Genomic DNA, 288,358 nt, shown 5'->3' on the forward strand with positions numbered 1-288,358 from the left:
TTTTCTCACTGTTTTTGTTTACTATCCCCTCCTCTCCAGAAAAAGGAGGCACCTTCCTTAATTTATTGCACTGCTTTAGAATCAGAGGTTCTGTCACCAAATTAGCTATCAGGAGCAATATAGCTCTCTTTTTTGTGGTTTCAAGACAACGTGTCACCAGCAAGTCCCAATGTCTCACCAGAGGGCTCTATAATGTTCTCTAGTTTGTCATTATTTGCTATACCTGTTACTTAGGCTGGAATTACCCCTTCCACCCTTGAGAAGATTATTACATCCTCTGCCGCAGCTACTTTACATACGCTAGTGACAGTTACAGTACATATTTTATCCCCCATATTAAGATTAACTCCATACCTCATCAGAAAATGAGTCCTAAACAATGACCCTTGATCAGACTCTCATGCCACAATAAAATCCCATAACAATTTAAGTTGTCAATGTCTGCAGTGGCTTGCCAATCACCCATTTCATTCATTTTTTGGTCATTTGCTCACCCCACAGTAGGGAGTTAATTTATGTGGTCTTTCCCTGGAAACTTCTTTCTGTACCCTTTCAGATAGCACAACACTTGTACTCCAGAATCAATTAGGGCAGAGGTGACCAACCTGTGGCTTCGGAGCCACATGCAGCTCTTCAGAAGTTAATACGTGACTCCTTGTACAGGCGCAGACTCCAGGGCTGGAGCTACAGGTGCCAACTTTCCAATGTGCTGGGGGATGCTCACTGCTCAACACCAGGCTGTGCCACAGGGCCTGCCCCCCTGCACTCTTTCCCGCCCCCTCCTCTGAGCCTATCATGCCCTTGCTCCTCCCCCTCCCCCCCCAAGCCTCCTGCACGCCATGAAACAGCTGATCAGGAGGTGCAGGGTGGGAGGGGGAGGCGCTGATTGGCAGGGCTGCTGGTGGGTGGGAGACCCTGGGAGCGTGGGTGGGGGAGCTGATGGGGGGGCTGCTGACCTATTACTGTGGCTCTTTGGCAACGTACATTGGTAAATTCTGGCTCCTTCTCAGGCTCAGGTTGTCCACACCTGAATTAGGCTATTACATGAGACTCTCTCAACCTTCCCAGGCAGATAGACACTACTCCCTCCAATGTCAGGCAGATACTGTGTTGGTCTAGAATTTGGTGGCAGACAGCTTTTGTCACTGTTCGCTGCACCAATCTGTCCAACATCAGCTTTAATCAGTAGACAATCCCATTTAAAGTCCAGACTTTCCACATTTCCAGCAGGTCTGATCATCCATGGCTTTTAGTAATTCACTCCTGTGCCCCATCATGCCCTGGTGAAAGCATTGCCTTGTTCCTCTTGACTGAAAATCTGTATGTCCCCATCTCAGTATCTTTTGTTGCTGTGATGTTACCTGCTGCCTTTCCATCTGAAACTCTCTGACTTTCCTTGTCATTATTTCATGTAAAATTGTTGATTTTTTTCAAAACATTTTATTTTTAATTAATTTTGGGACACCAATTTTAACTGAAATAGTTACTAAGCATGTTGTCAGAACCATTATCAAAATGGCTATCAATATTTTTTGTTTATTGAAAACACATGTTTTGGAAAATGAAAATTTGGTACCTTATTTCTATGATTTTCAATAAAATTTTTGATAAAAAACCTTTAAAAATAATGAAATGAGTCAGTGCTGAATCCTGAGAAACAAACAATTTTGAAATTCTGAAATGTTTCATTATTATTATTTAATTTTGAGTTACTAGAATATATAGGAATATAAAAAGGTTATGCAAACGTTCTCCATACGACAATCTATTGTTCTTTCAATCCCTTAATGCAAGATGATTAATATGCTTCTAAATACTGAATTATACAGCTAGCAATTCAATATACAATACATAACTGTTTGCTGTATCATCATGGATAGGAGCTGCAGCATTTTATAGCACAGCATACATGTCAGTCAAATGAGAGGCATTTTTCAGATGTGATAATTTATCGAAGACTGAGCTACAACAATGCTTATTTGTGGAATGATAGCCCAGGTGTAACAAGTTGCACTTTGCTGAAATACTGTCTCACATTTTGTATAAGCAATTTCCATTCCATTTTGCTCAGACATGGCAGTGTAAAGCAATTAAAAGTAAATTGTATTCATTGTGCTTATGCACAGGTATGACATTTAAAAAGTTAAGGCCAAATTAATTGTTAGATACATAGTTTTGAACTTAAATGCATGCGTAGTAGTAGCATTTTTATTTTATAACATTTCAGAGTGCTAGTCAGACGAGAGTGAGAACTGTAATCATACACAAAATATGAACAACATTAGAACAAGACTGTCTGTCACACACATAAAATATTATATTGACGAGTCATTATAATCCATTCATTAGTTTATGGACCCAACATCCTCCAGGGGGTGTCAGAAATCCACATGTTTCTGAGTGCTATATTTTGTATTTGGAATTCAAATTTAGCTGACAGATGTGTAAAATCCCATATAATGTACAGTGAGAAAATTCTCAAGTGACTAAACTGTGGTGGATGCTGAAGAATGCAAGCTATTCTAGCTTAGGCTGACATTAATTTATGTTCATAATTTTCTCCCTATATCCATTTTTTCTTTATGGTACAATAGCACAGTGTTGTTTTCTGCTGATTCCACATACTTTGTGCAAACCATATCCCTTTTTGGGACTCTTCTAATACACAAAAAGTCATGTAGATCTGCAAAGCCGTATTTTTTAAAAGACCTAGTGGATCCTTTATTAGGTATGGTGGCTGATACTGGTATCTGAGAAGCATAAATAAAATACATTTCAAAGATCTCCAGTGCAGAGCTGATAGCATTAAATATGGCCTTATATTTATCATGACTTGTGACCTGTTTTTAATTAGTTCATTCTACTCATGGCTGGATCATAGCAACAATGAAGAGTGTCACAATTTGTACAAGCTGCCTACACTAAGACCAGAAGCAATACTGAGTGACCAAACAAGGACTTCAGCTAGATCAGGGGTCTCAAACATGCGGCCTGCGGGGCTCTTGCGTGTGTCCCGCCAAGCTCCCCGCACCTCCTGCCCCTCTGCCTACCCGCGGGATTGCCCCCTGTGGCGTTGTGAGCCCTGTGCCGCTGTCTGAAGCAGCTGGCAGCACGCCCCTTCGGGCCAGGGGCAGGGAAGGGGAAGGAGACAGAGGGCTCCTGCATTGCCTCCTTCCAGGCACCTCCCCCGGCAGCTCCCATTGGCCAGGAAAAGGGAACCGCGGCCAACGGGAGCTTCGTGGGAGGTACCTAGAGGAGCAGCAACAGCAGCGCATGCACATATCCCTGAGCCCCTCCCCCTCCCCCAGGGGCTGCAGGGACACGGTTCCAGCTGCTTCCTGGAATGAAGCAGCACGGGGCCGGGGGCCAGGGCAGGCAGGCAGGGAGCCTGCCCTGGCCCCCGTGCATGCTGCTGCCACCATGGAGCCGCTCTAGGTAAGTGTTGCCAGGCTGGAGCCTGCACCCTGCACCCCAACTCAGCTCCCTATCCTGAGCCTCCGCTGCACCCTGCACCCTTTCTGCACCCCCTGGGGGCAACGTTGGGGTGGTGACTTTGGGGAAGGGGTTGGATTGGGGCAGGGAAGAGGTGGGGCAGAGGCGGGGCCTAATGGAAGGGGTAGAGTGGGGGTGGGGCCAGAGGCAGCAAGGGGGGGTGTCAGAGATGCGGCCCTCAGTTCAATGCACTAGTCCTCATGTGGCCTACGTGGTCATTTGAGTTTGAGACCCCTGAGCTAGATGCAATAATTAAATCCAGTTAGCCACAGTCCCCTTTACTTGGTGTTAACTTGTGTCTCTAACTCAAAAGAGTTCCAATCTATAAAGACCATGACCAAGTATGTGTTGCTCTTCCAGATTATGCCAGATGCCAAGTCAGCCATAAAACAGAAAAGGAGATACACGGGAATTAATGACTGACAGTATCTCTTTACTTTTGGTAGCAATATCACCCAGGAATAGGGCCAAATATTTCTTCTTCAGTGATGAATGCCAGCCAAGAATCTTGCTAACATTTATATTTGATCTCCCTCTTGCATTACAGCCATGCGAAAACAGCATAACAAACCACCTCTGGCACTGTATCATCATGCTAAGTGGGACTAACAGTATTCCTTGGATGCCACATTATTAGTATTCTATCCCTATTTCTTTTCACCTAACTTCTATCCTTTTTAATCCTTCTCCCAACTTTTGCTACTTTTCTTAAGAGGGAAAGGCCAATAAACAATGTGGCTGCTGTTTTCTTTTATTTCAACAGTATGTTTATTGTGACTGATTTAGTTGTCATTTTACAGGTTTAATTGCTATCAACAAGGTGAAAACACATCTGGTAACCATTCAGGTTTGATCTTATTTATTAATTAAAGAGATTTTAAGTACCAAAGCTTGACTGGTATTTATTTAGACAGGTAGTCAGTTAGACAGCACATAACAGAAAGGGTTATATGTTACCATAGTTTGTGTGAACTGACCTTTGCAGCTGATAGCAGTTGACAGATAGTGCTGCTTGGTTCATAGGTCAACAGATTACACTGAAGTGTTTAATAAATTATACATTTTTTGCTACCTTATTAATTCCTGGCTACGCTGTAATGCCCTGATACTTATACCATTATTGCAGACAGTTTAGAGACTAAGGCTGCCAAGAAATTTCTTTTGGCACCTGTGTTTTGAGAAAGAGTGATTATTGAGCCAAGATTCTTTATATTGTTGGATAGAAATTACACCTTAACCAAAAAGATGCAATTCATAGGTTCCTGCAAATCATCTTTTCCCCCTTTTTTCCCCCTGCGGCTATCCCAAGACAATAAAGCGGAAATAGCATTGTAATAGGAACCTTCCACTCTTCCAATAAAATTTGATGTAATAGACAATGCACTAAAATCTCTTTTAATGAAAGAACACTAGAGGGCACTCTTTACCTGTACAGTAGTTGAGTTTCCAGTCATTGCTTGGTGACTCATCTGCATATGAAGGTACAAACATGCTGAGGGTCAAGGGGGTGGAAATGCAGACATTTAAATCTTCACTACTGTGTGTAATTCACAATATCCTAAACATCCACTTGATTTATTTAGAAGTTTGTTGCTGCATAGCTGAATATTTTCTTGAGGATAAAATGACTTGATCACAGATTGTTCCTTGCTTTTCTAAAGATTTCATTTAAACAAAGAAATGCAGGCCTGTGGCCACATCATTTTTGTTAAGAATAGACACGCCTTTGTAAATGACCTTGTTTTAGCATAATTTCCATTTACATTGCTCAGATTTTTTTAAAATTAAAATTGAATTTCTTTCAGTGGGGACCAAAATTTTATCAATATGACTATTGAAATGCATTGCTTACAAAAAAAGGCAAGCTCCCTACAAAATGTACTTTCGTAGGGGGTTTCCCTCTCTCCGATGACCTGGAAAAATAATTGTTCAAGGAAAAGGATAAAAGTTGGATCCTGCTCTAGCCCCCACTCCTCCAAATTTTATAGCTTAATGGAGAACAAACCTATCTGCTCTATTGCATCAAAAGAAACCCAGGCCCTGACACATCCCTCACAGCATCAGCACATAAAACCTTTAGCTCTGGTACTTGGATCCTACTGGATCAACCAATTTTTGATACCTGCCCCCAACAGAGAATAAGCCACTCTCATTGCACCACTAAAATTCAGAGCTTGATGCATCCCAGCACGGCAGCGCTGAAAAACCCCAGATCCGGCACCTGTATCCTGGCTAATTTTTGGCCCAATTCCCGAAATTGTATCGCATCACATCACAGGAGTATTGCAGAGATACTTGGACCTAGGATCTGGAGCCTGCGTCAGGCTAATGTTTGGCTCCCGAGTACACCAATTACACTGGTTAAATAGGGAAGAAGTTTATCTTCTCCTTCTACCAACAAATAAAATCTGAATGTCCGTGCTTCCTAGGATGGGCTTTAGCTTATATAGGCAACTATACCCTCCCTCCCCCCCAAAAAAAGTGTCACAATTTTTCACACTTGCTGTCTGGTTACCCTAGTGCAGGGGTCGGCAACCTTTCAGAAGTGGTGTGCCGAGTCTCCATTTATTCACTCTGATTTAAGGTTTTGCATGCCAGTAATACTTTTTAACATTTAGAAGGTTTCTTTCTATAAGTCTATAATATATAACTAAACTATTGTTGTATGTAAAGTAAATAAGGTTTTTAAAATGCTTAAGAAGCTTCATTTAAAATTAAATTAAAATGCAGAGCCCCCCTGGAGCGGTGGCCAGGAGCTGGGCAGTGTGAGTGCCACTGAAAATGCCATAGGTTGCCTACCCTTGCCCTAGTGCATCTGCTGCAGTTGTACTGCAAGCACCCAAGTCTAAATATGTTCCTTGCTTCACTAGTGGGCTAAATCTGCAGGGTGGAGGGCAAATACTGGTTGCATCTGCCAGGTCGAGACCCAGGGTTTGAAACACTGTCACATCAGGATGTGTTAGGCTGAGGGCTCTGGAAGGAGTGACCTGCGAGCAGGGAACACATGCAAGAGGGTGACAGAGCATATGCGATTAGCAGCTTTCTCTTTGGGGGGGATGGGTGGGTGTGGGGAGCTTGACAGAACGCCTGCTGCAAAGTTTGCACTAATGGAAACACTGGGAAGCCTGTCTGCTGCCAAAGGAGATGAACGAGTTAATGCAAATCTGCGCACCGCATTCCCAGACGCGCTTTACCTAATCCCCTTCTCATTTATTATTATAGCAACCTAACGCTCCTCCCTGCAAACCCAATCAACCGCCCCCTCCCCCTTGTTGCTGTGCTGCCGGCCGGCCGCTTGCAGAGGGAGGACCCCCGCCTCCAGCCGCGGCGGTGTGATTGGCACCCAAAGGGGGGCTAGCGGCCAGGCTCTGGAAGCTGAGCTCTCCATCTAGGGAGGGGAGGCGGGGACTCTTCTCGCCGAGGCTCAATTGCAGGGCGAGAGGGCGGGGGCTGTCGGTGACAGGCCAATTGGAGACCGCGGAGGGGGGAGTCGGGGCTGGAAGCAAAGAGTGAAGAGCTCAATGAGTAGGGAGCAAACTTTGTGGCTCTGGGCTGCGCGCTGCGTGGGCGCGGGGCAGGCAGCCGCTCTCGCCGTGCCAGCGGGGAGCTGTCCCCCAGCCGCTCCGGGGGCCAGCCCCGCGCCGAGGATTACAAGTGAGCCGGAGCCTGGTGGGACAGGGGCAAAGCTGGAGAGGGGCGCGCGGACAGCGTTGCTCTTGCTGTGAGACTGTAGGCGCCCCCCCCGTCCCCGACACACAGCCCCCCGCCCCTGGCATGGTGAGGGGAGCGGGGCTTCTGCGGCTGCCGGCTGCCCAGCCCGGAGCGGCGCGGCGGAGGCGGGCTGCAGCGCCCGGGATGTACAACTGAGCCGAGCCCCGGCCGAGCTGACCATGCTGAGAGGCGCCGCTCGCTGCCCGCGCCCCCTGACAGCCCCGGAGCAGCCGCGGCGGCGGCAGGAGGAGCAGCAGCGGCAGAGCCGAGCCGCTGAATGAGCGTGGCCGGGGTGCCACGGGGCAACTCGCTCGCCGGGGCTCTTCCCAGCGGCGGCGGGCGGCGAGGAGCCCGGCTCCGCTCTGCGGCGTGACTTGCAGGGAAGTTGCCTCGGGCTGGACACCGTTACTCCGTCCCGCGAGGAGAGGAGCTGCGTCCTGCACAGCCGGACCCCGGCCAACTCACCGCAGACCCCTCCCTCTGCAGCCGCGGGGAGCAGCGGCTGCTCAACACCCCTCCGCCACCCCTTGCCCTGGGCGAGCCGTGCGCGGGAGGGGAGGAGATGCGGGCAGCGCTGTGGATATGCTGACACCCCCCTCTCCCCCACCTGGATGCCTTTGCTGATGGGGATTTGTTTGCCTTCTTGAGACTCGCCGCGCCTTGGCTTGCCGGACTTGCATTGATTGTGGGCTTGGTTTTTTGGGGGTGGCTGGGTTTCCACACCCCACGCCTGAGCACCATGGGCCTCCTGTCAGCAGGCAGCTCCTCTCTGTCTTGGCTACCCCCCTTTGCTTTGCTTCTGCTGCTGCCTCACCATGTCTCCGCTGAGCCCCGACAGGTCTTCCAGGTGCTGGAGGAGCAGCCACCGGGCACCTGGGTGGGCACCATCGTCACCCGTCCGGGCTTCACCTACCGCTTAAGTGAGCACCATGCCCTTTTCTCCATCAATGCCACCTCGGGGGCGCTGCACACCCGTGCCACCATCGACCGAGAGAGTCTGGCCAGTGACGTGATGGACCTGGTGGTGCTCTCCAGCCAGCCCACCTATCCTAGTGAGGTGCGTGTCCTGGTGCTAGACCTGAATGACAATGCGCCTGTCTTCCCAGACCCCTCCATTGTGGTGACTTTCAAGGAGGACACAGGCAGCGGCCGCCAGCTTATTCTGGACACAGCCACTGATGCTGACAGTGGCACCAATGGTGTGGACCACAGCTCCTACCGCATTGTGGCTGGCAATGAGGAAGGGCGCTTCCAGCTCAACATCACCCTCAATCCCAGTGGGGAAGGTGCCTTCCTGCACCTGGTATCTCGGGGTGGATTAGACCGAGAGGCCACCCCTACCTACCAGCTGCTGGTGCAAGTGGAGGACAAGGGAGAGCCACGGCGGCATGGATATCTGCAGGTTAATGTCACTGTGCAGGACATCAACGACAACCCACCCATCTTCAGCCAAGTTCTCTACCAGGCCCGGGTGCCTGAGGATGCGCCAATTGGGGCCAGTGTCCTTCAGGTGGCAGCAGCTGATGCTGATGAAGGTACCAATGCTGACATCCACTACCGTTTGGAGGGGACAGAGGGTGGTGGTGGGGAGGGGGCTGGAGGAATCCCATTTGAGGTGGATCCGGAGAGTGGGGTGATCCGTATCCGTGAGCCTCTGGACTATGAGACAAGGCGGCAATACTCGCTGACAGTGCAGGCCACAGATCGGGGGGTGCCGGCGCTGAGTGGCCGAGCTGAGGCACTGATCCAACTCCTTGATGTGAATGACAATGAGCCACGGGTGAAATTCCGCTACTTCCCAGCCACCTCCCGTTTTGCATCAGTGGATGAGAATGCGGCACCTGGCACAGTGGTGGCACTGTTAACTGTGAGCGATGCTGACTCGCCTGCTGCCAACGGAAACATCTCAGTGTCAATCCTTGGAGGAAATGAGCAGCGTCATTTTGAGGTGCAGAGCAGTAAGGTGCCAAATCTCAGTCTCATCAAGGTAGCGGCGGCACTGGACCGGGAACGCATTCCTACGTACAACCTCACTGTGGCTGTGGCTGACAACTATGGGGCCCCCCCGCCACCAGCTGGCTCCCCCACTTCCTCTGTACCTCCAGAAGGGGCAATTGCTGCCCCAGTGAGCCGCTCTTCAGTGGCCAGCCTGGTGATTTTTGTGAATGACATCAATGACCACCCGCCTGTCTTTGGACAGTCTGTGTATCAGGTCAATATCAGTGAGGAGGTACCACCGGGCAGCTATGTGAGGGGTCTGAGTGCCACCGATCGTGACTCCGGTCTCAATGCCAACCTCAAATACAGCATTGTCTCTGGCAATGAGCTGGGCTGGTTCTGCATCAGTGAGCATAGCGGCCTGGTCACCACCACTGGCATTGCTGGCTCCGGAGCCAGTGTTCCAGGTATCGGCATGGCGTCCTCTAGTGGGCTGGATCGAGAGACAGCCTTACAGGTGGTGCTGAACATCAGTGCCCGTGACCAAGGGGTGCAGCCCAAGTTTTCCTATGCCCAGCTGGTGGTGGCCATCCTGGACGTCAATGACCAGAGACCTCTCTTCAGTCAGCCGGATGGCTACCAGGTGTCCCTGGCTGAGAATTCCCCTTCAGGAACTGAGTTGCTGGTCTTGAGTGCCACCGATGGGGATTTGGGGGACAATGGGACAGTACGCTTCTCCCTGCAGGAGGCTGAGCCATCAGTGACAGCAGTTGGCCCTTTGGTGGCCCCTCGCCGGGTCTTCCGCTTGGATCCTGTGTCAGGCAAGCTCAGTACCATCTCGCAGTTGGATAGGGAAGAACAGGACCATTACTCCCTGCAGGTCCTGGCCACTGATCTGGGCTCTCCTCCTCTCTCCTCGGTAACCCGGGTCAATGTGAGCCTGCTGGATGTGAATGATAACAGCCCTGTGTTTTACCCGGTCCAGTATTTTGCACACATCCAGGAGAATGAGCCTGCAGGCACCTATGTTACTACCATTTCCGCCAGTGACCCAGACCTGGGGCCCAATGGGACAATCAAATACAGTATCTCAGCTGGAGATAACTCCAGGTTTCAGATCCATGGCCAGACAGGGGTCATCACCACAAAAATAGCCCTGGATAGGGAGGAAAAGACTGCCTACCAGCTGCAAATAGTGGCCACTGATGGTGGCAACCTCCAGTCCCAAAACCAGGCCATAGTTACTATCACTGTTTTGGACACCCAGGACAACCCCCCAGTTTTCAACCAAGGTGTATACAGCTTTGTTGTCTTTGAAAACGTTGCCTTGGGCTATCATGTTGGCACCGTTTTTGCTTCTACAATGGACCTCAACACGAACATTACTTACCTTATTACAACAGGTGACCAAAGGGGCATGTTTGCCATCAACAAAGTGACAGGCCAGATCACCACAGCCAGTATCATTGACCGGGAAGAGCAAGCATTTTACCAGCTAAAAGTGGTGGCTAGTGGTGGGGCAATAACTGGAGATACCATGGTCAATATAACTGTGAAAGATTTAAATGACAATTCCCCTCATTTTCTTCATGCAGTGGAAAGTGTTAATGTGGTTGAGAACTGGAAAGCTGGGCACACCATATTCCAAGCCAAAGCTGTTGACCCTGATGAAGATGTCAATGGCATGGTCATTTACAGCCTTAAGCAGAATCCTAAGGGCCTGTTTACTATCAATGAACAAAATGGTGCCATAAGTTTAATAGGGACACTTGACATAAATGCTGGATCTTACCAGGTGGAAATTTTGGCCTCAGATATGGGAGTTCCACAGCGTTCTTCTAGTTTCATTCTAACTGTATCCGTCCATGATGTAAATGATAACCCACCAATATTTGATCAACTTTCCTATGAAGTCACTATTTCAGAGTCCGAGCCTGTGAATTCCAGATTCTTTAAAGTGCAAGCTTCTGACAAAGATTCAGGAGCAAACGGAGAAATAGCTTATAGTATAATTGAAGGAAATTCCGGGGATGCCTTTGGCATATTCCCAGATGGCCAGCTGTATATAAAGAGTGAATTGGACCGTGAACTTCAAGAAAGATATATTCTCCTGGTTGTTGCTTCTGATAGAGCAGTGGAACCACTTAGTGCTACTGTGAATGTTACAATAATTTTAGAGGATGTAAATGATAATAGACCATTGTTTAACAGTACCAATTATGTATTTTATTTTGAAGAGGAACAGAATGGTGGATCATCTGTAGGTAAAATAAGTGCTGTAGATAAAGACTTTGGACAAAATGGTGAAGTCAGGTATTCATTTGAAAATATGCAGCCAGATTTTGAATTGAACACAATAACTGGGGAAATAACAAGCACTCATCAGTTTGACAGGGAAACTCTTATGAGGCAAAGGGGAGCAGCAGTATTTAGTCTTACAGTAATAGCAACAGATCAAGGGTTGCCAAAACCTTTAAAGGATCAGGCAACTGTGCAGATTTACATGAAGGATATCAATGATAATGCACCCAAATTTTTAAAAGATCTCTATCAAGCTACAATATCAGAATTAGCAGCAAACCTAACACAGGTTTTAAGAGTTTCTGCCTCAGATGTTGATGAAGGTAGTAATGGATTGATTCACTATTCTGTAATTAAAGGAAATGAAGAAAACCAGTTTACAATTGACAGTGGCACTGGTCAAGTAACATTAATAGGTAAACTGGACCATGAAGCTACTGCATCTTACTCACTTGTTATCCAAGCAGTAGATTCTGGGACAGTTTCCCTAAGCTCAACTTGTACATTAAGCATTGAGGTACTGGATGAAAATGACAACAGTCCTTCCTTCCCTAAATCTACTTTGCTTGTAGATGTCTTAGAAAATATGAGACTAGGTGAGCTTGTATCTTCTGTCACTGCCACTGATTCTGATTCAGGTGACAATGCTGACCTTCATTACAGTATTACAGGGACAAATAATCATGGAACCTTTAGCATCAGTCCCAACACTGGCAGTATTTTTCTTGCAAAAAAATTGGACTTTGAAACACAATCTTTGTATAAACTAAACATAACAGCAAAAGACCAAGGAAGGCCACCTCGGTCATCTACAATGTCAGTGGTAATACATGTTAGGGATTTTAATGACAACCCTCCTAATTTTCCTCCTGGGGATGTTTTTAAATCTATTGTTGAGAACATTCCTGTTGGTAGTTCTGTGATTTCTGTGACTGCTCATGATCCGGATGCAGATATTAATGGGCAGCTAACATATGCAATCATTCAACAGATGCCAAGAGGCAACCATTTTAGTATAGATGAAGTCAGAGGGACAATATTTACTAATGCTGAAATAGATCGTGAATTTGCTAATCTCTTTGAATTAACAGTGAAAGCCACTGATCAAGCTGTCCCTGTAGAATCCAGACGATTTGCATTGAAGAATGTAACCATTTTAGTAACAGATCAAAATGATAATGTTCCTACATTTATATCACAAAACGCTCTTGCTGCAGACCCATCGGTTGTGATTGGTTCAGTCCTAACTACAATTGTTGCTGCTGATCCTGATGAAGGAGCAAATGGGGAAGTTGAGTATGAAATAGTCAATGGGGACACTGAAACCTTTATTGTGGATCGTTACAGTGGAGATCTAAGAGTGGCGGCAGCTTTGGTGCCTTCTCAGCTCATATACAACCTCATAGTTTCAGCCACAGATCATGGCCCTGAAAGGAGGAAATCAACCACTGAAATGACTGTCATTCTGCAAGGGCTTGATGGACCAGTGTTTACTCAGCCAAAATATATAACTATTTTAAAAGAAGGAGAGCCAATTGGGACTAATGTAATATCCATAGAAGCAGCTAGTCCAAGGGGTTCTGAAGCCCTGGTGGAGTATTACATAGTTTCAGTGCGTTGTGAAGACAAAAGTTTTGGACGTCTCTTTACCATTGGGCGCCATACTGGTGTAATCCAGACTGCTGCCATTTTGGACAGGGAGCAAGGAGTACGTTTGTACCTGGTGGACGTTTATGCCATTGAAAAATCAGCTGTTTTGCCTCGAACACAGCGAGCAGAGGTAAAATATTTTATTCAATGAATATTTGCACTTTTTATATTCTAAATAAATTGCTTTTTGTTGTATCAGCTGACCATTTTGATTTTACAGATGTTGGTGATCAAAGTAAGTGAAAACTCCAATATCATTCTTGACATCTGTTGGTTCATTAGAGAAACATAAGCTTTAAACCTGCAACAAACTACTTTCTGTGAAGCTGAGGATGTCCATGCATAGAACAGTATTATTAATATTTCTTCAGTGTCAGTATTTTTTTCCCCTGGTATTTTTGATAGTTATGGGTACAGTGCTGCTGTTCTGCTTTCTTAGCCAAGGGTACTGGCCAAATAACTTTTGGATGCTAAATATCTCAGTCTTAAGCAAAAGGCTTTTCTGGGTCTTTTATACATTGTCATTCTAGCCATAATCCGCCATCCCCCTTCCCCCCCCTTTTTTTTTTGGTAAGCCTTTCCACTTTTGGCTGAGTTGCTTTCTCTAGAAGCATCACATCAATATTGGTCTGAGAATTGGACAGTAGGTGATTGCTGTCTGAATAGCTCAGACATAGTCCTGGACTGGACTGGACAAAATTGATCCACACTGCTTCATGCCCAGTTCATTCCCTTAATGGATCTCCTACCATTATATCTCAAAGTTACTGCTGTTCCTCTGGTGCTGACTGTAGTAAAAATTGTGAAAAAAATCTTGCTGATACCCTCAGGTTGCTATGAAGTATGAAAATATAACATTTTATCAGAATGCCACTTTAAATGATTCACTGGAGAGTGTTAAAAAGTTCTCTCCATGATTAGCTTGAATATTAAAGCCTGGGGAAATAGGCCCTAGGAAATTACTTATGAAGCAAGAATATTTTAATTGCCATTTTCCTAAGGGCTGTATTTGACTGTAGACTCTGTCACACAGCTGGAAGCATATACTGTGATATTGTCTTTTAGATAGAAGCTTAAATGTGGGGCTTGCTTTTATTTTTACTTATGCCATAGGCCTTCTTCCTTCCCCCCCCCCCTCCGCGCGCTATAAGTCATTTAATTTTCATTCATTGGAAGTTTGGAACCAGCACTGTTTTGTAGGTCGACCAGCAGGTGATGCCGGAAGTGCACAGTGGTTCAACCATTTCCCCATAGCTAAGCACATTACCTCAGTGTTCAGCCTTTCACATCCAGGAGTTGTCCCAATCCACTCTCCCCTATAGAAGTACATTTTACTGTTTCTAAATCACCAAGAATGTTATGCTTTTTTCAAGAGCTATGCTGACTGTAGTATCTGGTATTGTGTTATTTGACACATGCAGTTTTTTGTTTCACTTATTGCTTTTTGTTTTACTTTGATGTTTGATATGATACTTCAAAGAGTGCAGGATTAGGCTCCTATATAGGTAATTGTTTATTTTGGGCCAGAAATTAAGAGTTTTAAAGTCAAAAGAAATTTGTCAATATGTATAAGGCATCTTATTTTGTTGTTTGCATACACTGTACAATGTTTTATAATATGTTAGGAAGAGCAATAATGAATTTGAGCACTATAGCTATTTTAGAAATGGAGGATATTGATTTTAATCAGTGGTTCTCAAACTTTTGTGCTGGCAACCCCTTTCACATAACAAGCCTCTGAGTACGGCCCCCATTATACATTAAAAACACTTTTTTATATATATATTTAACACCATTATAAATGCTGGATGCAAAGCGGGGTTTGGGGTGGAGGCTGACAGCTTGCAACCTCTCCATGTAATAACCTTGTGACGCCTTGAGGGGTCCTGACCCCCAGTTTGAGAACCCGGATTTAAATTATGTATATTACTGATATTACAAGATTCCTATTATTGTTCTTTGCAGACTATGCAAGTAAATTATGAACGTTAATATAAAGAAGGCAAAAAAAGCACAAGAGGAATAAGTATGTGTGTAAAATTTTCCATGGTGGTTTGTTGTATTTAAGGGTTAACAGTTTTCCTCAGTGGGGAATTTGGGCCCACTCCTGCAAACACTTATTTCAAATAAAACTTTTTCAATCTTGAGACTACTTGCATAAGCAGGGAATGCTCGGGTGAGTAAGGGCTTGCAGAACCCTGTGGTTGCAATAGGTTCACACTTTGTAAAAATGCTTAATAAGAGCATATGGTGAGCATGAAGAAAGCAAGCATTGAAATCTTAAACCAACTTTAAATTGTTGAACACAAGCCACTCCTAAAATGAAAAGCAAATGTGTTTCTGTGCAAGAATATTGAAAGCAGTGGTTGGGAGCTAGGATTTCATATTATTATTGGTTGCATCTTTATAACTTCTAAAATGCTTTCTCCCCCCAAAACAAACATAATTAGTTCACTGTGCTTCCTTAGAAATACATTATAAATTATCATCAGTTATCAACTTCAAAAAAAATCTTAATCAGTTGCAGTCTCTGTCCTTACCCTGGTTATGATATTTACCGATTTATCTTTCATTGGAAAGACTTTGCTTACTCCATGTTTGAACAAGAACCACTGAAATTGACATTTTAAGGGCAAGCCTGTTGTCAGAGGGTGCTGAATAAGCACAATGCAATCAATGTCTTTATTCTTTGACTGATATTTTGCTTTGCTAAAGCAGTGGTTTGAACGACTGACTCCTAAGTTTACAGATTTAAATTTCAGAATTTGCTGGCCACTCATCCTTTTTTAAGAAAATGCCATTGCACAACTACAAATAGATGCTACCAGTAATCTGTAAAATTCCAGCCTGAAAAGTGCTAATTTTAATATATGCCTTCTTGCATCAAGTCCACAGGTTATAACCTTTAACTTTTTGTTTTGAATTCTAATTTTTTAATTTGGTGATTTTAATAGTAATTTTACCAAAACGTATAATAGGGAATAGGAATGCAAAATCATAGAAATGTAGGTCTGGAAGGGACCTTGAAAGGTCATCAGGTTCAGTCTCCTGCACTTAGACAGGACCAAATAAACCTAGACTGTCCATGTCAGGTGTTTGTTCAACCTGTTCTTAAAAACTTCCAGTGATGGGGATTCCACAGCCTCCCTTGGAAGCTACCCTTATAGTTAGAAATCTTTTCCTAATATGTAACCTAAATCTTCCTTGTTGCAGATTAAGCCCATTACTTCCTGGCCTGTCTTCAGTGACATGGTAGACAAGGGTTCCCTGTCCTCTTCATAATAGCCCTTAACATATTGGATGACCATTATCAGATGTCTCAGTCTTTTCTCAAGATTAAACATGTCCAGTTTTTTACCTTTGTGCATAGGTCAGACTTTCTAAACCTTTAATCATTTTTGTTGCTCTTCTCTGGACTTCCTTCAATTTGTCCACATTTTCCAGAAGTGTGGCACCCCGAATGGACACAGTACTCTAGCTGAGCCCTCTCCAGTGCTGAGCAGAGTGGGACAATTACCTCCTGTGTCTTGCATACAACACCCCTGTTAATCCAGCCCAGAATATTAGCCTTTTTTGAAACTGTATCACATAGGTGAATCCTATTCAGTTTGTGATCCACTATAATGCCTAGATCTTTTTCAGAAATACTTACCACCTAGACAGTTATTCCCCACCTAGACAATTGTGCATTTGATTTTTTCCTTCCTAAATGAAGTACTTTGCACTTATCTTTATTGAATTATATTGTGTACATGTACATACAACCCTGCCACATGCAATATTGTGATATTTAAACATTCTTATTTGTAATGTTTTCACCTACCTCATTTTATTAGTATATGTTTGGTTAAATGAGGATTTAAAGGTCCTCTTTGGTAGATATTGCAGTAGATACAATTTTACATTTTCTTAGTGTTCAACCAGACATCTATAAAGTTATTACTATAATTAGAGGCTAGTAGGTCAAGTACTCTGTTTTCTAAAGCTATGTTTAGTGTGGCAGAGCTCTGACCTTGCTCCTGTGGGTCCTGCACTTCTAGGCGGTTTATGCTAGCCTCAGTGGCTCACTGTGACCCTCCACGTAACCCTTCTCTTTCTAGGGCCAGGGTTACAGTCCACTGAGCCCTTTTCATCATAGGCCTGCAAGGAGGTTGGTGAGAGAACTCCCAGTTTCTGTTCAGCCTCCTGTCCTGACAGGAACCTGACTTCCCCTTCCAGGAGATGTTCCTGTAGTGGTGGGTTGGGGGGAACTCGGGCCCGCCCTCTACTCCGGGGTTCCAGCCCAGGGACCCTAATGGTAGCAGTTGTTGGCAGCCAACCTTTCACTGCCAGAGTTGCTACATTTCCCTGGGCCACTTCCCCACAGCTCTCCTGCTTCTCCCTTCTTCACCCTTAACTTAGGGCTCCTTTAACAATGTTTTAGGGTGTCTTCAGTAACCAGCCCTTCAGCCACACTTCCACTCCCTGACTCCCCTGCCTGACAGGAGTGAGCCCTTTTTATAGTATCAGCAGGGCCTTAATTAGAGTCAGGTGGTCACATTAACTGAATGGCCTCACCTGACTGTTTACAGGTTAATTAGAGTCAGATGTTCTCATTAGCCTGGAGCAGCCCCTCTCTGGTCAGTCAGGGAACAGAAAACTGTTAATCCAGTGGCCAGTATATCTGCCTTCTGCTATTCTGCTGTACCCAACTGGCCTGGGTCTATCACATTAGTTAATGAGAGAGCAATATTATTTTGCATTTTTTTCTAAGCTCTGTTACAAGGGATATGCAGATCTTACTTCTGAACTGGTTAAGAAAAAGATGTTAGTACTAGTAGAATAAATAGACCAGAAGAATGTCTACTTGGTTCTTCTGTACAGCCTGGCATGCTTACAGCAGCACTGTGGCCAAACATCATCTTAAATGCTGTGTAGCACATAAGTGATTGAGAGAGCACTCAGTGTTACATTTGTTAGCTCAGAATGGTGAAGAGGACAGTAATAGAACATGAGAAATAAGAATGGGTTATTTAATGCTTTTCCAACTGAGGCTTGAAGAGTCATGGAGGTATGTGATAGATGGCTAGTATGGTGTCAGGGGATATTTTTAGGCTTGGAAATGTTTACCAGACATTTTCTAGCAAGTTGCCTATATAAAAGAATAGCATGTGTGAGTGAGAGATGGGGAGAGAGAGAGCGAGAAAGAGAGACCAGTGAAGTCCAGGGGCAGTTCCTCCATCAGAAACCTAACCTGTGCACCTCCATCTGTTGGGAAGTGGCATGATGCTTGAATTTGTACCAGGATTCTGTCCCTGGACTCTACTTATGCCTTTTGTATATGTCTGATAAATTTGAATTACCAGCATTGGATTGGGAGAGTCAGAGGGAAAATCATTTTCCATCCTTCACATCCATCCCCATAGGAATTTTCATACTGGATTAGACCTTTGGTCCATGAACTACATATCTGCCAGTGGTGCATACCAGATATTTCCAAGGAGTGTATCAAACTGGCGTAGTTTACAATGATGTAATAACATGTTTATGCAGAGTTTCTTCTAAACGTCAGTCAGTTTATGTCTTGAAGAAATGGGATTTATATTGCATATACACATTAAGTAATGCTAATCCAAAATAATTAGTCAAGCCCCAAAATCATGAGATTAGTTTAAAAATCATGCAATTTAAAAAAATAATATATGTGGCGATCCTTTTAGTTGTTGTCTGGTTTTTGAGCCGTTAGGGTTCTCATTGTCTTTCTTTTCTGCCCTACTATGATGATTAGAAACGTACTGTTTTTTAAAAACGAAACATGAGATTTTCATGTATCCACAGAACTTTGTGAACTGAGGCTTTATGGGAGGCACTAATTATTGCGAGGTTTGTGATCAAATACCGAGAGTTAGCAATACTAAATGTTTAACTCAGCTGGTGTAATTTTGGATATTCTTATTATCCAGTTGAATGTCTGATCCTTTAAAAAATCCTGCTAAACTCTTTGACAAAATAATACCCAGTGTCAATGAGTTCCACAGACTACTTATAAGTTGTTTAAAAAATACCTCTTTCCTTTTATCAGTTACAAATTTGTTCTCTTATAATTTATTTAGGTCCCACTATTCTTGTGTTATGAGAAAGCATAAAACAAGCCCCTTAATTTGTTTTTTTTTCTATACCATTTGTTATTTTGTATACATCTCTCATGTTCCTCTTAAGATTACATTTTGCAGAAATTGATTTTTTAGCTCATTCCCTCCCAGTTCCCTTTATACATTTCTTATTAATCTCTGTCAACAGATGTTTGAACTTTTTAACCCGATGACTATATTTTTAATAAGTATAATATGCATAATTAATACTTTGAAATGGCTCCAAAACACACTAGATTTAGCATTTAAAAAAAACAAAAACTCCTCCTCTTCCCATTCCGTAAGTGGGTTACAAATGTATATTGTGTTGTAACTGGTGTAGTATTATGCCTGGGACCACTGGTCACCCTCAGTCTTTGGGTATCCAGGAAACAGTTAATACAAAGATAAGAGCAAAACCCAGCTGAATATTTTTACCTTGGTAATAAACAAAGAAGGTTGCAGGTTCCTTTTAAAGCAGGGGTGGGCAACCTGTGGCTCCAGAGCTGCATGTGGCTCTTCATAGTTGATATGCGGCTCCTTGCATAGGCACTGACTCTGGGGCTGGAGCTAAAGATGCTAACTTTCCAATGTGCTGGGAAGTGCTCAACCCCCTGCTCTGCCCCAGGCCCTGTCCCCACTCCACCCCTTCCCCTGAGCCTGCCATGCCCTCGCTCTTCCCCCCTCCTCACCAGAGCCTCCTGCACACCGCATAACAGCTGATCGTGGCGGGCGGGAGGCATGGGGAGGGAGCGGGAGGCACTGCTTGGTGGGGCTGCCGGTGGGCAGAAGGTGCTGCAGGTTGGAGTGGGGGGAGCTGATGGGGAGGGCTGCTCGCATATTAGTGTGGGTCTTTAGCAATGGTACATTGGTACATTCTGACTCCCTCTCAGGCTCAGGTTGGCCGACCCGCCAGAGCCAGGCAGGATCTCTGGTTTGGAAATTTAACCCTTAAATGCATAACTTCCTGGGAAGTGGGTTCCTTAGTCCACTTCTGGTGGCTTGACCCTCTGTCTGAACCACCAGTTGAATTGGGTGATTTCTCTTCTGGAGGGGATCTGGGCTGAGGAATGTCATGGCTTAGAGAGTGCCCTCTTGTTGCCCTGAAAATGTAGGTTGGTGGGTACTGAATTAGGAGGTGGTAAATGGAATCCTATTTCTGTTAATTAAAATAAATAATAAGAATCTCTAAAATTGTTCCAGGGAAAAAAGTGTGTTTCAGTATTTTTTAAATTGTGAGGTTTTAGCATTGGTTTAGGTGAAGAGGAAAACATCGAGAGAAAGTTGTAATAATAATTAGTGTATATAGTGCTTTTTTCATCAGTAGATCTGAAGGTACATTTACAAACGAGATCTGTATCACTTTCCTGATTTCATAGATTGGGAAACTGAGGGACAGAGACATGAAGGGAATTGCCCAAGGTTAGCCATCAGGCTAGTGTCAGAGCTGATAATAGTAAAAGGTCTCCTGAATCTTGGTCCAGTGCTCAACCCACTAGGTAACACTGTCTCCCCTAAATCCTGCTTCAGAGATTTCTTTGTTCCTGCCATATTCAAAGAAAAATCCACTTACAAGAAGAAAACACTTTGTACAGCCCCAGTCAAAGTTTAGAGGACACAGTGGTGTTGAAATAGATCTGGAGAAGAGTGAAAAATCTGGACACTATAAACTGGAACCGGCTCCTACTGAAGACAATAACAAAACTCCCCTTGACTTCAGTGGGAGCTGGCTAAAACCATAACTACATAACCTAACTATTATAATGTGTACAGTGATTTGAATATGTAAAGTACCATGTAAGTGCTAACTATTATTATAAACGTCATACTCTAACTTCAGACCGAATTCCTGACTTCAGTGCTGTTGCCTAGGTTGTTAAACATTTAATATCCTCTTGCGTGAGAAATGGGAAGTTGTGGGTTGGTATGGTAATGTATTTAAGAAGCTACTTTTGCAACAAAGTGTTTAATATGCAGCACTGGAGAGTTTTACATTAAGGTAAGTTAGAGAATCTAAAACAGGGATATTTTAGATGAATATTATGTGGCATAAATCATATTTGTTTTTGTAAGAACAATGGAGTATTCTTTGTATTCATACTATTTATAGATTTTTATTCTTTAGTGATCCATAGCATACTAATTGTAGCCTGACAAAGGAAATCACTTATGACATACTGAGTAAACAGAGTAAATGTGACCCCTTGTCAAGGTTCTAAAGCCAAAGCCAAACTGCCTTTGGTTTTGGTATTCTGGATTCTAATGGGATAGTTGATTGTTTCATATATTACTGTAGTTTGCACTGATCTGGAAATTAAATTACCGGTAAGTACTTTTCTTGATGTAAAGTAGGAGATGAACATGCCTTAAACTATGTCACAAATTATTCCAAATCAATTTGTGTCCAGTTATAAATTCAGAAATATTCTTTTTAACTCCTGTGTCTTTTTTATTTAAATCCTTTTCATAGTAAAATTTGACATCTTTCTGTTATTTGTGCTGTGTAATGTATGCTGTGCAACTTCTCACAATGTTATAGTTATGTGGCGTTATTATTAGCTTAAAAATCCTAGGTTAAAATGCATTATCTTGGGAATGTAAAATATATTCTCTCATTTCTTCATAGTGATAATGTTGCATTATGAATTTAGGAATAATGTCACATAACTATATGACCATCATTTTAATTGGCCTAATCCTGCCAGATTCAGTGTGTCTCATACAAAGTTCTGAAAAACTCTCAAATCCCATTGACTTCAATAGTCCCTACCTTTGCCATGTAAAATGTTACACCTAACCTATTGCAATGTGGGTTTCTTTAAAAAAGGTTCTTGGGATGTTAGAGTCAGCATTTTGTGAAATAGTCAGTGGTTATCCATTGATTACAGATACAGTACTTACCAATTTTTATATGTGTCTTTAGCCCCTTAAAACATTCTCTATTGTCATTGGTCATTTCCTGTGCATTTGTTGGACTACACCCTAATGGGAGAGGACTCCTTTGTCTATACCCTTTTGATTGAGAATCCAGAGGGCAGTAGAATCCAGAAAGTCTCACTATTGTTTCTAAGAGGTTGAAGGTTGTCATGCCTCCCTGGGACAGTTTGCATTAAATTTTAAACAGTTTAAGTGCCAGTCTACACAGTTTTTGCACTGATATAAGTAAATCTGTAGGAAAAAAACATAACATTTTAGTTAAATCAGTGCAACCCCCTACTGTGGACATAGTTACGCTGATATAGCTTGTTTCAAATGTGTCTTGACTAGAGGGTTGCATTGCTTGTAACTAAAGTGGTTTTTCCAATTTAATTATATCAATGCAAAAACTGTCTGAAGACAAGCCCTAAGCCTCGGGTATGGAAATTAAATGTATAAAGAATGGAGAGAAAATAAAAGGAAAACAAAACTAATATATTTAGTCTTATAGTTGGCAAACATGATGCCAGATTGCTGTGGTACATCTTATGATTGATTTCAGTAAAATTACAGCCTTACTTTTGCCAAGAATAAAACTAGATCTGTGAGAGGCAGTGTTTGTTTATTTTAGTCTGATTTTTCTCAGAATTCATAATAAATATTGCCTTAATTAGACCATTTGAGTCTGAGACTGTCACCTATGTATTGTTTTTTATAGTGATCAATTTTTGTTTATTTCCCGCTGTAGCAAATACCAAAAGGACAAATAGTAACAATTGAAAAAACTAAAAACCATAGTTATGCTCTAAAAATACATACATTAACAACAGTAATGCAAAAGAATTCCAAAGGAGGTTTTTAAGGAAGCACTAATTTCTGTACTGCCAACTATGCAAAAAGAAAAAAAAAAAGAGCCTTAGTGCTTAATATCTATGTAAAAATTGTGCAGACTACATGCACGTGAATGCAGTTTTGGTCAGTTAAATCTCAGTTCATGGATTTGATATGGCAACCATGAATTATCATGCAAATATTTTATATATGGGTTGCAATATGTTTAACACAGCAATCTAGACATTATCCAGATATGTAGACATAAAGGCATTCTGATGACATCTGGTAAAAGCATTCAGCAAAATCAAAAGTTTCAGCGTTTAGGAAGTAGTCCTGAAGGCTCTTCTCCGTGCCCCCCCCCATGGTGCCAAGGGGCAGGGGGCAGAAGCTTGGTCCTGCCGGTTCCCCTGCCTCTTCCCGTAGTGTGCTCTCTGTCCCTGCCGGCCGATCAGCTGATGGCCCTTGTGAGGGAGTGGGTAGAGAAGGAGCAGAGTCAGCGTGCTTGCTGCTCCCACCGGAGGCAGAGAACACGCGGGTGGCAGGGCCTTGGGGAAGGGGCTGGTGGAATAGGGGCATATCCCCTCCAGCCCCCTGCTCTGACCCCCCACACACACCCCAGCCATCTGCCCTGAGCCCCGCAGCCCCGCACCCCCCCACGCCTGAGCCCTGTGCCCCGCACACCCCCCAGACCTCTGTCCTGAGCCCTGTACCCCCCTCATACACACCCAGCCCTCTGCTTGACTCCTTCACACACACCCCCATGACCCGAGCCCTGACTCTGGCACCCCCACACATCCCCAGCCCTGCCACCCCCTGCCTGACACCTGCACCCCCCGCACATGCTCCCAGCCTTCTGCCCTGACTCTTGCACCCCCCACATCCTGACTCTTGCACCCCACACATCGCCCCTAAGCCTCTGCCAGCCAGTTGCTGGGGATGGATGACCTGATAATTTCCCTGCTCTGTTCATTCCCTTTGAAGCACCTGGCATTGGCCACTGTCGGAAGACATGATTCTGGGCTAGACAGGCATACTGCGTCAGACCAGTGGTCCATTCTTATGTTCTTACATTAAGGGCCATTGCATTTAATGTTTCTTGTGAAGTGAATTTTTAATTAGGACAGTTTTTCTGTTGTATTCCAATAGTAATTTGTGTTTTAAAAGCAGCTTTGGTATTTGATAACTTATGGCGACAGAAAATACTGAATTCATATCACAAGGCAGAGAGAGAGAGAGAGAGAGAGAACTTAGACTGTAGAGCTAACTTGTGGTTTTGCCACTAGCCCTGCATACGGGGCAGTGTGCAGTAATGCTGCCTCAGGAGCAGACTGTGATTTGGGAACAGCAAAAGAAAGCAATATGGATTAGGCTTTTAAATGTCAACTTCTTTGAAGCTATTCTTCATAAATTAATGGGATTTTCTTGGAATATTTTAGGAAAGATTAATACAGATGCCTTTACATCTATACATCTGTATAGTGTCTACCTAAAATACCTGATATTTTCCATGGGTTTTCGTTACCAAATTATATTTTATGTACCCTGGTGGGTTTTTCCCCCTCTCTCAATTTCTGACAGCATGACGTTTTGCTGGATTGAAAAGATTTGTAGTATAGAAACACAAGGAAACATTTGCCATTTGAAGTATGTATGCAAGCAGAAGGCTAATGCTATGGTTTATTACTCTTTTATTGTTTAAATATCTGTATTTTTATTTGTGAATAGGAATTTACTGATTTTTGAGGCTGACTCTTCTCATCTTGGTGAAGTCAGTGGGAGTTGTGTCACTGACTTCACTGGGAGAAGTACTGGAGCTTTTGGAGTTCAATACACAAATTAAAGACAACATGGATTTTTCACCCTATAAGGTAGCGTCAAAGAGCTTTAAATTACACAAGGATTAATTTATAACTGTGTTGACCTGTAAAAGAATTTATTACACTGGTTTGCACATCAGCCTTCTTTTTTTCTATCTAGTAGCTGAGGTGCACGGAGTGGCTTTTAACGCTCAAGAAGAAGAAACAAGGCTTGAGTATTATATGCAGATACTTAGATTTTCAGTAAAGGCTTGAATACTAACTGCTTTGTATGCATTAACCTGAAAATCCCATTTTTATCATCTTTTTATTTCCTTACATAATGTTACCAAATGGTTGTAATTATTCAAAAAAGTTAAATGATCCTGTTGAGATTATAGTTAATTAAACATAGGCAGTGATGTCTTATTTTTTTTAAAATCCAGCCACTGACAGATTTAGAACACTGCTTGACCCTTGTACTGATGGAGAAAGGAGGAAGTGGGAGTGAACATTTTCTTTGCTGGGCAAGATCATATTGGGTAGGATAAAACTACACATTCCTGCCAAAGTGCTTGGATCAAACTAAAGGAACACAGATGGCTGTAACTGATAAAGGTGTTTGTTATTGCTTTTCTGCTCAGCACTGTGTGTGAGAGGGACACAGAGTGTGTGTGTGTCTGTGTGTGTTTAGCTGAGGTATTTTTATTTAATAGGAGAATAGACATTGTGTGCATCCAGTTATCTTGTATGCCTGTGGTCAATAGAAGGGTACTAATGGCCAAGCTCTAAGGGCCAAACCCTAAGCTGTTGAGCAAAGCCCACTTATTACATCTATGCTACATAAGAAAAATATTGCATCCTCACCACCAGCTGATTGTGCTGCGTGCACAATCACTTCATAGCTGCTAATATAAATACTAGGTGAAGCAATGCAAGTGGTCTGCTCCACCCTCCCATATCAGGTTTTGTCTCAGATGGTCTGTGAAATGTACGTGTTTTGAATCACAAATCTTTTCTCCATGTAAGGTGTGGTGATCTTTGGATCTTTTCTATGGTGCCTGGGTCGGGCTGTGTGTTAGAATCCCCTGTACTATGATGGTTTGGGGTGTTAGTGGAAGGGAGAAGAGCCCAATATTGTGCCCTTATTACATTGGTTGAATGAGTGGAAATTCTTTACACAGATGTAAAGAAAAGAGTGGAGAATGTATGATTTAGTTCTTCACTTTACATTGGAAAGTTGTCATTTTTAATGACAAGTATAAAATTAAACAATCCATTGGAATACTATATATATATTTATATATAGTATTCCAATGGATTGTATGTGTGTGTGTGTGTGTGTGTGTGTATGTATATGTATATGTATATGTATATATATATATATATATATATATATATATATATATATATACAGAATAAGTCCATGGTAATAGACATGGAATATATATCTGGTATAACTATAAATCGCCAAAATTATTATTTTTTCAACCTATAGTGAAATATACTGGTGTAAATCTTTACGGATAAAAAATATTTCTCTGGCTCAACAGAGATATTATGTATTATATTCTGTTGTCAGAATGCAGCAAGAAAAGTAACTTTTCCAGAATTTACTTTTTGAAAAAGTTTAATGACTATTATACTTCAGCAATAAATCCAGAAAAACTAATGTTCTGTCTTACAATGCAGCCAAAAGAGGCTGGTCCTGCTGAGAGTCAGTTATGGTCCCAGGTGGGCTATCCAGAATTACACGTGTTTTTCCCAGGGGGAGTTATTACCATCATAAATCAATTTTAAAAGTATGTGTTGTAGAGAAAGTGCTCATAATAACTTTCTCTTCTCTCTTTTGATTCTTCACAATTATTTAACGTGAAATTACCATCAGGGTTTAATCAACTCATAGTTCTTCACTTTCTGGGTTGTCACAGAGAGAATTTTGCACCATCTAGTAGTAGTTCACAAGTTGACCGCTTATGAAAGATTGAAATGATCCTCTGAATATAATGTGAAAACAAAGGATTTTGAATTGCATTTTTGGCTAAGCCAAGTTGTTAAAACTGAATTATAGAAATAAAAATAGGGGTTTTCTTTTTCTTCCTCTTATCGCCATACTGTAGGTATACCTGCAATGCCACTGTCATTTTAAACCTTTATTTATTATTATTATTATTTATTATTGCAGAGGTAGTTGCTGAAATGAGATAAGCTGTGTTCAAATATACAGGAAGTCATGGGCTCCAAACTTGCAATGTGATCCGAATGGGTGGACAGTTGTGATTATGCACAGCCCCTTTGACTCACAGGGGTAAGGGTCTGCTCACCTGGATCCACTTTCAGGGTTGGGGCCTTTGTCTCTATCCGGAAGACCTTACAGTCAATAGACCTGCAAACATATGTGTACATGAATAATTTTACATACATGCCATAGTGTTTGCAGGCTTGGATCCAAAGTGTTTGAGAGGGTGTTAAGAACGCATTTTGTGAGTTCCGTTTATTTTAATGGATATTTTAATAATAATAATAATTTTAATATATGAATGCTATCTTCAAACTGCCCTTCTGTGTAGCCATTTAGTTTATTTTCTACTTTCTTTTAACTCTTGTCTTTTTTCTATTTTTCTATTATTATTTAAAACCTTGGTTATTTTTTATGTAACCTGTTTTCAATTTAAAAACAATAATCAATCTCTGTAAAATCATTACACATCCACCTCTTGATTTACACTGCTATATATTTTAAATGATTATTCGTTTGCTAAGATTAAAATACTAAACTTCCTTCTTGTGTCAAAGTGACGTTTTGCTCCTGTCCAGTCCACGAAACGTCCATTCAGAGAGAACACCCCAAGACTCCCTTAAGTGTGCAGTCCTCCAAGGTTTTGAGTTCTCTGGCTTTGATCTGGAGTAGCTTATATTTAACTGCAGCGAAGAGTCCTGTGGCACCTTATAGACTAACAGACGTTTTGGAGCATGAGCTTTCGTGGGTGAATACCCACTTCGTCGGATGCATATTTAACTGTGTAGGGTTGAGCCTTGAGAAGTCTCTATAAGACTCCCTTCCAGTAGCCATTTGATTTCATCTACAAATGAGCAGGGCACTCTTGATATCACAGGGTGTGGCTCCCAGGTAGGTCAGTTAAGGTGTTGCGCTACAGTCAGTCCCTGGCCCACCTAATCCCTATGGGAGATGGTGGGGCTTCTTCCCACATAGCTGCCCTTGGTGGGGAGTCGCAACACTGAGGTCTAGGTCTAGGCTATGGAGTGACAAGACCCATCATGGCACCACTGCTGCTGTTGATGTGCTGACAGCTGTGTCTGAGCCTTTGGCCTCTTGAGAGAGGTCTTCCCCATCCCATAAGAAGTTATGGGCTACTACCTGCTACAGTTGTCCTCAAAATGGTGTTGTCTACTCAGGCATAAACCAGGGTAACAGGAGTGGTCAGGCGATGGGCATGACATAGGTTAGTAATGAATTATGGGAACCTAATGTAAAAAAAAAAAGATGATATATCGCTGTACCACTAGCATCCTCTGTACTCCACCTACTCTTTCAGAAAAAGACTCAGTGGTGAAATTCACACCCGTGCAGAGGACCCCCCTGAGGATTGAAGTACTGCTTAAGACCCACTCAGACCTTTAACACGACACTGAAATGGTACAAGGGATAAGTAGGGCCTTGTGGAGGCCTCCTTGAAACATGCATGGGAAGTCAAGAAACTCAGGCTCTGTTGGACCAAGGGGGAAAGAGAGTTCAAAAGTGGAGGGACTTCCACTGAGAAGATATTGCCCAATTCTCTTTACATCTAAATTTAGAGACTGTTAATTTCCGTATCCCAGTTGATCTCATCTGTCTACAAAAAGCACGAAGAGCCAGTTGGCACATTTTATTCCACTCCCTGCACTGACCTCATAGAAAATATTCAGGAAAATACAGCCAGAGACTGTGTTAACTTTCTTACAGAGCCTCCTCCACATTGAAGAGCCTCCCTTAAAGGAAAATAACTGGGGCAGTCATCAGCTGAGTCCATCAACAATCTTTTGGAGCTGCACTGTCAGGGAGTGAGGCAAAGCTGCAGGGAGCCAAGATCCAGTGCAGAGACATAGGGCCCCCATGCAGATATAGTCCTGGATTTTGTGTGGCTGTTTTGAAAACCCCACAGATCTTGGGGGATTCATGAGTTTTGGGTGCTGAGCCACCCAAAGTAGCAATTTGGAGGAAATCCTGCTAGGAGAGCTTGAGGAAATCCCCCTCCTCTCTATTTCCTTCATATGGGTTTGCCTGTCAGATGATACAGTCAGGCCTTGGGTTTTTGATCTTTACACAGTTTGTACTTGAGCTGTTAGGTGCTCTCCCTTTCCTGTTCTTATGGCCCTGCACAAGGTTTATTTCAGCTCTAGGTTGCTATTACCATCTTGTTCCTTTTGTGGGCAGTGTGGTTGTGCTGAGATTAAAGGAAAAGAAGAATAAGTCCAAGATTGGTATTGTGGAGCATAGTGGGCAAAAGTGAAAGCTTTTCCCCTACAATGCTCAGATTTATTATTATTTATGTGTTTACTTTATGCAGCAAATAAAAATGTGAACTTGTTGGCCTGCTGAGGAGCCAGTATCCATGCCTGGCTCAGCTTGTTAAGCCCAGAAGGCTACAGAAACATTGGAGAACAGGGACAAAAGGAAGCTTCTAAAGAAGGGAAGGGCGTGTTATATTCATTCTTTATCTGGACACGTTCCAGGTCTTTTTAGCATTAAGTAATTATTTAAAAATACAACCATACATCACTATCTGAAAATGATACGTATGACCGCTAAAATATTTGCAGAAATAAATAATTACGAACAGGCTATATTTGTTGTTCCATAAAATGAATGAGCAACAATATCCATCAACCCAGACTTGGGAAAGAATGACTGGAAATTCTGTCTTTCGTTCTCCATTTATAAAAGCAAAAATCTTTGAACAGACAGCTTCATTAAAACACATTAAGAAAGATTCCTGTTTTATAAATGCTGGCAGTAATGTTTTCCCACTGATCACAGCTGAAAAGCCACAGGATACTCTTGCTAATGAACATGAGAGAGAAACAGCCCTTTAGACTTCATGCTAGGGCAAAGAGATTTTATGTTGGTCTTTTCTGTTTCCTATCATCAACTAAGTTGAGCTATTGCAGAAGTTTTCTTTATCAAGTAGAAATTAAGGCATCTGAAAAATAGTTGTAAAGCCTTACTAATGGAAGCCTGTCAAAATGGATACCTGAAATTTTACTGATAAGAGCATCTTTCTAGTTTAGTATCTTTTGGACACTCTCTTTTAAAACACACTACACCTATTATGAAATATATGCATATATTTTAAAGATAGCCCTAGTTATGTACGAATTGAAATATTTGGTCTTTTAGTGCTGAAGAATGAGTCACAAAGGAGGGAGAACAAACCCTACTGTAAGAACTGGTAACATCATTTGATAATGGTTTGTTCAGTACCTTGAGATGGTCCATATGAAAACACTCTATTGTATATAAATGTAACATTATAATTATTTGTCAGGGCTACTACAGAAATAGGAAAATAAAGTAGAGCTGTGTTCCCTCAGACAAAAAGTCAATACAGAGGACATATTTTTATGGAAAGAAATGGTATTATTAAGGCCTTGATCCTGCAAAGTTTTATGCACTAGTAACTTTACACATAGGAGTAGTCCTGTTGAGTTCAGTACGTGTAAAGTTGCTTGGGTGGTTTTGTCTTTGCAGGATTGGGCCCTAAATTTGTAAAAGGAATTATTACAAACAATTGACTTGGTTCTCCTTTCACTCGTGCCAGTTTTTCTGCAGTGTAATTGTACCGACTTTGCTGTAGTTACTCTTGATTTACACTGTAGTAAGGCCTAATGTAGCTAAAATATAAAGGCTTTGGATTTAATTAAATTAAAAGATATATGATTAGACTGAAAGTGACACAGGGTAAATATTAAACATCCTTTTAACAAAATCACTCCTTTCCCCAGGGGATCAAAAACTCTAGGTGTTCTGTGGCCTACAATGAGACACTTTACACGGATGGAATTCAGTACTGAAGAGTATAAGACAATAGTGTTAACCTCGTACTTGTATGAAAATGACTAGCGATATATTAAATTCAAGTACTATTGGGACTAGTACAGCTTAATGCGAACATTTCTGTAGAAACCGTGGTCACAAAATCAATTAAACTCTAAAAAATATGTTAGGAGACATATGTGGTGTTCATTGTACACATAATTTGAAAATAGATGTGAATCCTTGTGTATTACTAACATTCAGCACTTCTAAAAGACAAAAATGAGCTAGTTTTTTTTTATCTGATGTAAGTCAACAGTTTTGGTACAAAAGTGTTTTCCTAAACTGGTACAAAGACAGAAAGACTATCTTAACTAGTTAAGTAGGTGTGTGTTAGCAGGCCAGCACTAACAATGTATTATCAGATGTGGATGTCACATCCATTCCAGTTGTCAGTTGTGCTTGTGGGAGGAGTAGAGGAAGAGAGAGGAGTAAAGAAATGCAGAGAGACAAGATTTACTGAGATGTCTTGTTACTCTATTGATTATTTTTGTTTTATAAACCTTTTTATTAGCTATTTTAATTTCAGGAATAGTTTATTTAAAACAATTATTTTTGGGAAAAACATAAACAGTGAGTACTTTTTTTAATATAGAAAATCTAACCAATGAACTACTTTTTTAAAAAGACTTAAAGGCCAAATTCTGCTCCCGTTACTCCGATGAGTAATCTCATTGAGACCAGTGTGATTACTCATCTGAGTAAAGTAAACAGGCTTTCATGTGATTCTGTGTAGATTATTTGTAGGCCATATCTCATACTTTCGAGAAGAAAATGTTTCTTTGAGATAAGAAAGTGCTGTTTGCCAAAAATAGAAATTTCTTGATTAAAACCATTCCCATTAGATACTGAGTCTGCAGTTTTCTGTACTGATTAAGTTGAATGTAACTGTTCTTCACTTTTTACTGCCCACATTCTCTCTCTTTTCCATAGTGACCAATATTCCTCTCCTTTCAGGAGATAATTTGCTGATAACTCTGCAAATTCAGACTTAGCTACATATTTTGCCTTCCTGGGCAGGAGAGTAGCATATTAACAATTATCCCTTTTAGTATTTGCACGGCATAGGAACCATAGTAGCATAATATATGAATTTCCCTATTCTCCAGCTATTCAGATCCCACTAGATGTAGTTTTTTTACTCCAGTTGGTACAGAGTTAAGGTGATGCTGAGCATTTTGAAAATCACACCTTAGATATTTCAGTTGTTAACAGTAAAAAATTCTTTAATTTCTTTTTTAGTTGGTTTGGTATCCATATTCAATATTTATATTCAAATCATTGAATGCATGAAATAGGCTGCATAATAAATTCTTTGGTGTTTAGAACTTTTTAACAGAATTTACAAGACAATGTTCTCTTTAAAAGAAGTTCTGATTATTAATAACTTCTTTATTACCTAAGAGCGTATTATTAGTTCAGTTGCTTTCCATGAATTGAAAGATTTGACAGTATTTCAGGACCCCTAAAAATATTTTAACATAATTGTAATAAGTACCTAGACATCTATGTGTCTTTTCATAATGCTATAAGTCTCTCATTTGGAATAAAGGATTCTGAATTAAAAAGAAAACACTGTATTCTATTCCCTTTGTGACTCCCAAAGACATTGATTAGTTGAGACAGTCAACATGGCTTTCTTTTTACAAGAAAAAGGTAAATGATTAACTAAGTTCTTTTTTCTGTCTCTCCCACTGAGCATATAAAATACCTATAAAAGAATGTAGAAATGAGACATTTGGTGGAGTTGTTGTGCACAGTGGAAACATAGCTGAATATCTCATAATTTACTATATATATAACTGAAATAATTAATTTCCATGTCATAGGTGTTAGGATCTGAATATAGTAATGTATTCTCCTAGTCATTTGGTTAAATGGAGAGAAAAAAGCTGCCGCTCTCCCTGGGTGTGCAACTAAAGTAAAACTTATATACAACAATTTACAAACAGTTGCTATTACATTTGTGGCTAGCATTAGAACTGAAGATCAGCATTCCAGTAAAGTATTATCAGTTCTGTGCAAAAATGCTTTTTCATTGGCTTGACATTTCTAAATAACTAGTGGAAATTAACGAGGCTGAAGGCATACACAAAATGAACATGGAAATAATGTTCATTCCGGTTAGTCTTTGGATATAGGAAATTTATACTACAAATGCAGGAATCCTAAGTCAACCTACCAAATGCAATAACAAATGACTTGCAGGTTTAAAGTGTAAATATGAATTGTTGTTGAGTGCGAGGTCTTATTTTTACAAGATAGAACATATCATTCAGTCTCTGAAAGTGCTGAATAAAAATAAAAAAACGCAAAATAACAATTCGTTTATCTGTGTCAATACTCGATTCAAAATGGATTGTAATTAAAAATGTTAAAACTAGAATAATCTACAGGAAGTTTTCAATCTTCTGTTTCAAGACTTATTCTTAAAGACTTTTCTAATTTGTCAAAACATTACTTATTATTTATTTATCATTGTAATTTGAGAAGTACATCTTTTGCCTGAAGGGATCGTTGGAGAGGAGCTGAGTTTCTGTTGTGGACTAAGGAATTATTTGAATTTGTACAGAGCAAATCTTCCCCCAACCTCCAAAGTCTGTAGAAGTGCCAAGAAGTAACATAACCAATGGAGGTCTGCTGTATGTATGTGTGCAGTTTAGGAGACATGTCTAGGTAATGCAGTCTCATTGCGAGGGTTGCGAGGAGTGGGAATTGAGGTTGAGCCACAGAAAGAGCTGGCAGATCTTTTACTATCCGGATCTATCAACTACACCTTCAGTGGAGTAATGGTGCAGAAACGAGTGTAGCTTTAGGGTTATAGTAATACACGGAAGGTCTCTGCAGCTTTCTACAGCTTGCAGGGCAGGAGTGGGCAAACTACAGCCCGGGGGCAGCATCCAGCCCTTCAGATGTTTTAATCCGGTCCTTGAACTCCTGCTGGGAAGCAGGGTTGGGGGTGGGGGGTTCGCATGGCTCTAGGAAGCACCGGCATGTCCCTCCTACGGCTCCTATGCGTAGGGAAGCCAGGGGGCTCCTCACACTGCCACCAGCAAACGGAGCCAATGGGAGCTGCAGGGGCAGCGCCTGCGGACGGGGCAGCGTGTAAAGCCACCTGGCCGCACCTCTGTGTAGGAGCCAGAGTGGGGACATGCTGCTTCTTCCAGCAGCTGCTTGAGGTAAGCGCTGCCTGGAGCCTGCACCTCTGACCCCTCCTGTGCCCCAACCCCTTTCCCCAGCCCTGATCTCCCTCCCGGCCTCCGAACCCCTTGGTCCCACCCTCCTGCACCCCAGAGTCCTCACCTCCAGCTGAAGCCCTCACCCCCCCACCCACACCGCAACCCCCTACCCCAGCCTGGAGCCCCCTCCCATACCCTGAACTCCTCATTTCTGGCCCCACCCCAGAGCCCGCATGCCCAGCTGGAGCCCTCCCCCCTTCCCCACCCAACCCCCAATTTTGGGAGCATTCATGGCCCACCATACAATTTCCATACCCCGATGTGGCCCTTGGGCTAAAAACTTTGCCCACCCCTGTTGTAGGGATAGATTCACCCTTTTTTCAGCTCCCGCCATCCCACACCCTAGCTATTTAGGCTGTTTACTGGGGGACAATTTGCCTTTGTACAAATAACCGATGGCACTTAGACCTCTTTGTAAGTTTCAATAAATTTTCCCAGCAATGTGTAAGATTACACTGGGATACACATCTCGATGATCAATCACAGTCTTTACAACTGGATATTTGTGAAGCACTCAGGCAATCCTGAATGTCTGTTTACATCTGTTGGTGTGAAAATTGCAGTATGGAGATTTGGTTTTAATTTATAAGGACCCAAATGCTGAAGTGTGGTTAAATACTCTGAGAAGTTACTCTGTAAAAATTGCATGTTAATGGTCTGTCAGTGGCTTCTAGATCAAATATGCTCAGCTTAAGAGCCCTTTAAAAATGTTTTTTTCCCCCTAACTAATTACACAGAAGGAACAACAGTGTGTTTTCTAACACTGATTGAAAGGAAAATTCAAAACATTGAGGCTTCACTAGGACGCCCACTTTTCTCGAATTTTTTAGTCAACTAAGGGCTCCATTTATTTACACCAGTTAGCAACCGGTCCACAACTTGACTCTAACTTTAATTTGGAATTTGGTCTGACTCTAATTGGTGGAGTAGAATTAAAATTGGTTCTAGGTGGATAGCCTTCGAACTAGCTAGCTTGGCATTTCTAACTCTGGACAGCCAGCCAGACTTTGATTCCAGCCTCTCACCAGCATTTGGACAGCAGTGAAGCTTTTGGAAGCTGACCAGCCTTGATTCCACACCCAGCCCTGGGAAATGACATTTTCATTTTTTGGTCTGGGCCTGCACTGAATTCAGCAGAGCCTGACTGCTCGCAGCTGTAAGCTCAGCAGAGGAGTAGGGAGTTCATCAGAGGAGGGAGAGACTGCATCTGATGACTGACTGGGAACAGGGGGATCTGATGTCTGTGGAGCGTCTGTGGAGTCTGGGCTGCGGGGGAGCGTGGAGAGGGAGGAAGAAGAAGAGAGACAGGGAAACAACAAAAGAGGGAGAGCAGACAGAAGGAGACCAAGGAAGCAGCGGCGCAGGGAAACAGCGAAATCACAAAGCAGCCAAAATCAACGGAAAAAAAGCTCCCACAAGCGAACCACAGACTGCCCCTACACGATGACGTGGCGCCCGGACGATGGGGGCGCGCGGGTGACAGGACGGGCGATGTTCACGGGCGGGTGGCGCGGACGGGGGAGGCGGCAGGGAGGATAACAGGGGAGGAGAGGACAGGGGAGATGACAGAGAGGATCTCGACCACGCTCCACCCATCCCTCCCCTCCCAATCCCCCAGACCCTTCCCAGACCCCAAATCACTCCTAAACATTAAGGAGTGAACTTAAAGTAAACTTTACATGTATAAGTATATGAAAAAAAGAACAGGAATCTATGATAAGGAGATAAGGTTAATATGGGAGGAGATCAGAAATCCTCTCTCCAGAGGAGATATCTGAAAAGGAAGGTCTCTCCTGGCTGTTTTCTGGGAGAGCTGCCTTATTGGAAGGAGGGGGTAGGCGTCCAGAGCGCTTTCAGGTTTCTCGTGGTAGCAGGGAGCACTGAGCCAGGCTGCAGCGCGCTACCGTCACGGGCTGCCCTGGCCGGCACTCAGCGTCCGGCATCATCTCCCTCAGGTCCTCTCACCCTTCAGTCACCTCCCTCATTCTCCTCAGTCTCCCTCCTTAGGGTAATCTAATTATCTAGACTCCTGCATAAAAACTCAAAACACCACGACAAAAAAACAGACACACATCCAATAATACAGAGGACGCACGTAGGCAGCGCATAGCATGGAGGAAAATAAGAATAATGGGGAAATGGAGCGAAGGAGCCAGGGAGGGGGGTGGTGAGGACGGAGGTATCAACAATTGCTGCATGCGAAAATGTCAAATTCTTGTCGGTTCTCCAAAATGCTTCAAGGGCGCACAAGTTCGGGCCCAGTACCAATCAAACACACCACCACCCCACCACCAGAAGTGAAAAACCCACATCTTTGTCCACACCATGTCACCCTACTGAGTTGGTGCTGAATGCAGCTTGCAGGCATACAACGCAGCCGCTCCTTGCTCCCAGCACTCAACGATGGTGATGGTTCCGCACTCAACAAAATTGATGGCATCATCTATGGAATGCTGATGGTATGCATGCTCAGCACTGGCCTCTGCAGCACATGGGCTTAGTATGGCTAAGGGTCTAGTGCAAGGGTGCCTGATGTAAGATCAATTGGTGTATGCTATGGCTTGCTTGGGTCCTCATGGTACATGGCTGGGCTCTGCCCATCAGCCCCACTGCCTTAACCTAAAAATTCAGAATTCCACCCTTCATTAACCCCTGGATGATCTCCTGCTCCTGGTCTCCACCCTGGGCTCCTGCCTCTCCATCACACTCCTCAAGCCCCTGCCTTCACAATCATGTTATCATTTCCAGTCTCTGTGTCTTTACTTCTTCATATGTTGCATTTCATCACAGAAGTGGGGGTGGGGAACACACCAGGGGAGGATGAATGGGAGGTGTTGTGAACATACAGCAAAGTGTGAATAGCATGCAGCTCCCCTGTGAATACAGCTGTCACTCTATGCAGCTGTGACAGGTAGCAGCAGTGCAAGTGGTTCTCTGGATACTCTGGTTCTGTGACTCATTTAGATACTAATCTAAGGTCTGACCTCTCTGGTTTTAGATTTTGAGAGATCAGTTTTGGACCTTTTTTGGATACAAAAGAGAGTTTTTGCTGCAGCCATTTTTGCTTTTTACTTTTGGGCACTTTGCACATGCCACAGGCATCTGGCAAAGGACAGGTAACCATAGGCAGGTTATATGCATGGTTTACCAAATTATGGTATGGTCTGATGGTACACATGGCTGCTAACCATCTCTGCTGTCATGCTCTTGCTGCTGTGTGCTGCTGCTGTGCGCTGTGTAGCCGCCTCTCAGCTACTCATCTAGTACCACATACAACAACATATACACAAGCAAAACAGTGTCCATGGTTATGGCGTATGCCAGGGATGATTGCCAAACCGGAATGAAAAAATTGCTGAAATGATTGTCTTGAAGGAATGACTGGGAGGGAGGAGGAATGACCTTATTGCTTTCCAGAAAAATCCATGCCAGACCAGCAGGCTCCCCACACTCAAACTCCCAGTCACTGTCACAGAGCACAGAATGAGCCAGAATTCAGTAAATTGTCTGCCATCCTTTCATTCCCTCATTCTCATTCCCCCACTCCATCCCACACCTCCCACCAGGCCCTGGGCCCCATCCACAAAAGCAAAGGAAAGGACAAAAGAAAAAGCGAAAGAAAAGAAAAGATTAGGGAGAAGATGGGGCCAGAGGGACCAGCAGGGGCCAGTGGAGGGGGCTGCCCAGGAGAGCCAGAGGGGAGCAGAGAGCGTGAGGAGAGGGAGGGAGAGGGAGAGTGAAAGCAGGCAGACTGCGCTGAGGGGAGCAGGCGACAGTGGGGGACGGAGCAGACACGGCGAGGCTGCTTGGAGGAGCCAGCAGGCAGGGGGCACGCAGAGCGCCAGCACACTCTGCCTGCCACTCCTGCACCCCAGCCACCCACACCCCCTCCCCCAAGGGCAGGAGGAGGGCGGCCGGGATACTGAATACTGTCACTGCACCACAGCACAGTCTACCCAAACCAAAAACCAAAGCCCTCCACCCTACAGCCTCAGTCCACCTCACACAAGTCCCCATCCCCTCCCCCCCCAGTCACTGTGTGTGTGTACAATTAATAAAATGCTTTGTTAATTACTGTTTCCGTTTGTTTGTTTGTTAAAGTTTCTGTTAGTTTGGGGGGGGGGGGGGGGGGTGTGGGGGAAGGGAACTAGGTTTCAGGGACACAGGGAGGGGGGATCACGCAGCAGGCACAGCACACAGTCACACACACACACAGCGTCAGGCACAGGTTTTGGGATTTTGGTTGTGGTTTTGGTTTGAGGGGTGGGGTGGGGGGGGAGATGACTGGCGGGTGTGGGGGTTACAGACAGACTTTTGTGTCCGGACGCTGCTGACAGCTGAGTCTGAGAGCTCTCCAATCTGTATCCGTCCACCTCCACCTGATCGCCACATCACAGAATTCACAGCCATGCACAAAGAATGGCAAAAGAGGATGGCAGGCTCCGGAGACAGCAGCTCCAGGCCAGGAGCGAGAGCAGTCCTGTTTAGAGCTGGAGCTACATTTTTACATCACCTCACCTACCCACCTTCACACCCCAGCCCACCCACAGCTCAACCACCAGTTTCAAGTCATGAATAAAAAAACCTTTAATAAATAAACATAAATAAGTTTTTTATTTTTTGTGTATTTATTGGGAAGCGGTGGTGAAAGTGGGGGGGTATGTAGACGAAGAGGAGAAGTAAGTGAGAGTCAACAGTAACTGGGGCAGGTTCAGCTTCAGCTGAAAAAAAAGAAGTCAAACAGTCTGCTGTCTCGCAGGCTGCGCTTGCTCGCTCTGTCGCTGTTTCGTTCCTTGTGTATGTGTTGTATATGCGCATGCCATGGGCTTCATGAGCAAGTGCAGGAGTCCCGAGGATAGGCATAGGATGATGCACATCCACAACCACAACAGTTAAAAATTTTTCTGGAAGAAACTAAAACTACCTTCCTGCACAGCAGCTGACAACAGCACAGCATCATGAACCACACCCATCATGAACTGCCCCCCCGGCCACCTTGATTTCCCCCGTCCCCCCCCCCCCCCCCCATTGCCAGTGCTTGCAATTTCTCAGCAGACTTCTGTGGAAGAGGTGGACGGTGAAGTGAGTGAGGAGGAGAGGCGGGCGATAGCGATCGTGAGCGGCTCCATGCTTGCAGTGCTGTTGTGGTGCTGTGGCTGACCAGAAAGAAAAAAAACAGAGAACAGATTGCGCGCGCGCAGGGGAGGAGGAGGGAGGAGGGGAGGATTTTGACGGACGGGCACTTACCCAAAACCCCAAAAACACACATCTCCCCCAGCAGGCATTGGCATTGGGGCATTGCAGCAGCCAATGGGGGGGGCGGGGGGGTGGAACTGTGGGATAGCAGTGCACTGCTCAAAGCTTCCAAAGTCGACGCTGGCCGTGTGGACTGGAATTCAATCAGAATTAGTGTTTTTAGTGGATACACACAAATTTTCTCATTCATCGTAATCCACAAAAATGAACTAAGTTGATTCGAAATAGTCTTGTAGTGTAGACAAGGCCTGAGAGTTGCAGCACCAAAACCAACTGGAATCATATGGTGCCTTTAAGGCACAGCCTTGCATTGGAGTACTGTAGGGGCTCACTGTGCCCAGGGGAACTCCAGGAGGTACTGGCACAATGGCTCACAAGGGAGAAGGAATGGTTGCTGTTGGAGTGTGGCTATTAAAGTTCAGCTATTTCTAATGTTGCTTATCTGCTCCGCCCTGTTCCTGGCCTGCTCCCACTGAGGAAGAGTGATGAGGCTAGGGATCTGACCATTCCCTGTCTCTGCATATCCCCTTTGGAGACGCTGGTCCTTACAATGGTGCTAATCTTGCTCTGCCATTGTGCTCCCTGAATTCAGTGTGACTGCCATTGTGCCTGGCCTCCATATGGGAGTTTAAGGGATGGGGGAAGCTCTTAGTGGACTTGTTCAGGGGCTTGTTACAATCTTGCCACTGTTTTTGTTTTAATTATAGTTAATTTCTTAAGGGTCTGATTTACAGAAATGTAGATGCACTAACACACATGACCTAACCTCCTTATGTACCCCACCAGGCCCCTGTTGTACTGTGGGGAAGGCAAAAAAGCCCACTTTGCCTCAGCCAAGACAAGGAAAATTCAGCCCCAGAAGAATAAATGGTGACTAGCACAAGGCCCACAGCAGATCGTAACAGCTTGGTCCTACTCTGATCGCATCGATGGGAGAATAGGTGTTGCTACCCAGTGATTGCTGAGAGAGGCCTTCTCTGCAATGGTATATATACTCTTCTCTTCCCCTGAGCACCTGGAGGGGCAGTGTGCCTTCCCACTTCAGCCACTTCCAGTTCATTGTGTCCCTCTCCCCATAATCCGTAGGCAGAGAGGTCTCTTAAAGCAGTGGTCCTCAAACTTGGGCCGCCACTTGTTCAGGGAAAGCCCCTGGTGGGCCAGGCCGGTTTATTTACCTGCTGTGTCCGCAGGTGCGGCCGATCGCGGCTCCCACTGGTTGCGGTTCACCGCTCCAGGCCAATGGGGGCCGTGGGAAGAGGTGCGGGACGCGGGATGTGCTGGCTGCCCTTCCTGCAGCCTCTGTTGGGTGACCATGGCCAGTGGAAACCGCGATCGGCTGAACCTGTGGACACTGCAGGTAAACAAACCAGCCCGGCCCGCCAGGGGCTTTCCCTGAACAAGTGGCGGCCCAAGTTTGAGTACCACAGTCTAAAAGGACCCCTTTTTCTTTCTGCTGGCTTGACAAAGACCCACTGCATTCAGGTGTGGTTACCACATTTCACGTGAGCCCCCTGGATAAATATTACAGCTAAGTCTCTTCCTATGTGTGAAAACTGCTGTAAGAAGAATTTACAATGTCACATCCTTTCGCTGATATCCATCTTGTTCCGTGATGTTTGTGTTACAGGCTGATAGGTTTTTGTCTGGCTCCACTGGATTTTTAAAAGGCCTCCAACACAGCAGCATGATGACTAGGTTATCTCTTTTAGATTATTTAATTTTCTGTGAGGGGCAATAAATTCTGATCTATAGTGTAAATCCCCTCCCTCGCAATGGCAATTTTATTCTCTGGAAGTGAAGTCATTACTATGTTTTTTAAGTTATTAGTAGGTTTTTATTAAAGGTAACATTTTCAAAAGTGGCCAAGTCCCCTCCCCCCCCCCCAAAAAAAAAGACTACTTAGGCACTTAAGGCCAGACTTTTAAAGGTATTTAGGTGGCTGTCTCCCATGGACACTTCAGTGTTTATTGAAAATCAAGGTGACTTAAGTGCCTATCACTTTTGAAAATAGGATTTAACTCCGAAACCATTTTGGTACTTTTGAAAATATTACCCTCAGTGTCCTTTGATTTTAAATAAGAGTGGAAGGTGCAGACTACCATGCAGGATTGGGTCCTTACTATGTTTTTGTTGTTGTTGCAGAAAGGTGGGATGCCCCTTTGACATGCCATACTGACTTTGTTCTGAAAATGATTGCTGAGCCATCAGAGATTTGTCTAGTTTAGAAGGTTGCGTGTATTTTTTGTAAGATTTTGCCCTTCTGGCTGAAGTTAGGTTTTCATCTGTTTTTACTCACATTTTTCAAATAATCCCTGTCCTGTTCTTATCTTATCTTTTCAAAAATAGAGCCTTGTGGTAGTGAGAGGGTCAGTGTTTTCTTTTTCTAGTATTAATTTTACTTTAGCAAATAAATATTCTTAATAGATTCTTGGGGAAAAAAAGAAACAGGAAACAGTTAACTTTGTTTGTTGTGGATTGTATTTCTATTGTAATGAACCTGAAAATGCTATCTAAGGCTGTCTTTGACTATGCTTTGCCATAGTTCTGCCAAAATATAACAATGTTATCTAAGGAATTCTTTAACAGTAGAACTAGTCCTTATTTTAAATGCAGACTAGCATTAAGGACTGCCTTAGCAAGCTGTTGAGTGTCTCCTGTGATATGTTGACACCCTATGCTTCCATTGGTTTCAATGGCCATTAAGGGTGTTTGGCACCTTGCAGAAGGCACTCAGCAATTTAGAAGATCATCCCCCTGGCAGCGGGAAGCGTACAGGGTGTGTGCCCCTCCTGCAGAGTTCACAGCCTTCACTCTGTGAGCTCCAGTCACTGTAACTCACAGAGCGCAGGAGTGATGGACATGGATAGACCAGGGAAGGGTCAGGAGCTACTATGTGAATCTTCCCCAGAAGTGGGAGCATGTTAAAGTCATACAGGCCATTGAGTTGAAGTCTCATGGAATGGCTGTGGAACCATTTTTTCGTGCATCCTATTGTGGAGTCCTCCCCCTCTTGCTCCAGTACTTTTGCTTGGCCCAGCAGCTTCTCATATTGAATGCTAGGTAGAGTATTTGCCCCTAGTGAACTAATTCTAAGATAGTTCTTGGTGTGATAACTCAGAATGAACCAAAAAAAATATTAAGACAACAGACCACAATTTCTGAAAAATATTAATTATTATTATTTTATTTTAAATTATATTCTGGTTTTATCACCAAAACTGTAGGCTATTTTGCATTTATACTCTTTTTCTAAATTTAATTGTGGTATTTCCGAGTATGTAATAGTTTGCATTTATTGTTCATTGAGCACTTTTTTTGCTGTTTTACTGCAGAGAGGAATGTTTGATTTATTCCTGCAATTAATTTCTATCCCTTTTAGTGCTATCTCATCAAGACTTTTTAAAAAAGAAATCTTAACAATAATAGTAGTATTGAATCTCCTTTATCTTCATTTTGTTCCAGCTCAGTTGTGAATATTCCAAATTCTCCATGGTAATAGAGAAGTAATTCAGAAGGAAATATCTTGCCAGATCTTTGCATTTTCATTACAATTATTGCCAAGTAGAAGGAGTACTTTATCAGACATAAAGCTTTGTAGTACTAGAACATAAGATGTTTAAAGCTGATGCAAATTAGTGTTTTCTTTTCATTGTGAGTTTACTGCTGAAGTGGTACAATCTTTTAAGAACCAAAGATCTTTTCTAAGAAAGATTTCACTGGCATCTCTTTGTTGAAACCATAGAGACACTTTTGGTAAGCAAGTAGTGTGATGCATCCCTGGGGTTTCTTACAGGCAGAACAGAGAGATCTCCTTTACTCTGCCTATTTTGTTACTTGTGGATTATGTGCATTAGCGGTTATCCCATTATATGGTACATTTATAACTGTTCTGTTCAGGTTTTGAAGTAACCAGGTTGGACCTGCCTGTAGCCCTGCTAACAGAAAAAAAACAGACAAAAATAAAATGAGTGTATTTGGCTACTTTGAAGACAAGTAATTAACCAAAGATTTCTATTTAAATTGATTCAGACCTTTTTTTACTTGTTTGGGTTGCTGCTCCTGGTCATAGTGTTTTTTTTTTCTTCTCATTTTGCACCTTACATCTAAACCGTAAATAAATGGGGGACTCAAAAATGATTTTTGTAGAAGGTTATGCCTGATTTTATTGCAGTTGAAATAACTGTTTTCCAGAAAGCTGTATGTCATTATGAGAATGAGGGCTGTAAAAGTCAATTATGCTCAGAGTTCACAGGAGACCCCCGTTCAGTGCTGCAGTCTCATGTGACTAACACATTTCTTAAAATGTACCCAAATGAACAAGCGACATTCTTAGTGGATCAAATGTCTATCGCTTTTAGAAATCCACCCATGTGTTTATCAGTGATTGTACAACTGTTAAGGGAGAAGACTCAAGGGGTCAAGTTGAAATAACCAGTACAGTTAAGTACCCGTCTTAGAATAATGTTGTATTTTGTACTTTATATTCATTCTATTATCTGATATGAATTCATAACTGAGGACACATAGACTGCAGTTAAATTTAGCAGAGTCCTAGTATGAAAAGGCTTAGGCTTAGAAATGTTTCACTTAGACAATTTACAAGAAGGCTGCCCACATTCTTCTGCAGACTTTTAGTCTTTGAGAGGCCTCTTTTATCCATATATTTTTAGATCAAATCAGCTTTTGTTGAATAACTCATAAATGATATTGGTGAATGCAAAACTCTGCTATAGTCGAAAGTAATCAGCTAAAATGTTAAGGTTCTTCAATGAGTATTTAATTAAACTTCATGAAAAATAATGTAATAAAAATATCATTAATCATTGTTATTTAAAAACTAGTTAATTATTAAAATGCTATAATGATAATGATCTGTAAAGCAAACATACTGTGTTTTTACAATAACTGATTTTTAATTACCATAGTAAAATGATATCATGTATATATGTCATACGTTATACCATTTTATGAGCAATTAGCATATGAATGATATTGGACCATATCCTAGTCTTGAACCAGTCAAAGCCATTGGGACTCTGCAGAAGCATGGGGTGGGGGGAAGGGAGTCTAGCTATGTGGGTCTCTCTGCAGGATCTGGGCCTCTGTCAGAACATAAGTTAAATTATTCAAAAACAGTGCACTTAGGCTTATCTTTGGTAAAATTTGGCAGTCTGTGCATAAATGAAATTGACTCAAGTTTTGTAAGAGAAGTACAGCTAGTGCATGCGTTAAGGTATGTATATTCTGATGGGGAGGAAAAAGGGTGAACTATTTGTATGCTGCTATAAATTCTGCCGGGATCAGAACATAGGACTCATGTAGTAATAAATGTTGGTCTGTGCGTGAAAGAAAATTCTGAAAAAGCATAAGAATAAAGAAAAAACAACAACAATTTGCTCTCTTCTCTGGGCTTCATTCATTTTTTAAGGGGCAAAGGCTTTATCAAATAGGTGAATTTTCACCTTTCAGTCCAAATACAGTCAACTAGAGAGAACCTTCGCTGGCATGCATAAATTATTGCTACCTGGAATGAATTAGGGAGATAATAGAGCATTGGTAAAAAATTACCATAAAAGCAGATTTGAAGGCAATTTTATTATGCCACTGTTATTGGAAGTTCATCTGTGTAATTCAGACTGCTGTTTTCACTGGGTTATATGTGTGTTCCTTTCAACATATGTGACAAACAAAATCCACTTACAAACTGAATGTACTTTACCACTGGTAATATGTGGTAGGAAGATTTCCAGGACATGTTACTGCAAACCATATGTCTTTCACACCACTATCCCAATAGCCTTTTGTCATTGCCCAAAACTAACACTGACATTGGTGAAAGCAGAAAAATGTCCTTAAAAGAGAAACTTTTGGTTAAAGCACATGACTAGGATACAGGAGATTTGAGTTCTCTTCCAAACTCCATATGTCACACTGGGCAGGCCATTTAATCTTCCGTGTCACCATCTTTACATACTTAATTTGGAGACAAACATATTTTCCTGCTTCACAGGGGTATGATGAAGCTAAATTAATTAATGTCTGTAAGGACTTTGATAGATTTGGATGGGCGGAACAATAGAAGTGTGTAGGTTTTTTCTTTCTTTGGGCATCATGCTGCAGTTACGTGTTGAAATATTCTGTAGCACATAAACTATGCCAGGACTTGAAAAATTTGCTACTATCCAGAGGACTAAACCAACCAGTGTTAGCCAGCATCTGGTATTAAAGACAGGCTGCACTACCTTTGAGGACAAAGGCCAAAAGAGTTGGTGAGAAGCCAAGCTCTGTTTGGAAGGGGGCTTATTAGTGTCCTGCCATTGTGGTGACCTTAGACCCTACTCAACGGCTCTTTCTTTGGTATCAGCCTCTTGGTAATGGGTGACTGATTAATTTAAAGCGCCTTCACTCCTTTTGGTTTATGGAATGGAGAAAGAGCTTTTTCTGTCTCAACTTGAAGCCTTCTAACTGTTGGGGAGAGAGAGAATTTCACTGCTTTTCAGGGGAAAAGCACAGTGAAACTGACCAGAACATTGTTGGTTTCAACTGCTGCTGCTTGGTAAAGTTAAGGAGCACTGGCCATATTGTTGACTGAATGAAGATTCAAGAAGACAGCAGTGCAATGTTTCCTAGTTGATATCATGCTATTTTGGAAAAACAACCAATAGAAAATTATTTTTTACATAAATGAATGATAAAATTCTGCCAAAAGTGATGCACTAGAGCTCTTTACTCACTAGGAAAATATTCCTAGACTGCACTGACAAATGAAAGCGTGGATTTTTCAGACATGATGCATGTTTTTGTTATTTATTTGTATTGTGGTAGGGCCTAGAGGCCAGGGCTCCATTTGTACATATAACAAAGAGATGGTCCTTGCCCCCAAAAGCTTACAATCTAAGTTTAAGCTGGTAGAAAACAGATGGATATGGCGGACATACAAGGTGAAGATAAAGTAACAATGAGATGATTATGATAACATGGTAAGCATCAGTTCCAGCACACCAGCTACGTAAGCAGTATCAGATTTTTTTTGTAGGCATCTTGATATAGGTGGGTTTTAAGGAAAAAATTAAAGGAGGATAATGTAGTGGCTCTACAGATTTTTACTGGTTACTCCTCCGATGCATAAGGGATGGTGAGGGTGAAAGCATGATGGTGTTTGTCAGAAAATTTCACAAATAGGAAATCAAGAAGGGCATTGTTGGCTGAGGAGAGGCTGGAATTTGCAACTCAGTAATGTATAAGAAGTTGGATGGGGATAGGACATGAAAAGCCTTAGGGCTTGTACACCCTGACATTTACATTGCTCAGAGCTGCAAATAAGTTACTCCCAGAGTGACGTAAGTTACACTGACCTAGCGCCGGTGTGGACAGTGCTATGTCGGTGGAAGAGCTTCTCCCACCAACATAGCTAACTTTTCTCACGGAGGTAGTTTTATTATGCTGGCGGAAGAGCTCTCTCCTGTTGGCATAGAGTGTCTTCACCAGCACTTCTAGTGTACACTAGCTCTTAGAATGAGAAGAAGTAGCTTGTGCCTGATGTTGTGAAAAAGAGGGAGCTAGTGGAGGGATGCAAAGAGGGAGGTGATGTGGTGAAGTGATAAGCCAGGAAGATGACTTCTGCAGAAGAGTGTAGAATGGATTTAAAGGTGTAAGCAGGGGTGAAAGTAACTTAAAGGACTTACCAGTACGGGGCCGCAACCGGAAGGGGCATGGCCTCAACTGGAAGAGATGGGACTTTAGAGCTCTGGGCCTTTTAAATCTCGATTTAAAGTGCCCAGGGCTCTGGCTGCGGTAGTGGCAGTTGGGAGCCCCAGACTCTTTAAAACACTGCCAGAACTACCTGCTGCGGAGGTGGCTGGGAACCCTGGGTCTCGGCGGCCATTTAAAGGGCCCAGGGCTCCAGCCGCCACTACCCTGGGCCCTTTAAATGGCCGCCCGAGCCCCGCTGCCACAGCTCTGGGGTAGCAGTGGCGGCTGAGGGCTCGGGCGGTGATTTAAAGGGCCCGGGGCTCTGCTTTAAATCCTTTAAATCTCCGCTGGCTCTGGCAGCGAGGCTTGGGCAGTGATTTAAAGGGCCTGGGGCAGTAGCGGTGGCTGGAGCCCCAAGCCCCTTAAATCGCCGCCCGAGCCCTGCTGCCTGAGACCTGGGGTAGTGGCGGCAGGGCTCCTGCGGTGATTTAAAGGGTCGGGGGCTCCCAGCCACCACTATCACCACTGGCCTGTCGCCCGCTGGGCCCTGGGGGCAGTGCGGTGGCTGGGGTCTCTGGTGGTGATTTAAAGGGCCCGGGGATCCTGGCCTGTGCTACTGCAGTGGCGCCCCAGACCCTTTAAATCACTGATGGAGCCCTGGGGGCTGCCGCTGCTACCCCTTGGGCTCGGAGCTCTGGCGGAGATTTAAAGGGCCAGTGGCTGTAGTGGCAGCTGGGAGCCACGAGCCCTTTAAATTGCTGACTGAGCCCCACTGCTGGAGCCCTGCGGTAGCGGCGGTGGGGCTCTGGAGGTGATTTAATGGGCCAGGGGCTTCCAGCCGCTGCTACCGCAGTGGAGCCGCAGGGCCTTTCAATCACCGACGGAGCCCCGGGGCTCGCGGCCGCCTCCGCTACCTGGGGACTCCAGCAGCGGGGCTCTGGTGGCAATTTAAAGACCCTGGGGCTCCAGTCGCTGCCAGGAGCCGCAGGCCCTTTAAATTGCCGCCTGGGGAAGCCAGTCCGGTAGGGCGTACCGGCTCTTGCCAGTACTGCGTACCGGACTGTATCGGCTTACTTTCGTCAAGACCAGAGAGTAGGAGGTAGTAACAGTTGAGATGTGAGATGCTCAGTGATTGGATAAGAGTTTCAGCTGTGCAGATGGAGGGGAAAGGCCAGATTTTGGAGATGTTGAACTGGAAGAATAATCAAGGTTTAGACACAACCTGGATGTGTGGCTCTAGAGAGAGGGCTCAGTCAAAATGATTATGGGCCTGAGTAACAGGGAGGAATGTGTTGTCTCTGGTGAATAATGGACACATACAGTGAAATATGATTTAAACATCAGCTGATTAATGGTAGAAGATTTAATATGTATATAATTAACGTTCACTGATCACCACCCATATACACGTGCACCCTGAATTACTTGTGAGGATTAGTAGCAGGATTTTCAATTAATATAGATATTTCTCCTCCTTCCATTTTCATGATTTAGTATGGAATTCAGGAGTTAAAGTACAGTAACTGCGTGAAACAAATGTAAATTAAATGTATGGTTGAGATACTTAATTTAAATAGTTTAACAGTAATTGTGAACATGTTTTACACATTATAAATCATCACAAACAAAAAGGGATGGTTGCTTGTCCTTGTTACTTTGAAGTTTTAAAAAGGGTTTTCCTCTTCTGTGAGCCACATCTTATTGTATTCAGAGTCATAGTTCAGTAGGGTGCTTGTGATCTGCATGGGATTAATCTTTCTTAGGGAGCAATGAAAGTTTTCTTATTTTACTCGCTGTCGACAAGGCTTTTTTAAAGTAATGCTCTTAGGAGGTCATTAGACATTTGAGGGTTATTCACTTTGTTAGCCCAAACACTAAAACCTTGTGTCTTTGGGTTCTGATTAGTGACACTTTAATAAAGTCATTTGAAGTTCAGTGGACTGAATTTTCCACCTTTTCTAATGTTTCTATGGTCACAGGGAAGCGACCTGTATTCAAGCCTGTATACAATCTTTTAAATGCAAATCTTTCAAAAGGAACTGTGTAATTTTGTGTATCGGACTTCTTCATTGGCTTCAAAAAGTGGCTTTCAAAAAAAAAAAAAAGAAAAAAACTACAGCAGTGTTTTTATTCCTTTTCCTTTCTGTTCCCCCCTCCTTTTCTTTTTCTTTTTGTTTTTTTTCTGGATGTGACAACAGTTGACTAAGCTGTAGTCTTTTCGAATAACAAAAGATTGAGAAAATCTTTAAACTTTTTATTGCAGCACTTTTTTTGGATGGGCCAGTGCAGACAAAGACCTTTTCCACTTGATTAGATAATAAGGCTAACATAGACTTTGAGTGAAAAATACCTTAACATTCCCTGATTTTTCTTTTTTTAAGGAGAAAAGGAAAACTATGCCTAATCGGCTAAATTAAATCATTCATGGTGAACTCACTTTGGAGGAATTAATGCATTTTGTATTGGCTAACGACTTGAGTGAACATTTACAACATGTGAGAACAGAGGGGAAGAAAAATTATGACTGTCTTTTGGTTCACAAGGAACAGGGGAGGCAGGTCATTGACTTGATTTTCATGGGAAGACTGACTCTAGGCTGCTCGCATATTCAGAGGCTGAACAACCTGGTATTGACAGCTGCAGTTTGGGGAGGGGAGCATGCAAGAGCATTGTGCCATGGTTTGTTGAGGAAAAACAAGGGAAGATTTAAAACAAAGCTGTGAAAGGGAACAGTAGTTCTAGTGTCTTGGAGCTGAGTGGCTGTTTCTTGTAAGTGGCTGATAAAAGTGTTACTCTTTCTCTGAATCCGTCATGCTAGGACTGTGACAGGAGAAATATTTGTTATAATTAAAAGGACTGCCTTTAAGTGAGAAACAGTTTGCACTTAATTAAACTGAAGAAAAAGTACAAAAACCTCTCACTGGATGCTATAAAAATGCAAAGTAAGATGTGCTCTCTGTCCTTTTGTCTTCTGCACTGGTGAAGTAGGTACATACAGAACAAACTTGGAAATCCAGATGTGATTTCCCAAAAACAAGCTGTGGTACATAACAGAAAATGGTCACTAACAATTTTTTTATTATTTACTTTTTACATATCATGTCTTCTACCTTGTCCACATACTTTATGATTAGAAAAAAGAAACCATAGTAATTGAGGAAACACACATACGCACATGCAAATACTCAGTCTCAGCCTCACACAACTCTACTTGAATTGTCTCTTTCACACACACACTCTCCTGGACAGACATTGACACATACCCACAGTCTCTCTCTCTCACACACACATACACACACACACACTTATTTTTCACACCTTTTCTCATACAGAGCCAACCACACCACTCTTATCATTCATTCATTATGCAACCCCACCATCTGAGCCACATGCATCCCAGACCACCCGATTCTTCCCCCACCCACTCAGGCATGACTAACTCTCCACATTGTCACAATTTCGTTCACTCACCCTCAGAGACCCCAACTCATCAATTCTCTCCCCTCACCAAACTCTCTTTCTCTCCTCCCTCCCTCCCCACTTAATCTGCTATATTCTCGCTTCATCAAGTCTCAGCACCTCTCTCCTCACCAGGCTTTCTCCTAACTTCTTGTGGCTTTCTCAAGCTTCTTTCCCACTCATGTCTCAGTTCTTACCTTGAAGGCATTAGCAACACATTCACATCTCCTCAGTGCTATTACACTTCAGAAAACCGTGTTCCCAGACTCTGGGGAGGGCCATGGATCTTTTATCACACGGTAGAGAGAAATAAGGAAACACGTATTTTCAGTTCTGCTCATTGGCCTGGAGAGGGAGCCACTGGAGCAGCGTGGAAAAAAGAGGCTGAGCCAACCATGGAATAAGGTTGTAGAGTGGAAGAACAGGGAGTGCTCTGTACCTGGCTTTAGTTTGCAGGTGTGTGGAGGGACCAGGCCTGGCCCAGGGAAGAAGGACCCTCGAAGAGCCAATGACCTTCATTGCCTCTTCCAATAGGATTAGCGTAGGGGGAAACTGAAGAGTGAGGAACCCTAGGGATTCAGCATCAGTCACTGCAGCTGTCCCTTGACTAGCTTAGTACAGCGGCAGAGTGAGCAGAGCTCCTTCAATAGATCCAGTAGTGTAACATCAGATGTTCTCATATAGCCCAGTAGTAGCATCAGTTTACAATCATTAAGTTATATGACAGCGTTATAGATGTGTTTGGTCCCAGGATATTAGAGCAACCAGGCGGGAGAGGTAATACCATGTACTGGATCAACTTCTGTTGGTGAGAGAGAAGCTTTTGAGCTACAGGGAGCTCATTGTGTAAGCTTGAAAGCTTGCCTCTCTCACCAATAGAAGTTGGTCCAGTACAAGATATTACCTTTCCCACCTTGTCTCATGAATGATTACATTAAAATTTTAAGGCTTTCTTTGCAACAGAAATGGCTAGAAATATGTGGTTTTTCAATTTATTTATTTATGTTAATGAAAGCTTAGGTTCTGTAGAAATTGATGTTATTGGTTATATTCTCCTGGGAAAGTTTCCTGGTTAAAGTGTCCGGGGACAGTGAGATTGTATAAGGCCGACTTAAATCCTGTTTTACTTAGTTTGTTATCAGTGTAGAATTTAGACTATGTATTTTTCAACTTAAGGCCAAAATTTGACCTAGAATAGTTGGTCCAGCTTATTTCTATCAAACCTTCCATTGATACATTCTGTACAAGAATGGGATCACTTGGAAGCATAGATCCTAACTGTTTCACCTTTTCTGTGAAACTCAACTATTCCCAACATTTTGTAATGATTTCTATTGCAATTTACTCTTGGATTTTTCTGATCAGTACTAAATCATCTGTACATATGGCATGTACGGAGTGTGTGCGTATTTTAGTATCCCACATTAAATCCCCTTTACATCCTGAAGGTCCCATAATTGTTGAACCAAAGGTTCCAGTGCTAGAGTGAAGAGTAATGTAGTTGCAGGTACCTTGGCTTGTAGGTTAATTGAGACTAACATTTCTCAGGTGGGGTGTCACTTGTGTATACTGCACTGACACAACTGCAGAGAGTTGCTTTGTCTCCCTTATGCCGTCTAGTACTATTTTCTGTATATAACCTTGGAGGCAAGCACTCTGGGTTCGCCAGGTACTAGGTTCTAGCCGTCAGGGGTTCCCCATAAATGCTGACACCTATTATGCAACTGATCTCTTTACTAGGGCTGGCAAAAGTAAAAGTGTGGCACCCTAGGAACAATTAAAGATCTGTAAGAAAAAGTCAACCCAGTAGTTCCTAATCTAGCCTCTCGGGTCAGTTCTGTACAGGGCTATAAAGGTAAGTGTCTTGTTGCAACCCTTCTGCATTCTCCTGCTGTCTGGAGGCCACTCCTCTGTATACTCTTGATGCAAACTGATGGCCCCTTACCAGCACCAAGGTGTGTCTCTGCCTGACTCCCAGGCTGCTTGCTGTCCAGGTTTCCCTTCACAGCCTTCTGCCAGGCGACTGCTTCACACCTACTGCTCCTGCTCTCAGCCTCTGGCTATCTCCTGATTCAGGTCCTCTCTGACCTCAGATTATTACTTCCTTTTACCATATTCTGGGAATTATGGAGCTACCTGCTGGCTGGATTTTCTCCCTCAAGCTGAGTCGAGGATGATGGAGGGAAAGTATCCAGTGGTGAGACAAGTTTTTCACAATACTGCCATCGCAGTGTGGTTGATTATATAACTAATAAAAAAGGGCACTATTTCTTAAGTCTTAATAATATTACACAAAAATATCTATTTGATCTGTCTTTTGTCATACATTTTCTTTGTGTCTATTATAGTGATTACCACAGGTTGTCACTGTTTTCACTTGTTGTAACACATTCAGTATTTCATCACAGGGTACTCGAGTAGTCAAAACTTCACAAACCCTGTTTGATCTGTGTGTAATAGCTGATCCAGTTTGCTGTGCACCCAGGTGGCCAATGTTTTGACTAGCAGACCTACAGCCAAAGATTATAAGCAGCATAGATCTGAAGCTCCTGCGTTCCCCTGCATCTTTACTGGATTTGAAATAGTATTATGAAAGCATTATTTGCTATTCCAGGTAGTGTCCCCACTTCATACAAATGACTCAGGGTATATTATAAAATAGCACGAACAGTTTGCTGAATTTGTCATAAAATGTGTAGTTACATGTCCATTATTTCCTAGGGATTTCCCTTTTCTGGTAGTCTTGGGGTTTTCCTTAAATTCCCTTTTACTTGGCACCTTTAAAGCTTTTTTCTTTATCTTCCACACTAATTCAGTCAATTTGTTCCTTCCTATAAGATCCTTTAATCCCACCTTATTTTTACCCATTGTGATATATAAAAAACTTTTTTGAAAATATTTGACTTTTTAAAAATTTATTTTGTCTGGACTACTGATTAAAATATCTCCCTTTCACCCAATACCTATTACTGTTTTATTCCTCTTTGTTTTTTTTCATCAGCCATTTGCCAGCCTTTACAATAACACTTTTTAGTGAACCAATATATTTTTAAACTTTCTCTGAAACTCCTCTGCTAGTTTATAATTTATATAACTCAGGTTAGCTGAGTACATGCTCAACTTCCTAAAGCATTTTGAACAATTCTTCTGTAAACTCTGTTTGTCTTCGAACTGTTTTGTACTGTTTTATGGAAGGACTGTCCAATTTAGGAGTTAGACGCTGGCTAAAAGCAAAACAAAAATAAGACTGGGGTTAGGAAAGAACAGAGATAGCTATTGCAAGTAGGTGAGTTTTTAATTTAATGGCTTTTATTTGAATCTCTGCTTCGCTCAAACGTCAGAAATCAAATGCGAACAAGCAACGCAGTAGATAATTTGAGATGTGTGTGGGAAGTTGTCCACCTGATAATGAGGAATACCACTTCCTCCAAAACTAAGGAAGCTGAAAAAAACAGTTTTTAAAAAGCCCTTATTCAGCTCCTGGCTTCCCAGGAAGCAGGTAGGGATTATAAATTATTGCTCCTGTCTGTTTTGAGAAAGATTATATGGGAATGTATTTATTTAAGATTTGTTTACCTTTAAAACAAAACAAAAAAGCCCATGTAGTGAATTGTTTTGCATAAATACATCACATAATTTGTGTACAAAATATTCTACTTAAAATACATTAGGAAGGTAAAGAATTGAACCCAGAAATAAACACGGTTTCCTGTAGTCTTGCTGATAGCTTAAAGAAACAAATTATATTTTACATGTACGCAAAGGAGGAATTTCTAGGCCCAACACACAATTTAGCAGTGCACTTCAAGTGCTCAGGCACCAGAGGGAAAGGAATCCCCTCCATCGTCATGCTGTGAAGTGACAACCTTGTAGTATGATGATTGGAAGTGGAGAAGAAGCATCAGGTTTTAGGAGGGATGTACTTTGGGGAGGCACTAACGGCTCAAGAATGCAAGCTGAGACCAACCTGGTACACAGACATACTGCATGTGATGGTGGTCTCAGGATGCTAATAGAGATCTTTTCTCTACTACTCTGCTTGCCTGCTGCACTTTGTATTGCTAATGAACAAGTGGAGCTGAGCCATAGTATTACAGCTTGTCTGCTCTTTGGATGTTACTGCAGCAGTCCCATTGCCCCTTGGGCCATTACCCTACATGCAAGGATAATGGCCAGTGAATGTGCATAGTCACAAATCCCCTGGCCCAGCATACTCTTCTTACCTGGCACATCCATAAGCTCCCTTTCACACTGGGTGCAGGGAATCCTGGAGAGCACAGCTCTGTCGTATAGAGAGCATGCAAAATGAAGCTTGCAAGCTACAAAGCACAGTTGTCCTTAGGATTTATGGGGCCTATGCAGTATTATTAAACTGGTGCCCTTAGTGGAAAGAGACGTGTGCATGACCAGTGGACTGCAGGACACCAAAATGGGAGTGCCTCACGATTCCCTTATGCAGATTAGGCAAGAAAGGAAAGAGCTACCCCTTTGATTTGCATTGGTGGGAATCAACCCTCAGAAAGGAATTACAGGATACATTTTTCCAATGCAGAACTCCCTCTGGTTCTCTGGGAAGTTCCTGATCCCTCCCCTTAGTCACCAAAATTTTTAATTTGTTCTATAGTGTTAATAATCTCTGTAGCTAATACAGAACAATTTTGAGGTGTATATATCACTGTATAGTGCCCGGAGAGATCAGCCAATGTCTTTATCTCAGATCTCAAATGGCGTAATCAATTTGTCATTATGAAGCACTTCAAAATGGAATTGGTTTGATCTGTAATCTTGTCACTCAGCCCAGGAGATTATCTATCCTTAATTGACTTGTAGGGCAGTAACCTTCACAACCTGATAGATAAATGCCATCTGCAGTACTTATTCTTTTCCCATGTCTACAGCACACAACTCTTCCCTTCATTCTAGCATCCAGGCCTTTAGAGCAGTGGTTTTCAAACTGCAGGTCGCAACTCCGTACTGGGTCGCGGAATGTAAGGCACTGGGTTGCGGCGGCTCTGGTCAGTACTGCCGACCAGGCATTAAAAGTCCCATCGGTGGTGCTGCCCGGCTAAGGCAGGCTAGTCCCTACCTGTTCTGATACCGCGCTGCACCCTGGAACTGGCCAGCAGCAGGTCTGGCTCCTAGGCAGGGGGCATGGGGCTCCGCACGGTCCCCCCTCCCTGAGCACCGGCTCCGCACTCTCATTGCCTGGGAGCCAGCCAATAGGAACTGGGGGTGGGCAGTGCCTGCGGGTGAGAGATGCGAGGAGCTGCTTGTGCACCTCTGCCTAGGAGCTGGACCTGCTGCTGGCCGCTTCTGGGATGCAGTGCAGTCCATGTTGCCAGGGCAGACAGGAAGCCTGCCTTAGCACCCCTGCTGCACCACTGCCTGGGAGCCACCTGAGGTAAGCCTGTGCCCCAACCCTGTGTCCCAATCCCCTACCCCAGCTCTGAGCCCCTCCCAACCAAAAAAGTTGTCTCTTTCACCAACCAAACCTAGTCCAATCAAAGATATTCCCACCCCTACCTTGTCTCTATCAATATCCTACTAACACAGCTACAACAACACTGCAGTCTGCATTGGTTGTTGACAATTGCCTAAAGAATTTTCATTTTGATTCCAAAGATTACATGATTGACAATATAAACAGTTTATAGCTGTTTGGTGATATCACAGGCTACTTTATGGCCTTCCTGTTTCGTGGTATTTGACAATGTAGAGTCTAATCCTTATGTATTTTTTAGTATGATGAATCAAACATTAGTACAGGGTAAAAAGTCACTCCTAGACATTTGTCCTGATTAATTTGTCAGGTATTGAAATAAAATACCAGACACTTGACATGTCAGAGGCTGATACGAAAGATGGGGTTAGAAGACACCAATAATGCCAGTCTGCTGTCCCTGTACCTTGCTTGAAGGAAGCCCTCCTGCTCCCACTGTAAAGAAGGGGCTTATTTTCTCTCTGCTGTCACAGCTCAGATTATCCTGACTATCAGGATGTTGGGGAGGCAGAGGGCTCTACTTCTCTATCCCAATCCAACCTCGTAACTGCTGAGAGGATACAGTCTCCACTGTTTTATTACATCATCTATTGTATTAGTTTTCATCCTTGAATAGAGCCAATGCCTGTTTCTGTTGCTCATAGCTTTCCTAAAGGTCTGCCAAGTGAAATTGACATTGTTTGTCAGTTTCTTTACTGCTTCTGGATTGCAGAAATTTAATTTTCTTTTCTTTTCACTGAAATCTTAAATTCTGCAGTAACTGACAAGTTAGATCTCCCTCCCCTAGCACAAATGCACACTTGCCAGAGAAAACTTCCTTCTTGCCACTTGTTGGTGAACTTTACAGGAACCTACAGAGAAATGTGTTGGGGTTTTTTGTATGACCATAGGGTGAGATCCTGGCTCCATTGTTGTTAATGGCAAAACTCCCATTGATGTCAGCGAGGCAAGGATTTCACTCATACCCTTTATGAGCTGTCTCTGATTCTCTAAGTAGTTAATCAACTATAGACTGTTTACATTACCAATAAAATAAAATCACAGCTTTTATGCTTGAAGATAAATATAGCCATTTTAGATTTTAGTAGAGCAGTTTTTAGCTGAGTTGGGTAGATTTTTTTATAAAAGCATGTAACCCATCAAAAGGTTTAGCAGACAATCTGAATGATTGCTTAATTCCACCAGTCTTACAATAATTTTAAAATGGAAAATCAGCCAGCAGTTTAGTGATATCATTCAGAAATGTCTTGATAACATTCTTTCAAAATAAACAAAGAATTTGTTCACTAATTGATATACATCATCTCTGCATCCTGGCCCGTGTTGTCTTATACTTTCATATACATTGTTTTGTTGAGAGGGAAAAAAAAACAAAAAACCATTGTGATAAGCAGTTTCTTTTAAAATAATCTAGTGCCAATTTAGTTTGGGCAAATAAAGCCTTGAAGTGCGGCCAGCCTAAAAATGCTAACTCTCATTTTGTATTTTGTTGATTGGATTAAGTTGTTAGTGAATACAAAACCCTATGTATCATACAGGCTCTCTGTAGTCTTAGTACTGAAATGGTTTAATTATTTGGAGTGACATGAATATGTTTTGCTTTCATCAACATTAAGCTAAACAGAAACCTCTGAGGTATTTGCAATTCAAAAGGTCTGATTCTAATCTAATTTACACCAGTGTAACTCTGCTAGATTCTGTTGAGTGACTCCAATGTAATTGAGAATTGAACAGGTTCCTGTACTCCTAAAGACTAACATTTCATTGTAAGATTAAATATCTTCCTGTCTAGCTTTGCAGTTCACAATATGTGAGTGCATGTATGCCTGCATGTGTGGATGGAGACTTCAAAAAAAGCTAACAGACTCAGAATGCTTCACTTTACTCTTTATGGTTAAAGGTTTTATATCCAGGTCTGTTTCTTTTCTTTTGACAGTAATGGTTCAGGATAAGATCATTAAAAACTCCCTGTAATCCAAAATAAAGTCAGAACAGGGTAGGGTAAAGAATGATAGTGCAGAACTAGGGTTGCCAATTTTGATTAGACATATTCTTGGAGGTTTCATCACATGACATAATCCCAAATGAAAGATTAATTTTTAATTCCTGGAGAGTCCAAGGCAATCCTGGAGGGTTGGCAACCCTATTTGGCATATGTAAGAACATCCTTATTCAGTAAAATTCTACTGATCTCTGACTGCTTTTAGCAAACAACAGGACATATAAAAGTTATACTTATGTTAAGACTATGAGAGAAATAGAAAACAGGTTACAGTAGAACTACAAAGAATTAATGATAGAAAAGGAACTGAAGCCCACAGAGGCAGAGCAGTAAAATGAGACAGGTGTTAGTTAAAAATTAAGTTGTTTTATCTAAATAGTCATATTCTAAAACTTTTGGTGTTAGTACAAAGTTCATCTGATGGTATCCAGTCCACAAAGAGGAGGATTTAAAACAATTTTGTTATGTCTGTCACATATGAAACAGAGACCTCAGTTGTGTGGTAATATCTGCTTTTTATTTTTAAATTAACACGTGTGTTTCCAGTTTAGGAAATAATAGGAATGATCAAGGCTCATCTCTTGTGTAATTTTCTCCTTGTTCCCTAGCTACTCCACCCATATTGCCTTGTTAACATCCTTTAGAATTTCCAGCTCTTTGTGCTCATACCTTCCTCAGTGCTCTCCCTCCCTTCCCTTACATGACAAATGACCACTTTCTTTCTCTTTTCAATCAAACCCACTTTAAAACTCATATTGTCCGTGAAGTTTATCAGTGTTAATCCATTACAAAAGAAGAGTGAGGAAAAAGTGGGGGGGGGGAATTATATTTGCACCCCTTAGTATTTAGAATGGTGGTCTGATACATTTAAGTGTCGGATGTGCTTTGTCTTGGCGCTTTATAATTTATAATCTAGATCAGACATGTCTTCCTTTATGTTCTATACAGCACCAAGCAGACTGATGGTGAATAATACTAACAGCGACTTGGTTAACATTTATTTGTTACATGCTATAGAGAAAATTGGGATACTTTAAGGTGTATGATGGCAGGTTTGTTGGTTGGTTGGTTGTTTTTTTTGTAAATGTAAGCATATGAAAATTGCACCTAAGATTTTTTTTTTTAAATGGATGCCTAAAGGTAGGCCCTTAAGACCATGGTTAGCCATTTACATAAGTAGTCCTATTTTCAAAAGTGCTGGGCTAGGAGTCCTCATTGTGTCTGGTGAGCCTAATTTTAGGTATCCATTTCTGAAAATCCTTGCCTGCTTGTTTATGTTACAACTGTTGGAAGCCTGTAGTAGCAAAGGACAAGGTACTATAAAGCCGGTGATTTGCTGCATGCTATTGTGAAGATCTATACACATTTTAGCCTGTGATGTTTCATCAGAGATTGATCAAACGTCACTTTGTATACATTTTGCTACTTGGAACAAACTTTATGGAGCATTATAGAGCATCTTCATTTGAGGCAAGCATACTTTTAAATGGCAAGATTTAACACAGATATAGTGTTTAAAACAAGCTTAAAATCCACTTCTTAATGGTTGTGTCATTTGTATGGGGATATAGTTCATTTATACTGGAAATTTACTAATAGAACAGCAAAATACAGGGAACTGATTTGCTAAGAAAATCGATGGACTAGTGATATAGGCAGAATCTCTTTTCTTTGCTGAGAAAGGGAGCATACCATTTTTCTTAGATGAATTGCATTAAGATGTTTATACATATTCAATTTCTTTAAGGTAATAAAATAACTTAGTGATTGCAGCTATACAGTAATGATTCTGGTGAGAAGGTTTCAAGGCTGTTGTTTATTTAGGGTTTTTTGTTTGTTTGTTTGTTTTAATTTGGGCTTAATTACTTAATTACTGACACTGACCTTAGGACTCATGAGGGGAAGCACTGTACTCTGGCTGAAATAACACCCACTGTTCACAATATTTCACCTGAACATCTCTCACCATGGTGCAGAGTGTAGTAAATGAAGAAAAATGGCAATGGGAAGGGAAGAGAGCTGAGCCAAGGTGGCATTGTAACCATTCTTAGGACAACTGCATGATTGCGGTTCTATGTATTTAAAGGAAGGAGTAAAGAGCATGTCATGCAGATGGGAGCAGAGCTGGAGCTCTCTGCAGAATTGTCCCTGAAAATCCTATAGAAATGCCAGCAGGAGTTAATGCTGTTCATATCAACATTAATTCTTGCTACAAATCTTTGGGATGTTTTATCTGTATTCACTGTTTTATTGTTCATTGACAGGCATCTGATAGAGAGTGGTACTGCATGGAACTATAAAGGTTTTTGTTATTGTTGTTGCCAGCCTGAGATATCACATGCTGGCTTTGCAGAACCCTTCTGATGCTTCTCCACCATTCAGTATCAAAATTAACAAGCAACACTGTCATGTTTGGAGCATATTGTGTTATGGTGTTCATCCATAAGGAATGGTTTTAAGCTTATCAGGGAAAATATGCACTCTTTGAAATGAACAAGAGGAAGTTATGAGCTACTGAGATTTTCCTCATATAGAGACTTTATTATTTTATATAAAACACTGTAAGAAGCTACAATCCACAGGTATGCCTCAAATCATACAGTAGTTCCAGAGTTAAGTACATTTTAAAGAGGATTACAACGTGATATGACAAATGAGTGGTGTGTACTCTTTAACGCTGTTGGTCTATGTTTTTACTTTAGAAATGACAGCATACAATAGCTTTTCTTCAGAATTAAAGTGACTTCTGGAGTTTGCCTTCCCAACATCTTGATACTTACAATTCCAGCTAAGGTAAACCTGTCTAAGACTGGCATGTACATGCAGATAGCAGTTGGGAAGCTTTTTTAAAAAAGCACCCTGTATCACAGCTGCATCCTGTGATTGACATAGTAATATCCTGAGAATAGTTGTCCTGCTGTTTTGATCATGTTTTGTTTTCTGTGAGCTATGTATCACAAGTATTCTCCTCAATGGGCTCAGCAGACCTGAAGTGTGGAATTGATAAAAGCTGCCTTGTCAATGAGGCTCTCTCTGAATTATTTCAAAGGCTAAGATAGCAGCTGTGGTGGGTGTTCCCACAAGCAGTCATGGTGGTCTCATTTCAGGGCAACCTGATAATTTTTTTTTTTTTTTTTTAGTGAAGTGGAGCATGTCGTTATTTAGTTCAATCTCCATCTATTTATCCAGTAATGACTGGAAATATGAATTGCTTTGTATTTTAATGGCTCCACATTGTTTGGGGAACAAAAGACAAACCCTTTTAAGATTTGAGCATCATGTTTAGAAACATTATGGCTGGAGAAAATGGAATATTTAAATAAATGATCTAATTCAGGTTAATTACTTATTAATAGTAATAACAGCTTCCCCTCACTCCCTATGTTGCTGCCTTCGGAGACTGAGCACGGTTACCTATCCTGCACATACACTAAAGCAAGGACTGTATAGATCTAGCTGCATGAGACACCTCAAGGAAGAGGGGAAGAGGGACAGTAACGGCATCATCTCCCCCTCATGCCATCCATCAGAACCGGCCAGTCAGAAAGGGGTGCATCCTTTTGAAAAGACCATTGAGGAGGTATTGGATCTTGCAGTACTTGAGGGTGGGATTTTCAAAAGCACTCAACATCTGCTCCCACTGAAATCAATGGAGGCCAATGCTCATTACTTCTGAAAGTCCTGTTCAGTGCCTCCTGAAGCTCCTTCTGGGTAGAGCAGCTCCTCGCCATGCCCAATGTGAGGTGCTGCCCTGAAAGGCACAAGCCAACTTAAGGTGTATAGCAAATTGACTGTACACAATGTTTATGTAATTCAAACCTCAATTATTACTACTAATAGATGACTCCGTAACATGTTTACCTGAGGTACACCATGGTCAACACGATTTTTTTTCCTCCCAAGAAGTGAGGCCATAATTAAACCTTTCTCATGGAGTTTTTGGTTAATGACATCATAACACTTTCATAGTTACCACTAGTGATGTCATATACTTGCAACTTTAGGTGATGAATAATTAGCAGGAGTAGGTAGCTGTTAAGAAAGATCCTGGGTTTGTAAAGATATCCCTACTAATAAATCATAGAAAGATAAATACAAAATAAAGCTGGTCATGAATCAGCAGTGTGCCCTTGTTGCCAAGAAGGCCAACAGCATATTGAGCTGTATTAGTAGGAGCATTGCCAGCAGATCGAGGGAAGTGATTATTCCCCTCTATTTGGCACTGGTGAGGCCACACTTGGAGTATTGCGTCCAGTTTGGCCCCCCCACTACAGAAGGGATGTGGACAAATTGGAGAGAGTCCAGTGGAGGGCAACGAAAATGATCGGGACTGGAGCACATGACTTACGAGGAGAGGCTGAGGGAACTGGGGTTATTTAGTCAGCAGAAGAGAGGAGTGAGGAGGGGCTATGATAGCAGCCTTCAACTACCGGAAGGGGGGGTTCCAAAGAGGATTGAGCTCGGCTGTGTTTAGTAGTGGCAGACGACAGAACAAGGAGCAATGGTCTCAAGTTGCAGTGAGGGGGTCTAGGTTGGATATTAGGAAACACTATTTTGCTAGGAGGGTGGTGAAGCACTGGAATGGGTTACCTAGGGAGGTGGTGGAATCTCTATCCTTAGAGGTTTTTAAGGCCCAGCTTGACAAAGCCCTGCCTGGGATGATTTAGTTGGGAATTGGTCCTGCTTTGAGCAGTGGATTGGACTAGGTGACCTCCTGAGGTCTCTTTCAACCGTAATATTCTATGATTCTCTGGGGGAAAAAAAGTAGAATGAGTAGTCCCCAAATAAAGCATGAACCCCAATCTTGGGACCATCCTGTTAGTCCCCATGCTCCCAGCCAAGGAGTTGTCACTAGGCAGAGATACCTGGCAAGACCCCACCATTGAGCAAGATACGGAGACACATGCTTTGCTGAAACATTTTTCACATAACTCTGCAAGTCAATATTCCCGGGCTGCATTGGCAGGCCAATATCAGGATATTTAACTCTATATTAATAATATTATTTTTTGTTTGGTTTGTATGTTTTGAAGCTGGTTGTGAGATAGATTCTTTTGGTGAATAAACTACTGTTCATATGGGGAGCAAAAGCTAGCTTACCGAACAATTGTTCATCCTTTATTTCACAGGCCAAAAGTACCAGCATGATGATTGACCAAATATGGATATCCTGGTTGTATATAGTCATTCATAAATTTATACTAACAATCACCATTGGATTAAAAAAATCCCTTTTACAGATTGTTTTGACAAAAGATATGCTTGCAACACCAACTACCACTGCAACATCTTGATAGCTTTAATTGTTCTTTCCCTAGGTCACATGAAATTTTAAAGTGTTTCGCCCTCTAATTTATTGCTGACGTGATGACACTCACAAATTCACTGACAAGCTGCAAATGATCTATGAAGCAAACTCTAGGAGTAAATTTAGAACCTAACCCATGGGAAAAATAATTTAAAGTCAGGAATTAAATAATAAGAAAACAAAAGGGCAGGACAGAGATGGAGAGAGAAACTGGTAAAACACACATTAACATTGAGATGTACCAACCAGACTTACTCTATATGATATCCTAGGGGTTTCACACAAAGGTCTGTAGGATGTTATTTTATAACTCCTTCTCACAGGTTTTACTGCTCTGACTAATGAGAAGCTAAATATTTTTCTTCAGCTTTGCAGGTAGGGTTGAAAGTATGATAAAGTATAAATGGTTGAATACTAAGGGCTTGTATCCTGTGGATATGTTTGCATCTTAGTTTTAGAAAGGCATAGTCCTTTCTCCTGGGAGGGGTTGTCATTTACTGCTGAGTCTCTTGTCAGATTGGTGTGAGTAGTCTTGGAGAGCCGTTAGACATTATTGAATTGTATATGTTAATAAAGTGACAGAAGTAGGGAACCTCCTTCCCTGTAGTAATTAAAGAAAAGCTAGCTCCTTCACATATCTATAAAATTATTTCCTTTCATCCACTGATATTAGTTTCTTTTGAAGTCATTTAATCTTTGCTTTATAAAAAATTGGAGGAAAGTTATTTTAAGCAGATCATCGGCAAAAGGATATCTTGTGATTGAACATTCACAAAAAAAGATGTGATTGCAGGAGTTAACCCATTTCATGCTGGCATGTGGTGCTTACTGAGGGCTGCACCTATTTAATATACAACTATGTTCTAATTGAATATCATGAGGAACAGTGCACATATAGAAACATCATGGTTACTGCTTTACTGGAAATACATAGAGAGTCCTTCCTCACAGAAAAATTGAAACAGTTAAAGGTTTGTCGGTGTTGCTGTTTTTTTAAAATAATATTTGGATTATAAATATCATAACAAGTAGAAATAACGTTTAGAGTAATTCTGAGGAAAAATTAGACATAACAAATGTATTTCTAATGGTCTGCTAGGCCCCAACTCATCAAAGCAATTAAGCACACACTAACTTTAAGCACACACTTCAATCCATCTCTGTTCAGCAAAGTATTTAAGCAGGTGCTTAACTTTAAGCATGCACTTAAGTCCCATTGAAGTAATTCTCTGAGTTCGCCAAGTTCACTATGTTTTTACGTATGTAAATTAAAAAAAAGACTATTTTTTATTAATGCTATTTTAGTTAAAAAATGAAAAATCACAATGCAGCAGCTTCACTGCATTGATACTGGTTGCCAGAAAATACAGAGAACTCCTAGCCATAAAGCTCATAGCTATCAGCAAGACAATTGAAGAAAACAAATTTGTATTGCCAAATTAAGATATATATATTTGGAATGAAAAGTCAGTGCCCTATAATCATTACTCTTTGTCTGTCTCTGCATTATCTCAGAGACAATAAATTATTATCCTTTTTATAGTTGGCTGTGACGTGTCAGTGCTATCTCTTCTAGATTTCAGAGTTACAGGTCACATTTTTGTGTGTAGTTGCAAATCAGTTTCAAGTTTCATTCCATATTTATTTTTTCTTTTGATCGGTACATGTTTTTGGCATTTTCACTCTCCTCCATGGTTTTTTTTTTAATTTATTTTTTTCCATAGGGGCCCATAGTTTGGCAAGAACAGAATTGTATCATCTCAGGACTTCAAGACAAGGAATATTTGGCAAGGTTTTTCATGAAGTGTCTCGAGAATTTGCCAGTTTTTTGCTGGATATGAGGACACCAATTTAGGATGCTGAGACAGGGTTAGTAATTGCAAAACAATCCTCACTTTGTAACAAGAATTAATTTAATTAATATAATTTATTTTCTAATTACACTTGAATTCTGAAGCACAAATTCTGAAAAAACTGTATTCGGCTGCCATACTTTAATGCATGACATATTTTTGTAGTTTGATTGGCTGCTGGATAATCCACATTTTTGTCTCTTTTCCAATAATAATAAAAGGAGGTAACAGCCAACCTAAGGAGACCACCCAAACAAATGATCAAAAATATGCTAATACAATATCCATGCTTACATTCCTTCACAAACTCTACTGGTCATTATAATTATAATATCCTGCTCTCTGGTCTCATATCAAGTGCCTTATGCAGAAATACTTACTCAGAGACCCTCTCTTGGGAATAAGGTTGCCCATTGATTTAATTCCTGAATTAGGTCCTCAGCATTGGACTTGAAGACTCACAGTAGTACAGTGTGAGTTCATTCTCGTAGAGAGGACTGTACTTTTGCAGTTCTTAGATATTTTATTTAGCAAGTATCCTTTGGAACTGTATGGACGTTGGCCAACTGTCATTCTCAGCTAAGCAATTCTAGTCTCAGTCTCAGCTGCCTTGTTGAGGAGTGTCCATACCTGAAAGCATTTGATGGAATCCCACAATAAATCCCACAACTTGTAGGAGTGTAGTTGCACCATGTTCCTGAAAATTTATTACTATTATTTATTATTAATTTAATAATTGTGTAATAATGTCAGCAATGTGCATTGAAATGAAACATGAGAAGGAACTAGAAGAAGGGTGATACCACCTCTGGGTTAGATTCAGGCAGCAAAGCCACAGCCCCAAAGTTGAAGGAGTGCTGAGACTACTCTGCTGGAATTTCCAGATGCTCTAAAGCCTCATATTCAATACTCTGAGTACTTTCAGTTCCTAATTTCAGCTTAGTGGAAATGGCAAGTGCTCAGCACTTCTGAAAATCAGGCCCTTTGTGCCTTAGATAGGTCCAGTGCATCCAGGAGCACAGAGGAAGCCTGTGCCTTAGTAGCTCTACTACAGACTTTGAAAGGTGCAGCTTGTACTTCCCATGTGGTGGCCTAAATCTACTGGTCATTTCAGAGGGTGGTGGAGGCATGGGTCTGCCCTCACTTCTTCCTGTACCTTCTGTGGAATCTAGCAATGAATATTATTGTGACTGGCTGCTGTGAAGGGGCACAGAGGGTCAGGCATGACTTCTTATAACCTCTTCTTTGACTATTTGTACTGGGCTAGTCACAGTGTCTCTCTAGATGCATAGTTTGTGGGGATTATTATTAAAATTACTTTACTGTGATGGCTTACACTACATTTCACAGATAAGAGCACATTGTCATTTGGCTCTCTACCATGCTGAGTGTTTAAATCCAAAAACTAAATCCAAAAACCTCAAGTCATTACAGAAAGTCATTTTTTAGAAGTAATAACTTTTTTCAAAAGGAAAACAAACATTACCCTCCAACCCGATCCCCCCCAGAATAGCTGTGTACTTGAAATCTTGTCAGGGCTTCTTTATTGAGTGAAAGAGGGTGCTTCCGTCTATTTCAGTTATTTATAAGCTGCCTGTCACTGTGGCATCTAAGCACTGTGTTTTATCATGGCAGAGATTTTACCAAATGCTATAACACCTCTAGAGATTATAGGGCAGTTCATTCTCTCCTCACTCAGTCTTTGGCCTCTCTGCTGACATAGCCAGGATGGGTGACAAATCTAATTGTTTATGTGATGTGGACCACCGGTCCCCTGCTGTCAACGTGCACTGGCCTTCTGTGACTAGTGACCATGGCTGGATCTGAAACGGTGACCTAAAGGTGAAAGTCTCTGTTGCATTCCTATTCCCAGTCTTCTGAATTGTCCTGTTCTCCAACAAAGGTGGTGTTTGGGTTAAAAACTGAGACCACATGACATTTAACAATACCTGAAAAATGATATCAGTACTAACAGGATTGAAGGGAAAAATCTGTTCTGATTTAAGAGCTAGTCCTACATTTCCAGTACATCCAAATCTCTAACAAAAGCTTAGGCACAGCGAAGGCTGTAAATATGACCGCATTCTTAACAGTTCAGTCACATTTACTAAAGGTCCCCAGGCTGATAAACTTACTCCTTTTGAATAGTACCTTACGATGTGAGTAGCCCATTTATTTAAAGGCTCAGTATGAAGAAAGCTAAAAGAATCTGGCCCTAAATGATGCACATTCAAATAACATCATCACATTGGAACTGAGGCCTGGTGTACACTACGCATTTAAACCGAATTTAGCAGTGTTATACCGATTTAACCCTGCACCCGTCCACACAATGGGGCCCTTTATATTGATATAAAGGGCTTTTTAAACCGGTTTCTGTACTCCTCCCCGACGAGAGGAGTAGCGCTTAAATCGGTATTGCCATGTCGGATTAGGGTTAGTGTGGCCGCAAATCGACGCTATTGGCCTCCGGGAGCTATCCCACAGTGCACCATTGTGACCGCTCTGGAAAGCCATCTGAACTCGGATGCACTGGCCAGGTAGACAGGAAAAGCCCCGCGAACTTTTGAATTTCATTTCCTGTTTGCCCAGCGTGGAGCTCTGATCAGCACGGGTGGCGATGCAGTCCCAAATCCAAAAAGAGCTCCAGCATGGACCGTATGGGAGATACTGGATCTGATCGCTGTATGGGGAGACAAATCTGTTGTATCAGAGCTCTGTTACAGAAGACGAAATGACAAAGCATTTGAAAAAATCTCCAGGCTATGATAGACAGAGGCCACAGCAAGGACTCAGCTGTGCTGTGTGGAAGCGTAACGGAAAGCCAAAGAATCAAATGGACGCTCATGCAGGGAGGGAGGGGGGATTGAGGACTCCAGCTATCCCACAGTCCCTGCAGTCTCCGAAAAGCATTTGCATTCTTGGCTGGGCTCCAAGTGCCTGAAGGGTCAATAACATTTTCCCAGGTGTTTCAGGGTGTATGTCGTCAATTTACACCCTTCCCCTCCCACTGAAAGAAAAGGGGAAAAAAATCATTTCTCGCCTATTTTTAATGTCACCCTATGTCTACTGCATGCTGCTGGTAGACGGGATGCTGGAGCTCTAAACAGCAGCATCCTCTCCTCTCCCCTCCCCGGTGGCAGACAGTACAGTGCAGAAGGACTGGTATCCGTCCTCATCATCAGCCCATGAGTGCTCCTGGCTGGCCTCGGTGAGGTTGGCCGAGGGCACCTGGGTAAAAATAGGAATGACTCCAGGTCATTCCCAGCAGATGGTACAGAATGGCTGGTAACCATCCTCATCATAGCAACTGGGGTCTGAGCTCTATCAGCCCCCACCCCCGTCATGTCTAAAGAAAAGATTCTGTACTGCCTGGACTATCATAGCAGCAGAAGGCTGGTCTCCTCTCCCCTCCTACCCTTTAATGTCCTGCCTGGACTATCATAGCAGCTGGAGGCTTCCTTCCCCTCATTTTATCTCACTAAAAAGTCTGTGTTTCTTATTCCTGCATTCTTTATTACTTCATCACAGAAATGGGGGGACACTGCCACGGTAGCCCAGGAGGGTTGGGGGAGGAGGGAAGCAACGGGTGGGATTGTTGCAGGGGCACCCCCTAGAATGGCATGCAGCTCATCATTCCTGCGGGATCTCTGGGGCTCTGACACAGAGTGGCTGTGCTCTCTGGTTATCTAGTACACTTTCCCCATATTCTAGGCTGGACTGACTCTATTTTTAGAGAAAACATAGGAAGGGAATGACCCAGGGAGTCATTCCCATTTTTGCCTATGTGCCCCCGGCCGACCTCAGCGAGGCCAGCCAGGAGCACCCATGATAGCAGCAGACGGTACAGAACGACTGATAACCGTCATCTCATCGCCAATTTACAATGGCAGATGGTGCAATATGACTGGTAACCGTCTCTGCTATCTTGCAAAGGCAAATGAATGCTGCTGTGTAGCAGTGCAGTACCGCATCTGTCAGCAGCATCCAGTACACATATGGTGACAGTGACAAAAGGCAAAACGGGCTCCATGATTGCCATGCTATGGCGTCTGCCAGGGCAATCCAGGGGAAAAGGGCGAAATGATTGTCTGCCATTGCTTTCCTGGAGGAAGGATTGAGTGACGACATTTACCCAGAATCACCCGCGACACTGTTTTTGCATTGGGATCTCAACCCAGAATTCCAATGGGCAGGGGAGACTGCGGGAACTATGGGATAGCTACGGGATAGCTACCCACAGTGCAACGCTCCGGAAATCGACACTAGCCTCGGTACATGGACGCACACCACCGAATTAATGTGCTTAGTGTGGCCACGTGCACTCGACTTTATACAATCTGTTTTACAAAACTGGTTTATGTAAAATCGGAATAATCCCATAGTGTAGACATACCCTGATTGTGAATAATTTACTGACGGTGAGTAATTACTTACACAACTACTCAATGAACCAATGGATCAACTCATAAGTAAGAGCTTATCAGGGTAAGCAAGGGCTTCCCAATTTGGCAAATCATATGTGAGTTTAAAGAGGCATGTAATTAAAGAAGCATGTAAAAATTAAATCTATTTGCCCATTTATTTTTACTCAAATTTAATTTCAAGGTCCTTATTATTAAAAATAGAAGTGCCCTTTGCACTTTTATTTACTGTTGTATTGTAGAATGTTTTTTGGGGGGAAGTGATTACTAATATCTGTTAAATGTTTACTTGTTATGACATAAACATGTGAAGTAGTGAACATTTAGATTTCTCAAACTGTTTCATTAAGATTGCAGTTTTGCTGATTCTGCTATTGTAGTGCAAGCCAGAGTGACAAAGCTACAAAGCAAGAGATAGGAAAAAGCAGATGGAAGTTAAAATATCAGGAAATGTCTCAAAGAAATTCCTTTGGGCTAGGCTGAAAAATCATGTAGGGTGTCGGACATCCTTGTTTTTAACACATTTTGTTTTTTTGTTTTGATTCCCCATCTTTGTGGCTCACCCTTTAATATGGGTAGCCAGTAAAAACAATGGGCCAGATTATTGTCCCCCTGCCGTGGAAAATCTATGGTAGAGAAGCTAGGAGGAGGAGAACTCCATAAGGTTTCTCTCATGGAGGTTCCAGTAGATGGTTCCATTGCAGTGAAGGGGGAGTGGGATCAGGTCTCAGAATCCACAAAGCTCAGGGATCTGCCAGCAGGCAGGGTCATCTGTATAGAGACCTTGTGCCTTTGTTACCTCCCAGCTTCTGTTGGTCTCCCCAACCTCTCCTTCACAATTGTTTCTGTCTCTGGAAACAACTCCATAAAGGAGTTTTCCACACTGGGGAGGGACTTTACAGGAAAGGTCCTATGGCTGTATTACCTTTAGAATAGATTACCTGCTGGTTTCTGTCAAATGGCCCGCCTCCAATCTTTCCCCTCATTCCTTAGTCTGCTCCATTACTTTAATCCTTGACCCAGCAGAGAGCTCTGTGTAGGGTCTAAGGACAAGGAGAACAGGTCTGGGAAGAGAGCACTCCTGTCCCCTTCTGGCGCAGTGTTGTTATATTTATACCAACAATTTAAGAAGTGTCAAAGCTAAGAAAATACCCTAGTCACACGAGACTGTGTTTTCTAGCCATTATTGAAACTGTGTGTGAAGTAATCAGAGACAGAACACTGATAACCTGCAGTTTATTTGATTGCCTCTATTCTGCATGGATTTAGAGGGGAGCTTGTACTGCTCCCTGTTAAAAGGTGGGTACAGTACATTAGCTGGGTTTCCCTGGAGGACCTTAAGCATGATGCCTGCCTATAGCCTTAATACCTTCTGCAGCTCCCTTTGGGCTGTGTGTGCTACACCACCCCCGAAGTAGTTCAGAGCTTATTTGGGCTTTACAGTATATTAAATACGGTGTAACACATGCAGTTTCAAAACAAATTGTTTTGTTCCTACGTGACACTGACTAGAATTACTTGATCTTGAATTTTGGCAGGCTGGTATTTTGGTAAATTATTCATGAAAACTGTTCACTAGGTTTCACTGGAGTGCTAATAATGACTTGGCATATCTCTGACCTTATCTCCTTAAGACTGTGAACTAATCGCTCCATCTTTCCTCCCTTACCCCTCTCCCCGTTCTCTGGCACATTTTCATTTTGCTGTTATGATGAAGTCTTTAACCTTTGCAAAAACATGAGCAGTAGTGACCATCTAGATTTCTCAAACTGTTTCATTCAGGTTGCAGTCTTGCTGATTCTGCTATTGTAGTGCAATATTTTTTTGAACTGGAAGAAGTTGAACTGAACAGAGCAGGGAAATGGACAGCAGTTTCATCTGTAATGTATAGAGATCAGTTATAACCAAATTCCCAGTTTCAAATACTCGCATACTTGGGGGAAATTTGAATTTAGATCCAGGTTTGAACATGACAGCTTAGGTCCTCAAGGCTGATCATGGTTCATCAATATGATCATGAGATAGGTAAATCTGCTACTTTAAAATTACGAGGGCCGTCAGTTAATCACAGTTAACACATGAGGTTAACTCAAAACAAATTAACGTGTAATTCTGGAGATGGGACTTGGCAGTGGCTGGGCTAGGAGGGAGACACATCTGGCCTTAGGAGTAGGCAAGGGGGCCGGGCCACCGCTCAGGGCACCATGCTCAGGAAGGTGCTACTGCATGTCTCCGGGGCAGGGGTGCCCGGCCTCACTGCTGTTCCCGCCTCCCCCTTCACCCGCCCCATGGAGCCGCCCCTGGCGAAAGTGCTTCAGACTGGGAGCCTGCTTCCTGTCTGCTGTGCAGAGCAGGGAGGTCTGGGGGGAGCTGGGCTGGGCTGATGTTGGCATGTCCACCTCCCGTGTACCCAGTCACTGATGAGTTGGGGTCGGGGGACAGGGGGAACTGCTGGCTCAGGAGTGAGTGCTGCTGACAGCAGCTGCTGCTGGCTGAAAATGTGTTCAGACTCCTGAGTGCTCTGCTCTCCTCCCGCCCCCCAACACACACACACTCTCTCACACCAAACCAAAGTATGAAATAATGCCCTGGTGTGCCAGGAGTGGCCAGAGGGCTGTGGGATGGCCATGGGCTCTGGCAAGATGCTGCCCCCATGAGACAGCATGGAGCCCGCCTTGAGCCTGAGGCAGAGGGCCAGGCACCTCTAGTCACAACAGCAGCACAGAAGTAAGTAAGTAAATCCAAAAATATTTAAATAAGTTATCGTTTAACATTGTGATTAAAACTGTGATTAATCGTGACTATTTTTTTAATCTCGTAATTAATCGTCATTAGAGTCCTAGGCTTTCAGGTCAGAAGGGACCATTATGATCGTCTAGTCTGACCCCCTGCACAACGCAGGCCACAGAGTCTCACCCACCCACTCCTGCTATGCCTGAGCTATTGAAGTCCTCAAATCATGGTTTAAAGACATTTTTTAAAAAATCTTTTGATAGCCCTATTTATTACCCAATGAAAAAAATATGTAGAAACCGGGTCTCCAGAATGGGTACTTTTCTCTAGCAAAGATGCCACTATTACTGTTTTTTTATCAGGAAAATCTAGAGATCTAATGAAAATAATGACTGCCAGTACTATCAAATCATTTGGTTGTAGTGCCCAATACTATATTGTTTGCACACTCAAACCTCCCACTAGCTTTAATGACAGTTTCACATGTGGAAACAGTACAAGAACAGACACACAGTTAGCTGCACTTTGACTACCTGTGTTGACTGACTTTGCCCTTAATCTTAAACAGCTGACTCTAGTAATTGAAGAATAAAAAATTCAAGAGGCACTTGTAACATTCTTGTTTAATTTAAGCTATTTAATGATAAGCAGTAAAACTCACATGCTTAAGTTCCAATTGTAAATTATATAAATTAATTTGAAATTAAATGCTGTAATTGTCATGATATTCTTTGAGGGACTGATCCAAAGTCCAGTGAAGTCCAGTGGAAGTTTTCTCATTGACATCAATGAGCTTTGATAAGGTCCTGGCTTCTGAGGTCAGCAGTAGTTGCTTACTAGTTAACTTTCAAACCAAGTTATAAGTGAACTCAGAATAAAACAAATGAACCAGAATTAAATATTTCTCACTTGATAGCATGACAATAAAAATTATGTCTATAATTATTTCAATCAAGATCTATCAAAATATTTATTTATTGGTGGAAAATGTGTGCATCTTTACTCTTTTATGTTTGATGCATTTGTTCTCAGATGATCATAAAAGGACAATATGCCAAAAAGCTAAATACTTGTCACTGTGCCATATTAAAGGCTAACGTTTTCCAGAATACTTGCAACATGTATAATGCCCACATCTTGGATACAGAACACTGGAAATGTTCAAACACTGACCTTGTGGTGCTTTGATGAGAAAAAAAAAATCTTTTTGAATTACAGGGATTGGTTTGGTTTTTTTTTTAATCCAAGTGTTCTTTGTTAACCACTAAATTATAGATTATTGTGGCATGAAATAAAAGTTCACTTACACTGCACATTTTTGTTCTGAAATTGGCAAAAGAAGGAAATGCTGATATGGGTGTATACATCAGAGGAAGACTTATCAAAGAAACATGCATTCACACACCCACTTTTTCAAAAGTTATGGTCACTGAATGATAGGCTTCCTTCCCTTCTTTGAATGTCAAGAGAGTCTAAAGAATGTATTTCTATATATACACAAGTCTGTATTAAAAATAAAAAAAACAGCAGTAGGTCACAGCAGGATCATAGAGGCCTGGCTGCAGTGGGAGATGAGAAAACCTCAGACCCAGTCTGACCTTGCCCCTTCATCCTTTCCCTTCAGTAGAGTTTATTTTTGCTATTTAGGGGGTGGGGAGGAAGACATAAAATATTTATATATTTCATATGCACATTTTATTGTCTGTAATTATGTAGCTGTTTCTTGCTGCTTTATTTAATGTGTATTGATTGCACTTTAACACCCTTCAGAGTTGACAAGTTTAAATATTGCAACTATTAGCGTCCATCAACTTTATGATTTTCTATTGCTTCTCTATCAAGTAAGATTTTACGTTAGCAAAAGGAATATATTTATGTTTATACAAGTATGACAGGCTGAGATTGGTGTCTCAATACATAAGTGCTGGAGTTAAAAAGCAGACACACCACCCACTGCAGTGTATGCTGAACAGCATATATTTCTTAACAGATTCATGTTTTTTCTTCAGCAGCTCATCACTGTCTTGTGTTAGTGTCTGGCCTTGTGTTTCAGAGCCAGGAAGGAAAAGGCATCTATGCTGGTTAACTTTATTTTAAGCCTTTTTTATACTTGTACGGTAGTTCTGAAATATTTCATATTTGAATGGGTTATTACATATTTAAATAATTAAAATATTGCTATTTATTATTATTATGGCAGCATGCAGAGGCCACAATCAGGATCAGGTGCATATTTAATGTAGTAGGTGCTCTACAAATCCATAACTACAAAACATAAAATTCCTGCCTGGGAGATCTGATGATCCAAAAGGAATGATAAAAAGAGGAGAAACTGGGAACAAGATAAAAGCAAACTGACATCACTGCACATTAAGCCCCTTTAAGGGCCAGAGAGCCAAGGTTTGACTTTTGACTTCAGTGGCAGACCAGGTCAGGGTGGGAATGCTGACCCATCTCCCCACATCCTCATATATCCAGAAGAGAGGAGGGCTATATAGGTACATGCCGGTGCAGTAAATACCCTCTTTTACCTGAACCACGTGGAGCAGCACCCATCTTCCCACCCATGGAAGAGGTGAAATACCAGGTTTTAGCAGGATGCACTGTGGTGTGACGGGGCAAGGCCAGATGGCTATAGTAAAGTAATGGGAGACAGATATATTAGCCACAGGCTAAACAAATCCCTGTTACTGGGATAAGCAAATGGCAGCTGCTCCAGGTTAATTAAGGCACCTGGGGCCAATTAAGATCTTTCCAGAAGGCAGGGAGGACAGCTAGGTTGATTGGGACACCTGAAGCGAATCAGGAGCTGGCTGAAACCAGCTAAACGCCTCCCCGTTAGTCAGGTGGGCATGTGTGTCAGGAGCTGTAGGCGGAAGTTGCGCTGTTGGAAAGACTGAGCAATACAAACCATATCAGGCACAAGGAAGGAGGCCCTGACGTAAGGATGAAGTAGATCATGAAGAAGCGAGGGCTGCTGTGGGGAAGTGGCCCAGGGAATTGTATGCATCCTGTTTCTAAAACATTAGCTACCATAGCTGATACTATTAGGGTCCCTGGCTTAGAGCCCGGAGTAGAGGGTTGGCTCCCCCCCTTTGGCCCCCCGATTAATCACTGAGACTGGGAGACGACAGAGACTGTGCAAGGGGGAGTAGCTTCTCCTCACCTCCCTCATTGGCTTATGATGAAAATGGCTCAGAAGGCTGTGACCCCTGCCTCTAGAGAGAGAAGGGCTACGTGGAGGGTCACAGTGAGCCTCTGAGTCTACCGAAAACTGCCAGGAAACACGGGATCCATGGAGACAAGGACAGAGATTTGTCACAGTGGATATTGTGCTAGTTGCTAGGGTGGCCAATTTTGGTTGGATGTATTCCTGGAGGTTTCATCACATGACATAGTCTTTAATTAAAGATTAATCATTAATTCCTGGAGACTCCAGGACAATCCTGGAGGGTTGGCAACCTACTAGCCCCTCCTTTCTCAGCGGGCCAGGAACAAATTTTTTCCTCACTGCCAGATTGGCTAAGGCAAAGGTTTTTTTTTTTTCCACCTTCCCCACGGTTGGTTTGGGTAGGCTTAGTTGAATGAACATGAAATGGGAATTAGGCAATTATGTCACAATTCATTATGTAAATGTGGGGTGCATGTCCAGTGCAGGTACTATGTACGGAAGGGATACAGTGATCAGATAAAATGCATTGGTAAAGGGTTTAAAGGAGGTATTCTTTAAAGGAGAGAAAATGAGTTTGGGGGCAGGGTTTGGGGCTCCTATGACTGATTTGTCAGGGAGCCAAAGAGTCAACCCCTACTCCTGTATAGCCCACCTGTAACTCCAGCAGGTTGGCTGGGGACCAGGATGGGTAAAGGGGAGGACTGACAGAAGGCCCACCCATATATTTGAAATGATTACGAAATTAGCTGCACTGTACACTTGATCTCAGATATTTAAGAATAAATTTGTGGCCAAATTAAACCATATTTAGGGCTTGTCTTCATTACTGGGGATCAACGCTGCTGTAATCGATGCAGCAGGTGTTGATTTAGTGGGTCTAGTGAAGGCCTGCTAAATCGACAGCAGAGCACTCTCCGGTTGATGCCAATACTCCAGCTCCCCGAAAAGAGGAGGTAAGTTGGCAGAAGAGCATCTCCTATCAATGCAGCGCAGTGAAAACACTGCAGTAAGTCAACCAAAGCTATGTCGACTCCAGCGATGTTATGGCTGGAGTAGCGTAACTTAAGTTGACTTACTCCCGTAGTGTAGACAAGGCTTTTGTGTCGCCTTTCCTTCTTCCGGCATAGCTGGATAATGGTCAAAATAATGATAGTAACATGGAATGCTCTTTCTATGGTGTTGGATTTTTGTCCAGAGACAACCTGCCGACATAGGTTTAGAAGAGGGGAACAATCAAAATAGCTACAGCTATATCCTATACATTTGTGGTATATAGACATATTTAATAAATAAAATATGTGGTTTTGTTATTATAATAATAAAGAGGTCTTGAAAAATTTCCTAACACCTAGTTGCCAGAGGATTGAGCCGATTAGCCCATGTGGATAATATTTGTCACCACTCCCAAAGGTTGCATCCCCAAACCATGCATATTTAAATTAATTCCATCCTCCACAAATAAATTAGCTATATCTCCTGTTAACATGGTGGATTGTTCATCCCTTGAAGATTTTAGATTAAGCTTGAATGTACCAGCGAAAGAATGTTTGGAGTGTCAGAAAGTTGTAATGCAAGGTTTCCACAATGAGTTTCCATGTCCTCCTTCTCACTTGTTGAAAATTGTTCTTCCTCTGGGGATGCCTACGTGAAATTCCCAGCCAGCAATCTAAAGCTACAGGGCATCTAGTCAAATGAGATGCATTAAGAATAGAGAAAAATAAGACTGAAACACAAAGAAATAGAATGAAAACGTAGCTAGCTATACTTGCTGCAAAAGCTCAGCAAGAGAGGTCCCCTTCACATAGTCGAAAATAGGTGATATCTACATTTTTTAGAGAACATACCCTCTCTTGGCAGGCAGTATGTCAGCAATGAACATTCTGATTTCAAATGTTTTTGTCATTGCTGCCCTTTCATTTTTCGTTCCGGGGATCCTTCATTTCTATCTTTCAGATTACTTTGGTCTATTCTCCACAGACATCATCCACAAAGCTAATTGTTGTAGCTTCCATGGAGAATATGGGGTGTGTCTTAAGAAATTACCATTAGTCATATCCTGAATCCCATCAGTTTACCTTCATTGGTTTTGGGGGGAAAAGTTTTAGTTTGTTTTTTTCTGAGCCATTTTATCCTTTGGAAGTTATATACACACAGTAGCTTTCTCTCAGTCTGCCTTTTCATCTAATTTCAAATAACCATCTACCATTCCCACAGCCATCTGCTCTTTGTTTTGGCCTAGCAAACTCAGTTTCTCACGTTATTTGTCCTGGCTACTAGTGTTTATCTGAGTCTAACTTGCTAGCTGCTTTGAATCTCAATTTAAATGGTCAGAGCTCAAATGTTGTAATCCGCTCTTAATATTACACTATACTTTTCTACTGTGTATCAAATATGAAATATTTACAGATCACACTGTGGAAGGGTAAATAAAGAAACACTTTGGTAGAGTAGATTCATAATCAAAGTAAACACAATATATTTGCACTAGTGATCTTCCTTACAGGAGTTATTTCACTCAAACCATTTTGGTAAGGCCAAATTCTATAATGATTTACACCTTTTCCATTCACCCAAATTTGTCTCAATCAATTTCTACAGTAAAGAGACAGATTTTTTTATAATTATATGCACAGAATTTATTAGAACAATTATGGAGATTTTGTGTGTGACAATGTCAGTTATGCTCTTTGAGTTATAAAAATCTAGCCCTTAAATGTTTTCTTAATTACCTGTTTCTCTCAGAGTATAGAAGCTACTCAAACAAACCAAAGAGATTGACTGGCAAACTTCACGTCTAGATCCATTTTGTTCAAATGAGATCTGTGTATGCATTTCACCTGTTCCTACAGGCAAGCCAGTAAGAGAAGGTAACCTATCAACAGCTGTCCTACGTCTGGGGTTAAAATGATTTAAATAGAAACTGTGAGCTTCTCAAAGTCTTTGGTTAATTGCTCAAGGGGAAGCCATGTATTTTTTAAGCTATGTAAATAAACAAAAAGGAAGGCGTAAAATTCTACAATCACAAATTGGTAGTTAATGAGTAAAATATTTTCCCAAGCTAACCAAAGCTGTTATGTGTTTTATCACTAGACCATTGACTTAATGTATTTTTTTAAACACCTCCCCAATTAGTGAGACAACGGGTAGGTATACCATAATATAGCTATAGCTATCTACAGATAGGTTGTGTGTGTGTGTGTGTGAGAGAGAGAGAGAGAGCGCTATATAATTATCATTTTTGTTTCCTTTTTAGTATTTCTCCTGGTTAAAATTAGTCTCTAGCTTTACAGTAAACAAAGTGTTTGTCATGATTTAATAGTCTTCTGAGTATATAGGAAAAGTGATTTATTATTTTTGTGATAGTCTTGCTTTGGGAATTTGAAAGACTATGAATCGTTAATTAGCATCACTTCTTGCTTCTTACCATTGTTTGTTTAACCTGTGGAAGGCTAAGCTTGACCATAAACCATCAAACTAACATTTTAATGGTGTCTTTTGTAATTCTATAGAATGAGATATCTTTCTGGAGAAAACAGATTTTTTTTTTCAGGGTTTGTCACCAGTATTAGTTTGATAGATTTATTTTATTGTTCCCATCAGTTCAGATACTGAACCACAGCATCCAACCCCAAAACTGGGTTATGTCCAGGGGATCTCGTATGGTTTGGATGAAAAGAACTCCTTCCCATAGGAGCCAAAGAGTGAAAACAGGGCTGCTTCATGATTGCTACTGTAGCTGCAGCAGGACCTCTGAATAGTATGCTCCCCCTCCATGAGGGAGAATGGTCAGGGGTGAAAGTAAAATACAGCTCTTACCGGTACGGGTCCTGCTCTGCTGCCCCCCGCCCCAGGGGCGGGGCCTCAGATGGAAGAGGCAGGGCCAGGGTGGAAGTAAGTTACATTTCTTACCCGTACAGTCCAAACACAAGCAACCCACCTCTCCTACATTGTTCATGGATCCCTCCCATTGCATGACTTAGATATAGAAAATAAAGCTACTATTATGACTACCAGTACTGTCTGTAATAAAACTTTACTATTGGAATAAGCCTGAAAAACTGAAATCTCACTGTCACATTTTTCTTCTTGTCCTCTCTCCTCCTCCTCCAGCCAGGCTGCCCGATGCGGCTAGGCTCCCCATTCCCCCAACCCTCCCACTCAGCAGGGGCTGCAGGGGCTCCCCTCTAGCTTGTAGCAGCAAGCAGGGGGACTGGCTGAGGGAGAAGCCTCCCCAGGTAGCCTGCCGTCTGCATAGGAACAGTTTAAACTTAGCTGTTCACTCCCTGGTCTGAACTGCAGGATTCGGGGCTATTTCTGGCATCCTTGTTAATTTCACTCATGGTTGTTGGGGGTGTATATGTGTGATCAAAGCCGGGGCAGTTCTTTTCTGCCCCCTGGATGAGGCAATCTTCAATAATATAATACACAAAAAATACAATCAAAATCAGGAACCATTTCCAAGTTCAACATTTGGAAATGGTTCCTGATTTTGATTGTATTTTTGTGTATTATATTATTGAAGATCGCCTCATCCAGGGGGCAGAAAAGAACTGCCCCGGCTTTGGTCACCCTCCCAACAATCGTGAGTGAAATTAACAAGGATGCCAGAAATAGCCCCAAATCCCGGGGTTCAGACTGCTGGGGTGAACAGCTAAATTTAAACTATTCCTATGCAGACAGCAGGCTACCTGGGGAGGCTTCTCCCTCAGCCAGTCCCTCTGCTACAAGCTAGAGGGGAGCCCCTGCAGCCCCTGCTGAGTGGGAGGGTCGGGGGAACAAGGAGCCTAGCTGTGTCGGGCAGCCTGACTGGAGGAGGAGAGGGAGAGAAACAACAAACAAATGTGACAATGAGTTTTCCCTTCCCAAGCTTTTATTAGCTTTGAGTTTGAACGTTTTGTTATGCAGCCAAAAGAGGTGAAAGTAAGCCAGTACTGAATGCTTCACTTATTTGCCGGTACATTACTGCACCTTTTTTCTCTGGTACTCCGTACCGGGCTGTACTGGCTTACTTTCACCTCTGAGAATGGTCCATGGATCTTTGATTCTTGCAGAATCATTGGCCACCCCTTCTAGATTCTTCTGTGCTGCTGGGACCCTCTCTAGGACCCTCTGTATTGCACCTTGCAGGAGATGCAGACACCTTAGGGGACTCTGCAGATCCTGACCCTCCACTACTCTTATTTGCATAATGGAACGAAGCCTTTACTTCTGGATCAGTGCACAATCATGGTGGAACAAGCAGGATCTGATGTAATACAGCTATTGTTTCCAAGGTATTGCATTTTCTTAAATGGTTTAGACCAGTTTTCAGCCTGTGGTCCCCTGGCTCTTGGGGATCTGCAGATTATGTCTAAGATTTCCAAAGGGGTCCGTACCTCCATTCAACATTTTTAGGAGTCTGCAAAGGAAAAAAGGTCAAAACCCCACTGATTTAGACCCCAGCTTTGATCTATTGTAAAATGTTACTATTAAATAGAAACGTTTAAGTTGTAAATATCTATTTTGTTTTTAAAATCTAACATTTAATTGTCAAGAAATTGTCAATAAAACAAACAACAAAATATCTTTGAAGTAAAAGTAATTATATTAATACAAGCCCCTACTCTATTTTGCTGTACTGCTGCAGAGGCAGCAGAGGGAGCAAAAGTTAACACAAACTCCTTTACCAGGAGCTGTGCAGACATCAATGATGGCATTCTCTAGGATGTTTATTAAAAAACAAAAGAAAAACAAAAACAAAAGTAAATCACCCACTAACTTAGTAAAATCAGGACCTGTTTTCCATAAGAAAGGGAATGTATATATTTTTCTATATTAAATATGAGCCTAATTATAACAAGATAAAAAGTGAAAACACATGCTATCACTGATACTGGGCCAAATGTTATTCTCAATTGCACCCATGAAATCCCACTTAAATTGTGACAATAGTGTTTTATACAGCAATGAAATTGAGAAAATAATTATTTTGGAGAGCTACATGGTAACCCTGCATAATAATATGCTCTTCATACTGTGACTCTTTAATAAGCTCTCTCTTAATCTGTGGCAAAAGTTTATTTGCTTCATATCTGTTTCAATGTAAACTAGTCTAATAGAGCAAATTAACAAAAGTAGGTACTGGAAGGGAAAGTGACAGTGGGAAAGTATATTTGGGGGTCACATCCTGGCTCACTGAAGTCAGTGGGGGTTTTGCCTTTGATTTCAACAGGTACAGGATTACACCTGTGAGACTACAGAGCTTTTAAATCCTTTAGCCTATTCTCCTGCTGACTAAAAAGTTGGAACTAGCTCTTTTCTCTGTCTGTATACCCAATCCTCTTTGTGCGTGTGCGAGAGTGAGATTGCACGTGGAATGGCAGTTAGAAATACTGTGAATAATGACAATGAAACAATTGTGATTCTGGTTATTTGTTGATTATGCCCCACACCTGCTGTTTTGTCAGCTTCTCTTTCATTTGATCAGAAGTTCTTTGGACAGGGCCAGCTTTATGGCTTTTTGTCCCTGAAGCAAAAACCCAAATAAGGTCAGAGAGGAGTTTTTCTGCAGGGGGTTTCATAAATAAAATGGAAGCTTTAATATTTTGCTTCAGAGAGGAGATGCCAATAGCAAGTCTTTGCTGAATTATTAAGCAGAACTAAAGGTTATTGAAACATGCACAGATATAGAGCTAGCGGCCCAGATCTCTGTCTCTGTGTGTTTAAAAGCATAGGCAGTGCCACTGGCCAATAACCATTTCAGGGAATAAAGTGAGTAGATAGACTTTTTTGTATGAAACAATAAACCTCTAGCATACTTGCAAAGAAGTGCCCTTTCCCCTTGCTGCCCCATATAGCTGCCTACTTGAAATGCTCCTAAGGCCAACTCTTGAGTACAATACAGATATGTATGAGCTGCTAAGAAATGAGACGTTGTATGAGCAGGTCAAGTAATGAATTCATTGTTTCCCCATATCTCTTCTTAAAATTCTGTCATGTTTTGCTGAAAGCCAAAGTGTAAAAGTTTAGGCACCAGATTTGGGCTTCCATATGAACAAGATAGCCAAGATGCACAGGAATTTCATCTTTGCCCAAAGTCTTAAAATTGCAAAATACTTTTACTTTGCCTTTCTAGAAAAGCATTGAGAAATTATTATTATTTTTGTGTGTGTGACTGTTATCAAATCTGGGTTTTTGTCTTGAATGATTGTTTCTTAGGGCTTGTCTACACTACCACACAGGGTTGATCTAAGATACGCAACTTCAGCTACGTGAAACAACTTTTTTTTTTAAAAAGGGCACTCTGGAACCTTTATTTCTACATCACATTATATTGTTATACAGCTATAACAGTAGCTTGATGTAATGGATAGTATACAACGAGGCATTTGGTCAAAGTATCAAATTGACTATTAGAATATGTGATTAGCTGGTGATTTGTCTAGATAATGAGCTTTATCAAACTAATGAATTTGTGTTTTGTGCTACCCTTTTATTTAATTTAATACTCTCCCTTTTGCTTTGCCATGCATGAAGAAGCAGACAAGTGCTAATTGTACCATAGAGTTCCAGAAAGGGCATTCAGAGTGGCCTGGTGGCTAAGTGGGATATTTTCCCTGAGTTCTGTGTCGATGAAATCTGTATCCATTACTCCAACTCATGTTATTGACAGTTGCACTTTTCCCATAGAACACAACTACCATGAAAGATCATGACTGTGTGGAGAGAGGCAGTCCCTACTATAGTTTATTGAGCAATTTGAAGATTAAGACTAATATCTTGAAATCAAATTTTCAGTTGAGGAGCCTCTGTGATAATGTGTGAGCTAATCAGTGTTGCTTAGCAGGTGAGCAACTGCATGATGTTCTAGAGGGCTTTTTAAATGTCACTAACACTCCGCATTTGTTACAATGGATGGATAAAACCATTTTTAACTTGTTGGTATCAAAGTGTCCAGTATTGCCAGGAATATATAGTGTCCAGGAGAAACCCAAGGCAGCATCCCACTGTGACAATGAGGAAATAGATGCTTCCATCTTGGGTTGTGAAATGGTGTAGAATAATACTTCAAAATCAGGGCTTTGGAGCTGTGCTCCAGCTCCGCTCCAGCTCCAGGCAAAAACCTGCAGCTCCACTGCTCTGGAGCTGATCCGTGCTCCAGCTCCGGGCTCCGCTCCAAAGCCCTGTTCAAAATGTTTCCTTCTTACCCCAGTATCACTTCTCTCCTGTCACGGTTAGATTCTGCCATCTTTCTGTGACAAATCCGGTGTCTTTATTAAGATCATGATTTTTAGTGTATGGCAAAGTGATGAATTTAAACTCCTAGGCTTGTCTTTTGAAAGTGTTGTGTAGATTTTCTTTGTTAGGTCACATATAGAGTGGATATATGGCTTATTACAACATTCTGTAACCAGTAACCCCCTTTTTTGTCCTATGACTAGTGGGATGTTAATGGGCTACTTCATCTTGAATTGTCCCTTAGAATTTGTGCTAAGTACTTATGCTAAACTATCTGTTTAATCTTGTATTTAGCTGTGACACTGTCAATACCTTTCCCAGACCTGAAGAAGAGCTCTGTGTAGATCAAACACTTGCCTCTCTTCCCATCAGAAGTTGGTCAAATCAAATATATTGCCTTACTAGCCTTGTCTATCTCTGTATTGTTGGCATTTATGGTAATCTTTTATGACCTTTCCTAGTGGTTTAACATTAATGTTGAATACTTATCTGGGGGTTTCTATGTAAATGAATTCTGCTAGTTGACTGTTAACTCCCGCCTTGTGGCTTCTCAACCCCTTTTTGGGGACATAGAGTGCACCCACAATGAGAAACCTGTGTTGGTATGGCTCCTAAATCAACCTGGCGGGGCAGGTGCTCCATGTAGATGTGCAAACATGTAGGGGGTTGGGACTAGAGATACTCACCAATCCTATATGTCAGCACAATTGAAAGACCTCACACCCTGAGTCTTCCAAGACATCCTAATGATAGGAGATATATGCAGTCTGTGCCATCAGTACTTTCTCCATGCCCTGAGTCACTACATTCATGTGATGACCTCTTCTGTGGAAGAAGAGGATGTGGCCCCAAGAAATCTTCCTACATTCATAACATTTCCAGCATTTAAATAAGATGTCAATGTTGTCTATCTTGTCTCATTTGTGGTTAGTTTCTACTGTTTGCGAAATTCCAGGTAAAAAGCAAAGTAGATAGATATTAAAGAGAAATAAACAATACAGTTTCCCGCCTGATAGGTCTGTTTCCCAATCTCCCTAGGTCTGGCCAGTTCCCTCTTTCCTGTTTCAGTGTTTATTAGAGTTTCTGAATTGGCTATTGAATATTTGCCACTTCTTGTTCTTTTGAGAGCTGGACAGACAAACACAGAAATGCCATAAAGTAGAGAGTAGAACCTTACTTCTCTATAAAACAACAACAAAAACAAACAAACAAAACCCACCATAAGTTTAAAGGGAAAACTATAACTATATGAAATGATCGGTTTGCATATTTTTGCAACGCAAAAAACAAGGGAAAGAAAGATGTGGGCTGGGAATGGGATTCAAGCCAATCAGCTTGGTTAGTAGAGCATCTGGAGAGTAGCCAAGAAATCCCTCCCCCTCCCCGCCCCTTCCAGGTTACATCTTCAATATTTTTCCTCAAAGAAAAACTTACAGCTTAGTGGTATGAAATCAGGTAACCTCCCACCTCATAGCTATTACTGCTTTTGACTATTACTAAAGAGACAGAATAAGAGATTTTAAAGATTGTACGACAAATTCTCCAGTTATATCTGTGTACCCAGTGACTAAAATGGACTTGCACTGATATAACTGAACAGAGTTCAGCTTTATCTTTATACTGTTGCTAGAGATTTACCTGTGAAAATCCGAGAGAGGGGAAAGTTACACAAGTATCAAAGCTGTAGGCCAAGCTTTTTAAAAAAAACAAAAACGTAATTCAAGCCACAGAAAAGTAACAATATATTGAGAAAGGGATAAATATATTTTCTGGTTAAGAATTAATTGAACACAAGAAATTTAGGAACAGATTTTTTGGGGGGAGGGGGAGAGAGATAATCTGTTCAACTTCCCCATTATGCCAATTTACAGATAATTATTATTCACAATCTGCTTATTCAAGAAAGTTAAAAAAAGAAGTCTATGATTTTTTTGGGGGTGGAGAAGGTAGAGGAGGAAAACAGAATTTCAGTAAGGGTCTCTTCCCTTCCTGCCAGCCTGATTGGACCAAAAAAAATAATCCTCTCCCCCTCCCCCAACATTTTGTCTTCCCTAGACAGACATCTGCCTGAGGTGTTCTGATAAAATTTGGTGGAATTTTGGTACATTGTGGAAACAGTGCTTTACATTTTTCCTCTTAGAGATCCAAGAGCCAAAAATAACAGTATAGTGAGCATTCAGATGTATAAATCTCATCCACTGGTGCCTTGTTGATGTGCATCCTTTATTCACTTCCATGGGTATATTTCATTCTGGTAGAAGGGAAAAGTAAAATATTATGGTCGGCCACCACATTTATCTCTGAATATTTTTCTCTCATAATTTTTGTTACTAAATAAAACAGTTTCACACCAAAAAATTAAAGTGATAATTCAAGATTCTTAAATTATGGTATGTATGGAAGATCCCCCCACCCCTTTTAACAGTATAGTGCTTGTTTGAAAACTGTTCACAGATCATGTATACATCACTTTGCCTTTCTCAAGGCATGTTTTCAGAGTAAAAGACACACCAAGGGTCACTAAAATATTAATGTAACACAGCAGTATCCCTAGGGGAGAAAGGTGTATCGTTTGAAGAGGTCAAAGTTAAGATAAATAAATAAATAATGGCAGCTCCTGAATGTATATTAAGTGAAGGTTTAAATAGCCACTAGTGCAATCCTCATCAAGAGATAATTAAGCTTTATATAAAGTCTGTGAAGTCTGAGGGTGGGAGTATCACACACATTTTCATTTTGTAGTAGGATTAATAATGTTACATATTGGTGCTTTAGATGGTAACATTACAAAATATAAAGCAGTCATGCCTGAAGTTAATATTTGATTGTGAAGGATACAGCTTCAGAATAAAATGTAAGAGTATCCCAAATACTCTACAAAGTAACAAATCCTTTTTTACTGTTTTTTCAGAAATCATGGACATTCAGGCTATAATGTGCAAATACATATATAAAGGATCTCAAAACTCTTCTTTCTGAATTCTTGTATTTTTTTCCAAATATGCTGAGCTAGAATTGTAAAATTGAAGCATTTAATGTTTCATTTTCAAAACATTTTTGTGTTTATAGATGCAGTTTTTTAGATTATTAGTAAAAGAACCAATTCTATTCTGTTTACTTGTAATATTCAGTAATTTAAAATATTTATTTGTATGCTTATGTTTAAAAGTAATAATAATAAATATGCATTACATCTATTTTTCTAATATGTTTATTCTGGATATAAATGATAATTAAATTATTGATCAGGAAGTTTAGAATTTTAATCTCCTTTCCAGGTGTTTATGTAAAAGTAGATGAATACTAAATGCTATTCTCTAAACCTTATAGCTGATAATCTGTCTAGCAGAGAGAGAGAGAGAGAGAGAGCGAGAGAGAGTGCTCACATATAAAAATGATGAGAGGAACAGGGATGAGGGACAGACTTGCAGAAATGGGAGACATTTGTTACTTAGGGGTCCTATAAAAATACTTCCTCTTGTAGACACAGCTGCCTTACAAAATGTTACTTTAAAGTATATTGTAGACATCACATAAATATCCCTAATTCACAGCTAAGATACGGTGCAATATGGGCCTCCTATTTATACATGTGTGCGCCCATTGTTTGTAAAAGATGACAGGAAGAGAAAGAGAATTCAGTGGCAGGATAATTTTTGAGGCTGTAATAAAGCAGTCTCAAAATTAGATATTATAGATATAATTTCCTTTGTGGGGGGGGAATGAAAATATATTTCTAACACCTTTTTCCTCCTACCCAGTTACAGCCCTGTAAAAAGTCTATTTTAAACATTCTGCTAGTTGTTTATGGAGTGGAGAACAGCAGTGTCCCTACATTTTAATTATTCAGGTTACAGACTTACTATAGTTGAGCCTTTAATTGGTCATGTGTAGATGGCAGCATTTACCTACTGTACTTTCTCATTAAATGGCTTCAGGTGAGTAGGAATGATAGTTTACAGTATAGAGATAAAATCATATTCCACATCTAATACGGGTAAACACTTACTTGGGCCAAACCCTGCTCAAGTCAGAGGGGCTACTCATGTGAGTAGGGTGAGCAAGATTAGGGCCTTAGGAAGTAAAGTTCATTACCGTTACACATTAAGGCCTCTTTACATTGCCAATAATTAGGCCCTCTATGTGCGGGATTTTTTTCCTACTGTGAATAATCTTCAAATGTTAAACCACCTTTGGGTGTTTCAGTTGTTCAGGCTGAAAAAGGGCAGTGCTGAGTGTTCCTGTCTCCTGATTAGAAGCTTTGCATGAGAACCTACCTTTTAACCATCGCACCCTTTGTTCAAATCTTTCACTGTGGTGATTGACGCTCCCCAGAGACAGGATTACAGTGGCTTTGTATTCCAAGCACTATTGCAGATTTTTATAGAAAACTACAACTCACTTATGTTGGGACTCACCTAACTATTCTCTTATTGTTGAGTTTTGTTGTTTTAACTAAATTATTTCCCCAGAGCCTTTATAAATTTAAATTGAATACTATAAATTTGAAGTACAGTAATTCCAAGAATTCTTAGAGGCATTGGTTTTCAATAAATGAAATCACTTAACATTTTGGAAGTTTTAAATGCTGACAGATTGGGGAGGGTATGGGGGAGAGGGGGAACCATGCAATCATGATCTAACTGAGGTATTTATTAGCTGGCTTTTGGACAAATAGAGATGAATTCTTTGGAGAAATAAACAGTGTGACACAAATTAAACGAATAGCTGCAAAACTGCATATAATACCAAAGAATGTAACCCTTTTTCATTTTTTCAACAAACTTATTTGTAAAGAAAAAAGTCAAATTGGTATGCCCAAAATTTAGCCCACTTTTTTCTTTATAACTCTGCAGTGTATATATAACTAGGTTGACATTTTAAAAAAAGTGTTTTAGCCTTACAGTTCAGAACTCACAAACAACAAAACCAGTGTGTATACACATGGAAGTGAAAAACTGAAACAGATTGACAGTGCCTCAGAAAACATGGTAGGGCCGGGTGACTCCACGTTACCCCCTGCATTAGGATGTAGATTAAAGGCCCAGTTGAGCTCAGCATTTAATACATATAGCAAAATGTTTGTGTGTGTGTGGGGGGGGGGGGTGTTGCCTGAAATCACCATTTAAGATTTTCCATAAAGATCTTTTAATAATCTGACAGTCTTCTTTTATAATTCTGTTTGTTTAAAAAAATCTGCACACCTCTTTGTTGAGCTTGGCTATTTCAGCAAAAGAAAATACATACAGTCTCTGTCCTGAAGAGTTTACAGTATGAACAAGGCACACACAGCCAGAAAGAATCTTCTGGGGAGAACAATGGAGGAAATGACTAAGATTTTTTTTTAAATTATTTGTAAAATTATTGTTGACTCATATTTCCAGTTATTATATTAAATCTAAAATGAAAACAAAAACAATACCTGGAAACCCCACAAATAAAATAATAGTGTAAAGAATTTAGTACTATAAGATTCTGTAAGAATCCATGGCTTAGCAAGTTCTGTTGCCATAAAGATTGGCTGTGAAGAATAACAAAGTAATAAAAGCCAAATACTTCTGTTTGTAATTGTGGTGGTGATGTGCTCAGCAGCAGTAAGAACAAATCAAATGCAGATGTTTTTTGCATGAAGACCTGGCGTTTATTAGTGATATGATGCTCAAGGTGATGTTGACAATGAAATTGCGATAAATAAATGTCACAAACTGTAACATTCCCCAGGGTTCAGTCTGGACTGTTGAAAGAGCTGTGTCCCCTCAATTCTGAAACTGGGGTGCCTTTTAGATTGCTTTACTGTGACAGCAGCCATTCCTGGCCTGTTCACACACAGCCTCTAGCATGCAAAATCATTCCCAGTTGAATGATATGTTCTAGCCAGCCACCCCTGAATTACATAACAAAATGACATCAGCAAATTCCCAGTCCCAGACTTGTTGCCAGAAATGTGCATCTTGTACTGCCCATCTTGTTTTTCTGTGCAGTACAAGCTTATAGAAAATTCATCATTTCATCAATAGATATTCACAAACCCTGTTATCTCAAATGGAGGTTCCAGACACTTCAATCCAAACCCACACTGCTTTAGATAAACCAATACAACATATTTATTAACTACAGAAAGAAATATGTTACGTGATTACAAGAAATGAAGCATAAAAGTCAGAATTGGTTACAAAGAACTAGAAGGTAAAACACAAACGAATACCTAATTTAACAAGCTAAATGAATTAAAAGCAGAGGTTTTTCCTCACTGCATGCTTTTACCGACTGAACTCCTTCAGTCAGGACCAGTTCACTGACACTTTCTTTGTCTTTCAAATGTTGTTTACGCCATTTGAGAAATGAGATGAGAAAAGAGAGGTGATTTGTGTCCTCTTTTCTTCCTTCTTTTCTTTGAGAATCATCTCCAGCTGGGGTTCAGGCAAGGGCAAGTCTGTCTTCCAAGATGTAGATTTCTCGCTCAGATCTTTCTTCTTGCCAAAGAATAGCTGCTCAACCTGGTAATAGTCCATTTGGTTATGTTGACACCTAGCTGAGGTGCTGGCTAACCTTTTGTCTCTGAGGAACTGGTTTGGGCTGCTTTTCTAAACTTGGGGCATGTCTCAGTAATGTCATACAGTAAAATCTTGTAACTTTACATGCAATGTTGCTACACACATTTTACCAGGATAATAATGTTCAGTAGATTATAGTTTTAAAATGATGCATCACAAGGCATACTTCATACAAAATTTATCATAATCTTGTAAAAGTGGTGGACATAACAGTACAGTCTGTCACACAAACTATTGAAAAGGAATGCAGATGAGTATACCTAGCATCTTCAGAAAAGTGTCATAAAGCAGAAAAGTTTATAATGGCCTGAGGTCTGATTCAACTGCTGTTAAGCTCCAGACTCAGACAGTGTTCTTACTCAACTCTCCACTGCTGGTAAATTCTCAATGGAACTATTTCCCCAAGTCTCCAAGGGTTCTTGTTTAAAAATCTCACCCATGTGTCAGATGGCTTGAAACTGGGTGTGGATAGCTAGGATTTTACTTTTTCCAGGGGTAATAAATGAAGACATGATAGAGAGGCAGGTGCAGGACATGTTACATAGCTAAGCTCTCTAACACTTTAGATGCATATGTTAGAGGGTCACTTGTCAAATTAGGAAGTTATAATGCATTGACCACAAGCACCCTGGTGCTGTTGCATCAGAATATTGTCAGTTGCATTGTTTCTGCTGGTTCGGGAAGGATATGGAAAAATACAGAGGAAAATAAAAACTATAGAAAGACTATAGGTAGATAATAAGACATATTAACAGAGCTTGGAGGAACTGAATTTTTATGGTCTAGAGCAGTGGTTTTCAACCTGTGGTCCACAGACCCATGAGGTTCTGCAGACTATGTCTAAGATTTCCAAAGGGGTCTGCACCTCCATTTGAATTTTGTAGGGGTCTGCAAATGAAAAAAAGGTTGAAAACCACCGATCTAGAAGACAGAAAACTCCTAAAGCACCTTCATTGTCAACAGCAGCTCAGACGAGAGAATTCAAATGATACATTAGCAGAATGGATGATTCAGGTGATGTTTTCTTGTTCTTCTCTAATGACACAATAGAACCCTCAATAGATTCTCTATTAGAGAAGAATAGTACAACTGAGTGGAGGCTCTGTCAAAGAAAGAAGTATTAATATTTCATAGCAAGCCAAATGTAAAGAATATCATACAACCATAATATGGTTATGATAGCTCAACACAGTTAGTAATTACGCAACTTCATTTTGAAAAAGTTGGAAGTGATGGAACAGCTCTAATCGAGTTTGGCAATGAATGCATTAAATTAACAAATGTAACTAGTAGTCACAAGGGTATATATTTCTGCTGCAAAGTCTTCACAGGATAAAGACATAAAATATGCAAATTGTACAGCTGAAAAAACATTAATACAATGTCAGTCATCCTATGTGCAGGGTATAACCAAAAGTGTTTTCAGGATATTTAAACTCATTTACTAGCTCTGAAATAATCTTGACAAGTGGGGACACAGAAGAGGAACTGCTATGCTTGCATAGATGATTTCTATTTAATTGCAAGGGCTTCTTGGTTATATGGACAAGATAAACCTGTGCATTCAGCTAGCAACACTTTTAATCACACATTTTTTTCCAGAAAACAAATGTTCAGGGTCTGTAAAGCATACTGATTATATTCTACCCTCTGTTTGAAAATGATCTTATTAAGGGCCTTCATATATAACTGACCGTGGGGAATTTTGTAGGATTCAGCCGTGAAGGATGTCACATTTCAAAACTCCCACTGAAGACTGCAATTACTCATCACTCATTGACAGCTTTATAGATGTCGCTGGAGGACAGCTACAAACACATAATCAATGTCCCTTTAATCACCAAAAACAACAACACATTGGCAATTGGAATAAAAGCTGCTGAAAGGTTCAGCATGTCTAGAATATTTAGCTGACCCTTATTGAACACCAGCAGATCATTCATGATTTAAACAATTGTAATCTCAACAATCCAGATTAGAACCTAGACAGGATGTCAGTACTATTCAAGTGCACTTGGAATTAAAGACTTCTCAAACCCCTTCCCTGAAAGTGAGCACTTTTCAGACTAGAGGGGGTTTGTCAAGCATCATGAAATTGTGGATGGTGCAAAGGAATATTTAAGGAATATTGGTGTCCTTTGTTTGCTAAGTGAGATATTAATAAGGCCTGTCATTGATGTAATTACAGCTATCCCTATTGCCTGAAGCAGCAAATACAAACTACGGAGCAAGTTCACAAGTGCTGTGTCTCAAGAAACCCAGGAAACCATAGATATCCTTGTCAAAAATCAAACTGAATGCAGGCAATGGGTGCTGGTCCACTGGCACCCCAAAGTCTAGCGAGATTAGCCATTTTACCCACAAAAACAATACAAAAAAACCCTCATGTCAGAAATCATTTGAAAGAATTGAAAATAACTACATATTGCATTAAAGTGTTCAGCTGGGTGTTTCCCTGTAGTGTGTATGGCTGTGAAAAAGTAAGCTTTCTTACCTTCAGACATAGCTCTTAGTTGCTTTTTTGTTTGTTTATTTCTTGTGGATGGAGGAGCCATTGACAGGATAGTTTCTAAGAGAGGCAGAGTTCAAGTTGAAGGCAGGGCAGTATAATGAAAAGGCCAACACACCAAGTGATAGGAACATTTCCCCCTGCCCAGATTCTTGGGGTCTGCAGCACTTGAAAGGTTTTTTTTGCTTCGCCACAGCCCTGCCAAGTAACTTGCCCTTGAGGAAGGTTCTGTGAGGTTCTCCTCACATTCCTAAATTCTCTGCCCTGCTCTTGTGGCAAGACAGTCTGTCCGTAGGTGGAGCTGCAGTTTGGTGCAGATGGTGTTGGATGACACTTGAGGTCCTTTTTGAAGGCTTCTTCACCTCTTGCCTTCCCTTATTACCAATAATACACTGTACAGAAATGGTCTAAAACACTTCAATTATACTATTGCACTATTATAAGTTGTTTGACCATGAGAACAGCCATACTGGGTCAGACCAAAAGGTCCATCTAGCCCAGTATCCTGTCTTCCAACAGTGGCCAATGCCAAGTGCCCCAGAGGGAATGAACAGAACAGATAATCATCAAGTGATCCATCCCGTCACCCATTCCCAGCTTCTGTTTGGAACCACTAGTCTAGAATTGAAGTGTGTGGGGTTTTTTGTTTGTTTGTTTGTTTTTTGGTCAGTGAAAATTCTAGCTGTGATTGTTTTTTAGCAGATTTCTTACATTGTCTTATTATGACTTTCTTTGGGTTTTCCTGTCTCTGTGCTTCCTAGATCCATATTTAACTGTCTTTGGCACAATCCTCATCCTCCTGACCAGAAAAATACATTTTCTTCAGCCATGTCAAGAATCTTTCTGGACCTCGTTGCTAATCCCCCAAACCTCTTTTATAAAAAGCTAGACTTTTTTCTAAATCTGCCAGCCCTTTTGCTTCAAATCTAAGATATTATTTTTAAGCACAGATATTCTGAAATGGTTTTCTACTAAAACATATTAAAGTTATTTTACTTAATTATTCATGATTTAAGCCCCAGCACTCACTAGTGTATATTTATTTTGTAATTGTCTGCTGGGACTTTTCTTTTGCTAACAAATGCCTGAAAATAGGTCCCAGCTGTTACCCACCTGTGTATGGATGGAGATATAACTTTCAGTAGGCTTAGTTAACTACAGCCCAATCAGGTATTCACATATATTAGGCAAATAGCATGTTTAACACATTTTTCATATATCCTTGCAGATGGGCTGTGAGATGGGCAAACTTGCAGGACTTTTGCATCATTATCTCTCAGTTAACTTTGAAAACATTATCTCTGTAACCATAAGGGATAAAAACACTTATTGTTTTTTAAAATAATAAATGATTTGGGAACAGAATTCTGTAGCAAAGGAGGAATAATAGAGCTGCAGAAATCCAGGACCCTGGTCATATTTTGTAATTGGTAAAACAAATTTTCATTTTTTTACTGTGCTTTTCAAGTGTTTTTTACTGCTGCTCAGTGGGGATTTCAGTGGACACTGTACTTAGAACTTCTAATTCTAAAGCAGAGACTTTCTTTGCCACTTGAGTCTAAAGGACTGTATCTCTTAATAAGATGCAGTAGCAAACAACAATCCTCTTGGGATCAGCCAAAGAGGGGGATACACAAAATACTCCTACAATTTGTTACACAAAACTTTAAATTATTATGGTGCTTAAGTAAAATAAAATAAGATTTTATGCGTACCAGAAAAAAATATAACAGTTAAAATTGTCACCATTTACTGTAGTTGTTATATATTACAGAAGCAAGATTGTATCATAGCCATTGTGTAGACTTACACAATTCAGAAAGTCATATAATAAAAGTAAAAAATCTTTCATGATGGCACTTTGTCACGGGACTGTTGTTTTCTATACTGTACCCAATGACTAAGTTACTGGCCAGATTCTCTGTTGGCATAACTATATTGAAATAAATGGATTGACTTAGACCAGCAGAAAATTTGGTCCAGTGTAATTAACATTTCAATACCAGGAAATAAACTTAAGTTAGGGGGAGGGAAATGATAATCCAAAAGGTGGTTTTGTTTCCTGGTGTAACTCTATTACTTGTTGTGGAAGTTATTATGACTTGTTATCCATAGTGCAACTTCATTTATAATTTACAGCATGTGGAAATGTACCAAAAGAGTAAAGGATGTATCCTTTCACTATACATCAAATAGCCAATTTGCTAACTTATTATGAATAATAACACTGTGCTAGAGTACAGCATAGAATTGTAGCACATAGTGCCTAATTCTCTGGTAACATAAACTCTCTACAGTTCCAGTGAAATAAGTGAAGTTGGATATTATATAAAATAGCACCAAATGTGACCTGTGTTCTATAGTCATTTTATTCTTCTGGCAATGCATTAGCAATGTCGTGGCAGTATATTTTCCTTCATTAAAGAAGTGTAAGTAATGGCAATCATGGTTTGAAGAAGAGTTCCCAAATATATCAACTTTGAAGTTATTGAAACCACAATATACCGTTAAGGTAAGCATAGGAACTAAGATTAGAAATGTTTTTGACTAAACTACTGAAATACATTGGGCAAATACTGTTTCAAAGCAGTAATATTTTCTCAGTACTTCCCAGTGTAATGCAATTATATGGAACTCACTGTTAAGGAATTCAGAGGAGAACAGAAGGTTCCCTGCTAAGAATGCACAACTTGGAGGGTGTGTGCCCAAGAGTGCCTTTGGGGATTGGATTGGCTGTGGAGGATTCCATTAGATTTGAGCTGCAGGAACAAACTAGAGAAGGTCAAGCCAGTTTAACCACAGTGGATAATATGCTGCATATGTTTTTCAGTTTTCAAAAAGTTTTTTTTGCCTTAGTTCTCGTACTATGTATTTTGCCAGGAATTTCTAAAAGTGCAGAAGAGAATCTGTCCAATGTTGAGGGAAGAAGGATTCTTTCATGCAATGCAGTAGATTAGATTGTGGTTTTGATTGTGGATAACTGAGAGCGAAGATGCTATTCTTTTATTTGCATGTACATTTCTGTCATTTATTAACCACCTGCCAAATGTTGTGCAAAGCAAGAAATGAGGATGAGCTGATGCAGGTGCTTCATGTAACTATCTTCAGGGGTTACCTTTTTATTCATGCGTTCCTCCCCCTCCTTATCACTGAAATTGATCATGGTATTTTTGTGATAAATTAATCTTCACTAACCCTGAAAGTTCAGTCTTTCCCAAAACTTGTTTGAGGTACTGAAGTGGCATCAGAGTAAATCTCCCAACTAGAATCTCGATGTGAATTTTTATTAACCACCCTTTCATTGAGAATAAAAGCAATGAAGAAAAGATTATTAGACATAACTTGGGTTGTTATTAACATAAGGCTCAGTTGTGGCTTTGCCACCACCTTGTGTTATGAGACATCAGATTGTTGTGCTGCCACAGGAGCCACTGGGGATTGGAATTGTATTGTGATTGGGTTTGTTTGTTTGTTTCCTCATGCTCCACAATGGACATATTCTGCATCAGTCCTGTACCTGGCATAATGTATGTCTCCTGGCTTGCTGGCCTGGCATATTGGGCATGGGCATAGCCAAGGTTCCTCTGCTCATCTTCATACATAGGAGGGGAAGTAATGGCTCTGTGGAGGTTGCTATCTCCACTGCGCTACTACCTGTGACATGAACAGCCAACCCATGAAAATAAGGGGGAGACTTATGCTTACTTAGTCCCTTGTGCAGACAGGCAGGCCAGGATTTGACCCATAATGTCTGCTCCTTCTGTTGCCCAGAGCAGTTAATTAACAACATTATTTCAAAGCTGTTCTGACATCATTCAGTAATTACAGTACACAAAGAAAGATCTTGTTGATGCTATCTAGTGCTATTCAAGTTAAAATTTAAATTATTGTTAAACAAAATTAGCAAGATGAATATCAGCTTTATTTACAAAATAAGGGGAAATGTTTGCCAAAGGTCAATTGACAAAACTGATATAGGAAAAACTGTTTTTAACCTTGTAATAGGTTACAATTAAGCATATAAACATAGTTTAGAGTTGTATGTTCAACTGTATGTTCAGAAAATATGTATGCTACCTCCTCCCACTCCTCTCCTCTTTATAATAATGTTAAAAAAAGTTGTGTGAAACAAAATGAAAAAAAACTTTGATAATTCTAAAGTAGCTGCTTGAATTCCTTTCTCACCTGCACATCTTAAAATGTGGCTGTACTTTATTTGTGTTCAATTCCCAAGTTCTGTGGAACCTGCAAGTCTACCATACTTTTAAAATGGTAGCACAGTGTTTGTTTGCAATGAATTTTAACAAAATGCTAATGGACTATACTAATTACAAGAGCCATAAAAAAGCAGAGAAGAAATATTTTTTTGTTTAAATGAAATAGTGGGTGGAAGTTAATTGAAAATGAAATTCCATACAAAGCCCTGATCTAGCTATAATATTAAATGATCACCTAAATCTATTTCAGATCAAGAAGCAAATCCCACAGAGAACTTAGTGGGTTTTTTGTTGTTGTGTTGTTTCTTTAAAAGGGGTGCAACAAAGACTCTTCACCCGATTCTTCACTTTGCTTCATGGATTAAACATTTCTTTGAAGCTGTGGATGTCAGTGGTGTAGAATTATAAGTGAAATAACAAATGGAATGGTTTTTCTTCCACACTGAAGCCTTGACCCCTCAAATTAGAACATAAAGAATGCCAAGGCAATTTGGATTAGTGGGGATCTGAGCCTTAAAGTTCTACATAGGTGGCGGAATAATCAAAGGATTTCTACATTGTTTTATTTTGCTAACTGGCAATTTAGGTTTTTCTTTTTTTTTAAAGGTTCTTGATTTTAAAGATTCCTTAATTTGTACTGAGCAACTGAAGCATTGCCAGTCTTTGTCTTTGCCAGTTAAAGACATGTTCAGTCAATACACAGGAGTTGTAGGAAGCTGATTATATTTAATTATGCTGTTACACTCACGTATATGTGCAGATTAGAATATGGTAGCCATTTAACAGAATTATCATAATACTTTCTGAATACTCTTCATATGGAAATCACCAGTGACATATACTGTTCAAAAGAAAATGGAGTTCCTCCAATTCTATTTAAAAATAAATCAATCAATCCCAGCACCATCATACAAAATACTGTGACTTAAATAATACACAAATAATACCCCTTCATGTAAACTGTGTGCCCCGCCTGCTCTGTTTATTTCAGTTTATATGCAGAAGTAAAAAAGTGCACCTATTCATTGAACCTACTAAAAAAATAGATCATTATGGTTTCTTATGGCCTTAAAATGCATGAGTGTATAACATTATAAAACCAGAAATATTTGACACCAAAAGAACACAAAAGTACACTCTCCATCTATGATCAGCTCCATCAAACCTCGCCTCTTGTGGCAGTCTGCACAAACAGATGCACCTTGCAATATGTCCTGGATGTTGCAAAAGGCTTTGTTAGAATTTAACACTTCAGTAAAGATAATTCATTGTGTTCTAATTGTATTGTTTACAGGGCAGAGCTGAGCTAGTGAGCATAAGAGGGGTAAATCCAATTTGGGTATATATCAGGAGATTAATGACAGAGGTTGGTTGTTGTAATGTAATATCTTTAATGTTGGACTTTTTGGGTGGTGAGAGAGAAAAGAATGCCCAGTATGTGGCAGCACAAAAGAGGATTAGGAAATATGAAGCTGGGGTGTGAAGGAGATCCTGCATATTAACAAGTGTGTCTGCTTCTGGGAGGTAAGCTTCTTTTTAGCATATATCCTTATTTAAGATGGGCATTATTCAATCCCCAGAGATAGTTAATCCCCTCCTGCAAAATAAATAAAAGAGAGGCTTCTCTTGCCCTTGTATTTCCTCTTTTTTATTTTGTAGACAGATTCTCAGTATTTTTTTCTCTTTTTTTTTAAATAAAAAAGTAAATTTAGAGTTTATTAAGACCGTTTAGATTTACTTTCCATTTGGACATTATTATGACTTGATCAAATTAAGATAACTCACTATTATCCCATCTTTATATTGCTCACTTGTCCCATCTTTGTATTGCTGTTTGGAAAGAGAAATGTATCCACATTCTGCCCCCCTTTCTCAGATAAATCTCCCCTTGACTTCAACAAGAGGAGCAATACCTGAGAAGCTACTATAGGATTTGGCTCTCTGTTTCTATTTCAATCTAAAAATAAATAAATAAATAAAAATCCACCAAAGTGGGAAAATTGGTTTCTATATTCCTGCTTACAAAATATCGCTTGAAATACAAGGACACTAATGTTCACAGCCTTGAGCCCCCAAGATATTAACATGTTGTATCATTCCTTGTTTGACTGATTCTAGTTCCAGTTGAAGTGACTCCAAAGTACATTGATCTTTGTTGAAATTATTAGTGGCAACAATGCATTCACTGACTTTATAGTTGGAATGTTTGCACTCAACACCTTTCTTGTCACTTGTCAATGTCACTGCTGAATCACAAAAGACATCACTTTACTTTGCTCAGCCTAGAATTTAAACAGATGTTTACAAATATGACAGTGATGTGGATTTTTTTTCTGGTTCTGAAATGTATTGCGGACAATGCATAAAAGTCAGTGAGGAAGCAGGATAAAACAGGACTGCAGTCAACTGATTGCTTTTGACAAGAGTGCTGTGAAAGATGTCTACGCCTGCATAACAATGAGTTTCTTTATTTAAAAGGGAAGCTCAGTTTCACTATTTAGGCAATTATCTCAAGGTGCTCATAGAAGAATCTGTAGTAAATCAAGGGAGCGGGAATTGAATGTGGTGTGCATCATGACAAACAGAATGCTGAAGAAATTAATTGTTAAAAGGACCAGCTGTCTCCTTGCTCATCCTCTAAAAGAAACCACCTGTCACACTCTTCATGTTGACTATTCTTCCCCTTCAGTTAGAAGACAAAAATCAATCATTTGAATTCAGCAGACTCGATCAACTCACACGAAGCACAATAAAAAATGGCATACACTAACTAGGGGCATATGTAGTTTAAAAAAAAATCACTTGCATGTTCAAAGTAGAATGATCTGCAGGAGGGATACCCAATTGCTTTAGCAATGTCCATTCAGCTGAGTCCTTTGGGAATATATCAGAGGGAGGGACAGGAATTATTTAAGCTTAGTACCAATGTGGACACAAGAACAAATGGATATAAACTGGACACTAGGAAGTTTAGACTTGAAATTAGATGAAGGTTTCTAACCATTACAGGAGTGAAGTTCTGGAACAGCCTTCCAAGGGGAGTAGTGGGGGCAAAAGACATATCTGGCTTCAAGACTAAGCTTGATACGTTTATGGAGGGGATGCTATGATGGGATAGCCTAATTTTGGCAATTGATCTTTGATTATCAGCAGGTAAGTATGCCCAGTGGTACATGATGGGATGTTAGATGGGGTAGGATCTGAGTTACTACAGGAATTCTTTCCTGGGTGTTGGCTGGTGAGTCTTGCCCACATGCGCAGGGTTTAACTGATCGCCATATTTGGGATCGGGAAGTAATTTTCCTCCAGGGCAGATTGGCAGAGGCCCTGGAGGTTTTTTGCCTTCCTCTGCAGCATGGGGCACGGGTCACTTGCTGGAGGATTCTCTGCAGCTTGAGGTCTTCAAACCACAATTTGAGGACTTCAGTAACTCAGACATAGGTTAGGGGCTTGTTAAAGGAATGGGTGGGTGAGATTCTGTGGCCTGCATTGTACAGGAGGTCAGACTAGATGATCATAATGGTCCCTTCTGACTTTAAAGTCTATGAGTCTATAAGTTAACAAGAGGGTTTTTAAAAAAAATGTGGGGGGGGGAACTGAGTTTTACAGGAAGTAAACGTACATGAATTAGGAGCATTTTTAAAAGTTAGCAGGTTCTCTGCCTATTTTTCACATTTCTGTTAGGCTTTGCTCCGTGGCCTCTTTGATTTGAAATGGGGTCAGTGCCTGAGCAGTGAAGAGCAAACTACTAGGATTTGTGTTTGTGTGAGTATCCTGATATTTGGAAGTTTTCTAACTTTTCTGTACCATTTGCCTTTCTCTGAGCCCTAAAAGTAAAGTTACTCAAGTGCTTAAATGTTTGCAGATTAAGCCCCCGATTTTGCTCTTTCATAGCTTTTCTGTGAATATTTCTGCAGAAGGTTATTGATGAGATTAGAATTTTACTATGGCCTAAGGAATGCAAGTTAACAAAGATCATTAAAATTGTTGTAGATTCCATTGTTTAATAAAGTGCTCTCTCTTGCATTAAAAAATCACAGACTATAAAACATATAAATACCACAACCAGAGTAAAGGGATAGATTTTCTATTGCATTTATTAATGTGAGGCAGACTATGTAGGTTCTGGCAGTCTAGACAGGAGAACTGTAATGTTTCTTCTTGCCTTCCTCATTAATTTTGATAGATTTGAGGGGTTTGCATTTATGCACTAACAGGTTTCCATTAGCCCCTTTTGTTCAACCTTTCCTACACTGCACTCTCATTATTACACATGCAGCAGAAATTAACATGTTAGCAGCAATTTATACAAAATGTGGAAAGAACATCATTGACTTCACTGGAGTTACTCAAGATTTACACTGATGTAAATGAGAGCAGAAAGTGACTCAGAATATTAATTATTATTGTCTACATATTTGTCTTTAATTTCTTTTTAGATTAAAGGAGTAATGTACATTACCATAGTCACAACATATGACTTAATCTCCTGAACTGCAAAGGGCTAAAATACAGGGGCATTTCACCCTTAGTCTCATGCCAGAGAAAACTACGGTGACCTAATTGTTTGAGAACATACATGAGCTGTTGCAACTGATGAGTTAGGAAAGATGGTTTGTGCTGTGAAGTGTGATTCCTATATTAGAAATCTGTTTGAAAAACACATAGGTAATAGTCAGTAGTAAGTTTTCAATTAGAACATACCAACAAAGTAGGATTCAGATTTTTAGAAGGGTCCTTTTTTGGTGTCTTCAAAGGAGATAATGTATACAAAGTAATAAATGGAGTATCTTTATTCCATCATCCCTTGGTTTCATTAGACAGCTGAAACAAACTGTGTCCCTATGCCCAACAATACATCGCCTGGCCTTTTAAAATCATTTCTGAATATAGTATGTTAAGTTTGAAGACAGATCAATGCACCATGAAGTGATTTAAATTTTTTTAAAATAATATTTAATTAAAGATTATCTCACAATTGAACTAAACTGTCCAGGATTAGCCAGCACTTTCAGAAACAACAGCTCCAGTTTGTCATTTAGCAATAGCTGCTGCTGCTGCAGAATATCTGTTTTCAAAAAGGAAGAGGTAAAAATGGAGACTTTTAAAAATATATTTCAACAAGGGAGGAGAACGTCCTGGAACTAAGAGGCCTCCCCAAAAGGAAGTGGGAGTTATGTAATTGTGAGGTATGATAATTTATAAAAGTATTTCATACTAAGTGCAATTAAGCTTTCTAATTTTAAAGCATCACCTTCAACACACACACAAACTTACAATTGAAATATTTGCTTATGCTGAAGTAAACAATTTCTTGGATATTCTCAATTTCTGCATCATTAAGCATTAGCTTAATGGGCTTCTAGTCAATTTCATGGTTGAGACCATCACAGGCCTAACGGCTATAGGGGTAGGTAAGTACAGAGTACCTGTGATAAATGTATCACATGCATACCAATTTCAAAAGGCTTCCTGTATCTGCCCATTCCTGCACAAACCATTTTTTCCTGTATGCTACTTATACAAAACATAGTAAAATAGCACTTCTTGATACTATTATGGAAAGGCAGAAACCTCTCAGTTTTAAAAGTTTCACATTTCTGTCATAAAGAGAAGTGTTGCTATCCATCAGAAATCTTCAGGAAAAGTTCTTTAGACTACAAGTTGGCTTGCAACTGGTCAGGTGGGGATGATTGTTACATTTAACTTGGTTAAGACAATATGGATATATGAAAGTTAACTGTCACTATTTATCCCCCTTGGCAAATTCTTAATGTTTGTCAGTCTCCATAATGGTGATCACAAACTAGAAACTTTACACTCTTTTTGTTCATTAGATTTTAGCAAACACACATACCTTTCAGCATTTTTAGGAGAGAGGTCACAACATTTTGAAAGTTGTTCATGTCTGAAATAGAAACATCAGTGTGCTCTTTCATCATCTTCCAAACATCTTAGGTCCTCCATAAATTCTGCCATAAAAGCAATATTTGTAGAAGATTGGTTGGGACATTATAAGTTGGTATTTGTGTTTAGAGCTGTGCCAGAGCTTGCAAGGCAGATTTTAAAAACCAAACAGCTAACTTTTTATTGTAAAGCTGATTTTTTTTTTAAATCAGCCATCCTGGTAACTTTGCAAAAGCTCAAACTATCCATCTGCAATTTCTCATGAGACCTCTGCCAGGTGAGACTCAAACCAGAGGTAAATTGGACATGTTAGAGCCTCAGCTGGTGTAAATCAGAATAGCTCTATTAACTGTAGTTGAGCGGTGCTATTTACACCAGCGGAGGACTGGCCTGATGTTTTTCATGTTTACATAAAAATAATCTCACAGTCTAATGTACATTTACTCAGTCTGCCCAAGAAAAATGAGGCTTTTATTTCACTATCTCAATTTGGAAATACAGTAGAATCCACATCTATTACTTAACAAACAGATTATCTTTATAAAAACCCGAGTTTACTGCTCTGTAATCTCTGCCGATAATGAAATCCTTTTATTCAAACATTTTAGAGAGTGTGTCTCTTAAGACATAAATATGTGATGACTTTTTGAATAAATTTTAAAAAAATGGATTTTTTCTGTGAAGAAAACTAATCAGAAGTGGTCCATTTAACCCATATAATTTCATATATTGTTGCCTGTCATTCAGGAGTAACCTTTTAACTTGAGCTCCTGGTCTTTCAAGGGTCTTAATGTTACTGATATCTCCATAAATCATGACTTTTGGTTTTAGACCTCAATCAAGTATCTGGGAAGTGGGGAAAAGCAGCAGGTGCTCCCCTTTCTCTTCATTCTTTGAGGAGCTTAATAACTTCATTCAAACTTTCCAACCTTTGACTCCACTGGCTCTGCTAACTAGGCTTGGAACGTAGACCATACTGTGAAGTTATGCAGAGTTGGTGTTAAGATCACATGTGGTGCTAATGTTACAAAGAAATTTTTTTGGGTGGAAAAAAACCATATAATTAATGAACAACTTCTTTGTTCCGTAAGAATGGTGTGCATATTTCTAGCAACATATAAGTGGAAGCAGTGCTAATTATGTTTAATGATGGCAATAAAATAGAAAGCTTCAGACCTATAATAACCGGAGGTGTAAGTTTAAACTAGTGTCTGCCTTTCAACCAGGCTGTATCATGTATTTGTCTACATGGTAGATCACATTTATCAAGACAGAAAATTAAATAAACTACTAGAGTAACTGAGTCAAATTCTGAGATCCTAAATCAGTTTTTACTAGGGGAAACTCCAAATGGTCTTATGGGCATAAAAGAACTGAATTTACAATGAATAAGCATCTTAAGATTTACCCTTTTGTGTGTTACTAGAATATATGAAATATATCTTTACTTAAATAGTAGGTAACAAAATAAGAAGTGTAATACTATAAAATAATTGTGTAAATACAAAAGTCATTTAGTCTCACAAAATTCTGCTTTTTCTGGGCAAATTCTGATTTTAAGGCATGAGTAGTATATTACTAGTTTTTTTTCATAGCAGTCATGGCAATAGAGGTTGAATAGAATATGTTCCTATGCTCATAAGTTTTCATGACAGTTCTGCAAGGCTGGAGTTATTGTATGATTTATTTAATCTTTCTGTTGATTACAGACTGTTTTTAAGCAGATTTAGTGTCACTGAATAAATGAGACCGTGCTTTATTTTACCTTCTCTTGAACTGTTGATCTTTATCTTGTTTTTTATTTTAGGGCTAAAACTTGTACAACTTACACAAATAATTCCATCAGTCGTATGATTGTAAAGCATTGTGAAAATGTATGCTGCTGTATAATATTGAATAGCTGAAACAATAGGCCAAGTTCATACCTGGTGCAATTACCACCACTGAAGTAAATGGAGTTATACCTGAATAGGCAGATTTAGATTAAATAGGCAAAGTTCTGTTGTGGTTTCTCTATTTGAATACTCTGTAGGAAGTGATTTCATCTGATTCTCAAAACCATATCACCAAACAGTGTCACAACTGAGTCCCAGTTCCACAAATGGATTTAGGTACCTAAAACCCACTTTAGATGCAACTGAGATACTCAGCTCCCCCTACTAAGCTCTCACCTAACCTGGAGGTGCCTACATTTTCACCACTTAAGTCTCCTACATGTCTAAGTTTCTGCTACTGGGCATGCATACTTTTGTCTCAGCTGGGGTATCTGGGCACCAGGTGAAAGTAAGGGTTGCACATCATTGGGGATTTTTAAGAGCATGTTGGACAAACACCTGTCAGGGATGGTCTAGATAATACTTAGTCCTGCCTTGAGTGCAGGGGACTGGACTAGATGATCTCTTGAGGTCCCTTCCACTTCTATGAGTCTATCCTATCTCGCCTGTGGGTCCAATCTGGTAGGTGTTTTTTTATTTGTTTGTTTTTTAAATAGATTCATATAGCCTAAGGCCATAAGAAACTACTGTGATTATCTAGTCTGACTTTCTCTGTATAGCACAAGGCATAGAACTTCCTCAAAATAATTCCTGGGGTGTATTTTTTAGGAAAAAAAAATCCGATCTTGATTTATTCAATGATGGAGAATCCACCACAATCCTTGATAAATTGTTCCAATGGCTAATTACCCTCACTGTTAAAAATGTACACCATATTTCCAGCCTGAACTTGTCTAGCTTCAACATCCAGCCATTGGCTCATGATATATGTTTTTAATATGTTATTAATGTTTGAAATGTTCATTGAGAATTTTTGATGGAAGGCATTATATAAATGCAAAAATTCTGAGATGACTCAACTTCTGATGCATACTATTAGCATACATAGTTATTATTCAAACAATATTTTTATGTTTACATAAGTGTTTTGTGTATTTCCATATATGTCTGACTCTATCTCTTCAATCACAGAACATTTTAAAACAAAGTATTCCCCATGTCCACGTCCGATCAAGTTAAAAAAAGACAGCAGTTTAAAATATACTAACATATTATGTCTCAGAGATGCAAGCGGCCTATGGTCAAATGTTCTGTATAAAGCTGTGTGTCAACTTCCTTGCCAGCATTAACATTAACTAGTATAGGGTTTTTAAAAAATCCTCAGAATTCATTTGTCACAGTAGTTCTACAGTTACAGTTCTTTTCTTTCAAATGTTGACACTAACTTGAAATTTGCTACTGCTGGTTCATGACTGCTGCAAAAGGCAATAGTGGCTATTATGTTTCACAGTTGAGATGACATTTTTACATAGGAAATTTCTACTTTATGTTGAGAAAGGTATGGATTGCAGCCTACCCTTTAACCTTGTCCACATACTACATAATATAGTACCGTGTATCAGTTTACTGTAAAAAACTCAGTTTTGTTGTAAAAGTAATTTCAGTTCTTTATATTTTATATAAATATGGCATAGTGAACTATCATCTCATTAGTTCTGTATGATATTGTTCAGTGAATACTAGCTAATACACCCAACATTAGGAATTTGTTGGTTCAGTTAAAAATAACCAAGATTGACACTTGTTATTTTACCTATGAAATCATTTGGGAATAATAATACTTGACTCTCTGAGGACTTGTAATCTACCACAACATGAAAACAATCATGTTAAGAACATGACCTTCAGTATCACTCATGTAGAATGAAAAAGCAAATCAAAGGATAATTTTGAAGAAGTTGATTGTATTTTCATGTATTCCATGTTGTAAACATGGAAAATTATATTTTTTCTTTTAGCCTGATTGTTCCTTGTGAAATTTAAATTTAATGTAATATTTTTCAGACTTGTTTTGCCATCACATTTGAATATTCATTATGATTTTCAGGAGTGTAGGGGAATCACAGTCCCATTGATTTGTGGACTCTTCGCATCACTAAAAATCTTCCCATAAGTTTTTATAAATCTGAATGTTATGGTAATGGCCATGTCAGTCAAGCTGTTGGACTTTGTTGAGCTACGTGAGCTCTTCAAAGTCTTCAACCATTATTCAAAGGCTTTAAAGGAGTAAAAGCTTGAAAGTATTGCACTCCTTCAGTTGGATTGCTCTATTTCTGTGAGGTAATACAGGGAGAATAAAACAGATGGAGGTAGCCTGAAGATACGGGATTAGAAAGAAAAGGAAAGGAAAGGTAAGGAGACTGCTTCTCTCACTTTAAATATTTTTGGAAGGACAAAATGGTTCCTTTTTTAGGTACTGTTATTAAAACTCAACTGTTTAGATTTCCCAAACATACAGTCATTCATAGCTAAGGTTTCTCATGGTCTACAATGCCCTTGAGGTGTGTGTGGAAAGCCCTGGGGGTGGGGGTGGACATGGGGAAGGCCAAGAGCTAGGAGTTGATTACAGGGGCCTTATGTACATGAGCTCTACTTATCCAGATGTCTTTTCAATTCACTGTGATCATGGAGGTGTTATTCCTCTTCTGGGGGAGTAGCAGGGCCTCCGTAACCTTTATTTTGGCTGCCTGGATCTTAGGTGGAGCCATCATCTTCTGCCTCTGTGGCTTAAGGTACTATGGATCTAACACTGAGACCTGTATGTGGTGCCCCAGTTTTCATAGTCATGTTTCTGTTTCAGAAGAGCCAAACAGAACACTTGTTTACTTATTCATAGAGATGTTGTTTCAGTGGTAACGTAAATGCTGAAATAACTGTTAAAAAAAGAAAAAAAAACCTCCTTGCCATTATGCACAATACAGTAAGGTCTGGCTGCCAGGTGTTGGATAAATTCAATGTCTGTATGTTGTCAGTATTTCTTGATCTTGCTTGGAAAACAAAGTGTTGGCAGCATAGTTTATAGTAATTCTATATGTGAGGGAACTTAAAAAATACATATTCTCTTTAGTGCCATTTTTAATACTTCTTTGAAAGTAAGGAAGGTATTGAAAGATTTCAAAAGCAACTCAGGATCTGATGCTGAGCTACTTCACAACAGTGCAATTTACGGTTACAAAATATAGTAATCAGAGTTTCCACTAAGACTATCAGGGTGAGGATAGCTGTAGCTTCTCTTCCTTAAAAGAAGGTTACAAAAATTAATGAAGGGCCCCCAATTCTGCAGATATTCTTGAATGTAGTCCTATTTATCCTACGAGTGAAAGCCACGCAGAAATTTCTTGACTCTAAAAAGAAAATGGTCCGGCTGAAACATTTTCTAAATTAGAATTTAGAAAGTAACAATTTTTCAGTAAATAAAAATGTAAGGCACCATACTTCATTCTTTGTTTCATTAGTATATTCAGGTTCTTATGGTGCTCCTTTCAGCATCCATGCACAGCATCTGGCGTGTGGGTATGCTCCTTCCTATGGCAAGTTTGACTGTCCCCTGACACAGTGCTGGCCCCTCAGAAGATGGCAGAGTTGGAGAAGTGAAGCAGAAGTAGGTGGGCTTGTGACTGGGGAGTCTGATGATTTGTCTGTATTCTCATATTGTCCGCAGTAAAACTGCTGGGGAAAACTGTCTGTGGCTGCATCAATTCCCACTGAACTGTGGAACTGCCCTTTGTAATCTACACTGGACAGCGCCACTCTGGAGCGCCACTGCAAGTGTACTAGAAGAGTGTCAAGTGCAGAGGCACAGACAGCTCCTCCACACAATTGACCCTGGCTTCTCCTAGATGCAGGGTTCTGTGGGCAGAACATCTTCTCATTCTGCAGAGGATGGGAGCATATCCCACCTCCATTCCCCAGCAGAAAATTTCCTAGCAGATTCTGGGTTCCTCTCTCCTATCTAGGGATGTACAAGGTTCACAGGTTAACCGGTAAGCATTAGTCTTACCGGTTAACCCGCCTTAACTGTTAAACTCGGGCTGGCAGGCTGGCCGGCCCCAGCCGCCCCACTGGCTGGAGCGGGCTTAGCTGTACCACCCAGCCGGAGGGGCCCGAGCCGTGCCAGCGGATTGGCCCCAGCCCCACCAGTGCCGGCCCCAGCTGGAGGGGCCCCAGCCATGCCAGTGGATCAGGTCCAGCTATGCTGGCCGGTGGGATCGGCCCCAACTGCTTAATCAGTTAACCATTTAAACAATATCTTTTAAATCGTTTAAACGGTTAACTTTTTAAACAGTATTTACATCCCTACGCCTATCCAGATTACATCTGCTTACTGCTGACTGAGGGATCCCTTAAGGAGCTGGTTTTTATTCATAACAGTTTCTCTTGTATACTTTCAGAGGAGCAAATGAGAAGCTTAGATGTTTTTGCAATATAAAGTCAAGTCCTTGGTCAATGTGGAGTGCAGGATTTTTTTTTTCTTTCATCACTTGATCTTTTCCTTTCTTCTGCTTATTCTCTCCTGCCAGTTTCTTTCTCCATGTGACCCCCTTTATCTTATCTGTTCACGTCTATTGTATTGGGCTCTGGCTCTTCCTCTCCTCCCCACTTACTAAATTATACTCCGATCTCAGTTGCACCTGTGTAAATCCAGAGCAACTCCACTGACTATAATCTGCCCCATAGCTCGTTATTTTTAATTTCCTCCCTGCCATAAGAAGGTATTTTTTAAATCACCATGGCAATAATTTTGCTGCGACCCTCTGTGTGACTCCTACTAGATTCACCCTATTGTTTGTGCAGTCTTTACTTCACTACTGGAGTGAACTTGTCCTACTGCCCAGTGGTAATGTATGATCTAATTAGTGTGAAATCACACTTGTGAATTTAATTGGTTGATTTATTTAATTTACAAGTGTGACATTTCCATTCTTAAATTGCAAGGGGTTTTTCTGTGTGGATTTTTGTCTTTGGTGTGGACTGCAATGTGCTTACCTTCAGAATCCATATATTATTAAATGGCAATACACCTCATTTAATTAAATGCAAAGTTATAAACTAGATGGTTCCCAAATGCATAAAGTCCCAGTGTTTTACCCTCAAAACAAGAAAGTGTTTGCCAGGTATTTGTATCAGGACCCTTTTTTTGACGAGAAGTAATGCAAGCTACAGGAGAATTCATATGTGTTCATAAAGAAATCACCACATTTATCTAGGGAATGAGCTGTGTCTTACAAGATCAAATTAGTGTGATGCTTTCAAAGTTTCACAGTGGAGGTGAGACTGCCATTGGCTAAAAGCCAGATTTTATGGGTGTGCAATGGAAAGCAAAGTGCACAGAGGGGGTCTCTCCCAAAGAGCCAAGCAGAATTACAGCATATGTGCTCAGTGGAATGCAGGGACTGTTTTCTCCCTCCCTTTCTGGGGGCACAAAAGTGTACCAAAGAGGCATGGAAGAAGTTGGATCATACATCTGTTCTCCTGTACAACCTGCTAGTTTGACATCTAGTAAACCAGTCCCTGTGCATACCCAGTAGCTCAAAAGGCAGTCACTGAATTGGAATACCCCTTAGTGCTCCCTGTGGGCAGTGCAGGTCCTGGTTACCCTTACCCAAGGCCACGACACAAGCTGTCCCTAAATGATTGACAGAAGCACTTTCTGACCCATAACCTGCACTACAGACAACACTAATGCATCATGTCAGCAGAAGTTCTTATTCATGTGCAGAAAAATAAGTCACAATTCATTCCAAGCTTTCTCTTTACTTTGGAGGGCAAACAAGCTTTGCCAAGCCAATACCTAGCACTGCTTACTCTCCCCTCCACACTGGTTTAGTTGTGCTGGCTGACATGCTGCGGAGTGGGAAAGAACAAAGGCTCTGTCCAGTCCCTACTCCTTTATGCCAACTCCTCCCCACCTGTGCAGAAGAGGCATAGCTTCTCCATAGTAGTTGTTCTGTCCTGCACACAGAATGGGATTGAAGTGCCTTAAACTCCCTTCATTCCCTACATGTGCACATAAATGGGTCCCAACAGAGTCTTTAGTAATTTGTTTAACACTTAGCATATATTTTTGCAAGTTCTGGGGGTCCAAATTGAGGTTGGATGGATGGTGGAGGTCATGTGGAGTGAGTGACTGATAAAGGTTATAAAACTGGGATCTGGCTTCATCCTTTTACTGATCATTTCTAGACTTCTCAACTTTTGTTTTAAGATGAAGAACTTGTTTAAAGCAAGAGTAAATATTTTGAGGTGCTAGCTGGACTCTGGTGAAACACACTTTCAACCTTAACTATTTGGGGGGGAAAGGGTTTTTTTTTCTTTAAGAATATAAACTAAACTGCATATTTTTTTCCTTTAACAATACTGATGAAATATTCTGCATTTCATTATGTTTCTGATGGAGAAGAAAATAAACCCATTTGTGACATTTAGTTAACTTTTTTATTCCTTGTACTATTCATTTTACTTGGATCTTTATCTTTCATTTGCTGGTAAATGGGATTATTTCTGTTCCCCATGTATATACCATTGTGCTTGTTTTGGTGTGTCTTGAAGTCCATGTGCCATAGTTTTCTTAAATTTCTCCATTTGTCTTTTACATTCTTTAACTCAGTCTTTAATTCCTCAGTTATATCTGAGACTGCACCTTCCTAAAAAGAGCAGTAAATTATGTAGCACTTAAATCCATACTCAAAGAGTATGGATTTCAGGAAAAGCTGGAAGGCAGCACAATTTTTTTTTTAACTCTCAAAAATACTTACTCAGTTGTTTGAAAAGTTAGAACGGAATAAGCTCACAAAGCCCAACTCTTTATTATGTCGCCACACACTCAGGGAGCTTTCAAAAGCATTTCAGTGTCAAGAATGGAGCTAACCTCATCTTGTCCTCACTACTGGCTGTTCTTGCAAGGCTTGGCTGGTTTCCAGCTTTGCCTGTTGTTCATACATATTTCTTTGCTGGTAAGGAACACACTCAAGTCCCAGGAACACATGCTGCTGAATGCTAGGAGACATTTTGTGGTTTAAGATTAATAGAAGTAATCGCCTTTGTTTGAAAAATAAAGTCAGCCATGACTGCATACATGTAACATGCATGAGTAATAGATAATTTGTAGTTGAAACAGCCTTAATTGTTGGCTTTTACTTGCCCTTTCCAAAATGAAGCTGAAATGGGGCTTAGATATGTTTGACACCTCTCCCCCTCCCCCACATGCCTCAGGGTGCTTAATACAACATCACAATAAATCTTTGCATGAACTGAATTGACAGAGTATCTAAACACATAAATGAGTTCATTTAAATCAGGGAAGCAAGCTTGGCCAGCACAGAGTGTATTGTTGTTTGGAATTTCAGACAGGAGGTATACACTGGAACTGAACAGTTTGGATGAATCCCTGAATCTAATGTTCATTTCATTATCCAATGTTATCAGAAGACATTTTTGTCTGCTTCTAAGAATATTTATGGTTTGCATTCTAGGATTAAGTGGTACAAATAATGGCATCTAAAGTTAATGTCTGTATATAGTGTGATGTTTATTCATCTGTTTCCAGGGATTAAATTGATCAGTCACATATTCACTGACTAATATCTTGGCTTCAAAATGTCGTTGATTTCAATAAATGCTTAGTCCAAGAACTGATGGATTCCTAACAATGTGAGCAGATAAATCATATTGCAAGTTTTTACTAAAAATAATACTTGCAAACCTCTCATCAGAACATTTATTTTTTCATACACTGGTATCATCTGGACAATCTCTTCACTTTGCAAAAAGTTTGGTGTGTCCACAGTAGGTAACACATTTCCAGACAACGCCTTATTGTCTGCATAAGCAAGCGTATGCTGGATTCAAAGACCTTGCATACCTACTTGGGATAGAGATTAAATTACTAACCTTTTTGGCATTTTAATGTAAAATGTTCTTTATTATGGCCTTCTCATAGCTGAAGTATGAGTCACTTACAAACCATAATAGATTTTGGCTATGCTACATGATGAAGTGTTCTGGATGCAGTGAAACATTTAATCCAGACTCCAGGCAGAGTAATTCCCAGTGGCTACCTAAAAAGAAAAGAAAAGAAACAAATTATGGCACCCTCTCTTCACAGTATTAAGATTATTATTGGTTAGAAACAGAGATTATTTAAAAGTACAAGAAAAAAATGACTGCTTTTCTTTTTAACTATTGAATGGCAATGAAGGTGATTTTAATTATAATTTTTATGACTTCTTGTGACCAGTCAGTTAAACCTATGGGTTTGGAAAGCAGTGTGATCTGCGGTTGTTTTTTAGAAAATATTGTTTCTTCCTACAAATGATGCAACTGTAGAATGTCAAATTGCCTTACTAAAATGGTATTTTACTGTATAAAAGTGTAAAGAAAAAAACAATTTTGTGATGTTAAGGGAAAAACCCATCCAAATTTGGGCCCAAGGATAGAATCTACTACACAAGATGTTATTTTTTTTAAACTTCTGAATCACATGAAGTGTGATATTGTGCCAGTTATTTCCTGGGGGAGATGCACTCTGTTGAGAGAACATTGAATCATATAATTTCTAAAGCTTTAAGGACTGAGGATCAAAGGCAGTATGTGCCCTCTCAATAGGAGGAAAAACATATCATAAACTGGACACTTATCCAGCCACTTATCTTTCGTTTTGTGATTATTTGCAACAGTAAGTGAGCTATAACTGCTAACATCCTGCAAGACCAGAACACACTCACAGAGGATAAAAGGTACCTGGCAAATTAGGAGCCTAAGTTCCATTGACTTTCAGTGAGATTTAGGCACTTAGGGCTGGATCTACAAGTGAATTGTCTAACCGTGGGGCTATGGAATATTCTGATGGGGATCATCCTCAAGTTGTTTGACTCTAATTAAATAATTACATGATTAAATATTATTTGGGCCAGAAAAGAGTTAGAATTATTATATTATAGGCCAGTAATTAGGGCACTCAACTGAAAAGTGGCTGCCCTATGTTCCCTTGAACATGGATCAGCCACTTTTCAGTTGAGTGCCCTAACTACTGGCCTATAGTATAGTTTCTTCCACAGCATAACATCAACCAGTGTATTAACCTTTCACCACTGCTTACAAGTGGGATTCTTTTATGTCTAAAAAAGGCTGCTGGCCCATAGCAGAATAATCTGATGTGATTCTTAATGCTCTGCCTTGGACTTTGTGTTGTATAGAAAAGTGAATATTCAGATGTGTTAATCAACTCATATCTGTCTTTATTAGAATATAAATGGTTACCTGGTTCCCAGGCATATTATGATAAGCAGGTGGACTTCCTACTCTGTTCTAAAGATTGTAAACATACATGCCCTGCAGGTCAAGTTTACCACCTTCCCAGGCCCTGGCATCATTGAGAATTAAAATAATAAACATAAGGCTATATGTTTTCTCTCCAGGTAATAATTGGAGATGTACCAATCGCCTAGAACTGGAAGGGACCTTGAAAGGTCATTGAGTCCAGCCCCCTGCCTTCACTAGCAGGACCAATTTTTGCCCCAGATCCCTAAGTGGCCTCCTCAAGGATTGAACTCACAATCCTGGGTTTATCAGGCCAATGCTCAAACCACTGAGCTATCCCTCCTCCAAACTTGGCTGTTCCTAGGATTTTCCATACTGGTCCTCTGATGCAGACCCTAGTTCCCTCTGCATCTGAGAAATGCTCTAACCCCCCCTTAATACCTGGGTGGAGCTATCAAGATGCACCTGCTACTTCTCTCTAGCATCTCGATGCTATGTCAATGTCATATTTGTGACATCACAGTTTAGTGGAAATACATAAGCTCTGATTCTGCAGATACTTAGCGTGTGCGTAACTTCACTCATGTGAGTAGTCCCTCAGATTACTTGTGAATAAAGCTACACACATGCATAAGTATTTGCAGTATTGGGCAGCCATAGTTTGTTGCAAGTACAAAAATGCCAAAGAGATAGAGATAGGAAGGAAATAAATATCCTTGGCCAAATTCTGCTCTCAGTCAGATCAGTGTAATGGAACAAAGTTTAGCCTTCTGTTTTGTGATTTAGCATTTCTATGGAGATTTGAAGACTGGAAATATCCTTAGTTCTTGTCATACTGAAAACTTTTCAGATTATGGGCCAGAACTGTCTCCTATATAGAAAGGAGAAAAGGCTTGAGTTTTCTGTCATACATTATAAAACTCTAGGCATAAACAAGAGCCCTCTGCTAACAATTACAGCAGTGTGTGATATACTATCTTTAGATTCGATGGTATCTCATGAGACTTCCAGAGAATATGACTTCAGCAAATGGAAAAAAGAAAGCATGACGCAACAATATATAAATGAAAAGAAAAGAAAATCAGTTGCCTTTCCACAAATTAGCTTTCCACTTTGTTTGATCAATAATAAAAGTAGAAATGTTAAACACATAACAAGACATTTGGGGGTTCCTTTCTTCTTAGACCATATTCTCTCCAAAGGATTCTGATCAAGAACACAAATGGACATGGTGATTGGTAGGAACGGTTATTGCATATTTTTTCTGCCGCCAAGCATACTATAGTTGCTGCCACATGAGCTAGCTCAGCATTTTTGTGGCATTTTTGTTTCCTAGTTTTCATTGGACAATTGGAAAGTTTGGTGGGAAAAAATGTATTTTTTCTCACTTTGTACCTTTTAAATCTCCTCTCTCACCTCTAAATAAAATTTACTAAATAATGGGCCTATGGAGACTTAAACACACTGGACCATATTCCATCCAAATCCAGTCTATGTAAGGGTAGAATCTGGCACATTTCCTCCAAATGCAATTGGATGAAAACATCTCTGCTTTACTTTACATACCTTTGTAGCTCATAAACCCCGTAGGTTAGGTCACTAAAATAATTTTATTCCAGAACTGAAATGACTCATTTTATGTCAAGTATGGAATTTGTCTAGCTCATTCAGCAGTAATTGTCTAGGGTTTTGTTTGTTGCTGGAGGTGGGGGCTCTTTTGACTAAAAATGTGAAACCTGACTTTCCAGCAGCCATTTAATAATTGAATAGATTATATCACAGAGATATGGGGACAGGTTAATTGAGTGTATATAATGTATATAAATTGGACACTCATCTTTTTCAGTTAACGTTATCTGGCTTTTGTCTGGTAAACCACTTTAGTTGACACTTTCCATGCCCCTTACAAATAACTTTTAAAAAATTGCATGAAGAATAAAGCTACTCAGGGCTTGATCCTGCAAGACCTCTTTATGTGGGACTGCCTTTGAATAAAGTTGGAGTTCCTCTTGTGAAAGCCTGGTAGGATCAGTGCCAGAGGGACAAAGTAAAGTGCTTTAAACTCTGATTCAATGCTGAGAACCATGTGAGCATGGGAGGGTCCCTCACCCAGTTCATATTCTCTCTGCTTTTGCATGAATGTGCGGGAGGCTCAAGAAGACTGCTCTCTCTATGTACCCTCATTAGGGTTGCAGAAAACTGAACAGCCTTGCCCCACCCCTTCTCTGAGGCCCTGTCCCCTGCTCACTCCATCCCCCTCCCTCTGTCACTCGCTCTCCCCCACCCTCGCTCATTTTTACCAGGTTGGGGCAGAAGGTTGGGGTATAAAGGGGGGTGAGGGCTCCGGCTGGGGGTGTGGACTCTGGGAGATGAGAGGATTGGGGTACAGGAGGGGGCTCCGGGCTGTGGCAGGAGGTTGGGGTATGGGAGATGGTATGAACTCTGGGCTGGGGCCAGAAATGAGGGGTTCAAGGTGCAGGATGGGGCTCTGGGCTGGAGGAGGGGGTTGGGGTGTGGGAGAAATTGCGGGCTCTGTCTGGGAGAGTGGGCTCTGGGGTGGGGCAGGAGATGAGGGGGTTGGGGTACAGGAGGGGATGCAGGATGCGGGCTCTGGGAGGAAGTTTGGGGTGCAGGAGGGTGTGCAGAGCACAAGTTACAGGCGGCATTCACCTCAGGTGGCTCCCGGAAGCAGTGGTATGTTTCTCAGGCTCCTAGGCAGAGGCACGGCCAGGTGGCTCCCCGCGCTGCCCCCGCCTGCAGGTGCCGCTCCTGCAGCTCCCATTGTCCGCAGTTCCCAGGCAATGGGAACTGAAGAACTGGCGCTCGGGGCGGGGACAGTGCATGGAGTCCCTGTGGCCAACACCTAGAAGCTAGAGGAAGATGCTGGCAGCTTCCTGGGAGCCACGTGGAGACTGCCCGGCACCCTGCATGCCATGCTGCGAGCAACCAACTGGACTTTTCTGACTAGAGCCACCAGGTCCCTTTTCAACTGGGCGTTCTGATCGAAAACCATACGCCTGGCAACCGTAACCCTCGTAGGAAAAGAAAAATGCCCTTTTGTGAATAGAAAAGTTGTGGTGATTGTAGAGTAATATGGCAAAGAATATAGTTTACAGTTGAATGTGCACAAAACAAGAACTATGGTGGTATGCCAGGATTCTGGGAAGACATGCAACATTTCAGTGAATGACAAGTCATACAGCAAGTGAGACATTATTGCTGCTTAGGAAGCGTCATTACAGAGGAAGTTAAAGCTTGCTATAACCTTCACACTGGCAACTGGGAGCTTGGGAAGAAATGTGTTCTCCTGAGAAACAACATAGTTTAACCAGAAAAGCAGCATTTCATGCTTTGTTCTGAGTAAAGGCCTCATTCCAAACCACGGAATTTAATGGGAGTTTTGCTACTGACTTCAGTGAGTGCAGAATCAAGCCCTAACTGATTACTTATGTAAATAGTGTCTGATTGATTGCTTTGTGATGTAAGCTCTCAGTTTGATTATTTATGTGTAATTAGACCTGAAGTTGTTTGGTTGGAGAAAAGAACTCTTAATCTCATATTTGTATTTAAAAAAGAACAACAACAACAAAAAACAAAACAAGGAAAGTAAATTTGAACTGAATGTTGTTTTACCTCATGCTAGCAAACTTAATGTTACTCATTCCCCCAAGGCATGATGTAATGTGGATTTGTTTATAGAAAAAACATAAGAGATTAATTTGAACAGTAAATAATAATCCTAACTAGTTCAAGCTAATTAATATTTCCCCTGCTTGGAAAATATCTAAGGCCATAGGCTGTCATAGCAATCAGATTGGCACAGAGATTTTGAGGATAAATGAAGGTTCTGCTGTAGGAGCAGGTTTCTTGCATTAGTGTAAGAATGTTACCAAGTCTTGAGTCTGAGGAAATTGTTAATTACAAGTGTAGAGGGGGAAGTTTATCCTGTTATTTGAACTCAATAGTTTTGCTAACGGACTTTTTGTCATTATTGGTTTCTTTTCTAATAAATATGTTTTCTTTATCATGCAGCCCTTACTTATGTGAATAGTACCATTGAGTTCAATGGACTAAGCAAGTAAAAATATTTGCATGAGGCCCTAATTATGAGATTATTGTATTGTCTTAAGAGCAGATGTGTTGCATAATAAGAAAGCAAACCTCATTCTCCAGTATCCTAAAGGCATACTTGAATTTTCAGTGTTTTGCAAGAAATGGTTGTGAATTTGTGAGGAGGAAAATGTTATGGAAAAGTAGAGTGATCAGGCTATTCTTTTTATCTCTGCCTATAGTAGATCTATTCAAGTTCTTAGTCAACTGACAATAACAAGTTTTGATTCTGGTATTATGACTCTGTATTGCAATCCTTGTACACTAAACCTCTTGTTGAAATAAATGGGATGTTAAGGTGTACAAGGTTTGACATGCTTGCCCCACTGAAACCAATGTGAGTTTTGCATAGAGTTCAGCAGGACCAGGATTTCATTCAAAGATTCCAGAATTGGGATTTGATTTTGTTGTGAATAGGCAGCTTGTGACACAGGTAACCATGATACAAATCAAATATTTGGGGAACCTATGAGGTAAATTGTGAAACCTGGAAGGTCATTTTCAGCAAATGTAAGTTGGTGAATATCTAGGAAAGGGAAAGGTAGTTTATTAAGGAAGGATCTGTATTGGCTTTGATATTTGTTCTAGAATGGTATTTCCTCCCTGCCCTCCATCTCCTCAACAAATGTATAAATAATAAATATTGAAGTCATTCACTGAACTAGCCATACCTCTTCAAACCAGGACTCTATAAAAAGTTGGTGGGCACAACTTCCCAATGAGCTTCTGCCCTCATACCTCAGCTTGTGAAAGTATTTCATCTACTAAATTAATTTTCTGTCTCCTAAATAGTTATTAATTTCCTGTAAGGTGGTCGCAGCTGTCCCTCCGTCCGTCTGGTAGGGAGGCCACACCCCTCGCTACAAGTCCTCTGGAAGAGCACAGTTTTGCGTGAATATGCATCGGGGGTCTCTGAAACTCGGCGGGGTAACCCAGTTCTGAGTCTAGGAGCCCCAGTCCTCCAAGCAGAGAGGACACTAAACAGTTCGGGTGCTCTAGCCCACAGTCAGGGTAAAGCATCAGTGTCCATAATCCCCGGCCCTCCAGCAGGGCGAGGCAACAAGCAGTTAGGTGACTCTAGCTGGTATTTAGGGTAGAACAATAATGAGTCTATTAGCCAAGGCCTACAGTCAGGACAGTGCAGTAACAAGTCTATTATTCCAGCCTTCAAACAGGGCGGGGCAGAAAATGCATGAAGCTCTGGCCTGTACAGGCCAGAGCAATAATGAGCCTTTAAGCCCAGGCCCTCAAACAAGGTGGGGCAGCAAATAGTTGGGGACCCTGGATCTGGTGGATCGCCAACAAACACAGGCCTGTCGGCCTGTGGTGGGGAGACTGCCACCCCAGGGGTGAGGTGGTAGGGATAGGAGGACACAGGCCCACCCAACTCCACTGTGTCCCAGCCCAGGGCTCTAACAGTGGCAGAGTGGTCTGCCACTGGGTCAGCGGGGAAATCCAGCTGCAACACAGTTCCCATGGCTACTTCCTACACACTCATTCGAGGGTCCCAGGGTCATCATCCGTCTCGCATGAGTAAACAGCTAATGGCAGCCCCTGCAACTCCTCGATGTCTCCGGCGACTGGCAGCTCTGGCAGTCCCTCCACATCTCGGGCGCTGCAGCAGTTGCTGTTGGGTCTGCGCTCCTGCAGCGGGTGAGGGACGTCCTGCTCCTCTCCAACTGAGCTGGAGGGCTGGCTTTTTATACCTTCAGTTCCTGTCCTGGCTCCGCCCACCAAGGGGGCTTGCAGTTATCCCAACGTCTGTCTCTGAGGGAAGCCACGTCGCTATATTTCCCAATAGCTTCAAATAGAAGACTAAGTACTAGCTCTTAGGGACCAATACAAGCAGAAATACAATTTGAATGTATTTTTTGTTAAATGGGCCCTAAGTTGTAGAACAAAGCAACTGACAGTTGGTGTTGTGGGGAGGGAGTGTGAGGAAAAAATAGTCTCTCTCCTCTTGAACTACCTTGCTTTAGTGACATCAGTTTTAATGGCATATGCCAATGTTCTTTCATTTTGCAGTGCTGTGTGTAGGCTACTACAACTGTCTACAGGGCTGGCTAATTAGAAATACATCCTAGCAAATAAATCATAAAGATAGAGCAAATATATCAGTATTGGTAGACCGCAAATAAATACATCAGTAAATTGCTATTACAAACACACCTAAAAATATTGCATTCTGATTACAATTGACCTTTTTTGTTTCATTGTGAGCTGGCTCTGTTCCTGCATTTAAAAAGGGGTGTCAGTATGAAATATGGCTGTTCTATTTATTTGTTGCATTGAATTTTCAGGATAAGATCCAGAATGATTTATTGATCTTACGTACCTTCTTTTTAAACATCTCGAATGCCAGTGAGCCAATTTGTCCTTGTATTAATTAATTTTGTACCCCACAATTCTAACTATTTGTGTTCCCTTCGACTGACTATTGCTTGTTCTGTAGATTATAGCTATATTGGGATCATGGACCTCTGCAATGCAAAGTCATTAGCCGGAAGAAACCCAAAAGTTGACAAACATTACAAAGGACAATCACTCATTGTGAAAATGTGTTCTGGTGGTGAAATGTCACCTGCAGCTGAAACGTTAGCTGTGCATGATATATAATATATAATTAATAAATAAACAAATTGAAAAGCTGCACAGCTGCCGTACCTTCAAGCCGTAGCTGGTGAAATTTAATAGTTTCAGTAGAACAACAGCATGCTTCAACTGTGCCAGTTCAAGGGCCAAGACTTGACTGGCAGGTGTAAAATATAACAATCCTTAATCTTCCATTTCTTACTAACTCCTTTCTCATTCTGTGAGTAATTGTCACAATACTGCCTCAGTCTCTTTGAAAATGAACCTCTCGGACAATTTAATTATTTGACAATGAATCTCTCTGGCTGTTTAATTAGAGTAATTGTTTGTGACACTATTGTTAATGTTGGGTCAGCATATTAAAGATTTATTACAAACTCTTATTTTCAGAGGTTTGAATCTGGCAACAAAAGCTTTCTGGTGGAGGTTTCGCATATGAGGTCTCATCCTGGGAGATATCTATGCACCGCTGGTAATAAATGTACAAATAAATTAAATATAATCTAATTAATTATGGCCTTCTGTAAAAGGCACTCAAAGCTGACAGGTCCAACATTTGACTTACACTTTTAACAAGTGCTTTCCTACAATGTTCATGCAGTGTTTATTATAGTAATACAAATGACTCAGTTCTCTTCTGTAATTACATACAAAAATACCAGCAGCCCAACACTCATGAACAACCCTACAATAACAAACCACAGACCTGCACAGATCTGAAAGCAAACAAATACTGGTGAATAAAATAATTTTTAAACTTCAGACTTTCTAAGAATTATTATAAACAAGTTTGCAAACAAGATTTTAAAAATTCTAAAGCATACATAAACAAGTGTTTAAAAACAAAAGTGGTTTGCTTATACAGGGTCTAGTGTCCTTACTTCATTGAAGCTAATGGGAACTGATTGCTCTCAGCATCCTGTAGAATGAGGTCCTTAGATAGTTTTCTGTGGTTACTGTTTTGAAAACTGAAATTTGCCAGTGTTATATGAAAGCATGAAGGTATTTATGGGAGGAATGGACAAGTAGGCAGTTGAAATTGATGGAGAGGTCAGGTTGGGGAGAGACACAATAAGAAACAGGATCAGATAAATACAGATGAACTGAGTTGGGAAGACTCTTGTTCAGATTAAGTGACCTCAAGGCCACAGATAGAGACAGAGCATGGGTTAGATTAAGGAGCAGCGGAAGCTCCCTAAAAGTGGGGAAGCCACCGGTGCCTGAACCATGGCCCTGCCCGTCCCGACCGTTCCCCCAAGGCCCCGCCCCTGCATGGCCCCTTCCCCTGAGTTCCCGCCCCTGCACTTCCTCCAAGACTCCACTCTCCGCTCACTCCCCACTGCCTCTCCCCCCATCACTTGCCCTTACAGCCAGTAAGCCTCCTACCCCCCGTTCTGGCACCCCTGGGTATATTGGCACAAACTATGTATTCCTTACAGAAATGAAACTCCTACCATTGAGGTGCTCATTCTCCTGATCAAATAAAACTGATTCTGCCATCGATTGCCTTAGTGTTAGGTCATAGCAGAGTATAAGAAGAAAATCTAGTAGTTTACTAGAGCTCGTAGAAACTACAGGCAGTGGAGCTCAGATGTCTGCACTGATTATACCCAGACCAGGTTAAGCCATATGTTCTCAATCAAGTGTGGGGAAATCCCTTGTGGGCAATGAGAAAGGGAGGTACTAAAGTACAATTATTATTCTATCTGTCAATCTGCATATCTGCTTTTTCTTTTAAGATATCCATTTCTTTGTTTCTCTTTCTGTCTAGCTCACCTATCTACCTTACCCTGTTTGTAAAACAGACAACAAAGACAGTCCTGCCTCAGCTACTCAGTTTTCTCTTTGGTGGTCTTCAGATTCTGGTGACCACTTAATGTTTTGAGCCCTGTGGGAAGCATTTACTTTCACTATAGATATAAAACAGCTGTTGTCCTCTCTTCCTTTATTAGAACCTTAGCAAGCAGTACCCAGTGAACAGTGAAAAAGCAAGCCCTAAAGTTTTGAATTTCAGCATCAGCAATCCTGTGAGAACTAAACAATCTTACTTACATAGAACAATGAGTAAATAACCTTGGCCAATCTTTCAGACACTAGCATTAATATTTGTGAAGTATATAAACACAATGTATTAAAAGAATATTTGTTTAGATGTGCCTAGGCAGGGATAAGGAATGTGTGTTTGCTATTATCAGAGAATCTTGGATGGGGGGAGATGGGCAGAACAGAATGCTTTTTTATATAAAATGCAAGGGAATTTTTCCTCCCGCAGAACTGAGAGTTGCCAATATGTAAACATTTCAGGGGGAATTTTACACCACCTCATCTTTATGTCAGGCAGCATTTAATGGTTGAATGATCTTCTTCCCCAGGTCTTGGCAGCTGTCCTCCAAAGGCCAACATTGAGGATTACAATGACAGTTGATCAGTGGACCTAGTCCAATATAAACTAGACTAAGACCATTTAAAATCAATTGCTATCAACAAGTCAAATGGACTTTATTTATGTTAGAGGCTTTTCTATGAGGATTTCATAACAACATGGAATTTTAATAGCCTTAGGGGCTTTTTCTGTTGTTGCTGTTGTTATTTGGGAATGTTCTTATTCGTCTGTTTAGGCATAGTTTACCTGATTTTTTTCAAAGTTAGGTGATTTGCAACATTCATGTTTAATCAATGTCTGATGGATACAGCACTCATGAAACTCTTCTTTTTTCTTGCATCTTAGGTGGAAATAACACTTCAAGATATCAATGACAACCCACCAGTATTCCCAACAGACATGCTTGATCTAACTGTAGAAGAGAATATAGGAGATGGATCTAAAATAATGCAGCTGACAGCCATGGATGCTGATGAGGTAAGAAAATGTTTCTTATTTGAACAAGAATATTAAATAATACCATTTTGTGAACATATTTTGACCTGATCTTGAACTACTGTAATGAGAATTTCACCTGAGAAAGAAGTGCAAGATCAGGTTTTTTCTACTACAATCTTGTCCTCCTCCTCCCCCACAGTATATTCAGAAAGTATCATAGTTGTGAGTTACTCCCATGGAAAGATTGTTAGTCAAAGTCGCTGTCACCTGGGGGCATTCACTGGCCTGTGTGAAATGAGTGGATGCTCTCAATCCACCTTTTAATGAGCAGTTGTACAGATTAAAAAAATCACAACCCATAGTTTGGTACTAATTAGCATCCTTTTTGTCATTCTCAGCAAAAATGTTACACGCTGACTTGACACAGAAACTGGACTATCATGTCAGTCTTAAAAGTGTTCACTTTAGCCCATGGTCAAGGCTCTTTGGTGGGGAAGTGTTTGAAACCATAATTTCAGATCCAAACAGCTTTGAACTATGAAGATGTCCAAAATCCAAAGCCAGATCCAAAATTTACAGACTAACCACTGTGTCAGACAAAGGTGGCTGTATTTTTAACCTGGGGACGCTTTCACAGTGTTTGCTTACTCTATGACTAGATCTAGCTACTGTCACTATTACGTGTTACCATGGGCTTTAATTTTATAAAAATAAAAGGGAAAGGAAAGAACTTTGAAAAACCCTACTGTGCATAAGTACTTTTCCTAGCATCCGATGGTCAACAGTATGGATTCATTGCTATCAAGACATTACAACTGAGCAGCCATTAAGAATATAATGGAAGCATTCCAGCTGAAAGGCTGACCTAGTAATGATATTACAATATTGTTGAAAGTCTGTGTGTATGTGTAATTTCATTGATTTATTCATTTCTTTTGGGCGGGAAGTCATTTAAATATTAATTGTAATGTTTTATTCAGTTTAATTGACTTTCTATTGACAGTACAAAAGGTTACAATGTCAATAGGTGTGTACCAGGCAAGTTGTATTACTAATAAACTATAAAATCAAATAATTAAAAAACAAACACCTTTCATTTAACTCAGCAGTAGTAAGGATAATCCTATAACTCTTTTAGTGTTAGCTTAGTGCCGACTTCTATGACTGTTTTAATGATAGTTTATCTAGTCCCTTCTATAATCAAACTAATGGAACACCTCCAATATGAGTAAGGATATGTGTATGTCTTTCTTTCTTTCTTTCTTTCTTTCTTTCTTTCTTTCTTTCAATTTGTTGGTTTCTCTTCCTAGTAGCATCTCTTTTGTAGGGGCAAAGGGCAGGACTTTGTGTCCCTGTATCTAATAAAAAGGATGCGTAAGTCAGTTATCCACAATGTAAGTTGTAGCTGGTAGGTAAATGTGAATAAAAGAATCATGACTTCATAATAGTGACATGTCTGTTTGTAAGTGTGGATCCTAATTTTAACATTGTTTGTAACTGGATGATTAGCGGCACATGTTTTTAGAAAACATAAGATTATATTAGGTATCAATAACCATATTTTTTTAGCATACTAATATGCTACTAGAGCTGGTTCCAAACCCCTCATTTTAATGAGTCTTTCCTTTGACTTCCAGGGAGGAGGAATGATGATACTTAATTTTTGTAGTCTAATGCAAGTTATTTAAAATGTTTCTGAAGAGTGCAAGATGCATTTTTGATGTTGGTAACAATGTGCATTTTAAAATTGCATACACATCTTTACTTGTGTGTTTCTAACAATGGAAGATTTTAACTATCTTCCTTTCCATTCTGAAGTGAATTGTATGATCTGTTTTTACATGTAATATTCTTGCCACAATACATTTTTGGATATTGAGGGTCTGAATTTTAAAACCTGGCCTACTTTTTGCACCTGTAATTTATGTCAGCAGATAACTGCAGCTCAATATGTTGCTCGTGCCTGTAGACATCTACCTATTGGCTGCATGCACAATTGCAGGAAGGAATAAAATTGTGGACATAAAAAAGGAAGCCAGATTAAGACCCCTTCAAAAATCATGCTCTAAATGTGTAAAAATCCTTTGTATGTTTTATATAATGGCTTTTGGCCAGTAGTTTTCATATTAAGGCATTCATTCAGATCAACATAACTGTGATGTCAATTCATAGGCACCAGGTAGTAGCCATGGCTTTAACAATTACAACTTTTTGCATTTTGCTAATTTATTTGGTCAGTGTGTAGACAGGAAATTTCTATATATCAGATGATTTGTTTTAATGGGTTTTAAGTATTTTGATTTTCTTTGCCTTTCACCTAATTTATGACAAGTTACTGATTTTGCCAGACCATATCAAATGTAGTCAGTTTCATAGCTGGACTCCATTATGAGAAAATGGGAATAACTGGTTAAATGGAACAAATAATAAAGAGTGTGGTCACCTAAGAAATTCAAAGTTTTCACTGAATGTTTTTGTTAAACTATACAATTACAGGAAAATGCATTACGTACACCAGGTACACCTGAATATACAGAGAGTATGTAGACTGAAGTGCTGTGCACAGCTGTTTGAGTCTGGGCAGCTGTATACATTTTAATTTATTTGATCAATTAGCTGATTCCTGGTTTTTGAACAAACACGCTGGATAAAAAGTTTGGTAAGAGACATACTGTCCAACTGTTCACATAAGTATCTTTATCTCTCTCATGGCACCAGATATGAACATGGCATTTCAGGCTACATCTACTCTACATGATAGGGTTGTGATTCCCTTGCTTGTGAACACATACTCACATTAGCACTCACCGAGCTAATGTGAATATAAATAGCAGTGTAACTGCGGTAGCATTGGTAGTTGCAATGAAGGCATAGCTGAACTATGTCAGGTACATGCCCACTAGTTTCAGGTGAATTTATACTCGGCACAGGTCAGCATATCTCTGCTGCCACTACCCAGGCTACAGTGGCTACACTCGGTGAGTGCTAGTGTAAGTGTGTGTACACGAGCAGGGGAATCACAACCCTAGCTCACAGAGTAGATGTAGCCTAAGTGACCTGTAATTTTAAACAGCAAATTTATCATTACATTTTAGAGAAGGACGTTTGCCAGTTGGCTGCTACTTCTCCATTACTCCCTGTGCACTGAGGCATGGAATAGAAAGGGCTGAACTGAGCCCTGTTTTAGATTGATCACTTAATTCAGCCTCACAAACTTAAAACAATAAAAAGAAACATTAATCACTGTTAACAGAGAAAATGATATAGTAAATAGATTATGGGGAAACTGACTTGATCTTAAATCAGATTTCGAAGCCTGTAGAAGACCAGTGTTTCCCTGCACTTTATTTTACTGACTAGATTTGATCCTTTTTTTCAACAGGAGTTAAAAATCTGATAATCTTTAAATCTAATAAATATTAGACGTGTGTGGGATGTGTGTGTGCTATTTTGTTAAGGAAATTGTTCCGAACAATATTTGCAGACGGCAGTTGTTGGAATGATTTGGTCTTAAAGGGTTGCCCGACAAATAACTTGGTCTGACTACTTTTGTTTTTATTTAGGGAGCTAATGCTCTTGTCACTTACACTATCATCAGTGGTGCTGATGACAGCTTCCACATTGACCCAGAGTCAGGAGATCTGATAGCCACCAAACGTTTGGATAGGGAACGTCGCTCCAAGTATTCCCTGCTAGTTCGTGCTGATGATGGCCTACAGTCCTCAGACATGAGAATAAACATTACTATTAGTGATGTTAATGATCACATACCAAAATTCTCTAAACCTGTGTATTCGTTTGATGTACCAGAGGATACTACCCCAGGTAAATAAGGAATAAACCTTGTTATTTTCTAAAATTGATGGTCCGCACCCTTTATTTTCAGTTGACCTATACAGCAGTGATCACTAATATTGTCACTATTGACACACTAATTTTATTGCTAACATGTGACAGATTAGCATTCCAATTTTTTTCATGTGTGCCATCACTATTTATCCATATTATTTAGAGCATAGACATTCACATAGAAACATGACACAGAGGTTAAATGCTAAAATTTATTTCTGTTTTTCTTATAATGGTGCCATTGTGGTAAACATTTGCAAATATTTCTGTTACGTCATTTTTCAGGGATGCAAAACTATAATTAAATAATCCCTTGCAGGTTCAAATTCTTTAGAATATGTGCTTCCAAGAAACCACCTCCCTTCTCTATCCATTCACCTTTATCCCACTCATTCACAGCATAGGCATAGGGCCTCCAGGTGGGATGCAGCCTTTACTTACCCTTTCTCTTCTTCAGGCAAGGTAGGGCAACCTTGCTGTGTTTGGGGCAGGTGGCGCCCTCCTCATTTTTGTGGTTCCTCCATCTTTTTAACGGTGGGGAGAAGGCCAAATGGAGCCAAATCCCATTCCCTTAAATTGACTGTCTTTAGGGGTGGTCAGGAAGGGGCCTAACTTTCCTCATAGGCAGCAGGAGAAGGGACATTCCTGTTGCCAGAGTTAGCCTTTGAACAAATGGTAGGCCTCCCAGAAAAGGAAGACTGCCATTTTTAGGTGTAGGGCAGGGCTCGTATCTTTATGTGTTTTTTTACAGTGCCCAACGCAAGGAGCACTCCAGTCCTGATTGGGGCCTCTGGGTTCTACTACTAAATGAGAATGAACAGAAAAATGTTGGGCAGTGGCAGCCACCCAGTGTTCCCAGAAGACCCCAGGTAGTGGACATCAGGTCCCAGCAGGAAGCGGGAGTAGGGGTGCGACATTTGGGGAGCCAGCTGGACCTGAAGAATGTAGGCTGACTAAATATGAGACCTTCATAGATTTGAACTGATATTTATAAGCTAGACTAAGACCTCTAACTTGCCTCAGTTTCAAGTGAATTAAGATTTTAAGTGAACATTTTGCACAGCTCTATTCATAACTCCATCGTATTCACCTCTGGGCTGAAACTTGGTATGCACATCCTCAGCCCAGAATGAATGTTGTTTTTCATTGTATCGTATACAATGGGAATGGAAATATACTGTGAGAATTCATAGTATTTTTATCCATCAACATATCAGGTAATGTAGTCTCTCAATGTTTTATTAACAGTAGATGCAGCCTGCCAAAGGACCTGTGGAATTACTAGAGCATAAGTGAGAGGGTTTTGTAGATCTTTTCTTTTTAATACTACCATTAAAAAGAAGTAAATACAAAAGGGAAAGAAAATCCTTATAATATTAAAGGATCAGACTCAGTCTGACCAAGAGAGGAAATTCTGAGTTAAGTTTGGAATTCTTTCCTTCACGCATGCTGTTGTGCATGCTATAGATAATACACTACATATGGTGGGCAAGAATACACACTGTTCGGAGACCACTACAATGCTCAGTGCAGTCAATTGGAAAAAAAATGCCTCTAGCAGTGATTGCAGTACCATGGGAATTCATGTACTAAGCACAGAAAGATAGTTGCTGAGGCTGTCTAGGGTAATGAATGTGGTGTTTTTAGGCTCAGTATGTTTTAATGGGAATTAGTTTACAGGTGTACATACTGTATAATCCTGGTAGCTTGAGATGAGAATATTCTCTTAAATCATTAAAACAATCTTCAAAAATATAGAATTCAAGCATCAAAAATTAATAAAAAGTTGTAATAATTTGAGGACAGTATATTTACTTAAGGCCAAAATGTGCTAGATATATACTGGTCCAGCAGTGTTCGGTACAGAATTGTGCCTTCATGCTCTCCCTATCACAGGTGCCCACAGGGGTGCTACTGTTAGGATGGTGCAGCTTGTCCCATTCCACTTTCCAATGATCTTGCTTCAGTTGACTGGCCAGCATGCAGGGGGCAGGTAGGTGTTTCCCACTTGGTGTGTCTTATGTCCTAGATCAGCGGTTCCCAAATTTGGGTCGCTGCTTTGTAGGGAAAGCTACTGGCAAGCCGGGCCGGTTTGTTTACCTGCCGTGTCCGCAAGTTTGGCCCATCACGACACTCACTGACCGCTGTTCACTGCTCCAGGCCAATGGCAGCTGCTGAAAGCGGCGGCCAGTACATCCCTCAGCCCGTGCCGCTTCCCGCAGCCCCCATTGGCCTGGAGCGGCGAACCGTGGCCACTGGGCACCGCGATCGGCCGAACCTGCGGACGCGGCAGGTAAACAACCTGGCCCGGCCCGCCAGGGGCTTTCCCTGAACAAGCAGCGTCCCAAGTTTGGGTAACACTGTCCTAGGTGATGCACAAGTGGAGCATTCACAGGATTCCATCCAGTGTAGGGATTGTAATTGCGGTTTGCCCTTTTGCGGGGGTGCGTGAAGGCTCTTTGCCTACTTTTTTAATCCTGCACTTTGCACAAAGGCCAGCAATGATCGGCTCCTTATTTATTTGCAAATTACAGTTGCAGCTGATATGCTGACTATACATTTGGTAATCATATCCAGCATTAGGACAGCCTTTTAGCTGCAATCAGCAATATTTTGAAACATTAGGAAATCAAATATCAGTAACAGAAACCAGAACGTTCAGCTTGATTAAACAGATGAAATTGTAGCACTAATTTTCATTCTGATATTGAGCAGTTTTCATGGTTGCATTGCTCAAATATAACTAAGTGTGTTGTAAAGCATGTAATTTATCTGGTTCCATAAAAAAGCAACAAAATGATTTTCTGTTTTGGAAACGGAGTGACCTTAATTATAGTTAGTATTAAAAATGCTTAAATGCTGACACCCAATTTCTAAACTTCAGTAAAGCAAGGATAGCATAGCAAGTATAGCAAGAAGTGCAAAAATAAAACAATGGGCCAAACTCAAAGGAAGTAGGAATTATACTTGAATAAAGACTGCAAGAATGGACCCTCTGAGAGGAATGAGGGTTTTAGTTTCCTGACCAAGTATTATATTATTGCTCATGGTAATTTAAAAAAAAATACAAATGAAAAGTTTGTTATACACTGAACAGAATTACAAATTTCAGCAGCTCCATTCAAAAAAAGAATAAATGTAGGTTTAATAGCTGGCATTTATCTACACTCAGGGTTCCCTTCCTTGAACACTGCAAGTTAAATACTATTGAAAGACAATATTTTGTCTCAATTTATGCAGCATATTTACTTTTTTTCAATTTAAATAAAAATATAGATGCCTGTCCATGGTTCTGTATGTCCTAAGAATAATTTAAAATAAAAACCATACTGGAATAACCACTCAGCAGCCTAAAAAAACTTGTACACAATAAAATTAAATATAAGAGAAAGTCAGAAATGTTCCTCTGGAGCGAAAGTCTGTGAAATTACTGATCATTTTGAGCACACCCTTCTGGAAAAGTCTTGTAGAATTTAATGAAATATTTTTTCTATAGGTTTTGTAAACCATCTTATAGAATTTAATACAGAATTTTCTCCTTTTTTTAGGATAGTTTAAAAAATAGAAAGGATTTTTTCTATTAAAATCTATTATAATTTTATAGTAATTATAGAGCGCACTCTTAATTTCTGTGGCACCCAACAGTTTTCATCCCTTTTAAATGTATTCCCAAGGAAAAAACAGATATCTAGCTAATTTAGGTATATTTCAGTGCCTCGGTGGGACTAATTGCATGCTTAAAGTTAAGCAAGTGCTTTAGTGCTTTGCTGAATAGGAATGGTCCTTGGTGCTTAAGTGCTTTGGTAAATTGGGGGCCTACATATGTAATTAATTCCCAATTCTATCAAAAACATAAAATTTTGAGGCTCTTATTTCTTAAGGAAGAGACCTGTTATTCCACAGGAATGGCCTGTTTACCAGTTCTGTAGGAGTATTCAGTTTTATTTCTAGTCTTTTTGAAATTCTTTGTTCTTGTTCTCTCACTGAGTTCTTCCATTGTTTTGTATAGGTTCTTTGGTAGCAGCCATTTTAGCTACCGATGATGACTCTGGTGTAAATGGAGAAATCACATACACTGTGAGTGAAGATGATGAAGATGGTATGTTCTTCCTGAATCCGGTCACTGGAGTCTTTAACCTGACTCGCATATTGGACTATGAAGTGCAGCAATATTACATTCTTACTGTCCATGCAGGAGATGGTGGTGGTCAGTTCACTACCATCAGAGTTTACTTCAACATACTAGATGTAAATGATAATCCGCCACTATTCAGCATGCCCTCATACAGCACGTCCTTGATGGAAAATCTGCCTCCAGGATCTACTATTCTCAACTTGAATGTTACTGATGCAGATGATGGTATGTGTTCCTTTGTATTCTAAAAATTCTGATGGCAGATGCATGTTGCATGTCAGCAAGATGTTAAGGCATTTGCTCATGAATGGGCAAATAATGGTCATCCTTATAGACATTATTTATCCACAATAACCATACAGTTGTATCTGAAATACCCAGGTTTTTAAAAAAAATACCTGGATATTTTAGTTACCGCTGTGTGTAAATGGTGACTTTTTGATGGGTCACACTATGTTTTAGAATGTAAGGTTCTTTCCATGTTTCTATTTGACATCAGTCAAAAAAAAAGACATTTAATACATGTCTATACTTAGTGAAGTCAAGTACTGGCTTCTCTGGCATCCCTGTTGGGCATACATATTATTAGAATGTTTTACATATTGAGCATATTGAACTATGTAGGCACAATGAGAACAGAATACTTAATGATAATTTTCTTAATATTGTGAGTTTAAATCCGATCTATAATACAATGTTTTAATTTAATATTTTTTTTGGATTTGTTTTTCTTAATATTAGTTTAAAACAAAATGTATAATAGATTCTAAAGCACTACAAGGAAATAATATATGGGAACCTCATCGGTAGTCATTACAATGCCCCCAGTAAATGTATTGTATACTATAAGGGAATATGAAGGGATGATGTCAGTACATGTCAGAGAAATGCTTCCTTAAAAGGTTTTAATCCTTGGTTTATTCACATGAGGGTTTATGAGGTGTCAACATGTAGGGATTTAAAAGATGATAATGTGTATAATTTGTTTAGCAAACTGACTTTTGTCATATAGTTTATGCCTGTAATGACTAATGAAGAATAATTATACACACACTTTAAAATATTACTGTGTAGGGTATTTGATTTTATTAAATGCAAACAGACATTAATGAGGTTGACTTTTATAAAAAATAACTGAAAAATGTAGATTTTAGAAGTGAAGGATAATCCATGTTATGGACACATCACTCAAAATAGCATCAGTGAGGTTATAGAAGAATAATAAACACACCAAAAAGCACAAAAAAGCAAATGAAAAAGGGACTAGGAATGGGGTATAATGCTTGGCATTGAATTTTCTCTTGATTTGGGTGACCACCTTAATGTCATTAAACATTGTGGACCTTATTATCCATTGCCTTTCACTTTATTCATTTATTTACACTGAGCAGAATGGGCATGAAATACTTCCAGATCATAATAGTAGCATTTTATACCTACTTTGCACTCAAATTCCATAGGTGTAAATGACAACACAAGGTGTGAGGCAGTGGGGAATAAGGTGGAGTATCCCCTATATTTTATGGCAAATTTACTGTTTTATTCGGCTAGATTTAAAATTAATAGAGCAGAAACTGCATTACATGGGCATGCTGGATTCACTATAGTGTATTGAGAAACAAGGTATTTGATTGGACCAACTTCTGTTGGTGTGAGAGACAAGCTTCAAATTATATATATTATCATCTTTTAAATCTCTGTATGTTGACAGCTTGTAAACCTTCATGCTCTATGGTTGGTCCAAAGATATTACCTCACCCACCCACCTTGTCTTTCTAGTAGCCAGGGACCACCACAGCTACAACAACACAGCATATGTACTTACAGTATACTTTATAAAACAATCTCTGTAACTTCAGCAAATGTTACAAGCTATGTTGATGTTTCAATCCTGAAATCTCTACCAGTGTAATTTCCTGCACACTAGTGTAAAACAGGGTAGCAGTTACAACTGTACTTCTCCATCAATAGCTCACAGAATGTATATTAATAAACTATTGTTTTGTGGAAGTTGTCTGATCATTTATGTTAAATGATACGAACAGCCTGCAGAGCTATGAAGGGCATGTTGTTTTATATTAGGCTGTTTTTTCTGTCAATCCAAGATAAACATTAGTAAAGTCTGCAAAAGCCTGCAGTAAGAAAATACTTCCATTGTTATTTTGCTGTTTGACCTACCTCTTGGGAAACAATGTTTTTTTTCAGCAGTTTGACGTGCTTTTATATACAGATGGATAGTAATATCAAAGAGAGTCTGCTACAGTTTTTAAATCTTTGCAAAAAAAAAGACATGCATTGGGTCTTGCATTTTTGTTTCTGGTTTTTGTTTTTTGTTTTTGTTTCATATGGAATTAACAGAAATGTTTAAAGGTATAACTTGAGTAACTTCCTCACAAACCAAAGCAACCTATTGACTGAGCTTTTAAGAGATTTAGAAAAGAGAGAGACTACCACAGAAAAAAACTCCAGGCAAGATGTTAGGGTATCTGCAGGTCATGCTCAGGGCCATGTATGTGCCAACATGAGCGGGAAAGGGTTGGTTCTTTCTTGTTCCATTCATATTAATTAACCAAATTAAAAACTTTAAAGAGCTTGACATCTCCCTGTCTGAGCTTTGAAGGCAAGCATCTGTCAGAGAGAAAAGATAAATCCAATGAGGCAGCTAACTACTATTCAGTCTTGACAGTGATCAGTGTGGAGGAGTCCTCCCATCTTGGATAAAGATGGCTCACAATAGCAATACAGATGAAAGATGCCCCCACCTCCAATTAAGTGCATAGTGTTTTGTTTTTGTTTTTTGTTTTTTTTTAAATGGACAATGCCTTTCTCTAGTGAGACTATGAATTTCTGGATCCCTTACAGACAATAGTAAGGCTCCCATTAACTTCAGTAGGGCCAGGATTTCAGCTGAGCATGTGAGTAGCATGATGTGTTTCCAAGATTCAGACCCAAGAGAATGATGAGATATTTGTTTGTTTTGTTTTAAAAAGCAATACAAGGAATGAACATATTACATCACATAGAAATAGACAGGGAAGTGTAATAAAACTGTCATGAATTGGAAGAATGACAAATACCGGAAGTTCAGTACTATTATGAACAAATATTGTCAGAGAAATAAAATAGCATGTGGGTGTGAAGATAAAAAAAGAATGAGTAATAAGTTGTATATGGAACAAGTGATACAATATACCACAAAAAGAACTGTAAACACAGAGTAATAAATGTAATGAAAGTATTTCTAATTCGAACTTCTTCTTTAGGGTTCATTTTTTTCCCAGTGAAAGCCAGTGGCCAAACTCCCATTCGTTTAAATAGGAGTAGGATTTCTGGCTGATGGATTTTGTAGTTTTTCATGCTATGAATACATTTCCTTGACATTTCAGAATATTTTCATGGGTAAAGTTAAGCAAGTTAAAACCAAGGTAAACAAATGTATAATATTATAATACTTAGTGCTTCACTTGTTCAGAGTGATATACAAACATTAATTAATATATGTCTGGCATATAAATACATTCATCTTTTCCAAATGTTATTTAAATGTATCATTTTTCATGTCCGGCTCTACATATTTAAAAGAGGATGATTTAGAGTCTTACTACTTTGAGAACAATAAACAGCAATAATTAATACTTTGTATATAAGAATCATTTATTTCCTGGGAAGTTCAGTGAGTAGGGGAGAAGCTACTGAATAAAATTGACAGGAAATACAAAGTAATGAGACACTTAAATGTCCGACTTGAGATTATACACTGTGGAAAAATAAGTTTAGAGAGGGTTAGTTAGAATATAAAAATCCATTAAGTTTCAAACACAACCTTTATGACCAAAGAGGCTAAGTATTGAATTTTAAAATTATGTATTTATGTTTTCAGTGTTTAATGCAGAGACCAGAAAGAGAAAATAGATCTCAACTCACCTTTTTAAAGATTAATATAAATGTTTAGCATGAGCTCTGGGTTTTAATTTTTCAAAATACATTTTTTTCAGTATATAGCATCCTTAAAATCACTTTGTCAGGATTCAAAATGTATTTTTCTTACCAAAATGTATAGATGTCTTCCTTGGCCATAATTGCAGCAGTTATATTTCAATCATAAGATAAGGGTTGTTCATTTGATATTTTGAATGTTCTTTCATATATGGTAAAGCATATATCTGTACATTATTCTCTTTTGCTCTGCCTAATCTAGTTCTTGTTTGTTTTTATTGGTACAGTTCCTAAAATAATTATTTTATATAACCTCTCTGCCTCTCTCTTTTGAATGTGTATCATTATTTGCATTAAGAATCAGACATAGGGTAAATTTTTGACCCAGTGAAGTCAATGGAAAAGCTTCCTTTGACTTAAATAGGGCCAGGATTTCACCCTTATTCTGTGTTATTTTAAAGAGATCTTCAGGGACTCACCTTGTAGCCATGCATAGCACCTTTGACTTCAGTGAGCCTCTGCATGGACATAAAGGTTCATTGACCCTCCCTATCCAATTTCAGGGTATGGACTTTACGGTTCTGATTTACCACTACATTACTCAGCATTATTTTATGCTGGTTAGATTAATGGAGTTACACTGCTTTGAAACTGGAGTAACATAGTGGTGAATCAAGCTTTATACCTCTAAAGCAACCAAATTCTTCTTGTCATATGATAATGTTGTTTATATGTTTATATTCTAGTAGTGATGGGCAATATCCACCTGCAATGCAAATATAGATTGTGTGTAAATATACAATTACTGTCATCCCTAATTCTTTTAATTTATCCCCCTCCACCAAAAAAGTCCATTACTTTTATTGTCACTATCCTTGTTCAAGAACAGTGTTTGTTCTGTCCCCTCATCCTTATTTCCCTTTTGCTGGATACATCTTACCAACCCTCACGGCCTACAGTTTTAGGGCCAAATTCTTGTTCCACTGAAATCAACTGAAATATTGACATTAACTTTAATGAAACTTCAATGTAACCAGGATGTGTCTTTTTACTCTGAATATTTTACAGACACAATTGATACATTGTTTCAAATCAAAATTATTTTGAGACTAGAAGGGAAGGGTAGGTTTAACAGATCCTGATACAGATATCATTAAAGTCCATAGAAAAATTCCACAGACTACAGTGGAAGTAGGTTTGATACCTGTTGAATTATAAGATACTTATTACATAACATTAACATGTTCAAGGCACTATATAACATTTATAAATCCAAAGTGATCCCTAGTGATTAAATCCATAATATACTTTTTGATTGGTGCATGTGTGAGTAATCTGGGACTCCAGTGCTTTTGGTGTCCTTTTGAAGTAAAACATTAAAAAAATAAACAAATAAAAATGTGGCCTAATCAGTGTGTTGTTATCGTATGGCTTTTTGTGTCATTCAGAGGAAACATGTATGCATGTTCACAGAAATGCATAAATAAAGTTTTACAATTTATAAATATTTTATCAAGACTGTCAGCTAACCATATCTTCAGTAATGTTTGAGTGCAGTTCTTGATTCTGACATATCAAATATAATATGCAACTGTACCACATCTCTGTTTAATTGCAGATGACACAAAAAGTGATTACCCTTTCTCCCATTTAATTTCATTGTTTCAAAATGTAAACATTTTGCCATTTTTATCTACCACTAATGATGTTATTTACTAGAAATTCAAAAACCTACTTCTGTATTCTTCATATGTACAACAAGATCAATGGGATTAAGTGACAGTCCTTATTTTTGTTTTACAGGCTCTAACTCACAATTGTCCTACAGTATTACATCAGGAGATAGCCTAGGTCAATTTAATATTGACAAGAATGGAGTCCTGAGCATCAAGCAGCCTTTGAATCGGGAAAGTCAGTCCTTCTATAGCCTTGTTGTTCAGGTTCATGACATGGCTACTCTACCAGCCTCCAGATACACAAGCACAACTCAAGTGTCTATTATTCTACTGGATGTGAATGACAATCCTCCAAGCTTTATCTCTCCAAAGCTGACCTACATTCCAGAAAACACACCCATAGACACCATTGTGTTTAGAGCTCAAGCAACTGACCCGGACAGTGGTCCTAACAGCTATATTGAATATACTCTGCTGAGGCCTTTGGGAAACAAATTCAGTATTGGCACTATTGATGGTAAAGTAAGGCTCATTGGGGAACTTGACAGAGAAGCAGTTGCTAATTATACCTTGACTGTGGTAGCTACAGACAAAGGTCAGCCATGCCTTTCTTCATCTACGGATGTACTTGTAGTAGTCCTTGATATCAATGATAACAATCCCTTGTTTGCACAAAAGCTATATAAAGTAGAGGTGGGTGAAAACACTCTGACAGGAACAGATCTGATCCAGGTGTTTGCTACAGATGGAGATGAAGGTACAAATGGGCAAGTTCGCTATTCCATAATCAGTGGAAACACCAATAATGAGTTTCGGATCGACTCTGTTACTGGGGTGATAACAGTAGCCAAGCCTTTAGACCGAGAGAAGAAGCCCTCCTACTCATTAACTGTTCAGTCATCTGATCGTGGCAGTAGCCCCAGGACAGACACCACCACAGTCAGTATTGTTCTGATGGACGTTAATGATTTTATTCCTACATTTGAGCTTTCTCCATATTCTGTGAATGTCCCTGAGAATTTAGGGACACTTCCAAAAGTTATTCTTCAGGTGAGTACATTTAAAAATGTATTTATTATAAAACTATTTGCTTCATCAAAAATTAAACGTCTACTGAGATTTGTACGGATTAATAATTACCTTTTTTGAATATAACATGGCATAAAGTGTTTTTCTTTACATAATTGTATAACAGTTCTCCTCCCCCTCATCTTATACATACATTAGGGTTTTAGAGGGTCATTTCATTCCCCTGGTTTTCACTTCCATCCCCACAGACCACCTCAATCTGTTCTTTCTTTCTTTCAAACCTCTCTCCTTCTCTATTTAAGGTTAGGCACTACTGCAGCTAGAGTTCCATTCAGTGTGCTCAGACAGCAGCAGACACAATATTCCCTCCAATTTGACAGGTTCCTGCAAAATCTTCTATGGGTTTTGCTGAACCCAAAGCTGGCTCAAAGGCTGGTTTTAACAATACATTCAGATATGGAGAAAAGAAGTAAATTATTAATTTTGTATTTTAAACTAGCACTTGTTTAAGACTCATCACTCCTTTTATATTAAGTCAGTTTGCTGTTACAACCAATTTGTAATAAACCCCCAGGCATTATAATTAATTATGTCACACATGGAGTATTTCCTGTTCCTCATAAAATACTTTGCCATAGAAGGTAATCTTGATGACAAACACACACAAGCATATACTCTTCATTATTATTATTTGTTATGGTGTGCTTATGTCACTTTTGTAGGTTATAGCAAGGGATGATGATCAAGGTCTAAATGGCAAACTTACATACCTTCTTGTTGGTGGAAATGAAGACGGTGCCTTTACTCTCTCAGCCAGTGGAGAGCTCCACTTGGTACAAACCCTGGATCGGGAGACTAAGGAGCAGTACATCTTGTTGATCACAGCTTCTGATTCAGGTAAATCAAATGTGTAGGCCACCCAGGATGCATTTTTTTGCTATTTGCAAGCTTTGCAAAGCCTCATTTTGGTATATAGAATCATATTTGAAGTCTGTGTATTGTTTATAGTTGTTATGTGTAAAGTTAAAGACCTTAAGTTATATGAACACACCTAGAATGAAATCCTGGTTCCGCTGAAGTCCATAGGAATTTTGTCATTGACTTTACTGGGACCAGGATTTTACCCTGGTTTTTAGGTGCCTGCATGTACTCCGGGATTCTACAGCCACATAATTTGCTGCAGAATCCAAGTGTTCTTACCAAAACATTTAATAATGGTAAAAGCTTGGGGGAATGAGGGGTGCGGGTAAGTAAAAAATTCCAGTTAACTAAGATGGAGGGACTTTGGGTGCAGGAGGGAGCTCAAGGCAGGGGTTGGGGCACAGGAAGGGTTGTGGGGTGCCAGACCTGGGCGCTGCTCACTTCGGGCGGCTCCCTGTAAGTGGCGACATGTCCTTGCTTCTCCTAGGTGGAGGCACAGCTAGGCAGCTCTGCACACTGCCTCTGCCCTCAGGCACTGCCCCCGCAGCTCCCATTGACTGCAGTTCCCAGCCAATAGGAGCTGTGGAGCCAGCGCAGATACTTCATTTGACTTAAATGGAACCATACTAACAATAAATACTTAAATCACTTGATAAATTTTGCCTAGTTAAGCACAGTGAAATTCTAGGGGATTCCTGTTAAATCAGTTGATATAAATGTAGAAACATAATTCTCCTTAGCAATAACAGGAGTGATGTGCCCAATTCTCTGCCTATAGTAGCTCTGTCTCTCTGAAGCATTTTATGTTTTATCTGTTTGGATTTGCTTCTGGTTTTCAGCTTGTTTCCAGTAGTGTGTTATGTAGTGAGCAGTCAACCTGGGTTGGAAAGCAGTGCAAGCTGAAACCTTGAAAAAAGGTCATCTTTCTGAAATTCATCAGAAAAACAGTCCTTTGAATTTGCTTTTAGCAGTGCAAGTAGCATCTTACTTAATAAAGTACCTCTTATTTCATTTTGTTGCTAATGAAAATCTCTTACGATATCCAGATGAAATTAAATCTGAACATTTATGAGGAGCACGTCAAAGGCAAAATTCTGCCTGCCCAAGCCCTGTCCTTTCCTCTCTCAGTGAATCCATGTAAGGGTAGGCAGAATAGACACCTGACACTCATAGACACAACTACTAAGAAAACTCAACTGCATACTATCCTGTGGATGTCCCTTCAGTATACCTGCAGGATTCATGCACTTTCATGTTTATTTCCCCTATGTTGTTGTTTTGTGACTGCACTTCTACCGGTGTCCCCTGAATATTTAGTGAGCCAAGTCGTTCTCCAGGGACCCCAAAGTCATAGCCAGCCAGTTAGGGATTGTCCATGATCCCAACCTGAATACCTGTTATCCTTCATAGCAGGTACTAGGAGAGCACATGCTGCTCCTATCTGCAACAGATGTAAGGAAGTCATACATGACACTTCCTGTGGTACTCCCTGAGACACTCTACCTGTGCCTACCCTGAACAGGCAGAATGCCTCAGAACAATTCTATTGAACTGCTAATACTCAGCAACACCCTCACAGTCCTCAGAGGCCGAGATTTGGCTTTAAGTGTCCCATACACACTGAAGGCCAGATTATGATACCCTTACTCATGCAGAATAGTATTTTGTGGAGTAAGGTGTTACTCATTTGGAATGAGGCTGGCAAACTTAGACCCTTTGTGAACCCTTAGAGCCACAGTGCACCTTGGGCACTAACCCATGTAACGAGTGCAACACAGTTATGCCACTCAGGAGCACAAGAAAGGAATTGCACTTTGGAGAAAAGTTCCTTCCCTGCACTCCTCTTCCTTCTGCAGGGAGTAATAATCTGCTAACAGTCCTTACTGACAGCAGGTTACTCCCCCTCCACTCCAGTCAGCTGCACTAATCAACATATGGTGAGGGTGGAGCCAAGGTGCTAGTCACTTTCTACCTCTCTTTATCCACTCCCTGGCCATGTGCGTGTGGAGGGAATAGAGATCTAGGGAGGCAGCGCAAGAGCGTGTGTTGAACAGGTGAATGTCTTAGCCTCCTTATGCCCCATATGGTTGCTCAGGCCCGGCCATAACCTGGCCCTTTAAAATAGTTACTAAATGCCAGTTGAACATCAAGTTGTTTCTGCATAATAATAATTATTTTTTCTTTCAATACACTGTCATGCACAGTTTCCCAGAAGTACTCTGACAATCTGAACTAATAATAGGAATAAGGTTATTGATATTTCCTGTTTGTTTTAGTCCCTACATCTTCAGCCATCATTCCTGTCTTCACTAGCCACATTCCCTAACAACTTCTTAATCTAGGAACAAATTCTTCCAAGTGCCTAAGAAGTTGTGAGTATTGTGAACCCATATTTAGTCAGTTCTTGAAGTTTTAGAACCTCACAGGCATACTCAACACCTTGCAGGATTTAACCCCAAAGTCCCCTTTGTTCTGAATTAGAGAGCCCCTCTTACAGCATATGCCACCAATCAGAATACATGAATGCACAGATGTGATTTATAAGTGGGAGTGACAGGCCAAATGATGAACTTTAGAATAATGTGATGGTGTTGCAGATGCTCCCCCAAAAGCTCTGGTTGCATATTTACCAAGACACCAACATGCAACCATTCAAAAGTGTTTTTATGGGTCTGTTTCTAGCACATAAATCACTGTTTGGCTTAGTTGTACCTTTCTTTAAGGCAAATTTGATGGGAGAAGAGAGCGTTTACTTTTTGCTCCATCTGGTGGAAGTTCAGAGATGGATAGACATTAAACTCTGGCAGTGTGACAAAAATTGGAGCGGCAGCTTTTATCTCAACTTCTTTAACTCTTTGAATGTTGTTGTGGAGAAAAATTTAGCATTCCAACCATCACCATCCTTTTATTTATTAGTTGCATGGATATTGAGTAGCACATCTGGAAACCTGATAGCTGCCCCAGTCTACTGTTGAAATGAACTACAACTGCATCATCGTGCATTTGCAGAATGGTGTGTTACTGCACAGCACAGCTAGAACCAGATATGCAGCTGCTAATGCAAAGCCTTATTCGTGGTTTTTTTTTTCTATTTCAAAATAAACTAGCAACCAGATTACATGTAGTTTTAACACTACTCTGAAAAACAAATCAGAGTGGATTGCTTGTTATAGTTAGCAGTTATTGGTATACCGCTTTGATTAATATGTTTTGCTATAGAGAATCTTTGTGATGAAGATTTGCATTCTTCCTTTCAAGAATGCAGGTGGGCAAAGGTTACCTACATAGAAGTTATGATCCATTAACACAGGCTTTTGTATATGTGCAGCAGGAGGATATGCGAGGAGTTTACTTCCTTGCACAGCCCATGCAATGGCCACACACCAGAGCTGTCCTTGTGAGCAGAGACTATTTGCCCTTTCCTCTTCCAGCAAGCAAATAGCCCAAAAGGGCATGCAGAGGAAGCTGGGCCATGGGCAGAGTGGGACGGATGCTCCAGGGGGAGCAATTGGATGGACCAAATTTCACCTCCCTATGTTTCCAAGAGCCTCGGGGGCACAAACTCTCCCCTTGAGACTCTCAGGGAAGGCGAAGTCTGTATTATACCCTTCAGAAGGCCATGTGCAAGACTTGTAATCCAGCTTCATGTGAATAAGGATTAAAGGACTGGGTCCTCAATTTGGAGCCAGGCCATCATTGTTATGCAAATCACCCATCAACTCATAGTAAGGATGGGATTTTTCAGAACACTCAGGGCAGGTCTACACTAAGGGCGGGGGTCGAACTAGGGTACGCAAGTTCAGCTACGTGAATAGCGTAGCTGAACTTGAAGTACCCTAGTTCGAACTACTTACCCGTCCAGATGCTGCGGGATCGAAGTCCGCAGCTCCAAGGTCGACTCCGCCACCGCCGTTTGCAGTGGTGGAGTACCGGAGTCGACCGGAGCGCGTGGGAAGTTCGAACTATCGCGTCCAGATTAGACGCGATAGTTCGAACTCCAAGAAGTCGAACTCACCGCGTCGACCTGGCAGGTAAGTGTAGACTAGCCCTCAGTGTTGACGTAACTCTGTTTCCATTAAAATCAATGGTAAAACTGAGCATGTAGGCCAAATCAGAGAGCTTTTCAAAATCTCACTGTGAATGTTTAGGGTCCAACTACCCTTTCCAACATTTTTCCTTATAAAGAGAGTCCTTTCTGTTGAGATTGTGAGAAGGTGATGAAATATATCAGCATTTGACAAGGTATTTGAAAAAAGTGAGTTTCAAATGGGATGAACTGCTTCTGCCTGACTGCTTGTTAGTGAGTTATTCTGTTTTGATGTCTTCCACAGCAAAAAATATGTAAATTTATTTAGATCAACCCATATCTTTTAAACTAACGCTGTTTTTCAGTTCCAAAAGGTGTGCAAGAGAGACAGAATAGATTTTTGTATTTGGCCCGGACTCATATCCCATAATTGGTTTAAATAAGACAGACTGAATCATAATGAGGCCAATCTGCTGTAGGCTTCTCTTTTGTTTTATGGACTAAGAGAATCATAAGACTAGGACGAATAATGCAGCCAGAAATTTAATTACTCTATGCATATTTTAGAATTATAATTAGAAATACCCTAAGATTTTTTGTACTAGACAAATAAGGCACAGATCCTCAAAGGTATTTGGGTACCCAACTCCCATGGGAGGATCTGGGCCTAACTGTGCCTTTTTTCTAACTGTGCCCTTAATAAATAAAATTGTCTAATCTATAAACAGAAACATGTATTATTTCTTAAATATTTCTGCTAGTTTCACTTGAAAGTAGTTGAGAACATGCCTTTTCAAGGAAAAATATGCCCTTTGGAGTTGATTTACCACAACCTAAAAAGGTTGATTCCCAAGTGCAAATGGTCGTCTCTCTCAACTGATGAGGGTTATTCCATTTCCAACTAAGGGCTTGGCTACACTTGCAGCAGTGCAGCGCTGGGAGTTAAAGCTGTCTTTGTACAGCTGTGTAGGGAAAGTGCTGGAGTGTGGCCACACTGACAGCTACCAGCGCTGCAGTGTGGCCACATTTGCAGCATTTGCAGCGGTGTTGGGAGTGGTGCATTATGGGCAGCTATCCCAGCGTTCCAGTGGCTGCAACGTGCTTTTCAAAAGAGGGGGGTGGGGTGGAGTGTGACAGGGAGCGTGGGGGAGAGAGAGAGAGTGGATTTTTGGAGCCGACACTGTCAGCTCCCTGCCTTGCAAATTCCGACCACTTCCCCGACCCCTCATTCACTCTTAAATGCAAATAGCCTTCAGACCAGATAAGCAGCTGCTCCGATGGACTACCCTCCCCCCCCGCCGTGCTGTTTCTCTCCTCAAGCAAACACTAGTCTGTGGACATTCATCCCCCTGCCTGCCTCATTCACAGCAAACAGGAGCTGTGTTTGTTTTTTAGATAAGCAGCTCCGGGAGCCCCAAGTTCACAACAAAACAAAGAGAGGCATCATAACAAAACAAAGAGAGTTCTTTAGTTAAAAGCATTATGGGAAAATTCCGGAGGTCAGTTACAGCGTAGTAAGATTAATCACTGTTTACACTGGCACTCCAGCGCTGCAGCACCAGCGCTGCAGTCATTATTCCCCAGGCAGAGGTGGAGTACAGCCAGCGCTGTAGCCAGGGAGATACAGCGCTGTATGTGCCTTGCAAGTGTGGACAGTGAGTGAGTTGCAGCGCTGTAAAGCCACCACCAGCGCTGCAACTCTCCAGTGTAGCCAAGCCCTAATACATGAGAACAGGCAGTAAATGAGTGTCATTCACCATCAGGAAAAATTCCCAAAGGGAAACTTCGCAGAAAGTTGCAAAAAGAAAGTGCTCACAGATACTTCTGTATACGACACTACCTTGCCAGGCAGCCTGGGGTGTATACAGGAGTACCTAAGAATAACACTGAATACTGGTGTGATTCACTTTTATGGGTTAGTTTACTAGTCAATATTTGTCATTTTCTTTCATTTTCCAATTAAAAGAGATTTGGCTGTTTGTAAAGGTCAATTTGCAGTAAGTATGTTTAGCTAGACTAAAGGAAATACTAAGTACCATTTATGGTATAATACAAAAGACAAAGTGAATTGCTACTGTGTATTTCCCAAGGGAAGTAGCTACTGTGTGGAGGTGTTTCTACTCATTTATTTCAATCTATATTATTTATTACCATAAGCAATTTAGAGAGCTTCCACTGTGAGGAAAGTACAGTTCTTTCACTCCTCAGCTGGCTGTAGCTGAATTTTCAAGTTTCCTGTAGATTTGCTTCGGCAAATCCCTTGAGTGCCAGCACATACGCACATAAGAGACCACAAAGTTTACCATAGCATATGGCAAGCTTGAGTAGGACACAATGATATGCAATAATGTATCTGCAGAACAAAATGAAGAGAGTAATATGTAAGTAATATGTTTTACCCTTAGTACACCTCTACCTTTTAGCCAGTTGCTTTTCACCCTTTTCTTTGTTTCTTTGTTTCCAAATACCCACTTTCTCTTCTCCCCTTTGTGCTTTCCCCATGTATAACCTCCAACAGACATCCACTTAATCTGTCCCTTTCCCTGATCAAGTTAGGCATACAGTCACCAGCAGAGCATAAAAATTGAGTCAGATGCCAATGTCAGTTTACAACCATTTGTAGGGTTCTTAGCAAAACAGATACAATTCCATGAAACAAGGAGAACAGCAATGACCACATCATCTCACACATACAAACTTAAGTTAATACTTTTACTCCTGCCAACCAGTAGTGCACAGTGTTACAATAAAGCTTTGTTCATTCTGTGCTGGACAGGCATGTGTTTAGGATGGCTCGCCATCATCAATTTACTGAGAATGTTCCAAGTGAAAATGGTGACAAAGTGAGAACTGATGTTGGCATTGCCTCTGAAATATATATCAGGTAGTTCAGGTTTCACCATAATACTATACAATATTGATTGAAAAGAATAAAGGCATGAAGTGAAGATTTCCAACTATGAGTTGGCATGGCGCCATCTTGTTTGTTTTATATATACTTGCCAGTTTTAGGTATGTAAAGCAGAGATATTTTCTTTTGAAAATGTATCTAAATAGGCCCTTCTCTCTCTAATACCATATTGCTTATAGTTTAGGAAAGTAGGCTAGAATCATAGGGCTAGTCTACACTTACCAGCCGGGTCGACACGGTGAGTTCGACTTCTCAGAGTTCGAACTATCGCGTCTAATGTGGATGCGATAGTTCGAACTCCGGAAGCGCCGCAGTCGAATCCGGTACTCCACCACTGCAAATGGCGGTGGCGGAGTCGACCTTGGAGCCGCGGACTTCGATTCCGCGGCGTCTGGACGGGTGAGTAGTTCGAACTAGAGTACTTCGAATTCAGCTACGCTATTCACGTAGCTGAATTTGCGTACCCTAGTTCGACCCCGCTTCTTAGTGTGGACCAGCCCATAGCTCTTGATACTCAGAAAGTCCAAAGGCAGGCAAGAATTATAAAGCTATTGGAAATGTAAACTGTTACATTCTTAAGCTGCTGTAGTTTCATCTTTTGCCCTTTTGCCTAAATGTTACTCCATACATTATACTTAGCTTTGTAAATATTAGGTAGAAAGTGTTTTAAGAATACTTTCTTCATGGATATGTCACTTTTACATGAAACTGAGACAAATGTGCCAGTGGGTTTGGAAACTGCCAACTGTGGGCAATCGTGTGTGTGTGTGTGAATACTTCATCCTCTTGAAAGAATAAGAAGATAAATACTTGAGTGGTAACAGTGCTATGCAAGGAAAATGTCCTGCTCTTTGAAAACTATTAAAATTTTCCAGTCATGGTGATCTTAAACCCTGCTTAAACAGCACATTACACCTTATAAATTGGAAGTCTGTTAGCTAATTCTTCACCTCCAGGACGACAATTTCAGGAAGCTTAATAGCTAGGATAAGACCTGTAAAATATGAACATATGGCATGAATACTTATCCTGAAGGTTAATCTTCACCAGTTGTATGTGATGTTTTTAAAGTACAATTCAATAACATGCAACCATGATTAAAGGGAGCTCACTGTGGGATATGCAAGAGTCATAAGCAGACCAAATTGACTTGGTCAGCGGTTTCTAAGGGAACCAGCCTCCCCCATGTTTTCTGTCTACAACAATGACTTAAAGAATAAGTAATTGTTGGTTTAAAAAAATGTTTTTAAGTTCATCTCATTGTTTAAGTTCAATTTTATTTGTTAAAAATGTTCAGTCTTCGAAGCCATTTGGAGTATGTACCCCTTGTACCCACAAACATGTATCTTCCACCTATTGCAGCCTCAGTGACTTAAACACAATATGAACAAATGAAGATGTGCATGTTTTACATGTGCATGTGAACAGTTGCCCCAATGGCTCTTTCTATTTTTCTTTCTTTTTTTTTTTTTTCAAAATGCATCTTTTTGCTGAGAAGCTTAACATAGTTCTGGGTAAAAATGCTGTAGTTTTACTATGCATATCAGTCTTCTCTCAGAAGCATCCCAAATGAGTTGCACTTTAGACATCATTATATTACAGAAAAGTTCTAAGGGCTCTATGATATGATAGATTAATGCCCAAGCCTTTCACTGTAGGAGATCTGAGTTTGATTGCAGCAAATTACTAACTGGCATCTGTTTAGATCACAAACCCATTACAGAAATTATTGTGGGGAGCTTGCACATTATGTGCCAGCACTAGTCATGGCTCTAAATAGACCCTGCCAGCCTTTCTCTTTCATGGTCTAAAGGGCTAGTGTGATCCTTGGTTGCATTATCAGGTAGATATTGAATAGGAGGAGGGAGTTTATTTTACCTCTGTGTTTGGCACTGGTGCTGCTGGAATACTGTGTCCAGTTCTGATGCCCAAAGTTCAAGAAGGATGCTGATAAATTGGAGAGGGTTCAGAGAAGAACCATGAGAATGACTGAAGGTTTAGAAAACCTGCCTTGTAGTTATAGACTCAAGTTGCTCAATTTGTTTGGCTTAACAGAGAAGTTTAAGGGGTGACATGACCACAGTTTGTAAAAACCTACTTCAGGAATAAGTATTTGATAATGGACTCTTCAGCCCAATGGCTGGAAGTTGAAGCTAGACAAAATCAGACTGGAAATAGGGTGTAAATTTTTAACAGTAAGGGTAAATAACCTCTGGAACAATCAACTAAAGATTGTGATGGATTTTCCATCACCAACAATTTCAAAATCGAGATTGGATATTTATATGCTCTAGGTATAATGTTTGGGGAAGTTTTATCGCCTGTGTTATACTGGAGGTGTTCATGTTGGTGCACTTTGGCAGGTGCCCAGTGCAGGTGTGATCAATCAGTAGGGTCTAGTTCCCTCATACACTGGAATTGGAAATGGATTAGGAAAAGCATCTCCTAAACAATTGGGTTTTAGCCCACGAAATCTTATGCCCAAATAAATTTTAGTCTCTAAGGTGCCACAAGGACTCCTTGTTGCTTTTGCTGATACAGACCAACACGGCTACCACTCTGAAACATATCTTCTAAGCAAGGTGAGGGATGAGACTGGTGCTAGGGGGGGAGGGATAGCTCAGTGGTTTGAGCATTGGCCTGCTAAACCCAGGATTGTGAGTTCAATCCTTGAGGGGGCCACTTAGGGATCTGGGGCAAAAATTGGTCCACCTAATGAAGGCAGGGGGCTGGACTCAATGACCTTTCAAGGTCCCTTCCACTTCTAGGAGATTGGTATATCTCCTATTATTATTATTATTATAATAATATCTGGTACAATAGAGAGACAACCCTTGAATGAAGGGAGTAAGGGTCTGTTCTGTGGTTCTGGGACCAGGTTAATGGGGTGGGGAGCTGGCAGCAGCCTTTCCCCAGGTAGTACAAATTACAAAAGGAAGGATGACCTGCACTGGACAAGTTATTTCCATGAAGTTCCTAGATGTGTTACTTAATAAAGTCACAGCCAAGTTAAACAACATTCCTGGTTTCTTCCCTTTCTTCCTGTGGCGTCCAGGACAATGATGGTCTGATATATTTCTAGGGGATCAAGTTCTCAATCCAAGACTTTCAGAGTAGGACGCAGAGGCCCTCGTGCCTTTGTAATTTTATAAGGATTTCAGATTAACCAATATAATTATCTTTTAGTTTCCCTTTTAGTGACTAAAGAATTTTCTGACAAACTCTGAAACTATTAGGTTGTGACAGGTTAATCCTATCCCTTGAGCTCATCCAGCTCTGCAGCAATCCCTTTGAATTCTGAGCTCTGGTTGTAATTTCTTTCCTCCAGTTCTCCTGTTTAATCACACAGGCAACTGAAAACTCAGTTTGATGGAAAGTTCATAGACACTAGTTATAAGATCATTTTTATTTATAAAAACAAATAAACTTTTATTTTAAAAAAATAAAAGGATTATAAACCAGAAATAACACAATAACCCTTCCTCTCATGTATATACCACCTCACACAAATGTAAAACATTAGGTAGTAGTGTTAGTCCAAATGAGCTGCATTATATGATGTGATGGGTCTCAGACCTTGCTCCATAGAATCTTGGCTGGAGCTGGTCAGAAATTTTCCTCTGGAATAATATTCTGTTGGAAAAATGCCAGTTCATTGAAATCAAAACATTCTATGGGAATTGTTGATTTCAATGAACCTTTCAAAGGAAACCAGGAAGCTTTCCTGATGCTTGCCTGCCTATGCACCTCCCCCGCAGCCCGCCAGTAGGGTTGCCTGCTTCCCTGGCTCGTTGACCAAACTGGAAAGGCATGAGGGCTCCCAGGAGCATATTTTGTTTCTGAAACACAAATTGTAGGAATGTTCCAATGTTTCCTAAAAGAAATATTGCAGAATTTCACTCCCATGAAAGTGTTCAAGGTTTTGGTTTCTTATCCCAATTTAGGACAATACTTTTCCCCAAACTCTTGACATTTTTCATGGGAGTTAAATTTACTTTCCTGGTGACTTTGTCTAATTTTGTTCCTTCTAAGTAAAATTTCAGATTTTCTCTGACTGAACCCAGGAAATGCTTCACTTTTATGATACTTAATAACATGGATCCTTAAAAATAATCTAAGTGCAACTTCTCATAACAAACCACCACCTTCAGAATTGGAACTAGAAATCTATTTGTAAAGTTCTGAAATTGAAGCCTTTATCTCTTAGAGCTCTTCTTCAAGCATTACTCCCACCCATGTGGGGTTGGCTCTTCAAGTCCATCTTCTCCGCTTTAGTCTGTCTTGAAGCAGTTCCTCAGAAACTTCACAGTTAATCACATCCTTTTGTATAACATTCATCCATCTAGTTTTGGGCCTTCCAACCCTTCTCGTACCCTACATATTTAAGTTTGAGAAGCTTGTTTCCTATATATTCTTCTGATCTTATTTTCATATGCCCAAATTATCTAAGCCTGGATTCTCATTCCCCCACCCTGTAATTGGTACCACCTTGTTACTGGGTATATAAACCCCACATGGGGATAGAAGAAGATAAGGGGCAATTCTGTACCCAAGTTGCCTTGGCTCATCGCACCTACAGAGGAGGAATTTAAAAGATAGCTAGACAGCTCAGAAAAGGGAGAATAGCAGATAAGATAGGGGGATGGACTTATCATGAGAACCCCGAAAGAGTCCTTGCTGCAGGGAAGAAGAGTTCGCAAGCGGCAACTACCTCAGGCCCCAGGGGAGGGACTAATTTGTCATTAAGGATTAAGGAATCCTTTGCTTTATTTTTTCTTGGATTGTTTGTGAGGCTGTGACCACACCCTGGACTGAGAAACTGAGTGGCAGGAAGTGACCCAGGGAAGCTTGATACTGCTTGGTCAGAGCCTTGTAGTGAGGGAGGGCCCAGGCTCCCCTGCCCCTTTGAGATAAGAGGGAAGGCGGGGTAAAGATATTGGAAGTTCTGAAATAAGAGTGTGAGGACTTCTGAGGCCTGGAGTTGGGTTAGAAACTCCTTTTTGGATGATACTGGACATTTATACTTTCTTGGACTCAATTACCCTAGAAAGGGATAGACTTCAGTAGTGACCTGGTTGGAGGTCTGAGTTACTATCTACTATCCACTGCCATGCCAGAGTGGTCATCAGCAGGGGATACTACAAATGGGAGAGTTGTGATCCAGGGACCTAACCACTGGGCTGTATCGCCAGCAAGCCCAGCCCTGTCACAACACAATTAAAACTACCGTGTCAATATGTTTACGCCTACTTGCTCCAGGCACTTCCATGGTTGTGGCATGCCATTGCATCTGAGAGCATTCTTATTTTTCAGGTTGCTTGATGCTTCTGCAACTTCTTCTAGGACTGGTGCCACCACACCCTGGTTTGGTTTTATCATATGGCAGGGTTCTCTTGGATTCTGTTCATTCATAAGCCTTCAAAGTAATTTCTCCACTTTCCTTAATCTGGTTCTCATTGATTAATTCACTTCCACTTTCATCTTTAATTACTTTGATCTCACTAATACTTTTACTTTCTTATTGCAGGTCTTTGCCAATCTAAATGTTTCTTTCTCATCCTCCATTTCAAGACTGGCATATAAGCCTTCCTTGGGTTTAGCTTTAGAGTCTGCCACCTTTTACTTTTTCTTTATCTTTTTGGCTTTTTCATACCCCTGAAAATCCTGCTGTGGGATTGTCGCTTGCCAAAGCTTAAAACACTTCCTTTTCCTTCGCAGCTTTCAAATTTTCTCATTCCACCACCAAATCTCACTGGGGAAAAATGGCTCTTGCTTTGTGTCACCAACAAGGTTCTTTGTACATTCTTGAATTTTGCCTTTACGTCTTGAGCTAAAGGAAGTTATCCCTTAGCTATCACCTGTGAAATTGGTGGAAACAGGATTGGCTCCCAAACCATCCACAACAAAAGTCATTAATAAGATTGCTTAGTTGAAATTTTTTAATACAAATATATTAGGTTCACAAGTTTTGAAATGGCTTTAACTACATGAAATTTTGAAGATAAAATGAAAAGCTGTTTTGGAGCTAGAGGAAGATAAAAGTCAGTTTTACAAAAATAGGTAACTTTCAATGACTGATAACCCAAAATTTCCTTCAGATTTTGTATATACATTCTCCTTTGTGTTCGGGGTAAAATTGAGAGTTTTTAAGCCAAATTCATATTCCAAGCTGAGGTACATGAACACTAAAATACAGCTTCATAATGGATGCTGTTTGCAGACTTAACTGTGAAGAGGTTACAGTATCTCCATAATTATTTAAAAACACACCAACATGGAGCAGTGGACCCTGTCTGCCTTTTAATGCATTTAGAACGATTGGCTGCTCCACTGTGAGAAAAACCTCATTTACTTCATGAAAAAGTTAATGCTTTCTAATAACACACACAACTTCCAGTCTGGGACCCATTCACTGAATATTTGACTGCAGGAATGAAATCAGCTTTGTTGCAAAGCAACAGATTTCAGTTAAGCAAAAATTCCATTTCTTTTGAATTGCTTTCCATGTTTCAGGATAATGATGTGTTTAATTTACGGGGGCCTACAAAAAATTGTAATCTGCTTGCAGTTTGAACTTTAGTTAGTCATTCGGTCTTATTCATTTTATTTTACTTAATCTTTCTGTGTTCTTTTGGTAAAGCAGGTGCCTGTACTTTTTTTTACAAGTCTATTGTCAATTTTCTAGCACTTAATTGTGATATTTTAGTACTTACAGAGACTTCAGGCTTCTGAGTTTTGAAAGGAATAATAGCTTCATTATTTCCAAAATTGTAAAATATGTCACAAATGACAAGACCCAGAACCTGTGCATATTTTTAAATGAACAATGTGTAGATCACAAACTAAACAGCATATTTCTGTTTTTGTGTTTTCTTGTTTTTCTCTATGCTGTATATATAACTTCACCATATAACTGAGCTGTTTTGCTAAACTTTCTTTTAACATATTCAGGAGTTGCCTTGCCTGGTATTTGTCAATCTCCTCTGACTGTTTTCTTCTGTCAGTCCAGATTCACTAAACATTTTGGTAATCATTTCTCCTTCCATGCCAAACTGCAACTATGGTATTTAAAGCTGAACATATGTTAGAGAAGACACTGTCATGTACTTGAGCATTACAGTAGGTCAAAAGAGCTTACTCTGCCCATGTGTTCCAGAATTAAACCAGATGAAGATAACAGGTGTTGTTTCACAGTAACCATCTAGTAATTAGCAGAAGGTATAACTACAGTGATCTCTCCTTTTGTGTATCTTTAAATGTACATATGTGCAGAAAGAATGTGTAATGGTGAAAGGGAGGAAATATTTAGTTCTATACATTTGGTGTGACTGCATTACTCATGAATATTAAACCAAAGTGGAGGCATAACTGAGTACAGCACGACCATTCATTCCTGTCCATGTCATTTTTTTTCTCTGTATTTGTTATTCTGGCTGTGTGGAGTGGAAATTCTGTGAGATGAAACTATACCTACCTGTACTGTGTCTACTACAACCTGCCTGCAATTAGTTTCCTTACAATTCTGTATGGTGGAGGGAGTCACTGTTTGTTCCCCCTTCCTCTTATGGAAAAATGTGGGTGATTCCACTGTCTAAAGCTGAAGATTTTCTGATATCCATGCATATCATGGGAGACCAGCCAGAAGAAAATGTTTGCATGTGGAGTAGATCTCCTCCAAAAGTACATCTGAGGTTGGTATAAGTAGCATGAAGCAGAAAGAGCACCTTGCTTCTGCACAGCTGCCCACCCTCCAGATTCCCTGTAGTTTCTTGGTAATATAGCTTCTTCACAGCTCCCATGCTTCTTCACAGCTCCCATGCTTCCTTTAAAAGTTCACTGCACATAGGGGGAAAATGGCACAAGCTACAGCAACCTTGGTCTGTAATGTGCACCAGTTTCCCCCAGAGATTTGGAGGAGACCTACCCGCTGTCTTCCTTATCACTCCCCCCCATCCAACTGTTTTCTTATATGACTGGGTTTTTTTGTTGTTGTTGTTGTAAATACATTAATGTAAAATTCTTATCTTTCTGAATTCAGTACTTTTTATTACTGAAGTTACCAAACAATTCTAAAACAATCCCAGATTACATGAGGATCTTCTGCGGGCATTTGTCTGAATTTATTTTAGGTGTGTATAAGTTTGATTCTTAGTGACTGACAGATAGAAAGTAAACTCTTAGATTGGCTTTCACATAGACCACTAGTAATATAAATCAGGCATTGAAATTTCAAAGTCATAGCAAATTAAATACTAATCTGTTCCTCCAGATTTTAAAGATTTGCTTAAGCTGTCATTCTAATCATCTACATTTCTTCAGCCAGTGTTAACATTAAAAGCCTGTATTTTATTAATTATCTAATGGATGCCTGACTTTCTTCCCCTCCTGAGTAAAACCTTTCAACCTGGATATTCTGTGCTATTGCAGGATCCATGTGTTTTTTGTTTTGAAAAAATGTGATGATAAAACACTAAAGAAACATTCTCAAAAAAGAAGGCACCCTCAAAGAAATACCATTTTTAAAAAGATTGAAAAGAAACCAAAATATTACTAACATTACTATAAATTACTGATAATAGGCCACATTCTGACATTCTCTCACCCTAATGCAACCTTACTGAGGTTTGCACAAAATTTGGTTCATGTAGTCCAGGTGTGAGTACATGGGCATACAGGGATTGGGCAGAAGGAGTCCTCTGCAGAGAAGTCTCTTGTCACTGTTACTGTTTATCATGCTTGCTTCATTATCAGGAGTCCAGCTGATTTAAATGGAATCACAAACCTCTAAAAATGACCTAAGATACCTCATCTAAACCCCTGTATGCCATGATTTTAAGCTCTAGAATCTCAGGACTTTCCAGGGCTCAGAATGAGTGCTAAGTGGGAAGCAAGAAATCTTGTTGTTCCAATGAGATAAAGCTGTATTTGTTAGCACTGTTGGTTTATGAGATATTGTTTAGCTAGATTGTTTAGGGTGTTTTAAAGGGTAATTGTTTGTAGTTGTCCAGAGGTTAGAATGTTAGGATATGGACTAGAGCTTGATTCATGGGCAGAAGGCAGCAGAGGAGAATCAAAGATGCATGATAAATTAAATAAAAACTTTGGACAATCTTAGGGAGAGCCTGATCCTGTAGGGTGATCACTCTTGTTGGCTTAAAAAATCTTAGCGGGCATTCAGCATCTCTCTGGAGGAACTCGGCACCTCACAGGATTGTTCATTACAAAACAAAATATTTTCAGTTCACTTTTAACATGAAAACTACTAGCAGTTTTGTTTGTGTAAGAAAGCAATATTTGGGCCTGATTCACTACTGTGTTACATCAATTTTAATTTTTAGCATGTTCCTTAGTGCTTTCCTGAATACAGATGGTACTTTCCTTATTCACAGTCAAGATTTGGAGCCACTGCTGTAGATAAAAATCAATGTATTTTGCATTAAAAAGGCATGGAACCACTCCCACCCCCAACACCATACACACCCATCATCATCATCTTCTCCTCATCCAAAAACACCTTTACAGAGCTGGGAAGCAGTACAGGACCACCATTCAGTCCTGTCCATGTTTTGTTCCTCCATTTAGCCCAGCCAGGTCATGCCCCTGCATCTGATATCCTGCCATCTAGTCGATGGTTGACCGCTAGGTCTACTGTCTTCGGTTACATTTGCATTATTTTCTTTGGCATCCTATCATCTGTTTGTCTTCTACAATGTCCCCATCGTTGTAATCTTTTTGATTGCAGCCAGTCCATACTCCGATTTCACAGAGGAGCCTACTCTCCTAACTTTTTCTTAAAATCATTCCATTTTACATCTGCCATCTTCCAAAGAACTCTCATTTCTACTACCTACAGTCTTTTGATGTCTGTTTCATTTAATGTATCTGTTTCCAAACAGTTATATTGTTAGTACACTGTTTTGATAATATTACGTTTGGTTCCAGATGAAAAAGCATCAGTTCATAATTTCGTGCAGCACTTGTAGCTAAAGTACATCTCCTTTTAACCTCATCTTTGGCACTGATCAAGCTTCCTGGGCACATATAAGATTTTACTTGTTCTGTGACTTTGTTGCTTCATTTCAATACTTTATCTCTTGTCCCTTTTCCAAGATACTATAAATGACAAGGACATAAAGTGGTTGTAAGTTCAAGTCGACTACACCAATTTTCCAAGAATAGCAAAAAGTATCATTAATTCAAACGTGTGTGTCAGTTGTACGTCATCTGCAGAAGCTAAAGAGTTTCACTCTTTACCCAATGTCATACCCTCCCACTCTCTCACTCTTAATGTGCAGTTTAAAAACATGATGAACACTGCAATTCCATGCCCCTTGTCTTAAACCAAACTTTGATTTGAACTAGTTACTTAATTATCCTCCAGTTCTTACAGTACTACAGGAGTCTTTGTACATAACTTTTATAATTGCAGTTATCATATCTGGAACTCCAGGAGATTTTACTACTTTCCTCCAAACTGAATCAAAAGCCTTAGTGAAGTTGATGAAAACTGCAAACATCTTTAATCCCCATTCTCACTCCCCCTCCCCCCCATTAGCTGTCAGAGTGTGAATATCTGATCAATGGAACTTCTGCCTGATCTGAAGCCACACTGTTCCTTCTCTACTACTTCCTCTAAAACTGGCATTAATCTGTTGCCACCTATTTTCATCATGATTTTTCCTAGTACTGATAATGATCTTACAACTATGTAATTATTCTAATCAGCAGGATCTCATTTCTTCGGGATTGATAGAACTATTTCATTTAGTACCTTCTCTTGCTCCTATGCCTTCTCATATATGTTTTCCCTAATATTTTGATAACACTTGTCCTGTTTGCTTTTAGCAGCTGAGCTGGAATATTGTCTATTCCTGCAGCTTCACCATTTCTGCTTCTTTTTCTATTTCTTTTTCTGATGGTGGTTTAATGCTGAGATACATTTTGTCTTGCAAGCTGCCTTGTTCCTCTAGCATGTCTAGAATGCTTGCATCTAGATGAACTTCAGGGTTCTGCACTTTGTCAAAATGATCCTTCCATATTTTCAGCACCTCTTTGGCATTTGTTGTCAGTTCACCAGTGACCATTCTTACCACTTGCATCATTGGCCTGATTGTGCTTCCATACAACTTAACCTCATTTTCATATCTTGTTTTCTTGATGTCTTATCTAGTTGTTGAACCTCTTCTTTCCAGAACTTCTGCTTGTCCAATTTTTGTGATTCACCACATTGTGCAATGCTTTTACTACTTCTGCTTTCCCAGCAGTCTTGAAGTGTTTATACTTTTCCTGCAGTGTTCTTGTTTTGGTGCTTGTCCAGGTTTTCATTGTTTGCTTAGGCCTTCCAATAACTTCCTCAGCTGTATTTTGTATCACTTTCTTGAATATTTTCCATCCAGTCTGTGGTGAGATTTCTTCGTCATTGCAAATCAGTGGTCTGAAATGTTCTTCAAGCGTCAACTTTTATACCTTCCTCACAGAACTATCCTTTCACTTATCAACAACAAATTTAGCTCCAGTTGCAGTCACCTTTTTCTTGGACTTTAACTTCATCTGAATCTTTTCCATTAGTAGACATGATCACTGCCACATTCGGTATTCCTATAGACTCTTAACATCCCACAGTGTCCAGTGCCTGTTACTAAAAATAATGTGGTCAATCTGGGTTTTAGTTTAACTGACTGGTGAGTTCCGTATAACCTTGTGTATATCTTTGTGAGGAAACCACGTACCACCAATAATCAGATTGTGTATCTCACAAAAAGTTTTTAACCTTTCCCCATTATCGTTTGCTTCCCCAGTGCTATGTAGTCCAACACTGTTCATTTGCTTACCATGTCATCTACCAACCTTTTGCATTCATATCTCTCATTATCAAAATCATATCATGACCAGGAATCTCACCTACAATGCCATCTAACTGTTGATAAAATCCTTTTGTCTCTTCCTCTTCTGCTGCTTTTGTTGGTGCAGATCAGCTCGTCAACAGCAGTAGTAAATCTGGCTATGAAAATCCTCTTAAACATCAGTTTCCAGCTGCTCACTGAAGTCACTGTTCTCTTGTCCACCGCTATAGCCACCCGATCCCTGTGCTTCGCTTGTCCACCTGAATGTCAGGTGTAAAGGAAAGTATAATTTCCAACTGTGAATTCTCCTGTATCCAGCCACTGTGTCTCCTGTATGGCAGCAAAGGAAACCTATAACTTCCTTTATTCTTCTGCTACTAGCTCAGTCTGTACTAGAGCGAATAGAGTTCTAACATTCCAGCTCACAGTACATGTGATATGTTTAGCAGTTATCTGAAATCCACGACCATTTCCATTTTCTAGGCTTGACAGGCCTGGGTCAAAATCCATATAAGTCAGTCTGGTTTGCTGTACTATAACAAGTAAATTTCAAGTATAATGGCTTGTTAATCCACCCTATCCATCTTATGGTAATGCCATGTGATAGCCTGCTGGCCTGCTAGAAACAGGTATCAATGGTTCCACATTAGTTTACTTGTCTTCCAAAGCTAACAAGCTTAGATTGCTTGTATTTAGTATTTTTTTCTTCTGCTAGACAAATATATATCTTTAAGTGTATATCTTTCAGGTACAAGACATATCTTTAAGAGTACTAAAAGAAATCATAAGAGGCCCCATTTTTAGCAGTGTGTGGGGACTTAGTTAGCTTTCATTAATCATAGCGGGACCTTATGTGCTGCATTGCAGCACACTGAAAATATAGTCCTGGGAGTCATTCCTGAAATTAGACATAGGATTTGAAACTGCATTTAGAAATAAGAGTAGCATTTCCCAATGAGTTGATCGTAATGTTGTATTACAATGGCACTTCATTTAAACTTTGATGTACATCTGCAAGTACAAAATTTTGTACTTACCGTAGATTTTCATATAACATTATTGTCAATAATTCATGGTTATGGTGTAGCTAGCTGTTTCATAATTCATGTTCCTACTTCTTATAAATTCTTGCTTATTGCAGGACTGTTGCTTATTCAAATCCCATGATTAATTTATGTGCATCTTAAAACAGATTAAGTTTTACAGCAACCTTATCACTTAATTCATTTTATAGACAATTATACACAAATACATTGAATTTAATACTTGTGATATTTCAGAAAGTATTTCTGCTCTGCAGCTCACAATAATCCAGTAATAAATGTTTTTAGAGAATATATGTTAGATAGCTCTAATAAAATATGTTTAACTGGCTTGAACCTTTTTGATGTCACAGTATCATTCATGCCTTGAGATACCAGCTGGTTTTAAAATGTTGTTTTTCAAATGACTTAACTGTAAAACACTAAATTACACGTAATGTGATTCATATAGTAATTTTTTCTTCCTGTTAATGTTGTCTTGCCCCAGAAACTGTCCTGGGATCTGTTCTGTTATAGTGCATTTCATAAACAGTGAAACATTTCTCTGTTTCCAAAATTAAGAAATATTCTTCATATTGTTTTGTGTTAACAATATGAAGAAGGGACATGATGTTTAGAAGAAGAGAGGCAGAGTAGGTATACTATTAATTATTATTATTATTATTTATTTATTTATTATTTTATGATTACATTTTGTAAATAACTTATGTAACTATCAGGGCACTGGTCCTTTAGGCACATGCATGCCCTGTTACAGGATGCCAGAATTTGGAGAATTTTAGTTGCCAGCTTGAGTATGTGACAGAGGTGGCAGGTGATTTGGGATCGTGTGATTGCCTTTGAGACAATATAAAGAAATACTTTTAGTTTAATCTAGCAGAGTCCAAGGTCAGGAAAATACCTAGGAAGCTACCACCTCCCAGGTCATCAGAGGGCAGGAGGCTTAGGACTAGAGCCTGTGAACCTAAAGAGGCCTGATACAAGTGACCATAAAGCCCAAGGAGAAAGTCCAGAAATAACTTGGAGTTGAGACAACAAGGGTAAAGAGTGAATACTTTAGCACAGATACTTTTTGTCTTACAATATTAGTAAACCTGACCCCCAAAAAAGGAGTTGTGCGTTTTAAACACTGTGTGTGTGGTCTGTGAGTACCTTAGGGGTACTGAAGAAGGAGAAACTGAGGCACTGGTTCACTTGACAAGGGCCTGGAAATGGTCACTCTGTAATAACATTATTTCAATAACATTAATAACATATTTTAATTTCTATGTTTTACATGGTTAAGTTATTGGCATGAGTGAAAAGGTTATCACTCCTTCATGTGGGAAATTTGTAGTAGTACAAAAATAACTTTCTAATCTAAAAGCAGTACAATTTTTTTTTTCTCTTGTGGACCCTATTTGAGACTTGTGGGTTGGCTTGCATGAATCAGGGCCTGATCCTATACATTGCTGGGCCTCCGATGAGGTGCCCTCAACTTCTGTTTACTTCATAGGGAATTGAGGACGCTCAGCACCTTGCAGGATTAAATCCAATGATAGAAGATAACTATGATTGTTAATAACAATAGCAACATTTATCAACTTTCTCCTGTTAAATACTTGTAGTTAGTGTTGTGGGATTTCCCCTCCCTTGATTGTGTTGGAGAGAATGAAGGGGTGCATGGCGGGTACCTGAGGGGCCAGAAAGGAGGAAGCTCCAGTAGGTGAAGCAAGAAGTAATTGGGGCCTGGACACAGGGGTTGATGGGGGGAATGGGAGAAATGGGAAAGTTATGGAGAAAGAAGTGACAGGATTTATTACAGCTCACATCATCTTTTAAATTTGTCCTTAAAATTCACCTCTGCTCTGATGCCTAAAAACTACTGAATAGTGGCTGGGCAGCTGGTGTGCTGTGATTGCAGCTTATTATGTTAATCATAATTGTATAACATCTTGTGCTATGCTCCTCCCTTGCCCTCCCATCTGTCTGCTCTAGCTACTTGTCTCTTGCCATATATTTATATTGTAAACTCTTCGGGCCAGAGACCATTTTTCCTTTGTGTGTGTGTGCAGTGCCTAGCCACAAGGCACTATCACAATACAAATAAATAACACTGATGACAATAATAACAGTAGAGACAGCATTGATATGATGCAAGAGTGGAGTAAAAAATCTAAAACCAAATCTCCAAAGCAGAGAGAACATCAGGGTTTTCTGCCAAATTTAGTACTGCTAGATTTGAATTCTGCTAGATACAAGACTGTCTGCAGGAATCTGCTGAGTCTTGTGTGATTTGAGTTTAGCATTTAAAAAAAAATTAAACAGAATCTATTTACATTCAGAGATACTTACCGGAGCTTGCAATACAAATTCTCTCACTCAGTATAGGATCACCACACTTTTCAGCAATTAGCTTTGAAGCATCATCAGAGACCCTTATGGTACATTTTTAGCATTTCTATAGGAGGACTGTCATAGCTAAAGTTAATGGAAAATGGACTAAACTTAATTATGAAATATATTCAGGGAAACTTGGGGGAAAATCCTGTGGTCCTCTGACAAACTGTAAGAACAATCTTCAGAAAGAACTGCTATCGAAGCAGAATTCAAATCTGGGAACTTGGCCTGACCATGGAAACTACATTTGTCACCACAAATATGGCATTTATGTCTAATGCAACCAACGTCGTCACCAAATTAAAAAGGACCAAAATCTGTGGTCCTTAATCAAGCAGAACTTCAACTGAGAGTTCTGCTTGGTTGAGGACTGCAGAATTTAGCCCCACATCACTGTTTTTCCATAGAAAGTGTCTTCATGTGTAATTTCTTATTTCTCAGCAACTGCCCAAAAGTCAGTGGATGTGAGCTAGTCAGTCAGTTACAAGGGAGTGACGTTGTCAGGACTCAATATGAAGTTGCAGCTGTAACTTATTATTGTCAAAAACATCTGACCTGGGAACCACTTCTGCATCCCTGACTCATGCAAGTACTCTTATTAACTTCAACTGGATTACTTGCATGAAAAAAGAATACACATGTAAAAAAGAGTTGTGGAATTGGGCCCTTCAATACACAAAAGGATGGAATGCAAGGTCAAGACTCAGAATCCATCTTCAGTTCCCTTCTGTTTGCCATCAGTTCACCACTAGTTAAAAGATTGCTGAAATACTCAAGATGGACAGGGTGGATTACAGAAAAACTTTAAAGATTCCTGGATGGCTGAGAGGACTGAAAATATTATGGGATATAGGCAATGGCATAATACCCAGTGACTTCAGTAGGGTCAGGATTTCACCCCAGTACTGTCTTCTGCTTTACCAATTAAAATTCCACCTAGATCAGACGTGTCCAGAACGTTGCTAGAAAATGCTCTGTGTGGAGTACGTTGGTGATCTCAATCCAATTTTTAATGGACAGATATCACCATTACAAAAGCATTATTAAATTTAGCACTAATTTTCATCTTTTTTGACCATTTCACTTAAGAGGCCAAGGATTTAATTGCTGTGTAAGTAACAATACCATCTCTCCCTCTCTCTTAGATAGTCCCATCAGGTTAGTGTTGAGATACATTGAAGAAGCACTGTGGGGAAGCTTGTGTTGCCATTAGTTGTGGTGTATTTCTTTATTCTGTGAATAAACCAAGGGCTTGAGTTTCCAGTGCTCTCTATCCATCACCTTTAGCAAGCATTACATTTACTTTTAAAAAGATGGACTTCAAGCCTTTACTGTGAACTGACTTTCTTTTCCTGGTTGTTACACTATTAATGCTATTTGAATATGATTTATCCTAGATTAATTTTTCTAGTATGTCTAAAATACCTAATCATCTGTGAAATGTAACAACTCTGCATTTCATTAACTGTCAGGTGAATGAGTCAATTAAATGTATTTGGAATGCTTGTACCCGACACATGCAATAACTGAGGACTCTGTTTCATTTAATGCAGTAAAAATAAACATTCAGTGAGCAATATTTCAGCAGTCAAGAACACTTTTTGTAGCCTTTTCTATCGGCAAATATTTGGCTAAATGACATAACTGAAAACAGTACAGAATGAATCAAACTAACGGCTTCATGTAAAATTTCTGGCTGAAAGTACATTATTGGCAAAAAAGAATTACTCAATACATAGCATAAAAAGAACTGCATTGTGTAAATCAATGGTGTCAAACATACACCCTTTGAGCTGGCAGCGTCCAGCTCAGTGTTGTGATCCAGCCTGTCTGAGCAGTAGACTTTAAAGTGAAACTTATGGAATTCTTTGGTAAGTTTCACTCCCTTCCTTTGTGCGTTATGCACAGATCCTTCGTGTACTCTGATGTTTTTGGCAGCTGTCCAGATGTAGAGTTTATCACAGATTCTTCCTTCGAGGCAGGAGCATACTGCGCCAGCCTGTAATAAGAGTTAAAACAGTTAGAAATATAGTCTTATTGTTTCATAGACAAAATGGGGAAAGACAGACTCAGAAAACTACTAAAGTGATTAGATTGTTTGGCAGAATAAATGTATTTGTTCCTTGCCCCAGAGTGAGTATAATAATCCTGATGAAGCTAAAATGATTAAGGCCTGCTGTTAACATTTTCTGTGTTTTAGCTTGCATTTGACAGAGGAAGGGATTCATAGAGTAGATTCTCACAGATTAAACATGAGAGGTCCACTCACTATTTCTCATTTGTTCAAATCCTGCAAAGATTAGTACGTAAAGGCAAGACAAAACGTAGGTTAAATGAGTTCAGTCCAGTTTCTTGTAAACCAGTATCCACAACACAGTAAACACTATCTGATTTGGCACTAATTGGCATCATTGTTGGTAGTTCCGTCAAAGAAATCAAGTTTGAATGAGTCTGAAATGTAACTACCCTCCAGCCCTCCGAGAAGATCACTCCAGGTCAGGATTGTGACATACTGAGGGAATGAAATGAAGGAAACTAACATTCCACTGCCTCTGCTTTATTTGTTCTGTGGATAAATAAATTGAGGGCTTGAGTCTCCAAAACTGTCAGTGTGCCATCTATGACAGACTTCCATTAGAGAAAAAGAAAAAGCAACCACATGTTCAAATTGTTACAGACAAGGCTTTCTATGTGGTTTCCACTTTATCTTTATGCACGGAACTTTCACTACAAAATATTTCTTGAGTAAGATGAGACTGAAAACTTTTTTGTGTGTGTGTGACTTATACTTTGTACTCAGATGGCCTACTTTAAAAAACAAACTTACCCAGTTCTTTACATTGAATTGGCTTTGCAGCTCTGGGAGCTGTGACATGCTGAAGTGTTACATTATAAATGAAGAGTGGCATATCCAGTATCAGTATTGTTGTATTTGTAACCTCTAGCATTTTAAATCCCATTTCCCCCCAGGATCTCCTGCCCTTACTGGCACTGGAACTATTGCTGTCACAGTGGATGATGTCAATGACAATGTTCCTACATTTGCCTTTAAGATGTATTCCACCACCATTCCAGAGGATGCACCTACAGGGACTGATATTTTGCTAGTAAACTCTTCAGATGCCGACACTTCAATTAATGCAGTTATCAGGTATGGCCTTTACTTTTAATGGATTTAATGCTGCCTGATGTATCACATGAAGATGAAGATTAGAGTGGATTTAATGGATTTAATGCTGCCTGATGTATCACATGAAGATGAAGGTTTTTCCTACTGCACATCACCACCACTGAAATACTAAAGACAAATAAATATGGTGGTTTGTACATGGCAATATTGTTTCATCAAACCTGGGATTGTTAAAAAAATCTTCTAAAGTGGTAATCTGAAGACACGATATTGCAATTTATTTTTAAAATATGCCAAGTTAAAAGCAAATTGAATTTAAACTCATCTGAGTTTAACTGATTTCTAAAACTTTGGATTCCTCTAAACACAAAGAGAAACATGGATAAAGCAGCTATATTTAGCACAATGACTAATGACCATAAATTGGCCAAATGCTGTAGGTTGGACTAGTGTACATAGTAGTAATATGTCAAATAAAATGGAGATGAATGGGACCATCCATGATGAAATGGATCAGAGATAGAGAGTTTTTTACCTCGCTGCTTCCTGTTAACTTTGTATAGTCTTAAAAAAGACAATACAGGTCCAATTCAGCCATCATCTGCGCAAGTGTAGCTCCCTCTGATGGGACATAATTGGATATAAAGGTTGTAATTAAGAAGACTTAATTAATTAGTGCTTCTAAAGTATTTTTATATTGATGGAAGTCACTAAAAAAGTAGAAACTATTATTCTTGAAGGTTGACCAAATCCAGAAGTTTAAATCTGATGACCTTTGAAATTGGGGAGTAATTTGGATTTCAGGACTCATCTACCAACTCAACTCAATAACTAGTGCTGGGGTTGATTGTAAAATTGTATACGTTTGTTGTTCAGTTCTGGTTTGTATTCGGCCAGAATCTCACAAGAATAGTTGGTTTCTGCATTGGATCCTAGCCCGATTCAGCTTTGATCTTAATTACCAAACCTTAAACTTAGTTAGATCCAGATCTAAATGGCACTTTCTCAGCCACTTCTAATTTTAGGGTCAGATTTTCAGACTTGGGTGTTTAAAGTCAGGTATTCGAGTATCATTCCCACTAAGCCTAAATATGAATTTAGGTGCCTAATTTTAAAGCTCCAAGCTTGAAAACTGGATTCAAGAGGAAGAAGAAGAAGAAGAAGAAAGACTTAGCAGTTAGAATAGCCTCCAACATGCAACTTATAAGCATCTCTGTATATTGCAGAAGATATGCAGGCCATTTAATGATGAATTGGTTCTAGATGCAGAAATATCATTACCCACTTTGCAGTGTCATTTATGTATGTTCATGTGGTGACCTCCTTTAATTTGTTGCCAGTGGAGCAAATACATGGGCAACTACTGTGCTTAGTTTGGAGATGAAAAAGCAAAACAAATACTACAAAAGGCAAAAAGTGAATTGTTTTATCCCATTCAGAAAAATTGATGAAAAGGGAGAGTTTGGCAGTTTTCTTTTATGTGCCAAATGCTTTGTATAGCTCTACTGGCACAATCATCTTTTTGAACAGGGTAAATTCCTACTGTTGAGCTCTGGCAATAAGCATTTTCAGAGACAAGAATAATGAAGATGTTAAGTGTCAGTGACAGGCTAAACATTACACACTGAGGACTGATGTGTAATGGAATGGAAGGCAGTCTCGTATTAGTTATTAATCACTTCTTACTATTGAAGAAGACCAGTGGGTAATCCTTTCCTTTTTAACTTTTGTGAATACAAATACTAATATCTATGTGCCCTAAAATACACAGCATAGGGATTAAAAAATAGTCTCAATGTCATTCACTTTTGCCATTTCATCTACTTTTTGTCTTCAAAGTACAGAATAAAATTGCTGTGGTCGTAAATATAAAGATACAGAGAACTAGACTGTAGAAAGGTAAACATGTACAAAATATTATATTTCCTTTTTAACCTGCTTGATGCCTAGAATAGAAACTTCGTTTTTTTTCGCATTTTTAAAGTCTTGAAAGGCATCCAGATGTAATATTTATAAAATTTACAACAATTAAGCTTTTAATTCCATGCAATCTTACTTCAAGAACATGATTTTGGAAAGCCTTATTATCTTACAGAAAAGGATCTTTGCAAAGCAAAGATTATAGTGTTTATGTCTGGTGATCAGAAATTATCAAAGTGCCTTCAGATGTCTTTAAAGTAATATGAACTGTTTTGGAGGACTTATTTATCAACCTTTTTCATTTCATCCACTGTCATCCCAAAGTGGAATATTAAAGAGAAATGTTTCTTTCAAGTATAGCCATTTAAAACAAAATTGTTTTTTTTTTTTAAGTCTTATGATAAACTTTGTTTTCTTGGGCATTATTTGTCTAGATTCATCATTCAAAATAATACATGTAGTAACAGTATATACAATTACAGTAAGACTTGATTTTACAAAACTCTGGCAGAAGGTATAAAGGACTAAATATTTAGGGCCTGCTTTCAGAGGTGCTTCAGTAAATTCTGTTAAAGTTGTGAGTCCTGAGAACCTCTGAAAATTGGATCTTTAATTTCCAAGACTATTGTGCCAAATTCTGAATCGAGTCCCACATCAAGCCAAAAACAAACAAACAAAAAAATACAACAACCCCAAGTTATGCAAGAATCAGATAAATCTCTGGGAAAGGCAACCTGATGATATATACACAAATCCTAAGTATAGCTCTTTTTCTTCTGTTTTCTGTGTAATATAACCTAGAGTCATTAAAAAAGGTTGATGCAGGTGTGTTACACCCAAAGGTCACATGTAGACATATAAGGAAAGACCAAATTTTGTGCACATCAGTCACAAAAGTCATTCCAGGACAGAATGCAGGACTTCACAGAACTTTGCAAGGCCATTTCATGAACAGCTGGCCATGTCCAGAGGATCATATAGTAATAAAACTACCTACTGCTGATCTTATCTTGAATAATTTGGGGGTCCTGTTAAATTGTAGTCTATGGTTAGTATCTTCCTTGCTTGCAGTGAATTCTGCAGAGGGAAAGCGATTACACATGAGTGCCCTGTGGCCACAGTTTTCTAGTAGATGGGATTCTGAAGCCTTGTAACTTATGTCTAAGGAGTATTCAGATAGAGTAAAGTCAAAATACAAGACTAAATGCTTGATGTGAATCGGCACTATTGGGCCTCTATCCAGGGAGTGGGGTGTAGGAATCACCTGGTCTGGAAACTGATCAGAGAATATAGCCCATGGATATTTGAAGCTAGTTTATATGAAGTGGATTATATCCATTTTGCTATAAAATGTGGTTTTTTTCGGATTGTGAAGGGGTCAACTCACCGCTGGTGCCTCCTTGTGGCTGGGTGTGGTGTAGCAGCTCCTGACTGCAGTCTGCCCCTTCCTTAGAAGCTGAGGGTTGAAGGTCTGTTCTCTTCCCTCTCAGCAACCTAGTTCTGCTCCCCTTTTAAGCTCCTTCTGCAGCCTTGCAGGTGAGGTGGGGCAGGACTGGCTGAGCCCAGAGCAGCTCCTTAACTCTTTGTTGTCCAGTGTGGGGTTTATATACCCTATCACAGGAGTAATACCTGGAGTTTAGGTCACTTTTCATAAATACAGTATGTCAAACATAGACTCTAGTCGTGCAATTCACTCCATGCACGCACAGAGTCCCATTAACTTCAGTGGGGTTCCTCAGAGGCAAACTCTTGTGCCAGCTCAGAACACCACTGAAGACAGTGGAATTCCACATGGGTCTAAGGGTCTGCCAGTGTGGAGTCAGTTGCGGGACTGAATCCGTGGTTTGTAAATATATAGCATGCCCTTGTAAATCAGTACCTGCAAAGGACAAGCATGTAAGACAACAATGTATTTTGTAATACCAACATGTTTTTATTTTCCATTGTATACCTTATTGTAAGAAACCACCTTGTCCCTTCTGCTGCACCATGGCAGCTGTGATGGGCTGAAATTCTCGTTGCTGTGAGACTCCACTGTTAAAAGGACAGTCTCAGTGAAGACTCCTTGGCTCTGGGTTGCACTCCTTGAGGTCCTCCAGAGCTGAGTTTAGTAAATTGTAGTATACAATGAAAGGCACATCTTTTTAGCTTATAAGCTCTTTAGGGCAGTAATTCTGATTGATTATGTTTGTACAGCTCCTGACACAATGAGGCAAACCTGATTGTTGCTTTTAGGTGCAGTCACAATATTAACAAATAAAAATCTTGTGAATCTCCATTAAAAATTATGGCCAGTGGATAAATATGAATTTATTGGCAGAGCATGGGGGTGGGAGATTTGGGTGAGAATGGTTTGATTTGTGGCCAGTTGTTGGCAATACTGATTGTCTTTATTTTTTGTAATTATGCCCAAGTTCTGTCCTGGAGCATACCTGTGCTATGGAGTTATATAGGTTCAGCACATTGTGGATCTCTGTACTTTGTTATTTTTTTTGACACTGCAGATTAGAGGTGAAATTTGCCCGTATGCATTCTGTAGTTTGAAGGTTTAGTGAGACTTAAATAGTTCATTAGGCCTTTTGCAGGCTTTCTGCATAAAGGTGAATTTCACCCCAGACTAATATCTCTTTAGCCAGTAAATAATTACACATAGCCATCTTATTAAATAATAGTTAAGCAATTATGAGTATGCCCAGGGCATTTTCTGGGGATTAATGACTTGCTTGGGAGAGTTTATTGCCATTATTTCCAGCTGGTTATTGATTCCCTAGGAAATGCCCTGGCCTATGTGAATATTCCTGTCATAACCCATTTTGATATAAAATAAGCAGCAAAAATAATATTTCTATGTATTTTTTCATACGACCATTCTTGTTCTGGATCGGTACAGAAACATTTAGTTTGAACAGTGCTGCTGCTTTTGATTCAGGCATTTCTGAAAAAGCAATTCTCCCTACAATTATGTGGTTTGTTTTTATCAGGGTTGTAATACCATCGACTGGAATTATTCACTTCAACCTTTTGTTTGCATTTGAAAAATTGTACAATTCATTATATTATCTGGTCATCTGAAAAAAAATTATAATCCACAATGCATCAAAATATCATTGGAGATCCATACTTCTGCTCAAAACAAAAATCTAATATATCCATCTAAGCAATCCAAGAGTGTCAGTAAGATGGAGCCCAGCCTACCTAATGAGCTATAGCATCATTTTTTCTGGACAATCAGTACTTCATAAATACATGATTTGACACATTAAAAGCCATGGAAACGGGAGCAGAATTTGGCCTCTTGCTTAACATCAATCTATCCCTGCTGATTCCAAGTGAATTACCCTGGATTTAAATTGGTGGAAACAAAAGCAGGCTTTTGCCCAAGACCACAAAATGATTCAAACTAGAAGTTCTTTCTATCATTTTACAGTAAAACAATCCTTTTGTTATTCACAAATCTTTACTACTATTTACAGATCTTTACTCCTCATTGCATTTTACAGATTCAGATTGGCAGGTCTCAGCCTTGTGGGATAATATTTAGTCTGTTAGTGTGTCAGTTTTAACAGTCAGGCTCCAGTCTTGAGAGCCTGCTCTATTCTATCCCCAAATGTACTGAAGTTAATTCTGCTCCACCTTCATCTGTATAAAGCAACTAGATTTTGTCAGTCCCTTGAAGGGTCACTTAAAACAAGTTTCAAACTCCAGTGGTTCACTCTAATTCCAAGAGAGCAGAATAGGCTCCATTCTACTTAGATCATTTCCTGTCTTCATCCATAACGTTAACGTAAAGGTATTGAATGAGCGTTCCCAAACTTGAGCAAAGTCCTAAAAAGAATGCAGTGAAACGTGTCTTAAGTGACTGCCCAAAATATCAGCAAACCTCAGTTGCCCAGTAAATATGGTCTTTAATTTAAGATCAAACTTAATTGCACCAGTAAGATGGGGATTATTTAAAACAGTATCTTAAACAAGAGGAGCCGTTTACTGGAGGTGATCCTTTGTGCAGGTTTCACAGTATACTGAATATTGAAGGTCTGTAAAGCAGAGAAGAAGTTTAGATTAGAGAAGTGCTGAATTAGGTGTATTAATGAGTATTTCCCACCTTTGTGCACTCTTTGGCACCACAAATGGTGGGGACCTGGAAAGTTTCTTACATATCTCCTAAAGATACTGCCTCTAGTGCTGCCCAACACAATTGTACAACATTTTGGGATAGTTCAATTTGGAGGCCAAAACTTTGGATACACAGCAAAATACCAAACTCAGATGCAGATGTCCGACCCCTTTTTTAATTAAGTACACACTATTTCTTTTCCATCTTTAGTTTGTTATCATTTATTGTTATTTTTATTACTATAGCACAGAGAAGCCCTATGATCCCATTGTGCTAGGTATTGTACACAGAACAAAAAGATAGTCACTGCCTCAAAGAATCAAGTATAAGACAAGAGAAAACAAATGGATACAGACAGATGGGAAAGCACAAGGAAACAATGAGACAATATTGGTCAGCATGATAGTAGTTTAGTAGCTTAAATATTTATTATTATCATAATAGAGTTTCTTTCTTATGAGAATACTAATAGAAAATGTCTTGTCTTTTTTTTTTTTTTTTTTTTTGTCTTTTGAACAGCTATAGTCTTATTGGTGGTAATTCACAATTCACAATCAACCCATCAACAGGACAGATCATCACCACTGCATTACTAGATAGAGAGACTAAGGAGAACTACACCTTAGTAGTTGTGGCCTGCGATGGTGGCTTTCCCAAAGCCCTTTCCAGTTCTACCAGTGTCCTTGTCACTGTTGCCGATGTGAATGACAATCCTCCCAAATTTCAACACCACCCTTATGTCACCCATATTCCATCACCTACAACTTCAGGTAATTTGATAATGCTGGCCCTCTAGGAGATAATGGAATAATGTAAAAACTGATCAAGTGATAGGCCATTCCATAAGAAATTTGTAAAATATATTGCCCTGTAACTATTTTACGTTGTCTCTCATGTTTGTGGCACGTGCTGTTGGAAATAATTAACAGAGTTGAGACAGTGAATGGGTTTGGGTTAGTAATTATAATGTATTCTTCTGTGTTTTTTTCTCTTCACATCCACATCAAATCATCCTCTTTTGAAGCTCACTAGTTACAGTATATGCAGTATTATCCAGAAGAGCTGGTATTTTTCTTTGGCTTGTTATTAATTCACAACAATAATTTTGTAAGGATAGATTAGTTAATCTCTATAAAGAGTTTTGAAGATAAAAAGTTCTATACATTTTATTATTGAGAAAAAGCATACAGAGTAGTTGATGTGACACCTCTTAGTGGACCAAAAAATAAATGCAAGCTTCTGTGGTGAAAAGGTCCCTTTTTCAAGTTGTGTTTCCAAAGTGTAAAGTAAACCTCTGGTTCTGTACAGATAATATTATTTTGTTTTTTAAAAGGTAGCACATCATCTACAGTATGTTACACACTGTTAAAATGATTAAGTCATGTTTTACTTTACAGTTATTTCTTTGTGAAGGCAAGAAAGTACTCACAGTCTTAGTCTCATTTATTCTAGGGCCCTTTACATCACTCCAATAGTGCAAAGAAGCCTTACAGTGGGCATGACTTACACTTACACTGTCCTTAAAGTCCCTTTATGCTGGCAGAGTGTTATAACTGGGCCTAAGTATAAATCAGAATCAAGCCCTCAAATCTAAAAGAGAAAGAAATGATAAAATTGCATTTAAGAGCAGGGGCAATAACTGCTGTTTCTGCCTTTGAACATCTCCCCTTCATATGTAAAAGCCCTTCTGTGTCTCTGTGAGGGTCTCAGAAAAGATTTCAAAAAATATCTTTTAATGATTCTTGTCCATGTCACATTTTAATTATAAAGGCTTCTCAGGAGACTTCTTAAAGTCAAATATCCTTCCCACCTTGTATAAACGTTCATGGATCCTGCATCCTTTGCACACCCAAATTTCACTTGACTGTAGGGTTGAGTTGCTTGATCATACAGTTTATGTTTAAACACATATAAATACATCAGAAGTGGAAAATCCTGAATTGCCACATTTATTAATATTTTTCATGCATAGGATGAGCACTTGTGGAATATATTAAATATAGAATGTTAATATCCCTCTTAAAAATCATAATGTTCCATAAATAATAGATGTCTAATTATTAACTGAGCTTATTCAGTTTTTTATTAGCTTTATAAAATACCTGAAATATAGGGATGGATGTGATTACTTAGTGAGGTTTTTAAATTATGTAATTAAGAGACTGTATTGCAGTGAGATTGCAGTAAGATTCACTACTCAGCTGATTAAAATAACCATTCCAGGGACACCATGATATCCTCTAAAGTGCATACTGGTTTATTATCATATTTATTCTGTGCAAGTTTTTGTCTCATGGTAATCCCAAGACATTCATATACATACAGTGATCACAATTAAAAAGTGTCGTAAACTGAAAGATTCTACCAGATTTAAAATGGAATAACTCTGGAACAGAAGAAAGTTTTAAAGTATGATCACTGTATGTATCATAAATTTACAAAATTGCATATTAATACTTTCATTGCAAGGCTCTAACGCTCTGTCTATACAAACATACATGTTCCCTGTGTAGAAGATTTTTATTTTCCTTTTAAAGAAATAAAATATCACATTGCCGGGAATTGTGTCCAGTATTATAAATTTTTAGTGATTCCAAACTGTTTTTTTGAAGGAATTATTTATTTTGTCCATACTTCCTCCCCCTTTCAGAGCAATAATATCAACAAAGACCTTTGTTGTACAAAATGAAACTTCATAGATTATGAGCACAGCTGATCTGAGATCAGTAACATATGGGTAGATTTCTTGTTGAAGGTTTCATTTTCATGCATTTAGGCAGCATACATCACTTATCCAATATTATCAGGTTGTGACCTGCAATTTTTTAATATAAAACTTTTTTTTAATTAGAAAAGAAAAAAATGTCAAAATACAGTCAAAGTCATAATTTCTTTGGACTTCACTAACTTAAAAAACAGGAAATAAAATTAAATAAAACATGGTTTTAAAAAAAAAATCCAAAAACTGAAAACCTGTATGCCAAGCTTCAACTAAAAGGACATTTTAGAATCCCCTCAAACTACTCAAAAAAGCTGTTGATGATAATGGGTTTGGCAGGCACAGCACTAATTGTAGTAGAATGTGGTGTAATGTGATAGTCTCAAAGACAATAATATAGTTTCTTGCCATGATTACTTCACAATGGTCTTAATGCACACTTGGAGATGAGAATACAGCCTGGCTTCTTTAATTTTGTGGCAGGATAAAAAATGGAGTTCTGACAAGTCATCACAATCACATAAAATTAATGTGCCTAACCGAAGCAGAACTCTTAATTTTGTCCCAATCTTGTCGAGCTCAGGTATTGTAATACTGCTGACTTTTGGTGTTCTTTATCTGGCAGTTCCTCCCTTTGGGGTATAAAATGTTGCTCTCTGAAAATAGCCACAAGAAGAAATGGTTTAAGGGGACACTGTCAAAGTCACTCTTGTCCCTCACAGATTTTGCCTTCAGAGTTTGAAAATTATATGATTTATGTAGATAACTGGTGTTAGCCAGGCTTCAGCACTAGCAAAAACAGTGAATGGATGTCCACCATAGTGGACATTCAGCATCAAATCTTCAAAAGCATGCATACACAACTGAGGCAGACAAGTACCCAGATACATGTGCGTGTGTTGGATTTGCATGTGCAGACCCAAACTGTCCACGTATGCTGGAGAACTGGCACACTTAAATACTATGTGTACACCTTATTAAGGTTGGTCATACAATACCTGCAAAACATAGAATAATTTAAAATATTACTAATACTATGCAATGTATTACAATTACAGTTTTCATATAATCTTACTAAGTCAGAGGCCCATTTCCTTATAGGCACTGACATCTATACAAACACATACTGTATTTATTTATTTATTTTTGTGAACACGTGATTTTCAGGCACAAAAATGTGGATGTATGCACATGCATGCATTTTATGTACGTGTGTGTGTGCGCATGCAAGTAGACCTGAGTGGTTGAAAATTTGGCTTCATATCTCATATTCTCTTTTATCCTTATGAAAAAGGGTTAATTGTCAGAACAGCATCAGGTTACCATGAAAAATAACGGGACTGGTGTGCATAATTCCCAATGCTTCACATCGAAAAATTACTTTCCAATGTGCTATTTTTGTTACACAAAAGTAATTATCCTCTTTGTTCTTCTTGGCAGGTTCGTTTGTGTTTGCTGTGACTGTCACTGATGCTGATTCTGGGCCCAATGCTGAGCTTCATTATTCTCTCATGGGGAAGAACTCTGAAAAATTCCACATTGACCCAATGAGGGGAGCAATTATGGCTGCTGACCCACTGACAGGGGCTTCTGAAGTGACTTTTTCCGTTCATGTAAAAGATGGTGGCCTATATCCAAAAACAGACTCTACAACTGTAACTGTGAGATTTGCGAACAAAGCAGACTTCCCTCAAGTTCGAGCTGAGCAACAGACTTTCATATTTCCTGAAAATCAAGCAATTGGTACCCTTGTCACCACTGTTTCTGGGTCTTCGTCCAGAGGGGGTTCCTTGTCGTACTACATTGCTAGCGGTAACCTTGGCAATACCTTCCAAATTGACCAACTAACAGGACAGTTCTCCATCAGCCAACCTTTGGATTTTGAAGAAATACAGAAATATGTGGTTTGGATTGAGGCCAGAGATACGGGCTTTCCTCCCTTCTCCTCTTATGAGAAATTAGAAGTAACAGTGGTAGATGTCAACGATAATGCACCAGAGTTTGAGCGAAATCCATTCATTGCTGAAATAATGGAGAACCTTTCACCACGTAAAATTCTGACTCTCACTGCTGTGGACAAGGACAGTGGCCCAAATGGACAGTTGAACTATGAAATAATTGATGGCAATAAAGAAAATAGTTTCAGTATTAGTCGAGCCACAGGTGAAATTAGAAGTGTCAGACCTTTGGACAGGGAAAACTTGGCTCGCTACATGCTAACCATCAAAGTTTCAGACAGAGGTACCCCTCTTCAGAGCACAACAGTAAAAGTTGTTGTTAATATTTTAGATGAAAATGATAATGCTCCCAGGTTTTCTCAGATATTCAGTGCTCCAGTGCCTGAAAATGCACCTCTGGGTTACACAGTTACACGAGTCACAACTTCAGATGAAGACACTGGTGTGAATGCTATCAGCAGGTACTCCATAAGGGATACAAGTCTTCCATTTAACATAAACCCCAGTACTGGGGACATTACAATCAGTCGACACCTGAACAGGGAAGATACAGACCGCTATAGAATCAGAGTTTCTGCACATGATTCCGGGTGGACTGTAAGCACAGATGTGACTATATTTGTGACAGACATCAATGATAATGCCCCACGATTCACAAAAACATCCTATTACTTAGATTGTCCTGAGCTTACTAAGTTTGGATTAAAAGTAACTCAGGTTTCAGCAATAGATCCCGATGAAGGATCTAATGGCCAAGTTTTCTACTTCATAAAATCCCAGTCTGAGTTCTTCCGAATTAATGCTACCACGGGAGAGATTTTCAATAAGCAATATTTAAGGTATCAAAATTCCAGTGGTTCCAGCAACATCAATATCAACAGGCACAGCTTCATAGTTACTTCTTCAGACCGAGGCAGTCCTTCTTTGCTCAGTGAGACAACAGTCACAATCAATATAGTGGATAGCAATGACAATGTACCGCAGTTTCTTGCTAGTAAATATTTTACCCCTGTGACTAAAAATGTAGTAGTTGGTACTAAATTAATTAAAGTTACTGCAGTTGATTATAAGGATTTTGGACTAAATTCTGAAGTTGAATACTTCATTTCTAATGAAAACAACACTGACAAATTTAAGCTGGACAGCACTACAGGCTGGATTTCTGTAGCATCTTCACTCATGACTGATTTGAACCAAAACTTTCTGCTTACGGTAAAAGCAAAGGATAAAGGCAATCCTCCCCTCTCATCTGAGGTTACTGTTCAAATAGTTATCACAGAGGAAAACTACCATACACCTGAGTTCTCTCAAAGCCATATAAGTGTTACTATCCCTGAGAGTCATGTTGTTGGAGCAGTTGTCAGAACTGTTTCAGCAAGGGATAGGGATGCTGCTATGAATGGTCTAATCACATATAATATTTCTTCAGGAAATGAGGCTAGTATCTTTGCTATTAATACATCTACAGGGGCATTATCTCTAGCCAAACCCCTTGATTATGAGTTATGTCAAAATCATGAGATGATTGTTAGTGCTACAGATGCAGGATGGGTAGCTAGAACAGGTTACTGCAGTGTCACGGTTAATGTTATTGATGTGAATGACAATTCTCCAATATTCAGCCCAGAAGACTACTTCCCTAATGTATTAGAAAATGCTCCAAGTGGGACAACTGTTATCCGTCTAAATGCAACTGATGCTGATTCTGGACCTAATGCCATGATTGCATATGCAGTTCAGTCCTCAGATAGTGATCTCTTTGTCATTGATCCCAACACCGGAATTATCACCACCCAAGGGTTCTTAGACTATGAAACAAAACAAAGTTATCATCTAACTGTGAAAGCTTTTAATGTTCCAGATGAAGAGCGATGCAGTTTTGCTAGTGTCAACATCCAATTAGAAGGAACAAATGAGTATGTACCGCGTTTTGTGTCCAAGCTTTACTATTTTGAGGTCTCTGAAGCAGCTTCTAAAGGCACGGTTGTGGGAGAAGTCTTTGCAAGTGACCGTGATATGGGAACCGATGGAGAAGTCCACTATCTTATCTTTGGCAGTAGCAGAAAGAAAGGTTTCCAGATTAATGAGAAGAGTGGACAGATTTATGTTTCAGGTCCTCTTGACAGAGAAAAGGAAGAACGTATCTCTTTGAAAGTTCTTGCAAAAAATTTTGGAAGCATTCGCGGTGCAGATGTAGATGAAGTAATTGTAAATATCACTGTCTTAGATGCTAATGATCCTCCAGTTTTTAGCCTACAGGTTTACAATATACAAATCAGTGAAGGTGTTCCTCCAGGGACCCATGTCACATTTGTAAGTGCCTTTGATTCAGATTCTGTCCCAAGTTGGAGCAGATTCTCCTATTTTATTGGTTCTGGGAATGACAATGGTGCCTTTTCTATCAATCCACAAACAGGACAGGTTACTGTCACTGCAGAATTGGACAGAGAAACTTTACCTGTCTACAACCTGACTGTTTTAGCAATTGATTCAGGAACACCTTCAGCAACAGGAAGTGCCACTTTATTGGTAACATTGGAAGATATCAACGATAATGGACCTACCTTGTCCACCAGCCAGGGAGAAGTAATGGAAAATAATCGTGCTGGAACTCTTGTGATGACACTTCAGTCGTCAGATCCTGATCTCCCTCCAAATCAAGGCCCCTTTACCTACTACTTGCTTAGCACTGGCCCTGCAACCAGTTATTTTAGTCTTAGCACTGCAGGAATTTTGACCACAACTAGGGAAATTGACAGAGAGCAAATAGGTGACTTCTACTTATCAGTGATTACCAGAGACTCTGGCATTCCTCAGATGTCTTCCACAGGAACTGTACAAATAAAGGTAATAGACCAAAATGACAATCCATCGCAACCTAGAACAGTAGAGATCTTTGTTCATTATTATGGCAACCTATTCCCAGGTGGAATTTTAGGCAGTGTGAAACCTCAGGATCCAGATGTTTTAGACAGCTTCCGCTGTTCCCTCACTTCAGGAGTTACAAGCCTCTTTAATATTCCAGGGGGCACTTGTGACCTGAATTCGCAGGCAAGGTCCACAGATGGAACATTTGACCTGACAGTTCTTAGCAATGATGGGTTACACAATGCAGTTACTAGCAGTGTTCGAGTTTTCTTTGCAGGGTTCAGTAATGCCACAATTGACAGCAGCATCCTTCTTCGCCTTAGCGTGCAAACTGTGAGAGATTTTTTGACCAATCACTACCTTCACTTCCTGCGTATTGCCAGTTCACAGTTACCCGGATTAGGAACTGCTGTGCAGCTCTATGGGGTTTATGAAGAGAGTAACAGAACCTTCCTGATGGCAGCTGTGAAACGGAACAACAATCAGTATGTGAATCCCAGTGGTGTGGCTACCTTCTTTGAGAGCATCAAAGAAATCCTTTTCCGTCAGAGTGGAGTACGGATAGAGTCTGTGGATCATGATTCATGTGTTCAAAGTCCATGTCAAAATGGAGGAAGCTGCTTGAGAAGGCTAGCTGTGAAACCTGTTTTAAAGAGCCACGAGAGTATCCCAGTAATCATCATGGCAAATGAACCTCTGCAGCCCTTCGTGTGCAGGTGCATGCCAGGGTACGATGGTAATTTGTGTGAAACTGACATTGATGAATGTCTCCCATCCCCTTGCCACAATGATGGGACTTGCCACAACTTGGTGGGAGGATTCTCATGCAATTGTCCAGATGGTTTTACCGGAATGGCCTGTGAGAGAGACATCAATGAGTGCCTGTCCAGCCCTTGTAAAAATGGCGCTGTCTGCCAGAACTTCCCAGGAAGCTTCAACTGTGTTTGTAAAACTGGATATACAGGTATGATCTTTTTCTCCTTCTGGAATTAGCATGAAACAGAGAGAGAGTAAAAATGTCTTTTGAGTGCCAGTTAGCAGCAGCTCCAGCTATGATTATCAATCTTAGTATGAGTATTCAAAATAAGCAGAGGAATAATCCAAATAAGAAGCTGACAATAAATAAAACTGAGCAAAGAAAATAAGATGCTGACAGAAACATTGTCCTTATTGTTCTGTCCTCAGGCAAATATCACCCTACAGAACCATGTTAGAAAAAAGGGACTTCACAAAAGCTGTCCCATTTTTTAAATATGCTACATCCAGTTCCAATATTTTAAAATATTATTTTTCCCATTATTATTATGTATATTACAGGAACACTCCACATGTACTAAATTCTGGACAAACATGTAAGGAAAGTCAGTCTCTGCCCCAAATTTCTTACAATCATATAAGACAAAAACAAATGAGGGGGAGGGGGAAGGAAACAACATAAAAACAGAGTGATCAGGGAGAGAGGCACATGTACGTTGTTTCCATGTTTTGTTTGTTTATGTTTTGTTTTCAGCCAATAATATAAATGTTACATTTTTATCACTTCGGAGAATTTTTCTGTAATATTTGTAAAGTGTTCAAACAAATCAGCACCTCAAATGAAAAAGTTGACATCTCTCTCAAACAGCATGCTGCCATTCCCTCTGGTAAATGGGAGTTTGCACTCTGCACTGCCATGTGGGAAAAACGCAGTACATGTGTCCAATCAGCAAGGGCAGAATGCTGCGGAAGGATTAAATTCACTCCTCCCTCTGCAGAAAGAAAGGAGTCACTGGGCATGGGACCCTTTTTGGCCATTTTAAAAGAAATATCAACAGGTCCAAAGCACAGACCCTTTCAGGCCTCCTTTGCTGTGAGAACAAACAGTCCTAGGCTTCAGTTGAAAATAGGAAGATGTGTTTAGCCTTAGAATTTTCAAGGAGACAGAGAACCACTCAAGTATCATCACAAGACAATTTACTAAATCCTTGCACTAACAAATTTGCCAATTAAAATTATTTCAGCATGATTATCTCACAGTCTTAAACGACTTAATTATGTAGGCTGTGATTCAGGACAAGCATCTCTATTCAGGACAGCACTAAAGTGTGTGCTTAACTATAAGGACATGCTTAAGTTCCACTGAAATCATGTGCTTAAGTGCTTTACTGAGTCAGAGTCACAGTGTGCTTTGCAAAGTAATGTTCTTGGACTGGTGTGACTTATTGCGTAGGTGTAAGCAGACCTTTATTTGAGTACTAAGGGGTGGAAATAGAAAACCAGGGTTGGCTTTTTAGGTTTTTGGTTTTTTGAAGGATGTAAAATTGTTGTTATTCTGAAACATTTGAAAAATTCAAACAAAAGAGTTTACAAACATATTTGTATTAGCTAGATTTGACACTTTTTTTCTAGTGAAGATCCTGAAGGATAAATGTTTTATATAATTAAATATTTCATCTATACTTAGAGAGAGATGTGGAGAATAGGGGATAGTTGCATATAAAAATACATACTATGGAGTCAATTAATGCTTTAAGTTGAAGTGTGGCATGCTAGGCATCTTCTTAGTTTTATTTATGCCTAAAGATGTTGTTTTTAAAGGGCAGAAAAAATAACTTACTAGTAACTTTCATTCTTCTTTGAGTGATTGCTCATGTCCATTCAACTTAGGTTTGTGTGCTCTCCACATGCACCGCTGCTGGAAGTTTTTCCCTCAGTATCTGTAGGGGACCAAGTCTGGCGCCCCATGGAGTAGCGTGCATATGCTGCAGCATATAGGGTGCCGCCGGCCCCCTCCACCCTCAGTTCCTTCTTGCCACCAGTGACAGTGCATGGAACTGTTGCTGCTTCAGCTAGCGCTGTTACTTCTCGTTCGTTCTAACCCTCTTGTATATTATTGTCTATAGTTGCCCTCTAGTTTTAATTTCCCTATTTGTTAGTTAGAGACTTAGTAGGTCCCAAACAGGACTTCGCCTCGGGATGGGGCATGCCCCGGTCCCCAGGATTTAAGCCCTGTGATCGCTGTAAAAGGTCTATGCCCATTAGTGAGCCACAAAACAGTTGTTTATGGTGCTTGGGTGAAGGTAACATTAGTGATAAATGCAGAATCTGCAAGTTCTTCAAGCCCAGGATGAAGAAGGAGCATGACATTCACTTGAAGTGCTCCTTATGTAGTCTGCCCTTACCCCTATTCGGCGCCAAGCAGTGCCACCCCTTCCATGGTTTTAGACAAGAAGCCCAGGAAGACAGGGCAAAGAAGGGAAAGGACAAGTCTGGGGTGGACCAAGGCCCTGTCTTGGGCGCCTCTCCACCCCCCTCGGGATCTCAGGCCCCAGCTCAGGTCGAGCAGTGTAGCCTAGGCTGCTGTCCCACCAACTACCCCGGATAGCGAGGAGGTTCTCGTCAGCTCTGGGTGCCATCCATGCCAGAGGCCCTGCAAGCAGTGCAAAAGATTATGTCCCTCCCAGTGCTGCCCACTCTGGGCCCTGCGGGGTCCTGGTCACGGGGTAGACCCGCATTAGGACCACCACAGTCTCCACCTCTACGGCAGCGCTCCCTGTCATGGGGAACGTCCCACCAACAGTTGCCCTTTCGCAGCCAACACGTTTCTGACCGTGATAGGCAGAAGCTTCGCAGCCCCATCTGGTCTCCGGATCTTGGACAAGGGCAGAGAGGCTTGAGTCGCAGCTTGCCAGTGACCAGGCGCAGACCTGTGGAGGCACGCATGCCCTCTGGCAGGAGTTGCAGAGTCAGCACCCAGAATCAACGTGGTACCTGTACCGCTCCAGGGACATGTCAAGGGACTCTGTCTCTGGGACTTCTGCATCAGCCACAGAATCCATCTAGATGTATGTCACCCTCCGGGTGCCAGGAACATACTAGCAGATCACTTAAGCAGGGACTTCTCCTCTCATCACGAGTGGGTGCTCCACCTGGAGGTAGCCGGCTTGATCTTCCAGAGGTGGGAAACTCCCCAAGTGGATTTGTTCACCACCAGGCAGAACAGGAGGTACCACAGGTTCTGCTCCAGATGGGGTCTGGGCAAGTGCTCCATCTCCGACGCCTTCCTCCTGCTGTGGGCAGGAAGCTTGATGTAGGCGTTCCCTCTGATTCCACTCATCAGCAAGGTCCTAGCAAAAATCCAAAGGGACAAGGCGCAGGTTATCATGATCTCCCCAGCATGGCTGCACTAACATTGGTTTGGCATGCTGTTGAGCTTGGTAGCATTTCCACCGTGGCCCCTGCTGGACTGACCAGACCTGCTGTCACGCGACCACAGTCGCCTCTTGCACCCCAACCTCACATCTCTCCATGTGTGGATGCTGCTTGGCTGAACCCTAAAGAATGGACCTGTTCTGAGGAGGTCCAGCAGGTCCTCCTGGGGAGTAGAAAACCCTCAACTAGACAGACCTACCTGGCAAAGTGGACAAGGTTTTCCCAATGGACAGCCGAACAAGGCATCTGCCCTTTGCATTCTTTGGTGCAGTCGATCGTAGACTGCCTGCTTCATTTGAGGAACCAGGGCCTGGCACACTCCCCTATCGAGGTGCATCTGGCGGTCATCTCTGCCTTTTATCCGCCCATCTAGGGGCAGACGGTGTTCTTCCATGACATGACAGTCAGGTTCCATAGAGGTCTCGAGAGACTTTTTCCTCAAGTTCAATCCACAGTCCCTCAGTGGTATCTCAACTTGGTTCTGTCCAGGCTCACGGGCCCATCCTTTGAGCCATTGGCCTCGTGCTCCCTGACTCACCTATCATGGAAGGTAGCTTTCCTGGTGGTGGTGATGTCAGCTAGGCGAGTTTCCAAGCTGCGTGCCTTGACCCACAATTTACAATTAATCCCTGCTTAGAAGTAGGAAAACCTCACTGTCTTTCAGATGCAATCAATAAACTTGGAGTAACCCTAGGAAAACAACAGAGGAGTTCAAAATATTCTTTTTCCGACAGAGGAATGGGAGTCCAACTCATTTGATAGCATGACATTTAATACTCCTGGGGGAATTCTACACCAAAAAAAAATGTGCACAATATTTTAAAATTCTGCATATTTGTCAAAATAATGCAATATAATAATGCTGATTTCAATTATTTAGGTAATTTATTTAAACTACAATACAATGGATGGACAGTGGGAGTGGGGAGCATTGGAGAAAATCCCCAAACTCCATTGCCTAATAGTAATGTAGCTAGGTTTGACCCTTTATTTCTAGTTATAAGTCAATAAATATATGCTCAGTGTCACATCATAGGCAACTGAAGAGCAACGGGAGGGCTGAGGAATCAAACTCACAATTTATATTGGCTACTGACCATCTCCAGAAAGGTCAGTAGCAAACAGTTCATGGAGTATATTTTGATACAATTTTTTTCAGCCAAAAATTTAGACCCATTCTAATCACAAAGCAGCATAAGCATTTTTAAGGCCATACTGTCCTTTAAACCACTCTGGCAATGTAAAGGAGCCTTAAAACTTTTACACCTGTTTTATACACAAAGTCACAAAGTCAATGGGAACAATTAACTAAGCAAGCAGGCGGCTACGTTCTGCTCCGCCTGAGGGGACAGCCTGCACCACACCTACCTCCTCAGACACACCCTGAAGCCCTGCTCCGCCACACCGAGCATGCTGCAAAAGTGAGTGAGAGGGACAGTTTGTGTGTGTGTGTGTGTGTGTGTGTGTGTCTCATGCACAACTGCCCACATTTCACACAGCCCCGGTGATTTACGCCTCTGGTGGCTGCTCTGAGCACTCAAACTGACCTGCCTGTGCTGCCGGGGAGGGGTGCATGACTGCTCTTGCAGCTTCCCTTTACTCCCCCACCAGAAGTCATTTTTCTTCAGGGAAGCAAAGAAATCAGTGGGGGACATGAATTCTGCATACGTGCAGTAATGCAGAATTCCCCCAGGAGTAATTTAAAGTCTATGTAAGTACATCCTAACCAATACTTATGGCTACTTTCTCCAGACATAATAAAAGGAAAACTAAGAAAACATAAATGAAAAGATTTACTTCAGGGTTTCAATAGGTCTTTTTCAGAGACTATTACTATGAATTAGTGTGATTGGGGGCCCTATAATATCAACAGTGGATCTGAAAATTCACTATAAGAGCCTGCAAAGTTGAAACTGGATTCTCTGTATGCTTTCCTATATTACCTAACCTGCCCTTTACTGAAATATAATTATCATTGCTTGTTATGTATTCATTTTGTGGCCCAAAATCTTCAGTCAGAATCAGGGCACCTTTGTACTAGGCACTGTACAAACAACCCTACCTTGTGGAGTTTACAGTCTGAGATATGATAAGAGATGACAAAACATTCAGGTAGATTGGTGGTTCTTATGTTAGGGGGTTGCTCAGCTCTTTGAAATTATTTCACTGTTACCGGGCTCCTGCTCCCCTCCTGCTACTGACCCAGAGAGTCTCTTCCTACTCTGCCCTCTGTGGTTTCTGTGCCCAGTATGACTGCTGGACATGAAGGGTAGCTGCTGGGGCTGTGTGCCCATTGCAACTTACATGTAGGCTGCAGGAATGGATGCTAGCCCTGAGCCTTACTTCCTGTCACTCTACTGCTCATCCCCTCTGAGGTGGTGCTGGGGCTTCTGTGCCCTAAATAGCTGGAGAGAGAGTGGGAAGACATTTGTTAAGTTAGGGTCAGCGTGGTATTAAAATTTGCTTTTGTTTGCTCTACCGGGCTAATACAAAGACTGATTTGTAAATAATAAAGTGAGCTTAGTTTGTTTTTTAAAAAAGTCAGTTATGTACAAAAGAAAAGAAAAACAGCTCTGACAGCTAACACATGTTCAACACAAGAAGTTTCTTGATACAAAAGACATTGACGTGATCCTTTGAGTGAACCCCATCAGGAAACTGCAGAGCCTCAGGTCACTAGCAATTATTGTTAATTGACTAGAGGTTCTAATTAAGTTAATGATCCAGGATTTTATTTCACATTGAATTAGTATATCAGATTATTTTGCCAGAAAGCATGGCAGAATAATTCTAGGCACCCATCCTCTATAACGCTTTAAGTCATTAACTGCAGTGGTTAAAAGGGAACATGTTTGCTGGTACCCGTCAGCAGAACACTGTGTTTGGCTTTAGCAGGATACTGTAACGTCAGCCTATAGCTTGTAGTTGAAGTTAATGAAAAACGCAGGAAACATTTGTGGGACTAATGTCATATTGTAATGTCCAACCCTTATCAAATGTAAGTTAAACATGGCATTTGTTCTGGATTGTGACACATACTTGAAAACATAAGAACTTATATTTATGTTAATGACTTATATTTGATGGGTTTTGAGATTTTTCCTATGGTTTGAGCTGGGTTTTCTACTCCTGGTGGCATGCTTGCAGAATTGATGTCCTCCACAGATTTCTTTGCTTCCCTGCAGAAAAAATGACTTTCTGACAGAGAAGCAAAGGGAAGCTGGAAGAGCAGTCACGTGCCCTTCCCCAGCAGTGTGGGTTCATTGTTTCAGGCACCTTGAAGACCCATCAAAAAGATAAATCAGTGCGGGGGGCGGGGGGCTGGGTATGCCCCAATTGGTGCTGGGTCAGACCCCCCAGGACAGGGGAATACCCGGACCTTCCCATACCCAGACCCCCATGCTGAGCTTCACCCCTTCACCCAAAATCTCCCCACTTAGTCTCCCGTAACTCTCCCCACCAAGATCCCCACACCCAGCCCCCCACCTATGGCTCTCCCCAGCCCTACTTGGTCCTGGCTCTGCACCCACTTCCTGCCCCCATCACTCCTCAGCCATGGGGGAATGGGTCACTGTATGGGGAGCTGTTCCTCTGTCCACCCGACCCCTGTCCATCTGGACCCCCACCCATAGCCAGACCCTCCAGCCAAGCGTCACCCTCCCACACACCCAACCCCTCCCCTGGACCCGAACTCCCACCCTGCCGAGCCTCATCTCCTGCATCCAGAGTCCCCCTGCACCCAGAATGCCCCATCAAGTTCCTCCCCTGCATCCAGACCCCCACCCCTGTACCCAGACCACCCCTCAGTGAGTTTCCCGCACTCGAATCCCCACCCTGCTGAGCCCTGGCCTCCCGCACTGGCCCTCCTTGCCACGCCCCCTCGCTCATCCAGATCCTTGCCTAGCCCCTAGCCACTGCATCTGGGTCCCTGCCTTTGCACCCAGACCACTCACCTGCCGAGCCCCACCCCTCTGAATCTGGACCTCCACCTCTGCACCCAGAGCCCCACCCTGACAGGCCTCCACCCCATGCACCTGGATCACCCCAATGTGCCTGCCTCACCTGGACCATGATCCCACTGAGCCCCAACCAGCTGCAACCATACCCCCACCCCACCAAACCCCAATACCTGGAACCCCCGCTGAGCTTGCCGGAACCCCCCACCAAACTCCAGCCCCCTCCACTGAGCCCCAGCTTCACCTGTACCCCACTTCAGAGTCCCATTCTCCCTGCACCTGGAGCCCCTGTAGTGAGCCCCGGTGCATCCAGATCCCCCTGCAGCTAAACCTCCCACTGAGTGGCCTGCACCCAAATTGCCCCTCACAGAACCCTCTCACCGCACACCTTGATGCCCCCACACTAACCCTCCACACCTGGATCCTGCTGAGCTGAGCCTGCCTGCCCATACCCGGTGTGCCTGGAATGGAGGGGCAGGGCCTCATGCTTTTTCTGGGGCAAACCCAGCCCTTGCCATGTGTCAGTGTTGGGTGCAGCCTCACCACCGAGTCCATGTCCCCAGGGGGAACTGCAGGATGATCTCTCACCTTCATGCAGCCAGTGGCTTGTGCGCTGCACTGCCATGCTGGAGCCTCCACATTTATTTATTGACAAATAAAAATTGCAGAATTTTAAAATGTGTGCAGAACTTTTAATTTTTTGGCACAGAAAAAACTACAGGAGTAGTTTTCAAACTATATACTCTACATGGTGCCTTATATGCTGGTTAAAACTATCTGTCAGTACTAATAATTGTAAAACAGAAAATCAGCGAGTTTTCAGATTTGGGAGTTCTAAACTTCATAGATTAACTGACCTTTCAGGAAACACACCATTCTAATTCAAAGATATGAGGAAAAAAGTCAACTGATAGTTCCTTTCTGCTGACAAGCAGTTAGAATTAAATATTACTTAAGTCTCTGAAGACTAAATAGCTGAGACAGAAAAATAAAGATACTAAAGTTTTTAATCAATAAAGCAAAATAACTTTAAAGTTGGAGATCAGTAGGGCAAATTGGATAATTTGCTCACAATTTAAATTTAGCCCTTTTTTTCTGCCTGAAAACTGTTCACAAACATGTCCTGAGTTCTGTAAATGAATTATTCACAAAAATTTGCCACACAGTTTATGCAAGCAAATTTCAGCATATGGATTGTTTGTGAACTGTTGTCCTTGACTATTCACTATTTATTTATGTAGTGAGACTGGATCACCTAATTCACATGGTGTAGTATGCATGTATGTGATTATTTTATTGCCAACATACCAATATAGAAATGGGGGAAAGGGTTGTAGGATTAATCCTGTTTCCCTTAAACATGCTTTTCCAAAAAAAAAGAAAGAAATAAAAAATATTTGACTAAAGACAGCTATACTGATTTAACAAAGAGAGCACAAAGTTGTATCTTCATGAATATACTCTCTGTGTGCCTAAGTGAAAGAAGAAGCCAAGATACTTTTGTCCAGCCCCCTACCCATAAGGAGATGAGTAATTCCATTTTAAATGCTAGGTAGAAAGAGCTAGTGCACCATATGTATAGTTTTAATGGCTGCTCTCAAAATAAAAATACTGTACCTCATAATTGAATTTGCATTCACCATCAAGAGACACCATCTCTGACTTCTTGTGTGTGGATATTAGTGCTTTCTAACACAGGCCTTCTGTTCCCTGTAAATTAGAGTACATGAGTTGTAGATCTTTGTAATAGTGTACTTCAAGACCGAGAGGGTAGACTTACTTTTATTTGATTGATTATGTTTTATCAGCTGCATGTCACTTCATCACACTGTGGAGGCAATTTAGCTCATTCCACGGAATAGCATTATAAAGACAGATTACCTCAGACCAACATCATTAAGGTTTAACCAGTCTGTTATAATTACGTCCATTAATGATGATCTGGTTTTGTTTTGAAAAGAATCAGTTTCTAAAAGGAATATACTTTGTGGCTTCCCATAGTTTGCCTGCCCTGGCCATGAACCCTACATTTCCTATTTTCCAGACCTTATTAGGTTAAAGGAATGTAGATTTGTTAAATTGTTTCAAATTCAAAATTAAATTAACAAAATAATCAGTTTAAAACATGGGCATATTGAGGCATGCAATGTAAACATCCCAAAGTTTAACCCAGCAGCTTTCAGTTGGTACACATAGTTATATTTTCATTAACAAATGGTTTGGTTCTTAGTAATTTAAAATATGATCTATATCATTTGTCTGCAATCTTTCATCCTGAATATAGGAGCTTAACTTGATCTTGTCAATATTAATTAACTCTGTCCCTAATTAATCAGTCTCTGTGGGAGTTTTTGTCAGTGGCATAAAGATCATTTTTTCTTCTTCCCATGCAGAGCTGGCCCACAACATTTTGGCACGTGAGGCGGGGAGCTCAAATGACGCTCCCATGCCCCTCGCTTGGGCCAAAACTTTGAAAGGTCTCAATTCTGCCTTATTCGTGTTCTACTCCTCTCATGGATTTGCTCTGATACCTACCCCAATAAAGGAGAACTAACAACTTAAAATGCCTTGCTCAAAAATTTTAAGTAACACTTAACTTTCAAATGCCTGAACAGCAAATGTAACTTTTCTTGTCTGCTTAGTAAACACTGACATTTTTGTCTGTTCAAATAATCAAAGTGGTGCTTTCCGTGCCTTCTTGGTTGCAAAGATTTGAACTGCTTCCTGCTGAAGGTCCACAGTCTGGGCCAGCTCATGCTCTATTCAGATGGTTGCAAGGCCGACCAGCCTCTCCTGCATCATTGTGGAATGTAGATGTGTTTTTATTAACTTCAGCTTGGAGAAGCTGTGTTCTTCACTGGCAACTGTTACAGGAAGTGTTAGAAGTATGGGCAGAGCAACAAAAGCATTTGGAATGAGGGTGATCATCTTATTTGTGCACATATATTCCAGAACAGCCTTTGGAGTTGACCCTGCTGAAATGTACCTTGAAAGGGCTTTCAGTTCATCACCTAAATCACTCGCATCAATATAATGCATGTCATCATGTGTCAACACTGTCTTGGGCACACCACAAGATCCATTGTCTACAGCCAAGCACTGAGGTACAACCGCATCTGCTCTAACCCCACAGACAGAGACCAACACCTACAAAATCTCCACCAAGCATTCTCAAAACTACAGTACCCGCACAAGGAAATAAGGAGACAGATCAACAGAGCCAGACGTGTACCCAGAAGCCTCCTACTGCAAGACAAACCCAAGAAAGAAACCAACAGGACTCCACTGGCCATCACATACAGTCCCCAGCTAAAACCCCTCCAGCGCATCATCAGGGATCTACAACCCATCCTGGAGAATGATCCCACACTTTCACAAGCCTTGGGTGGCAGGCCAGTCCTCGCCCACAGACAACCTGCCAACCTGAAGCATATTCTCACCAGCAACTGCACACCGCACCATAGTAACTCTAGCTCAGGAACCAACCCATGCAACAAACCTCGATGCCAACTCTGCCCACATATCTACACCAGCAACACCATCACAGGACCTAACCAGATCAGCCACACCATCACCAGTTCATTCACCTGCACGTCCACCAATGTAATATATGCCATCATATGCCAGCAATGCCCCTCTGCTATGTACATCGGCCAAACTGGACAGTCTCTAAGGAAAAGGATAAATGGACACAAATCAGATATTAGGAATGGCAATATACAAAAACCTGTAGGAGAACACTTCAACCTCCCTGGCCACACAATAGCAGATCTTAAGGTGGCCATCCTGCAGCAAAAAAACTTCAGGACCAGACTTCAAAGAGAAACTGCTGAGCTCCAGTTCATCTGCAAATTTGACACCATCAGCTCAGGATTAAACAAAGACTGTGAATGGCTTGCCAATTACAGAACCAGTTTCTCCTCCCTTGGTTTTCACACCTCAACTGCTAGAACAGGGTCCCATCCTCCCTGATTGAACTAACCTCGTTATCTCTAGCTTGCTTCTTGCTTGCATATATAAACCTGCCCCTGGAAATTTCCACCACTTGCATCCGAAGAAGTGGGTATTCACCCATGAAAGCTCATGCTGCAAAACGTCTGTTAGTTTATAAGGTGCCACAGGATTCTTTGTTGCTTTTACAGATCCAGACTAACACGGCTACCCCTCTGATACTTAACACTGTCTCTAGTGCCCTGCATTCCTGGTGTAGGTCTTCTTCAGGTATAGTGAGGAGTTTGGGAATATCATACAACATCCCAAATATACTGCTGCATGAAAATGTATTGCACAATCTAGCACCTGATAAAAAATTCACTTTGAATTGTTGTCTGGGGTCTCTTATGGGATTATCCCGTGCCCCATAATCAAAATGTCACCTTCTTCGGTGACTCTTGTATTCTTGAATGGGTGAGAAAATACCTTCAGTGAGAAGTTTCTCTGCGAACTTCTGTGCACTCTTCAGAACGTTTTGAAATCCCTCTTCTGACCGGTAAGACTGTAGGTATGACTTTGCTTTGTCCAGTTGTTCCATTGCTCCAGATATATCAAGGTCAACACCTTGGAGTCTCTTACTTACAACATTTATTTCAAACAGAATGTCTTGCCACAACACTATGTATGTTTCTAGTGATTCTATTTCCCTCTGCCACTGTTCTCCCATGAACAGTTCCTGTCGTAGTATTATCCTCTATAATGGCAATTATGGCACCATCTGTCTTCCCAATCTAGTGTTTGATAGGCTTTATCGCCTCCACTCGACTTTCCCATCGTGTGGCACTCAGTGGTTTCAGTGTCAGAGAGGATGTACCCAGATGTTGCTTCAAAATTTGCCATCGATGAGTTGCTGCAGAATAAAATACATAGATGCTTTGAATGACATAAAAAAATTCAGCAACCACACTAGAAGCTGATGCTACATCACTGACCACCAAGTTCAATGAATGAGAACTGCATGGCACAAAAAAAAAAGCTCGAGGGTTTAACTCTCGGATCCATGTCTGCATTCCTCTGTTCTTTTCTCTTATGTTGGCACCATTATCATAGCCCTGACCTCTCATGTCTGCTGTTGCAATTCCCATATCTTCCAGCTTTTTAAGAAGCACATTTGTCATGCCAGCTCCTGTAGTATTAACAGTGTCAATAAATTGTAGAAAATGCTCTCTGGCAGTCACCATTGCAGGGACATTTTCACTAGGTTCTGTTGTTACAAAATGCACCATTAAAGTCATTTGTTCCATATGGCTGATGTCAGGTGTGCAGTCCAGAATAACAGAGTAATATCTTGCTGACTTCAGATCTGACACAATCTTCTGTTTGACTTTTGTTGCCAGTAATTGTATGATCTCATTTTGAATTGTTTTTCCAAAGTAATGGTGTGTGTACATTTCTTGGGTGGTGACTCTTCTTAGATGCTCCTGAAGTACAGCATCAAACTCAGCCATCAGCTCCACAATTTTAAGGAAGTTTCAATTGTTTGGCGCATACAGCTGACCCGAAGTGCCATGCAGTGCTAGGTTTTGGGTAGCAAGCATTCTCGCAGTGGCAATGAGCCTTTTCAGAACATTTTGCCAGTAAAGAAACTCTGATGCAATCTTCTCTTGATGCTGATCATCTATGGTGGCCTTTAACCGTAGTCTCATCTCAAGCTCTTTCCATCTATGGAATGCGCTCTGGTGATTTCCTGCCTTCTCAAGGCATGCCAGACTTCTAGCCAGATTTGTTCAATTCTTTTTTTCCTATAGAACCCAGTGTGGCTGGAACATTAGTCTGGAAGAGTTTGCAACAAAAACAGTATGCTGCATTCTGGGTTTATGAGTACATAAGCTATGGCCTCTCCCCTTTTTCACCATTGGGGATTTCATGCCAGTAATGTGTTGGATGGAAACTTCTATTTTCATTGTCTTTGGGGAACATGAAGTTTTTCACTTGCTGTGGCCCATGCAGTACAAGGAAATCCCTCAGGCTACTGCTCAAGTGGGTCCACAGTCATGGATCATCTAGACTTAAGGAACTAAACTTAGCAGCAGCTGTTCCTTGCGCCTCCACCACGGTCTTCTCAGATCTACACTTTTCTTCAGAAATGTGCATGGTTACATCCATTTGAGATGGAGATATGGATGCTGCAGTTGCTGCCAGGTCACCAGCACTCTGACTAACTGGATGATCAGGCATCTCCTCACCACTCACATCCCCACTGGGGCCGGAAGGCTCACCATAAATGTTTGTGTCTATGTATGTCAGGAGAGCTCCTTCCTGCTTAGATAGAAAAGCTTCCTTTGCTTGCTTTCTTTTTCTGAATGCTGCCCCAGAGGGGCGTTTTCTTCTTTCACTCATGACTGCTGTTCTGTGCCAGCTATAGTGGCTCTTAACACTCAGTTGAAGGGGACAAATAAGCAGGCTCATAGCAGGACCTGAGTGCGGGAAAATATCAGTGTCTTAAGGGCCTAACTGGCTTCTATTATTTCAGTTGACTGCCTGTTCTCCTCAAGAGGGTTCAGGGAAGCAGCAGGAAACAAGAAGCTCCCTGAGAAGCTGGTGTTAATCAGTCTAGACTCCTGGAGGTGCTAGAGAGGTACATAAGAGGCTCCTCCTCCTCTCTCTCCCTGCAGCTCTTGCTGCTTTCTGTTATTCCCTCTGACCTTTTCTCCTGCCTACCTGTTATGTCTCTTGTGCCCTCCTTCCTCCAGCACAGCACTCCACCATCTCTGTGCATTTAGAGCAGAGAATACATATGCACCAGCAGCAGACACAATTTTCTACACTCTGTGTCCTAGTGGCACCCTCCCACAAACACAGAGTCTGGCACCTGAGGTGACCACTTCAGTTCACCTCATGGTAAGGCCAGCCCTGTTCCCATGCCCAAATCAGGAAGGAATCCACCATCCTGACAAACTTTATCCTCCACTGAACAGAGGTATTACAGAGGGTGGAAGATGGAGAGTGAGCTGTCCCCTGAGCTGCAATGTCCACACTCTTTTCACTGTGCTCGTTTGAGCCCTGCTAGTGTGAGTCTACCTGTAAAGGTTCACATTCGTTGATGGCAAACAGAGATAGGTGCCTCCCTGGAGCCCAAACTTAGATGCCTACTTCTGTGGGCAGGGGGAAGGGGTCTAGCACCCCCCCACACCTCCATCAGTGTCTCACATTGGCTAGCTTAGGCAGTTCCCCGCCTAGCATGCTCCGGGGCGTTGTGGCTCTCATTCTAAGACACTTGAGTCCCTTCCGTGGAGCACACCATAGGTGTCTAACTATCTTTGTGGATCCAGGCCTAAGTGCTCATCCTGACAAACCTCCTCTGATTCATCAGCAGGCAGATGTCAGGAAGTCAGTGATATGCAGGGACTCAGCTGCTGAGCTTAATTGTCTGAGGGACTGGGTGCTAGGTGTGAGAGGGCATGGATAAGTGGGGAGGTATAAAAGTTAGTAGCAAGGACTGAGGAGCAGAGCTCTCAAGTGGGGCAGGACAGCACAGCTCTGTGCTAAACCTGTGGATCCTGCTGCCTACACTAGTTTCTCAGCCCCAATATCCAGCCCAGCTCCCTTATTCCCACCACAAATCACTGTCCATTTTCCCTTTATTTTTATGATGATTTAATTTAATTTAAAAATTGTTATAAAAATGAACATTATAAAAATGAGCTCAAAGATATCTTTCTGTTGGTTACTTGGGATCAGGGCTGGCTCCAGACACCAGCTCAGCAAGCAGGTGCTTGGGGTGGCCAAGGAGAAGGGGCGGCACATCAGGCTCTTCGGCGGCAATTCGGCGGCAGGTCCCTCGGTCCCTCTCGGAGGGAAGGACCAGCCACCAAATTGCCGCTGAAGAAGAAAGCGGCACGGTGGAGCTGCCACTGATCACAATCGCAGCTTTTTTGCTTTTTTTTTCCCCCTGCCGCTTCAGGCAGCAAAAACCCTGGAGCCGGCCCTGCCTGGGATGACATGGAGTCTGGGCTCTAGAAGGGAAGAAGTTGAGGCTGAGAAGGGGAACGTAGATGAGGTGTTTAAAGACAATTATTTAGTGCCTTTTTAGGTGTATTTTGAAAGAAGGTGCATTCCAGCAATTTTAACTGAAAGCTAACAAAGGTTTTTTGTGTGTGTGGGAATATCTACTAGCCTGACATACTGCATCAGCCACTCGATGCAGCTATATGCCCCACGAATATTAAGACTTGGCATACCTGAGCCACCCTGGATTATCATTGCCTGATTCTTTCCTTTCCTCACATTTGATAAACCTGAAGCACTCAAACATATGGAAACAAAATTAATTTCTATATCTCATCAAAATAAAGATGAGTGTTTGGCTATGAGATTCACAGTAATCCAAATCTGTGAAAATGAAATCTTAAAGATGAATTTCCCATAGTACTGAAAAGTTAATAATCATTTGGCGATATGTTTAACTCCAGGTCATACTTTACCTAAGCAAATCAATGTGTTCATTCATCAAAACATTACTATTTGACACACATGTTATTAATCTTAGAGCAGTGAAACTTTGTGAAAAATGCCCTGAGGAGTGTGTTTAGAAAACCCCAAACTTGCCAAACTTGTGAGTTTAATTAAATTCATCGGAAGCATCTCTAAGTAAAACAATGGAAGTAAGCACTTAAGGCCAGATTGAGAATCGGTTACTCACATTGGTGAGCAGTGTTTCACCCAAGTAATCCCACTGGAGTGAATGGAATTAATCAGGTAATTAACTGCTCAGCAATATGAGGAAGGAGTTCACAGTCTGTCCTTTACTGATGTCTGTGTTCATTCTCTGATCATGGAAAACAGTTCTGTTTTAGTCTCTGCAGAAAAAACAACTGAATCTCTGAATACAAATCCATTTTATCCCAAACAGAACAGGAAAACAACAGTAAATTTGCAAACTTTTCCCACCAAACCCAGATTCATATGCGAGAATTTACATGTAGCAGACACCTCACTGCAGATGTAATTCATATACAGTTAAACCATTATATTAAAACTCAAACTAGCATACCGGTAATTTACATTAATCAGATGTTAAAAGATGTAATAAACTATCACAGCCCTAGGCCTACCTCAGTAAGCAGATGGGAGAGATAAACATGCTATGTTTTCTAAGAATAGTTTTGTTACTAAAGCTGGAAAGCTAGTGTTTATGTGCTGAGATTTCTGCCATAGAAATAGGTAACCTTCAAACACCTTCCAAGAGCCATCTTTTTTATTTTATTTTTTTTAACCTATCTGCTAGAGAAATATCCTCTCCCAGCTACCAAATTTCTCCCCAGAATTACAGAATTGTCTGACTGTCAGGATGGAAAAATATTCGGTTCTGGAGAAGGGATACGTTTAAGGTTTAATATCTCATGAACCATCACAAGTAAAAATATGCCAGAGAGCAGAGAATCTATACTTTCTGCTGAGAAAAGAACATTTTATTCTTGGCTTGGTGTATTTTGTTCCGAACACTAACATTGTGATACCTTGGCTTATGGAAAAGCTATTTTAAATCATTTTGGAGGTCTCTAACATGTATTATTTTTTCTCTCTCACTGAGTCTCTGTAGTTGGATTCATAGAGCTATGGCAGTTTGGCTTTACAGAGAGAGAGCTACTGACATGGTATCGATAAAGGGCTCAGTTCCACTCCTATTGAACTAAATACCAAAATCTGTTGATTTTATAGATCTGTATGTAGGCATGTCTCTTAGTTCTGTTTTGTTTTTTTACTTCCTATCTCTTGCTCTGTTTTTAATCTCTGACGAGAGCTTGTCTCTCACTGCCTGGTTACCAGATTTTCTTAAAGGCCTTCTTATCAAACGAATTTTTGAAAGTGCTTATGTGGAGAATCCTTAAGCTTAAATTGAAATAGCCCTCCTGTGTTCTACTTTTGTTCCCTGATTCTGATTTATAGGGTTCTTGCCTTCTAGAAGAATGTATGTAGCATTGATTTGAAGAGGATAAGTGATCTGTACTGGTTCAAAGACAATTTTGTCAAATCAACACAGTTACTTCAAACATGGAGAGCCATTCCTCTCAAGACTTCAGTGAGCAGCAGAGATAGACTTGGATTTGCTCTTTATTCTTAATAAATGTTAGTTTAAAGAGTACCTCAAGCTAGCGTAATCAAAGGGAACGTCTCCTGTGTCAAAACAGCTAGTAGGAATGTAAACTAACTTACTGGTATCAGCAATTGTTCAAACCATTGTTAAATGTGAAGAAAACATTATTAAAAACGGTAAACATTCGCGTTCTTTAGCTGACTTAGTGGATAATGAGGAAGAAGAAAAAGATGAACATTGAGTTTGCTTTACCTAGGTCATAAAGACTAGCACTATTAGCTTTGAATTTTAGCACTATTAGCTTTGAATTTTGACAACTATTGAGAAATGTCAATGAGTCAAGTTTATTATTTCTACCCCACATATTATCTCCTACTTGAACACAATCAAAGATCAATATTTCTAGGATACTATTTTTCATGATTTAAAGAAAATAGGTATATCTAAGATCAGAAAGATTAAACTCCCTCTTGCTCATAAGAAGAAAAAAAATTAAAAAATTAAAATACTCTCCCCCCCCCCACCAAAAAGTATGATCAGATACAGGCATTGGACCTGCTTCCAGTACCTTTGGTGAAGTTAAGAGTTTAATATTAACCAAAAAAACTTTTTTCCCAGCACTTTCTTGCCATATTGCTGGTGCTGACTGATTTAGACAGCCTGTGCAGGATAAGTGGCTGAACACTTCTTTTTCATTTAATTTTATATGTATAACCCCTCACCAAAAGTACTGCAAACAGGCAGACACATGTTGCAAAATTTCTAGGATGCTAAACAAGTTAGCACAGTACAACCCTAGTTTTCTAAATGGATTTAAGGATATTCAAAATACTCAGAAATGTAAGATCCTGACCAAGGAAAGAGTACTGCATACTACACGTTACCATCATGGGACATGAGTGGCCTTCACGTAACTAGAGCTTTGGTTTTCTCGAAGTCAAATACCCAAGATTATGCTAATTAAACATTCAATTTGTTGCACCTACAGGATAATAAGGTTATAAGGAATAGCCAGCATGGATTTTTCAAAAACAAAACATGCCAAACAAACCTGATATCCTTCATTGACAGGGTTACTGGCCTGTCAATAGGAGGGAAGCAGTAGACATGATATATCTTTATTTTAGTAAGGTATTTGACTCAGTCCCACAGGACATTCTCATAAGAAAACTAGGGAAATATGCTGTAGATCAGTGGTTCTCAAAGCCGGTCTGCCGCTTGTTCAGGGAAAGCCCCGGGGGCCGGGCCAGTTTGTTTACTTGCCGCGTCCGCAGGTTTGGCCGATCACAGCTCCCACTGGCTGCGGTTCGCCGCTCCAGGCCAATAGGGGCTGCGGGAAGGGCGGCCAGCACCTGGAGCGGCGAACCGCAGCCAGTGGGAGCCACGATCGGCCAAACTGGCAGACACTGCAGGTAAACAAACCGGCCTGGCCCACCAAGGGCTTTCCCTGAACAAGTGGTGGACTGGCTTGGAGAACCACTTCTGTAGATGACATTACTATACTGTGGCTGCTGAAAAAGTAGTTATCACTGGTTCACTGTCAGACTGGGAGGATGTATCTGGGTTAGTCCTGGGTACGGTACTATTTAATATATTTATTAATTACCTGGATAATAGAGTGGAGAGTATGCTTATAAAATTTGTGGATGACATCAAGCTGGCAGGGGTTGTAAGCACTTTGGAGGACAGGATTAGAATTCAAAACAATCTTTGCAAATTAGAGAATTGGTCTGAAATCAACAGAAATTTTTATAGATATAATTCTATAAAGACAAGTGCAAAGTACTTCACTCTGGAAGGAAAAATCATATGCACAACTACAAAATGGGGAATAACTGGCTAGGAGGTAGTACCGCTGAAACACACACATTGAATATGAGTCAACAATGTGATGCAGTTGCAAAAAAGGCTAATATTCTGGAGTGTATTAACAAGATTGTCATATGTAAGACACAAGAGGTAACTGTCCTACTCCATGTGGAATTGGTCACTCCCCAGCTGAAGTACTGTGTCCAATTCTGGGTGCCACAGTCGAGGAAAGATGTGGATAAATTGGAGAGAGTCCAGAGGACAGCAACAAAAGGTTTAGAAAACTTGACCTATGAGGAAAGGTTAAAAAATGGGCATGTTTTGTCCTGAGAAAAGAAGACTGAGGGAGGACCTGATAACAGTCTTCAAATATGTTAAGGGCTGTTATAAACACGATGAATCAGTTGGTCCCCATGTCCACTGAAGGTAGGAAAAGAATTAGTGGGTTTAATCTGCAGCAAGGGAGATTTAAATTAGATATTAGGAAGAACTTTCTAAGGATAGTTAAGTTCTGGAAGAGGTTTCCAAGGGAGATTGTGGAATTCCCATCATTGAAGGTTTTTAAGGTCAGGTTAGAAAAATACCTGTCAGGAAAGATTTAGGTTTACTTGGTCCTACCTCAGCGCAGAGGGGGTGGGGATGGACTTGATGATTTTTAGAAGTTCCTTCCAGCTCTATATTTCTATTATTCCATGCAGTATTCTAACAATGTTTAATATTTGTGTTGTGGTAAAAGTGAGACAGTTATCTGTAGTGTAATAAGTAGTACTTATAAGCAGAATGCCAGCTGCCTAGCCATTTCCAAGTATTTTGTAGGCAAAATGGTACAGGTGAGTTGTAAAGAGAGATTTGAATAAGGTTAATTGGCTTTGCAGATTTGTCAGGGTGTCATGAGAAAAATATAAAAGTGATTGTTGGAATTTTGACTAATTAGCAATAAAGGCTGGTATCACTAAGAGGCAGGTGTCAACATGTGTAAACTGTATAAGATAATAGGGTGCAGCTAAGCCATGAATGGGATTAAAAATGAAGACAAGTAGTTTGTGGTTGATGCAGTGGAAAAGGAAGAACCAGTGGAGGGATGCAAGGACGGAGGTGATGGATTGGGAAAATGGGGTTTATTCAGGCACCACTATGGTATCTGAGCACCTCAGAGAAGAGAACTCTAGTTTATTATTTCGATTAGGGACATGGTTATGGTTTACATGTGAACAGCATTTTAGTTTGGCACTCCTGTACATACTTGTGATAGCTTTTATAGTTTCTCTTCTTGCTATTATTCTTTCATTTATGTACAAAGTCTGCAAAAATACTTACTTGTCGTTTAGGCTTGTTGAAATGAATTATAGGCCGTCAGTTTATTCTCTAGTGAATAATATTTAGCACATGTGACAGTGTCTGTTCAGAAGAGAACTGGCTCTAAAGTAACATGCTTTAGCTCCAGAGGACTGTGGTCCCTCCAATTCAGGATGGAGCTTATAATTGATGGGAAAATATACAAAAAATAACTTATAATGTAAACCTGCTACAGTCATACTCATTCAAGTTAGGCTTTCTTTATCCTTGATTCCCATCACCCTGATGAGTTCAGTGCACTTAAAAAAATATGGATAACAGTACTTCCCATCTATATATTTGATGCTCTCAGTGCACTTTACAAACATCAACTTATTAAGCCTCAAAACACACTTGTAAGGTAATAACTTGAGACACTAAGCGGTTAAGTAAATTTCCCAACGTCACACAGTAAATCTGTAGCAAAGCCGGGAATAGAATCTCAGTCTTGACCCCCAATCCTGTGACTGATCCATGGGATCTTTCTTCCTTTCTAAGGCACAGTTGGAAAATATATTCAAGGTTCATAAGCTTGTTGGCCTAATGTAAGACCCGTGTTGAAACTGACATGAAAACTCTAACATGGAAGTTCATTTGGTTACCTGATTGCAGGGAAAACATGTGAATCTGCTGTCAATTACTGTGAATGCAACCCCTGTTTCAATGGAGGGTCCTGTCAAAGTGGAGTGGAAGGATATTATTGCCACTGTCCATTTGGTGAGTTGCTGTTGGGGTTTTTTTTGTTAACATTTCATAGATATACTGACTTCTTCAGGTTCACTTAAATAAAACCTATATTTATTTATGTCAATTTCAATTTACCAAAATAAATCACGTGCATATCCCAAATCATTAGGGTCCCATGACATACAGTTAAAATACAGTCCAGTTAAGAGAAAAAAGCATCTATTTAAGAAATCCTTAGTAATTTATATCACTTTCTGTTTCTTCTACACAAGAACAAAAGGGAAGGGAGGAGATTTTTCCTGGTGTACACTTATGGCCAGATGTTTATTGGTCCTTGAGAGTGTGTGTGTGTACACATACACGCGTGCAAGATGCCTCCCGCTTTGTATGCCCAGCTCACAATCACAGCTGCCTTCCTACACCCTACCCCCTCTTCACACAGCCCACAACGGGCCAGGCTGCTTGGGTTGCAACTGGTCACTCATCACTTCCTGCACAATCCATCACTGAACTCCCCTGGATTGTTTGGGTTCCATGCTGCCCCCACTTTTTGGATTCCTTAAAGCTACAGTTTTTTCTTATTTTCCTTTGGAGTATTTTACTGGTGTTCCAGAAGAGAGGGGAAGACATTTCTCAGATGAAAAGCCCAAAAATATTCTGAGAGCTAGGTTGTGCAGCCCTTATTTGCATTGGTGAGCACTTCCTTACACAAGGACTCCCATTGAGTGCAGGTCACACCACTGAGTTCTGAATAACTATACATTTATAGTAGGTGTAAAGATTGTGAATTATATATTGTAAGTTCCACAATCAAGTTCTGTTGGTCCACACACTAATAATTTGCAAAGAAGGCATCATATTTTGTTTTCTAGCTATAGAAACAGAGTTTCTGTTGTATTTCAACGTTCTTACAAAGTAATCACATTTGCAGTCACAACTCCTCAAAAATATGCAGGCAAGGAATCAGTAAACGTAATTAACTCTTCTGTTCATGAGCAACATAATCTCAGATATTGAATATGGCACTTATTTTTATAATGATTAGACCTTGCTAAAAAGCATTAGAAAAGATGTGGAAAGATCAAAACACATTACTGTATCATTCCACACTAATCCCAGCCTATTCTGTTTATTGTTTACTATTAAAACTTTGCAGTGTTTCTAGACCTAAATTCTAAGAATAAAACCAGGAATTCATACAGTCCTATCAATATATTTTAATAATTACTTGAAGTTAATTATCACTAATTTCTACCAGGAATTGAGCAGCCAGTAATGATACAAAACATAAAAAGGGTAACTTCAGAGATCTTGGTACAGTCACACAAAGCTTGGGTCTGAACTCAGATCCATTGTGGATTGTCTTTGTTCATGTAGAAAAGAATGATTTTAAATAAAACAAATTAAACAGAAAAAGAAAAAAGCTGAAAAAATAAACAAATATTTTACAAGGCAGCCAAAAGAGTAACCCTATCTTAGAAAAAAAAATTCAGAACACATTTTTAACTGTTGTGCGAACTTTCATCTGTCTTGCACTTATAATGAATTTCTTATCCTATATTATATCATTTTTCTCAGAGAGTTACTCATTTTCTATATTTATAATCAGATTTCATTATAAATGCATCTACCTTTCAGAGAATAAGATAGAAAAGGAGAAAAGTAATTACACACTTCAATGACATTTGGAAAGAAATGTATGGAGTGCACATACATATTCAGATTAAATAAAATACTGAGAAAATGAAAGGCTTGGATGTTTGTAGCCAGATTATAGCAAAGAAAAAATATGCACATCCTCATGGACAAGGCTTAGTATATTTTAAGTTTATTGTAGACTTGAACTGTAAGGACTAATAGATAATGTATAGCCAAATTCAAGAAGGAATGGAACAATCACAATTTAATAAGATGCATTCCACCTTGGCTTGAATTTCTCTTCACGTTATTTGACACAAGTCCACAAATATTTGTGGGGTAAATTCTTTGGCTCAGCGTTGCAGTAACAATAAAATTCATTTAAAAAACAAAATGGAAAAACAACCAGCACAAATAAAAACAAACACACAGTTGGTGGGAAGGAGAGAGGAGAAAAATGAAGCTGCATCAACTAGTTAGCTATAAATCAATCTCAGGTTATACAAGCGAAATGGGAAACAGAATGGAAAGTGAACATCTATATTTATATGTTCAGTAACAAATACATCCCCATATCTGGATTAAAATATATTACGTCCATTGATACCTATATTTGACACAATCTCAACTCAAAAGTTTTTTCAAAACCCCTCTAGACGTTAACAAAAGTATGCTTTGCTTTTTATCCAGTTGTCTATAACTTCATTTGTTGTTTTGGAATGTATGTACTTTAACAAATAACACTTTGGGCAATAACTGTTTTTTGTCCAAAATGTATATGTTTTTATTTATGGCGTTTTAAGATGCTTTTTAAGAAACTCACGTCATAAACACATCTAAAAGCACTGAACTACCTGCTTTTATGTCCTGGACTTTGATTAAATGGGATAAAAATAATTTGATAACAGACATATGTTTCCTTTTATAGGTGTCTTTGGAAATCATTGTGAATTGAATAGTTATGGATTTGAAGAGTTGTCCTATATGGAGTTTCCCAGTATGGATCCAAATAACAATTATATTTATATAAAGTTTGCAACCATCAAAAGTAATGCCTTAATGCTGTATAACTATGACAACCAGACTGGAGAACGGGCAGAATTCCTGGCTCTGGAAATAACAGAAGAAAGGCTGAGATTCTCCTACAACCTTGGCAGTGGCACGTATAAACTTACCACAATGAAGAAAGTGTCTGATGGCCAGTTTCACACTGTAATTGCCCGGAGGGCTGGAATGGTAAGAAATACTGTACTGAGAATTAAGTAAACGTTCATTCAGTTCCAAGTCACTTTGGCTTCCATGTAAGCACAAATGAACATAAAACCTGGTAAAGTTGTATTCACTAGCTTTACCTCCAGCTTTGGAAAAAAATACTGTAATTTGTATCTTGTCCAAAAGGCTTGAAGAATTATAATAGTTTGCTCAGAATACAAAAAAAAATATCTGAACTTGAAAAAATGGGAACAAGAATACTTAATGAGCTAAAGAGCTATCCAGAAGACTAATTAACTACTGCAGACAATGGGGAAGATTATTAGTGAAGGCTAATTATCTAGTGATACGGGAAGATTATTAGTGAAGTCTAATTATCTAGTGATACTACAGTGGGCCCTAAGAGAGTGAGTGTAGATGCTTCACTTATTTACTGTAGCTACAGTAGAGATGGGCAAATTTCTTGGGATCTTCGAGTTCTGTGAGCTTCTTAAACTTTTAGAGATGTTACAAAACTTGTCCTGCTTCCAATCTTTTTTTTTCTTCTATGATTTAAACCCATGTATTTTCTCAAAGGTGTTCATGATTTTTAAAACAAACATTTTTTAGTTGAAAAGAAGCCTACACAATTAATCAGGGAGAGAAGAACTGCCCAAAAATCTAGCCTAGTGCAAATGGTTGTCTTATACATGGTGCTCTGCCCTTTTCCATTTTTCACCCAGTTTTTTTTTTCAGTGATTTTTTTTTCTTTTTGCCTTTTCTCTGTGTTCTTTTCTTAACAGTATCTCCTAAGCAATGTTCCCTCCATGCCTGAAACTAAAGTCAGTCCATGAGGACAATACCTGGTTGTGGCTCCAAGTTTTGTTTTGCCTTTCAGGCTAAAGGCAGTAGGGGGATAAGGGAACAGCTGTTCTACACAGCATGGCCCCTTCTGAATCCTACAGCTTTCCTACCATTACATGCTGCAGAAATCAGTGCTGCTTGGATACTGCATTATTGTATTATTAAACTCTGTTCCCATGTTCAGGGAGCCTTACTGAAAAGATACAGCATAGACTCTGTGTGGGTCCAATAGAAGTTCAACCACTGAGCCAACCATGCGCCTATTTAGGAGTGATGTGCCTCAAGGCATCCTAAGAGCATTTGGGTGCTGTGGATCTGTGATTCTACACAGTAGAGAGGCTCTGCCATTGGCTCCTTTCTCTGAGAGGAACTTGAGCCTGCAACTGCATTTCTTTTCAACTCAGAGTTGCTGACCCAGTTTTTTCACTTTCATGTATCTTTGTGCTGGAGGTGGATAGTTTGCCCCTAAATTTGATTTTTCTTTTATAAGTGTTTGTAAAGATGTTATTTCTGTGTCTTTCTGAAGGATAATTACACAAGTGGATACTGTTTTGTCTTGGAATATATTAATTTTAGATATTTAACACATTAGGGTCCCTATTTTCAAATATGAATTCTTAACCAGACACATAGGTGTTGATTTAGATATCCAAGTATGGATTTTATTAACTAAATTAACTCAGACTATACATGCTTAAATAAAGAATTATATTCCTAACTATAGGTATACAAGTTAAAAATTTGTAGAAAACAAGCAAGAAAGAACAAACAAACTAGTCAGATCTATAGAAGGAGCTATACTATACATGAAAGGTATATTTTTCTAGAAAATTATCTTTGTGTATGCTTAAAATTAACAGCAAGCCTCAAGAAAGGCTTGATTCTGATACATAGTTTCTGTATTTAAATCGTTCTTAATCACGTCAGCTGTTTACAAACACAAGATGTGAAAAGAATCTCTTTTGTCTTAAGTATTTCTGCTGTAGGAAAAAATATCTCCCACATGTCAAAAAATGTATAAAATAACCTCCCTACAGGATTTCAAATCTGTCATTTCCTACAGTGCAGTGGGATTTTATCGGAAACTGGTAAAATCATTAAGTTGTCAGTTTTGAGATATTACAGAGTGACAGGATAGAAACCCTCATAACTTGAAGAGGTAACTGTAGAGTAATGCTAAAGTAACAAGCAGGAGCATTTGACTAATGTTAGAAAATAAATTGTGTGAACTCAGGTCCAAGCAAAATATGGTCTCAAATATCCAGCCCTTCCGATAGACTTGTAGCTCATCCTTCTTTTCAGAATGTGTACCTCTGTAAATTAGTGGAAATTACATTTATTGAGCTTAGTAAAAACAAAATCTGATCTTTCATTTTTGTTGTTAACGTACTCTTAAAATATGTATATAAACTAGCCAACTAATTTTATGTGCTCTGTGAACTGTTTAATTTATACTCAGCATATAATGTACTTAGGTGCTGCTGGCTCATGTTTCTCAAGAGGAATAGGTTATTCATTATGTATGGAAAGAAATGCAAGATAAGCTTTCATTTTAAAAATAAAACAGAGGCAAGAAATACATAATTTGGACATACTATAGTAAGTGATTTAAATTTGAGAACCATGAATTCAGTATGATGTTTCAGTTCATGATGTGTATTTGGAAATGAAGTGTGGAGATTTTGTAAGAATTTCAACCAGACATTAATGTTAGTGGTGAGCGAACTTAATTGTAAGCAAAAAAAGTCAATATATTACACAAGAATGACACATTAATAGCATTTAGTGTTTGTACAGCTCCTGTAGAGTTACCTAAACATAAACATAGACCAAACTGTTGCCGAACGGTAACATTATATTTAAATTTGCCATAAACTGCTTCTATGAATTTTGCTGTAATATGAAAGCTGAATATATATCCAGAGATTCACATTTATGTTTTGAAAATTTGACTTAAGGAGTAATTAACCTTCCATTTTGTTATGCAGTACATTCCACTTGTCATTAATGGGGAAGTGGCACATTTTTGTATTGCTTCTGCTAAATTGAGAATAAAATAAAAATTTCAGAAGACCCAATTAATTCCCATTAAAATAAGTGGGAGTCATTCGGCTGATTTTATGGACATTAGATTAGAGTGTTAGTGAAGAGGTCATAAATATAACACCATACCTTATTTTAAATTGGAGTTATGAAAACTGATTGATCTAGGTGACTTCATTGTCTGTACAGAAGATGGCTCTGCATTTCTCGCATCTGCAGATATCATTGCCTCCGCAATGACCATTGGATTATCCCACAGAGTTGCTCACTCCACCTATTTTATTGATTCACCTGGGGAAGCTAATGGAACCAGACCTTTTTGAGATGGCTTAGAGGAAGAATGCTCAGAGTACAGCTGACAGACCACTCCATTGATAGCTACTTCGGTAGCACACTGAAATGATCTTTTCTCACTGATTGATAAGGTGGCTCCCAAATGCCCTTTTCCCATACATCAACCTCATAGGTCACGTTAGTATACAAAGTGATTTACAACAAAGGACATGTGAAGAGAGCTAGAGTCCTCATAGTGGAAGTCTCAGACTTTATCTGAAAAAATTGCAGCAAAAGGAGTGTTAGAGGTCTTATGCTATGACTGTGCAGGAAACAAAGGAGGAGATCTTTCTTTCCATCATTGTAGTGTCTGTGAAGTTCCGATCAGTACACTGTATGCTCTCCCCGCTATTTTTCTGGGGAAGTACGATGCATACGGGACAATCTTTGTTAGGGGTGGACTGAGAGGGGTATGTGGTTTTGAACATTGGTCCAGTTTGTTTATGACAGTTCTTTACTGGTAATGTTCGTACTGTGCCCAAGGCTTTGGGAAGACACACTTCAAATCAAATTGAAAATATATACTAGATTCCATAGTCTAGTCCATGAAGGAACTAACGTTGAGCCAGTGGGACTTTTATGTATCAGAGGGGTAGCCGTGTTAGTCTGGATCTGTAAAAGCAACAAAGAATCCTGTGGCACCTTATAGACTAACAGACGTTTTGCAGCATGAGCTTTCGTGGGTGAATACCCACTTCTTCGGATGCAAGTGAAGAATCCGAAGAAGTGGGTATTGCATCCGAAGAAGTGGGTATTCACCCACGAAAGCTCATGCTGCAAAACGTCTGTTAGTCTATAAGGTGCCACAGGATTCTTTGTTGCTGGGACTTTTATGTGAAGACCAATAGCAGAATACAGTATGGCCTCAGGTGCCAGACTGTGTGTGTGTTGCGGGGAAGGGTGCCACTAGGACCCAGAGTGCAGAAAATTGTGTCTGCTGCTGGTGCATATGTATTCTCTCTGCTCTAGATGCAGAGAGATGGTGGAGTGCTGTGCTGGAGGAAGGAGGACACAAGAGACATTACAGGTAGGCAGGAGAAAAGGTCAGAGGGAATAACAGAAAGCAGCAGGAGCTGCAGGGAGAGAGAGGAGAAGGAGCCTCTTATGTACCTCTCTAGCACCCCAGAAGCCTAGACTGATTAACACCAGCTTCTCAGGGAGCTTCCTGTTTCCTGCTGCTTCCCTGAACCCACTTGAGGAGAACAGGCCGTCAACTGAAGTAGTAGAAGCCAGTTAGGCCCTTAATACGCTGATATCTTCCCTCACTCAGGCCCTTCTACCAGCCTGCTTATTTGTTCCCTTCAACTTAGTGTTGAGAGCCACTATAGCTGGCACAGAACAGCAGTCATGAATGAAAGAAGAAAATGCCCCTCTGGTGCAGCATTCAGAAAAAGAAAGACAGCAAAGGAAGGTTTTCTATCTAAGCAGGAAGGAGCTCTCCTGAGATACTTAGACACAAATGTTCATGGTGAGCCTTCCGGCCCCAGTGAGGATGTGAGTGGTGAGGAGATACCCGATCTTCTAGCTAGTCAGAGTGCAGGTGACCTGGCAGCTATTACAGCATCCATATCTCCATCTCAAATGGATGTAACCATGCATATTCCTGAAGAAAAATGTAGATCAGAGAAGACTGTGGTGGAGGTACAAGAAACAGCTGCTGCTGAGTTTGGTACCTTAAGTCTAGATGATCCAGGACTGTGGACCCACTTGAGCAGTAGCCTGAGGGACTTTCCTTGTACTGTATGGGCCACAGCAAGTGAAAAACTTCGTGTTCCCCAAAGACAATGAAAACAGAAGTTTCCATCCAACACATTACTGGCGTGAAATCCCCAATGGTGACAAAGTGGAGAGGCCATGGCGTATGTACTCAAAAACCCAGAATGCTGCATACTGTTTTTGTTGCAAACTCTTCCAGTCTGATGTTCCAGCCACAATGGGTTCTACGGGAACAAAGGACTGGAAAAATCTGGCTAGAAATCTGGCATGCCATGAGAAGGCAGGAAATCACCAGAGCGCATTCCATAGGTGGAAAGAGCTTGAGATGAGACTATGGTTAAAGGCCACCATAGATGATCAGCATCAAGAGAAGATTGCATCAGAGTCTCTTTACTAGGGGTTATAGTGGACCACAAGCTAAATATGAGTCAACAGTGTGATGCTGTCGCAAAAAAAGCAAACGTGAATCTGGGATGCATTAACAGGTGTGTTGTGAGCAAGACATGAGAAGTCATTCTTCCGCTCTACTCTGCGCTGGTTAGGCTTCAGCTGGAGTATTGTGTCCAGTGCTGGGCACTGCATTTCAAGAAAGATGTGGAGAAATTGGAGAGGGTCCAGAGAACAGCAACAAGAATGATTAAAGGTCTAGAGAACATGACCTATGAAGGAAGGCTGAAAGAATTGGTTTTGTTTAGTTTGGAAAAGAGAAGACTGAGAGGGGACATGATAGCAGTTTTCAGGTATCTAAAAGGGTGTCATCAGGAGGAGGAAGAAAACTTGTTCACCTTAGCCTCTAAGGATAGAACAAGAAGCAATGGGCTTAAACTGCAGCAACGGCGGTTTAGGTTAGACATTAGGAAAAAGTTCCTAACTGTCAGGGTGGTTAAACACTGGAATAAATTCCCAAGGGAGGTTGTGCAATCTCCATCTCTGGAGATATTTAAGAGTAGGTTAGATAAATGTCTATCAGCGATGGTCTAGACAGTATTTGGTCCTGCCATGAGGGGACTGGACTCGATGACCTCTCGAGGTCCCTTTTAGTCCTAGAATCTATTAATCTATGAATCTATAAAATGTTCTGAAAAGGCTCATTGCCATTGTGGAATGCTTGCTACCCAAAACCTAGCACTGCATGGCACTTCAGGTCAGCTGTATGTGCCAAACAATGGAAACTTTCTTAAAATTGTGGAGCTGATGGCTGAGTTTGATGCTGTACTCCAGGAGCATCTAAGAAGAGTCACCACCCAAGAAATGTACACACACCACTACCTTGGAAAAAAAATTCATAATGAGATCATACAGTTACTGGCAACAAAAGTCAAATAGAAGATTGTGTCAGATCTGAAGTCAGCAAGATATTACTCTGTTATTCTGGACTGCACACCCTGACACCAGCCATACAGAACAAATGACTTTAATGGTGTGTTTTGTAACAACAACAGGACCTAGTGAAAATGTCCCTGCAATGGTGACTGTCAGAGAGCATCTTCTAGAATTTATTGACATTGATGATACTACAGGACCTGGTATGATTAATGTGCTTCTTAAAAAGCTGGAAGATACGGGAATTGTGATAGTTGACTTGAGAGGTCAGGGCTATGATAATGGTGCCAACATGAGAGGAAAGAACAGAGGAATGCAGACATGGATCCGAGAGTTAAACCCTCAAACTTTTTTTGTCCCATTAAGTTCTCATTCATCGAACTTGGTGGTCATTGATGTAGCATTAGCTTCTAGTGAGGCTGCTGAATTTTTTAATGTAATTCAAAGCATCTATGTATTTTTCTCTGCATCAACTCATCGATGGCAAATTTTGAAGCAGCATCTGGGAACATCCTCTCTGACACTGAAACCACTGAGTACCACATGATGGGAAAGTCGAGTGGAGGTGATAAAGCCTATCAAACACTGAATTGGGACAATAGATGATGCCATAGTTGCCATTATGGAGGATAATGCTATAACAGGAACTGTTCATTGGAGAACAGTGGCAGAGGGAAATGGAATCACCAGAAACATACATAACTTCACATTTCTGTGTGGCTTAGTGTTGTGGCATGACATACTGTTTGAAATAAATGTTGTAAGCAAGAGACTCCAGGGTGTTGACCTTGATATATCTGGAGCAATGGAACAACTGGACAAAGCAAAGTCATACCTACAGCCTTACCGGTCAGATGAGGGATTTCAAAACATTCTGAAGAGTGCACAGGAGTTGGCAGAGGAACTTCACACTGAAGCTATTTTCCCACCCATTCAAGAATACAAGAGTCACCGAAGAAGAAAACATTTTTATTATGAGGCATGGGATAATCCCATAAGAGACCCCAAACAATTCAAAGTTGAATTCTTTAACCAGATGCTAGATTGTGCAATAGTCAGTTGAAGAATGTTTCATTCAGCTCAAGGAACACAGCAATATATTTGGGATGTTGTATGATATTCCAAAACTCCTCACTATATCTGAAGAAGACCTACACCAGCAATGCAGGGCACTAGAGACAGTGTTGACATATAATGACATGCATGATAGTGATGCGATTGATTTAGGAGATGAACTGAAAGCCCTTTCAAGATACATTTCAGCAGGATCAACTCCAAAGGTTGTTCTGGAATATAAGCACAAATAAGATGACCAGCCTCCTTCCAAATGTTTTTGTTGCTCTGCACATACTTCTAACACTTCCTGTAACAGTTGCCAGTGGAGAATGCAGCTTCTCCAAGCTGAAGTTAATAAAAACACATCAACCCTCCACAATGACACAGGAGAGGCTGGCTGGCTTTGCAACCATCTGAATAGAGCATGAGTTGGCCCAGACTGTGGACCTTTAGCAGGAAGCAGTTCAAATCTTTGCAACCAAGAATGCACGGAAAGCACCACTTTGATTATTCGAATAGCTAAAAATGCCAGTGTTTACAATGCAGACAAGAAAAGTTACATTTGCTGTTCAGGCGTTTTTGAAAGCTAAGTTAAGTGTTACTTAACATTTTTGAAGAAGGCTTTTTAAGTTGTTAGTTCTCCTTTATTGGGGTAGGTAGCAGAGCAGTACTATAAGAGGAGTAGAACACGAATAAGGCAGAATTGAGACCTTTCAAAGTTTTGGCCCAAGCGAGGGGGTATGGGAGCATCATTTGAACTCCCCGCCTCAGGTGCCAAAATGTTGTGGGCCGGCCCTGAAAAGGGTTAATTTTGAGGCAGGCCTCTTTTCCACACGTGCATGCAAACATCTGGGCCTGCAAACCCCTGTGTCTGCTTTCATACTTGTGCATACCCTTTCAATAGTTTAAATCCTGTGCAGATGCAAGTGTTACCTAGGTTTTCAAGGTGCAGAGGCAAGGGCTGTAGCCATATGACTTTTGGAATACTTGAAGGGCAATTGTAAGCCATCGGACCTGCAAGGTGTAGGCATAGGTTTATGTATGTACAGTTTTGTGAATGCCCAAGGGAAGAAAATCTGGTATAATGTGACTAACTAAACCCTTTGATATTTTTGTATTTAATAATCAAACAAATGTTAAAGTGGTGAAAATGAGATTGGACAGTCAGTTCTTCTAATATTAAACACATTTTTATGTTTCTTTGCAGGCAGCATCCTTGACGGTGGACTCCTGTTCTGAGGACCAGGAACCAGGCTATTGTACTGTTAGTAATATGGCTGTTTCCACTGACTGGTAAAGAATATTTCATTTTGCTCTTTGTGATAAAAAGAAGAGGTAAAATTTAAAAATCATTATAAATAGGAGAAATTTAGAATAACTGCTATGTCAGACCAGCTAATAGAAGGGGGTCTTTTGCCTTTAGCACAGCCCAGTACGAGCAATGTTGGCATAAGCTGTACTACAGCAGGACTGGCCTGAGGAGGCATTCTTTCCTGAGGCAGAATTCCCTCCCTGCTTCTTTCTTGTTCCAGGGTGTAGTAATTTTCAACTGGCCTATTGCAGCAGCAAATTAAAGCACTGTATCCCCTGCTCTTACTGTGATCCAGCTCAGTTGTATGGGCTGATGCCCTGTTGGAGGGAGAGGGGTAGAGCCAAGACTGCCGAGTCCCCAATTCTGGGGAAAAGTAGCAGACATACAGCTTTGGGCAGCCTGAAAAGTGGTGTAATGGGGGTCCTTCTTTCCCTTCATTCGCCATAGTGAAAATTCACAATCTAGCCCAAACTAATTATCAGACCAGAATATCAGACAGTCAGAATCACTGATGCTTTAAAAGGTAAAAGAAAACTTTAGCCAGTCATAATCTGCTTACTGATAAAAGCATTAAAGACTTTAAAAAACTGTACTTGTGAATCAGATATTTTCTGACTGGCTGATGATAGAATCTGGTTATAATCTAAGCAATGTAAAATGTACCTTTTAGGAACAGTGAAGTCAGCAATTCTGATTCTGCACCAATATCCATCAGGTTTTTATGTTTTTAGCCTGTGGGGTTTTTAGCCTGTGGGGTGATTAGAATAGAGTTTTGTCTCAGGATAAATATCTCTCATTATAGAATTAAAATGGCCAAGCTTTAAAATTTAGGCTCTCAGTTAGCAATCACTCTATGTGTGGAACTTCCATTGCAGTCAGGCCAAAATGTGCATATGGACCAGTCACAGACTCAGGCTTATAGGATGAAATCCGGGCACCACTGAAGTCAGAGGCAAAACTCCCATTGATTTCAATGGGGTCAGGAGTTCACCTCACAATTTTTAAAAAAAAATTTATGTTTAGTTCAGCAACCTCTCACTCCACCTGTTTCTAGCCCAATTATCCTTAGAATATTTGAAATTCTACAAAAAGAACAGGAGTACTTGTGGCACCTTCCTGTTCTTTTTGCGGATACAGACTAACACGGCTGCTACTCTGAAACCTGAAATTCTGCAGTGGCTAGTGTTAGAAATTTTCCTTAGCAAAGCCTCCTAATGCTCTTGTTTTTACCAAAAAAATAAAATAAATCATATTTACCTGAATAAATATAGGAATACAGACCCAAATTCATGTTCCTGCAGTTACATTAGCTCCTAATTTTCACTCTGCTGCTGTTTAACTTTACTTTTCACTTCTTATTAATACATGAGAAATAGCACCAATCTCAGACATACTCTTATCTCCCAGCTGATTGCTACATGCTCAGGCTAAGTAACTATTCTCAATTTTTTTCTGTATATTTGGAATAATTTCCAAATATCTGTATTGTATTTATTTGCTGTTTTCACTTTTAGTGTGGGGGGAGGGAAGAAGTGGGTTGTACCTACCTCACCTTACAGGAGTGTTGTGAGGACTAATTAGTTAATATTTAAATACATTTTGAAGACGAAAAAGTGCTGTATTCTAAGTATTTTTAATATTGTTGCTATTTTCTCACCATTATCTGGCTCACCTTTCATTTAGCCCTATGGCTTTCCCACTAACAAAGCAGCTTATTGCCTTGTAATATGGTGCTCCAACTTGTAATTAAATATCACCCCCAATTATAAATATCATTGGGTCAAATCTTTATCCGATACTGACTCAAGCAAAACTCCCCATCAAGTTAAAGGAGATTTGCTTGAGTAAAAACTGAGTGAGAACTTCAGGTTTAGGCCCATTGTAATGATTGTTTCAGAGGTGGTTTTAACTAGAGCAGATTGGTCACTGTATGCAATAATTCTGTGATTGTAAAAAATTAACTATAGAAATGGTAGAAACTGAACTGTAGAAATGAAAGATCTTAGATTTAGAAGATATGAGAAGAATCCTGTGGCACCTTATAGACTAACAGACGTTTTGGAGCATGAGCTTTCGTGGGTGAATACCCACTTCGTCGGATGCATGTAGTGGAAATTTCCAGGGGCAGGTATATATATATATGCAAGCAAGAAGCAAGCTAGAGATAACGAGGTTAGTCCAATCAGGGAGGATGAGGCCCTGTTCTAGCAGTTGAGGTGTGAAAACCAAGCGAGGAGAAACTGGTTTTATAGTTGGCTAGCCATTCACAGTCTTTGTTTAGTCCTGAGCTGATGGTGTCAAATTTGCAGATGAACTGAAGCTCAGCAGTTTCTCTTTGAAGTCTGGTCCTGAAGTTAACTCATCCTCCCTGATTGAACTAACCTCGTTATCTCTAGCTTGCTTCTTGCTTGCATATATATACCTGTCCCTGGAAATTTCCACTACATGCATCCGACGAAGTGGGTATTCACCCACGAAAGCTCATGCTCCAAAACGTCTGTTAGTCTATAAGGTGCTACAGGATTCTTTGCTGCTTTTACAGATCCAGACTAACAGGGATACCCCTCTGATACTTGAAGATATGAGAGTTATTCTATTATCGCCAATTTATGTGCTGGTATTAATGCACCGATTCTTCTGCTTCTCTCCTAGGACTCTCGACGTACAACCAAATCGAGTAACTGTTGGTGGCATTAGATCTCTAGAGCCAATACTTCAGAGGAGAGGACAGGTGGAAAGTCATGATTTTGTGGGTTGTATAATGGAGTTTGCAGTCAATGGACGTCCTCTGGAACCCAGCCAGGCTTTGGCAGCTCAAGGAATCTTAGATCGGTATGTCAGCTGTACCTAGTATCTGATAATATCTATAATAAAAGAAAGTGGCATGAGAGTTAAATGTTAATTAATTCAAACGCCTGTGAATATGAATATACAATATGCTATCAAATGTAAAGGACCAAGGAAGAATCTAAATTTGGAAATAAGATTATGCAGAAATCAGAGTTTGCAGAAACCCAATTCCTATTTTCCACAAAGCAACAACAGTACATTTCTACCACTATTTATTATTATTGTTGTAAAGAAGTCTGAAATAAAGTAGCTGTTTAAAAAAAAAATCCATGTAAATTCCACCTGGATTTGACTATGCTGGTATGGTTCACTAACCTTCCCCTTTTGTTTTTATCCCAAATGTCTGTTCTCTCACTTTCCCAGTCAAATATCACTGAATTTCCCCCATACAATCTCCTTTTGTGAGTGCTGTTTTAGAAATGATTGATTATCTGAATCAATTGTTTTTTCCCATCTCACTGTTTGAAATTATAGTTATAGCAACAGTATGACTTGCAAGCCCACAGTTGCTAGTTCATCTCAGGGCCGCCCAGAGGATCTTGGGGCCTTCGGCGGCGGGGGGTCCCAGAGTGGAAGGAGCGGAAGGACCCCCCGCCGCTGAAGACCCGGCACTGTGGCGGGGGGGGGGTCCTTCCGCCCCGGGACCTGCCGCCGTGGGTCTTCAGGGCACTTCAGCGGTGGGTCCCGGTGTGGAAGGACTCCCCACCACCAAATTTCCGTGGAAGATGGTCCAGGGGCCCGGGCCCTGTGAGAGTTTTCTGGGGCCCCCGGAGTGAGTGAAGGACCCCGCTCCAGGGGCCCCAAAAAACTCTTGTGCGGGCCCCTGCGGGGCCTGGGGCAAATTGCCCCACTTGCCCCCCCCCCACTCTGGGCGGCCCTGGTTCATCTTTCCCCTTTTCACCTCCCAAGCTTGTGTTATTTCTTATGGCGTGAGACTTCCCGAGCTTCTGTAGCTGAAGATGTCAACTTCAATAATATTCTCCTAGAAAACAGCATCTTGGGACATGCCAGCGAAGTAAAAAAGTGTCTTTGATATTTGTATCTTTCACCATCCAAGACTGCCTTCCAATCCAGACTTTTCCTTTAGTACCTCGGGCAGTTTAACAATGAAAGATGGCTCCAGGTTTTCTTCGAGATTTGCTTGGAAGATTCAAAGTTAAAACCACCCTACCCGCCTCCTTAAAAAGGTTATTATCTACGAAAATATTGATGAATTTTCAACCTTTTTAAATGATGACAAACCTCTACAACAGGGATTGACCCATCAGGGAAATCCGCTGGTGGGCCAGGATGGTTTGTTTACCTGAAGCATCCTCAGGTTCGGCCGATCGCACATCCCTCGGCCAGTGGGAGCTCTACAATGTATGCATGTGCTTAAAATTTTAGCCATGTAACCTTCTTCACAGACCATAAACTTCAACAGTAATCTTGTACCAGTTCTGAAGACCCCTCACCCAATTTTAACAGTCTCTGTCTTAGGCAAAGATTCAGACTACATAACTCATTTATATCTAAAAATACTACTTTCAATTCAAGTTTATTATATGGTAGTTCTCTTCCCCATTCCTGTTTCAGATTATATGTACAGTAGGAATATTACAGATCTTTTTTGTATTAAATTGTTAGGCCAAGAATATGTGTAGACAAAGAATGTGACTGAAAGGAGGTTGAGTGAAAGACCAGAGTACAACTTGAAGTCATGGAATGAAAGATGATAATTTTCATTATTTTTATTGTGTAACCCAAATGTAAGACTGCCATAAAGATATTGTACATGTTTGAGCACAGTAGTCTTTGAGAAGACTGTTGTTTTTTAAGACATAAACGAACACTGATATGTATGCATATGAATATTATTTGCAAATTATACAAATTAATATCCAATGTGTAGCATATAAGACAGAGTTTTTGTTTTTCCTCCTAGTTCCCTCTGAAGTCTTCTCTCTTTCTCTAATACTGTTACAACTTGGCACTGAAAACTGGGAACTGTTTCAATATATCAGATTTCTTCAGTGCAGAGAACTTAACACTATTACTTTTTACTACTTTACAAGAGACTTTAAACAATTCATCCGTGTGGGTTGGGGAGGAAGGGGTGGTATCACTTAAACACATGTGACTCCATCCAAAAGGCTTATTTTGTTTGTTTAAAGTACATACTCCAGTGACTACTCTTTTGATTTGTTTTAGATGCCCTAGATTAGAAGGAGCTTGTGCAATTAGCCCTTGCCAACACGGTGGCACCTGTGTTGATTACTGGTCATGGCAGCAATGTCATTGCAAAGATGGATTGACTGGGAAACACTGTGAAAAATGTATGTAGAAGGCTTAATTATCCTTCTGTTTAATCTACAGTTAATCACACAGTTTAATCACATGCAATTGGGTTTTATGTTTAGATGCAATTAACTATTGTTAAATGATGAAAACGTGTCATGCTTGCATTCACTGTTAGAATAATTATGAACAAAAGTGACACATTGACTTTGCCTATCGTCACTTTGAATATGGTAGGGGAAAAAGTTCAAATAAGAAAACACATATATAAATGTAAATACAAACAAGAGGAGCTCATTTATTTTTCAAAAAGACCATAATTATGTCTACAATTATTAATTTGCAAACAAATAGCTCTACATAATATAGCTAGGATTGCATAATATAGCAAGCTAATTAATGTGTATTCAGATTTTATATATTTTTGTGATTGCTCTCTGAAAACCATTTAATTCTGTTCATGTCAACCTGCTCTGTTTTCTTACATATTCCGTTATTGTATTGATTATTTAGATGCTGTTGTACTAGCTTACAAAAGAGTTTCGCTGCATTTCTGGTAGGATTTTGAGGATTCTGCAGTGTAATTAATATTATATATTATTTTATACCAACCTAAAGTGTGCTAGGTATTTTACAAAACAAATAGAGAATTGTTCCTGCCTTGAAGAGCATACAGTTTAGTTTTATCCCAAGGACACTGTCCAGAGTAAAGGGAAACAGGGGCATACCAAGAAAAGAATTGTAGTTCACAGAGCCAAAATTCCTTCCTTGTTTTCCCCTTGCTCCCAGGGTGTTTTAATTTACTCCTGCTCTATACTAGCAGTAAGATAACTCACTCACACTCTGTCTCACTCACACTCACACAGCACTGCTGGGTCAGCTGCAGTGGCCAAAGAGTATACGGTTGAAGCCAAGGCTTCACACACTCCTATTTCTTCCCACCTACGTTACCCCAACAAAAGAATTAGATAAAGCATACTCAACGCTTCCTCCTATATTTGTCCTAGATATTACTGCTGATACTGCCTTATCATTAGAAGGCAAAGGACGCCTTGACTACCACATGAGCCGGAATAAGAAACGAGAGTACATGATGAAATATGGCAGTAAGGGAGCCATTTCGGAGCCCCTGAGTGTGAACCATTTGGAAGTGAAATTCAGGACAAGGAGCGAGAATGGAATTTTAATTCATATCCAGGAAAGCAGCAATTACACTACTGTGAAGGTAGGATTAAAGCTAATGCTGACTTGATTTGATTGCACTGCCTGCTGTGTAGTGATCTAAATCACCTCTTCTGTTGCCCTTGTCTTTTTCTTTATAAAATATTACAGCTTTGACTAATGCTGGGCGCTATTCCAGTATCTTTCATCTTCTCAATGATTCTTTCATTATTTTCCAAGATATCAGAAGGTCTTAGTGGTTTTGTTTCTAATCAGTTTTGTCTAGACTCCAAGTAATGGCTATTTTAAGGCCAGCAGGAACATATTTGTTGCCATATTTGTTAACACTACTAAGTTGCATTCTAGAGTGCAAATCTTTTTCCTATTGGCATTTTATGTTCTGTTTCTTCAGACACTCCCCCACCACACTGTCAGACTACCAAACACAAGCCAACAAGTTTTCATGAATTCATACTAACACAGTACACGCCAGACAATCTCATTTCATATCCATAAAGTCACCCTTCCTGGAGTTTATCTTCCTCACCAGAATGGAGATGTTAAAAAGGCAAACATTACATGATTCTGAGATGTTCCACTAAATCAGTGCTTTAAGCTCCATGCAGATAAGTTTTCCAACTGTTTAGCCCTAAATAAGTTACCTTTCTCAAGAGAAACTGATGGTTTTAGTCCCTGGCTATGACTCAATCCACTTAGTCATAATTCTAAATGAGTACAGCAGTGATGCTGGCAAACCTCTTTATTGGATAGATGCAATCTCCAAGTTTCCTTGACTACTGGAATTCTTTCCAATTTTTTCCCAACATTTAGAGAAACTCCTACATAAGACCACACTTTCTGTGCCTCAGCCAACATGGATATTGTCTGCTTGCCTGGTTTCCATTCCTACCAGGAGTACACAACTTTTCTGACAAAAAGGACTGCGTTATCAACTTCCAAGAAACCCATAATCAGGACTTCATTTGCATATAATTTTACAGCCTTATTGTATAAAAAACAAATGCATTAAAACATATTTATTTTTATTTGCATTTTCCTTGTTAGGTTAATAAAAATGGATAGCACTTTGTTGCCTAACAATGAAAAACTGCAGGTATCTACTTTGCTCTCACCCTATCTGTACAGAAAGAGAGCAGTAGCCAGGAGCCATATTTTATGCATCCCTAGCTACAAGTTGTGCCCCTTGATTCATAACATCTGAGGAGATCTTCTTGTTTTCAATTCTGCAAATTTGGCCTAGTGAAGACTAACTTGGTGGGAATAAATAAAATGCTTAAATTTTGCCTACTGTGGAAATTTGGCAGGCAATAAGCATGATAAAAAAGACAAAGTAAGCTTTGGTGGTTAAAGTGCAAGCAGCTTGTTTACAGTAGAACTCCCATCATTTTTAGCAATGGTGAAGCTACCGCAAGGGTGCAGCAACAATGCACCCCAGCAGCTTAAAGATCATCTGAAGCTGTAGGTGGAAAGAAGCTGTTTCTCCTTCAATGGGGTTTCCCCCTCACCAGCCCTTCTCCCTGTTGCGAGAGCTAGAGGGGAGAAGGAGGATGTAGCTAAGAGTGGGTGAGGGAGGAGCTATGTGGAAGTCCATAGTCTCCTTTGCAACAGAGGGGAGGACATATAAGTTTACACACCACTACTGACCAGCAGATCTACCCTCCCATCCCTGGGATTAGTGTAGGGCTGTTCTTTGTTTATTTGTTTGGGGTAGAGGATTGACTGGGTTTTTTTGTGGTTTTTTTTTTTGGGGGGGGGGGGGAGGTCAGCTGTATACATGGTGCTAGTTGCCTTTTGGAGACTGGGAAGGAATTTTTCCCTCATTGGCAGATTGATCAGGGTGGGGTGGAGGTTTTTTTGTTTTTTTTTTTTGCCTTCCTACAGCAGCCCAGAGACCTGATGGATAGGACCATAGGTATGATTCAAGCTGTCACAACTTGGCAGGTGCCCAGTGTAGGCACCATCCGATGGTTTATCAGTTCCCTGATAAACTGGAATTGGAAGTGGATTTAGGGGAAGGCATTGCCTAAAGAAGCTGAGGAATAGGGTTGGGGCTCCCAGTCTCTGGTATGGTGAGGAGAAAACCCCCTTTCCCAGCTCTTTAATCCTCATGAAGGGAGGGTGGTGGGTTCCCAGCCAGAGGCTGGGGACCAGCTGTGGCAGGGTGGGTGGGGGGGCCCTCTAACAAGTGGAACAGATTAGGGAAGGAATGATGACCTGCCTTATTTGATTTATTGCTGGATAGTTCCCAGATGAGTTAATAAAGTTGCATTCTCATTAAACCACATTCCTTGTGTCTTGTCTGTCTTCCTGCACGTCCTGGGCAATGAGAGATTTTCAGAACCACTTTGTGAAAATGCAGCCTGATGATTGTCTCTGCAGTATTATCAGGCCTTGCTTTTCTCAGTGTGAAAAAGTCAAAGCTTGAGATCAAACCATAAATCCAGCTCTTCCTTCTGGTAGTATGATGTCCTATGTACTGTGGCCAAAATTATCAATCTTGTTGGCCTGAGTTTAGAAGCCCGTTGACTTCACTGAGAGTTGTGAATTCTCAGCACTTCTGAAAGTCACACTACTTATTTAAGTGCTTGATTTTTGTAATCTGACTCTGAATATTTTGACTCACCTTCAAAATTATTTGGTTACTTGATTTGTGTGGCTTGTTAACATATTTGAGCAGCAAGATATTAAGCATATGGAAAAGGGGTAAAAATCTGAATATGTTTCAATACTAGAACATGTTATAAATAAGCTACAGTACCTAAATCACACCTGCTTTACTCCATTTTACCCATTATTACTCACTGATTTAAATGGAACTACAGTGGGATAAAACTGGAGAGAGACAGTGATGAATCAGGACCATCAAGATTGCAAGTATTTTCATTTAGAAAAAAGTTGGAGAATTCGGTGAACGTTCATAATTAGGTTTCTCTTTATGACTCAGGGGGCTCTTTAATGTAGGAAATGAAGACATAATAAGATCCAGTGGCTCAGAGCTGAAGCTAGACAAATTCATACTGGAAATAAGTAAAAAGGGGAGGGGGACCAGTTTGGGTAATTAATCACTGAAGCAATTTATAAAGGGATATGATGGATTCTCCATCACTTGAAGTCTATAAATTAAGATTTGTTGTCTTTCTACAAGATCTGTTCTGGCTCAGTCAAAAACAATGGGATAAATGCAGCAGTTATTAGGTGAAATTGCATGGCCTGTATTATACAAGAGATCAAATGATCAATATGGTCCTTTATCCCAGATGTGCAGGGAGAAAGACAAGATGCGAGTGATGTGGTTTAATTGACTTTGTTAACTCATCTGGGAAGTATCCAGCAATGAATCATACAGTGCAGGTCATTGTTCCTTCCTTAATCATTTCCACCTACGTATTTGAAAGCTGCCATCAGCCCTCCAAATCTGGTCTCATCCCATTGCTGGGACTCAGCCTTGCTCCTCTGTATGAGGGTAATGAGGCGGGGAGAGTGGGTTGTGTCCTGATTGTACCAGATATTAGGATCCGCAACCCTGTTCTGAAGCTTCTTTAGGGCATTCCTCCCTCTAGTTCCACTTCTAATTCTGGTTCATCTGGGAACTAGACCTATGGAATGAGTATTTGCATCAGACACTTGCCAAAATGAGGATCCAGCAATTCATTTGGCTGCCTCACTCCACCACCCAACCAGGTTCCTAGATAGTTAACAATTCCTTCCCTAACAGTGGTTAAAAATATGTCTGCTCCCTGACTTCCCACTTTATACACCTTCAGTCCTTGTCAACCTGTGGTGCCCCTCCCATATCCTCCGCTCTAGTATTTCAGACCAGTTTATAATCCCCCTCCCCGCCCCAGAGGAGATCCTGAACCTGCCTTAAATCTCTCTTAACCATCATGATTAAGTCAGCCCACCTATAAAATCCCAAATTGTTTTCCCCATATGCACAGCATTCATGTCTAGTGGCTGCTCCTGGCTGCCAAAGAGTATAAGAGGGGCATCAACTGGTCTCAGAGTATGCCCCTCCTGTCATGCCAACACAATATCGCTTTGTCACCTCCAAGTGACCTGTGGGCCCAATATCCACAGATCCACACACCAGCTCTCATGACCCTATTCCCTGATCCTGAAAATTGGCTTAAAAGGTAAAACTAGCCATTCATGCCATTGAACTCTGATTCTCAACCCGGGGCTGAATGTACATCTTGTATGCATTTGAATGCCAACACCCAACTGCCTGTACCCTTCTGTCCCCTATTCCCTGGTAGGTAGAGTGACCAGACATCCAGTTTTTAAAGGACAGTCCCGTATTTAAGCCCTCCTACAGGTGTCTTGACTTTTTCTTAAAAACAGGCAAATTGTCCCATATTTTCTGTCTTCCCCCATCAGTACTGGCAGGTCCTGCTGCTCACTGGATCCCTGCTCGCCAGCTGCCCGAGTGGGGGGTCCAGTGGCTGATGATGGGGGTGAGTGTGCAAGGCTGGGGGTGGGGCAAAGCTGGAGCGCTTGGGACCAGCTGATCCTCCTGTTGGTTCATGACTGCAGCTCCTGCTGCAGGCCGGCTTTCGGCCAGCAGGGCCCTGCCCTCCATCCCATTTCAAGCTGGAAGCTGCGGTGGCTGGTGAGTGCGGGCAAGTGCCAAGCGGTGGCTGGTATGTGTTGCCTCTGCTGCCCACACATCGGGCCCTTTATGTGCTTCCCCTCTCACTGTCCTCTCCCTGCTTTGCCCTTTTACCTTTCCCCAGCCCCACTGCTCCTCCATATCCCCCCCGGCAGGGCACATCCCACTCACAGTGCTGTGCAGAAAACCAGCCCCTTGTCAGAATGCTCAGTTCACCAACAGCCTGGCTGGCAGGCTCCTTCCTTACCCCACTGCCTCTGGCTGGGCCGGCGCCCTGGGCCAGTGCACTGGCCAGGAGGAGCCAAGCCCTGTGTGTGCCAGAGCCCCACACAGTGCTGGACCTGGGAAGCCTCTCCACCCCTCAGATAAGCTCTGGAGTGGCGGAGGGAAGCGATTTCCAGCCTGTTCATGCCCCAACCAGGCAGGCTCCACAGCACCCCCCCAGGCAAGGGCTTAGCACCCTCTTCACCTCCCCCCCGACTGCCCTGAGTCCTTCCCCCAGGGAGTATGGGGCTGCTCCATCCTCGAGGCACCTTCCTCTGCTGAGCCATCTCTCTGGCCAGCTTCGCTGAAGCCCCTGCAGTGAGGTTCCCTGGGCTGTGGTGCACAATGTATCCATACCCCATTCCTGCCCATGCTATAGCGAGGGGACAGAAGGAGGCTGGGTTATATCGGTGGCCAGCCGCAGCCTGGAGGTGTTAACTGCCTTTCAACACTGTGTGGGCAGGAAGGGACAAGCTGCTTCCAGCCACAGGGGAGCAGGGATTAGGAGGGAAAAGATGAGCTCTGCAAAAACATGGGCCAGGTCATCCTTCCCCTGTGGCTGGAAACAGCTCCTGTCCCTTCCCTCCCGCACAGTGCCGAAAGGCTGCTGCTGTCCACATTCTGGTGTGAATCCATCAGAAATATGGGGAAGGAGGGCATGTGACCCTGTATGCCCTCATGTTGCCTTGGGAACACGCAGCAGCAGGTACAAGGAGAGGAAAGTCTGTCCCGGGGGCCCAGCCAGGCATGGTGGGCAGATATCGCCGGGCAGGGAGGGTTGGAACAGGCGGTCACCCCACCCACCATGTGAGAGAGGTGTACGGGAGTGTGGATGTGTCACCGCTCCGTGTGTGTGTGTGAGAGAGAGAGAGAGAGAGACCACTCCCCGTGTGAACTATAAAGTCTTAAAGATAAAGTAAATAAAAGAATCAAACTACACAATGTTTCTTTTTAACCAGGAGCTCAGTCAACATGATATTAATTTGAATGTTTATACTGCATAGTTCTGATTGATTTGCCATTGAACTCACTTGAATACAAGTAATTTTACCAGGTGCCCTGTATTCAGCATAAGGAAATATGGTCACCATACTGTTTGGTTGCAGATGTCACTGCTCGATCTTGAATGAGTGCACTAGTGGAACCCCATCATTGTAGGTCCCATTCTCAAGACCATGACAAGCTGGAATTTTGTGAGGTGTCTCCTTTTGCATTGAAGAAAGAGAGGCTCATCCCTAGGCGGCCTCACTACTGTGTAAGCCCTTAATACCATCCTCTTTCAGCTCTCTGGACTCACCTTGCCATCCCTGATCTGTTTTTGACATCCTCACGGTCCAGATGACCTATTGTTCCCTTCATTTTCCATCCCTAAACTCCAAAGCCCTACCAATAGTATCCCTTACTGACCCAAGCACCGTTCAATGACTCTAAATTCTCCAAAAATACCACCAGGAATGCAGCATTTAACAAGGACACCAGCTGACCGCATTGGCATATCTGATGAAGAACTCAAACTCAAAGAATCTCTATCCTGTTGGGTTATTGGGGATCCTCCCCAGGGTCTTTGGATTGAGACCAGCCCACTAACAACCTCCTAACCAGAAACTCACCACAGGATCTGGGTAACCTTTTGTCCTGCAGCAAAATACAGTGCCTGATAAGCGACCAGCAATGGTTGATTATGCCAGCCTACCATGCAATAGTGACAGTACCTGATCTTCAAGAATAGGCCAAATCATAGGCACACCTACTCTCATCTGAAATTGATTAAATCCCCTGAAACACCAACATATGTCTTAGGTGCTACAAATCTCTGCATTAAACCAAGAGCAGTCATGAGCCATGGTTCCAAAGGGCCAGCTGCATCTCGTCAGGTTCCTTGTTTGCCAAGTCTCAATTTCTGTCCACCTGTAATTGAGACAAAGTCTTGGCTATGCTGTTATCAATCCTGGGCACATGTTTGCAGTAAAACAAATATTATAAGTTAAACACTTCAGGGCAGATATCTCACTGGCCTCATCACACTGAGTGAATTGGAGGGCATGTGCCATCACCAGGTTGTCATGCCAGAACTGCACTTTTTTGTTCACAAATCTTTCCCACAAATCATCACTGCAACTAAAATGGGAAAGAATCATAAAGCAAAATACATAGATGTAAAAGAAGAATAAGAAGCTGTTTGTTCAGTAAAGGGAACTCTTAGGATATTAACAGTGCAGCTAGTTGATCATCATCTTTTGGATTCTGTTTGTTTTTGCTTAGCGGTTCATGCTTTTCATTATAGCTCATTTGCCAGTCTCACTGCCATTTAAATAAAACCCAGAAATGGGATCCTTCAGAGTGTTATCAGCACAAACCATTTGTTTTGAGTTTAGAAATATGGTGTGGTTCAAGGAACTAGGAGCCACATTCTTTCTTCCTGACTGAAGAAGTCACAATCCAGTCTTGTCACTAGAAATTTTATATTTTCTATATGCCAGTATTATGTTATTTATGTGTCTGTTACCATTGGCCACATGGAATTTTAAAGAAAAATAAATAGTCCTTAAGGGTAATAAATCACTAGGGAATTTATTGGTTGTTGGCAAGTAGAAGAATTATATAACGTGGCATTAAAAATTACGGTTCTGGGTTTAGTATTTCAGTGGGTATTGAAAATGTTGGGTCATATGATTTTTTTTTCTTTTTGCATAAAAGACAAATAAAAGGCAAAATCTTCAGTCTCCATTCCACTTCATCTTTAAAAGACTAAATAACAAAAGTGAACAACTAATTGAAATATAGCAGAGTGCAAAATTTAACATCATGTAAAAACCACTTATTCAGTCTAATGATTTTTTTAAAGAATACTTTGGAATCTAGCAAATGGTGTTGGTTTTGTTATTATAGTCTATGTAACTGATATTCCAAATGTGAGATTCTTTCATATTGCCCCTCTGCCATGTACATTGGCCAAACCGGACAGTCTCTACACAAAAGAATAAATGGACACAAATCTGACATCAGGAATCATAACATTCAAAAACTAGTGGGAGAACACGTCAACCTCTCTAACCACTCAGTGACAGAGTTGAAGGTGGCAATTTTGCAACAAAAAAACTTCAAAACAGACTCCAAAGAGAGACTGCTGAACTTGAATTAATATGCAAATTAGATACAATTAACTTAGGTTTAAACAGAGACTGGGAATGGTTGGGTCATTACACTAATTTAATCTATTTCCCCATGTTAAGTTCTCCTCACACCTTCTATGGGTCATCTCGATTATCACTTCGAAGGTTTTTTTTCTCCTGCTGATGATAGCTCATCTCAATTGATTGGCTTCTTACAGTTGGTATGCATACTTCCACCTTTTCATGTTCTCTGTATGTATAAATATCTTCTGTCTGTGTGTTCCATTCTATGCATCGAAGAAGTGGGCTGTAGCTCACGAAAGCTTATGCTCAAATAAATTTGTTAGTCTCTAAGGTGCCACAAGTACTCCTGTTCTTTTTGCTGATACAGACTAACACGGCTGCTACTCTAAAAGAACATATAAGATACTATTGACTATATCCAACTATCTTACTTGTACCAGAAATGATGACTTTATGTAGTGCCCATATCATGTGTCTTCTTTGTATATTAATGAAAAATAATTTGGTTTTAAAAGAAAAAAAGGTGGAATCTCACTAAAGGAAAATTCAGGTGGCTTCATACATTAGGGGCATTTATCTGTGTGACTAAAATGGTCATTGCTTTCCCCCTTTCCTTTATAACGGTTACATAATCTGGGTTGTAATGATCATTTGGTACCCTGAGCCATTGTGTTTTATTTATGATGCATTGTTGTAATTTTAATAATATACCATTTGCTTTTTTTCCAATGTCTTTATAGATAAAGAGCGGCAAGGTGCATTACACATCTGATGCTGGAGTTGCTGGGAAAGTGGAGAGGAATATTCCTGAAGTTTACACTGCAGATGGTCAATGGCATTCCCTCCTTATTGAAAAGAATGGATCTGCCACTGTTCTATCCATTGACAAGACCTACAGCAGAGAGATTCTCCATGTCACACAAGACTTTGGAGGACTGAATGTTCTTACAGTTTCTCTGGGAGGAATCCCACCAAGCCACACTCCCAGAAGCACAGAGACAGGTAAAAAAGAGAATGGATGTACACATACATATATGTATATATCTTTGTAATACATAATCCTGACATGAGTGAATTATGTAGATATGAAACACTGGTCAATTTGCACCTGGGACCTCAAGTAGGGGGTCCCATTTACTCAATGTTTTTTAAAAATATTGTAGGGATTATTACTAGGCCAAATCCTACAGACCCTGAGTCAGGAAAACTTCCATTTCAAATCAATGATAGTTTCTCTTGAGTAGGACTGCAAAATTTGTCCTTTTATTGTGTATTTTAATTTGTTTTATTTTTCAAAGGAATGTGTTTAGTTTTTGAAGGATCAAAAATGCATAATACTGTATGACAGTATATGTCATTGCCATATTTCTCTTTGTCTCTCTTTAATCTGAGGCGGTGAATAAATCATATTATTTTCCTAATATCAGTTGAAGTATTCTTACTTTAGCCCAAATGTTGCCGATCCAGGCAAATGTTTTACCCAGGTAAATGAGAATTTTGCCTCAGTAGGGGTTTGGTAAGAACTGCAGTATTTGGACTGTCATTAATGTGATTACAATGATTTCTGCAATTCCAACTTCCTTCTGCCTGATGCTGCTATCAGAAATAAATCCCCCTCTTTCTTCATCTGAGAAACAGAAACTAAGTGCAATAAGAAACGCCCACTGAACAATGTAAAACTGTTGAGAACAGATCAGTTCATTTGGAGAGTTAAAGCCTCCATATAAGACTCTGAAAACAGAGCTAGCAACTTTTTAGCTGATATTCTGCTTATGATAAGAAAAGATAGACATGATTTTTAACTGCAGACTGTGAGGTATGTTAGGCAGAGCAGACATATGTTTAAAAATCAATCTTCATATTGAAAACCTGACTAACTCAAAGGATTATCACCAGATAAAATAATTTGACTGTTGAAAGTTAACACTTCACATTTTTGACAATATCCAATGTAAACAATGACTTTCACTCATGGTGAGTTGATGCAAGATGTGATGTGAAATTGCATGCATGCTATATCTGACCCCATCCTTTTTTACATATATATTTTATGCCCAAACTACAGTCTATGCATTAAAAAATAGAGACATTTGTTGCAAAGCAGGAATAAAATAAAATGAGGACAGTAACTCCTAACACATTGACTGAGGGAGAAATAAACAAATTATGAGAGTCTGGCTTGCATTAGGAATGCACAGTCCAAAATCTTTTTCATATTTTTTTAATATTGGATTACACTGTGTATGACTTACCAAAGATTTACAAAGGGGAGATATAAAACTCTGTGTGAACTCAGATGTTTGAAAATATCTGAAGTACTAGGAGAGGAAGACAAAAACATACATGGGGGCAGTCCAATATTATAAATCCAATATAGTAAATCCAATAATGCACTCAGACCCAAGTATACCTGACAAAACCACAATTGCTGCAGATCGTATGTCTAGTAGAAAGAGACCACCAGGAATGAAGCAAGCAAATCCTCCATTTTACTTGGTTCCCAACCTGAACCTAAATCCTCATTTTCCCCTTTATTCAGAAATATAAAAATAGGTGAAAATGAATATTAGAGCAATGATCAAAGAAAACACAGCTCTTTCACAAAAGAAGCCTATCACTGCCATGGCATAGGAAGAGTATGTGTGTAAAACTTGGCAGTATCCTTAATACAATAGAGACAATACAATAGAGACTCACATCTCTGAACACAACATATTTGACATTGAAAACAGCTACTCTCTCATTTCTGACATCAGAGTGTGTTCAGTCTTTAAAATAGTGTCCTTTGAAATCTAAAGTCAGTCCTGCCATCCAGTGTGCCTTGACTAAATCTGCTATTTTATAGCAGAGTCACTATTAATACCATTTATCTCTATGCTAGGCATCTTTAAAGAGTCCGCCACAATTTATAGCGATGTTAGTATAAATACTTGCAATCTGTCACCTCCAACCATAATATTTACACTTGTTGAAACTTTCTCAGACATCAGTAATGAATGAAATGTTTACTCCTCTTTTATTGTTTGTAATTTAAAACTGCTATATTTAATTGTTCGATTGGCGCACACATTTTTTTACTTCTTTCTCAAGCATTTTTATTATATTCTATAAGATGGAGTTAGTTTTGACTAGCTTCCCGCAAACAAGCCATCACAACAATGGATTCTAGTGACAATCAATTCTAAGGAGAAAAGGAAGGTTTTAAAATGAGATACAAAGTTTTGCTGTGACTCAGGCTATGGGTACACTATGCAGCTTTTAGCGACATGGCTGTGCTGCTACAGCTGTGTCGCTAAAAGCTGCTCAGCGTAGCTACTATTTGTTGGCAGGAGAGAGCACTCCTGCCGACAAAAAACTTCCACTCCGCAAGAGCAGCAGCAGCTTTGTCAGCAGGAGAGTGCTCCTGCCAACAATGCGCTGTTCACACCGGTGCTTTTCACTGGTAAAACTTTAGTTGTTTGGGGGAGTGTTTTTTTAACACCCCTGAATGACAAAAGTTTTGCCGATGAAGTGCCAGTGTAGACATACTCTCAGTGACTTAGAGTTGAGGAGAGAGTTCCAGATAGATACTAGTGAAAGAAGTATCCTCCCATCACTCTCTAACCACTGAAAGCTTCAGGGAAGAGACCAAGAGAAAGCCAATACTGGAGTTGTAGAATAAGTATATAGCTGGATATTCAGAGCCAAATTTTCAGACTTGTGCACGCACATAATCTGTGTGTATTAAAACAACTGTGTGTTCATTCACAGTAATTGGGAGTGTAAATTATGGATTAGATTGTCTCAAATAGCCATAGCATGGATTAAAGGTCAATGCAAAGCTTCACTGCCCCAAGGATCTGCTGGAAAGGACTGTCTCAGGGAAGCACAATCCCTCCCTGAACTCCTATGTGCACAGGGGAAGAGTGCCACTTGCTCCCCACTACTCTGCTTTTCAGGGAATTTGCTCCCTTGAAGACACAACAACCAGAGATAATTTAGCCCTATCTGTTTTCACAATTCTGAAAACCTGGGTCACAGTTAAGAGACTGTGTTAGACCCAAACCATGTTAGATTCAGAGACATGAAGCCATGAACATAATGAGGACTCTGGCTATAGCACAGTGGAACATTTACAGTCTAAAGAGTGGGACATTAGAAAAACTACAGAAAAATGAATTGCATTAGACAAGCCAGGAATTTGTTAAGCCATGAATAAGGACTTCAACAAAACCAGGGTCAAGGTAAGGGTGATAGGCAGATTTAGAGATAAGGGAAAAGTCAGAGGGAAAAGAAGGTTTGAGATCATGGATGACATGAAGATGTGTGGCTTTAGGAATAATCTCTGTTATAAATTAAGGCTGTAGAGTGAACACATGTTGAAATTCCTTTTGGGGACTTTAAATACTGATTGTCTGAACTATTCTTATGCATATTTTTTACCAGGGAGTGAATTTATAAATTTGATTTCAGTCCAGTATTTTAGCATATATGCATTCCTGGCAAGATTATGGGTGGTTTCCATGTAAAGTCATTGGACATAGGAGCCCCAATCACATAACCACCTCTTTAAGGAACGGGGTCTGTAATCTGATAATGGATTTGGTGAACGTAGAAGTTATATGTGTAGAAAATGTATGCTTCCCCAAAATTCAGCCACCTATTGATTACTCAGTACTTTAGCATAATAACTCTGTTTCCATGGAAAGCAAAATTAGAATAAAGATCTGAAAATATAGCCCTTAAACAGTATCTTGATGGGTCACACCACAGTTTAAAGACTCAGGCTACAGTCACAAAAATATTCATTTGTACTTCAAAGCTCACATCTAATCTTGTCACCAGATGACAGAAATGTGTATGTTTGCAAATGCCTTTTTTTAATCTGAAGCTTTTTTTTCTTTTGGTGTGAGCTTTATTTCCAAGCTAAAAAGCTTACGGCAGATGATTCCCAAGCCGAAAATGGGTCTTGTGCTATACAATGTATATTTATTTTACACTTAAAAACTCTTAAAAACTTAATTCAAATATTCAAACTTGGCTGCCTCCACCTCCATATTTAGGCACCTAGATAAAACTGGCCTGATTTTTCAGACATACTGAAAACACTGGGGACTGTGGGATGATCACTGTTTTTCTGTGCTTCTGGGGGAAAAAGTTCATTTATTTCAGCATGAGATGCCTACACTTGGGATGCAGGTTTGAAAATTTTGACATAAGCATGTTTTTGTTAACCTAGGGTTCTGAACTTGATTAATAAAACCTTAAGCTCTCTTAAACACCTTATTTATCAGACTTTAAAAAAAGCCTTTTGCAATATGGTTTGAAATCATTTATAAAGTCTCTATTCAAAGAGAATAATGTTCAGATAAATTATTTAATTGCTTGCTTGTCATTATCTTCCATCCCTTTCTGCACACAACGTGAAAAATATTTATTTTTAAAAAATACCGTTAACAGTGTCTAGTAAATGTCGTGCTAGAAGGTCTTTAGAATGATCCTTCTTTATTTAACCTTGCTGTTGCTCCTTATCACTTTCTCAAAGCAGGTTTCCATGCTTGTTCCATTTGCAGTGATAGTGAGATTTTATCACAAAGTTTATGAGCAATTGACACATTAAATACTGCAGGCAAAGAACTACCAAAAGAAAGTAAGTTCTTAAAATTTGAGGCTAAACCTGAGAAGGCATTGGACCTAATTCTTGTGTCTATTACACTGATGCAAAGATGCAGTAACTCCAGTGAATTCAGTGGATTACTCCAGACTTATAGGTTTCAGAGTAGCAGCCATGTTAGTCTGTATCCGCAAAAAGAACAGGAGTACTTGTGGCACCTTAGAGAATAACAAATTTATTTGAGCATAAGCTTTCGTGGGCTACAGCCCACTTCTTTGGCTGCATAGAATGGAACATATATTGAGGAGATATATATACACATACAGAGAGCATGAAAAGGTGGGAGTTGTCTTAAGGTTAAGGTTTTATTAATCAAACTGTCTGTACTGGGCTATCTTGATTATCACTTCAAAAGTTTTTTCTCTTACTTAATTGGCCTCTGAGAGTTGGTAAGACAACTCTCACCTTTTCATGCTCTCTGTATGTGTATATATATATATCCTCAATATATGTTCCATTCTGTGCATCCGAAGAAGTGGGCTGTAGCCCACGAAAGCTTATGCTCAAATAAATTTGTTAGTCTCTAAGGTGCCACAAGTACTCCTGTTCTTTTTTTCCAGATTTATATTAGGTCATAGCTACACTTGCAGATGTAGAGTGCTATGAGTTAATCCCGCCTTTGGAGAGCACAGTAGGGAAAGCGCTGCAGTCTGTCCACGCTGACAGCTGCTTGCACACTGGCATGGCCACATTTCCAGCACTTGCAGCGGCAACACCTCGTCCACACTGACACCTGGGCGTTGTAGCCAAGGTGCAGCAAACGTTATTCCTCTCGCCAAGGTGGAGTACCAGCAGCTCTGTAGCCATGGAGTCAGAACGCTCTACGTGCCTTGCTAGTGTGGATGGGGAGTGAGCTAGTGCGCCTGGGGCTGCTTTAATGTGTTGTAACTCGCAAGTGTAGTCAAGCCCTTAGTGTAACTCCCCGTCCACACTGGCAAGGCGCGTAGAGCGCTCTGCCTCCGTGGCTACAAAGCTGCTGGTACTCCACCTCGGCGAGTGGAATAACGTTTGTTATGCCCCCGCTGGAGCACCAGTGTGGACAAGGTGTTGCATTACTACGCTCTGATCTGCCTCTGGAAACGTCCCATAATCCCCTTAAGTCAAGTGTCCACTCTTGCCATTTTTTTGTAATCACTGCAGGAATGCTGATATGCCCTTTGAAAGCTCTGTTTCTGACAACCAGCATGCTTATCTGCTCCGAGACAAAGCAAACATTACTGTGGAATGCTGTGTGTGAGAGAGAAAGGTGGGGGGGAAGGGGAGGTCTGTTGCTGTCTGAACTTACAAGACCGCATTCTGACATGCTCTCAGCCCCCCAAAAACACACTCTCTCTCCTCCCACATACACACAACACACTCTCGGTCACACTCCACGCACCTCCCCCATTTGAAAAGCACGTTGCAGCCACTTGCATGCTGGAATAACTACCACAATGATCATACACAGGAAGACACTGCTATCTGTGCCCATTGCAAGAGCTGCTAAAGTGGCCACGCCAGTGTGCTTGCAGCTGTCAGTGTGGACAGATTGTAGCGCTTTCCCTACTCCGCTCTACGAAGGCTGGTTTAACTCAAAGCACTCTACATCTGCAAGTGAAGCCATGCCCTGAGATAATTATCTGTTCACCTAAATGAAACACAAAATATTTTTAAAGCTGAAATTATTGGGACACATTATGCCCTTGGTCACACCTCTGTGATGCCACTGAAATCAGTAAGGTTTCATGAGTGTAATTGAGAGCATAACTTGGCCTACTAATTTACAGTTCCAGGAGACGCTGCATAGTGATTAAAGCTACTTCTGTAAATAAAGGTTATTGTATTCTTGGGTTATCCAGAATGCTGCTTTTAATGTTGGTCCTTTACAAAACTACAGGAACAGTTGCATTGTAAGGGTTGAGTGTGCACTGTATTATTAATAATGTAGATCTTTCTTTGCACTTTTCTACAAATCACCTTGCATATTGTGACTATTCTGCGAGATTCCTTTTTGACACTGAACATTGGTATTTTGTTTTGACTGTGTAGACACTCCATCTTGAGGTGCCAAAGTGACTGTTGTTCTTTCTCCCTAGGTTTTGATGGCTGTTTTGCCTATGTGAAGTACCGTGGAGAAAGCCTCCCTTTCAGTGGAAAGCACAGCATTGCTACCATATCCAAAACTGACCCCTTTGTGAAGATTGGCTGCCGAGGTCCCAACATTTGTGCCAGCAATCCCTGCTGGGGTGAATTAATGTGCATTAACCAGTGGTATGCATATAAATGTGTCCCTCCAGGAGCCTGTGCCTCCAACCCTTGCCAGAATGGTGGCAGCTGTGAACCTGGTGCGCATTCTGGATTTACCTGCAGCTGTCCTGAATCATACACAGGAAGAACATGTGAGACGGTAGTGGCTTGTCTTGGTATCCTGTGTGCCCAGGGACATGTGTGCAAGGGTGGAATCAATGGAGGACACATATGCGTCCCTCATCCTCACCAAGCCGAGCTCTCTCTGCCACTCTGGGCTGTTCCTGCTATTGTTGGCAGTTGTGCTACAGTTCTTGCCCTGCTTGTCCTTAGCCTGATCCTCTGTAATCAGTGCAGGGGAAAGAAGACAAAAGTGCCAAAGGAGGAGAGGAAAACGAAGGAAAAGAAGAAAAAAGGGAGTGAGAATGTTGCATTTGATGATCCTGACAACATTCCGCCCTATGGCGATGACATGACTGTCAGGAAGCAGCCAGAAGGGAACCCTAAACCTGATATAATTGAAAGAGAAAACCCTTACCTCATCTATGATGAGACAGACATACCCCATAATACAGAGACTATACCCAGTGCCCCTCTGGCTTCCCCTGAACCTGAGATAGAGCACTACGACATTGAAAATGCAAGCAGCATTGCTCCTTCAGACGCAGACATCATTCAGCACTACAAGCAGTTCCGGAGTCACACGCCCAAATTCTCTATCCAGAGGCATAGCCCACTAGGCTTTGCCAGGCAGTCCCCAATGCCACTGGGAGCAAGCAGCTTGACTTATCAACCTTCATACAGTCAGGGAATAAGGACAACTTCCTTAAGCCACTCTGCATGCCCTACTCCCAACCCTTTGTCTCGTCACAGCCCCGCTCCATTCTCCAAATCATCAGCTTTCTACAGAAACAGTCCAGCAAGGGAACTTCATCTATCAATAAGAGAAGGGAGTCCTTTGGAGATGCACAATGATGTCTGCCAGCCTGGCATTTTTAACTATGCCACTAGACTAGGGAGAAGAAGTAAGAGTCCCCAGACCATGGCAACTCATGGTTCCAGACCAGGAAGTCGCCTAAAGCAACCAATAGGACAGATTCCTCTGGAGACTGCTCCTCCTGTAGGACTCTCTATTGAAGAGGTGGAGAGACTTAACACTCCTCGCCCTAGAAATCCAAGCATCTGTAGTGCTGATCATGGAAGGTCTTCTTCAGAGGAGGACTGCAGAAGGCCACTGTCAAGAACAAGGAATCCAGCTGATGGTATTCCAGCTCCAGAATCATCATCAGATAGTGACTCCCATGAGTCTTTCACTTGCTCAGAAATGGAGTATGATAGAGACAAGCCTATGGTGTACACATCCAGAATGCCCAAATTATCTCAAGTCAATGAGTCAGATGCAGATGATGAAGACAATTATGGTGCTAGGCTGAAGCCTAGGAGGTACCCTGGCCGAAGAGCTGAGGGTGGGCCTGTGGGTGCACAAGCAACAACATCTAATATTGCTGAGAACACATTGCCCATAAAGCTTGGACAGCAAACTGGAAATTTCAACTGGGACAACCTTTTGAACTGGGGTCCAGGCTTTGGACATTATGTAGATGTTTTTAAAGATTTAGCATCACTCCCAGAAAAAGCAGCAGCAGCAGCAAACACAAATGAAGAAAGCAAAGGTGGTACAACAAAGCCCATTTCCAAAGATGGGGAAGCAGAACAATATGTATAGACGTCATATACTGGCATTGTCAAAATGCAAAATCATGGAACAGTGAAACCATTGTATGGTTGTAGATAAGTGAAAGTCAGCATTTTAAGCCCAGGCCAGTGTGGTTGGAGGAGACTTTTAAAAATAATAACCATTATGCTGCTGAAAAAGACTTAAAACATTTTTAATTTAATTATGCTTGGGTGAATTTATTTCTCCTGCATGCATTGTATTTTAAAAACACGACATTCAGCATGCAGCATTTGAAAAGGGTTTCCTATTTACCATTGTTTGGTTTGTGATTTTTAAATTAATAATGCTTTAATCTGAAAATAAGATCAGATGTTTTTATTGTGGGAGTCTGTGTATTGTCTACAACTTAAAAACTTGTTTTGCAATGCAAGAGTCTTGAGGATTTTATTTTCCTTGAGAGACACATAGAAGAAGGAGGGTGAATGAAGGAATTACACTATTAGAGTCTCTCAGAAAATGTACTTACCATATCTTGCAATTCCTCTGTGTGTAAACTTTAAGGAAGAAGTAAGTTTGAGTAATTGCTGGCAAAAGTGCCGTAAGTTTTATCCATACAAGAGGTGCTAGAAGCGGCTCAACCTGTCCAGCACTTTAGGATTTTTTTTCATTGACAAAGTTGTGTGAGAGCTTCTGAATAACTATGAAATATTTTTGGATGCTTATCCCCCGCCTCTGCACTCCTCCCAGTGCTTTCCCCTGGCATGAAATTATTGGAAGTTGTCAGATCAAACAGATAGTATAGTCTACAGAGGCAGCATGTTCTAATGGATTGCAACCAGACTAGATACTAGGAGCTCCTGCATTCTAATCTCAGCTCAGCCACGGGTCAAATCATTCAGTCTCTCAAAGTTTCAGCTGCCCCAGCTGTACAAGGGGGCATGATGATGATAACTTACTTGCCTGCCTCACAGCGGTATTGTGAGGATTCATTAGCTAACATCTGTAAAGTGCTTAGATGTCATAAAGCACTATAATCAGTGTTATAATTATTATTAAAGCACTGCCTAGCCCACGTGACCTTGGAGGGGCATTTTCTGCCTTACATAATTTTCTGAGACAGAAATTTTTGAAGAATTATTTATTGTATAAAAATTACTGCACTCTAGCATGGTGGAGCTGATATGAGAGAAAACTCCTGGTAGACTGACTTACAATAGCTTATTGTTTGTTCCGAATGCCCTAAAATAAATAGAAATTCACAAAACCCTTCATGTGTTCCTGCAGACCTGAAGATCCTATTGTACTGTGTAAAGACTTTTTTTTTTACCTAAACTGTGTTTTTGATATCAATATTTTCCTATGCTGAATAGTTTTCTTACTTTCAGGGAAGGTAAGAAAAATACTGTTTTTTTTACATTTGTTACTTATGTAACATCCATATTTTTCACCTTTTGATAAATTTGTAACATACTGTATGCTTTCTACTTGTAAATGCCAATAATAGAATTAAAATATTTATTTAAAAAGTATAGTGCATATCATTGAAAATACTTCTTATTTGTTACTCTCTTTCTGTTTTCATCCCTTGATATTCTTTTTACCAGTTCCTCCATGGCATATGGTCTTTAAGAATAGTATTGTTGGCCTCGAACATATGCACAGAGCTCTGTCATGGTGAATGACATGTTAATTCATCTCCACTAAGTATTGAGCTATTCCTTTTATTCTGCAGTTTTCATATCTGTGGTGTAATGTCAACCAGGCACAGAACCTAAATAATGGGTTAAACTGGCTTTCTATAGGACTGGCGGCGAGCACAGTGAAAGGTGTCTCACGCATTTATTGTGTGGAACAATATAGTAAGCACAAGACCTATGCACCACTTTAAGTCCCGCTTAAGTTTTGTGCTGTGTCTTTTGCAATGGGGTGCATTGCAACCAGCGTGAGAGTGATTTGCCTCACATGCTGTTATCTCCTTCTGGCTTTATAGGAGTGGTATTAATGTTTTCAGAAAGGGGAGGCATTCATCTTTTCTAGGGAGATGGAAAGCATGAAGGGTGGTATCCTTAAGGCTCAGAAAGAGGTTCAAAAGAATCCTCTCTCCTTGAATAAAAACATCTGCTTTCCACTAAATACACCACATATGTATTTAGACAGATTTCTATTAATAATTTAATGTCCATTTTACATGGTGGTGTACTACTTTGGGATATATAGGTAATAAATAGTTATACATCTTTATACACACTCATCCATGATTTCCATCTTCATTCAAGTCCCAACCTTTCTGAAGTGTCGGCAATAGGAGTGTAAGGCTGTTAATTCGAACTTACCATCTTGACCTATTTGGAGGACTCTTTAGTGCCGGTTGCTAAGCCCCCGTGGATAGCAGCTTTGGGAGCTCGCGGGGCTAAGCACGCCTTGATAGCTGGTGTGGCTCGGTCAAGCAGTGCCAGGCACATCGAACTTAGCAGGGTGGGAGCCACTCTGGTTCTGACATCTGGCTTGCTCAGTTCTGACGCCCGAATTTGAATTCCCTTTCCTGTCTGACAGGCGGATTTGGGCGTCTGGCTTTGCACATCTGGCGAGCTCTGCGGCACCTCCCTGGCTGTCTGGCTCGGAAAGCAGCGGAAGTCTCAGCACCTGGAGAAGTCAGGTCTCCAGCAGCAGAGTCGGAGTCAGCCACTGGTCTCTCGGAGGACCGACATGATCTGAGAGCCAGGCGATGATCAACGTCTGCGATGTGGAAGCGATCAAAGTCGCGGCGAACAGTGAAGCTCAAAAGCCATGAAAAGAAAAAAGTGCAAAAAAGCGACAAAGCAAGTCAGAAAGACAGGATGCGCTGCGAGCGTGAGGAAAGCACCTAAGACAACGGAGGGCAAAGGTGCTTCGGGCCCGGCCCCGCTTCTACGCCCCACACCATGCCATTCCGAGGAGTGACTGCCCAACTGTGTGCCATTGCCCACCAGTCCCGGTTACGCAGTGTGGACTCGCCGATGGGGCGGTGTAGTGGGCGGGACAGTTCCCCCTCCTGAGGATCGGGAGGGAAGATGAGGAAGGGACTTTAGAGTCCCCATCGCCCTGACATTCTTCCACTCCCGGGCTTTCCTCATCAGCCAGGATCTCTTCATACCAGGTCCCAGAGGGAAGGACAGCAACCCGCCCGTTAACCAAGACAGGAATTTAAATAAGTGAAACAAAATTTTTAAAACAATATAAAAACATTTAAATTTAAAATAAAACAAAAAAATAAAAAAATAGAAATCTAAATAAACAGGATATCAAAAATGAAACTAAACAACTCTCAGAAAGCCTCAGGAGAGGAGCAATAGTAAAAGGGTCTCAGAGAGGTTTCAGAAAAGCTTTCTTAGGAGATTCTTGAGGACCTCAGCTTTGGCCCTGCACTCTTTGCCGCCATGCCAGAGGAGCAGCCACGCCTACTCTCATCCTGCTCAGCATCCCATCCTGAGCAGTGCATGGCTCTGTATCTCGCTCGACTTGCTCGCTCTCTGTGTGCGCTCTATTAACAGTGTACTGTTCTGTGTGGCATGGTAGTACTTTGCTGCAGTAGACTTTGCAATGTAGACTTTTACTTTGCATACTTTTACTTTTCATAGAACAGAGTTTTGCTTTAACAGTTAATGACTTTGCATAAGACAGAGTTTTACTTTGCAGAGTTTTCCTTAACAAACAACAGAGTTTACTTTGCATAAATGACTTGCATTAACAGCCACTTGCTTCAAGCATGCAGGGTGCAGAAACGTTCACATCTTTGGAGCAGCCACAGAGGAAAAGCAGCATCTGCGCACACGTTCACTGGCGGGAGATGCGCATCCAGCAGGAGAAAACATAAGCAAGCACATTGCACTCCAGCACCCAGGACTTTGCAGGCACTTGTAAGTGCAGTGCATGCAGCTATCTTTCGCTTGTTTGCTCTCAGCTGCATGGCGCGCCATCTCGAGATCAATCTCGCTAGACTAGTTCTAGTTCACTCCTGAGACTTAGTTCCCTCCTTCTTCTGGTTTCTAGTTGAAAAACTGACTGAAACTGACTTTGTTTGTGTTCACTGTGTGAGGAGATGTGTTTGACACTGGCAAACATGCTTGTCAGAGCGGAACTGCCCGCCATCCCCCACATCCGGCATTGGCTCCTGCCGCGCAGAAAAGAAAAAGAAAAAGGCAGAGGGTTCAGAAAGAAAAGGGATGCTCCGGAGCGAGGTAGCAGACAGATGGCCAGCGAGGAGAGCCTGTGTCGGAGCAGCAGGAGGCAGGGAGAGCCACAGTCAGCAGCATCGCACACACCTGGAAGAGGAGGAACAGGCGACTCAGGCGCTGCTTGGGCAGCAGGGAGCAAGCGCTCACGAGTGTAGATGTTCTGCAAGCAACGCAGTCAGGAGGGGCAAGATGTCCATGCGCCCCTCAACGCCCTCCAACGCCAACCCCAACGTCCCCCTCACCAAAAGTGACAAGTGACAAGGCGGAGGTAGGGGCCGATGTGGGCTCCGGCAAGAAGCACAGCAATAAGATGTAAACAGCACATTTCCTGTAATAATGTTAGAACTTTTTCTTTACAGCATTGTTGTACCAGCTCTCTTTACAGCATCAACCAGTCCCTTTACTAAATTTTTAACCCCCACTGGTGTGTTATTATTTTCTGTTGTTGTGTGTTTTCTGTTGTTTGTCACTGTTCTTCTGTGTTGTGTGGTCTGTTGTTCTGTAATTGTAATGTCATAATGTCACACTGCTGCCTGCAGGGTCAACTGCAGGGCAGCTGCAGCAGTCCAGGCACACAGGCACCAGGACAGTCTGTGTAGGCTATGCTGGTCAGGTGGTGGGGTGTATGCTGCTTTCCTTGAGGTGTGGTGGTGTGCAGGCAATGGGGTCCTGAGCATCCCGAATGTAAGTCACATTCTCTTCCCAATCCATTCACATCCCCCCGGACGACCCTCCTCCCCCTGCCCCCCCCCCCAGCCCCCTCACTCTTCAGGGCCCATACAACCCCACCCCACCCCCCCACCTCACTTCCACCGCTGACCCCTGCAACCAATGGTAACCCCATCACACCAACAACCCACCCGCACACACCTGCAAACCCACCCATGCTTCCACACCTCAGCACAGAACAAAAAGTAAAGTCAAACAAACAAAAAAAAAATTAAAAAAAAATTTTTATTTAATTTTAAAAAAACCTTGTTAGTTTTAAAAAGCGTCCTTGGAAGGGAAACTTGTTCTTAAACATGGCTCTACTCTCAAAAAGTGGACAGTCACAGGTTACCCTGCTCCTGCTCTGCCTCTCTGCTTTCCTCTCCTCCCTCTGATATTCTTCCACTCGCTGTTCTCTCAGGCAGCAGCCAGGCGCTGATCGTAAACAGCAGCCCAAGCGTTGCCTCCTCCTCCCAAGCGGCCAAAAGGTCTCAACTTACTCTCACTGCCCTGATCTCCACAGAGATTTCTTTTGGCTGATGTAGGGATATTCTCAGTCTGGTCCGCCATCTGTCAAGGGCGTCCACCATTCTGCACACCACTCTGCACTTGCTCAGGCTCCACCAGCTCAGTTCCAGTTCTGTACTTGAAGCCTGTATTTTAGAAGAGTTCCTTTTCAGTTAGCAGAGCAGAGCCAGGGCATTAGCGGAGCAGGGGCATTCCCAGGCAGGATCACTGTGAAGCCAGTGCATGTGCCTGCCTGGTCCCGAAGAAACAAGGTGGCCCGGGAAGAAAACAACTAACCAGCCTGAACACCAACCGACACGCGAACCTTGCCTTACGTGTTGGGTCCACCACACACCCGGCACCACCCTGAAAAACACAAGCTTGGTTAATCATTGAAAGTAGCCCTGGGTGCTGGCTGGCTTCGGTGGCTGGTGCCGCTGATAGGGATGTGAGTCCCATCTATATCCGCCCGCCAATCATTGGGAATCCCATCGCGGCGAAGCCATCTATGATGGCCTGGACATTTCCGACAGTCACATGCATGAGAGCAGTTGCTCTTTGAGCAGTGCTGAGCTACTTGGATGACGCCAATCCCCCACGCCAAAGCTGCCCACGCCTGCCCCGTGGCTGTGTTGGTGTGGCAAGTGCTATGGCCACTGGGGCCTGCTCGCTTCGCTGCGCTCGCTTCTGCTCGCATCGCCGCTTCAGGGTGTGGGACAGCAGTCCAGGGGGCGGGCCACAGAAGTCACACAGTTCAAGAAGTGCGCCTGCCTTACGCATCCTGAAGTGACTCCACTCACTGTGTCCCAGACCTGCAGCACTATGCGGTCCACCAGTCTGTGCTTGTTTCCCCGCCCCCGCCACCATGACCACACCATGAACTTGACCCCATTTGCCACACCACTGCCGGCGTACCCTGCCTGCTTTTAGAGAGGTCTCTCCTCTCTCACCGTGCGTTTCTCCTCCTCTGCCTGTGTTTCTCAGCTCTCAGTGGAAGAGGTGGGCGATAGTGGGCGATAACGAGTGCAGCGTTGATCGCAGCAGATGAGTGCAGCGGGGGCTCCATGCGCCCAGTGCTGTGGCGTCGGCTGTGGCCGACCAGAGAGGCAGAGAACATTTTTCCGGCGCTTTTTCCAAAGAGGAGAGGGCGGATTGTGGTTCAATTGGCGAACACATTTCCCCCAGCATGCATGGGGGTGAAATCCACAATTCAATGGGCAGCGGGGGCACGGGGGGTGGGATAGCTTCCCACTGCCTGTCAAGCAAAAATCAAGCTGCCCGTGTGGACGGACAGAAAGTTCGAATTTGTGTATTTTAGTATGGATACACAAATTTAATTGTCGTCGAATCCACAAATTCGATTAAAAGTAGCGAAAATAGTCTGTAGTGTAGACAAGCCCTAAGAGAAAGAAGACTCTTTGGAAAAGTGTTTTTACTGTGTAGGTTTTATATTTATAAAAGAGTAAATCAGACTTTTGAAAACTACTTACATTTAAGTTGGTGAAGGAGAATATAAGCCATGGAAAATTTAAGGCTCTTAGTGTGAAAGATGAGGTTGGAGTGAATGATTTGTCAGGATGGACTAGTTATCTCTTTCTTTTCTTTGGAGAACTTAAGCAAATGATAAATAGTTACATACAAAGAATAACAGCTAAAGTTTTCATATGCATTACTGTATTTGCTTTAGATTTATTGGCCATCTTGTGTCTGATCTGACAAAGGAGACTTAACACACTCTTTTGGCTAAATACGCTGCTGTTTTCAAGTTGTCACCCAACAATCAGAGCACTCAGCAGAAGATAACAGGCCAGAACAGTACACATTTGTATATAAGTAGTTACATCTGAAATAACAGGAGATCCACAAATGATTTCTCAGTCTGAAAACTTTCTGTAATTAAACATCTGTCAAAAAGCTGCATGCTTGGTTTGAGTATTACCCTCTAATACCGACTGTACCAGATGCAAGCAGTGATTTTAACAGCACATGAAAGCTTCAGTGAACAAAATCTTTTGAAATTAACACTAAACATATTGAGACCTGCATCATACCAGTTAAAAACTCTGAGATTATCAGTTTATTTTGTTACAGGGAAATAATATACAATGTGGGTTTACTCTACATTGATGGCATTCCTTTAATGTGGCTTCAGTCTACACATTTGGAGTGCATTAATCCAAGCTCCCTTTTCATATTGTCTGTGATCAACCAAAAATATATTTCATTGTTTACTGATTTCTTTGTGATTCCCTGTTTCTGATCCTCAGATAAAAGCAAGTAGATGTTTATGATGCCTCATCCCTCAATAAAATTTCATTCACATAACCAGATATTCTCCCCAAGTCCTAGCGTACACTCAGATCCTCTGATTGAGGAGACGGGAGCCTCAAACATACACACAAATATGCTGCTGAATATTAAAAATAACTTGCACAAGAATAGTTTTTTCTGTCTGCTCATGTCCACCAGTCTAAACTGATAAGGTGCAACTCCTTCTGTAGATTTGATTTAACAGGCTGTAGCCAGTCACTTCAGACTGGTGGGCTCAAGATGCAAAAAACACCTTTTAAGGTAAAATTCTGCTTTTTCATGACATGTTCACAAATATCCTCATCTCTGAGACAATCACTCTGTTTTATTATATGGGTAGAAAATCCATATTCAGCTATATTATGCTACTGATTTATGAGCAGAATTGAACTGATATTACTGGAGAGTTTTGCATAGAAATCTGTAGCACATTGTAGGCAAGTCATAGATAATTGAATGGAAACAAAATAATCTCCATCATTATCCATTCTCCTTCACATCTTAAAAATCCAAAGCCATGATCCTTTAAGCACTTATGTTTATCAATAACTTTACATGCAGGAGCAATTCCATTGTAATCAATGGGATTAAACCATATGCAAAGTTATGCACTTGCTTACATGCTTGCAGGGTTTGGGGCCTGATTACGCCCTATTGATGTCAGTGGACATTGCATGCATGTAACTCAAGGTAAAATTGGGCTCCAAATATTCCAGTTAAGAATTTTTTTGATCAAAAGGAGCTTTTTCCTCAGATGTATTGCTGTAACTCATCTTATAAATGACTGAAAATAAAATGTTAAAAATCTTTTTCAAATCATCCATATTCAAAATGACTGTCACATTAAAATAAGTGATAGTGTAAAGGACGGGTTATATATATTCATCTAATTGATGGGATGTCACCTCACATTGTGGTAATACTGTTATCTATATTATCCCGCCACACATTTCTTAGAATAAAAATTCTGACAGTGAAAAGGCCTTAATATATAACTCCAGGGTAAGCCTTAGGATTCTATACAAAATCAACAGGGATGAGAAAAGCATCACCCAACTTTCCAACACAAAGCAAAATGGAAACATATGTATGTTAGTAGTGCTTACTCCCTAGTTATTCTTACTGAGGTTTCAGGGCTTCCTTATCTGTTTCTTTGGTGTTTTCTTCTTTTTCTTTTCCTAGATGCACATAAAGGAAACTCAATGAAGGAAAAATGCTGCCCTTGCTGTTCATTCTATGCTTGTGCTGTGTATGTGCTTTCCCCTTTCCCCGAGAGCCCCAGGTAATACAATACATTCAGCAGACGAGATTGTGATTTAGACTCTATGCTTGCACAGGAGAGCAATGGGGAGTTTAAAATTATCTTTAATTTTATTAATATTTTTAAATGTTAAAAATCAAAATGAAATATTTTAAGGTGAAAATATTTTGTTCAACATGAATTTCTTTTTTAATTATTTTGGAAATGCCTCTGAACCAAAAATCCATTATTCTTGAGAACAGAAGAAATATATGCTTGAGAACAGACCATAACTGAGGGTACAGAACTGAATTCATGTCTTGTGCAAGAAGTTCTATGTGTAACCCTTAATAATAAAGGCAGGGTGGTACAGGTCCTGCACCTACACATTCCCCTGTCAGTATAAGGAAAGGAATGGGCGGAGGGCATATTGGAGCTCTACTCTGCTTCACCAATTATCCACTGACAGGGGGTCTGGTCTCCATCAGTTATGCAACTTCGAACTGTCCAGCAGCAGTTCTAAGTGACATCAGGGCTGGTGATGGCCCTCAAAATCATGGAGCTGTAACCAGGCCCTGACACCCTTCCCTGTCCCTCTCCTGCACTAAATGGAGCTGTGGCATAATACAGCATCCAACCCTTAATCCTAATTCTTCTGTAACCAGTACAACCTTTGGCCTGACCATCAGTTGGTATAAATTGCCATAGCACCATAGACTTTAATGAAGTTGTGCCAATTTACACCACTTCTGGAACTGGCTCTTTATTTCTTTCTCTTATGTAGACCTGTTCAGATCTAAAGTCAGCTGCAGAGGGGAAAGGCTCCAGCAGCTGAGGGGCAGCAGGAAACTACGTGTCTAAAAATAGCGGTATAGATGGGGAGGCACAGCTTGGGCGAGTAGAGAGCATGTAGGGTATGTACTCGGGTACATACCCAGACCTTTCAGACATGTCTGTACTCTACTCACCTAAACCATGCCTCACCAGCTACACTGCAACTTAAGCCCAGGTATGTTTGAGTACATACTCTACACACAGCTGAAAGAAGCATGACGTAGCCTTAGATTCAAAACTCATTTGCTTTGTTCAAACATTTGAGGGAAACCCCTCTAACATTCTTTTGGAAAACTACAGAAGATTTTAAAAAATGCAGCTTCAGCTCTGTAGGAGATTAGGCAGAGAAAGAGAAATTGGGTTAAAGAGAGAGATGGGAAAGAAAAGAAAAGAAAACTGAGGGCAGCAGAAAGTGAACAGGGAGAGAACTATCTCTTCTTCCTCATGCTTCCATTTTTAAAATGTGAGACTCTTTGGGTGGGAACTGGCTTTATTTCTATGTCAAGTGCTGGATATTTTATTAACACTAAATCAACAGGGATAGATTGTGCTACAGGGCACAACCATGTGCAGGGGCGGCTCTAGGCACCAGCGTAGCAAACGCGTGCCTGGGCAGCAAGCTGTGAGGGGCAACCTGCTGGTCGCTGTGAGGGCGGCGTTTCTGCTGGAGGTTTGCCGGTCCCATGGTTTTGGCAGTAATTCGGCAGCAGGTATGCTGAAGGAGCGGGACCGGCAGACCTGCCGCCGAATCTGCATGACTGGGGCAGACCTTCCGCAGAAACGCTGCTGAAGGCTGCCTGACTGCTGTGCTTGGGGCGGCAAAAAACAGTAAACACCATGCTCAGATCAATGGTTTTGATAGAGCTCAAGAACATCTAGGGGAGAGAGAAACTGATTTCAGAAGAAGTGTGAAAGCGCTCACACTGTAGCGATGCTGCAAGGTTGTGCAGAGTTCTGAGGCTACCAGAGGGGGAAAAGAATGGAAAATTCAAATATTGAAGCCAGTATTTTTATTTTCTTGTATTTTCAGTCCTTTTGGAGGAAGCATTTTCAGGGAGAAATCAGAACTGTCAGAAAAAGAAAATCAAGGAGAAAGGCACAGGCCAATTAAAAGCTGAAACAACTACGTTTTTTCCAGTCTTCCATCTGAGCCACCTAGCACAACACAATGTAAGATATTGCAGTGAACTCACATCTTATGCCAAGCTTTAGTGATAGGTATCTGGAGCAGGCAGGGAAATAGGGACTGAAATCATAAAGTACTAGAGTCTGAGGAGCAAAAATGATAGTTATGTGGAGAGAAGTGGCAGATTTACAACCGAGAAGCAGATGAGAAGTAGAGATCCAAGAAGCAGAGGAGGAGAGGAAAATGGGATTATGATATGAGGGGATCCTGCCAATACATTCACACAAGCACCTCCACTTACATTCCACACTGTCATCTCACAGTCAGTACACTGAAGGACAAGTGTAAGGTCTGTGGGTGGTAATTTCTTGCTTAGCCTTGATTTCCTATTATTATAAAACAATGTCAGGACTTGTTGCTTTAAATGAGGTTGGCTACACACACACACATCACCACACTTTCCAGTTCACTAATACTTGCTCAGTGCTGAATGATAGTTCCCATTACTTTTACGCACATGCACAGGCACATACGCACTCTATCTCAGAGGGGCATATCATGTCTTACAGATTCTTTCCCTATTTGCAAGGCTGCATGAATGGAAAGCTGCAGTTGGAAAATAGGTTGGCAAAACAAAAGTGACTAAGGAGTTTGCAATCTTGTGCATGTTCCTCAAATACTAAGGTGCTGTGTGGGACCCTTTAGACAAGCAGTAAGTAGAAAAAAGCTGTTCCTCTCCTTATCTCTGCTAGGTTGCAGCCAGATCCAGACCTTTGGTAATTAGTAAGTATTATTTATTTCCTACCTTGTGCAATCAACTAGAATAGCATATATAAGAAAAACATATGAAAATAAAATAAAAATGCTGCATTACAAAAAGTACAAAAAGTCATTTTGAAAAGTATAGCTTAGTTTTAATTACCTAGAATACTTCTTAGCATACTGCTAAATGTGCTCTATAGTAAATTTTCTAAAAGTAAAAAACTCTTAATATGTGTCTTTATAAAACACTCTCTAAAACTTTTGCTAGCAGGTTAGACCATCATTTTTTAAATAATGGTCAGGGTGAGAATTATTTGGTTTGCAGATTAACAGAGTGCCAATTAGAGAGGTGCAGCTATACTTTGAGAATGGTTGATTTAAAATAATTGCTGGCAAATCTAAAACAAATAAGAGGAAATATTTGTACATACAGTATTGAGTCAATCTGCGGAATTCATTACCACAAGCCATCATCAAGCCTGCATGGATGTAAAATAGGGTTGGATAAGTATTATGACCAAGAATAATATTTGTAGTTATGCATGCCAAGATAACGGTAATCAAATCTCCTTCTTCAAGATCTAAACTAATCTCAGGGTCCATGAAAGAATTTCCCCCATGTATAGCATTTCACAAGCGCATTATCAGAAGGGATTTGCTCGCCAATTAAATAGAGTGACCAAGGCCAGAGACAGGATACTAGATTTGATAAACTATGAGCTGTGCTGGTATGGTAAATCTTATATTCTTATGACTTTAAATATTACTTCATATCTCATATGCACATTCAGTCATAGACTCTAAACAAAGGAGACACTGTTGTTGCCTCAGTACTACTTAAACAGAGTTCATAGTTCATCTGTGGACTTAATGCTCAATGGAATATTTTACATTGCAGAAAATGCTTTGTCAACATCACATGACTCCACATTTTGAACCGGACCCAGATCTCTGTGTAATGCAGACACCTCAATAAAAGAAGAGTCAAGTACACAAAAGCAATGTCATCCACCTGACCACCCCCCTTTTTTCCTTCCTCCTGGTCCCCACATTATCATAACAAATCTTTAGCAAATATATTATAAAACATGGATTCTTCTTCAAGTGAGGGTCCCTATGTGTATTCGACATGTGGGTGCTCACATGCGCCATGTGCCTGAGTCTGGAAGTGTTTCTTAGCAGTGTCCATGCATAGTGGGTCTCCTCATGCTCCCAGCCGAGGGCATAAGAGGTAGTGTGGGTTGATGCCTCTCCAGTTCCCACTTACTGCATATAGCCTGAGTCGGAACCCCTGTTCCTTTGTGCTCTTCGTTTTTTAAGAGAATGACTCATTTCAGCTTTGTTGTAAATAATTGTATATAGTTTCTCTACTGACTTCAAAGCTAAGAAAATTCCTGCAAATAATATCTCAGGGGGGCAATAAAATAAGGTATTTTGTAACAATGACAGCGGGAGCAATTATAGCAATCTGTTAACACTTCTCTCCTTCATTTAGGGAGCTAACAGAGCATATGGATGCCTCTTACCAAGACTAAAGCAGCGCTATCAAGATGGAACCATATGATTGTAGATGACTTCTGTTGTTACAAGCCTATAACCCCAAGCACATGTACCCAGCTAAGGCAAAATTGTCATCCTATAATTCGAGTTGCTCACTACCCACCTTTAATTGAAAGCATGTATGTTGCCAGAAAAAAAGCTACATTTATGGTTAGCTGAGATTGAGAGTATTTATCAGTAATTTTTGAGTAAAAATCCTTACAAGAACGTTATAGCAAGCAGAAACACAAACAGTACAAAGCCAGGGGATTCAGAGTGAAGGATAAACATACAGGAACACCAAAACATACATTTGATCATATAAAAATTCACAGGTAATGTATCCAAACTACATTAGTTCTGACCTCATAGTGGAAAAAAAACAGAAAACTCAGATTATCCATAGAGATTTGTTTTATCAGTACCCACAGAATCTACAATGTTTTATTCTTAATCATATAATGCATGTGTTAACTCTGTCCTTCCCCACAGAAGTTCACAGAACTTAGGAAGAAAACACTTAACAGATTCCTGGTTTGATGAACAGGATACTGAAGGCAATAATTATTCTCCACTGCTCATTAGGACTTGAGCCTGTGAAGTGCCAAATGGGCTCAAAATGTCACACTGAGTGCTCAGCAGCTTCCAAAATTGGGAGCCAGATTTCATGTTGCCAGCCAATGATCCAAGCGTCATTACATACACAGCGTGCCTGCAGTGGAGACATGAAACCATTCAGAAACCAGTGCTCTGGAATGTACATTTTCATACTCTAGCTGCAAACGGCAAACTTTCAGGGAGAAAATATCTCACCATACAAACAGAAATGAGGGAGTAAGTGGGTAGGCTTGTTAATAGGGCAGAATTAAGGCAATTTGGATAGCTGAACTGTGAATTGAGATACTTTCAAATGTTTAGATTTCTTATAATTTTAGTTTTAACTCTGAATCAGCTAATCTGTTACAGTTTGTGGGAGTGATGCATCAATATGGCTACCAAAGAGTCTAGTAAGGGTTGTAGGGAGGAGAGGTGTGGGTTTGATAATAAGCCTGCTATAGTTTTCAGGAGCTGAGTGTCCTCCCTCCCGCAAATGGCTAGCCTTCCAAGGGAATGAGACAAGCATCATTTGTGTCCGAGCTGTTGCATGACATTATGAGCTGAGTTATATTTTAAGATGGTCATGTCCCAGCACTGTGGTTGGTATCTGTGTCTCCAGCTAGGTTTGTTGCTTCTACCCTGTTTCTTATTGTTTACTGAGTGGTTTGCTACCTGAACCAAATGAGGGAGGTCAAGAGGATTCCTGTTAGCTGGCTGTATTTGTAACTCGTCGTTTATGACTCGCCATATTTTTGGATTACTTTAAGCTATAAATACTGTGGCCTCACTTTTCCTATTGTTGGTAGGATTGTTTTCTGGCCTGATTTTGGTCACCTAACTTGTACGGTTTTCTGAATATCGTGGTCCTTGTTCGCTTGCTTTTACCATTATGTCTCAGCCTCAGAAGGTTTTGTATTTTGCTACTCTGCAGATTGCAATGTATGTGGAACTCTTCAACCACACAGTATTCAACAAAGATTATGATGAGTAGGGCCCTTCCTAATAATTACTTTGGGTACAGTTATTGAATAATTGCATCTGACAAGTTTTCTGTAGCTTCATCAAAGTTTCCTTTGCCTTCTGATTTTTGGTTGCTTCTGTTTTGACTTAAAGACGTCCCTGGCTGTTTGTCACGGGATACGAACTTGGATATTTGTTGTGCTTTAAATGGCATTCAATACTCTGAAGGAAAAAATGGAATATGACAAGCTCATAATTTTCAGAGATTCTTCTCTTTGTAACCATGAAATAGTTAGACTTGCAATACAGTACGTCGGTAGAATACAGTATGTCCCTTTTCAGTGGAATTTTCCTGGAGTTAGTTTGTGAAAGTTTTTTAATTTTTTTTTACATTGGTAGATGAATGTTATTACTTTGGGAAGGGTACTAGATAGATAGCCTTTTGGCATGAAGTACTGTAGATATCTACAGGAAAGATATAGTTGAGGTCTGTGTTAAGCAAGCTTTCCCACTCAGTCCCATCTATATTTCTCAGGCCTCGATCTGAAAGCACCACCACTTTGTTTATGACAGAGCAGCAGAGTGGTTAATAAACGTCTGGAAAATAGAAGATAGGAAAAAATATGGTTAAAGTTCACCTAAAATATGCAACAAGTTATGAGACTTAAGTCTGCCCTTTAGTGCTGTGTTTCTAAAAAGTGTCAATTGTACAGCTTCGTGGGCTTACTTTTTCATTCCGTTTTTATTACTAAATTATTAGGGCTGGATTCTTATGTTGTGTAAATCAGCATAGCTTCGTTGAAGATAATGGAGCTATGCTGTTTAACACCGGCTGAGTATCTGGCTCTTAGTGTTTATCTATTAAGAAAAATGACATTCTCAGTAAAGAAGCTCTTAAAACATCTATGAGTAAATGTCTAACTCCGCAATTACACACAATGAGTTCTGAACTGGCCAATTCGTAAACGGCATCGGCCAAAATCTGATGTTCTCGTATTAGGTCTTGCTGTTCATCTGTCTCCAGTGGTCTGACAAAGGCTGAGAAAGCAGCTGCACAAAATATTGACTCAGTACATAAACTTTAAGACTATATCAGCAATTGATTCTTACTTCCCTATTAATAACTGCATGGTAGAGCCAGATTTTACATACTATAGGCATTTCCCTGAAAATTAACTAGTTCTATTGTCAGTGCAGAATATGCACCTTTGGCCTCAGTTATTAGACATACTATATGTCTGTCAGTACTGATTTGTACTCCTGTAGATAGTGAAAGCAAATACAAACACACCAGGAAGTTGCTCCAAGTCTGCAATGGTTACCTGTTGTATTTCAGAACTGATGATTTCAGAAAACCTTGAATTAAAACACTGAAAGATTGATTGTGCCTTTAAGGTCACATGTCTGGGGCACTACCCTAGTGTAGTTGCACTACCCTAGTGTAAGCCACACACCTCCTGGGTGTGGTGTTCTGTCCCCTATTGAGGCACCGAGACCACTTAGTGATTAATGAGTTTGCTACAACCTTAGCTAAGGGCCATGTGGCTTTTAGCTCATGAAGTAGAGGCTCATGCATTTAGCTCCAGAGATCCCAGGTTCAATCCTACCCACCTATGACTGAGGTCCGTTGATATTACATTAGCATATGGTCTAATGACCATGGCCATGTCCTCAGCTCCCCTAACCTGTTTGAAGGAACTAACTCCACTGTAGACACTTACACAGTCCTTACGCTCAGCACAAGAGGGCTTCTTGCATCTTGCCTGGGACTGGACTAGATGACCTCTCAAGGTCCCTTCTAGTCCTGTGATTCTATGATTCTCTCCCTTGCCCTAGAGAACCTACACAGTGATTGGTCAAAAGTCTGGCCATAAAGATCAGAATTAATTTAAGAAGTAGTAACTTTATAGATTACATTAGCATTTACTAAAGCTTCCAAAGTGCTATGTTTCCATGCATGCACTGGGTCTTGTGTAAAATTGTGAGTGGATCACTTGGGGACTTCTTCTATAATTGTTCCACAAAACAGGTATTCAATTGTGAACTGACCTGTGCACCAAGGGATGCATAATGCAGATTTGGCTCTTGCTTTAGAAGTTAGTGAGTGGGCGAGGATGAGTGGTGGGTAATCATGTCAGGAGAGATTTTCAAAGGCACAAATGGAAATTAAGTCCCTAAATCTATTGAAAGTCAATGTGAGTTATACACATGTTCCAAGTATTCATATCTATGCTTCAGAAGTATTTTTTACCATTATTTATTAGATGCCAACAGGGCTATATATGAAAAAAATGTCCAATTTCTGATCTCACATTTGTTACACTGACTAGAATGGAGTTACTGTGGAACTGAAAACTAGATGCAGACCTCCAAACAAGGGGGCTCATTAGTGAACGTAATGCATTTTTTGTTATACTCTGCGTAACTAACCAGGGGGCCTGTTTCCAATCAGAAATATTTCTCTATCTTTTACAACTTCCACTAAAAATGTAATTTGAAAATATGCAAAATCCTTGACAGGGTGAGGCACACAATGGTTCAGGAAAAACACGGCTTAAGCCTTTTGGGTCTGATTCTTCTCTGATGTGCCCCCTTTTTATACCACCATAACTCCACTGATGGAGAATCAGTCCTTCTTACTTTACATTCTCTGCACCTACAACTGAAGTACACCTGTTAAGGCACAAGATTCTAAACAAATAAGACATTAATGTAAATAACATTATATACATTACCTCACTTGAGAAATGTTATTGAAATGTCTAAGTAGTTGTGCATCTTTTCTGTGGTGGCTGGATGGATGTTCCTAGACAGAAAGCAGCAGGGAGCCTGATATGTTCAAGGGCTCCTTTACATGGTTATACATTCTAAGAACACTGTGGAAAAATATCTTTTAGAGTTTCTCCATCACAGCCTTTACTATCTTAATTGTCATGGTGTAATTCCCCTTTGTTTTGGTTGTTCCTGCTTACTGAAGTTTAAAAAGTTATTTGATTGGTCGCATACAACTTCTGTATGACCTCAAATACCAGACAAAACATACACGGAAGAAAGAATTGATTGTCCACTTTTGAAAAGACACCAGTGTTCAGCAGTGAGCACTGGCAGTTTTCCTTCCTTTTCTTTCTTTAAGACCCAATTTGGTGCATACCAGATTCAACCTCTGCACTGCTCTGTTTTTGTTTTTTACTTCATCTCAGGCACGGTCTCGTTATGATATGCGACGTACTGTACATCCGTAGACGCAGGCAGTACAATTCCCTTTTCAGAAGACGCAGATTACCCAAATAAGTATACTAATAAGGCTATGCAGATTCCATGGCCAGTGAATGAATCGGAGCCAATTTCACGGCCACAGGATCATTAAAAGCAACAGCTTCTGGGTTTTCACAGCCAGCATTGAGCTCTGAGGGTGTGAAAGAGCAGACGGCTCTCTATTTCCACAGCTGCAGCCTCCATTAAAAGATGCTGTACCATTCTTTTATTCTTGCTGCAGAAAAACATCCCAAAGTGACCTAGATTTCCAGGGGCCCTGTGCCTTGATTATAACAATCTTGTGACTAGACATGGGCAACATGCAAAGAGTGCCCACTGAGCAAATTCCCTTTTATCAGAGGAAAAAAAGTTCTCTACGTTTGCCAGACTTAAAAGCCAATGTGGCAAGCTCAGTCAGGGGGCAGAAAGAAGCATTTTCAGCCATGAAATATGAATATATCAAACCATTAAACTATTTGTGGCTGGCTGTTTGTTTCATGACTATTTAGTCACTCAGTCTCCACACTGCTAATCACTTCTCTCTTCCTTGCTAAACTTTTGACATTCCCTCCTCTCCCCCTAACCCCCAACATCTCTAAAGATTGTTGTCTGGGGAAGCACTATGGTAGGACACATACTCTCCATTTTCTTTCCCAGCCTGTAAGACACCATAGCTAGGGAGGAGCCCTTAAAATGTTGCTTTCAATGTTTTTGGTGCCCAGTGCTCATCCTGTCTTCTCTTTGTCTTTTGAGGCAAATTATCCCTGAACAGAAGCACCAAGGATTAAAGCTAAAGCAAAAGAATGCCCAGGTGTAAAACTGACTCACTCTCGCCTGGGTAGGTGGGGAATGGAGGATTTAGTGTTGGCATGGAGTGTGAAGGGAGCATTATTAATTGTTTATACAAAGCCTGAGCAGCCACAAAGTGTCCCCCATCTGTGGCTGTTTAAACTCCATGCATTGTGCAAAGCTTTCGCTACTCCCCAGGGTAACCGCCCTTTAGAGGCATTAGCTTGATGACTGCTTCCATTTGTCATCCGAGCTGCCTGTAGTCTAGAGCTCCTCTGGTGAGGCTCTCTGAGCAGCAAACCCTAATTTAGGATGGCATTCTAACACCCTTATTCATTTTGAGTAGGCCGTTAGCTCCTCAAACAGTCGCATGTATTCCACTTGGACTACTCAAGTATAGCAGAACCTGGAACTTGTGTGATCTTTGACATTAGCTGTAGTCCCACAATCCTGATTAGTGGTTCTGCCACTGAAAATTAGTGCATTGGCTGGAGGCATCACATGAAACAGAGAGTCTGAAAACGAGAACAAAGTTCATTTTGACCACTTATATGTAGTCTCTCAGTAAAGTCTGTTTCTCATTGTAGTTCATTAGGTAAGGAACACACATTGCATAGACCATGCCACTCTCCAGGTTATTCCCACAGGGAAGTGGAATTCTTGGAGCTCTTCTATCAGGGTGGCCTTCTCTGGGGAGGAGGTTGAAAGCCGCACCTTCTAAACCTGTGGGTCTCAACTGATCTGACAGAGGGAAGGGACCTGTGTCCTTGGAAGTCCACTTGGATGCATTTGAGGCCTAGTCTTATTCGTTAGCACACAGGAGTCTGTGTGAGGCTCACCTCTCTCACACTTGCTTTCTCATATTTATTTATTATAGATTAGCATGGCATTTGAAAGACAAGTAAAAACATGGTCCTAAACCTAACTATTGCTCATAATCCAAGTTAGCAATGCCAGAATGAGTGACAACAGGAGACAACAGCATGGATACAGGAGGGAGGAGGTTTACACAGAATAAGACCATAAAGCTACTTGACTCTCAAATACTCAGAGACACACATGCATGCACACAAAGACTTGCCAGGAACCTTGTTCAGTATAAGATCCTGATACAACATTTTTATTCTGAATGTTTCCTGCTGTTCTTTTGGCTCCCGGGCTAAGAGCTACAGTATGTGTGTTTCCTTTTTCCTTGGCAATGCTCTTACTACATTATTTTATTGGCTCATTCAGTCCCACAGAGAAGAATGGGCCTTCCAGGTGAATGATAGAAAGCTTATGAGCTCTCAGAGTGGTGTTCTCTGCAGGTCCAGGTCTGATCACAGATGATCCATATTTTGGAAAGGGTTTTCTTTTTATCATAAATATCATAATTTATCATAAACTGTAGCACTTTAGAATTATTTATTGTCATTTATTTTGCACACAGTTATCAGGTATCCATCATGATGGAGACTCTGGCTGGACAACATTAAATTTCTGTGTAGCAATTAGGAAAGATTTCAAGTAATTGAGTCACTTTTGTTCATAATGTTTGTATGCTTCAAGCACCTATGCATTTAGGGTGTTCACTGATTTCAGTTTTAATGCTTCCACCAGGTCTGTGCTGGGAGATACACTATTCACAGAGTGTCTGTTTCTTCTAATTTCTCAGTCATTTTTCAGAACTGGCTGGTCCATTTCTTTTCCTATGTGTAATCTTTTTCATCTGTCTGTACTTCTTTCGGATAGCGGTTATACACAGGGCATTTACCAGTGTGACACAGCACATGGATAGAGGTTGTGTATACAAAATGGATAGGGAAGGACTTTTATTTTTTATTCATAGCTAATTATATAATTTGTTTTAACCCTTCATGAAATCCTGGTAACATTCCCAAACTAGCCTCTTATGTACTCAAACAGACATACCTGGGAAATGCACTGGCTTAAACGGTAGGGTAAGGTTTGAATCAATGAAACCTTCCCGTCTTTCTTCAAGTTATGGACTCAGATGCCCCAGTTGCCTTGACTGAGATACCTAAGGAATCCTGTTTCATCTAGATCAGTAGGGCATGGGGTCAAGAGTCTCTAGTTTTAGTACAATAATGGGAACAGATATATACTTAGTCTGTGTTTTACACCACAATGCTGGGGTCACCCACTCAAAGTGCTGAAATAACAAAGCAAATGAGCTCAGACAATCCAGAACCACAAAAAGAATGCCTTGAAGCTCTCCTCATTGCAAGTTGGCTGCTCTCTATTATTTCCTAAAGATACTGGGGCTGGTTTAAAAAAAAGAAAGAAAGAACGAAAAGAAAGGGGGAAAAAAAGAAGGCAGCATTTTTATTTCAAATTCCCTTTTCTAAACCAAACCAAATAGAACTGACAATTACTCATGTTTCAAACAAAAGTCCAAATCCTCTTCTCATTAAGTCAGTGGGGTGCACTGGTGTTCCTGAGAGCAAAAGTTGGCATAAAACCTCTTATATGATGCAATATGGGTCCTTTAAATCATCTTTTCCAAAGTCAATTATAAGATATTATTTATCAAATTCTGCTCTCAGAACTCATTGATTTCAATGGGTTACATGGGTGTAACAAAGGGCAGAATTTAGCCCTGGCACTCTAGTCTCCTAGCCTGCAAACAAATAAAATAATAAACAGATCTCTAAGTGACCTAGTTCAATCCTTCCTGTATTTTGGGCTATTTCCTACTCATTTAAACTGCATTCCTTGTAGCAAGCAGATGCAATTTAAATGTGATCAATATACCCTGGGAAGTATTTATGGAGAAGCCGAACAGCTGTAGAAAAACTGTGAAGAAAGCCTGACACTTAGCAAAGTTGGACTCACAGTCAAACAGAAGTGGAAGGCCATTGGAATAAATCTCTTCCATGAAAGCTCGTCTCAGTGTTCCGCAGGATTTAACTGTGTGAGGACAAGTAATTGTATTATGAGGAGAATACATTTTGTTAGTAACCTCAGACTCTCTAACTGTGATTCAGAGTTTGGACTGATGTAAAGGAAATTTTGATGGAGGTTAGTCTGCAAGACATTGAGGAATTTTGTGAGCGCTCTGTAGGGGTCCGAATTTTCTTGGCTGTTGAGTAATGCCCAGATTCCCAAAAGTATTTACGTGCCTAGCTCCCATTGATTTCAATAAGAGTTAGCCACCTAAATACTTTTGTGGACATGGGCCTTGGTTGCTAGATATTACTTTTGCTCCTGTAATTTGAGTCAGGGACACCCAGGGCTTTAGGTAGATGTCTTTCTTTTGTGTGTGTGTGTGTGTGTGTGTGTGTGTGTGTGTATATATATATATATATAAAGCAGGTCTTTTTGTCATAAATCATTTATTCAGCATTTCACACCATTGGATTCACTGATCTTTTCTGTGCTTCTACGGATATCATAGGCTCAGGAGGGTCAACACAATTTATCACAAAGCCTTCGCTCAGGATCTGTTCACAGTTCATCATGTCTGACAGAGAACCTGAAGGTTTCATTATGTCATTAGCCTTTATTAGCACCCCAGTGGAAGTGGCACGGAAGAAGAAAACATAAAGATGGGCAGATTCTATTTTATTGGGAAAATACATCCCTAGCTCAGAAGGCCAATGTGAGGCTTTATATCCTGTGAATCAGCTGCTCAGGTAGACCATGAGCAAAGAAGCCACATAGATGTGTCTATACAATCCTCTATGTCCTTCAGATTCCTATAACAATCTGGAGTGAACAGCCACAGGGCTGTGGGCTGAGGAGAGGAAATGGATCTCTGTATACTGGAGCTAAGGGCTCTAATCCCTTTATTCTAAACTCATTGAAACCAATGGCAAAACTCGCTTTAACTTTAATGGTACAAGATCAGGGCCATAGCACAGAGATACTGTGGCCACTATCCCAGCCACAGAGGTCTCCACAGCAGCACCACACTCCACCCACATTGTGCCTGAATACTATGATGTCACAATCTGGAATTCAAAGGGTATGAGAAAGGGCTCTTATGTGTCTCACAAGTTTTGCATCGCCTAGTGTAAACTTTAAAGCAAATTGACTTCACCTTGATCTGCAAGGTTAGTAAAGTGGCAATTGCAATTGAGTCTTTCATTTTTTGACACAGATCAGTAGACTGGTGGCATCAAAATTAATCAAAGCAGCAAAGTTCAATTGAACTAACCTCATTATCTCCAGCCTGCTTCTTGCTTGCATATATATACCTGCCCCTGAAAATTTCCACTACATGCATCTGAGGAAGTGGCTATTCACCCACGAAAGCTCATGCTCCAAAACTTCTGTTAGTCTATAAGGTGCCACAGGACTCTTTGCTGCTTTTACAGATCCAGACTAACATGGCTACCCCTCTGAAAATTAGTCAAGTTTCTTTTACACCATAACAGTAGGAAATACAGTAGAATCGGACAGTAAAACATCATTTTCACAAAGACTACTGCCCAAATTCTGATCTCCTCCAAACCAATGTAACTTAATAGTAACACATTTGAGTAACAGGATTTACTCTAGATATACACCAGTGTAACGGAGAGCAGAATCTGGTCCTACAGCAACAAAAGGGACATTAGGATTATTGCTGCTGCACAGCCTCTTCCACTCCAGAGAACACACAATTTTGTGGTCCATTGCAAAAAACCAACCCAAAACAGAAACTTCCTCACGTTCTTTCAACTCCATTAGCAAAACAATGGTCAAAACCCAAACCACACAAAAATAAATAAATAAAAGAGCTTGCTGGGAATAAATGGTTTCAATGAACTGTCTGTGTTTCAAAAGCATAATTCCTTCAACAAGCTGGTTCCGGAAAATGTCTATCGTGCATTTATATGTAATTATTGTTTAATTTCATGTGTGTTAAAAGCTGGCCGGATAACCATGGCTTGCTTGGATTTGGCCCCCGCTGTCAGCTAAGCCAATGGTGGTCTGTCACAAAATGCTGGTGTCTGTTAGAAAAAAGTAATAAACCAGTCCAAAATATGATCTACTGAATGCTATTTTCATCTGTTGTTGGATCTGAAATCCCAGGTTCCAGCCCGAGCCTGAATGTCAACATTGCAATTGTATAGCCCTGTGTGCCTGAGTTAGCTGATTTGGGCCAGCTGTGGGTCTTTTATCACAGAGTAGACGTGCCCTTAGTTCTCATAACACAGAACACAATATCAGTTAGTATGATTGGTCATCTTTGTTGGACATCTCTACCAAGAGGCTAAGGACTGAAAGAGCATAGAGACTGGACTGCTCTCAGTGAGAGAAGTCCAATGATCCAAGGAAGAGGCAATATATAGAAGTGTGGACTGCTATTGCCTGTAATGTGCCTGTTATATGAATCAAAATGTCATCTTACCCTCTGGACCTCTCAATCTGGCACCTTTCAAAGGAATTGGTTTTTAAAGGTTCAGCGCTCGGAAGGGAGTAATCAATGGTGAATTAATTGCTAAGCCTCTCTTAGTAAAACAGCAAACGTGTGTGACTATAATAGATCAGGTGACTACTGCAGAATTCTGATACTCAAGACCATGGAGAAAGAGCAGCATTGCTGGATTACCAAATCCACCTCAGTCTGGGCCAATTCTAACTCTTCATGCTTTTTGCACATCTCTATGCATATTAGTTCCCAGTGGGAGAGTAGGCGGTTATTGAAATAGCACCATAACAGTTGTTACAATATTTCTAACCAAATTGAAACCAAAACTATAAAGTACCAAAAATTTCTCAAGAAACCATCATCATGTGAGATCCCCCGATTACGTTTTAGGCCAAAGAGGTTCATATTAATTCTGATAAGATTTGAAAAAATACCCAAACTTTTGGCTGCGTCTCCATATGCCAATCCCATTGGCAGAAAAGAAGGAATGAGGAGAGCACTCAGCCCTATTCTCCATTTACTCTAGTTTTACATTAGTGTAACTCCATTGGTTTCACTAGATGGATTTGCACTATTATAAGCGAGATCACAGAATCTGATGCAATGGGTATGGAGACATTTTGGGCGTACAACTCTGTGAGTGGCCTGCAAAAATGGAGTCTAGAATACCCTATTTTCATACCATTAGTGGAACCTTTGTCTGATAATTGGAGAGCCTGGCAGAAAACCACACAAACCATTTGTTTCAAAATAGAAGCAAAACAAACTAACGAATACCCCCATGTTGCCAGCCTCACATCATATCAGAATATAACAGCACTTTGAGCATCTCCAAGAAGCAAATAATGTCTTTTTCATAAAGATAAGGAAAATCCATTAATCTGTGCTTAAAGGGGTGACCTCTCTGCAGGCAAAAATACTTTTTCTGTTAAAAATGGTTTGCTGATAAATAGTTTATGATGGCGCTAATGTCCTGCATTGCCATGACTCTTTATGCTGTGTTACAGCAGATCTACTACAGACAAACTGTGCCTCAAGTACTTAAAGGCTTATTTCTCAAAGTGAAATGCTCACTCAGCATCCAAGCTTGTTTGTGTAATTAATAACATTTAAAGTCACAGAGACTTAGTACCCTCGCCCACCACTTTTCTTTAAATACCATTTATATTGCAGAGACTCATCAATTTCTTTCAGTCAGTACCAATCAAATATACCATAACATTACTGCTCTGAATTTTTTAACACTTAAGTTACACTAATTGTAACTTAATCAGATAGGAACCCCGTGGAGACTGGTGTTATCTGTAAGGCAGCTGAAGATCATGCTGCATCCAATATTGCTCCTCTGAGGTACACCTATTTTACGTTGAAGGTTGAATTCTGCAGAGTGCGGATCAGATTCTGCTTTCAGTTATGCCTGTGTATATCTGAAATAACTCTACTGGCTTCAACTGAATTGCTACAGATTTATACTGATGTAACTGAGAGCAGAGTCTGACTTTCAGACTTGAACCCAAAGTAAATCCATAGTAGTTTCATTAGTTTCAGTGGAAATTCCATACTAGCAGTATGAATTTACATTGGTGTTACTATGCCAGCAGAATTTGGACCACTGTATTATGTGTGTTTGCAGGGTATTGTAAAATGAAATAAGCTGATTAATTTGGAGAAAATAAGAAGTGAGCGCAATCTTGTCTCCAAAATGTCCCACCTTGACTGTCCCTCACATTCCCTTTATCTTATTTATATCTAAGAAATTTGCTTATTAAAAAAAATAACTCTTCATGCTTCTTGCATATCTCTATGCATACTAGTTTCCAGCAGGAGAGCAGTCAGAACTACTCTTACAGTGTTTCTAACTAAATTGAAACCAAAACTAGAAAGTACCAGAGATCTCTCAAAAAAGAATCTTTTTGTGAGATTTCCAGATAACTTTTTAGACCAAAGAGGTTCATATTAATTCTGATAGGATTTGAAGAAACGTCCAATCTTTCAGCTGCCTATTCGTATCCCAACCCAAACTCAGATAAACTTTTGAGGCTCAGCTAATCACTAGTGGTAGGGTTATAAGTTATCTAAGGTTTTATTATATGTATGTTGCAGTGAGTTTCAGAGGCAGTACTTGCACAGTTTTACAAACAGGCCAATTCTGCCAACCCTTACTCATGCAAACCAGAGCTAATCCAAATTCTGTTGAAGTCAATGAGAGTCTTTGCACTGATGTCACTGAGTATTGGATCAGCTCCATAGTCCTCTTAAAATGTATGTGTACAGTGCCTACAACAAAGGGGCTCTGCTCTCATCTGGGAACTGTGCTATAATGCAAATTTTAAAACATACAAAAAATCTTTTAGGAATCAATAAGACTATTTGCATTAGTAAGGACTGCTCGTGTGACTATGGATTCTCAGGATTAAGTCCTAATAGTGTAGTACTATATCAGTGCAATATATTTTATAGCTACACTCGATTTTTAGGTCTCTTTGGAGAGTGATTTCAGCTAAGAAGGTGAAGTACTTGGTGATGTCTTTATCTGGCTGTATAACTCTAATAATTGTATTACAACTAAACTGAAACTGCAACACCTCCCACCTGCCAGGATTACATCCTCCCAAACAAAAGGGTTTAGTCATTTTTCCCAAGCTTGTGTGGCAGGCTTGGGCACATATTTATTACAGTGTACAATGCTAGAGAAGGTGCATATGCATGAGGAAGAGACTCATTAACTCTATGGCAAATCTCCACTTCAAAGTACCTATTCTGTAAAAGGATTAAAAAGGTTATGTAACTCACAGTTTAGCCACTGCTTTGAAAATGTTAAAATGGGCTTGTTTTGTTAGTAAAGCAGACATAATTTCTGCTAATGGTATCAAATACACTTTATATCGGACACTTTTCTGAAGAAAAAAATCCTATGTGCAGATCTTAGGGACTTGCAGCTTTTCAAATGAGTGCATGGATCATTAGCGTCCATTCAGCTGGACGGGCTTTGATCATCTTTTAAAAGGAGCTAACAAGAAAGCAGGCAAAGGGAGAAAGAAAGAAAGAAAGAAGAAAAAGAGATAAAGATGTGCCAACAATTCAAATGGTCCTAATTATTATGCTAGATATAACAAGCTAATTGGATTTGATTCCTTCCCAGCAGAATTATCATTTTCTTTCATTTTGTGTTTTATTAATTATCCTATAGATTTGTGTATAACTATTGATTAGGTCTGAATTCCAAGCCTAATAAAAAATAATTCTTTCATTATGTAGCAGTTAATGGCATGTCAACATTTCAGTTCTAACTTCCCTGCTTTCAGGAGCAATTATAATCTCTCTGTTAAAAAAAGAAATCACTTCTGCATCCAGGCTGGCAGCACACAAGGTTGGGGAACACATTTTATTAACAATTAAATAAATCAGTTTAGTAATTTGCAAATTAAGGGCTCAGCACTGATCTATATGCTTGCCCATGTTAGCAAAATGATTTGAGAGGAATTTAGCGAGTGTTAACTAAACTCAAATTATGATCTTTTTCCTAGTGTGGACATGCAATGTCTTTTACTTTGATTCAGCTGGTTGATTAATTATGGGCCTTATCATGTCTCCAAGATCAGGGACTGTCTGGAGTGGTGTTGAAGTGGCTGTCCACAGCCCCAGCCACTGCTGTTCAGAATCCTAGCTGCTTTAGCTGCCTTTAAAGCTTTCATGCACTAGACAGTAATCAATGTGCCCTACTCGGTAACACCACCCTTACGTTACAGCTACTCCTAAGTGTAGCACAAACTAACCATCTGTGATGCATGGCCAAAAAGGATTAAACATCCTGCAAAATAACTAACCCTCAAAAGACATGTGGAGGGATAATGTTTGTGTTTTTGTGTATTTACATATGTATGAGTCCACAATGTAATCAACAGCCCCTGTCTATGCTGTATTCTGATAGTTCAGAGATCAAAAGAACATCCTAGCATTTAAATGAATTGTAAACAGATTGTAAACAGGGGATATCTCGGTATTCATCTCTCTTTGAAATATACTGTGAATGGTGGAGGAGGAAGCAGATTGCCTTATGTTAATTCTATGGCTAAGTACCAGTGATGGACCTCCTTCAAAGTCATCCTAATTACCTTTTGTTCCCGGAGGAACTCCTAACTTGTCAAAGAGGACATGAAATTGTATAAAAGATCCTGGGGTCCTGATTCTGTCATCTCAGATTAGTTTAAGCTTCATCGGAGGAAGTTTGAGTCGCAAGACTGAGGTCCCAGTTATGCTGGTTCACCCTGAATATGATATTTGGACATTGGACTATAACCATGGAAAGCCCAGGAAGGCTTACCAATAGTGCCCTACCTACCAGAGCCTGAACTAGGCCCACAGGCTGCGGAGGCCTCAGCTCTAGGGATGATCAGGATTGGGGACAATCTTACCCCAGAGCAGAGAGGGCAGGTGCAAAAACTGATCACTGCTTTCTTTTCCATTTTCTTGACTCAACTAGGGCAGACTCACCTGATAACTCATCATATTCAGACTGACCTGGGCATTAAGGTCAGGGAAAACCCCTGGCCCCTCCCTCAGAAGCTTAGAGAAACCATGAATGAAGAACTCCACTCAGTGTTAGCATTGGGAGGTGATTGAGGAGCCATTTAGAGACTGGAAAAGTCCCATGGTACTGGTCCCTAAGCCCAATGGAAGCACCCACTTTTGCATCAACTTATGCAAGGTCAATGCAGTATCAAAGTTCGATGCCTACCCAATGCCATGGGTTGGATGAACTGCTTGACCTGCTGGGAAAGGTGGAATACATTACCACTGTAGACTTAATGAAGGGGTATTGGTAGATCCTTCTCATTCCCGATTCCAGGGGTGGGGAAATGCTTTCTCCACCCTCTTCAGGCTTTTCCAGTTCCAGACCATGCCCTTTGGTTTGCATGGGGCCCTTCACATTTCAGCAGTAATGGACCAAATTTCTCCTTCCCCATAGCAGATATGCAGCCGCTTAACTAGATGACATGGTGATTTATAGTTACGACTGGCGACACCATTTGGGGGGAGAAAAGAAGGCAGCCTGGCTCAGTCAGGGGCTGACTGGTGAAGAGGAAGGAGCTGTCTGTATGCCTGCCTGAAGGCGCAGACCTGCAACCTACCTGCCACCACAGCCACAGGGATCCAAGTAAGTTTTTCCTGGCCAAGGGGAACCTACAGAGGTGCTCCAACTGTGGTACAACTGGACTAGCGGGGCTACACTCCAAACTAAAAGGACTTGCATAGAGAGCAGGCCAGGAAAACAGGCCCTAAACAGCTGGGAGAAAAATCCATCTCCCCTGTTTAGGGGTTGAGCAACACAGGACCCTGGGCCAGGACCTGAGGGAGAAGGAGGGGTTGGTCCCCCTACTGGCCCCCTAAACAACCATCTAGCCACTAGGCTGCCCAGCCTCTGAGGTCCCTATCACAACCATTTTTACAGACTCACTTTTCAGAGCAGAATCACATTTTAATATTACTTAAATGTATGTGTCTTTTTTGTATTCTGATCTAATCTTAGTTTCCAAATGATGTTTGAGTAATGTTGGCCTAATGAAAATCAGGCAAATATTTTGTGTCATATGTAATAGGTAATGCAAAGTACATGTGCTTTAACTAAACCTCTAAAACTAGGGATAAAGAAAGGTTTTCATCTGGATTTAACATCCCAGTAAAACACACAGACCATCTAATGTTGCCAGTCCTGTCGGTTCTCTTTGTTAAATTCTACACTGGTATGGGTTTGGCTTTGTACAATAATTCTTCAGATGCAGCAGACACAAGATTTTGGTTTTTTAGCTTTGATCTGAGTAGGGAAACCACCATAATGGCTGGAATGATATAAGAGTAAGATAGAACCAAAGCTAATTTCTGTAATGTTTCTTTTAAAGAGTCTTACTTAATCTAATCTCATTTTGGGTGCATTTGTTGGATGGCTGTAACTATAAAATATTAGCAAGGTAGGTTTCCCGCCACACAAAAACAAATAAAAATGTTTAAATTGGCGATTTCTAATGTTTAAGATATGGTATGTGGTATTTTTAAGATTCTAAAAAAACCTTATGCTACTGTTCAAGAAAAGCAGTGAGCAATTTTATACAACCAGATCTATCATTGCTGAAAACCAGCTATACGACTCTGTTTTAATATATTTATGTGCATGAAGACATACACAGTATACTAACTTTATATTCTATACACGCTTAATCATTTGAAAAATACAAGTAGGCAAAATTAAATTACAATGGGATTGAACTGATCCGGTATTTCCAGATAATAGCTAGTACTGGAAAGAAAAGACAGGACTAAAGAAATGAGGGAGCCTCTAAAGGAAAAATTGGAGGAAACAGAGGGCACTGGTACACCTATATATTTAATTCTCTACTGAAAAACAGTACGCCACTGGTAGAATAAGTATAGTTGGACGGTGTGTAAATAATGCTGGTGATATGGGGATGCAGCCTCACCAAAGGCTCTTAAGCAAAGCAAGCAGTCATGGGATAAGAGGGAAGGTACTTTCATGAACTGGTAACTGGTTAAAAGATAGGAAACAAAGGGTAGGAATAAATGGTCAGTTTTCAGAATGGAGAGAGGTAAATAGTGGTGTCCCCTCAGGGGTCTGTACTGGGCGCAGTCCTATTTAACATATTCATAAACAATCTTGAAAAAGGGGTAAACAATGAGGTGGCAAAATTTGCAGATGATACAAAACTACTCAAGATAGTTAAATCCCAAGCAGACTGCGAAGAGCTACAAAAGGATCTCACAAAACTGGGTGACTGGGCAACCAAATTGCAGATGAAATTTAATGTTGATAAATGCAAAGTAATGCACATTGGAAAACATAATCCTAACTATACATTTGCAATGATGGGGTCTAAATTAGCTGTTACACTCAAGAAAGAGATCTTGGAGTCATTGTGGATAGTTCTCTGAAATCATCCACTCAATGTGCAGCAGCAGTCAAAAAAGCAAACAGAATGTTGGGAATCATCAAGGAAGGGATAGATAATAAGACAGAAAATATCAGATCGCCTCTGTATAAATTCATGGTACGCCCACACCTTGAATACTGCATGCAGATGTGGTCGCCCTATCTCAAAAGAGATATATTGGAATTGGACAAGGTTCAGAAAAGGGCAACAAAAATTATTAGGGGTATAGAACGGCTTCCGTATGAGGAGAGATTAATAAGACTGGGGCTTTTCAGCTTGGAAAAGAGGTGACTAAAGGGGGATATAATAGAGGTCTATAAAATCATGAGTGATATAGAGAAAGTAAACGAGGAAGTGTTATTTACTCCTTCTCATAATACAAGAACAAGGGGCCATCAAATGAAATTAATAGGCAACAAGTTTAAAACAAACAGAATAAAGTGTTTTTTCACGCAACTCAGTGTCAACCTCTGGAACTTCTTGCCAAAGGGTGTTGTGAAGGCCAGTACTATAACGGGTTTCAAAAGAGAGCTAGATAGATTCATGGAAGATAGGTCCATCAATGGCTATTAGCCAGGATGGGCAGGAATGGTGTCCCTAGCCTCTGTTTGCCAGAAGCTGGGTTTGGGTGACAGGGCACAGATCACTTGATGATAACCTGTCTGTTCATTCCCTTTGGGGCATCTGCCATTGGCCACTGTCAGGGGACAGGATATAGGGCTTGATGGACCTTTGGTCTGACCCAGTATGACAGTTCTTATGTTTTTATGTACATTAAATTGTCTACACGCTTCTAAATTACAACATTCAATTATAAATCCTGTCTCCATATTTTTCAGAAAGTGTATGTCGATGCCCAAAGAAAATGTTTTTACTATTTTGTTTCTAAAAATTAATAGTATAGAGAAGGTAAATCAAAATTCCTATTTTTCCTGTTTTAAAATGAACGTTCAATTAAACTGAAAGACAGCAAATTTAAAACTAAAAATAAGAAAAATATTTTTACAGCACATAAATAACCTGTGGAACTCATTACCACAAGATATTGAAGTAGAGAACTTAGAAGGATTAAAAAAAATAGATATTCATGTGGATAATTAGAACATCCAGAATTACATTAGATAGCATATATATGCTAAGTTTTGAATATTTCTGAATTATTTATATAAGCGATATAAACCCTCACACTTCACCGCATAAACCAAACATTACGTGATGGGGATTACAAATAAATTTCCACTTTGGGCAGCTTTTCTATAGTGGTGCACAATGTAGTTTCTTGCACTTTCCTTTGAAGCATCTCTTAGGGTATGTCTACACTGAAATTAGACACCTATGGTTGGCCTGTGCCAGCTCACTTGGGCTTGTGGGGCTCGGGCAAAGGGGCTGTTTAATTGCAGTGTAGGCATTTGGGCTTGGGCTGCAGCCTGAGTTCTGGGACTCTTTCACCTCCCAGAGTCCTAGAGGCTAGGCTCCAGCCCAAGCCTGGACATCTACACTACAATGAAACGGCCCCTTAGTCTGAGTCAGTAGCCACAGGTTTTAACTGGAGAATGTCAGAGACAGGATACTGGACTAGGTGAGCTGCTGTTCTGATCCATTATGGGAATTCCTACATTCCTATTTATGGTATTCACTTAGGCCATGCATTGGGACTGGCTATTGTAGATGGGATTAACTTCAATGAGAATCTGCATAACTGCCAGGGTCTGCACTAGCGAATCCCCATGCAAGAGTGAGGCCTTAGCCAAAATTTGTGAGATAATGAAACACACGGTCAGAGTTTGAGAAACATTGGTTTAATGTAATAAAAATATATATAATATATGGTAAAGATTGAACAGTGTGCTTTACACTGATCACCATATCCTTGGGATTTCCATGATGGAGAAAGTCTTAAAAGGATTTTTTTTTTCATTTTAGAATTTGGCCTGCAAGGCTTTTTTTTTTTTTTAAATATAACATTACTGTAATGTGAAACCATTAACATTATAGACTGGAACAACCTACAAAAAGAACCATTTGGCAGTGTCAAAGAAAGTAATAGTGATTATTGTTATTTATTTTTTTTTTTTCCATGTTTGAAATGCAGGTTTTCTTCTCTCCTAACTACATGGCCTGCTATAAAATCTTTCCTCATTCTTTTTGCATTCCTAGTATGTTAGTGTGAAGGAGATATGAGACAGGCACTGTTATACTTTGCTCCATACAAAAAAGCCTCAGACAGTATATCTCACAGGCTGAAGATAGATAGCCTGTCTGCATTCCATAATTCAAAGAACATTAACATAATGTGTGGATGAAGTCAGGAGAATATGTAAACCCACGGCTTGCAGTTTGGTTACTTCTTCAGTTCTGACACCTCTAAATATTGCCCTGAGCACATCAGCCTCAAGCAAATTTCCTAACTAATATTTTACATGAATGCAGCTCTCTTCATCTTGAAGGATCACAGAGTGCTTCACAAAATATATACACAGCCTCCTCTGATGTGGAGGGAGGCAACCAGTAGGCAAGTTCCACTCTGGCAAACCCTGCCTGCTTATGCTATGGGCTTTTAAATCTAGTCCCAGAAGAGTTTCAAAAGTCTCATTTGGAGGACCATGGGGTGTATAGTATTATATTTATCCTTGAAATATCCAAGTACCTAGTGGGTATTCTGATGTCTTAAAATACCCAGTATTCTGAAGAGTGAATTCCATTGACTTCCTGTAAAACAATAAGACACTCTCTACCTGCAGGACAAGCAGAATTTTAAGACACTAGGATTGTACATCAGAAAGTTAAAGGTCTCAATCAGAACAAGGTGAAATCTGAGCCTGTGGCAGTCAGAATTACAAACATGGACCCTGAGTCCGTGAGCTTATGCACACGAGCAGTCTTGGCATAGTCAATGGGACAGTACACATGCTTAAAGTTAATCGTGAGAGTAACAGTTTTCAGAATTGCGTCTTAATGCTTAGAGTTCCCAGGCCCTGATCTTGCAAGTTGCCCTGCATGGAATGCTTTGAAATCAATGGGAGTGAATTACCTAAATACCTTTGTGAATCTGGCCTTAGTCCCCTTTGCTTTGAAATGACTCTAAAAGAGACTTCAAAGCAATGTTGCAATTACAGAAAATTGCTACACCTTATGAAAGTTTTCAGGGGTGATATATTTTTTTAAATTGCTAAAGTGAGCTAAATAAAAAACACTTAAATAAGTAATAATAATCAATAATAATAAAATAAAGTAGCCTGATTTAGGTTTCTTTCTTTTTTTAGATTGTGAGGCAGGTGAATGCACTACTGGCAGGATTTGGCAGAAATAGGGTTAAAAACCCTAACAGCAAGATACCCTTGTCAGCAGCTGCATGTATTGCAGGTGAGTGGAACCACTTGTCAACCTGGCTGCATGTAATCTACTGATGAAGGTTAATGGCTCATCAGCACAATCTTCATTGGGGAATGTGAAGAAGCCCCTCCCAGTCTGCTCCAACATAGATTATAAAGCAGTTCAAGGCATGCATAGGGAAGAGAAATACAATGGCAGGGTTTTGGGAGGGGAATAATGAAGGCAGTCCCCCACCCCGTCTTTTGTTGGGCTAGTTGAAGAAAGCCTTTTTCCTTTAGCAGTTCGGGCAAAGGGCACTAACAAAGAGAGGACATTTTCATTTGCTCATATAATGTTTGTAATCAAACTACATTTCAATCATGATAGAATTGTATCTTAGGTGTTCAGATTCCCTTGCCTGGTTGCCAATCATCTACACAGCTTGTCATTGAGGTTAAAACAGTACAGCTGATAAGGCATTGCATTGCATCTTCAAAAACTGTTAGAACAGCAGTTCTAGACACTACTTACAGCTTAGCTTTTTCTACCAGCTAGAACAAACTGGGGCCAGAGCATACTGATTTTACAACTACTTCAACTCAGGGGACAAATTAATGGGGAAAAACTGTGAAACCAGTACATAATGGGGACAGGTTTATGGGTGCTGCTTCAGGCTATAGGCAAACTGCTTCAACCTCCAGGCCTAGCAAACTCTGTGGATCTACTCCCTCTGTCACCTAGAGATGGCAGAATCAGTCTTCCTCGGCTTAATTGGAAGCTAAACTACCTAAATGCTAAGTGGATGGAGAGGACAGTTTTAAAAAGTTTCTGCACACTGCATCTTCTCCTGTCCCATATATGGAGGGTCGAGTCAGCCTAAGATGGAGAGCCCAAGAGTGCTGAGACTGTTTAGTTTTCCCTAGAACCAAAGAGCTCTGTTTATACACAGGGATGGATGATCTTCTGAGGTCTGGTTGGAATGAAATCTTCTCAAAGGTGCTTATTTCAGAATCTATCATTAATTTCTAAAACAGTAAATAGTAAAAGTATCTTTTTCTTTCATTAGGCACTGCAATGCATCATAACATGAGTTTAAAGTTTCATAAGGAAAGGAAGGAAGGAGGGGATATGTTCATTAAGAATGGTCTGACTTTTGGGAGCTGTGCAAAGCCTTATTTGGGGTTGAGGGGTTTTTTTAAGCACTAATCTTTGGAGAAATATGTAGCGTGCCTGTTGGGTAGAGCTAGAGCAATAGAACAGAGCACAGCATTGCACAATGACGGATGGAGCATTATTTCTGCCTGCTCCCCTCCCATTTATAATCTGCCAGACTCTTGGAGGAAGGGGAATTAAAACAGGCCTTTGCAGTGGAACAACTTTTCTTTCCCAGGATCTGATGGCTGAGTTGGTCTGACACACCTAATCCCCATCGTTTAAGCAGTCAGTTTAGGGGTTGGGGGCCTCCGCACTCTGCATGATTTATACCATGACAAAGCACATCCAGAAGGTGCCACTGGGGACAGAAACAGTGAGGATTAGTTGGAGAGTGCTGAAGTGTGTATTTGTAAGAGATGTTCGCCTGATTATTTTAAAAGATTATAAGTGAAAGTTAAAAGAAAAGGAGATTCTTAGTGATAACAACCATTTGTAAAAGATTTGGCACTGGTGTTTTCAGAGTGCATCAGGCATAAGAAAAAAGACATGTTTAGGTATGAGCCTTTGGGCTAGCTACTTATTGGAAAGGAGGGTTCAGAGTAGTAGAATATCACTCATGCTCCTTGACTGTTGACAGAGGGAGTCAAAGATACTTGCCCACAAGGAATTTTATAGCCCCATCCAGAAAGCGCTAGAAGGGAATTGCATCATTGGTGTCTGGAGGTTGGAGAAGATTAAACCCGAGCTCTTTCAAAGGTGCCCCTGAAAAAGAGAGAGAGGCTAAAAGACAGGAGGCTTGGAGGATGGCGAATGAGCATCTGTGGAAGTTCTGGGAGTATGTTTTGTTTTGTTTTTGTTTTTCAAAGCACTTTAAGGTGAAGTTTAAAATAGAGTTTTTTAGGAGCGGTTTAATATATGGAGATGTTAGGAGGATCTGAGCAAGTCAGAGCTGCCTGTTAAGGCAATGTTAATGTTGCAAAAATCTATCCCCTCAAGAAAATCAACCAAAATAACCCCCTGGGCTATTTCAACAGCAGAAAAGATGAAAGAACCTCAGGAAGGTGCTGAAGTACAACACACACACAAGCCACCTATGCAAATGCAAATTCCTCAGAAGAACAAAACTGCAGTGAATGATTGGGTTATTGACTGGAAAAGATTTTGCTAATCAGAAACAATAGTGCAATTATGACACAGTTTCATTACATCTGTATTCAGAGTGGAGGGAAGCATCTCAGGCCCATTGAGTTGGGACAGGAAGTGGGTTTAGGCCCCACTTTGTGGATTGGGAATGCATCTATTGTTTTTTCCTTAAAATTTAAAAAATGGAAATTCTATATGAAAACTGTTAAAGTGGTGGGAAAACTGAGATCTGAAATGCACAGAAGACAGATAATTCAGTGCAACCCAACCTCTGCTCTGTGCCTACCAGGACAAGGATTTTCATTGCATGATTATGAGATTCTGATCAATGTATCATCCCATTCAGCAGTTTTCCTTTACCAATAAGTCAAATGTGTAGAAGTAGGGAAAGAGCATAACAAATTAGTAGATTTATGAAGGGAAATGAAATATTAATACTTGGGAATTACAAGACATGCCATGAGGTTGTTTGAAACAAGGGAATTGAGAAGAAACTGAAGACTAATCCTGAAAATACTTAAGCACACACTTAAAGTTCAGCACATGCCTAAGAGCTTTGCTGATTCCGGGACAATGGCACTACTCTTGTTGTTAAAGTTAAATACATGAATTTGAAGAATTAGAACCTTGACTATCCCCATGCACTGGAGGGCCCTTCAGTGTCAAGATGAAATGGGTTTCATGCAGCACTGTACATGCATAAGTCTACAATTTACTCACAGAAGTCACAGAATCTGTGACTTCCAGTGACCTCCATAACTTCAGCTTGCAGTGGTCGGGAGCTGCAGGATCCCCTGCTGCCCGCAGGGTCAGGGAGCTCTGGGGTACCCACCGCTGCCTCTGGCAGCTCCTGGAGCTCCAAGCTGCTGCGGGCAGCGGGGGAATCCTCAAGCTCCTGGCCACGGCAGGGGAACCCCTGAGCTGCCAGCCACCATAGACCCCCACAGCTGCAGGTGGCAGGGGTACCATGCAGGTCCTGGTCCTTATGGGCGGCTGCGGGGGACCCCCAGAGCTGCATGCGGCAGGGGTGTGGGGATCCACAGATCCCCATTTTGTCAGGGACATTTTTAGTAAAAGTCAGGGACAGGTCAGGGCTTCTGTGAATTTTTATTTTTTGTCTGTGACCTCTCCGTGACTTTTACTAAAAATATCCATGACAAAATCTTAGCCTTATACATGCACCATCGTAGCTGTCTTATTCTGCCAGATGTATAAGGGTCTCATTTTGTAAGTGTATATGGGGTGCAGTAAGCAAAGGAGCATTATGAGACTGTTACTTTGGTTTTTATCCTTTATTATGTCTACAGTACCCAAGGTTGTATTAGACACTTAGCTTGATTTTTTAGTTTTCTCTTATTTGCTCCAGAGAGCTTACAACATTTTAGATGTGACACAACCAGTGAGGGAAATAAACACAGAGGGAGCCAAAAAGATAGAAAGACAAGTCCCACAATAATATGTGATTCAGTTAGGGTGTGTGTGTGTGTACTAATTTAAAGAACAATCAGTCTGCCTATATATTGTATAGGTGTGAACTGACTCACTTCATGTAGATGATATGTTAGTAATGGGCTCTTTTCTTTTTTAAATATAGATAATTTTGTTCTTTTTTTCTCAGCTTTTTCTTATTCCTGGGCCAGTATTTACATCATATAACTTTTTTTCTTGGTTTAAAAATGTGTTTTAGTGGTTTACTACTTATTATGTTGCTGTGGCATTTTATATATATATATATATATACCCTATGAATGTATGTGGTTTCACGTGTTGGGGAATTGAAATACTAATTAATTATATTTTTGTTGACGAGTTAACTGCTGTAGACAAATTGCGCATAACTTGACAGTATAGAAGCTAAGCCTCTATTCTTTGGGGAAATATAACTTTTTTATTATAATTATTATTACTTGGCATGGGAACACCTTTTTTTTTTCTTTCTATCTAGGTGTGCCTGATTTTTACCCCCATTAGAAAGGGGGCCCAATGTATAAAAGAAAAAAGGATTCATGGCTTAGACTAAGATATTCATTACATGAATTGGAAGAGCATTCTGCACTTCCTTAATAGAAAGTATGCAATCTACCCAGAATCAGTAATATTTTTCTCTAAATAACTCACATTTTAGGAAACTTTATAGCACAATATTATGCTCCTTAAATTCTGTAGGCATTTCATGATAAAAAAGAAGTGCAACAAAGTCACAGCAGACTCAGTGACTAGTTACTTTTTTGAAGGAAACATACTGGGCTCAATTTTACTCCCTCACAAGGCAAAATACAATCCCTATTGATTTCAATGGGAACAGAGTTGGATCCACCATCATTTTTGGTTCACATCACAAAAAGTCAAAGCACGTTTTTTGTAAGTCTGAATCAGAAGGTCTTGCTTTGTAATCTTCTGTCCTGCAATCAGATCCGGGGGAAGCATCACCTCCTAGTGCATAGGCACTGGACTTGGTATATGAGACCTAGGTTCTCCTCCCCACTCTTCCACTGACCCGCCATGTGACCATGGGCAAGTCACTTCACCTTTCTATGTCTCTGTTCCCCCTACCACCATTTGTGTCTTTAGGACATCAACTCTTCAGGGCAGGAGCTGTCTCTGCATATGTGTGGGTACAATAGCTAGCACAAGTGAGCCCCATTCTCAGCTGGAGCCTCTAGGCACTTCTGTAATATAAAGAATAAATAATAAAATTCATGCCTGCGTGAAGCCCATTAGCTTTGCTGCAGTTCTACACAGGTGCAGGGGTTTATCTATGTTGCTCTTGAGTGCCCCACACCCTGTGAAAATACATGCTGTCTATGCTTTTTTTCAATTTAAAATATTTTTTACCATGCAAATCTTTTGAGATGAAGATTTTCTTTCTTTTCTGTTTCTCTTACAACTGTGTATTGGGAAAACAGTGTTTTATAACCCTCGTGCACATTTTCCAAAGCAGTATATTCATAGGACAAATGCCAATAAGCTAGAATGTTACATAAATAAGAATACTATAAATTAAGATCAGGCTATTTACATAAAAACTTCAGTTTGGGGTTTTGCACAATAATTCATTTAAAAGTATTTTACAGTATATTCAATACAGAAAAGCAAGGTCACCTAGTTTAAACCCTTCCTTTTATAGCCCAAAAGTTTGGAAAGCAAGATTTATTTACTTGTTGGTAAGTCAACTTTTGCTTGGTTCTGACCAATAAACCCTAAAGTCACTACAGCTGTAGTTTATTTGGCAGTGACTATCATTTCAACTACCCTGGCTAACTGTGCTAATTGTCTAATGTCATTATCATGGTGAAAAAATGTTTCTGGGTTAAAACTTTATATTAGTCTCCAGTGATTAGAAGATCTATTTCTTTCTTGATGGAAGCAAATATCTCTTGATTAATGTTACTGGGTGTTATATGTGCACACTGAGAGTAAGAATTAGAATCCCCATGTTTCTCTAAATGCGCTGTGGTTACTCAGCCAAATTGAGACCTAGACTGTAAATCTATTGAAGTCAGTAGCATTACACCAATGATGAATTTGGCCCTTAATCTAAAGATGGTCCCTATTTGTGTAGTATGTTAAATGAAATCTTTGCCATTATGGTGGTAGTCCCCACAGTTGGGTGTACTTGGCTAAAGAACCTTCTTACTTACAAAGAGGCCTTCACTGGCCCATGTCCTGAGGTTCTTATTCTTTTTGTTGATTCATAGGCAAATTTTTATGGAGTTAATGAGCATTCAGATGAAAAAAAGGATTCACTGTTTGGGTGAGTTCTGACAGCATTTACAAAAAAGTTCAGGCAAAAGATTGAACAGAAAGTTTGAAGAGGAGCAAATTTGTTTTGTATCTGCATTTAACTAGAAAACTACAGTAAAGAAGACTTTGCAGAAGATTGCAAATTTGTGTTTTGTCTTAACCTACTTCTTTATCTGGTGTTGTCCTTACAAAGGCACAGGTGAGATGATTTAAGGATGATAATCATTAATGCTGGTCAAAAATTTTCATTTAAAATCTCTTTTTGATATAATATGACTTTTACAATAAAACAGATATTTCCAAGGAAATGTCCATTTCCAACTCCTTTTTCTCCATTATTTGGGAGAAGCAACTGAAACATTTTAGACAAAATCAGAAATGTTCTCAGTTTTCAATAGTTGAAATTGAATAATTTTGATAATAAAACTAATAAAAATGGTTTGGGCTGATTTGTTTTTTATTACCAAAAAGCATTTCCTGATCAGTTTGAGTAATCGCTAATTAATAAGGCACTATTCCACAGAACACACAGTAATACATTTCTTTGAATACTGAAATCTATCACCACATATGTTTGATATAGGTATGCCAAAACTGAATTATAATTGCCACTGGTGTTGCAACTAGACTATTTTGTCAGATGTTTATTATTGAACATGCCTTCTTTTCAATTCTGCTCAGCAGTTAACATATGTATTAGAGCTGTGCTAGTAATTTACAATATATGATTGCTTTGTTGAATTTTCTGCTTTTTTGTGTTCATGACATGCTCATGATTCTTTCATATATTTTTTTTAATACTTTGTTCAAAATGTCTTATTTCCTTGTTAATATATTGCACACAATGCATAGTCAATATTCAAACTTTCAAATGTGTAGTGTGCTGGTTAGTTGCAAAAGTCACCTATTGTTTCTATTCCCTGATTGGTATAACAAACAAATACAAGAATATTAAAAATGACAAATGAATATGCAGTTCAAAATTTGCTTGAGGCAAATACTGAACTATCTTACTTTACACTTAAGTTCCTTTGTACTAGCAAAACTTTACCCCCTCAATTCCATCCCACACAGTCTCATCCATCCCCAATATCCATTTAAATCTAGTAAATATAATAAAGGATCTTGAGAACTAGAATTCAACAGCCTCCATTTTTGTAGTTTAAGTGAAAAAGTCTGCAAAACCCATTCTGTCTCTTTTTTGATTCCAAAAGAATCTGCCTCCATTAAGTAACTCTCCTATAGCAGTGGTATATTTCTCAGCAGTATTCTGCCTCTCCGTTTAATTGAGGTATTTAGAAGAAAAGTCAAAGGTAATGTGTTTCTTTACAAACCAGAGCAATTTTTAATGTGAGCTAGCTTTTTTGATCTCTTCATCCTTGAACGTGTCCCTTTCTTAAATGAAAAAACTGTTGGTAAATGCCAAGTAGTAGACTAACTGAGCAACTATCACTATTATAATTTGTAGCCTGTGCTACAGTCCTACAGTACATAATGAACTTATTGTCTTCATAGTTATTGATTACACATTTAAAATAAAAATCTAAAAATTGAGTGCTAATTATATTAGGTAATGCCTCGTTCTGTAACTTTACAGAAATATTCCCCCTCAAACACGCAAATGTCTCTCCCAGTGATTTTTATGGGGAGTAACACATGGACCTTTAAAGGCAGAATTTTTCTCTTAACTTGCAACTAAATAGTATTTAAAAAATGGATCTGAACTCTTCTAAAGGTTTTTGGGTCATCCTATTTTCAAAAGGTGGAACCACTGTATTTTAAGGGGTGTGCGTCTTGTATCACATAATTATAAATCATAAATCAATTAAAATCAATGGAGCTGTTCTGGTATATGACTAATGTAAGGGATAGAAGAGTAAGATTCCAAGTGCATGATTGGTATATTTCATATCTACATCTTGACAATGAAGACTACAAATGTATTGTTAAAATGTGATTAAATATTTGTTATTTTGCACACACATTTGTTATTGAGAATGTTTAGGTTTATATGTGTCAGGGTGGCTGGAATACTGATTACAGATGAGGCTTGGCTTCTGCTAAAGGCATGTGTAGGAAGGAAAGGCCAATTGAACTTTTAAGAGATACTTTTTGTAACATTATGACAGAATTGATGGTCTAGTGATCCCTTGCAGCATTTTTCTCCCAAAATGAATCCAGTTCTTGGCCACTGTTTTGTGACATGCCATCTTGATTTAATGTACAAAATGCTTGAGCTCTTGGTTATGTCCATAAAGCTTTTAACCTTAGCTTTGGGTATAAATTCTATCTCATAATAAGCACCTTCATTTCATTACAAGGGAGTGGGATCATTTGACTATAAATTACTACAGAAGTTACTGTTTCTCTGTTATGCTGTGGACAATCTACTTGCTTTGCATCATCACAGGACCGGGATGGAATAGTGAGAGACAAAACAATTCACTGCAGGCTTGCCTTTGAACATTAAATCACCCTTTATAGGCAGGATTGTATTGCTAGAGTTCAGGTTTAATCCAAATTAAGACCAATTTGACCAGTCTTTCTAGGAAATTTTACATGCAGTAAACTCAAACCCAGAAGTATAAATCATACTGAGTGGCCTCTGTCTTTCTCTAGAGCTCCTTGGCCCAGCTCACGTTAAACATAACCCCTTTTCCTCTCCCATCTGAAACCAACAACTTTCTTAAAGTGTTACGCCTAAATAGATTCAGCTGTACTTAATTAGCTCATAGCCGGTAGTTTCACCCTGAGCTGCCTCGGAATCCTGGTTGGGGATTAATTTTAGGGTGTACCTACCCTGATCCCTAGTTCAGATTAAGGGTGTGTGTGACTAACAGTGCTGCACTGTAACTCCCCTGTGTGGACGCTGTGGTCACAAACTAAAAGGTTCCTACTTTGCATCTGTCTAAAGAGAACTATTCTAATGTTAACTAGAAACCTTTTAGTTCACAGCCACAGCATCCACACAGGGAAGTTATAGTGCAGCACCTTGGTGTTCACTGCTGTTCACACTCGCATAATCCAAACTATTGGGCAGTGTAAGCATGCTCATAGGCTGTTGGCTGGCTTGGTAGCACCTCCTCCTAGGGGCACCACTGGAGCGACCCATTGTAAAGACATTGACATTTGATTGACCATATGTCTGTGTTTGTTTTTCTTCTGGGCTACACATTCTCCATGCATGTTATGAATTAAATAACAATTTTTCTGAGCAAGTGAGATGCCCTGTGGAAGGTGCTAAAGTGTGCATTGATTTACATCTTCTAAGGAAAACATAACTTTTGGGACACTCTAAAGTCATTATCATATATTTATGCAGAATAGATGCGGTACTATTCATGTTTTCCTCCTTTGGGGGAGAGGTTAATGAACATCACTGCATAAATCAACTTGAAGAATTTCACTTTCTCTATAATATACATTTTCTTAATCCTTTGGAGAGAAATATTGATGAATAGGCTGACTTTTATGACTAGTGCAGGTAGCCATAGTTAAGATTGTAAAAACAGTTACCATTATATATGCAGTTCAGTCAACCATCCCTATTAAAATCCCAAGAACTTTATATCAGTTATACTTCAAATTAATTACTTAGCTTTCAATATAGTAACATATCATCATTTTATCTCCAAGGAGAGGTGTTTCCAACCTCATTTGTGAATGAGGGAATTTTCTTTCTATCTATATCTTGTGAGAGTTGAGTGTCCAGTGGCTATTAGCATGCCGACAATGGAGGAGGAAAAGGTATGCAAAACCCTTGTTGCAGCTGAAATGTCCCTAAGAGGAAAACCTCACAAAAGATGATCATGTTTATATGATGTTCACAAATGATGTGCCTGCACTAAACAGAAAAAAATACCCTACAGATAAATATCTGTCTCTGCAATTACTCAGCAGTTGAGATAACAGGGCCAGCAGAGTGCCAGTTTTTTTGGCAGTGGCTTTTCTAGATATTGAAGTTTTAGATTATCACCCAGAAAATGAAGATCCTCTTAAATCCAAGAGTGGTTGGCACTACTACTTGATTGTCACCACCAAGGCACTATTAGTATTTGAGCTCCCCGGCTGGAGTTTTTGTAAATTAAAGCTTTTCCCCCCCTTAAGTTTACATACTTTTTTTTGTCTGTTTTTGATTTTAAAAGGAGACACTATAAATCAGATTGGAGACACTCATAGCCACTGTAATAAAAATAAATAATAAAGATAAATACAAATATTATCCCTCTCTCTTCTTCTTTTCCTTCAGCTATCTATGTAGTAACATTTTACAAATCAAACACAAGCACACACACTGATCTGTCTAAAAAAGTCAGCCCCTTTGTTCAGCCACATGAATGGCTCCAAGGAGTAATGAATTTGAAATTGGGAACCCATTGGCCCGTATACTGTGTCAGCAGCAGTCACAAGCAGTCTGAGTCAAGAGCTGCACATCCTTGGAGACTAATTTTTCAGGCTGTCCGCAGTAAGCAAGGATGGTGTACAAATATAGTTGTCTGCATAATATGCTATGTACGATGTGCTTAGGAAGGATAGAATAGTCCCCAACTTTTGTTTTGAGCACAAATTTGCATGGGAGGAGTAAGGTATTCAGCAAAATGGGAACTGTTGTAACTAAATGACAAAGCTGAGCTGTAGGACTAACTGTGGCTGATGAGAAATCTCAGAAAGAAATGGCAGGAGTAAATGTCTTTCACATTAACCCCTTAACTGCATGTAAGTGTAGCATTAGCACCAGTGCTGGGGCTGAGAATCACACTAATGGTAACTTAGAAATAATTTATTTAACGTATTCTTCAGCATCCAAACTTGCCTTCAGCTAACTTTCCAATCAAAAAATGGAAATTATGAGTGGGGGGTCTTAATCAAACCCACTCATAATTTGAATATTAAATCATCACTGGTACAGACTAAGAATTAGTTCCAGAAATTATCTGATGAATAAACTTGAATAATTAATTTCAAGATATTTTGATCTGCAAACAATTCAAGAATGGAGAAAGAGAACCAATTCATTGAACGGAGTATATCATTATTCACATGAGCTCTAATGAACAACTTCTTTTGCTTCTGATGCCTTCCTTAATTCTCTTAAATAGATCACCGTCTCTTCTAATAGTATAATGACATAAGATATTGGGAGCGTATCACTTCTCTCTGCCAAACCATTCCAATTTATGACATAAGACTAATACACAGTGGATATTTTTCTTAGATGGCTTAGAAGCTGAGGGCCTGTGCTTTTCTAGCGAGATGATCTGAGTTGTATCTGTTCTGCCACCAAAAGTGTACTCAGTCATGATAGGATGTAGATTTCCCTCAGCAGGCCTGCTACAGACATACACAAAGATTCATGATCCCCTATTGAATGGAGGCTTTCTGATCCTGTCCTATGTGAGGTGATGGTGCACGTTACAGTCAGAGCTGTTGTATTTATGTTACCGATTCAGATTTCTTTTTCATTACCAGGTTATTCATGAACCCATCCTGATTTCTTCAAATATATTCATTGTTCCTAATCTGAATAACTTGGCAAATAATAATCATGTTATGGGTTGTTTGTGAACTATTCACATTAACTATTAACTACTTGCTAATTGTTGTTCAAGATCAGTGGTTGGTCTCTGATGACAAATTTGTACATTTTCTGCTCCTTGATTGGATGACAAAACTTTTAAAACAGGAAATAAGCTCTAACTTGAGTCCTCCACTCTACAAGTCAGCAGCAGTGCTGTGAAGGCCAGCCCCGCTCCTGGAGCCCTGCTTGGGTTGGGGATGGGCCAGGAGAAAGAGCTAGCCTCTCCTTTCTTCCCTCCTCCCATACCCCCCAGTTTGGATGGCTGGCAAACTGAGAGGAAATCCCACCCCCTACTTACTGTGCTATAGAGTAAGTCCTCAGGAAGCATAGAGATGACACACATCCTGTACATGCTTCATGCAGCCTCTGGGTTTCCTGTGACAATTTTCTGCTAGGGACAGAAACATGGCAGTCCGGAGCAGGGCAGTGAAAGGCTGCAGCTGCACAGAGTAGTAGAACATTTGTTACCTCATTTCTGTACAGAGTTCTATTAATCATAAAAGATTTATTTTGACACTGATCTCCTCAGTAAGATACTGCAGGGTACCGGGCGGGAAGGGAGGAGTGCACGGCATTCTGGAAGACCTAGTGAGAGATGTAACATTGCAGTGGCTGCTACAGAACATGTGCAAATGCAAGTAACTGCTCCACCAGCCCTGAGAATCAGGGGAAATGCTGAATGTGCCTGGAAAAGGTTCAAACAGCAATGTGAGTGGTATATGAAATCCACTGGGGAAAATAAACTAGAGGATGAGTAAAAGATTTTTCTGCTCTTAAGCTAAAGGTGAAATGCTGCAAGCAGTGATACAAGCAACAAGTAAAGGAGGGGGAGGGGGAAGCAATCCTTCCCACCTGCCTATTCTCACACTATAAAAATGAGCTATCAGGGATGCTCCTGAAGGGGACACAGATTGTGGTTCCTGAAGAGATGAGAAGAAAAACATAGCAGTGAATTCATGAAGGGTACCTGGGAATGACCAAATCAAAAAGGAGAGCCAGAGAAGTTGTCTTCAGGGCACAGCTGAATAGTGATATCAAAGTAAAGATGAGCAGATGTGGAACATGTCAGAAATGCAGAGATTTCCAGCAGAAAAAAAATCAGTGATACCAGACAATCAATTTGCAATTCCATGGGATGAAATTGGAATTGACATGTTCAACCTGGGAAGACATGATTATCTGGTTATAATGGACTCTTTATCACTGTCCCAGAAGTCGTCACACTTGAAGATACCACAGCAGCAACAGTTCTCAGGCACATTCAATCTGTATTTGCACATCATGAAATTCCAAGAACAGTAACAATTGACAAAGGACAACAGTTCAAGAATAAGGAATTCCTGGAGTTTGCTAAAATGTATGACTTTTATCATGAGACATCTTGTTCCAGATATCCTCAAGCCAGTGTATTAGCTGAATGTGTGGGGTATGTATAGTGAAGAACTGGTACAAAAACCAAGATGCAGAAGATGAGAGCTACACCACTGCAATGTGGAAAAGCCAGTGGCTGAACTCCTCTACATCTATAGCAGACATACAAATACTCAATTATTAAATATGGGACAAAAACATAGGATGACAAGTAGTCTGTGATAGTGGAAAAAAGACTGGGCCAGTATAGTCAGATAAAATATTACAAGAAAGGAGCAAGACCTCTTCCAAGGTTAAAAATAAGTTTAGGTGAGGATTTGGCAAGATAGGCACTGGCCAGTCAAACTCACAGTGATCAAAGGGTCATTTCACTCATACTCATTGATCACAGATGAAGGCAAACTCTTATGGAGGAATAATAAGCATCTGCTCAAGGTACCTGACAACTGGGCTGAGACAAGTGAGGTGAGAGCAGACATACAGTTCACCAACTGATCCTGTTATTAATGATGAGACTGAACAGGCCGGTACAGGAAAGGACTTGCCAAAAAAAATATATTGCAATATGGCAGATCGGGAAGATTGCTGATATACCCTAAGACTGATAGATATGTTAAATTTGTGTTTAAAGCAATATGAAGGGCTGTTAAATTATTTATTGTATTTGTTATAGTTTGATAGTTTACCAGTGTTTTAGTTCAGTAAGTAACTTAGAAACTGGTTTAAAAAGAGATGATGTGCATCCTCCAGGAAGTGTAGAGATGCTACATTTACTGTACATTCTTCAGGAAGTATCCTGTTGGGCTGTGAGGAAGAGTGGCTATTCCTCCATCCCCATTAGATGTGGCAATGGAGCCTGGCCTCAGGCATTCCCTCTGCCTCTAGCTGCTCCTCCATCTGGATCTGAGCAGAGAAGGAGCAGCCAACAGTAGGAGCATGGGGCTGTTGGGGGCACAGTGATTGGGTTAAGAGCCCCAGGCTCCTCCAGCTACACTCATCTCACCATAGCCAGATCCCAACAAAACTACTGGTCCCTCCAAAGACTCAGCTCTTCACCCTCTGCCCAGCTTATCCCTGCTCTCCAGAGACCCTCTGCCTCCCAGCCAGCTCCCAGATGCCTGGCTCTAGTGCTGCTGTAGCCCCCCAAACGCACAGCAGGTGCTAGCTCTCTCTGTATTTCTGACTTACCCTTTCACTCCCAGACACAGGTTCTCAGTGTGGGGTTTGGGGTTTTTTTTTCTTACTCACTTAGGAGTGAAGGCTCAGGTTGTACTACATCTACAGCAGCCAGCAAGCGGCTGGTGCACGTGTAACTTAACTAAATCAGGAGGTGTGAGTTGTGCCCCATACATGACTAGGTCAGTAGCGCCTGGTGTGAGTGCCAAGCTCTTTTGAAAATCCCAATGGAGGATTGACTCCTTAATCACTTATTGACTCCTTAAGGCGCTGACTCCTTAATCACACCCCAGAAGTGCCCTCTTATACAGTTAATCTCCAGAATTCACAGGGAACTCTAAACAACTTTTTCCAAATATGCTCTTAGTACCATTTGGGACACAGAATAGGCAACTTGCATCCAAGCAAACTTTTGACAGTTATGTCACAGCATCACAAGGGCTATGAGGTCTAGTGGGAGGACACAAATTATGAATTTTCATTGTCATTTCTACTAATCTAGTTAAAGTAGTTGGGATCAGTAAGAAGTGCTGCAAATGCTCGCTCTCTCTCTCTCTCTCTCTCTCTCTCTCATAAGGATTTTTTGTAAAATTCTATTTTTGCTGAGTTAAGAACTGTTAAGCACAGCCCAATTCAGAACAACATGTGATATTTATGAGAAAGAGATAAAAGACAAGATTTAATGGCTTCAATCCTTGGCAGTGTTTCTTGCTCTGGTAACCACACAGAATTTAAGTGGCTTGTCTTAAACTTGAACAAAATTGAACAGAGGAAAGGAAACGATAGTACTGATTCTCTAGCTAGCCAGAAGGATCTTTGGAACTTTGCAAAGGGATGGATTGTTCCCTACCCAGGAAATACTCTCTCAGGGTTCAGCAAACTCCACACAGCAAATCTTCCATTTCTGGACTTCTGGATGTAATGGTTTGGAAGGGGACATGCAGGAGATAATATTGACTGGGTAAGTATTATTGTCCATGAGGAAATTTCCATGGGTTTCCATGTGATGGTGGTTATAGCTCAGTCATATTTCTTCCTGCTTTTAGCACTCTGCTGCTCCATTCTCACAAACATGGAGTACTGCCTCTGCAGAGTAGGACAGAGGACACCAACTCTCTCCCAGCAGGAAGTTAGAATAGCATGCAGCTGAACCAGGGCTTTCTTTTTCTTGTACCTCCTCCCTGTTTTGGGGTTTGGCATTGGCTCAAAGCCTGCAGCCCACATGGAAGCTCTTGCAAGAACTTTACTGCCATTGGCCATCTATATCATCCACACAAAACTGCTCACAGAAGGGAGGAGTGCAAGCTGCAATGTAGATTGTTGCTGCTTCTAGCAACTTTAATTTAGCCACGACTATTCATTTGGATATCTGTATCTTCTGTCTCTGTGCCACAGTGGTTGCTCCCTGGTTTGCCTCCCACCCCAAATGAGTCCACGTGGAGCTCCACCCCTGCTAAACATCATGAAAGGGCTTTTGTGGCATTTGTAGGAGAAGTGAGAGTATGCCAAGGAGCTGGTACTCTCCCCTTTTGAGCCTTCCCACCACCAACTCATTCCTCGGGATCTGGGTGTCTTCTGAGAAGTGAATTTTGGATGCACTGAAGAAAGAGGAACAATAGGGGGAATCCTTGGTGTAGGCACTCTCTCTTCTGATGATAAATTTTCATATTTTGCAGACTGCATTCTTGTAAGACTTCTTTCTGAAGAAAAGTGAAAAAAGTAATTTATAGAGTTGTGGGGGAAATTAATGTGGCAATATGATGTTAGAACATTAGGTACAGAGATCTGTGTGTGCTCTCTATGCAAAGAGCGTCAAAAGCACTAATGTTTACATTGCTCTTTGTGAGGTATGTTGGACTAAATTCTATTAGTTCTCAGGTTCCGGTTAATGGAGCTCTTTCTGGCTGTCCACATTTTGAGAACAAGGAAATAAAGATTTAGGGGGAAAGGATGGTCTTGCTGGGATAATGGACTGGAATTTAGGAGATCCTGATACAATTCTCAGGTCTGTCATGGACCTTGGGCAAGTTTAGGTAATCTTCCTGTGCCCAAATTTCCCCATCAAGTAAATGAAGATTAAAAATACTTCTCTGCCTCCTGGGGTTGTACAAGAGCACACTGAGATATGATGGTATAAAAACATAGGTACATAGTCTGAAAATGCTGAAATACCATTCTAGATACTCTGAAGTCAACAATCTTTGTGAACAATGGATGCTATGGAGTATGCAGCATCACTGTCCCAAAGCTGGGTGCAGGGAAGCAAAGGGGAGGAGTGGAAAGAACTCACCATTGTGGGCAGGGGCAGAGAGAGCTTTTCTTGCCTGCCCTTTCCTCCCCTGAATCCTAGGTCCGATTGTGTTTATAGCAGAATGAACTTTTTTTAATTTTTTTTTAAGAGGGAAGGGGGACAGAGGAAGGAAAGATTTTACAGTGACCCTGTAGTAAAACTGCATAAGAGAAGGGGGACAGAGGAAGGAAAGATTTTACAGTGACCCTGTAGTAAAACTGCATAAGAGAGACTCCCTTCTTGCAGACAGTGTACAAACTCAGGCCTGTTCTTTCTTTTGTCCTATAATGTCTAAGAATCTACATGTTCTTCCTCATAATTTGTCAGAGCAAAGACTGGCACAGAAAGTCATCATTGGCCAAGGTTCAAATGCAGGATTTCCAATAAACAAAAATTAATTAGGGTACTTATTTTATCCTCAGCTGCAGTCAATCAAGTGTTTGTTAAAAGATTTGTGTGGACATAATACATTTCTGCATAGTATCATGGCTAAGATCCCTGGAAATGGAACAGATACATTATTAGTATGAATTGGAAGTCAATGAACTCCCATAAAGATAGAATTAACTAACACATGATGCATCAGAACATAATGACATTATAATTTGCATAAGAACATCAGCCAGAGAGGAAACTATTACTAAAACACTCAATAAAAGAACCCTATAACAATGGAATCTGATTTTTAAGGAAATAGACAGTTTTTTATCGTCTGTTCTGTGTTGCAGTGGCAGATGTAATGATTGGTTACACTGCACATAGCCGAGGTCACTCAGCAGAGTTTGAGCCAACATCCATTATTTTAAAAATCGTCCCATTACTTCTGGGGTCTGAATTCCTGGGAGTTTTTTCTCATTGTTGAAAGGAGCCTGTGTGAGGTCTAGGAGTTGTCTCCTTTTATTCTTTTTTCCTCCCTACTTTATAATTTGTTATTTTCATCTTTCGTGGCCCTTCTCCTTTCATCCACTCCCGTAAGCTATCATGTACTCCATGTGCAAACTTTCACTGCGATGTCCTGAAAAGATAAAAGATGAACAAGTAGGTGGAAAAAATATTTTGCCTTTTAATGTATTTTAACTCATTTCATTCACCATCAGCGGAACTAAGCTCCCATTTACACCTCCCAGACACATTTTGAAATGAGACTTTCTTCCTTTATTGTGGAATTCTCTTAGACTAGAAAAGCTAGCCATAAAATATGATGCATTTTGCCTCCTACCAGCATATCTCCATATAAGTAAGGAGAAGCAATACACTGAGTTTAGTTTAATGTTTAACATGATCCAGAGAAACCTCCTTTGTAGAAATGCTGACTCTTACTAATACAATTGTTTGAAAATGAGTAATGCTGTTGAACTTTGTACAAATATAAAACATAAATCAAAGTACAGTAAGATGTAGATAATTCCTATTGGTCTTTAAATAATTTAGGTACTTCAATTGCACCCAAGTCACAGCAGAAAAAGGTGACATTTCATAGAATCTCTGGGTTGGAAGGGGTCATCTAGTCCAACCCCCTGCTCAAAGCAGGACTAATCCCCAGACAGATTTTTGCCCCAGATCTCTAAATGGTCCCCTTAAGGATTGAATTTACAACCCTGGGGTTAGCAGGCTAATGCTCAAACCACTGAGCTATCCCTCCTCCTTCCATTTACTGCATAGCTGGGGCCCTTCTTCCACAAGCTGATAGACAGAGAACAGGGTGATTTGTAACAGTGGGTGTTGTGTTTATATTGTGTTCATCCTAACTGCATGTGGTGGAACCTTTGTCCAGCTGGGCAGAAGAAAAGGGATTGTTACTATAAGGACTCTGTGATGCAGTAGGGAGCAGGGTGGATTGACCTTAGAATGTTGTTTAGTTTTACTGGGACTGTCTGCATGGGGGATGGGAGAGCAGGGGATGACTTTAGGTGAGGGGCTGTACCTGAACCTGTAACCTGAGCCACGAAGGGGGGAGGGGGGAGTCGACACCTTTGCACGGGGAAACTGGACAAAGGGAGAGGGGGAGAGAAGGGTGGGGAGAAAGCCGGCTGGAGGGGTTTTTGGTTTCAGTTTTCGGCTGGCTGGGAAGAGGCAGGGAACCCCAAATCTGGGGTCTAAGATCCCTGCCCCCCAGAGGGAACAGGC

At 40.5% G+C, this 288,358-nt stretch overlaps 1 protein-coding gene and 1 long non-coding RNA gene across 4 annotated transcripts; one reads left to right on the plus strand and one right to left on the minus strand.

Annotated features, from left to right (window-relative positions):
* The first annotated feature begins 7,055 nt into the window (after nucleotides 1-7,055).
* On the plus strand, nucleotides 7,056-236,797 carry FAT4 (FAT atypical cadherin 4). Of its 3 annotated transcripts, none has more exons than XM_039540118.1 (18): nucleotides 7,056-13,222; nucleotides 122,632-122,706; nucleotides 123,408-123,539; nucleotides 127,064-127,325; nucleotides 131,359-131,709; nucleotides 137,224-138,146; nucleotides 138,848-139,022; nucleotides 164,220-164,400; nucleotides 170,933-171,183; nucleotides 174,573-178,922; nucleotides 199,892-199,996; nucleotides 202,533-202,840; nucleotides 211,338-211,423; nucleotides 214,095-214,274; nucleotides 216,483-216,607; nucleotides 217,577-217,794; nucleotides 226,502-226,763; nucleotides 233,490-236,797. In XM_039540118.1, the coding sequence occupies exons 1-18, from the start codon at nucleotides 7,943-7,945 to the stop codon at nucleotides 235,364-235,366; spliced, it is 15,141 nt and encodes a 5,046-aa protein (XP_039396052.1). In that variant the 5' UTR covers nucleotides 7,056-7,942; the 3' UTR covers nucleotides 235,367-236,797. The 3 variants fall into 3 exon arrangements, with proteins under 3 accessions (XP_039396052.1, XP_039396054.1, XP_039396053.1); XM_039540120.1 differs by having other exon boundaries at nucleotides 131,359-131,448; XM_039540119.1 differs by lacking the exon at nucleotides 122,632-122,706.
* Nucleotides 111,608-114,066, minus strand: LOC120406010. Its single transcript, XR_005599039.1, has 3 exons — nucleotides 113,978-114,066; nucleotides 112,610-112,776; nucleotides 111,608-111,715 (listed from the first exon to the last, which is right to left on the minus strand). It is a non-coding gene; the product is annotated as an uncharacterized LOC120406010 (long non-coding RNA).
* Nucleotides 236,798-288,358: the final 51,561 nt, after the last annotated feature.

The sequence above is a fragment of the Mauremys reevesii genome, linkage group 5, assembly GCF_016161935.1.
Source record: "Mauremys reevesii isolate NIE-2019 linkage group 5, ASM1616193v1, whole genome shotgun sequence".
Classification (NCBI taxonomy): Eukaryota; Metazoa; Chordata; order Testudines; family Geoemydidae; genus Mauremys; species Mauremys reevesii.

What these genes read in the sequence shown, in the direction of transcription:
- FAT4 (XM_039540118.1), top strand. Translation starts at nt 7,943, where the DNA reads ATGGGCCTCCTGTCAGCAGGCAGCTCCTCTCTGTCTTGGCTACCCCCC. An exon ending in TCCATCACCTACAACTTCAG is followed by an intron (nt 171,184 to 174,572) that starts GTAATTTGATAA and finishes TCTTCTTGGCAG; the next exon opens with GTTCGTTTGTGTTTGCTGTG. An exon ending in ATGGCTGTTTCCACTGACTG is followed by an intron (nt 211,424 to 214,094) that starts GTAAAGAATATT and finishes CTTCTCTCCTAG; the next exon opens with GACTCTCGACGTACAACCAA.